The sequence below is a fragment of the Pseudorca crassidens genome, chromosome 2, assembly GCF_039906515.1.
Source record: "Pseudorca crassidens isolate mPseCra1 chromosome 2, mPseCra1.hap1, whole genome shotgun sequence".
NCBI classification, from domain to species: Eukaryota; Metazoa; Chordata; class Mammalia; order Artiodactyla; family Delphinidae; genus Pseudorca; species Pseudorca crassidens.
This window is the reverse complement of record NC_090297.1, coordinates 173335931-173624288: the sequence shown is the minus strand read 5'-3', so window position 1 is coordinate 173624288 and position 288358 is coordinate 173335931. Positions and strand designations below refer to the sequence as shown.

Here is a 288358-nt window from a genome sequence, read left to right as displayed (position 1 = left end):
TGAGCATCTACATTTGGGGTTCTTAATGCTGGTATTCCAGTGTATTATTGAACATGTGCATTTAGTGATACATAAACAGCTATAAAATTCACTAAGCCTGTGAAATGTGACTGCAATCAAATTCCAACTTTGTTTCATCTGGAAAATCAACGTTAACCAATTTCTAAATTGACAGTAATAATGGATTTTGAAGTATGTGTTCTAAGAGTCTAGCAAGGACTATTTCTTTTGCCAAGTACTTAACTCTTTTCTCAGCTTATGGAAGCCAGTAGCAGCATGTTTATCGGTTATATTTGATTTGTTCTATTTTGTTGTTTTTTTAGTAACAGCATATATCCTGGTACATAGTTTTCCTATGATGTTCAAAAACTTTCAGGAGAGTTGAGTTTTGTCTACTGATTACCTTGATTTCTTTGCAATGTACCTGAGTATAATTAGCATTTTCTAAAATTAATGCAAAATTCCCTTTATCGTATTTTCTGGCCAAGATATAGTTTTTACATTATATATTCCTTTTAAGTTGAGAAATCCTTTTTTTTTTTTTTTTTTTTAAATCCTATTGATTTTGATGTTTTCATTGCCCTCCTATTGGAGAACCTCTAGTTTGCATCCAGGAGTCTAAGGTGCTGGCCAGAGCCATTCTGAGACGAGTGTTGTGGGGAGTGACTCTGAGATCCTGTGTATAAACACGAGAATCAAGAGATTACTTGGCTCTGAATGTACCGCAAAATAACATAAAACAAGAACAGATCTGGAGGCAGCTGATCTGCTGCCTGTCAACTGTTACTAACGGCTGAAAGTGAGAACATCACATATTAGTTTTCTGTACCACAGCTGCACTCTGAAGAATCTGAAGGCAGACTTATCTTAGAAAATAATGGACACATAAAAATGCATGCCAAGATCTTTTCTCACCTTAGTCTTTTTAGCATACCAAGTTAAATTGTGTTCTGAAGAGTAAGGTTGCAGTACATCAACTTACATTTTAAAGGCCCCTGGGCCCAAGATTAATTGCTGAGGCCCACATGGCCAGAGTTTTACTGAATTCCATGCATACTTTGTGTATGACTGATGCCCTGTGTGTGCAGCCTTGTTTTTATGAATCAGTTCCTTGTGTACCTATAACCAGCTACTTGTCCTGTAGTTACACCTGGGACTATGTCTCTTGATTTGTTTTCTGCAATATTCTATCTAACTGAGCAAACTTACCTGATTCAAAAGATTCAACATTTATCTAGGCATAAAACACCATCCTGAGTCTTTTACAGGTAACCTAAATTCAACATGACCATTACTAAATTTATCATCTTTATTCCCAAACCATTTATTTTTATCATTCTTATGTTAGTTATTTCAATCTTAGTCTCTTTCTCAAGGTTTCTGGCCATTGAGCCCAGATCCTAATATCCATCTGATTTTAATATATCACTCAAACTCTACAGGATCTCCTTCCAGATAAGTTCGCGTCCCTGTAAATCTTACAGCATAGGAGTAGCAAAGCAGAAATATGTTTTCTCTGTTCAGAAAGGAAGAAGGAAGGGATTTCACTACTGCTGCTGGGATCCTCAATCTAAACTCACTGATCTACCTCCCCTGGAGAGAAAAAAGATGGGCAGAAGATGGGGAGAGGTGAGAAGAGAAAAACAGAAAGAATCCTCTTGCAAGTAGGTAAGATTTTACAATCTCTCCATCTTTTATAGCAATCGAGACAGATTTTTATTAATTGTAATAATGTAATTTTTATATTCTAAATATTTAATAAACTATATTGGATAAAAATTAAAATAACTATACAAGAAGAATTCTGTTATACAGAATGAGAGTTCTATTTTTACATTTTTGTATCTTTTTAAACTTTTTTATTTGTTGCATAGCTTTTTTATAATGTTATATTAGTTTGAGTTATGATTGGATATTTTTATAGATTGTACTCCATTAAAGTTATTATAAAATATTGGTTCTATTCCCTGCGCTATACATTATATCCTTATATCTTATTTATTTTATACCTAGTAGTTCACACTTAATCCCATTCCTCCATCTGGCCCCTCTACCTACCTCTCTCCCCCCAGTAACCACTAGTTTGTTCTCTGTACCTATGAGTCTCTTTCTGCTTTGTTATATTCATTCTTTTTTTTTTTAATTCCACATATAAGTGATAACATACAGTATTTGTCTTTTTCTGTCTGACTTACTTCACTAAGCATGATACCCTCCAGGTCTATCCATGTTGTTGCAAATGGCAAAATTCATTCCTTTATGGCTAACTTCCATTGTGTGTGTTTGTGTGTGTGTGTGTGTGTGTGTGTGTGTGTGTATCTTACATATTCTTTATCTATTCATCTGTTGGTAGACACTTAAGTTACTTCTATATCTTGGCTATTGTAAATAATGCTGCTATGAACATCAGAGTGCATGTATCTTTTCAAAGATGTATTTTCATTTTCTTCACATATATACCCAGGAGTGGAATGACTGGGACATATGGTAGTTCTATTTTTAGTCTTTTGAGAAACCTCCAGACTGTTTACCACAGTGGCTGCACCAATTTACATTCCCACCAACAGTGCACAAGTGTTCCCTTTTCTCCACATCCTCGCCTATTTGTTATTTGTGGTCTTTTTAATGATGGCCATTCTGACAGGTGACAGGTGATATCTCATTGTGACTTTGATTTGCATTTCTCTGATTAGCGATGTTGAACATCCTTTCACAGGCCTATTGACCATCTGTATGTCTTCTTTAGAAATGTGTCTCTTCAGATTCTCTGCCCATTTTTTAATCAGGCTGTTCTGGTTTTTTTGATAGTGAGTTGTATGAGTTGTCTATATATTTTGGACATTAAACCCCTTGTCAGTCGTATCATTTGCAAATAGTTTCTTTCATTCAGTAGGTTGTCTTCATTTTCTCAGTGGTTCCCTTTGATGTGCAAAATCTTTTAAGTTTAATTAGGTCCCTTTGGTTTGTTTTTGCTTTTGTTTCCCTTGCCTGGGGAGACAGGTCCAAAAAAATACTGCTAAGACTTTTGTGAAAGGGTGTAACATTTCACAGAAAATCATCAGGATACAGATGATCAGAACAATACAATCAACCAACAGGATCAAGCTGACGTGTATAGAACAATCCACCCAACAGTGGCAGAATAAGATTGTTTTAAACTCCCATGGTTTATTCACTAAGATAGACTATATCCAGGGCCACAGCACAAACCTTAACACATGTAAAATAATTGAAATAACACAGAGTTCTCTGACCACATTATGACTCTAAGTAGAAATCAATAACAGAAAGGCAACATGAAATCTCCAAATGTGAAGAAATAGATCCAAACTTATTTTGAGAACACTATTACTCTGACAAAGACAACACAGAAAAAGAAAATTACAGGATAATATCTTTCATGAACGTAGACACACAAAAAAATCATAACATAATTTTAGCAAACCAAAGCCCAGCATTGCATAAAATAATTATATGAACAACTAGGATATATTTCAGATCTGCAGGGCTGGTTCAACATTAGAAAAATCAAGTAGTATAACCCAGTGTATTTATTTTCTTTTTATGCTGCGACAAAAATACTAAAATCCTAGTGCCAAGACAAAAAAAATAAATAAACTAAATGAACAAATTCATTATTTTACAGTGCTGTAGGTCAAAAGTTTGACACAGGTCTTAGTAGGTTAAAATTAAGGTGTCAGCAGGGGTGCACTTGTTTCTAGAATTTCCAGGAGAGAATCTGTTTCCTTGCTGTTTCCTGCTTGTAGAGGCGGCCTGCATTCCTCAGCTCATGGCTTCCTTCCTCCATCTTCAAAGGCAGCAAAGACTGAATTTGCATTATATCTCTCTGACTCTCCTTCTGCATCCTTCTTCCACATCTAAAGGACCCTGTGATTATACTGGATTAACAGCCATAATCCAGGATAATCTCACTAAGGTCAACTGACCAGCAACTTTAATTCCATCTGCAATCCTAATTCCCTTTTGTCATGGTAACAATATGTCACAGATTCCAGGGATTAGTAAAGGGAGGGGCATTATTTTGCCTGTCACATCCACCACATCAATAGGCTAAAAAAGAAAAATCATGTGATCATGTCAATTGATGCAAAGTATTTGACAAAATCTAATGTCCATTCATGATAAAAAATCCTCAGCACAATAGAAATAGAGGGAGATAAACCTACAACTAACATCAACCTTGATGGTAAAAGATTGAATGCTTTCCCCTTAAGATTGTGATGATGACAAGATGTCTGTTTCACCACTATTACTCAACAGATTACTCAAGTTCTATTCACTGCAATAAGACAAAAAAAGAAATAAAACTGTCCTTGATGTAGATGACATGGTTGTTTACATGGGAAATCACAAAGATCTATATACAAAAGCTCTTAGAACTAATTATTGAGTTCAGCAATGTTGCAAGTTGTAAGATCAACACAAAACATCAATTGTATATCTATATACTAACAATGAACATACAGAAAATCAAGTTTTAAAAGATACTGTCGATCCAAAGAAAATTCTAAGGTATACACTTAAAATGCGTATAGTATCTGTATACTGATAATTACAAAATGCTGCTGTGTTCATTGATTTACAGATTCAACATAGTAAAGATATCAGTTCCCCACATATTGATCTTTATATTCAATGTAATTCTTAGCAACATTCCAGCAAGTTTTTTTGAACATAGACGTGTATTCTAACATTTATATGGAATATCATAAGCCCTAGCATAGTTAGAACTATCTTGAAAAAGAAGAATAAAATGAGAGGAATCACTTTCCCAGTTATTAAGGCTTATTATACATCTACAGTAATCAAAATAGTAGTGTATTGATGGATCAATAGACATATATACATGTAACAAAATACAGAGTCCAGAAACAGGCTGAATATATGCTCAAGTGAATTTTGACAACGGTACAATCATTGGAGTAGGGATAACCTTTTCAATAAATGGTGCTAGAACAATTGGACATCCACTGAGGGGAGGAAGAATTTTGACCTAAACTTCACACCTTATACAAAAATTAACTCAAAATGAATCATGGAATTAATGTAAAACATAAAACTATAACGTTTTGGAAAACAAATAGGAGAAATTCTTTGCCATCAAGAGTTAGGCAAAAACTGCATGGACTTACACCAAAAGCATAATTGCGAAAAGAAAAATGTGATAAATTGGATCACATCAAAATTCAAAATTTTTGTTTTGTGAAAGACCCTGTGAAGCGTATGAAAAGGAAAAACAACAAAATGGGAAAAATATTTGCAAACCACATATCTGAGAAAGACCTTGTGTTTGGAATTCAAAAAGAGCTCTCAAAATTCAGCACCAAGAGCAAACAATTCAGGTCCAACAAAGAGGATATAAGATGGCAAATAAGCTCACAAAGTGATGTTAAATATCACTAGCCATTAGGAAAATGTAAATTATATCCACTGTAAGAGAACACTACAAACCTATCAGAATGACTAAAAGTAAAAATAGTATTTATACTAATACCAGATGCTGGCAAGGATGCAGAGAAACTGGATCACTCATACACTGCTGGTAAGATTGTAAAATGGTACAGATATGCTGGATAACAGTTGGTCAGTTTGTTATAAAATGACATATATGATTACCATACAACCAAGCAATTGCACTCTGGGACATTTATTTAAATGAAATGAAAACTTACATTTACCAAAAAACTCGTACACTAATGTTCACAGCATTTTTTTTTTTTTAACAATAACTCCAGCATGTAATCAGCAACAGAAAAGAAACAAACTTTTGGTCCACACAACTTGGATGAATCTTCAGGTAAATACGTTTAATGAAAAAAGTTAATCCCCAAATATTACATACTATATGATTCCACCTACATACATTTTAGAAATGACATTTCAGAAATGAAGCACAAATTAGAGAATGCCAGTAGTTAAATTTGGTGCAGATGGTGAAATGAGAGGGAGATGGGTTTGGTTATAAAAGGCTAACGTACAGTATATTTATGGTGATGAAATTGTTGTGCATCTTTTCTCTGGTGGTTACACAAATCTACATATATGATAAAAGTTGTTTAGAACTAAATATACATAACACACAATGATGAATTGTATCAATGCCAATATCATGGTTGCCACATTATTACTATAATTTTGCAGGATGTTATCACTGAAGTATTTGTACACTTGATAAAGAGTCTATGAGCCTCTGAGAATTACTTATTAAACTGAATTTGAATCTATTTTCATTTCAATAAAATTTCAGTTTAAAATTGGTTTATTCTAGAAACTAACAAATCAATCATGTACCTGGATAGCAGTGAAACGTATGGGTGAAGTAAAATGAGACTTTAGAAACAGGCAGAGAGCATATTACGGTGGTCTCTGTTGATTATGGTAATGGATTTGAACAATGGAAGAATACTGAAGAACTTTAAGATGAAAACTTATATAACTAATTCACATCTTAGACTAGTCATGTTTCAGGGGAAGGAGAACAGGTAGATATGAAGATAATGGGAAAAATAGCTAAATTGTAATAAATCAGGTGGATGTAAATAGTGGCCTGGATTAAATGATGGTAGTAGTGTGAAGAGAAGGAGATGGATTTGAGACACATTTTGAATATATAATGTTAGGGCTTAATAAACATGGATGTGTATAGGGAAAAAGTTAATCAAAAATGTTTTTTTTGGATTACTGAATTGAACAATTTGATGGATAATGGTGAAATTTACTGATTGGGAATGGGGTAAGAGGAAGGATAAAGCAATTCATTCTCATATAGGTGATACATCTATCTCTATATACTCCATATTTATACAAGCTTAATACTAACATACCTTATTTTTTATTGAAGTTTTAATTATCATATATAATTTATATTAAATATACCATTGGCTCAAATGTAATATTAATATTAAATGTAGTTAAGTCTGCAAACAAATTTTTAAAAAAATCAAATGTGAAATTCTGGATATTAAAATTGCATATTTAAATTATATGTATACTGGCATATAGGGATTAAATCTTTATCAGAGGTGATTTTGAAAATTACTATTTCATTTACTGCTTTTTAATACATTACATACAGAACATCTGCTGTAAGGCTAGCATTAAAATAAATATTGGAAATTGAAAGAAAATCTCTGTCTTAAAGAGCCTACAGCTTCTTCTGGATCCAATGACTGAAAATGTTTGCTAGAGCCAATTTTTCTAAATGTATATAGATAAAGCAAAATCCTGAAATACATTTTTACTTCCTCTCCAATGCCTTTAGCAAAAATATTGGGAGATCAGAAACTAGAAAACTCATCATAGAGAAAAGGAATACTGAAACATTAATGAAGAGCAATGGCATATTGTAACTACACGACAACAAGAAGTGAACAAGCAAACAAAATGCACCATGGTACTTAAAAAATTAAAACTGTGCTATATTAAAATTTTCTGGGCCACAGAACACATTAAATGTTAATAGTATTGGCACTTTTTAGAGCAAGGATATTTTATTGATAATTATTGGAAATTAGAAAACATATAAATGATTACAATTTTAGAATTTCTCCAAAGTTAAAATGATTTTTTTTCATCCTAAATGTCTTAATTTTAAAACAATGTAGTATCGACTCTAAAATCAACTTTTGAGAACACAGGGTAGATGGTATTTCATGAGGGTCATTGGTAAAATACATGTGAACACACACTGAAAAAAAAATGTGAAAATGTTCATCCTCAAATCATTATGTCTAAGAAAATGTGATCATTTCCAAGATTTCAAGCACGAGGCACAATGGATAATGAACAACATCAAGTTATAAAAGTATATACATCCTTTCAAAGGAAATACATAATTTTGATAGTTAAATTTTAAATGTGTACTCATTATGCAGTTTCTATACATTTATGAAAATTAAGCACAGGAAAATTATATTTATCTTTGGTTCTATGGGCACAGAGTTACTTTTCTATTGTACCAATTTAAAAAGTAGTGATGTTTTGGAAATGTTTTTCTTTTTCTTTTCTTTTTTTTTTTGCGGTACGCGGGCCTCTCACTGCTGTGGCCTCTCCCGTTGCAGAGCACAGGCTCCGGACGCACAGGCTCAGCAGCCATGGCTCACGGGCCCAGCTGCTCCGCAGCATGTGGGATCTTCCCGGACCGGGGCACAAACCCGTATCCCCTGCATCGGCAGGCGGACTCTCAACCACTGCGCCACCAGGGAAGCCCTGTTTTTCTATTTTAATAACTGAAACTGTAAAAAAGTTCTGAGCATATAAAAAAATCAATAATAGATTGTTGTTGGATCATTGGGTCTTAAGGCAAAATATGTAACAGCTTTCTGCCTCAGTTTTCTCATTCCAAATGTCAGAATAAGAACCCATGCTACACAAATACAATATCAGACTTAATTGCAAACATCAAAATAAGAACATACCTTTAGGGAGGAATTTATTTTCTATGGCTAAATTTATAAGATACCACTAAAGCAAAAGTGCTAAATTTTAGCTGTTGAATCAATCACTGGTTGTTTCCACATCTTGAATGAGGAGACAATCTCATTTAAGATGTGGAATGAGGCTAAGAGAAAATATTTGTAAATACAGAATTATGTTATAAGGTCTTTAAAATTATAATGAATCTCTGATTTTTACCCAGTGCTAAATAAAAAACAAAAGAAAATCACAGTAACAACATTTAAATAATTATTTTTGAAATATACATATATATATATATTTTTTAAATAAATGCCTCTGTTTCTCACATCCAAAATTACCTTCTATCTCTATCTCTAAGATAAAGCCTAATTTACTTCTGAGCATACTGGTGTTTCATGTGCAGCATTAATCAAGAAAAATTTCTAGCATTAAAAATAAAAATAGGGACTTCCCTGGTGGCTCAGTGGTTAAGAATCCGCTTGCCAATGCAGAGGACACAGGTTCGAGCCCTAGTCCGGGAAGATCCCACATACCAAGAAGCAACTAAGCCGGTGCACCACAACTACTGAGCCTGTGCTCTAGAGCCCGTAAGCCACAATACTGAAGCCCGGGCACTTAGAGCCCATGCTCTGCAACAAGAGAAGCCACCGCAATGAGAAGCCCATGCTCTGCAACGAAGAGTAGCCCCCACTCGCCGCAACTAGAGAAAGCCCGTGCACAGCAACGAAGACCCAACGCAGCCAAAAATAAATAAATAAATATTTTAAAAATAAATAAATAAATAAAAATAATTTTACTCTTTTAAACTGTATTATTGAGAAACAGAAAAGCAGTCCCTAACATCCAGGAGCTGGCTGGTACTTCAGCTAGGCTTTGTTGTTCTCCTAAAATAATTTCACCGAACATCAACATTAGAAAAGAACATTCTGTGACCATGATGGATCAAGACAAAAACTACAGCACTCTGTAATCCTGTCTGAATGCAAATAAAAAATATTTTCCAAGAAACAAAATACCAAATAGTCCCTCCCAGTGCTAATACGAAGGATTAACTGATGAATCTTTACCAATTATAGTTTAACTTCACTCTAGTCTGTTCTCTCCAAAGGTAAGATTTATTGGGATACTCTACTGGAATTGTCCCTGCATCCTGACAGCACTACACCCAATGCAAACCCTTGCTTCCTTAGGCCATTCCCAAAATCACCCAACCAAAACCCAAATCCTATCATAAGCCCTTTCTAACACCCTCTTACTGAGATGCCCAGAGATGACATTATAAACCAAGTCAAATTTCCATCCAAGGGTTTCAGAAAAATATATATATATAAAATATAAAAAATATATAATATAGGGCTTCCCTGGTGGCGCGGTGGTTGAGAGTCCGCCTGCCGATGCAGGGGACACGGGTTTGTGCCCCGGTCTGGGAAGATCCCACATGCCGCGGAGCGGCTGGGCCCGTGAGCCATGGCCGCTGAGCCTGCGCGTCCGGAGCCTGTGCTCCGCAACGGGAGAGGCCACAGCAGTGAGAGGCTCGCGTACCCAAAGGAAAAAAAAAATATATATATATATATATATAATATAAAGAACATATAGAACATACATATGTTATTTTTATGACTAAATCCATCTCTAATGCAAGAACCAAAATATTTTGCTCATGTTGGTATGTTTTTATATTCTCCTACATTCAACTGTAAACCTTGATACTTATTTTGCTTTAATTATGAAAGCGTCATTACTAATTTATTGTATTCCTTCCATGTGCTCATTCTTCTGCTTTCTGGCAATGTGAAGAACTATATTTAATGGTCCTTTATTAAATTATAAGCTTCTTGAGCTCAGAAACTATATCTAATCTATAGGTTTAGATAACTAAAGGGTTCTTTTATTGAAAAGTGCTAACTAAACTCCTGAAGTTATTCCATAACAACTATGAGCTGGTTGATGCATTAAATCAGTAACAATAAATGCATAGGAAACAAAGAACTGTATAAAAGTATATGAGCAAATGCCAAATTGTAAAATATATATTAGTGATGCTAAGAGGAGGAAAAGAGTTTAGGTTCAAGTTAGTGAAAGCCTCATAGTGACAGCAAGATTTCAGGTTTGCTCAGATGTAAATAAAGGAGGAAAGAAACTGTCATGGTTTTTGTTAGTAAAAATAAAAGAAGAAATAAAGAATATAATGTAATCACTTGGGAAAAATGAGAACACTGACCTAACTGAACCAGATCACTGGTTCATTCTACCTCTTAATAAAGTGTTATGTTCATTGAAATTGCTCAACATTTAGGTTGATAATGTCAAATGACTAGCTAGAAATGATGCAAATATAATATTGAGTCATAAATATCAGGAGGAAAGTCTTAACATATCACAATACACAGTCATAATGCTTAAAGCAAAGTTTTTGAGCATAAGAATTACATGAGAAAAGAGGAAACACATTAGGTAGATGATTGGAAGCAAGTGCAATAAATATTTGTTGACCATTTTAGTTCAATTTTCTTCTCTAATGCAGAAGAATGTAAATGAACGAAGAAGACATGGAAATAAAAAGAAACTGGAACACATAACATGAATAAAAGAATAATTTATTTAAACAGCTATCATGAAAACTCATTGTAATAATGGTTTGTTCGTTTCATTTGCTTCTCATTTCCTAAAGAGCCTATAGTTCCAGAAACAGTATCATATATTTTTAAACAACAAAATTATTTACTGTTGGAAATCAAATTGGAATATTTATACTCTGCCTTAGCCAACAATTTCTGCTCTTCATTTATACTGAAATAATAATAGAAGTAAACACATATACACAGACACATATATAAATAAGTATATATATATATATATATACACATATATATTCATTTATATACCTTTCATGGCTCAAATGATCATGCTACTTACAACCCAGGCTTCAATTATAAAGCAAAATGTGAGTTTTGGGGCTTCCCTGGTGGCGCAGTGGTTGAGAGTGCGCCTGCCGATGCAGGGGACACGGGTTCGTGCCCCGGTCCGGGAAGATCCCACATGCGGCGGAGCAGCTGGGCCCGTGAGCCGTGGCCGCTGGGCCTGCGCGTCCGGAGCCTGTGCTCCGCAACGGAACAGGCCACAACAATGTGAGGCCCACGTATGGCGCAAAAAAAAATGTGAGTTTTGCAAAAACCTTTCTCTTTCTTGAAAACGATACCAAATTATAAATACGGAATATATAAAATATATAATTCATTTTCATTGCTTTTTTAAAATTTTAGTAAAAAATGGTGGTTTTCTTTCTTTTCAAACATAATTAATGTTTTTGAAACTACATTGTTTCAAAAACTACATTTCAATCATCACAATTCTGGCTTCTATATTTCCTTTTTTCCAGAAAAATTAAGGCTAATCAAGTTCATGTTATTCCTGCTGTAAAAGTGACTCACATTTGAAATTACCACATGTAATACAATGACATAACATTTCATAAAGACTAATCAAGGAATCAGACAATAAAAAGCAATCGGTAATATTTTTCAGGGTTTTTTTTTTCATTTTTCTTTTAATTTGAAAAAATTGTATTTTCCTAGTTTTAAAATGATTACAATGGAAATTGTATTTTACCCTATGTTATGGGAAAGCCTAAACTTGTAAGTAGCACTACAATCACACAAGTAGTACCCCAAAATGTTGCCAGGTTTTTTTCCCTAACACTCAAAATTGACAATAAATGTGTTACTTATGTTATTAAGTGCCGAATGTCAGGGCTACTTTCAAACTCATAATGCTTGAACTAAGGAGAAATTGAAAACATGTAAATCCTATGTCATTGTTTAGATAATTTTCAGTCTTTCCCTATTGCGTGTCTGCTCCTATAATACTGTAAGGAATGTCTGTACCTTCTTAGATCCAATATTTGCCCTGGCAAGGTCTCATCTGATGGGATTAAGTTCTGGCAAGTCTGGGAAAAGCTTTTGTTGGCAACCACTAGCTCTGCCCTCTGCCCTCAGGAAAGTAATTAACAGCTCAGGTCACTCCATCATCTTTTTTTACCTGGGGAGTTTCACCTATTGGCTGCAGGCACCCCTGCTCTGTCAATTGTCTCTACAATGAACATGCAATTCACAGCCTACAACTTAAAACAGATCATGCAATTGAAACTTCCCAATGCAGACAGAGAGCAGAAAGGAAGATGGTTAATTCTTAATTATTGTTTGAAATTTGCCTTTAATATGGAATAAAAGTCTGTGTTAAGCTATTAGATTGATTTTGGTCTTTTTTTGTCCTAATTTTTCTTTCTAATCTTATGAGGTGTGATGAATAATAATGCAGTGTGGGCCACAGAAGGGCATTCTATAATATTGAGCAGAGATTAAAGCAAACTGTTATATTTATACTTATTTAGGTAAATTTATCAGCCAGGACTAAAACTTTACTGGTAGATACTCTTTATAAGTCATTTTTACAAAAACAGCACTAGATATTGCAAACAATCTTAGAGTTACCAACTTGCCAGTTTAAACTGCTGGATATATAATTTTCCTTGTGGTCGAGAAATGTTAATACTATTTTAATTTCAAAACTTATCTCATCCAACTTCAACCTTTCTGCTAATCCACAGTTCATTTTCTGTGTTTCCAAAAAAGCAACATCAGAATAATCAGTAGAGCAACAAATTTGTCCCTATCCATCTGGCATTCAAGTACCTAACACAGGAAATAAAATATTTTGATAATATTGAAACATTATGTTTTATATAGCATAGATGTGACTGTAAACTAGAAGGTATCAAAATGTGCATTTTTATACTCCTCCAAATAAGTTACATCACTTTTACATACAAATATACATATACCCACATATATGCATCCATGTGTGTATATATATATATACACACACACACACATATATATATATACACATATATGTATCTCCATATGCATGTCAAGGATTATGAATTTACTAATTATTTTATAGGGCCTTGATAAAATAAATAAAGCCCAGTTTAGATGATAAGGTTTAGAGTCATATAGTTCAGATTCTGATCCTAAATCTATCACTAGTTAATTAAGAGTAATTAGGGTTTCTCTACATGCCTGGTATCTCCTGTTTGCCTTATAGATCATTATTAATCCTTCTGGATACTCTTCACTGCTAACAAGGAAAGTGATCCTCAAAATGGATTCTGTGATTAGTTGCTTATGTATTTGAGGATTACAGGCATGGGCTCAACTATATATATATATATATCTTCCTCACTATGGTTGACATGGTTACAGTCACAACTTGGGCACACAAACTTTGAAGAGCAGTGTTGTTCTGGAGCTCCTACCAGGTCTCATAAGTCATTTGTACACGTCTCCTCGGCTTTATTTTTCATGATATCATATTGGTAGCATGGGGACACCATGGAAATCAGCAAAGACTATAAATCTGGGATCTTTTCCCATCTCGGGGAGTTGGTTTACCAATGCACACAAGGGGCCTCAGCTAGTTACCAGCTGGCAGATTATACTGGATTCCTTCTGTCATGGAAAGAGCAGTGCTTTGTGCTCACAGGCAGAGTCACACTTTTAGTCATGGGTTTGCCCTCTCTACCCATTGACCTGCCAGCATCATCATTTTGAACTTAGACAATGCCTTATCTATGGTTGTGATAACCCACACATATTTTATTATGAAGAAATGTGACAGTGGAGACAATGGACTCGTGTAAACAGAAGCTACTGATTTAATAAGGAGCCCCATCACCCAGAAGCAGGTAGACTGATAGAAAGATGTGGCCTGATGAAGACTCAATTTCTTCCCTACCTGGAGACAACATTCCTAGGGTTGGGGTATCTACTGGACGCAGTATCAGCATGGCTTACAACAACAGGTAATATCTGATGATCTCCTGTACTCCTAACCACACAGATATAAGAATCAAGGAACACAGTTATATGTGGGCCAGTCTCACCAATACACCCAGCCTAGTTGAAGAATTTTATTTATTGTCCTCATGCTTTTGGGCTCAATGGATTTGGAACACCTAGGAAACAGAGGTAAAATTTCTCAATTCGGGGCCCAATGAATTGAAAGTGAGGACTGCCTTTTGGCGCATCTTATGTGCCAAATCAATGTTATGACAAAAAAGAAAAAAGAAAGAAAATGGTTGACATAAGAGTGGGAAGACAGAAGAAAAAATAGTGTGTGCTAACATAGCACTCTGTTTCTCTTATCATATTACTTAAAATGTATATAGTAATTGAATATTTAACCTGCAGAGAAATTACAACTTTCTTTGGTCAAATAACTTGCCCTATCTCACACAGCTAACATTTAATTTTATGGCAGATTGGTGTGGAGAACATGCCGTCTGTTTATTTATGTCTGTCCATTTAGTTCCCCGATACAACTGAAACAAAGTAATTTCTCAATAAGTTCCTGTTGAATTAAAAATAGATTCTTGCTCTTTTTCCAAATCCCCATTTTAGTAATTTTATTAATTCACTGCAATTGAGTGACAACACATTTTAATAAAAGGAAAGACGTGATTTTTTTTGCATGCTATTAATAAATTCTACCCATGGCCCTTCTCTTTTCAAGACAGTGGCACGAGTTTTGGGATAATGCTGAATTATATGAAATGGCATTTGCCATCATCACGATGTTAGAAGCAATAATCTAGGACAATTATAATAAAAATGAATGCTGCCACACTCTCACTCACCTGTTCGTGTCATGGTATTAGGATTGATGGTGAGATGCATAACTGTGCCAACAGCACATGTTTTGATAATATACAGTGCATTGCAAGCTAAAAAACCCAACAAAAAACCCCTTCAACCTTGCATCAGTGTCAAGTGTATAATGAAGTTAAACATAAAATGAAGCCTTATTCAGGACCTCATCACCTATTACTTTCTAGCCCAGCGTCGGTTTTCCTCTTAACATGCAGGCTTTAATAACCTGACCCTGTAATGATTGCTTATCATAATTATGGGAGTAGCATGCTATTCTGTGAGCTATTTCACTGAGACATAAAAATGAGGTCCCTGCCACCTCATTATCAGAGCTCTCATGTCACAACATGTCAATGTAAGAGTGTTGCTCTTTTGGTCCAGCCCTGAAGTTGATTTGATAATTGAAAATCCATTCCCTGAACCATCCATTCCCCCGCCCCACTGGTACAAATTGGATATGATGTCCATTTCATCTAAAGATCTCTGGCTTTTTTAGGTACAGAAAGGTTTGCAGGAAGGGTTTGTGCTAGTATGAAAATAAGCTAGATTTGATTTAGTCTACGTATTTTATTGTTTTTAATAACTTATTTGGTTCCCAGTAATAGTATAAAATTCAGCCAAATTAAGGTTTCTCACCTAGGTTGATAGATTAGAGTTACATTAATTATATGTGGTATTTTGATGCAAAGAATTTTCAGTGTGGCTAAGACAGAGCTTTTGTCTGACAAACCACAAAAGGGGGAAACACTCTGTAGGAATTAGATTCTCTTTGCCTAGATCTTCCCCAAACACTATTTGTTTAATCTTAAAATTAGGCTGGCAGAGGATGATAAATACCACATTAAGTGTCCTGTTTCTGAGTGAGGCTGATAAAGTTCAGATAGATCTAGTCAAAACAGAAAGATTGAACAGAAAAGTAAGTGAAGAGAAAGGAACCATTTGGAAGGAATGCTGATAAACGTATAACTGGCTGAAAACTTACACTGGGTCAGGCACCCTAATAAATTATTTGGATAAGTAATCTCATATAATACAATGCCAACACTATCGTATTAGCGTTTTTATCCCCCTTTCACAATAAGAAATATCTTTAGAAAGATTAAGTTAGTTACATGAAATTAAAAAAAATACTGTCAAAGACAGCACTTGAACTCAAATCTTTCTTACTCACCAGGAGATACTGAGCTGAAAACAAGAAAAAAAGGTACCAGGCACTGCTGCTCTGACTTACTTCATTGTTCTTAGTTTTAGTAAACATTTACATGAGGAGACATATTAAAGCCTAACAGGGCTTTGGCCTTTTCTAGCTCATACATTTGAGAGTAATAGCTTGAGGAATAAAACTCTCAGGAATTCAATAGAAGTGGCAACAAATCTCCCTGAAGAGGCTGACTCAGGAGATGTTTTACTTCCTGATAAACATTTCTCTTTCCTGAAGCCTTAGAAGTTGTTCCTTGAGGCAGAAGAGCTTCATAAGAACTGAGGATATGAAATTTCCACAGATTTCTCCCCAAGGTAGGAGCTCAGAAGTGGTAAGCTTTTATAACTGTTGCATTATAAATTAGGAAAAGGAAATAGAAAACTGTCCAAGGTGTATTCTAGAACACATTCACAGCATTTCTTAAAAATCACATTCCATTTGTATTTACAAAAATTAAAATCTTCAAAAAATATGAGGTCCCCATTTGCAAAAACTGAATTAAAAATAAATTAAAAAGTTTTATATAATTTACTGTTTTAAAAATAAATATAGAATTATAATATTGATATGCTCTTACCCAAATTTATAACATTGAGGTTAAACTGGGTGAGGAAGTACTCTTTAAAAATATGTATGTGTGTGTTTGTATATATGCAGGACCTAAACATGACAGGCAGTCATTCTAGGACTTGGTCTAGGGATATTGTTCCCAGGGAAATTGGAAAGAGAAAATTGATAAATCAAGAAAAATCCATATTATTAAGGTATAGTACATATGATATCATATAAATAATAATCAGTTTTATTTTATGATTGTTATATAAATTTCAAAACATAATTTTTATAAAATTGAGACAATTTATTTTACATAATCTGAAATGTTATGTAGTTCTACTTCTTAAGGCTGAGCAGGAAGCTCCATTTAAAGTTAAAGCGGGGACTTCCCTGGTCGCGCAGTGGTTAAGAATCCGCCTGCTAATGCAGGGCACACGGGTTTGAGCCCTAGTCCAGGAAGATCACACACACTGCGGAACAACTAAGCCCGTGCGCCACAACTACTGAGCCTGCGCTCTAGAGCCCGCGAGCCACAACTACGGAAGCCCGCATGCCTACATCCCATGCTCCGCAACAAAGAGTAGCCCCCATTCGCTGCAACTAGATAAAGCCTGAGCACAGCAACAAAGACCCAACACAGCCAAAAATAAATAAATAAATAGATAAATTTATTAAATAAAGTTAAAGGGAATTTTGTAATTTGAGATTCCCATAACAAGTTAAAGGTGATAACTAATAATTACAGAGCACTTATTTCTAAATACCACATATCGTGCTATATCTTCAAGCCAAACTTCTGATGTAAGTGACTTCAAAGATCACTTAGTGTTGTAGGCAGAATAATGCCACCTCCCCAAAAATGTTCATGTCTTAATCCCGAATATTTTGCCTTACATGGCAATAAGAAATTGTTTAAAGGTGGAAATAAACTTGCTAATTAGCTGACGTTATGATAAGGACATTTACCTGGATTATCCGCCTGGGTTCAGTGTAATTACAAAGGTCCTTAAGGAAGATAAAGGCAAAACATAGTGTCAGAATGACTCAGTGAGAGAAAGGTTTGATTGGCCATTTCTGGCTTTGAAGGAGAAAGGAGACAGAATCCAAAGAATGCAGGCAGCCTCCAGAAACCAGAAAAGGCAAAGGGATTCTCCCCTACAGGCTCCAGAAAGGAACACAGTCCCCGCCCCCTGTAGACAGCTTGATTTCTAGCCCAGTGAGACACATGTGAGACTACAGGGCTGTAAGATATCGAATGTGTATCCATAAACCACTAAGTGCTGTAATTTGTTACAGCAGCAATAGAAAATGAATACACGTGATTAGGAAGCCCTAATTGATACATTTTAATGCTCACATATCCTAGTGCTTCAGAACATCAAATGAACGGCAATGTAGACCATATTAGCACTAAAGATAAAAATAATGCGCCTACTTTGGGGATTAACATATATGCACAACTATGTATAAAATAATCAGCAGGGCTTCCCTGGTGGCGCAGTGGTTGAGAGTCCGCCTGCCGATACAGGGGACACGGGTTCGTGCCCCGGTCCGGGAAGATCCCACATGTCGTGGAGCGGCTGGGCCCGTGAGCCATGGCCGCTGAGCCTGTGCGTCCAGAGCCTGTGCTCCGCAACGGGAGAGGCCACAACAGTGAGAGGCCCGCGTACCGCAAAAATAAATAAATAAAATAAAATAAAATAAAATAAAATAAAATAAAATAAAATAACCAGCAAGGCCCCACTGTAGAGCATAGGGAACCATACTCAATATCTTGTAATAACTTATCAGGGAAAAGAACCTGAAAAAGAATATATATATATATATATATATATATATATATATATATGAAACTGAATCACTTTGCTGAACACCTGAAACTAACACATTATAAATCAACTATACTTCAATAAAAAATAATAATAATGTACCTAAAATTTCAAAATTATAGGCTATTTTAGTCACTCTAAAGAGATTGTTTTTCTCCCCAAACTTTTAACATGGTATCTAATAGATCATCAAAACATTAAAATAACTTAAGATAGCTGTGTCTTCCTTTTTAAGGCAAATTCACATTAAATATGATCTGAAGATGACATAAACAGTGCTTTCTATTAAAAGGAGAGATCATTTAAGTGCTTTCCCATTAGATTTAAGCACTGAAGTGTGAGTCTCAGATTTCTGGGATTGGGTTGTGGCTCATTGGAGGTCATTATTGACAACTTCCCAAAGTTAGATCCTTTGTTACTTGTATTCCCACTGAATAGTAAACAATATGAGGAGTTACTCCTACATCCTTGCAGTGCCTAGAATATATTGTATACTTATTTGTTTATTAAAGAATGGAAAACACTGGAGTGATCGAATTAGAATGGCTAATAGTTGAGTGGTGGAATCTAATGAAATGAGAGAGGTGAGTCATCTTTTGATTTTCAAATATTTTTCTCAAGTCTACAAAGTATATGTATCTAAATAGAATTGTAACTAGCAATATTAACTGTCTAACTTGTCATCTGCATTGGTGATTGTTAAAGTTAAATATTTTTAGTAGAAAAGGAATGAGATGACCTCGTTTAAAAATATGATTCAAATATTTAATCGGTTTATGAATTAGAGAAAATATTTAATTTTTCACTCAGTTTTTCTCAGCCTCATTTTATTTGTAAAGCAGAAATAGTATGTATACTTCTCAAAGATTAATAAGATAAAGTATGTAAAAGTGCTTTGTAAATTGTATAGTGAATGGAATGAGACATGACCACGTTTCTCTTGAACTTATTTGTGTGTGTGTTTTTGCGTGTGTGTGTGGTATTTTAGATGCATGCATAATGTCTGTATGGGATGTTTTTCATTGGGATGAATTCTAGCTTTGTTACAGAAAATGTGTCATCTTCTGAAAAAAAAATATACTTGCTGAACACAGTCATTTTAGTACATCTGGATATACTTTATGTAAAGTGGCTGTATATCATCATGCCACAGTTATGTTTGTTAACGGGTAGCAACAAACTAGCCCTGAATATCTAAGTACAGAAAAAATTCTATTCCTGACTACGAGACTTAGTTACTGGTTTATCCATTGAGTTATCCTAGATATATTCTAGATCTGAATCATCTACCAAGACTCTATAGGGGCTTATTATGAGACTAAAGTATAGTGCTCACTGGATTTTTCACGATTCTAATAAGTTCATTGTTCTACACTAATGAGAAAATCGGATTACAGATGATAGAAGTATAAGTTGGGAAGCAGCTTTCTTTAGAAAGCCTTAGTCAAAAGAGCACATGCGCTTTCTAATACTCCTCTTAAAGAGCACTTCTAATGGATGATTCAGCCACCTGAAAGAAGCTTATTGTAATTTATTTATTTGCATGAACACTATCAACTTAAACTGCACAACGTGAGAGTTGAGAGTTAAGTTTTATTTGGGGCAAAATGAGGACTGCAGCCCGGGAGACAGCATCCCAGATAGCTCTGAGAAACTGCTCCAAAGAGGTAGGCAGGTAGGTCAGTATATATGTGATTTTGGTGAAGGGGGAATACATGCAATCGAGCACATATCGTTTTGCAGAAGGTCTCTGCTAGTCACGAGGAGCAGACGTCACCATGAAGGATTTTAGTGCTTTTCTAGATATGAGGAGATGCAAGAATTGGGCTCATAAAATCTTCTCCTGAAAATATCTATCTGAAGACCTGTTCTGCCAGTTTTTCCCAAAGCACAGAGTGCCTCATTGCTGCTCTCCACCTGAGCTCCTTTCAGGGGGTGTTGAAAGTCAGCAGCTGCAGCAGCACGTGATTTAATCCTTGTAGAGATAGATGGCAAGTGCCAATGGGAAATGCCAATTTGTAGTTGACAACATATATCTCCTTGTCTTTCAATTGGCTGTAATTCTACACTAAAACTATAGAGTTGCACACCAGATGACCATGTGTATTAACCAGTGATATTTATACTTTGTGTGTTTGTGTGCCTGTATTTATAAATTACACATTTAATTTTCTTTCATGTTTAATTTTTCTCAAAACTATATTATGATGATGTCCAACTTTCCAGAATCTTAAATGCCAATTATTTTGCTGATTTTATATTTGTGTCAATACTTTTAAAGTGTTTGGAGTTAAATTTTGAATTACTGATCAAACTTTTATATTTTTAAAGTATATGACTCTGGTTCATTATAAATTTATGTTTACACATTTAAGGCAATCAGATCATGTGGACAATTATTAAAATATATATGCAGATGACACTCGAATATACTGTCAGCAAGTTCTTTCAAATGAATAAAACCAAACCATATATATATATATATATATATTTTTTTTTTTTTTTTCCGGTACGCGGGCCTCTCACTGTTGTGGCCTCTCCCGTTGTGGAGCACAGGCTCTGGACGCACAGGCTCAGTGGCCATGGCTCACAGGCCCAGCCGCTCTGCGGCATGTGGGATCTTCCCGGACCGGGGCACGAACCTGTGTCCCCTGCATCGGCAGGCGGACTCTCAACCACTGCGCCACCAGGGAAGCCCCAAACCATATATTTGACATACTAGCATTTTGGCCAAGGTTAATCAAGTTAGGTATGAAGAACATGAAGCTGGTAGATGTAGATCAGGTACCTTAATGTCTCTAATGAAGGAGGAAATGTAAAATATAACCATTATAGCAAACTGCAAGAAATACTGTAAGTAGTGAAAAAGTTTTCAGGTTAAAAAAAAGTTTGGGGAGATTCCCTGGTGGCGCAGTGGTTAAGAATCCACCTGCCAGTGCAGGGGACATGGGTTCGAGCCCTGGTCCATGAAGATCCCACATGCCATGGAGCAAATAAGCCCATGCTCCACAACTACTGAGCCTGCGCTCTAGAGCCCGTGAGCCACAACTACTGAGCCCACGTGCCACAACTACTGAAGCCCGCACGCCTAGAGCCTGTGCTCTGCAACAAGAGAAGCCACCGCAAGGAGAAGCCCACACACCACAACAAAGAGTAGCCCCCCTCTCGCCACAACTAGAGAAAGCCTGCACACAGCAACAAAGACCCAATGCAGCCAAAAATGAAAGAAAGAAGGAAATAAAGAAAGAAAGAGAGAGAGAGAAAGGAAGGAAGGAAGGAAGGAAAAGAAAAAGAGAAAGAAAGAAAAAGAAAGAAAGAAAGAAAGAAAGAAAAAGAAAGAAAGAAAGAAAGAAAGAAAGAAAGAAAGAAAGAAAGAAAGAAAGAAAGAAAGAAAGAAAGAAAGAAAGGGAAAGAAAGAAAGTTTGGACAATCTGGTAATTTATGTCGACCTATGTGATGGTGGGAAAAAGTATTTAGAACTCATTGTATAAGGTAATTGACTGATGGTTTACATTCTAATAATAGTTTAGCCAACACAACAAAAATATCTGGGCAGGGAAGAGAGTTTGACTCTATTCACTTTATTTCTAACTATGTTGAAACACTACAATCATATACTGTTGAAATAATTTTTTAACACTGAAAATTATCATTTCTGAAATATCTCCATCTAACCAATATTCACTCTAAAGTGTTTAAGCTAATTAATACAATAATGAGTCTGACTTAAAAGGCAGAATCCAATAAAGCAGTTATTTTAATCTTGAAAATAATTTATTTGACATATTACCCAGTAGTTATATTTTATAGCATGTATGTAGCTTTGAATTATTATAACATACTAAATTTCAAAGAGAGAATATCACTCCCAGCATGAAAATTGCCATGAATGATGAAATTAACTGATAATATAGTCATCACACAGATTTCAATTGACATATAAGTTAATTTTATTCTTACCATATTGTAATCTATATACATTCAAGAACTTCTTGTGTATTTGACTAGCTTTAGATGACTTAGAGAAATCAAACGTGCTTATGTTTTACAAGTCTACAAAGCATATATCCAAAAACGTCTATCATTGTGCTGTAAAATATTGAAGTCTTTTCTCAACTTCCTATATTAAATGGAAAAAAAGGCACAAGTTTCTAAAATTTCACAAACAGAATTTTAGAACAGAAACAGTAAAATATAAGATACTTCAAAGCCAAAAGTCAAACTGATCTCATTATTTCTCTTTAGATACTTCTGTAGTACAAGGAAATTAATATCCACATTAGGTATCAAATAACTCAACTCACAGTCTCAGGTTTTTGTTTTGTTTTCTTCTTGATGTAAGTTAATTTGTATCGTTTCAATGAATTCACATTCAAAGTAGAAAAGTTAACCCTGGACTGTTTGGTAACATATCTAAATGGAACCTCAGATTGTTACTTTGCACATAGTACATTATTAATAACTTTATAAAATACAAATGATTCTAGACATTGACCTTTGGGGAAAAAAATCTGGTGATTGAACTAAATTAAAACATTTTCAAAGGGATTCTTATTATATACTTTATGTCAAAGACATTTTTCTTCCTGTAAATTATTGTCTAAATTTGATACACTGAAATGAAACTATGTTCTTATACAAACTACAGAAAAACTTAAAATTTAGAATGGCTTTGCAAGTAGCCTTGCACATTAATAAAATTTTATCTATTCTTAACCTTTTATTACAGTTTAAAATGGACTCACATTGCAATTTTATAATTAATGAATATTTTTTTCTAAAGAATTAAAATGCTCTCATTTACCCTTTAAATGTTTGGAATATGTGTAAGGAGTTGGAAGAAGACACAGTGAGGGATAAAGCACCAAGGGATCATCAGCTGGTCTCTCCTGCAGGACAAAAATGTCCCTTACTCCCCTTCCACCCTACCCACCAAAAAGTCTGACAGTTATTTTCACTCCATAGCTTTCAGAATGAGGTCCTGAAAACTTCTGATGATATAGTTATGCACAGCCCTTGGATAATCTATGTATTTCAACAATATTATTCATTTCTTCCTAGATGAAATGAATGGTGCTGAATAAATAATGATCATTAGCAATAGGCTACCCTTTAATCTACATATTTTCAAGTCTTTCCCTGAAACAGTGACCATTAATTCATACCCAGTTGCAATTATGTAACTACAGGTCCTCCTCTAAATTAGATCTCCACTAATTTAGATTGAATTTGCATGCACAAAGCAGAATGTGTCTGGGAAGAGTTCCAACCATAACAATTGGTTGAAAGTATCAAAGCTGTCCACATGACAATGTGTCTGATACTTCTGATATTTATAGATTTCCGCAAAGATGCTATGATTCCTAAATTAATTCTTCCTGAATATGATTCTTTTAGAAGTTCCTAAACATTCTGAGTTTATTCTTATTTTATGTTAACTTGTTATTGGTACATAATGAATCATCCTAAATAAATGCTATTTAAGTTAAATGTAAATTATTATAGTATTTCATATATGGCCATATTATTCATTCAGAAAATTTTACTAAAAATCTATTGTTTACTTAGCAATTAAGTCAGTAAATGACAAAATTTGAAATAAAACAGAAATGGTATGCAGAAACTGATTGATCCTTCTAATTTTTCACTATTCCTCACTATTTTCTTGAGCAGTCTCTTCCTTTCCCTGATTAAATTCCATGCTCAGCCAGTATAATTATTCCCTTGCATATTCCCTTGCACATCTGCTTGCCTTTCCTTCCACTCTATTATTCCATTAGCTAAATGGCAACCTAAGTAAAGTCCAGGGCTCTAACTGAACTCTATCTGCTTCCTGCAGTTAAAAATAATGGGAAAACCACGTAAATATTATCATCAGCCTCTGAAAAACACTGAATGTAGTTGGAAGTCTTAAAATATTTCTCTAATCCATTCACTGCCTTTGAGATAACTATTGCATACTGTTTCTTCTCAACTCCTCAGCAACTCACATGCACTCCCCCAACCTACCCTAAACTGATGACCTTGTTTCTTATTTTACTGAGGAAATCTACCCATATCATGGATCTATGATGCTACATGGATCTGTATCCACATATTTTGCTATGAAAAACTGTCAGAGAAAATAGAAATGGCTCCCTTTTAATTCTGCATAACATAACATTCCCTTTTTCCCACTAGAATGTTTTTGGCAATTTTCCCCTCCTCTGCATCATTATTTGTTCATTCTCTTGGATTTTATCAGAGCTTAAAAACATTTTATCAGCTAAAATCTAACAAGATTGCTCTGATGTATCATGGTCATACTAAATACAATGGTGATTTCTTATTTCTCATTTTACTTAATTCATCAGCTGAATTTGGCACAGAGGATCAATCTCCTTTTCTCAAAACATTGGTTCAGTTGCTTCCAGTAACACCACAATGTCCTAGTTTTTCATTCACCATACACTCTCATCCTAATCAGTCTTCTTAGCTGATTTTTCTTTCTGATCTCTACTTCTGGGATTGTTCTAGGACTTAATCTTTTTATCTGTTCTGCTTTTTCCTCTACTCTCACCGCTTCAGTGATTACACCTGGTCTCAGTCTCATGGCTTAATAAGCTTAATAAGCATTTCAAAATTTAAATAGCTCAAATTAACTACCTGATCTGCCTGCCCCAAAACAAAACAACAATAACATAACACTTCTTTTTTTTCTCCTTGACCTACACAAGTAATTGACGTCTTCTAGCTGCTCAGGCTAAAAATACTGAAGTCACCAGTGACAACCTGGTAACAACCCACATGCAAATCAATTAGCCCTTTCCACTGGTCAAACCATTCATCCAGAATCCAGGTAATTCTAATTCTTTACTCTTGGTACCTACTTCCATGCCAATTTCTTTTACATAGATTATTATAATCATCTTCCAAAGTTCTCCCTGATTCCACCTTTGACCTGCTGTTACTTAATAGTAATTAGTCTATTACTTTTAATTATTAAAAGTTTTTAATTTGAAATAAAACTACAGACAGAAAATCACATTTAACTTAGGAAGTTATAAATTAAACACCCTTATAATCCACAGTTTTTACTAAGACTTATAATTTTGCCAGCCACCCCAAGATAAAAATTAATTATCTCTCTAACTTAGTGAGATGGCTGTTTAACAACAGAGCTATATTGTTCTTAAGGATGAGATAACAATTCAGGGGTATTGATACAATGATGGCCAATTGATCCAAGGAATAACCCACAGAAAAATCACAGTTTAAATTAAAATTGATTATAGCTAGCCACAGAAAAAACAGTCAACCAGTTCAGTCATTTGGTAAATCAATCCATTTTGGTTGTCAGAACAGGAAGAGAAGAATAGTAGCCAAAGCATGACCATAACCTTCACACACAAGTAAGAGAACAGATGAAGAGAAATGTCTAAGCCTGAAGGAGAGAAAGAATCACAGGGACACAAGATGGGAGTCAGCAATCTGGCTTCTCAACAGAACTCTAAAAGCAGTGAAAAGTTCTGAAAATAAACAAACGATAGCAAAAACAATATCATTGAGTCAGAGGAAAGAAACGAATATATTAAGAAACGCCTACATGGACTCGTGTAGAAGAGTGTCAGAGAGGACAAGTGAAATTCAGAACTGTGGAACTTTATGAAAATACAGGTGCCTAGGATTCACTCCTTAAGTGTTTCAACTCCTTAAGTTTCAATGAATTGCGGTAATGATCCAACTCAGAATTTTTTTTTTATAAATTTATTTATTTATTTATGGCTGTGTTGGGTCTTCATTGCTACACGCGGGCTTTCTCTAGTTGCGGCGAGCAGGGACTACTCTTTGTTGTGGTGCGATGGCTTTTCTTGTTGCAGAGCATGGGCTGTACATGCAGGCTTCAGTAGTTGTGGCTTGCAGGCTCTACAGCACAGGCTCAGTAGTTGCGGCACATGGGCTTAGCTGCTCCGCGGCATGTGGGATTTCCCCGGACCAGGGCTCGAACTCATGTCCCCTGCATTGGCAGGTGGATTCTTAACCACTGCACTACCAGGGAAGTCCCCCAACTCTGTGCATTTTAAAATTTCATATGAAATTCAGATGCACAATTAGTACTGAGACTCATTCAGTTGAGAGCACAGATGTTAGGGTCAGAACTAATTTTGAGTCACTGAGTGTTATTCTCAATTTCCTTTTCTACAAAATGGAGTCATGAGAGGACTCTCAATGATGTTGTCAGACTTACAGGGAATGTGTGAAAAGAGCACAACAGACTGTGGGGCATAGTAGAAGAGCAATACGTATTGTCTTTATGTAACATAACTTTCTGTGAGGAAGTTCATTTTCTAAAGTATTTCTCAGTAGTAATTATATTTGCCGTTTTCATTTCAAGAAAATTTCAAGCTACAGCCTAACTGTTGTGATATTTTTATTAAATAAATTCACGACAAATTGCACAATTAAGGGGTTTTTTTACATTTAGTTTGGTATATTAGTTTTTTACAACTTTCATTTATTTTCAATAATATGTCCTAATGAGTATATTTTGAGTGAATGAAAATATGGTTAGATTTAACTCTGGCACTCTGGTTATCTGATATACCATCAAATCATTCTGCACTCGCATTTTATCATGAGAATGTTACCAATCTCATTGCAACCAGCACAATGCATGCAAATCTTTGAAAACATTTATCCTTTGATATAATCATCATTAAATGTATTATTCATTTATCATTAAGTGAATAGAATCATTTAGCAATTTTCTATGAACAGTTTAATGGTTAGTTTCTAATATAACACATTCTCATTATGCTTCATTTATTTTTCCAAGTTATTTCTACTAATGCTGAGTCTTTTAATTACTATGCTAAATAATGGAACTTTTTTTTTTTTTTTTTTTTTTTTTTGCGGTACGGGCCTCTCACTGTTGTGGCCTCTCCCGTTGCGGAGCACAGGCTCCAGACGCGCAGGCTCAGCGGCCATGGCTCACGGGCCCAGCCTCTCCACGGCATAAACCCGTGTCCCCTGAATCCGCAGGCAGTCTCTCAACCACTGCACCACCAGGGAAGCCCTGGAACTTTTAAAATTAGTTGTAGGGTAAGTTTTAAAAGTTATCTAAGCTCATATCACCCCCTCACATATAAGTAAACAGCATATTCTCTATGTCTCTTTCTCATTAACTTCTCAATAAAGTAAAATGTACAGAAAAATGGTTCATGTAATAGTTGAACAGCTTACTGAATTTTCACAAATTACATATATCTATACAACAAACATTCAAATCAAGAAATACAACATTATTAGAATGACAGAAATCACTGTTTTGCTCCATTTCAAACACTGGCCTCCAAAATCTTCCATTATTTCAACTTTTTATAGCACAAATTTAGCTGCTTCATGTACTTTATATAAAAGGTACATATAGGGTCTGCTTCTTTTCCTTACTATTATATTTGTGTGTTGCATTTATATAGTTGCATGTATTTCTGTATTTTTCATTCTCATTGCTAAAAAGCATTCCATTGTGTGACTGATTATTGATTCACATCAATAATCAACATTGTGGGCTTCCCTGGTGGCGCAGTGGTTGAGAGTCCGCCTGCCGATGCAGGGGACACGGGTTCGTGCGCCGGTCTGGGAAGATCCCACATGCCACGGAGCGGCTGGGCCCGTGAACCATGGCCGCTGAGCTTGCGCGTCCGGAGCTCCGCAACGGGAGAGGCCACAACAGTGAGAGGCCCGCATACCGCAAAATAATAATAATAATCATCAATATTGTTTTGAATAATTTAGTGCATATCTATTTTAATTCTATATATAACTTAATCTTCCAAATATAACAGCTTTTGAAAAATTGCTATCTATTTAAAGTCATCTACTTATCTGATGTTCATTACTACTTCAAGTATTCCCATGTTCCTTCCCGGTATCATTTCATTGTTTCTAAAGTGCTACTTCAATGTTTCTTTTTACTGTAATCCTACGGACAACAAATCCACTCACTCTTGGTCTAAAATATGTTTCAATTATATCTCGGTTATAAATAAATAAATAAATAAATAAAATGTCTTTGTTCCATGTTTAAATCTAGAATATATTTTGCTGAGCATATAATTTAAACTTATATTTTATTTCATCGTTTTAAACATATAATTCCATTGATTTCTACTTTCCACCATTTCTGTTACTTAATTAGTCATTAATCATAAATTTGTTTCGTTGGAAGCATTACTTCTTTTGCCAGACCAAGCAAGTTCTGATTCTCAGTCTCTTAGCCATGACTGTAATTTATGAATACTTGAAGGGAAGAAATTCAGCTACAAATACTCTTTCACTTCTTAATGGTTCAGAAGTGTTTTTTCCTCTATTTTCTAGTCCCTCTAGTGTTTCTTGATTTTACAGCTCTCATACTTTTAAAATTGGAATTTAGTAATTTATCCAGCTTTCCTAGTTGTTCTCATTGTGTATGTTTTCCTGTTGCGAACTCTTTCATTCTATGAGGATGAAGATTTTACATGTACTTATGTAGGAGAAATCTGTACGTGTATGAGCATATATGTGTTATCTTCCAACAAAGACAAAGTAAAATGAGCATCTATGATTTCTGCTACTTCACCTCTATTCATGCTCATTATGTTAATCTTATGAAACTTTTCTTCTGAGGAAACACTCATTCCCATAGGATCTCAGTAAAGTTTAACACAACAATTAGTTTCACTCTAGCAGAAGAACATATAACTTAGACCTAAATGAAATAGTGTACCTGATTTTTAAGGAGTGTTTGGGAAAATATTCAAATTCTTAATTACTGGATTTAAAGTCTGAATGGATAAGATCCCTGAAGCAGCAATATCATCTTTTTACCACATGATGCTGGAAAATGAACTCAGGACAGCATTAAGACAAGAAAGTGAGGGGAAGTAACAAAATCTTCAAAATACCATTTGAGCCCTAGATCTAAGTTACCCTATTCTTAAAATTTTCTTCTTATTAGACTCTATACTCCATTTTATTTCAGATAATTTCAGTCAGATGTTCTATCACTTTCAACAGAAAATGACTTTACTTATTAATCAACGTAGTTATTAAGATTTTTTTTAATTTAAGGAAAGATTATTTGCTTCTATTTTTATTTCTTATTTTTTTGACCATGCCATGTGGCTTGTGAGATCATAGTTCCCCGACCAGGGATTGAACCCAGGCTCTAGGCAGTGAAAGTGTGGAGTCCTAACAACTGGACCTCCAGAAAATTCCCATATTTGCTTCTATTTTTTTTTTTTTTTTTTTTTTTTTTAGTGGTATGCGGGCCACTCACTGTTGTGGCCTCTCCCGTTGCGGAGCACAGGCTCCAGACACGCAGGCTCAGTGGCCATGGTTCACGGGCCCAGCGGCTCCGCGGCATGTGGGATCTTCCTGGACCGGGGCACAAACCCATGTCCCCTGCATCGGCAGGCAGACTCTCAACCACTGCGCCACCAAGTAAGCCCTGCTTCTATTTTTAAAGCTTTCTCCTTTGAACGTAAATACTATCTTTAGATTGGATTTTCTAGATTTGCTATTTTTGCTAATATTGATTAATTAGAATTCTATAGAGGTTTTAAAAAATTTTCACCAGAGTTAAAAATAATACACAATTAAGTAAGAAAACATGATTCAGTTCATAACTATTTCTACTGTGATACAGGTAAGTATAAAAGTCAGCAAGTATTTCCTTGTAAAATTATATTACTTAATATAACTTATCATTTCATCATATATTCTTCAGGAAACATTGTGCTTATTCTGAAATTAATATGTATTCATGTTTGACTGTCAAAAACTACGTGCTATGGATGTACTAACATTGTAACTAGCTTGGCATATCTTTCTGAAGACAAGTAATTCCCTTTAAAGATATTTTATTTATAACTACTTACACATTTATATTAATTATCTGCACATGCAAAAAATCTCAATAATTAGGTTCTTTGTATTAATCAGAAAATAATTTGAAGATGCTGTAAAGAGTGAAAGTATAATCCCCAAATATTTTAAATGACATAATTATTTGACTACTAAAAGCATTGAAAATTTAAGGATATTGTCAATGCAAAGACTGAGGAACAATGTACATCTCTTTAAACTGTGACTATCCAAAAATCTCAACAATTTTAAGTTGATAAACAACATAAAGTAAGGTCCATGAAGAATTACATTAAATATGTTGGAAAACCAAGATATTTTAGGGTATCTGAAAGTCATATTAAATTCGATTGGTCTAAATGCTTTATTTAGTAGAAAACTGCTTCAGAACAACTTTAATCTTGCTTTTTACAAAAAAGAAAGTGCTATCTGATGACTGCAACTTTGTTCCACCTCTGCTCCGTATTGGAAGACTACGATAAGCGTCTTTAAATGAGTCAATCTAATCCAAGGCTATTCATCAGATTCACTGGGGTTCTTTTTAAATGTGTAAACATGGGTAATTTTTATGTATTTTTAAATTCAAAATAAGATTCTGAAGTGCATGATGGGTTGATACCAATGATTAAATTATTGATCACTGAGGTTAAGGTTCCAAACAGTAGGTTGTACCCTTCAGCTATTTAAAAAATAATAATAATAATAAATCGGGCTTTCAAAAACTAACCCTGGCAAAATGCATCTCCACTTTTACTCACATTTCTCCCCCACCCTCTGCCCTGCCCTCCATGAGAGGAAGTGTCTGTTGTCTTGTGGTTAAGAGGCAGACAACAGTGCCAGAGGACCTAGATTGTACTGCTCAGTAACTATGAAGTCACCTATGAGTTACCAAAACCTTTCTGTGCCTCAGTTTCTGCCTCTGTAACCCAGGCTAATAGACAATACCTACATAATAGGGATGTTGTAATGAATCAGTAAATTAAAAAGTGATTAGAATAGCGCCTGCCACACAAGGACACAAGAAATCTTCACTACTGAGATGTCTTTGCTTCAGAATACATATTTAATCCTCCGCCATCCACATTTTAATTTACTGAGACCATGACATTAAAATTTCTCAAAACATTTATTTGATGAACTTGCATGAGTTAATAGCTTCAGCCCTCCATTATACAATTTTCATTAGACCTTCATAATATAAATTCTTCTCTAATTAGTACAGAAAATAGGTTTAAGCAAGTCTTCTCTAACACTGTACCTATCCCAGACAGTAGTCCTCTTTCCCCAAAATTACTATTCAGGGAAGTAATTTAGGCAGAAATACATAACATAATAGCTTGTAGACACTGTTAATCCTCTCAATAATTGGTATTGACTCTGCACCTATTAGGATCTCAAAAGGAAACAAAGGGCTACAGTTGGAGGTGGGGAGGGAGGAAGACAAGGGGCAAATAAAACACATGTAAAATGCCAACAACTGTGGGTTTCCTTGGTGGTGCAGTGGTTGAGAGTCCGCCTGCCGATTCAGGGGACGCGGGTTCGTGCCCCAGTCCGGGAGGATCCCACATGCCGCGGAGGCCCGCGAGCCATGGCCGCTAAGCCTGCATGTCCGGAGCCTGTGCTCCGCAATGGGAGAGGCCACAACAGTGAGAGGCCCGCGTAACGCAAAAAAAAAAAAAAAACAAAATGCCAACAACTAGGCCAAGCACTGAAATAAGTCACTGGTGAAAATCAAAACCAAAACCAGATCCCCAGAGAAACAAAGCACATTAATCTAGGAAATTGCTGGAGATCGCACTGTGCCAAATGTGTGTAAAGAATGTATGAAAGGACAGCATCAACTCGTGGCTAGACGGTGATAGCTCTATGCTTATCTCTAGAGATGCCTGGAACTCTGGTGTTAACCCCTGGCCAGGAGGATGAAATGTACCAGCTAGCGACTTATAAAATGCTGCTTAGATCCAAATCATTGCCCAAAGTACTCTGAATAAGCTCATCTACATTACTTATTGAAAATGTATAGATCAATGACTTAATACCTGGTTTAGCCAGTTACACAGTCTGGTTTTGACGATGTGGCCAGTCGGGCATAAAAGCTACTAGGTGAACTCAGACTTTGGTTCCCTGAGTAAAGTATCTCATATAGCTTGGTGGTTTCTCCAAAGATAAAGTGCATATTATCCTACTAAAGGAAATCCTTGTAAGTGCACCTAGAATTCTCTGGCCTGTATTTGTGCTTGCTTTCTTCTTCTGTACGCTATTCTTAACCTTCGTAAGTACATCCTTTGGAAAGTCACGAATTCTTTCAATATTCCAACCTATGTTCTTGCTGCAGTTAATTGAATGGGAAAATTGAAATGGACTTTGTCTCCATAATCTAAATGCTGGCTAAGGCATTTTTTAGAGAAAGTGAGTAAACAGGAGATGAAGAACCTCAGACGGTAGGCAATAATCCAGGCCATCGTGGTTTCAAGGTTTTCAAGCATTGTGACCAATGATGGAAGGAAAAGCATATCATGGAAATTTGATGACGATCCAGAGCCAGGAAAATAGCTGGATGAATTGCTAAAGAAGCAAAAGCCAGTCAAGTATTTGATAACTTGGCTGCTTTTGGTGCCTTAAAGAAAAAAAAAAGTAACTTAGAGCCTAAGGCTTCCAGGTCCACCAACTTATACCAACAATCCTATCAGTAAAGATTATAGGGATGGAAGTGAAATATCATCAAGCCACAATCAGAAAAACGATATATTCAATCAAAACTACTTAAAGTTAAGACAATTTGTGAATAATATGAGCTACTTCCTGAAGAGACACTATTGATATAGATTTTTGTGTTGGCGAGAAGAGTTTTTTCTCTCATTCAATACTGCTAAATGGAAAGGGATGTTTGCTCACTCAGCATCCTTAATCAACTGCAGAAATTTGAATAAATGCACAGACTGCCAACCTCTTGAGCTGGATAAATGTTACTTTTCTTAAATTTACCTTTCTATGCTTTTTTAAAATAATACTCTATCCCTAAAACAAAGTGATCTTTTCCCTTCACAACTGTTCCCCTCCAAAATTTTATAAATTCATGTATTTTCTCCCTGGATAAACTATTTTTAACATGTAAACAGAAGGGCATATTCATACTGTCAGTTTAATGAGACAATCATTTATTAAGTTTAGCAAGTGGATTGAAATTTCTCAGTTAATTGGATGTCGTCTACACTTTTGATTTGGACTTGGAAGGTGAGAGAATTAGCGCCTGCTAAGACAAGTGTAATTACTTGTAGGAGCTGGATCCTCAACTGAAAATTAACTCATGGGTTCTATGGTCAATCTGTAACACTTCCCAGGCAAAATATTCAATTTTCTTGGAATCATCTATAAATTAAAAGCAGCATCTTCTGGTTGTTCACACACAATGAAAATCTGTGAAATTCTTTTAATAATTATAATTGAGGTAGCTGTAAAGTCACCAGATTTGAGAGAAACACTTTTAGAAAATATTAAATCAATTAACTGGAAGACTGCCTTTTGTATTTTACGATTCTAGGATTAACTGAATTAAAAGTAAATAGTGTGTTTTAAATTTGTAGCACATTTATGTTCTCTAGGTCTGACCTAAATTTCATATAGGTTAGTAATATTTGTAAATACACTTCAGACCGTCTAGGAAGAGAGAAGAAGACGTATCAAGTTATAAATGCACAGCTAAGAATCACTGTTACAGTGAACCTGTTACGGATGAACCATATTGAATCAGATGTGTAAAAATTATTTTGCATTGTTTAGCAGTAATAACAATATTACTTCATTTCTTATTTTCACTATACAGGTACTATTATCATTTCCAATTTGTAAAAAATTTACACCTCTTGTTTGATCATCCTAACCATATCAGATATCTCTAGTCTTACTTACAGTTAATTGAATTTAATTTCTAAAAGAGTTATCAAAGAGCTTTAACAAATAGCACATAAGTAGAAAAATTAATTAGATGAGGGGTATGTCTAAGATATCCGATTTTTCTTTCAACAATAAAAATTAAGTCAACATGCACTGATGCATTTACATTTTAAATAAGTAATAATAAACCTGAGATGCTTTTTGGATAAAACATTTGTATTTATATAACACCTGTCTCACAATTTTAAATTTGTCTTCTTTTGACATCACAATATCATCATTCTCAGAATTCCTTCTATGAACATTACAGGTTCAAATACACAGGTGCAGAAACAGGTATCAGTAACTCACTAAAATTCCCACATTTGATCGATAGTTTTATATTTTGGACTTTTAGTATATTAAAGCTTTATATTTTGGACTTTTAGTATATTAAAGCTTGACTAAAACAAAATATTAAACTTGGGTTATTCCACAAACTATACACAGAGAAAATTACTTTTTTTCTTAGCATATTTTATATGCTAAAATATTTCATGTTCATCGAAAGGCTTGCATTTTCTGATCGATAGTAATGGCCTTATTTTAACTGAAATGCACACAACAAATGCAAATTAGAAAATTGTACAAGTTAACTGTGAAATATCTAATATCATAAATACAGCGTTTCCTTCAAGGAAATATATAATTCCAGGGAATAAAGGAGAAAAAAAAAAAACGTACGCACGTTAAAAGGTAGTTCACTGGGGCCTAAGTGCATTTCCAACAACTGCAGTCTCTTTTGCTTTACTTTCCTAACAATTTTTTTGAAGGAGTTCGTGTAAATCCTTATAGTAAACACAAAAGATAAAACGCGAAGTTACACAATCTGCCTCTCACAGTGAGTGCCCCACTGTAATTACAAAGGAATATTTAATGAACACATCCAGACAGACAATGGAAACGGAAGAGCGAATGGCAGCAGCAAAATTTGAAAGACAGAAAGAAAATGGACTAGGTGTTGTTGATGAAAAGGCTCTTTACTCCTCTCGTGGGTTAGGCTGAAGCAGCTCAGCCCCTGAAGGGACCAACTGCCTCTGAAAGTAGAAGCTGAATATAGGTCTACAAACCAAAATAATATTTGAAAGTAATTTTAAATGTTCTTAGATTTTTAGGTTTCTTCCCCCTCAGCACAAACGAAAGCAAGTGCCTTTATTCTGCCGTGGCATTAGCCTTGATTTATCCTCTGGAGGGACTGCACCAACCAGGGAGCCTGGGAGCCCTGATATCAGCAAAATGAGCGGGTTCATACTGAAAAAGGAATGTTAGTTAAGTGGAATGCTCTATCCTGAACCAAGAGCAACCCTTTCCATCTCTAATTGGCTCTGACAAACAGGACAACTAGACTTCAACCTCCCAAAGTAGGGCACTGGAGAATTCCTCCATGGGAAGAGTGAGCACCAGAAATGAATAGATCTTCTTAGGTAATGTTGCCCAAGTACATAGACCAGACACATCAGTGTAGATGGAAGCTCATTAGTTGGTATGTTTTAAACAGAACCAGAGAACAGTCATTCAGCTTTTTATTCCCCACAACTACATATGATTGGATAGCTAAGACATATCAGATATTTGAGGATAGTTAATCACCAGAAAACAACCACCAAATGCACATTAGGAGGAAAAAAGCAATTCATAGAAACCAGAAGAAACAAGAGGGAAAGGAGGGAGAAAATATAACACACCCACACATCTGTGAGTAATAGCCTCAGAGAGGGTTTTTATACATGGGCAAAAATAATCTTTAATAAGAAACAACAAATAAAGATACTTCGGAAATATAGACATACATACAGAAAAAGATAGATAAAGATCTCAGAAATGAAAGTTCCAAAGGCAAAAATGAAGTTAAGGATTATTCCCAGATGCTATTACAGGCAAAAAGACTGAACAAAGGAGAATCTAGATATGAAATAAGGAAATAATTTCAGGAAATTTCAATATCTGAACTTTTATTGTGCCAGATAGTGATAAAAGACAAAACGGAGAAGCAGGTTATTAAATATTTCCTCCAGAACAGTTCATAGAACTGATAAACTTGAAACACCAAATTGAGAGCCCTACACAGTGCCTAGAACAACAGATGAAAAGAAATTCTCACCAAGGCACATTATTGTCAAAATTCAGAACACTGGGAAAGAGAGCCACAACCATAGCATGTGGAAAGGAAGAAAAAAGTCTCATAAGCAAATGTTCAGAAACCCAAATGGCATGTGACTTTACCTGTAAGTCAGTGAAGTAATGCCATCCATGTTTGAAGAAAAGAAAAATATATAATTTTAATTTCTATACTCAAATTGAAAATCAAGTATGAATATAAATGACATTGAAGCTGCTCAAGATCTTATTTTACGTCTTATAATCCATTTTAAGGAGGCTATCGGAGTATGTGCTCTATCAAAAGAAAATTAATCTAGAAAGAGGAAGAAATACAGTTCAGGTAAAACGGCATCCTTCATAGGACAGCTGGCGTTTAACTTTGTACCAGGTATAATTTATGGACTGGGATATGGCACCAGGGAGCCTCTTGAAGGGCAGGCAATCTGCACCTTCATCTAGGTACAGGAATCATGGGGAATAATTTGACTATACATTAAGATTTAAGCATGTTTTACTGTATTTTTAGTTATATTTCAGTAAAAAGTAAATAAATACAAAATCAGAAAATGAAGAAAGTATAAAAATGACTCTAATTAAGATTTAGTATCCAAAAGCGTCTCACTAACATGTCGGTGTCTCAGCAGGGTGGATGGGATCTCTGGGCTCGGATGACCTTCCCTTTCTCCCTTTGTGGTCTCCTAACCTCTAATTCTTCTCTTTCTCCGTGTGATCTCTCCCTCCATCTGTGTATTCAGACAACTGGCTACCAAAAATGTGAAATGGAAGCAGCGAGGTCTGGACTTAAGGTCACACGATGACAGTTGTGCTGCATATTTTTGATAAATCACATCACAGGACCAGCCCAGATTCAAGCGGAGGGGAAGCAGACTCCAACTCTTAATGGGAGAAATGATATGGAAATAAACTTAAAATCAACCAGCTAATTGATTGTATTTTCATATGTTTAATGACTATTTGGTATTCTTTCTGTGAAGAGATCCTACATACCCAACTTTACTTTTCCACATGGATAACCATTTTGTAGATTCCATTTGTTGAATCATGTAGCCTTTCCTACTGACCTAATACGACAGTTCAGTCATATTTTAAATGTTCACCTACACACATTTAAATAGTACATTTTTTTTTCATTTAAAGGTACAAAGAGAAATTCAAATTTAAAATAAAAGACTTAATTCTTCCTCTTGAAAATAAGGGAAGAGATTTTCCTACCCTTTTTGTCTCAGAGCATTTACCATTCCTGAGGTAAATTCTTTTCCAAAGTAGCTTTAGTATTTTAAAAAATTCTTTTTTTAAAAAAATCTCTTCAAGGGGCTTCCCTGGTGGCGCAGTGGTTGAGAGTCCACCTGCCGATACAGGGGACACGGGTTCGTGCCCCGGTCTGGGAAGATCCCACTTGCCGCAGAGCAGCTGGGCCCGTGAGCCATGGCCGCCGGGCCTGAGTGTCCGGAGCCTGTGCTCCACAGCGGGAGAGGCCACAACAGTGAGAAGCCCCTGTACCGCAAAAAAAAAAAAAAAAAAAAAAAATCTCTTCGAGATGTATAGAAATCCTAAGACTAGATAGGGCTTTCGTTTGCTTTTTGGCCCGGACTCTCTTTCTCAAGGACCTGAGAGCCATCTCTTTGAAATGTAAACACCAAGGGAGCTAGCACCTCCTCTCCCAGTTTTTGTGGGAGGCTAACAACCTAAATCTGTGGGTGTTTTTCTCCAAGTTGCAAAATGACCTCCTGTCATAAAGATGGAAGTTTGTTTCTACTTGGATAAAGCCAGTCAGCTAACACAGACGTTCACCCCAATTACCAGGTAAATTTAGGATGAACTGTGTGTGACAAATGATGTTGTCAGGTCCTCTTACTGGAGGACGAGTTATTGTTTATCTTGAGAACACTAACATAATAGGTTATATGTGCTTACCTATATAAAATAAATAAAAAATTTTAAGACACACAAAACGGAACATTAAGTGGCAAAATAAAATGAGAGAAAAATAGATAGGGAGAAATAGCCAGTAGAAACAGGCCCAAGGATGACAGAGATGTTGGAATTCCTAGGCAAGGACATTAAATCATCTACTATACATATGTTTAAGGATTTAAAGTAAAATACATACATAACAAGTGAACTTACAGAGAATTTTACAAGGGAAATGGAAGCAACAATAAAGAAAAGAAAATTTTAGAACAGGAATTTTAATATCCAAAGTAAATCATTTAATGGATGGGTTTAACGATATTGCAGGAAGAAGAAAAGATCAGTAATAGAATGCAGAGCAACAGATTCTGAAGTACGAAAAGAAAAATCACTAAAAAAATTAGAAAAAAAGTTGATCTGAGCATTGTAGACCTATGGTGTATTATTTAATGGTCTAATATACATGGAATCCCAGAACTAAATAAGAGAATGACTGGATTGCACATATAGAAAGTTATAATGGCTGATAATTTTTCAACTTAATACAAAAACTAAAAATTCATAGATCTACGAAAATGTCTATAAACCCTCAGCTGGCATTTCACAATCAAATGTAAAAAATTAAGAACATTTTAGATAAAATATAAAATTCCTGATGCAATTTTGTGTTTTAACGAGAGCAAAGATAATTACCAAGCAACTTCACTTCCTCTAGAGAAATACTCAAACAAAAACCAAATGTTGGAAAAACAGATTGCCCGTATTTTGACATTTTATATTTTAAATATTTTACATGATCATTATCATTCCATAAAACTGTTAAAGCAGGCAGGTAGCTAGATATGAGCAGAGAAAGGGGGTCACGGGCCAGATGGCAGGAAACCATACAACTTGTAAACTGCACGGAGGGTGGAGTTCGTTGGGCAGACAAAGAAAAGCAGGAACCTCCAGAGTCAAAGGAAACCACACATTCGAGGACCTTAAGTGTCCTGGAGGCAGACAAAGAAAGGTGGGAAAAGGCGGAATCTCCGGTGTCCAAACGTAACCTGTTGCTCATTATGCCCTCATTACAATAAAATTAGCCTCGCAGATGAGTTCCCATCATGCACCAACGCTATGACACTTCCGAACAAGACTAAAGAAGGGCAAAAATCCTCCTCCCCTCGGCAAGGTGGAGCTGAGATGAAAATCAGGAAATATGATCCCCAAACCCCCTCCGCTCCTTCACTTCTATACTCCACATAACCCGCTTGCCAGAGAAACTCAGGGCAGTTACTCACCTGAGACTATCACTTAAATAAATTTTCACTCTGCCTTTTTGACCTCCCTGTCTCCTCTCTGAATTCTTTCTGCCACAAGACAGAAGCCTACCCTCCGGGAACACCTTTGGCGACGCAACAGCCAGGAGAATTCGGTAAGCCTCAGCCTCTGGCCTCCCGGGCGCTCGAGAGGCCCCGCCTGACTTTCGGCTACCCTCCTTCTCTTATGCCTCCGTGGTCCTATCTCACTCTTACGTTCGTGCCTTACTCAGCTGGAAATGGGAAAAAAGAGACCTGCCAGGCATTTTCCGACCTGGCAGCCAGGTCTTCCACTTCTCACTGATACAGACATGCTGGGCACATCAGGGGAAGTTTCCAGCCATTCTCACGGGCACCTGGGGACCCAAACCATAGGAGCCTTGCCCTCTGGGTTTGCCCTAGCCACCATTTAATGAACCGTCACCAGGTCCAACTGTGTGGAAATAGAAAATGCAGACTTACATAGAGAGAGGTCAGCCATGGTTGCGGCCACTGCGGTCCCATCAGGAGCTGCCTCGTGGCGCCGTAGGTGGTATGTGCACTGCACCCCCCGCGTCTTGGGGAGGGAGAGGGTCCCGCATAGGGCGGTTGGGACCCATGGTGGTGGGACCACATGTGGGCCGCCATTCTTCACCACACAGCGTTCAGCCCGTCACTTCCGCAGTCTACCAGGAGTCCCCACCCCCAACCGGCCTCGCCCTGTTAGGGTGGGGCGTGCACATGGCCATGCCCCAGGGACACATGCTGGGGCGCCAAACTGCATTGGCAGTGTTTGCCTCCCCACCAGGTGTCACGCGATTGGGAGTGTCCTTGCAAGGCCACTGGGCCCTCCGTCCCCCTAAGTGCGGACCCCGCGCATCGACCTCGGCCCCCACCACCCGCTGCATGGAGCCTATGTGGGAAGGGGCTGAGCGGGGGTGCACCACGTACAAAAGGGAAGGAGAAAGAGGCTTTTTCATAAACCACCTCCCTTAATGGCCAGTGTCCATATTCAGAAACTTACCACTCTTTCAGACAAAGAAGCTGGGACCTAAATAGGTCCTGGAATATGGGGATGTCTGTTCCACGGGAACATACCCAGGAACACAGGGATTAATCATTGGCCATAGAATCTACAGAGAAGCCTTCAGGAAAGTGACTCCTCCTGGGGACTTTGGATGTCAGGATAGGCCACAGGCCCCTAGCTGAGGCCAGCAGGACCGTCACATGGAGGAGTAGCTAACCTCCATAGTAGCTAGGGTGGAGGGGACTAGGTGGTTGGGGATGCCTGGAACCAGTCCTGTCTTAGGGACCCCCATGGGACCTCCACTAGCGCTCCTCTCTGCTACAGGAGCTTCCTCTCTCTGAAGGAACAATGGGAAACACCTCCTCCATCCCCAAGGACTTGGGTGCATTCTGAGTCATTGAGACAAGTTTTCTCTAGATTCTTTAAAACAAACAAAGTTCCTTTTCTTTTGTGACACAGCCTGGCCCCAGTAAAAACTTGAGTACGAAGAGGCCCTGGTCAGAAAATGGAAGCCTCAACTATAATAGCTGTAAGGCCAACTGGCCCGAGGCCGGGGAACACAATCAGATTCACAGGTTGCATCACACCGAAATTCTCCGGACCACCCAGTTCCAGAAACTGCCCTGGAGACATTCCGGACCACCCAGTTCCAGGAACTGACCTGGGGACTTTGAACCCAGCCCAGCCTTCCTGCCTTTCGAGGGGCGGGACTAACGGTTCCCCAGGATACCCGAAAAGACCACCAAATAAGGAATACCCTGCCCCCTCCCAGATTCACCACACCCCTTTCCCTTCTTCCCCTATAAAATCTTGCCCACCCCCTCGCCCGGGTGAGACTTCTCTGGCCCCTTTCTCTCGGACCAGTGAACCTTGCCCGGGAGCGCTCCTTAATAAACCTCACTTGAAGCTTTCCTCTGTTTCGTGGTGCCGTTTGTTAAGATCCGACATTACAATAGCATCCTACAGTTAGACATCTTTTGCAAAAGGCAGGGAAAATGAACCAAAGTTCCTTATGTCCAGGCTTTTGTGGCCCTAAGAGAGAACCAGGAACTATGCAAGTCCTATGTTAGGGAACCTTGCCAGCTGGGGCCCATTCAGGCTACGCAAAAGCCCTCTCTAGAGGCATCACTGGAGGAGCATACGCCTCAGACAGAAGACCCAATTCCCAGCAGTCTTTCACCATATTCAGCCCCTCCCCTACCCTATAAGCCTCTTTTTTTTTTTTTTTTTTTTTTTTTGCGGTACGCGGGCCTCTCACTGTTGCAGCCTCTCCCATTGAGGAGCACAGGCTCCAGGCTCCGGACGCGCAGGCTCAGCGGCCATGGCTCACGGGCCCAGCCGCTCCGCGGCATGTGAGATCCTCCCGGACCGGGGCACGAACCCGTGTCCCCTGCATCAACCACCGCACCACCAGGGAAGCCCCCTCTTTACCCTTTTGTACCAGAAGTTCAGCCAGAGCTTCTTTTCCTCCTTCAGGAAGTAGTAGGAGGGCCTCAGGGAATAACCAGAGTCCACACCCCTTTTCTTTGTCCAGCCTCAACTTGTGCCGCTTAGGTAGATTCTCAGAGTTCCCTAGCTGGTTCACTAGAGAATTCCAAGGATGGATTCTCTCCTTTGACCTTACCTGGAAGAAGCTAAATGTCCTTTCCCATTGTTACACCACTGAGGAAAAGACCCGTATTTTGGCACAGGCTCAAACATATGCTGATCGATTTACATGTCACCCAACCTCACCAAAACCCTGTGGGCGTGACTGCAATGCCTCTAATGGATCCCAACTGGAACTATCATCCAGGTCAGCCTGGTATCACTAGAAGGGATCACATGATCCTCTGCCTCATTGAAGGGGTGAAATGATGCATAATTAACCTATTAACTATGACAAGGTTAAAAAGATCACCAGGGCTTCCCTGGTGGCGCAGTGGTTGAGAGTCTGCCTGCCGATGCAGGGGACACGGGTTTGTGCCCCGGTCCGGGAAGATCCCACATGCCGCGGAGCGGCTGGGCCCGTGAGCCATGGCCGCTGAGCCTGCGCGTCCGGGACCTGTGCTCCGCAACGGGAGAGGCCGCAGCGGTGAGGGGCCTGCGTACCGCAAAAAAAAAAAAAAAAAAAAAGATCACCAAAGGCCAAGATAAAAATTCAGGCCTGATGGACAGATGCCCTCAGAAAATATACGGAATGTAGACCCAAACACTTTCCAGGGAAACATTGTATTTGCAACCCACTTCATTAGCCAGTCGGCCCTGACATTCTCTGAAGCTTCAAAAGCTTGCCATGGAGACCAAAACCCCTCTCAACCTTCTTAATGACAAGGCCTTCAGTGTCTTTAACAATAGACACCAGGCTGAGGAGGAAAAGAAGGAACAGCGTGACTTGAAGCTTTTGGCAGCCGTCCTGACAAGACCTAACCCACCTCCTGGTCAACCCAAAAGTACTCCCAGAAGACCTCTGCCAAGAAAGGGAGCCTGTTTTAGCTGTGGGACCCCTAAACACTGGAACAAGGAAAGCCCAGGAAAGAGGTCCCAGTCCACACCCAAAACGCCATGCTCACTCTGCAAGAAGATGGGCCACTGGAGGAGGGAATGTCTCCAGCTGTGAACGGAACCAGGAAGTTCCCCCACGCCAGTTATGGCAGTGGTTGATTGATGGGACCCAAGACCTCCCAAGGTTCCCCAAAAGACAGTCGTCATCACACAGGAGGAACGACAGGTGATCATTGGCAGGTAAGCTTGTCCAGTTTTTAGCCACTTACTCTGTCCTAACTTCTCATCTTGGGCCCCTTGCCCCCAAAACCTGCTCTATTGTTGGGGCAGAAGGAAGACCAAAGCTAAAACATTTCACCACTCCTCTAATTTGTACTGGGGAAAGACCCTTATAACTCACAAGTTTCTTGTCATGCCTGAATTCCCCAGGCCATTACTGGGAAGGGATTTTACTCTCAGCCTTGGAGGCGACCCTTACTCTCCCTGAAAACCAAAACCAAGGAATATTTTTGGCTGGACTACGTATTATATAGGACAGCTTACTATCGCCTAAATAAATCTTCACTTTACTTTCCTGACTGTCTTGGAATTCTTTCTGCGAGGAGACAAGAACCTACCCTCTGGGAACCAAACTATTAACGAAATTATGTCTTGAGCTTCTTCCCATAAATTACTCTGAAGAAAACTGAGCATAAATGAAATATTTCTGAATATTTAACATTCAAAAATAAATTTGAAACTTTTGATGAGTAACTCTATTAACAAAATAAATGTACCTTAATTTATGCTGCCCAAAATTGAGGCTATAGAATTTTTGGCTAAATATGGCAAGACATCATCTTTATGAAGATTTTCATTAAAAACTACTGGTGAAAGTTATCACCAGGGCAGTTATCTAAAAAAAATATTTCTAGGTCAGTTCAGAGCTAAACTTAGAGGAGCAGAACACATAATTGATAAGAGGAAATACTGATGCAAAAACACATTCCTAAAGTGCACTTTATGCATCACTTATCCTAAGAGAAATCTTCTGATAACACAGTTCAAGGTAGACCTCTATTAGAGATGGAAAATGTTATTTTAAAAATATTAGAGTTTGTACATGAAAGATGTTTTTAAACCTTAGGTAAGTCAGTGTTTCCAAATGATGAAGTTGCAAACATTTTTGTACATAAAATATTTTAAAAGTGTGTCAAATGAGTTTAAAATATAGTACATGGAATCTAAAAAATACAGCAGACTAGTGAATATAACAAAAAAGAAGCAGACTCACAGATACAGAGAACAAACTAGTGGTTACCAGTGGGGGGGGGGGCAATGGAGGGGTGGGAGTGTGGGAGGTACAAACTATTGGGTATAAGGTAGGCTCAGGGATGTACTGTAACACGGGGAATATAGCCAATATTTTGTAATAACTGTAAATAAAAAAAAACCTTTAAAAATTGCATAAAAATTTAAAAAATAAACTTCACATAAATAAATAATAAAAATAAAGAAAAGGGGGCAAAAATAGTAAAGTAGATAATTTGGACTTTTCTGAACACAGGGGGCTTTGTATGTGAATCAGCAGTGTGAGATTGTCGGCAGCTCTAAGCATAGCAAAGAAAGATATGCTCCAAAATATATTTTTTGCTAAAATTAGAGTTTACTTTTGTTTACAAAAATGTGATGAGGGGAAGGCTACCTTCGTCCATTTTGTACCCATGGCATCTTGAACCAATGGCATTCATGATCACATGGCAGACGAACAGAAGGCATGGATGGCTTCTATATTCTCTTCATACCACACCTAGAAATGAGGTACCTCATCTCAGCCCATACTTGGATTGTTTTGACCCAGACAGAGAGCTCTAAGCTGCAAGGGAAACTGGAAAAATAGATTCCTGTGTGCTCAGGGGGAAGAGAGTAAAATTTTCTTTACAAGAATCATTTTTCTCTTTACCAGTAATAAGATTATGGTTCTACATTTAATAACTAAAAAGAGAACATACTCTAGTTATCAGTGGAGAACATGTAACTAAAATTATTAAGCCTAAGTTATAAAAATAATGAGGGTGGAAACATTTCACATTCTTAAATATTTTAGGCCAATATTTGATACATAAAATTTGAGAATATATATAGAGTGAGTTGAAAGGAATGCAACTTTTAATATTGGAAAGGAAAGAAAAGTCAGGGAAGATACTTTTGGATAGAGTACTGTGAGTTAGTATAATTAAAATCAAGGATTCTAATACTTTATACCCACACCATTCATTATGATAAAAGTCACTGAATAATATTACCAGCAATATGGAAATATATGGTGTATTGGTTCTCTGCCCATGTGGAAGACATTGAGATCGATTACCCACACTGATCCAGGAATTACTTCGTTTTCTTCCACAATGCACAGAAGTGTGCACTTGTGATGACACCACGTCTCCAGCAGACACATGACACCTTGATGTTCTTTGTTCAGTTGTATTAATTGCAAAAAAGACTAATGAAAAACAAGTTTATTCTTACTCTGCCATTAATATCACTCTCTGTGTTCTTTCTAAACCTAAGGGTTTTCATCTGCAATTGTTTTGCAGAGATTTTACAAATGAGTGTGTGCCACTAAGGAAATTAAAAGGAGACCCAAATAAATGGGAAACATAATATGTTCCTGGAAAGAAATGCAATATTTGAAAGAAAAAAAATTTCCACCCAATTAAGTTATAAATTAAACACAATTTCAACTGACATACTATTTTTTTTAACATCTTTATTGGAGTATAATTGCTTTACAATGTTGTGTTAGTTTCTGCTGTATAACAAAGTGAATCAGCTATATGTATACATATATCCTCATATCCCCTCCCTCTTGCGTCTCCCTCCCACCCTCCCTATCCCACCCCTCTAGGTGGACACAAAGCACCCAGCTGATCTCCCTGTGCTATGCAGCTGCTTCCCACTAGCTATCTATTTCACATTTGGTAGTGTATATATGTCCATGCCACTCTCTCACTTCATCCCAGCTTACCCTTCCCCCTCCCCATGTCCTTTTTAATTGCTAAAACTTCTTAAATCATTTGGAAAGATAGAGGAATAAGAATAGCCTAGAAAAAATTGTTAAAGTAGACTTTTCCTAACAAATATTAAAAGCTATTAAGTAAGCATGGTGCTATATATAGTGTGTATCTGACAGAGAAACTGATGGACAAATAAAACATAAAAATTTAATGAAATAAACTCTATTATGAAAGAAAATGTATTATGTAGAAAGGTGATATTTCAAAAGAAGGAATAGATGAATCATTCAATTATTGTAATGTAACAAGTGGCTAATTGATTGAAAAAATGATAACCTCGTTACTACTTAAGTGGATGTATGAATCATTCAATAAACGATATTGAAACAAGTGATTCATTGTTTGGAAAAAATATAAAGATAACCTTATTTTTAATTAATCTCATTATCAGCTTTGCTAACTGCTATAATAAACATACAATAAAAGTATAATGACCTATGTAATAGCCCATACGATATTTCATCATCAGAGAGCAGCTTTCTTCCTGGCTCTACTCTAACCTCTACTACACACAAGGACTTTGAAGTGTTCTATACCAGCAAATAAACAGAGAAGAGAGAGAGAAAGCAAAACCCCCAATACTGTGGCTTGCAAAAATGATGCAGTATTTTGACTTGTATTCCACTGAAAAGGAGTAGTCACATAATTCAACATAGATGCAAAACGTGGCTATAGGTCAAAATTCCTGGTGGGAAATAGAGGGTAAGAGACATGGACTGTGGAGGGATAGTTTGCTTTATGGATCTCATCCATTGTGCACCAAAAGAAATCGCACAAAGTACATATTTAAATACGAAGTTAAATTACTAGAATAAAATTTTAATTATATTTATATATTTTAAGATTTAAAATAGCCTTTTAAAAAAATTTCAAAAGTAAGCCCCAAAGGAAAAACTTATGAATTTGAGTAAGTAAACACTTTTAAAGGTATGCATATGAAACAAACCAACACTCCATGAATGGAATCGAAAGCAGATTAAAACGGAATAAAAAATTTTCCATATCTGAGAAAAGGATATATACAAAAATTCATATAAATCAATAAGAGAAGTCAATGTAAATACTATTGACAGACAATATGCAAAAGAAGAGATTTCAATGATAAATATGTACACAGAGTAGAATATTGCCTTTTCAGGATTGTTCCAATTTTCTTTTTCTTTTTTGTCTTTTCTTTTTTTTTAATTCCTTATTGAGTAGCACAGCAGAACAAGTCGGTGACACACAGAAAGCTGGATCACAACACAAAGGGTTTTGTAATATGAATTATTTTTATCATGTGTTATAATTAAAAAGTTCATTTGTTACATTGTTTGGAAAAAAAGTGCATTGATAGTGCCTTACATTGTTAAATTCATTCATCCCTATCTCAAAATCTTTAAAAATTAACACATAAATTGATCTATTTTTCTCATTTAAATCCAAATACTATATGGTATAATATTATATTTTTTCAGATTTCATATATATCCAGATTACAAATCAAGTTAATTTTTTGATTGACTAGCCTAATTGATTTTATTAGAAAATTTCAGATTAGCTTGACTATGTATACATAATTTTGATTTGATATGTCTGTGTACATTGCACATTTTACTGACTGGACTTATGGAAAAAACATATACCTATATATGTATATAAATATACACACATACATATATATATACACATGTATATGCAAATTTGAGTTTAGTTGACTATTCAAAGCATTTTAAATTTATTTATTTTTGGCTGCATTAGGTCTTCATTGCTGCACGCGGGCTTTCTCTAGTTGCGGCGAGTGGGGGCTACTCTTCAATGCGGTGCGTGGGCTTCTCATTGCGGTGGCTTCTCGTTGCAGAGCACAGGCTCTAGGCTCGTGGGCTTCAGTAGTTGTGGTACGTGGGCTCAGTAGTTGTGGTGCACGGACTTAGTTGCTCCGGGGCATGTGGGATCTTCCAAGATCAGAGCTCAAACCCGGTCCCCTGCATTGGCAGGCAGATTCTTAACCACTGCGCCACCAGGGAAGTCCCTCAAGAAGCATTTTAAATAACAGATACCTCAAATTCAAGCCCATCACACTTCAATAATTATCTTGATATCTGGTTGGTATTTTGTTTCGAAATTTAGTTAAATTTATTTCCATATCTGCTCATTGCCGTAACGGTGAAATACTCTTTATCATTTCCAGATAAAATTAACACTCAGTGAGAAATGTAAAGCCCAACAGTTTAAATGTCAGTTAGAATTATGCTAATGCAAATTGAATTTTAAAAATATTTAAAAATAACCATACTGTGATGAGAAAGGCCATTTGAAATTATGTGGCATGTAGTTATTTTTAAGTGAAGCTTAAAAGTGTAAATGGGGGGGCTTCCCTGGTGGGGCAGTAGTTGAGAGTCCGCCTGCCGATGCAGGGGACACGGGTTCGTGCCCTGGTCCGGGAGGATCCCACATGCCGCGGAGCGGCTGGGCCCGTGAGCCATGGCCGCTGGGCCTGTGCGTCTGGAGCCTGTGCTCCACAACGGGAGAGGCCACAACAGTGAGAGGCCCACGTACCGCAAAAAAAAAAAAAAAAAAAGTGTAAATGGGATCCAGCTATGAATGGCATAAGGTATAGAACTGGTCTAAAAAGTTTCTTAAATATTTTCCTAATCTTTTGGAATTAATTTTTCTAAATATCATTTATATTGTTAATATCTACACCGTAAAAACAAAGCATCTTATTTCTTAAATTTCCAATTATTATCTTTTTTAAAAATTGAGCATATAAGGAAATCTAGCAGGAAATTAGGGAGTGGCAAGTGCCTGCCATCTACACATAAACAAGTCTAAATTCCATTTCTAAACCCAGCTATCTTATCTGGTTTCCTCATTCTTATCTCAGCGTATACCAATGGCCACATTATTACTTTTTTTTTTTTTTCAAAACAGTTCCCTTAACAATTCTGCATTTCTGCCATTTGCCACTTCAAGTTGAAAATCCTATTAGATTTTGCATTGCTGCTTCTCTCTACTTCACTCCAATATCTTAGTTTCATTATCCTATGATCAGTTTCATTCCCCATCTCAGTCCAGAGTCTCCTCATCCTCTGAAGGATTATTGCTACAATTGTCCGCTTGTGTGTATACCATCTAGTCTTTATACTCTTTAAATCATTTAATCAACATACTCCCTCTAAACCGAAATTCTCAACACCTAGATTCCGATGTTGCTTTTCTTAGACCTTAAATTCACACTAGTCCAATAGTGCAACTATCACCAACATAGTGTCAGAAAACAGACAAATATGCTAATATCTTCAATGTGTATGCCTGTTGAAAAACTGCTCTGCTCAAATTGTTTACTCCCCTGAAATAAAAAGGTAAAGATTAAAGAGGTAAAAAGGAAAAAAAAAAGGGGAAAAGCAGGAACCCTGACCATTCAAAGTTTATTTCAGTTAAATACAATTAATTTTTTCAAAGAGCTACTTTCAAGTCGATGTTCGAATTCCAAGAAAATAGAGAAAAATCAATCCAAATGCCTTTAATGAAAAGATGAAGAGCCAGAGACCAGGAGCAGTTATTCAGTTTTTCCTAATCGAGCTTGTAGTTAATAGAATAGCTAGAATCCTAGACCCTTGGTTCCAGTTAGAGCCCTTAATTTGAAGAAAACTAACAAAGCAGAAAGAAACCATCCAAGGCATATTCCCTCTTTCTGTCTCTATCACGTAACTAATAAGGAATTTCAGCTGGGTCACTAGAAAAAGCAGGGCAGATGACAGTCTCCAGAGCCCCTATGTGAAAGATTGATCATTTTATTCAGAGAGAGACAAAAATAAAGAGCCAGTTAGGTTAATGAACAAGTAAGATTGTCAGTTTTAGACTATTGTTCCATGCCCAGTTTGCAGTAGAAACTGTTAGTAGGGCTGTCAGTGGGGTCTACTAGAAGGGACTGGTTCATAGCATCCTTCAACTGTGAATTTAAGCCAAATGGAGCAAAGTCAAAGGAAGGCATTTACTTCTTGGGGCTCCATCTCTCCCACAAAAGGATAAAGGGGACTTGGATTAAACAGTGATCTAAGTTAGTATGTCTAGGCAGCATATTAAAACTTTATACCTTATATCCAATTATGGTATGTACCTTTTATGCAAACTTATAGTCAAAAATCAAAGACTGAGAGGAATTTGTGAACTAAGAACATGTTTGAAGTTTCAGGGAGAAATAGTTAAGGTTTTTTCTGAAAACCAATGAGAAAATTTGAAATTAAAATAAAATAGAAAAATTGTTAACTTTATATTTTCAAACATTTATATTTTAAAATATTATTACTACATAAGTTATAATTATTTATATTTAACCTTTATGAAAATTTATGGGTTTTCTCAATCAGAGAAAGTGATTGATAAAACCATGTACCTTTTTCTTGCTTTTTATGCTTTAGGCTGGATTAGCTAGTTGATGTATACATTTTTAGACTATCTTTTTTCATCTGAAGTAGATAGGGAATGTTTTTCATGAATTTCCCCTAAATCACAGTTGCTCACTCTTAGTCATGAACTTCATGATTCTCATCTAAACATCAAGTTCAGAGAAGATTACAAATTTAATTATCCTTTTGTCAACAGTGAATACTACTTTAAAGACTATGCAAAATTAAATTCTGAAACAAAATGCAAATAAATAATCCAACAGTAAACTCTTTTGATATTAAATTTTCATCTGAAGTAGGAAGACCATTTGTTTTCATGTGAAAATATGATGGAAAATATAGAGAAGAGAGTAACTTAATTGGTTGATTGATTGGTTAATTTTGGCAACAACTTATTAACTCATGTTTGTGTTATTTTTTAACCTTTAATGACTTCAAATAGAAATAAATGTATAGTTGTTGTGATAAATAATCATAGTTAGGTCTGAATTACAGAAAGGTCACTTAGACTCTAAACTACTGCTCAGATACCTAATTTGCTTTCCAATTTGTATAAGACTGATCAAATGGAATTTTTGTCCACAAAGCATAGGAGTATAATCATCAAAAATAAGAAATATGGCAAATTCTTTACCCTCTCCCATCCTTTTCTATTAAAGATATGGTATTTATCTGAAGCCACATTGATGGAAGAAATATCTGCTGGAATTTATTTTCATTATAACAAGACTTGTCTGAACAATTATTTCCCTGAAAATTACTAGTTCAGCAAAGCATGAAAGAGCAGTACCAATCTTTAGCCACTGTCTTTGGGAGATCAAAAACCTCTACCCACATGACTTGCTATATAAAGACCTTACAGTCCTGGCACTAGTCCCCTTGACAAGTAATTTAGAGAAAAATACCTCAAAATTTTGTTATTTTCCTAAACCAAGTGGAGAGATGGACAAATATTTGTTTTATATATACTGTGACTTATTGAATTTTTTCTTTGTAATTTTTTGTTTCTTACATGTCTTTATCATATACATGTCACCCCTAAATAGAACATCTTAACTCTCATTGTATTTTGGGCTTGGATTCATTTTCTTTTTTTTTCTGTCTTCCTATACATAAAGGTAAGGTATTCCATGCACCGTTGCATAATGGTTGTTTAGTATTTAACTAATGCTAGTCAGTATCTTCATAAATAATTTGTCTTATAAGGCAGAATATTAATATATAACAATTTAACACAAACATACATTCGGGACTGAGAAACAGGCGAGTGAAAAGTGCATCCTTGGGTCACTCTTTTCTTTTTTTAATATTTATTTATCATTTTACATCTGTTACAGTATATAGGGGAATAGGGGCTAAGAAAAATAAGGTATTCTTTCTTCTGTTTTAATTCTTTTTTAGGATTAAAAAGATTCCTTTGACTTTAATAAGAAAAGTCAAGTTTTTAATTAAAGATGGTTTAAGTCATGATTCAGTAAGGAAAGCAAAAGCTCCATCATTTATTTTTACAAACAGAAATTAATACAAAGAACTCATTACCAGTTGCGAGTCAACAACTGCAAAGCCAAGTCAGGATTCTGGGGTAACACATGGATAGTTATTCTAGAAATTATTCAGCAAACACAGGGAAGAATTTGGATCTTTAGGACCTAGAAATTTGGAGGAGAGTTTTTTGTGGAGGTGAAACTAAAATCTCTGAAGTGGGAAGGCTGTCAGTGGGTGCCAGGACCGCAGCAGGGAGGAGGGAGCTGCAGTTACTGGGACCCTTGAGAAGAAAGCATTACGGGCTGGTGCTTCCAGCCCTGAGGGAACACAGAGAAAACACAGCTGGTTATGGGAACACAGAGAAAAACAAAAAAACTGGGTCCTGGACCTAAACACCTCTGCCAGGACTACAGGCCTTTGCTGAATTCATGCAGGTGGGACAAGAGGACACCAAGGAAAGGTCAAGACATTTTCCTCCTTCTCCCAGATTTCCAGAACACTTCTCTAGATGGGCCCTTACACATGCACCTCACGGACACATGGGAAACACCGTGAGGCAGAGCCTGAACCCCAACATCACAAAGCAAAGTTCAGAAGGGTGGGTTTTGGACCTGACAGCAACACTAACTGGCACAGACAGCTAAGTTATTCATAGCTTTTCCAAACCTTATTTTAACTTTTGTCTGATTTTTCACCACAACAGTGAGCAAAGAAAGTATTTCATTTACTTGTGAAATAGGTCAAAAAGGCCTGAGTCTCTCTGAGGACACTCATGATGAATTTTCTGCACTACCAGATTGCAAATGCCATGGTTCTGCAGACCACTGACTATTTAAGCGCACTGTATTGAGTAGTACTTCAATAATAATATATTCCTCCTGTTTGATATAAGAATACAGGCAATCATATAAAACTTCCTATGGATTTATGACGTTATGAAATATATTTGACTCCAGGGAAAATGTCAATGGAGAAGTATATTTACAATAAGTTGACCTTAGAAGTATCTATCTATACTAAAATATGTTTGAAATTAAACTTTCTTAAATCCGAAATATTTATGTTTTATCAACATTTTACAATTCTTTGGAGAAAAAACTATTTCTAGCAGACATTACTGTAATACCTGGCACAAGTACTTATATTTGTAAAACTTCTTTCAGAGTTGCCATTGGCATAAGGGCCTCAGAACAAATTTGAACGACATAGTTTGGGAAAGAGATGCCAACAAGTTAAAAGTAATTCACTCTTCGAAAGCTCATTTGTCACAATACTTTTAAGAGAAAGGGGTCCAAAAGAAAATCTCCATTTAATATTACCCATGGAAAATAAAATACCTTTAAGGCTAACTGCTCTCCACAATAAGCACTGGCTAACATTAGAACGCTAACAAATAGCCTTTTGGATGTATTGCTTGTATTGTTAAAATTATCTTCCCATCTAACATTTTCTGCAACCATGGTCTGTCCCTTGTAATAGTTAAAACTATTTTCTGTTTGACCAATTATAATCTATATAAAGCTCTTGGATAATCTATGTATAATTTTTACAAGTGGCCTAGCACATAAGGAACATTCAGTAGATATTGTGTATGTTGTTATTGTTGCATTGGAACGTCCATAGGAATAGACGGTATTCTCAGTGTTTCATAGCACCAGATTCTTCCTAAGAGAAACTGCATCCCAAGAGGGTCTGAGTGCAAACTCTCAGGTTACTGGTTTCTATTTTGCAAATAATTCATGCAAAATAATTCACTTCACAGAATTCATTTCTCCAATAATTTAGATACCAACAATAAATTTATGATAATTCAGGTAACAATTGTAAATATATGAGTTAATATCAATGCAACATCATTATATTTTTTCTTATTATAGAAAGTTATATACCTCATTGGTTTCAATCGAACCTAAACATAAACTATAGGCTTCAATGTTTTCTAAACTGCAATATATGAAATGATGATATCTGTTTAAGAACTATTTATGAGCATTTACTATGGTTGTTTGATTCTGATTGTGTCTGTATATGCGTGTGCAACTTTGGTAACTAACTTGTTGCCCCAGACATCTAGTAAGTGATGAAACCTTGGCTTCTTTCTGCCTCTTTCACCCAATTTTGACTTTCACTATTCATAGTCTTTAGGTGACCTCATCTTGATTCTTGCCTTTAAACTACCTCTTCTGTCCCAAGCTTAATCTGATAATTATCTCGTATTTTGACTAAATTATAAAAATATGATGACATTTAAATATGGTAAAGCAGGTATTATTCCCCGTTTTCACACTTAATCAAAAGGAAAATGAGTTATAAGATCTTATTTATAAAATCACTTCAGAAATTTAAAAAACAAATTAATATAATTACTCTTAAAATATATGTCCTATATCAGAGATCTGCAAACTTCTTTTGTAAAGAATTGGTTGTGGATATTTTAGGCTTTAGAGACTGTATATGGTCTCTCTTGCTGCTGCTCCTGTTTCTGCTTTGCTTATTCTTATTACTTTTTTTTTTCAACCATTTAAAAATATCCTGGGGGCTTCCCTGGTGGCGCAGTGGTTGAGAGTCCGCCTGCCAATGCAGCGGACACTGGTTCGTGCCCCGGTCCGGGAAGATCCCACATGCCGCGGAGCGGCTGGGCCCGTGAGCCATGGCCGCTGAGCCTGCGCGTCCGGAGCCTGTGCTCCGCAACGGGAGAGGCCACAGCGGTGAGAGGCCCGCGTACCGCAAAAGAAAAAAGTAATAATAAATAAAAATAAAAATATCCTGTAATTCAGCCCTTGATCTGTGTAGTTTACGAATCCTTGCCCATATATTATTGCTTCTTTTGCTGATTATTACATTTTGGACGTTAATTTTGAAAAAAAAAAGAAACTTTATACTTAATAATCTGTTCTTTATTTAATAATAATAATTCTAAACCTCTATTAACATATATTCTGATAAATTATGAGATAACTTCTTTCTTGCGCTATTTCTGGCCTCCAATCCATCCATTTTTCAACATTAGGGAATGTGTCCTGGGGCACATGGGATCTCTCCACACTGACTGTGAAGTTGATTTTCTGTCTTTTATACTCTATTTAATATAAATGACAGCAATACAATATTTTTTAATTTATATAATTCAAGGTATTTTTATAAGCATAATATTACAAGGGCTTTATTTTTGAAAACATGGTAAATTTCTTATCTCTCAAATTCCTTTTCTTTGTCCTTAGGCAATTTAGTCATTAACTCCTCATTTTTAATCATGAATTGTTCATACTTAAACTTTCCCATCAGGCTAAGGTGAAAGGCAACATTAACATGTTCTCTTCCAGGAGTTCACATCTCATATTGTACACTTTGACTTCTAAGAAAATATCCTCTATGGATCACAAATGTAGAGGAGCAGCTATAAATCTAAAATTTTAAGAGACGTAAAAGGGAAACAATTTAAAACGAGGAAGTAAGGTGGACATAAGTTTTACAAAAATCAAGGCATAGTAAGTAAAAAATCAGAAGAGACTGGGACTAGAAACAACCATAATAAGCACAAAATGAAGAAAAAGAACTGTCAGGCATGAACTGTCAGATATGAGCGACATCGTCATTATGCTAGATCTTTTAAATGTATTATTCCATAAAATCATACATACAATATAAAGAAGGAATTTTTATTCCAGTTTTATAGGTAAAGACAAACTCACAGATCTTATTAAGGACAACAGGAATTAAACCCAAACTCTACTTGAGTCCAAAGTTCACAGAGTGTCCATATTTCTATATTATCTCTCAATTATACAAAACCCAGGAAAATTAATTTACATATTTTAGTTAATATGAATTAATTCATTATGAGTTTATTTTGTCAACTGTCTGAAAATAATTCCAAATTAGTTCTACATTATCAGAAGTATAATGAAGAGAATGAAAATTGGAAATGGTGCAGCCAATCCTCTAATTTTACGGTCAGGAACAAGCGACCAGCATGTTCAGTACAACTGATATTACTCGATGCCATCTCAAACACCCATTCACACAGCGTGGTCTTGATAAGTCCTTCTGACAACAATCCTTGTGCTAGGTACATAGTAGGTATCCTGATTGACTCATTTAAATCTTTGGTGCGGACAGAGCAACAGCAACTCTAGTCCCATTTGGTTACTCCCCTCACTCTTTCTTCCTTCTTCATCTTCAAAGATCCCCTGATATTCACTGAAAGATCATTTTAGGGGAACGTAAACTGTAATAGATCAATTATAACACTGATAGATTATCATAACTCCAGTAGAGCACGCTGATGGGCAATGATGTGATTAAACTTCAGTACCTTCAGATATTCCTCTTTTTTTATTTTATAGTTTGGGAAATACCTCTGTAATATGTATTTGCACAATTGCATTCAGTATTGTAAAATGATTAATGCCTACTTAAATATGTAATTGACCTAGAATAGACATTGGCAAATATTTTATGGCTAAGATATAGAAATGGGATAATACATAGGTACAGACATACCTCGGACATGTTGGGACTTCGGCTCCAGACCACAATGAAGAGAATATCTCAATAAAACAGATCACACAAGTTTTTTGGTTTCCCAGTGCATATAAAAGTTATGTTTACACTATACTGTAGTCTATGAAGTCTGCAAGAGCATTGTCTAAAAAAACAATGTACATACTTTAATTAAAAATACTATATTGCTGAAGAATGCTAACCATCATCTGAGATTTCAGCGAGTCATAATTTTTTGCTGGTGGAGAATCTTGTCTTGATGTTGATGGCTGCTGACTGATCAGGTGGTTGCTAACGGTTGAGGTGTCTGTGGCAATTTCTTAAAATAAGACAACAGTGACCTTTGCCACAACCTTTCATGGACGAGATATCTCTGTAGCCTGCAACGCCATTTGATAGCATTTATCCACAGTAAAACTTCTTTCAAAATTGAAGTCAATCCTCTCAAACCCTGCCTCTGCTTTGAGCAACTAAGTTTATGGAATAATCTAAATCCTTTGTTGCCATTTCAACAATCTTCACAGCATCTTCATCAGGAGTAGTTTCCATCTCAGGAAATCACTTTCTTTGCTCATCCATAAGAAGCAACTCGTCATCCATTCAAGTGTTATGAGATTGCAGCAATTCAGTCACATCTTCAGGGTCCACTTCTAATTCTAATTCTCTTGCTATTTCTACCACATCTGCAGTTACTTCTTCCACTGAAGTGTTGAACCCTCAAAGTCACCCATGAGGGTTGGGATCAACTTTTTCCAAACTGTATTAATGTTGATATTTTGACCTCTTCCTGTGAATCATGAATGTTCTTGATGGCAGCTACAATGGTGAATCCTCTCCAGAAGGTTTTCAATTTACTTTGCTCAGATCCATCATAGGAATCACTGTCTGTGGCAGCTATGGCCTTACAAAATATATTTCTTAAATAATAAGACTTGAAAGTCAAAATTTCTCTTTGATCCATGGGCTGAAGAACGGATGTTGTGTTAGCAGGCATGAAAACAACATTAATCTCATTGTACATCTCCATCAGAGCTCTTGGGTGACCAGATGCATTGTCACTGAGCAGTAATATTTTGAAAGGAATCTTTTCTTCTGAGCAGTAGGTCTCAACAAGGGACTTAAAATATTCAGTAAACCATGTTGTATAAACAGATGTGCTGTCATTCAGGTTTTGCTGTTCCATTTATACTCTGTCTGTACACAGAGTAGCTTTAGCATAATTCTTAAGGGCCCTAGGATTTTCAGAACGGTAAATGGGCATTGGCTTCAACTTAAAGTCACCAGCTGCATTAGCCCCTAACAAGAGAGTCAGCCTGTCCTTTGAAGCTTTGAAGCCAGGCACTGACTTCTCTCTAGCTATGAAAGTTCTTGATGGCATCTTCTTCCAATATAAGGGTATTTTGTCTACATTGAAAATCTGCTGTTTAGTGTAGCCACCTTCATGGATTATCTTAACCTGATGTTCTGGATAACTTGCAGCAGTTTCTACATCAGCATTTGCTGTCTCGCCTTAGTACTTTATGGTATGGAGAGGCCTTGTTTCATTAAACCTCATGAACCAACCTCTGCTAGCCTCAAACTTCTCTTCTGAAACTTCCTCGCCTCTCTCAGTCTTCATAGAATTAAAGAGAGGTAGGGCCTTCTTCTGGATTAGGCTTTGCTTAACGGAAAGTTGTGGCTGGTCTGATCTTCTATCCAGACCACTGAACCTTTCTTCATATCAGCAATAAGCCTGTTTCACTTCCCTATCACTCCTGTGTTCACTGGAGGAGCACTTTTAATTTCCTTCAAGGACTTTTCCTTTGCCTTCACAAATTGGCTAACTGTTTGACACAAGAGGCCTAGCTTTCAGCCCTTCTCTGTTTTAACATGCTTTCCTCACTAAGCTTAATCATTTCTAGCTTTTGATTTAACGTGAGAGTGGTACGACTCTTCATTTCACTTGAACGCTTAGAGGCCATTGTAGGGTTATTGATTGGCCTACTTCCAATGTTTTTGTGTCTCAGGAAAGAGGGAGGCCTGAAAAGAGGGAGAGAGACCGGCAAAGGACTGGTCAGTGGCGCAGTCAGAACACACACATTTATTAAGTTCACTGTCTTATATGGGTGTGGTTCATGGTGCCCCAAAACAATTACAATAGTAACATCAGAGATCACTGATCACAGATGACCATAACAAATATAATAATAATAAAAAATTTAAAATATTGTGAGAATTACCAAACCGTGATGCAGAGACACAAAGTGAGCAAATACTGTTGGATAAATGGTGCCTGTAGACTTATTTGATGCAATGTTGCTGCACACGAAAAATTTGAAATTGAACTGAGAAACTGAAGAATTTCTAAAAAATGCAATGTCTGCGAAACGCAATATGACAAAACACACTAAAATGAGGTCTGTCTGTGCTTATATGAACCGGTTTCCACAATTTCTTATTAATGAAATTAAAAAATAATAATAATTATTTTTTGAAACACAGATCCACTGAAAATAAAGAGATTCTTTTTAAGGAATATTTTACTTGGTTCAAAGTTAGTATTCCTTACCTTCAAGATTGATTGTGAGTGCTGTTAATGCTGATCTGTAGTGACAGTTTACACATTTCATCTTTGAAAATGCCTATTGCCCCAGATTGATACGGCCAAGTATTGATATCCATCTATAAGCATATGCTATCAATAAACCACATTCATTGCATGGTGGGCACTGATAGAACTCTATGAGAGTCTTCTCCTGAGAGTCTTGACAAGTGAGTTAAAATTTCTTACTATTATCAATTATTCGATTCTCCAGTTGTCTCAGAGTTGCCCAGTGGGAACACCCTTCTCTTGACCCATCACTTTTTGAGCACTTCCTTGTTTCTGGTAAGAAATATATACATACCATGAATTGTTTGTTCTTTCCATGCCTCATGCCCTGGAATCAAATCAGCCCTGTCTATAAGAAACCCTAATTTCTTTTGTTGGAGAATGTTATTTAGAAGATAAAAGTGGATATTAGCCAAGCTCATTGCTATTGGTGTGCATCTGCTACCAGGCCCTCTCTGCAAACAGAGCTAGAGAATGTGGATACACACACACATTTCATATATATATATATATATATATATATATATACACATATATATGTATATATATACACATAAATATGTGTACATATAGGTATATGTATATATTTATATATAGATATATATAGGCATATGTGTATATCTATATATAGATATATATATATAACTATACAAAAAATATACACATTTACAGCTGAGGTATTTTCAACCATTTCTTTATACTGAAGACAAGCATTAAGAATACTTCCAATTCCTATCCAAATCCACAGTGCTCATTCATACTCAACACTTGTATGCATTGTGCAAAGATCACCACAATAAGTTACCATCTGTCACCATACGAAGCTATAATTTTTTTTCTCGTGATAATTTTTAAATTTTACTTGCTTAGCAACTTTCTTAGCAAATTTTCAGTACAATGATATTCATTACTCTTGCATTTATTTATTTTATAAATTGAATTATTAGTATATTTAATTATTAATATTTTTTCAAATCACCATCCACGTATTATTAATCTTCCATCAGCACGGCCAGTTCCTCCTCCCCAGGGACGTCTCGCCTTGCTCCAGCTGCAGGACGCCAGGTTCTGCTGCCCCCTCATTTAGCTGCCTCCCCAGCCCTCGGGTTCTGACCCAGCTCGCTAGGCAGTCTCTGCTCCCCGACCCCCTTTCCTACAGGCAGGGCGTGAGAAGCAGGGTCAGGCTGCCCTCGTGTGGTCGACCTCCGCCACACACCCTTGCCTTCTGACATCCTCTAGTGGGTGTGTGTCTCACCTCACATCTTCTCTGAAATGTCACTCCAATACCCTCCCCTCCAGGAATGTTCTCTTCAACCCACCTAAACTCTGACATCGGTGCTGGGCTGCTTCACGCCATCCCCCAGATCCTAACGAACAAGGGCACCCATCGTGGAGATGCCCTTCTTCATCCTGCTTGGATCTAAACTCCCTAACAGGACATCCCCACCACAGCCCGGACAGCCGCCCTTCTAAGGACAGCCGCCCTTCTACACACACTCATCACCGCTTCGGCTCTGGGACCCCAGGCCAGGCTAGGTCTCACTCACTCTGCTCAGGCCGCCAGCTCCCCTCCCCTCCCCACTCCTTCCCCCCTCCCCAAGATGCCTACATGCTTTTCCCTATTTAAAAGATTGAATGTTTCAGGCACAGGAGAGAAGGGAAAGAGAAAAAGGAGAAAAAGTTTAGCACAGTTTCAAAAGTATGAGTTCCCTAAAAGTTTTTTCAATCTATTGAATTTTCCCCTTTGCCTTTACATGTTTTCTTGGGAGAAGGAGGTGGAACGATTCTTATCTATTTTCAGGATTTCAACGATCTCTTAATTTACTAAATTTTCTCCTAACTAGCTTGTTCTGTAAGGCTTCATCCCTTAACCCTCAGATGTTAAATCTGAATGTCAGTTTCATATATATTCTGTGGATATCCCAGGCAAATCTCAACACTTTAAAACCTGTGATTCTGTGAGTCACCACTGACATGTGTGACATCATCTATTCCCACCCCTAGAGCATAAAGTGCTTCTTGTTTTACATGCATTCTAACCACATTTTTTCTCTTTTCCTACATGGAGTCTTCAATGGCTGGAAAATTGCCCAAAATGGCAAAATTGTTATTTATATCCAGATCTTAATGAGTTCTTAAAAAATACATATGTTGGTAATTTGCTTTGAACATAGTAGATTCTCTCCTTATCTCCTGATGCTTCCTCCATCACATTTTAGCATTAGAGGTATTTAATTGCTTATAGCAACATGGACCCACGCAATTGACCCTTCACTCATGGTGTCTATGTTTTCTTTATCTTCCTCTCTCCCATTTATTTCTGCTAATTTTAAAGTCTAAAGTCAGCGATCACTTTCTTCAGAAGTTACCCTTGTAATTTGAGAATAATGCCGTTTCTATCTTTATATTTACTGCATTGTTTTAAAATGATTGTTCAGGTTTCTTTTCCCTAAGACTGTATTGTGAATTCCTTGAAACCGGGACCTTACCTAGACTGACCAGAGTAAAATCTTGGTTTGCAGTAGGTTCTGGATGAATACTTCGTAAGTAAACTGTTTTCTACTGTCCTTGACAAGCAGTATTTCTGTATTTTGTCATACTTGCCAGTTGGCCTGACTGACAGTTCAATACTTAACGATGAATTTAATCTTGGCTCAGGTTGGTCTGTTTTGCTACAGTGTATTTTCAAACTATCTCTTAGTGCTCCAAGTTCTGACTTGCAATTTTGTAAGCTCTGTACATGACCTCCTCACTTCCTCTATAAGTGACAGACGTACCTCGTATATAAACAAATGAATGAATGGTCTTATGTTATATCCCGTGAATCTGAAATAAATGGGTGTATTTTTAAGAGAGAGAGAAGGTATGTATTCTAGCATCTTGGTGGAATTTTAAACACTTAATTTCATTTTTGAAATAAGCATCTTACAAACAAGAACTACCTTTGCCACTTACTTTACATATAATACCATTTAATTTTCGTAACAAGTTTCTGAAGCTTTTACTATTATTACTGTTGTTTTTTAAATGAGAAAAACAAGCCTGGAGAGGTGAAGTGATTCGATCAGAATCGCACAATTATGATTCAAACTCAGAACTATCTGGATTTAAAGCTCGTGTTCTTAATTTACACTACTCCAGAAAACTCAGATGTATGAGGACAAAAAGCATGTGACTGGATTTGTGGATTTTTACTATTATTATTATTTCACATGACAGTTAATTTATTTATTAAGTAAATTAGTGTTGCCAGATTAGCAAATAAAAATAAAGAATGTCAAATTATATTACATGAAATATATTTCTACTAAAAATCGATTTGTTTTGTATATAAAATTCAAAATTAACTGTCATGCTGTATTTTATCTAGCAACCCTAAGATGGATACCAATAAATAAGCATGCTGAGAATTTGAGGAATATCCATTGTTGAATGGTGTCTGTGTATGAGACCTGGGCATTAGTTGGGCAGACACTTTTACATTGGTAAAAATGACTGAATCGTCTCAAATAGGGGTGTATGAAAGAAAGAAGGATAAGAAGAAGAAAAAAGAAATGATGGCAATTATACATGGAAGGAAGGAAGGAAAGAAGGAGGGAAGGGAGGGAGATAGAGAGGGAAGAAGAATGAAAATCAAAGAGAATAAAAAGAGACAAAAGAGAGATAAATGAAAGAGTATCATTGAAAATAAACATTAAAAATGCAGCTAGTGTTGACACTTAGAAATAATACTGTTTCTGAGTCCTCTGATCCCTCAAATGTTTAATAAATCATAAACTTGAAAAGATTTGGCCCATCTACAAACTGAAAATGAATCAAAACTCACATTTACGTTCTTTCCATCTCTCTCACCATTGTTGCTTATTTCAGTTAATGTCTTTCCTTGTTACACCATGTTACTTCTGCATCATTATTTGGATCACATCAATTCCCATCTTTGGCAGGAACTGAGGGTATGTTTATATGTCTTTTGTGTCCTTGGATCTCATCTTGAGGTCTTAAATGATTACTTGCACGGTGCTTTTCTGCTTAAAGCACAAGACATGTTGAGCAATTTTCTATATAATCATATCAAGATCATCTCCTTTACATCTTGTGGAAATTGCTAATAGTACTTTTCTTGCCATGTTAAAATCACAAATAACTTACTCTAAAATGCACTAACTGCTTCATACCCTGCTAACACAGGCCACAGAACAAATTTTTTAAGTTAATAACTTAGATCATTGAAAATATTTTTAAAGTTAATATTTACTTTATTAGAATTCATTGGTACCTTTCCCAATTTTTTTGTTTGAAAAAGAGCCTTATAAAGAAAGTTTAACATTTCTTATTATAATCAAAATATAGGTTATCTTCTTTTTTCTTTCTGAAAAAATAGATTTGTAATGGAATAATAGGTTAGTTATTTTTGCTTTATACTTAGATATATAATTATGACAGAGAGGCTACTAGAAAAATTTAGAAATTCAAGAAATTGAATTAAAAAGTCCTGTTATGCCTTCTTACGTGAATGTATTAAGATGATAATTCCAGAATTTCCACCAGCTGTGTGATGCCAGTTCACTCACTCAATACCTCTGGGGCTCTGTTTTTAGATCTAAGAATTAAGATTTTTAGGTAATTTTTTTCTACATTGTCTTCCCATGTCAATTAATTTTGGGATTTTTAAAGATACAATTTTTTACATGTTTACACATTTTTTGTTTAATATAGTCGATGTAGATAATTTGGGGGTCTTACCTATATTAATTTTAGCTGAGAATTTACCCAGTGTATCTTAAGAGTAAAGCAAGCCACATTTAACAGAGAGCAGAGAGATCTTGGAGAAACTCTTTAAATTCCCCGGCTTTCAGTTCCTTCTCTTTAAGTAACTTTGGTTGTGGTGGAGTTAGACATTCAGGATGCCTTCTTGGGCCATAAATGAAATAGACAAAATATGTAGTTGCCAACTCACCGCTGTATTTGGTGATACATGGACTCAGTCATTAAATAGAAGCACAGCATGAAAGAAATGATGCACCCTGAGGAATGATCCATCACTGAGGTGACGCAGGCCACCTTAAATCTGAGGAAACTGCATTTTCAACAGTGAAATCGAATAAGCCTGAGGTTCATAAAATAACTGGAGGAAAGCCACGTAAACAAGGAGACGAGCAATTTAGACGTGGAAAACCTACGGATGCCGAAGCGTTCGTACACTGGCCAAGCAAAGAAAATCATTAGGTAGTATCATAAAACTTCCCCAACCCATAAAATGCTACTATTTTATTCCTACAAACAGCAATTTCACCCTTTTTTTTCTTGTGTATTTTACAGCATGGGATTCCTATATGGTGCCATCTACATTTAAATCTCGTTTCTTTAAAGATTTTTTTCTCATCTTTTATCTTTTGAAAATACTACAGCTCACAATGGAATAATCAGTGTTTCTGAAGCAAAAAATTCTCCGTTATATAAAGTGAAGCGTTTCAGAGCAAAAGAAAATGCCTGTTCAATATAAGATATCATTGTGATGTTTGGAATATAATAATGAACTCAATGTTTTAATGTCTACTGATTTATTCAATAATTGCCATATTTGTCTGGTGTTTTTTCAGGTATATTTTCCTCATTTGCTTTTGAGAGGGTTTGCCAAAGGTCCTCTCCCCTGATGTTTATATATCAGGTGGAAAATTACATACAAGATAGAAACAAGCAGGCTCTTTTTTCTTAAACAAATATTGAAAATATGTAGTATTTGATCAATTAATTTGTGAATCAAAAATAATAGTCCATGCTTTTGGATTACAATTCTGTACATTTTGAACAAGTATATCAAGTAAATGATAGATTAACAATAAAATAAAAGGAAGAGTTGAACTAAGTTTCTAATTACCAGCATATTCATTACCATTGTTAAATAACACATCACCACAACATTTAGCAGCTTAAAAACTGGACATTTTTGTCTCACAGATTTTGGTGGGTCAGGAATCCAGGAGCAATTTATCTGGGTGGTTCAGGCCCAGGGGCTCTCAGCAGGTTGCTGTTAAGCTTTCAGCTGGGGCTGGCTTTATATGAACCTTCACTGGGACTCAATAATCCACTTCCAAGCTCATGTGTGTGGCTATTGGCAGGCCTTAGTTCTTCATCTCTTAGGTGATTCCATAGACTGAGTAAACTGAGTAAACCTACAATGTGGCTCTTGGCTTCTCCCAGTGTCCTCCTGGGACGCCAATGTTAGTTTATTATATTTTTTGGATTAAGGTAGAAGTCTTAGAAACGATGGTGGCAGAAAAAACATCTGAGTGACTTGTGTACCTTATTTTCAGTGTCTTGGTAGCTATTGTACACATAACTTCATTGAAACTTTAACTCTTTGAGTCAAGATCTCCTATCATGTCAGTTTAAAAAAAAACAAACAAGAAAAACTTTACAAATACTCAACATCTACCTTGACACACTTGCTCAAAAGATTATTTCTTTCAGAAATATCCTCTTAGGTGAATATGTTTATTGCTATTAATTTCTTGCATAATTTCTTTGATATTTATTTATTTTATCCTATTCAATTTTTCATCTCTACTAGGTTCAAAAGAAGTAGGATTCATATTTTAAAATCTCACTAATTAAAAAATAATTTTCTCCAGATATTTACTCTGAAGATTTTTTTATTGTCAACATATAAACAATAGTCTCTTCAACAAATGGTGCTGGAATCACTGGATATCTGCATATAGAACAATTAACCCAGACACAGGCCTTACATTTTTTATAAAAATTAACTCAAAATTTCTCTTTTGTCATTTTACATCTATCAAAACCCATAGAATATACAAAACCAAGAGTAAACCCTGATGAAAACTATGGACTTTGGGTAATAATGAAGTGTCCATGTAGGTTCATCAATAACAACACATACACCACTTGGTGCTGCAGGATGTTGACAGTGGAGAGGCTGCATATGTGGGAGCTGGGGACACATGGGAACTCTCTGTGCTTTCTGCTCAATTTTGCTAAGACCCTAAAACAGCTCTAAAAATTAAGTTCTGTTTTAGAAAAGAAGCCCTCAATACTCAGTAGTGTACAACAATAAGCATTTATTTTCATGTATTTGAGGATTTTGTGCGGGGGGGCCCTGCTGATCACAGACATGCTTGCTTGAGCTGAGGCTGGGATGAGGGAGCTTACCTGAGGCCGTGCTGCTTCTCTCACCTTCCTCCTAAGACCATCTGGCTAGTCTGGGCATGCGCTTCTCTTGGAGGTGACCAAACAATGAGAAGGGAAACAGAAACAATGCCATTTTGGCCCTGGGCACAGGACAGACAAGCTGTTATTTCCATCTTATTCTGTAGGCCAAATCAAATCAAATCACATTACTCAAACATCAGAATGGGGAGACACTGAAAAAGCATAGCAAAGTGTTGAAGAAATGGGGCCATGAATGCCATCTACCACTCAGCATGAGAGACAGATTAAAGAAATTCACTGCACAAAATAAAACGGATTTGATCTAAATCTTCCTAGAATGGGTTATCTTAGTTCTGTTAAGTGAAAAATAGTTATCTTTAATAAAATTGCATATGAATAGCAAAAGATTACAATTTTAAATAACAAAGCCATAATATAAAATATTAGAAGCAAACCTCACTGACTTGAGGATATTAAATTATAATTTAAATATAAATCCTTAGAGACATCCCATGGTTATGTTTTTCTACATTTTTAAGAGAAAAATCTGTTAATATGTAGCCAAGAAAGGTAGAAATCTCTCAGTTCTGTCCAAAGAATGAATTATATTTTCTAATGACATTATGTTATGAGACCGTGAAATGTAATGCTCAAGAATTCTTTGTAAAGAAATATTTCTGTTAAAGGTCAGAGGATATATTAAAAGAGCTATAAGCAAAATATATAATATTTACATGAATGTTAATAAAAAAGAAGCAAATCTTCACTTATGTAGATTTGCATATTAGACAAGGAAAATTTTCAAATGGTTACTTTTTATGAATACGTGCAAAAATGAAAATATTTTTATTAGTCACCAAGTAGTTTAATAAAAATATTTTCAGTGTAATCATGAATTGGTGTGTTATTATAGCAAATGCATGAAGAAAAAAATTGTCTCTTAAATTTATAAAATAATTGATCAATTTCTTTAACAGGTGTTATCATAATTGTCAACGTTTAATAAAAATTGTAAATTTTGCCAAGAAATATAGTTAACATAATTTTTCTACAATAATCATGTAGTCATCTATTAATTTATTTATATTTATTTTATTACTGTTTTACTTTGATTTTTTTAATACAAGAAAGTGATAAAAATAAAAAATATGCAAGAATATTCAGTGAAAAATAAACCTCTCCTTGAAACTTGATGCCCTTGTATACAAGGCAACAATTGGGTTGGCCAATAAGTTCATTTGGGTTTTTTTTGTAACATCTTATGGAAAAACCTGTCTGAACTTTTTGACCAACCCAATACTTCCATATTATTTTTAGATTTATACATATACAAATATTTACATATATAAGTATTTGTAAACATGAAATTATAAAATACTTAAAAAGCTCTGCACTTTAGTTATCTTCTGTGAAAATATATATCTGGGAAACCATTTCAAGTCAGTACACAGACATTCACCTACATTCCTACAAACCATGCATTGATGTGTCCATTCTCCTACCTATAACTTTTTAAACTATATTCTATAAATCTTCAAAGATGAAATACATAGAGAAAATAATATCATGACACATTAAATTCAATAATAAAGACATTTAAATGTCAGAGCATTTAGACTGCTTGTCTTAGAGAAAGTGCAAGAGACTAATTTTAAAATATTCATGTCTCAGAATTTGGCAAATCTGTGATCTGAGTGGTTAGGAAAGTTCATGAATTAGGATTATGAAGCAGAATTCTGTCACCAGTCTGGTAAATTAACCCATTGTTCTTGATGTTATTACACTTTGTCCAACCAACATTTTTAGATTTAGAACATTTCTCACCATTTCTCTTAATCATCAAGATTCTAGATAATAAACAACCTCTTTCTTGAGATGGAGGTAAAATTTTGGCAAAAAAAAAAAAAAAAAATCAGCTAACGGCTGAAGACCTAAAACCCAACCTATTTCTCATCAATAATAACAGACACTCTTCACAGGGAAAAGCAGGGCACCTGAAGATTTCTTAACTTTACTTATTTTCTTTATTGTGTGTTAAGCTATTCCTGTTGTTGGCCAGTAGATTTAGGTATAAAATGTTGATGCTTAAAATTCATCTATGTGTACAATGTTGGTTCACATAATTCTTTAAAAAGTACACATTTGTTGTTGTTATCATGTTGTGATGGACAACCTGTAAAATCGCTCACAATGACCCAGCCTCCTCTTATTCATGAACTTGTGTGATTGTCTCTTCTTGATTGTGGACTGGACCTGGTTACTTGCTTCTAATCAAGAGAATATGGCAAAAGTAATGAAATGTCATTTTAAATTAAATTTTAAAGGACTACTGCTTTCCTTTTGCTTCACCCACCTTCCACCCTTCCTCTTTCCCTTTCTCTTTATCCCTCTCCCTCACCTCACTCTGGAGGAAGCAAACTGCCATGTTGCAGGTAGTATTATACAATTATAGAAAAACAAGGACAGCAAAGAGCTGAATCTCATCAAAAAGCAAGGATTGACCTGAGTTCTGTCAACTGCCACTTCAGTGAAACTGGATCCTTCCTTGTTCGAGTCTGCAGCCTGGTGTGAGCCCCAAACCAGAGACACTCTGCTGTCACGTGACCCACAGAAACTATGAGATAATAAAGGCATCTTGTTTTAAGCCACTAACTTTTGAGGTAATCTGTGAGGTAATCACAGCAATAGACAACTAGTATACATGATAACAGGTGTTCTGACATTCTTTGGAAACAGTATATGAAAACCTGCAAAGTGACCATTTGATCGTGAGAAAAAAGTAAAATATAAAACAAATAAAATCATGTGTGACAAATCCAAATTAAAAATGCATGCTAATTTGAAAAAAAAAAGCAGACATACATTACAACACTTTTCAGTTAATTTAACTATTAGGGGGTAAAGTGAAGCAATTATTGAAGTCAACAGAGCTAGTAGGTCTTGCTGAAGCTTGTTTAATATCTTCTTAGTTTAATATCTATGAAAATCCAGAGAAATCCAAAACCAACAGCTAAAAATGCAGAAATAGTTGGATCAAAAATATGCCAGTTAGGATTCAATTTATAATACAGAAAAGTTCTTAAAAAAAAAAAAACAAAAAACTGGGAGTACTTCTCATTTACCAACTAAACTTAAAAATGTCCAAAAGATAGACTCCAATAACATCAGAATGTTTTGCTCTAAAAAAGTACAGTTTTTCATTAGTGACACTAAGTAATTTTTTTTTTGCTTATTAAAAACTCATTTACAATAGGTTCTTAGAAGGCAATGAAAAATAAACATAACTATTACACAATGTACAACATCCTTAAATTTTTTTTGTAAGTTATACACAGAGAGAGATAAACCTGAGTATTTTCTTCTATGTGGAGCATTTGAAGCCATTTTTATTCATCTTGCATTATCCATCACACTAGCAACAGTTTGGAAGAAAGTTATAAATGACATTTGTTGAATATTTGTTGACTGAATTAATAAGCATACATACTCCCATTAAAGTTTATCTTTTCTTTTTCTTTTTTTTTAAGTGGGACTGGAAAGCTCATATTTCCTAAAAATATTTTTTTAAATACTGATTATACATATTAGTTCATCATTAATTGTTTTCCAGAATTGTTTTTGTCTTTTTATTGTGCTGATTTTTAAATGAGCCTACAGTAGGTAATATATGTAAAAGTTTTCACTTGATTTCCAAATCGGCACAATTTATCTATAATACATTTCGATTCTGGAAGGCAGCACCCTAACTTTTACATTTCCCTTACCTCACACTTCTTAACACAGATCATTTAGCAGTATGTTTTAACATAGTAAATGTTCCATAAAAGAGAATATATACACTGTTATCAGTAGACAATATAATCCAAAAAATTTCTTTTTGTGGTGTCATTCATAAATATTCTATCAAATAAACTTTTAGGTGACAATGAAATAAAAGTGGATGTGAGCAAACTAATACTTCTGGCTGGAAACAATCTAATATCTAATCTTTAATTATAATGAAATTGTTACTACATCTATTTTTATGTTTTTGCATCTTCCCTTGCTGGAACACCCTCTCCAAGGACCTAATGCATTGCTCTTCACACAATGAACAGTAAGTGTTTGTAAACCAGTCCACCCTAAGATGCTTCATCAAAAACCTAATTGCATTTTTGCCACCATACTGTCGCCATTAAATTGAGTCCCAAGAAAAAAATGAGTGTAGCCTTAAGTGAAAGAAACGTTCTATAATTATCTGATAAACATGAACAAAACAGATTTCCAATTCTGTTTTTTCAGTCCTAAATTAGGTTTTGGTTCCTAATCTAATTTAGTATTCTATTTCAGTAGAAATTTTCAGGATAACATTTCAACTCTCTACTTTGCTGAGTCTATCAAGTCCCAATCTTATCTGTATAACAAAGACCAGACCTATTCGAGCACATCACAATTGGATAGGGCAGAATAATCTTTTCTTTTTGCTACTTGTCTACATGATAGCACCACTCAGTAGGGACCTAGTAATTCTAGTCATGCAGTGCATCCTCTTGTAATATGAAATTCAAATTCAAATTCAGGCAATGCTTTGATACAGCTAATCTGGCTGCGGTTGTAGAGACAGCTCCAGAATTAACCTACCAAGAATATTGTAACTTCACTTCTCTTCCAAATATTCAGTTATTCGTTTCTTCCATTTTATTGATAAAAACTATCCACTTGAGTGATACCTGAACTCAAATTTAATGTTTACACATGCACTGCCTTGAATAATATCTATTGACACCTCTTAAAGATATTTATTCAGTTTTCTAAAAACTCTGAATATTTGCAAATGTGACTGAATTTTATTCAACTATTTGAATTTCTAACTGTGGCATATTTAGGTTGTGTATTATGCATTTGCCAGTTTCCTTTTGGGGGATGTTCTCTGTTCTATTGTGTACAGTATTGGTAGGAAAATAGCTCTGGCTTACAGGATCCATTTTTCCTCTCTCCAGCATCCCCAGTACAGGTGAGCTGTATTGACCCATACTTGCTTGACCAAGCAGACTCTCTTTCTCCCAGGACTTCATAACTTGTGAAAGTAGCAAAAGGACCTGAATGAGATATGCAGGCCATTCATCACAGTAGAAGTGAAATGACCAGATTGTATGATTACAAACTTACCTGTACTATTTCCTGTTTTTTACACATTAGGAAAGTCCTGCCTAATCCTAAAACTAAAACTCCAAATCCTCATCTAGTTTTACTTCCTTGGTATATTGCTAATAATATCCACTTTCAGAGACACTAACTATTGAATTTAACCAAGAAACATAATTGATCTAGAATGTGGTTGTGAATCGTATATTTTAATGCAACAAATTTTCTATTTTTCTTCACTGTGAAGCAAATTTGAAATTGTGTGTCACATCTTGGTAAGACAATGACACCTGCAAAAGGACACCTAAAATTTTGAGAATTTTACTGACATAATTTGAAATATATGATTAGGAGAAGAGTTAACATGATGGTAAATTAAGGGGAATAATTGTATATGAAAAAGGCCTAAAATGATATAAAATAGAATAAATTTTAAAAACTCACCTTGACATATATATTATAAAATAGGCTTGACATTATAATGTACACTAAAAATAAAGAGAGGTATGCTTGCAACTGGGATAATAGAAACAGGAAGATAGGGAGTTCAAAAATTATATAAGTGTATTAATATTTAAAAAACAAACTCAGCTTAATGAAGAACTTCCATTACCTTTTTTTTCATTTTTTAAATTTGAGTATAGTTTATTTACCATGTTGTGATAGTTTCAAGTGTATAGCAAAGTGAATCAGTTATACATATACATATATCCACTCTTTCTTAGATTCTTTTCCCATATAGGCCATTATGGAGTACTGAGTAGAGTTCCCTGTGCTATACAGTAGGTTCTTATTAGTCATCTGTTTTATATATAGTAGTGTATATATGTCAATTCCAGTTTGCCAATTTACCACCCCCCCTTAGCCCCTGGTAACAATACAGTTGTTTTCTACATCTGTAACTCTATTTCTGTTTTGTAGATAAGTTTTAGATTCCACAAATAAGCAATATTTTTTTAGATTCCACAAATAAGCAATATCATATGATATTTTTCTTTCTCTGTCCGGCTTACTTCACTTAGTATGATCATCTCTCTAGTTCCATCCATGTTTCTGCAAATGGAATTATTTTGTTCTTTTTTATGGCTGAGTAATATTCCATTGTATATAGGTACCACTCCTTCTTTATCCATTCCTCTGTTAATGGACATTTAGGTTGCTTCCATGTCCTGGCTATTGTATATAGTGTTGCAATGAACACTGGCGTGCATGTATCTTTTCGAATTATGGTTTTCTCCAGATATAAGCCCAGGAGTGGGATTGCTGGATCATATGGTAGCTCTATTTTTAGTTTTTAAGGAACCTCCATACTATTTTCCACAGTGACTATACCAATTTACATTCCCACCAACAGTGGAGGAGGGTTCCCTTTTCTCCACACCCTCTCCAGCAATTACTGTTTGTAGATTTTTTGATGATAGACATTCTGACCTGTGTGAGGTGGTACCTCACTGTAGTTTTGATTTGCATTTCTCTAATAATTAGTGATGTTGAGCATCGTTTCATGTGCTTTTTGGCCATCTGTATGTCTTCTTTGGAGAAATGTCTTTTGACATCTTCTGTCCATTTTTTGATTGGGTTGTTCGTTTATTAATATACCTTTCTTCTTTTTACTCAGTTTTTGCTCCCTGACCTTAACAGAAATGTGTGTGTGTGTGTATAAATATATAGAGGGAGTGTATATATCCACAATTCATATAAAATTAATTATTTAAATTAAGGTTTATGTTTTATTTACAATAAATGAATAGAACTATTTACAATATATTTGCATTTGCCCATGTTCGTGACATATGCTTTTTAAAAATCTTAACTTTGCAAAGTCTAGTTTCGCTTACATCTACTGTTGTTGTTCATGATTGTCTTCCTATTTCACTGTATAGAGAAAATACTTAAATATGCCCTATTAACAATTCAACATACAAATACTGTTACACACATTATGGATCAATTTTCTATGATACTGATATTTTAAAATTTGCTTAAACCTCAAATATTATTTCCTCATATGATGTTCTATGCAATTGCTCTAAACAATAAGGCTAATTTAAAAGATTAATTACCTAAGAATACAATTATGTCATATCATTTTTTTGAATTCATTGTGCCAAATGCAAAGGATGTTAGACTGAGTTGTGTTTTTTTTTAACAAGCTTTTCTGGAATCAGGGAGAAATTTGTTAAGAAACAAGCTTCTAATAGAGCGATTTACAAATTATTTGTATATCACATCATTCCATATGATTAGTCAATGCTGCAGAAAATGTGGTTTCACTTCAAGTTATTATTCAACTTAAAGTAATTATTTAGATCTACATCTAGAATGTTTTAAATGTCACAACCCTTTTCTTGCTTAAAAAAATGAATGTAAAAACTAGAATTTCCCTAGCAGTGGGAAATATATGTATTGCAAAGTGGAATTGAAATGGAGAACAGTGTTCAAACTGTTCCACTATACCAAAGTTGGCTTACTCAGCAGTAAACTTCTTCCACAAAAATCAATTGTGTGATAGAAGCTGGTTATGAATTAGAAAAAAGGAAAACATGTGTTTCTTCATACCAATAACTAATGGTTTATTTTTAAAACATTTCTAAGCAGTTTGAAGAATCATAGTGGTGTAAAAACACACAAACGAGACCATAGAATTTCTGTCTTTGAAATGCAACCGACTCTGTAGCACCCACCAAAAAATGATTTTCTGTTGTTTACTGTGTCAAATAAATAAAAAGAAAATGTCTTTTCCTACTGAAATAACTTTTTAGAGAATTAAGTATATCAAACACCTTATATTCATACTAAAAAAGCATCATTTTTCATTCTGTGCTCCTCAATATATAGGCATCTATTTAGGTTTATACAAATTTAGCTATATTTGAAAGTCTTTATCCTTGTGGCATATATGTAGTTAACTATTTTCAGTTATAATATGATTACTTATAAAAGCTCTTTATATTTTTGAATACAAACTCCTTATCAGAAATATAGTTTGCAAATATTTTCTTCCATTCTGTATGTTGTGTTTTCATTCTGTTGATGGTTTTCTTTGTGGTACAGAAGCTTTTTAATTTAATGTAGTTTCATTTGTATATTTTTGCTTTTTGTGTCATATCCAAAATATCATTGCCAAGATCAGTTTCAAGGAGCTTTTTCCCTATGTTTTCCTCTAGGTGTTTTATGGTTTCAGGTCTTACGTTTAAGTCTTTAATACATTTTGAGTTGATTTGTGTGCATAAAATAAAGATGTAAGGGTCCAATTTCATTCTTTTATTGTGGATCCAGTTTTCCCAACACCATCTATTGAAGAGATTATCCTTTCCCTATTGTGTATTCTTGGTGCCTTCATCAAAACCTTCTGCTATGAAGGTTAACCTTCTGCTATGAAGGTTAACCTTCTGCTATGAAGGTTATTTTTAAAAATTGGGCATGGCTGGGTTATATTAATCTTCTCCTAGTATCCCCCTCCTTATTTTATTTATATAGTTTTCCTACCTGAGGTAATAATAATAAATTCAACTATCTGGTACAGATCTTGTAATCAAACACAAAAAGACCCTACCAAAATTTTCACGTCTTTTTTTTTTTTTTTGCTTTAGGAAAACTTTAAGTATAAGATTCAATTTTGGGGCTTCCCTGGTGGCGCAGTGGTTGAGAGTCCGCCTGCCAATGCAGGGGACACGGGTTTGTGTCCCGGTCCAGGAAGATCCCACATGCCGCAGAGCGGCTGGGCCCGTGAGCCAAGGCCGCTGAGCCTGCACGTCCGGAGCCTGTGCTCCACAACGGGAGAGGCCACAACAGTGAGAGGCCCGTGTACCGCAAAAAAAAAAAAAAAAAAAAAAAGATTCAACTTTGTTCCAGATTGGAGTTTAAATACAACTTCTGTAGATCTGTAGATCTTCTTTCTGGACTAGTATTTCTAAGAGATTATTGTGCCATGATGTGCTTTTTCTTTTTTCTAAGAAAAACCTCAAGGTGTATTTACCTCATTTGGTTTTCATTTTTTTAGGGGAAAAGATCAAAAGAAATAGAATCTTTGTAAGTAGATGGGGAACTTAAGATGGAGAAAAATATATATAGCCGGAGAATTATATACAGTGGGCCTTAGGTTGCACACTCACAGATTCAACCAATAGCAGATCAAAACAATGAGATTTTAAATTAAAGACCTTGCTCAATATGTTAAAAAAAAGATATAGCGGGCTTCCCTGGTGGCGCAGTGGTTGAGAGTACGCCTGCCGATGCAGGGGACGCGGGTTCGTGCCCCGGTCCGGGAGGATCCTGCATGCTGCAGGGCGGCTGGGCCCGCGGGCCGTGGCCGCTGGGCCTGCGCGTCCGGAGCCTGTGCTCCGCAGTGGGAGAGGCCGCAGCAGTGAGAGGCCCGCGTACCGCAAAAAAAAAAAAAAAAAAAAAAAAAAAAAAAAAAAGATATAGCAATAACTTCAGTGGGTGCATTAGAAAGAGTAAAAGATGCTGTTGTTCATGTACATTGTTTTTTTTTCTGACTGTAAGCATAGAAATACTAAGTATGAATGAAGCAGGATGTGTTTCCCTGGCTTTAATGTCAATTTCACTTTGCTTAATATGTGAGAAGAATTGAGGCTGGAACCTTAGGGGGAAGATGAAGTAGAATTGAGGTGTTCAAAAGCATAGGAAGTGAAGATCAGAAAGTATTTTAGTGCAGGCTCATATTTAATAAAATGCGAAAGAAAAAATGCATTAGAAAGGAACTGTAATAAAAGGGAAGATATTCTTCCAAGCTTATCCTCAATGATATCTACTTTTTAAGGATTCAAGTTAATGTAATTCAACCTGAAAAGAAATCTTTGCAGTATCTCAGGTGCCATTTTAAAGCATTACGGAGAAAAATATATTTTCTAAGGGATCTGATATACTCTACCTCTAAAAGCTCTTCTGCGCTGCCACTTGAGACTTTATTAGGTAACCTTGGGTCAGTCCAACCTCTAGGCTCTGGAAGGCTGTCTTGACTCAAGGCTGACTTCAGTCAGAAGGAATTAAGAAGCCTTAGGTTGCTACCTCAGGTGAAATACTAAGTCATCCTTGCAGACGTTCAGGATGTCTTTGTTCCCTGATTCTGGTAATTGTTCTTAGGCTTTGTTTTGTTGTTAGCCATTTAATTGTGTGAGAGAAAACCTCATTTAAGTTATTACTCTTAAAATTTGCTCAGGCAGGGCTTCCCTGGCGGCGCAGTGGTTGAGCGTCCGCCTGCCGATGCAGGGGACACGCGTTCGTGCCCCGGTCCGGGAGGATGCCACATGCCGCAGAGCGGCTGGGCCCGTGAGCCATGGCTGCTGAGCCTGCGCATCTGGAGCCTGTGCTCCGCAACGGGAGAGGCCACGGTAGTGAGAGGCCCGCATACCGCAAAAAAAAAAAAAAAAAAATTTGCTCAGGCACCCATTCTAACTTGAATTGTGTTCCTGACTATCTCTTGGAAAACTCTGAACTCTGAACTAATGACATGTGACTTAAGCCCTCCCACCTAGTGGACAAATGCCCGTGATGTTAAGTCTGAACCTATCTGTCTGGCTGTCCCTGCACTGTCTATTGTGTTATATCAAATAACATCCTACCTGTCTCCACTGACACCCTTGTATTTAACTCTTCTAGAACCGTCCTGATGCTATCTATGTAGAGTAAAACCTTTCTTCCCTCATCACGTACTCTTGAAACCATGATTTACTCTCAGGCAAGAGGATATCTGTGCCTGCTTCAATTTTCTATTTGCCATGTCTGCTCCTTTCTTGGTCTGAAATTTATAATTATGACCTAACTCCCAAGGGCACTCTTCAGAGTTACTGACCCAAGGGAACTAATTATGTTTCAAGTATGTATGTTAAAGAGGTGGAAATATTATGATGGTGCCAAGAATGTGAATGATGAAAGAAATTTAAAAAGTAAAATATCAAGTGTTACAAGAGAGAGAAAATTCTTATGTGTGTTCAAAGGAAGAAGAAGCTACATGTAATTAGGGGACGACAGGATGACAAAAGTTCTGAGGTAGAAATTTTATAACCAGGTCATATAAAACTATTCCAATAATGTTGATTTTTGAGTTTTATTTGGTAACACTAAAGTATGTGAAGCCAGAGTAGCTGATCCTAAATCTGCTCTCCTGTGTGATCTTTGCCAAGTAACTTAATACCACTTAGCATAATTTACTTTATCTACAAAATGGGTACTTACCCTAGAGTGTTGATAAATCAAATTAGTTACTATATTCATAAAAATTTAAAACTACCTAGGTATTAGTAATTATTGTCATCATCATCATCTCATTTTTATCACCATCATTTTATTAAACAAAGTGGTAAAATAAGACTCTTAGAGACAAGAGGGGTTTTGTTTGTTTATAAAACAAGAGTTAAGGTGTGTTTGGAAAGAGACACAGAAGATAAAATAAATGGTAGAATATAGTGTGTTAAAAATAATTTTCAGTAGAAATGATAAAGTTGATACCAAATTACTTGAGCCTGGTTAATATATTAGTTTTTCTTACCTATTTGTTAGGAATGAAGAGGCACATACATGTTTGAGGAGAATGGAGACAGTTCAGTGTCCTGCTGAATTTTGCTGTGGTTAGCTTGGAAATTTCTTCAGAGGAATCGTACTTTAAATATTAAGTTTTGTGGATGGAGTCAAATGTCCTCAAGACATTAAGCTTTTACTCTAAGTGAAATTGTGATAAACATATTAATAAATTTATCTAAGGGTTTTCCTATGAATGAACAAAGAGGTAAGAAGCAAACAATTTTTAAAAATTAAAAATGTACAGAATCTTGAACATGATGGAGAAAAAAAGGAATTTATATAAAAAATATCATTTATATCTTTGATCAAGGATCAAAAATAATAAGAATTGTCATTTATGAAGTTTACATCAACTTAAGCCATTCTGGCTTTCAACAATTGTCAGCTTCCTTTTGATGTCTCAGATAATTATAGGTAAGTGAAATTTTAGACCTTCTTAGTGATATATTATAATAAAAGTGTTAAGTATCCAATTTTGCCACAAAAAGTCATACAGCCTGTTTCCCATCTCCTGCAAAGATTTTTGTCTCTCTTCTTTTCTCTTCTTTTGTTGCTTCAAAATTTTACTTGAAGGCTTTATTGTGAGACAAATGCAACATATTCTGACAGCAGAATTAACTACCTTTCTAGTCAGATCAGTGATAAATCCTCCAGAGGCTGCAAGGAAGATCAAACCTAATGTACAGTCTGAAGATTCTACCCTCCACTCACCCAAATGCAGAGGTGTGAAAATAATCTTTATCAATTGCAAAACATGAACACTGCTATTCAATCCAATGACAAAGCATTTTTAACGTGCCTTATGAGAAGTAAAAGTCTCTTTAGTCAAGATTTAGGTAGCAGTATTTATTGCCTTATCAAACTCTAGAACAAGGGCTTCAGAATATGTAGTTCATAGTTAATTTGCAAACACAAAAATATGCACACATATCACTGTGAATACTGTGGTATTTTAACGTAATTTCCAGAAATTGCAACATTGTCTCATGTGGAAAAGGGCAGACAGGAAGAAACTAGACATAGAATGATAAGGAGAATATTATAATTATTTAGGTTAGAGTTAATAAGAGCTCCAAATTTGGGAGTGTTGGGGAGAGTACCGGTACAGAGCTCACTTGTAGGTGAGGGCTTACCTGGTGAGGGAAGTCTTCGTGTCCAAGAGTATCCTGCTATGTGGAGCTGGGCAACTAGAAATAGAAGGAAAAACAAATGAATAAGCAAAGACAGTTTGGAAAGTTAATGAGCTCAGCAAGCATCTGGAAAATGAGTCTATTTAGCCCACGAGGAATTCAGTGGTGTCACTTTTTTGTATCATAACACACCCCACAATAATATTTTTATCAAAATGTATCGCCAGTTTTTCTCACAGTATGGCAATAGTCCTAAATTATTTGACCCATATTGTTTGTTGATTTTGATCCAATTTCATTATTATTTCATTTATTTCTGGCAGCTATGCATCACACAGGAGTGGTGAAAAGAAATGCTTTCTTCCTCGATCTGGGCATACCTTTCCCTCAAGTGATTCCATTCTCTACACTGTAGACTGATCCACTGTGGTCCTTGGGTAAACTCTTTAACTTCATTACAAGGGTAGAGCAATACTTCTTTTTTTTAAACATCTTTATTGGAGTATAATTGCTTTACAATGTTGTGTTAGTTTCTGCTGTATAACAAAGTGAATCAGCTCTACATATACATATATCCCCATATCTCCTCCCTCTTGTGTCTCCCTCCCACCCTCCCTATCCCACCCCTCTAGGTGGTCGCAAAGCACCGAGCTGATCTCCCTGTGCTATGTGGCTGCTTCCCACTAGCTATCTATTTTACATTTGGTAGTGTATATATGTCCATGTCACTCTCTCACTTCGTCCCAGCTTACCCTTCCCCCTCCCTGTGTCCTCAAGTCCATTCTCCATAAAGTCATCTTCTTTATTCCTGTTCTTCAGAACCTTTTTTTTTTAAGATCCCATATATATGTGTTAGCATACAGTATTTTTTTTCTCTTTCTGAATAACTTCACTCGGTATGACAGACTCTAGGTACATCCACCTCACTACAAATAACTCAATTTTGTTTCTTTTAATGGCTGAGTAATATTCCATTGCATATATGTGCCACATCTTCTTTATCCATTCATCTGTCGATGGACACTTAGGTTGCTTCCATGTCCTGGCTATTGTAAATAGAGCTGCAATGCACATTGTGGTACATGACTCTTTTTGAATTATGGTTTTCTCTGGGTATATGCCCAGTAGTGGGATTGCTGGGTCGTATGGTAGTTCTATTTTTAGTTTTTTAAGGAACTTCCACACTGTTCTCCATAGTGGCTGTATAAATTTACATTCCCACCAACAGTGCAAGAGGGTTCCCTTTTCTCCACATATGGTCTTTTAATAATATGTCTGAGGTTGGGTATTTTAAAGTAGGTGCACTTTGAATTTGAGGTTGAGTTGAATGCTGTAGAGCAATACTTTTGATAGATTTAACTCAACCTCAAATTCAAAGTGCACCTACTTTAAAATACCCAACCTCAGACATATTATTAAAAGACCATATTCTATAAGAAAGGGTTATTTTTCTAGATATAACTAGAACCTTCAGACAAAAAAGAAAACCAAGCAAAGCTAAGTATTTATTGAACAGTTACAATTTTTCCAGGTATTGGGCTAGATATATTAATATAATATTTAATCATCACAACAGGAATTAATATCCATCTTAAAGATGTGGAAGTAAAGTGTTAGATAAGATATACTGTCCAAGCTTACATTTTCTAAAAGTCACACTTATTTTTTGAAAAAAGTTTAGTTAATTGTGAGAAAATAAGTAAACTGGCTGAACAATGTTTATTTTAGAAAGAAAAATATTCAGGTTAGTAACATCATACATAAGTATTGAGAATCAACAAGAGTATTCTTCTTATTGGCAACAAGTTGGCTCAGAATCTAGTATAAATAGAATTCCCAGATAAGTGACCTTTTCTAATTTAATAAGAAAACATATATTATTTTTCTATTCTAATAGAATGGATACAAGGTCTCACACACACACACACACAAACAGATGAGATAAATATCAGATAGTAGATTTTATTATACATGAATGAATCCACTTTTTAGAGAATGTCTACTAAATTTTAAACTACACTGCAACATGTCTTTAAAATATTCTTTTGCTGACAGATGCATTTACTTTTATTATCGGTGAATGCCATTTGGGGAATTTTGAAAATAGTGAATGAAGTTAAGGGAAAGTGAAATTTTAAGGACAGGGATTTGAGTTTGCTGTTTTCTTTGAAAATTTTAGTTTATTAAATCTGACACATGGGGATGAAAAAGCAGTGAGAGAGACCATGGAGTGGAATATATCTGTAATGTTCATATTTTCTTTTGGGGATTCAAGCTTTTTTGTATTAAAAGTCTGTAAAGTCCCTTTTGAGGAAATTTTAAAAAGCACAATACCAAACTCCTTTCTTAAAAACTACTTAGAAGATTGTCAGTGGTTATTTTACTGTTTTGGATGGTTTGCTTCATAAAATCTAGAGCTATTGAGTACTGAAACGTTGCAAAATTAGCTTTTTAACAACATTATTGAGATTTAATTGACATAACATAAAATTCACCCATTGTAAATATATAATTCACCAAAATCCAGTATTAGAGTATTCTCATTACTCCTAAATGGTTCCCTCTATTCTGCTGTATTTGAATCAGGACCTGTGCCCATCAATGCTCCTCTCATCTCAGTGAGATGGAAACTCCACTTGAGGCCTTATGCTATCAGAGAGGCATTCCTTTTTTATTAGTAGTAGTAATATTATAATAGTTTAAAGAGGCTTCTGCAATAAATCATGTTATACTGTTACTCAAGTAGCAACAGACAGGGTTATAAAATCTGAACCAGAAACTAACAGAAGTGGAATATAATTGTCCTTCAGTATCCCCAGGGGTACTTGTCCCAAGCCCCACTCCACCCCCCAGATACCAAAATCCAGGCATGCTCAAGTTCTTACATAAAATGGCATAATATTTGCATATAATCTACACACATTCTCCCATATGCTTAACTTTAAATGATCTCTAGATTACTTATAATTCCTAATACAATGTAAATGACGTCAATGCTATGTAAATAGTTGTAAACATAATGTAAATGCTATGTAAATAACTATTTCCTGCTCACAGCAAATTTAAGTTTTATTTTTTGGAACTCTCTGGAATTTTTTTTAATATTTCCAATCCTCTGTTGGTTGAATTAGCAGATGCAGAACCAATGAATATGGAGAGTCAACTGTAATATGAAATAGAAAATAGAAAAATTTTAAACTTGTTGCCACTCTTTATATCAATTGATAGTTTAAATATAAAATTTTTACCTTCTCCTATTTAAAAATGAGTCCCCTGAAGTCACAGATAATTCCTTAAAAGAAAATAACTCCTTCTGTGTCCTTTAGAAAACTTATAATTTCAAAATGTACATAATATCTCTCTTCTTTCTATTGCTAAATTTTTTAGACATAAGCACTTCATTCATTTTGCATGGATAAAGTTTGGGCTACTTATTTAGCACCTATAACCAGTATTTACTCTGTATATTTACAAGTTCTTATTTTTATTTTCTCAGTTGGCCCTTAATCCTCACATCTCAATGATAAATGGAACATAATTTTTCACTTGGTTCAAAGTCTCTCTTGTCTTTTGTGAGTAAAATAGTCAACATTTCTGACCATTTATCACTGGGCCCCCTAAAACAATAAGGAGTTACCGTGTTTCCTTTAAATGCATAGGCTTACTACAAATTGCTTTTGGAGTCAAGAGACAGAGGGAAAAAGATCTTCTTTCCTATAACGTAAGACTTCCACCAAGAAGCCAAAGTACATAAAATTTCCAGTGATTTCTTCAAAGCTTATTGTAACTCTTATGACATAATTGTCTGTATGAAGGTCAGATATGCTGTACCGTTCTTGTACAGCATGTTCTGTGTCTACATATTTCATTTGATGTAGACAATGCACAGTGAAATCTCATATTGCATGTATTTAAAATTGTATCTCCCTTGCTCATTATAGAAATAGCTCTACTATTGATATGGAAAGAAATTCCCTTGCAGTACTACAGATTTCCAGAAAGTTACCAGGGTGAAAATTAGTCAAATTTTGTATTTGATACAATTCCACATTTGCAAAGTTTCCAACTCCTGCTCTTCTCTCTTTAATTCTCAAAATCCAGAAGCATTCAAAAGATTTCCTTGCCAAGGTGCTGCTTCTCAACTCTGTGCGTTCAGTTTCCCACTGCAAAGAAATGTGTCTTATGCTTTCTGTTCCTGCATCAATGTTTTTATATCCTCAGCTTTTGAATTTCCCTGGTCATATTAACCTCATGGTTATCACATACACATGGTACTTAAAAAAAATTCTACAGCAGATTGGACTTCCTCAAGGGGTAAAATGACAGTCCCTCAGCTCTGAGGTATGGAATGGAGGATGGGGATGGTTAATAAACTGCATGCCACACCCCTCATGATCATTACAGACAACGTATAGATATATACAAACCAAAGTTCCATCCACTTAGCTGATTAACTTTGTTATACAGCAGAAACTAACACAACATTGTAAAGCAATTATACTACAATAAAGATGTAAAAAAAATTTTTTTTAATTAAAAAAATAAAAATAAGAAATGTGAACTTTGTGATTAAACATTCACAGAGATTTTTCTACTAACGGGGGTGAAGCACTTTCCTTCATTACGTGCTTTCCTTTAAAAAGCTCAGCTAGTTTACCTGCAATTTTAAGTTTAGAAAACATCCTTCTCTGAATAAACAAGCTATGATATCTCCTTTATTATTATATCCAAATATCCTTGGTATATAGTCACGTTTTGCTGAAAGTATACTAGGTATAAGTTGGTTGAGAATTAACAAATTTCATTTAAAATATGAATCTAAATTTTAAAATCCGTTCTGCCATAGCCACAGTATTTCAACTCCCAGTGTATACATGACTGTTTGTATTTCTTATACAAAGAAGAATGCTTCCCTAAACCTAATGGAGCCCCTCTATTGAGTTAGTTTGTACACTAGGTGAACATCTTTCTTTGTCTTCAGGCTGTATCATTTACAGAGGAAAAATTGCTTAAAGCCTAAGTTGTTGTTTAAACTAAAGATAAGACAAACTTAAGTACATTGAAAAGGGAAAAGATTTGTTAAATTATATGTTACTAAACCAAAGCAAGGGAAACAGAATAAAATACCTATAATAAATTATTAGAAATTATACCTTTGTGCTTTTATATTAATTTAATGAACATTGTAAAAAGAAAGCTATTTTTGAAGTCTCTTCAAGTTTTGTAGATAATATTTCATTAGCCTATTTCTTGTAAAAATGTCTCTAAGAATTTTGAGATTATATATATCATAGGAGAGTTGCATAATATCATTACTTTAGTTCCATGATTATGTGTAGAATTTTTTTCTTTATTTTTTCCAGTTTCTCATTATACATGGTATAAATAAATCTATAACGTATAAAGCTCTTTTCAAGATTTCTCTGAGCAAAAATAACATATTGTTCACACAAAATTTTACACATAAATCCAATATATAAAAACTTAAATTGTATTTTTGCCGTTCACTTATTTCGTAACATTTACTTCTTTATAACATTATCAGAGAGAATGGTGAAGATCTTCTGTATGATAAATGTAACATTTAAAACTCTACCAAATACTTAAAATCTGAAACTATTAATTTATGGTGTTTAAACACTCACAGATACTTAAAATATAACTACGCTTTTCAAATGTTCAAATAATACAAATTAAGTGAATCAATTAAATACATCTCCACATTTAGTACATCACAATGTTTTAAAAATTATATACAAAAATAAAAAGCAAAACTTAAAAAAAAAAAAAAGCAAAACTTAAAACTTATCTTTGACAATTCTCATGTATAATCTAAGTTATATACTCCATTTAGCTCTTTCTCATCAAGGCCAAAGAAATACATTGAAAATATCTAGACCACCTAGTAGTCAATTTGCACTGCAGATTGATCCATTGACATGTGGGAAAGAAATATTATGGTTTCTCTTTAATATTTCATTAATAATTTTTATTTGTTTTAAATTGTTTTATGATGTACATGATACCTAAATATTATCTTAAAATAGAGAAATATACAAATGATTTGTAAATAAGACTTTTCTATCTAAAATACTGTGATTCTCAAAAATATATCAATATGAATATATAAAAACTGAGCCACAAAGCATAGTTTTCTCTTGGCAGTTATATTATAAAAAAGAGTGAAATCATATGGGTATTTGGGCAAAGATGACACATAGTGTCCTTTGCAATTCTGAGATTCCATGATTCTTTACCCACAAATATTCTTATTTAAAGAGTATCATTGAATCTCTTTTAACCTGCAAACTTTAAGGCTACTGACAAACCAAATTAACTTTCTTTCCATAAAAACAAAATCCAGGGCTATACATAGTGTTTAAATATATATTTTCTTTATATTCCATACTTTCCTAGACGTTATTTTAAATGGGGTTACATTTTATGATTCTCACAAATATCTTATGAAACAAAAATACTGTCTATGATTTAGAGACCTGGAAATAGCCTTGAAAGAGACTGCTGTAGCAGAAACTAGTTGAGGCACCCCCATTATGTTAACCCTTAATCAGCTCTTATTCTTTTCAGCCATTCAACCAGTCTCCTATAGATGTTTTTTTTTTCCTTCTCTTTTTTGCTTAATTGAACTCTGATACTGATTGCCCTCTAGCTAAAATTGTACTATGCACCTGATGTTTACTTCTCCAAGACAGCACTCCCTAACACTCCTTTCCTTTGTGAGCATTATTCATTACAGAAAGAAGATCACGGAATTATAACCTTGAAGACCACCAGAACCTATTTGGGAACCACCTGACGCCAGCCCTAATGATCGCAATCAATGTCTCCAGGAGGAAACAAGAATGCAAGACTACTTCAGCCCCAATCCTAAGAGACCTAATTTCCACCCTGAAACTATAAGACCCCTTATTTCCAAGGAAGGGGGGCACAGTCTTGAAGGCATTAGCCTGCTGTGGCCCCCTTTGCCTGGCAAAGTTATAAAGCTACTCTTTTCTACTCTTCCAAAGCTCTGTCTCCAGGTTTCTATTTGGCACCGGTGAACAGAGGCTGGGTTTTCGGCAACAAGATTGAAGAGTTTTCCAAGGTTACCTTGATAGCAAGTACGGGTATCAGGATTTAAAACCATTTAGTGTTAGATAGCCTTAACCAGAGGGCAGACAGCAGAAGCAAGAAGAACTACAATCCAGCAGCCTGTGGAACAAAAACCACACTCACAGAGAGACAGACTAAATGAAAAGGCAGAGGGCTATGTACCAGTTGAAGGAACAAGATAAAACCCCAGAAAAACAACTAAATGAAGTGGAGATAGCATCCACAAAAAGAATTCAGAATAATGATAGTGAAGATGATCCAGGATCTTGGAAAAAGAATAGAGGCAAAGATCGAGAAGATGAAAGAAATGTTTAACAAAGACCTAGAAGAATTAAAGAACAAAGAAACAGAGATGAACAATACAATAACTGAAATGAAAATTACACTAGAAGGAATCAATAGCAGAATAACTGAGGCAGAAGAACGGATACGTGACCTGGAATAAAGAATGGTGGAATTCACTGCTGCAGAACACAATAAAGAAAAAAGAATGAAAAGAAATGAAGACAGCCTAAGAGACCTCTGGGACAACATTAAACACAACAACATTTGCATTATAAGGGTCCCAGAAGGAGAAGAGAGAGAGAAAGGGCCCAAGAAAACATTTGAAGAGATTATAGTTGAAAACTTCCCTAACATGCGGAAGGGAATAGCCACCCAAGTCAAGGAAGCACACAGAGTCCCATATAGGATAAAGCCAAGGAGAAATACACTGAGACACATAGTAATCAAATTGGCAAAAATTAAACACAAAGAAAAATTATTGAAAGCAGCAAGGGAAAAATGGCAAATAACATACAAGGGAACTCCCATAAGGTTAACAGCTGATTTCTCAGCAGAAACTCTACAAGCTAGAAGGGAGTGGCATGATATACTTAAAGTGATGAAAGGGAAGAACCTACAACCAAGATTACTCTACCAGGCAAGGATCTCATTCAGATTTGATGGAGAAATCAAAAGCTTTACAGACAAGCAAAAGCTAAGAGAATTCAGCACCACCAAACCAGCTCTAAAACAAATGCTAAATGAACTTCCCTAAGTGGTAAAGACAAGAGAAGAAAAAGACCTACAAAAACAAACCCAAAACAATTAAGAAAATGGTCATAGGAACATACATATCAATAATTACCTTAAACGTGAATGGATTAAAGGCTCCAACCAAAAGACACAGGCTTGCTAAATGGATGCAAAAACAAGACCCATATAAATGCTGTCTACAAGAAACCCACTTCAGACCTAGGGACACATACAAAAAGTGAAAGTGAGGTGATGGAAAAAGATATTCCATGCAAATGGAAATCGAAAGAAAGCTGGAGTAGCAATACTCATATCAGATAAAATAGAATTTGAAATAAAGGATGCTACAAGAGACAAGGAAGGACACTACATAATGATCAAGAGATCAATCCAAGAAGAAGATATAACAATTAAAAGTATATATGCACCCAACACAGGAGCACCTCAATACATAAGGCAACTGCTTACAGCTATAAAAGAGGAAATCGACAGTAACACAATAATAGTGGGGGACTTTAACACCTCACTTACACCAATGGACAGATCATCCAAAATGAAAATAAATAAGGAAACAGAATCTTTAAATGACACAATAGACCAGATAGATTTAATTGATATTTATAGGACATTCCATCCAAAAACAGCAGATTACACTTTCTTTCAAGTGCGCATGGAACATTCTCCAGGATAGATCACATCTTGGGTCACAAATCAAGCCTCATTAAATTTAAGAAGATTGATATCATATCAGGCATCTTTTCTGACCACAAGGCTATGAGATTAGAAATGAGTTACAGGGAAAAAAACGTAAAACACACAAACACATGGAGGCTAAACAATATGTTACTAAATAACCAAGAGACCACTGAAGAAGTCAAAGAGAAAATCAAAAAATACCTACAGACAAATGACAATGACAAATGACAATGAAAACATGATGATCCAAAACCTATGGGATGCAGCAAAAGCAGTTCTAAGAGGGAAGTTTATAGCTATACAAGCCTACCTCAAGAAACAAGAAAAATCTCAAATAAACAATCTAATCTTACATCTAAAGGAACTACAGAAAGAAGAACAAACAAAACACACAGTTAGCTGAAGGAAAGAAATCATCAAGATCAGAGCAGAAATAAATGAAATAGAAACAAAGAAAACAATAGCAAAGATCAATAAAAGTAAAAGCTGGTCCTTTGAGAAGATAAAAATAAATGATAAACCATTAGACAGACTCAACAAGAAAACGAGGGAGAGGACTCAAATCAATAAAATTAGAAATGAAAAAGTAGAAGTTACAACAGACACCGAAAAAATACAAAGCATCCTAAGAGACTACTACAAGGAACTCTATGCCAATAAAATGGACAACCTGGAAGAAATGGACAAATTTTTAGTAAAGTATAACCTTCTAAGACTGAACCAGGAAGAAATAGAAAATATGAACAGACCAATCACAAGTAATGAAATTGAAACTGTGATTAAAAATCTTCCATCAACAGAAGTCCAGGACCAGATGGCTTCACAGGTGAATTCTATCAAACATTTAGAGAAGAGCTAACACCCATCCTTCTCAAACTCTTCCAAAAAATTGCAGAGGAAGGAACACTCCCAAACGAATTCTATGAGGCCACCATCACCCTGATACCAAAACCAAAGATACCACAAAAAAAGAAAATTACAGACCAATATCATTGATGAATATAGATGCAAAAATCCTCAACAAAATACTAGCAAACAGAATCCAACAGCACATTAAAAGGATCATACACCATGACAAAGTGGGATTTATTCCACTAATGCAAGGATTCTTCAATATACACAAATCAGTCAATATGATACACTATATTAACAAATTGAAGAATAAAAACCATATGATCATCTCAATAGATGCAGAAAAAGCTTTTGACAAATTTCTACACCTATTTATGATAAAAACTCTCCAGAAAGTGGGCATAGAGGGAACCCACCTCAACATAATAAAGGCCATATATGACAAACCCACAGGAAACATCATTCTTGACGGTGAAAAACTGCAAGCATTTCCCCTAAGATCAGGAACAAGACAAGGATGTCCACTCTCACCACTGTCATTCAACACAGTTTTGGAAGTCCTAGCCGTGGCAATCAGAGAGGAAAAAGAAATTAAAGGAAAACAAATTGGAAAAGAAGAAGTAAAATTGTCACTGTTTGCAGATGACATGATACTATACATAGAGAATATTAAAGGTGCCACCAGAAAACTACTAGAGCTAATCAATGACCTTGTAATGTTGCAGGATACAAAATTAATGCACAGAAGTCTCTTGTATTCCTATACACCAATGATGAAAAATCTGAAAGAGAAATTAAGGAAACACTCCCATTTACCATTGCAACAAAAAGAATAAAATACCTGGGAATAAACCTACCTAGGGAAACAAAAGACCTGTATGCAGAAAACTATAAGACACTGATGAAAGTAATTAAAGATGATACCAACAGATGGAGAGATATACCATGTTCTTGGACTGGAAGAATCAATATTGTGAAAATGACTATCCTACCGAAAGCAATCTATGGATGCAATGCAATCCCTATCCAATTACCAATGGCATTTTTTACAGAACTAGAACAAAAAATCTTAAAATTTGTATGGAGACACAAAAGACCCCAAATAGCCAAAGCAGTCTTGAGGGAAAAAAATGGAGCAGGAGGAATCAGACTCCCTGACTGCAGAGTACACTACAAAGCTATAGTAATCAAGACAATGTGGTACTGGCACAAAAACAGAAACATAGGTCAACGGAACAAGATAGAAAGCCCAGAGATAAACCCACATACCTATGGTCAACTAATCTATGACAACGGAGGCAAGTATATACAATGGAGAAAAGACAGTCTCTTCAATAAGTGGTGCTGGGAAAACTGGACAGCTACATGTAAAAGAATGAAATTAGAACACTCCCTAACACCATACACAAAAATAAACTCAAAATGGATTCGAGACCTAAATGTAAGACCAGACACTATAAAACTCTTAGAAGAAAACATAGGAAGAACACTCTTTGATATAAATCACAGCAAGATCTTTTTTGATTCACCTCCTAGAGTAATGGAAATAAAAACACAAATAAACAAATGGGACCTAATGAAACGTAAAAGCTTTTGCACAGCAAAGGAAACCACAAATAAGATGAAAAGACACCCCTCAGAATGGGCGAAAATATTTGCAAATGAATCAACGGACAAAGGATTAATCTCCAAAATACATAAACAGCTCATGCAGCTCAATATTAAAAAAACAAACAACCCAATCCAAAAATGGGCAGAAGACCTAAATAGACATTTCTCCAAAGAAGACATACAGATGGCCAAGAAGCACATGAAAAACTGCTCAACATCACTAATTATTAGAGAAATGCAAAATAAAACTACAATGAGGTATTACCTCACGCCAGTTAGGATGGGCATCATCAGAAAATCTACAAACAACAAACGCTGGAGAGGGTGTGGAGAAAAGGGACCCTCTTGCACTGTTGGTGGGAATGTAAAGTGATACAGCCACTATGGAGAACAGTATGGAGGTTCCTTAAAGAACTAAAAATAGAATTATCATATGATCCAGCATTCCCACTACTGGGCATATACTCAGAGAAAACCATAATTCAAAAAGACACATGCACCCCAATGTTCATTGCAGCACTATTTACAATAGGCAGGACATGGAAGCAACCTAAATGCTCATTGACAGACGAATGTATAAAGAAGATGTGGTACATATATACAATGGAATATTACTCAGCCATAAAAAGGAACGAACTTGGGTCATTTGTAGACATGTGGATGGATCTAGAGACTATCATACAGAGTCAACTAAGTCAGAAAGAGAAAAACAAATATCATATATTAACGCATATATGTGGAACCTAGAAAAATGGTACAGATCAACCGGTTTGCAGGGCAGAAGTTGAGACACAGATGTAGAGAACAAACGTAAGGACACCAAGGTGGGAAAGCCACGGGGGGGTGGGGGTGGGGGGGGGATGAATTGGGCAATTGGGATTGACATGTATACACTGATGTGTATAAAATTTATGACTAATAAGAACCTGCTGTATAAAAAAATAAATAAAATTAAAAAATTAAAAAAAAAACCATTTAGGATTTCTTACACGGCCTTGCATTGTGCTACATTACATATAATTTAAAAATAATTCTAGTCACGTTTATTTTTCACTGATGTAGAGGGTTTGTAGATAGAGTACCCTTAATAATGTTTGTGACAGAAAATATCACTTTATCAGCCACATCAATCATTGAAAAAAAAGTGTAAAAGAAAAAAAAAAACACAACACTTCCCATCACAGCAAAGCTTACTGTTACCTAATGTTAAACTGTTCCTCCTGCATTTTCATATAGAAAATTACGGTATTTATAAGACTCTTTGTCTTCGGCTCTTTTACTTCAGGAGATTTGGGGAGATACAAACTATTTTCATCCATTTACAGTAGACAATTTATTTTAAGGATCATTTCTGGGAAGATGATTGTAACTCTAATTAAGTAGCTTGTCAGGAAAGCATTTGCCTTAACAGATCTGTTGCCATCATAATATCAGCCAGATGTAAAACTGACATGCTGAAATGTTTGTCCTGCGTTTTTATCACTGCCACATTTTTTCCTCTCTCGCTTTAATCTCCACCAGGTTTGTAATTTCAAGAAAGCAACAGTATATCACAGAAATAACTTTATCTAGAAAAATAATTACAATATATTTGCATTATCAAAAACCTAGAAAAAGAATTAATGATATTTAAAGATGTTTACAAGTTAAACTAAGATCTGATTAAAAGGCCAGGCTTTTTATAGTTGATAATCAACAGTTTTGTGGTTAATATTTTTAATTAAAGGAATCTAATTTATTCTACATAGCCTCATCATTATCCATATAGGTAGCTTACAGAATGTTTGATTTTTCTAAAGAAGTCGGATTATTCTCTCAATATTTTCTCCCTTTTACTGTAAAATTTGAAGGAACCAATGAATATTATGGAGGTCCAATATAAAACATTCTTGTTTTGCACCTCAATCCTGAATCATTTATAAGTAATAAAAAACAAACTCATAGGTACAACAGAAATATCAATTTTAATATTGTTAAATATGAACTGGAAATCATGGCTAGTAGTTTTCCTATAGCTAAACTCTCAGAATGCATATCAATGCCAAAGTGTCTTAAAATACCAAATTACTTCACAAAATGGAGCCAGCCCCTCACATGAAGAAGCAAAGTAGAATGTGTATTTACTTCAAGCAGCTTGATTCCCAAGGAGAAAAATGAAAGAGCCAAACTGAAAATATCCCAAATTTATGTCCCCCTCCCAATGTACCTAGCAGAATATTTACTCCTTTATTATGAAATTTCTTTTAAGCCAAAGGAAACATCAAGAATGGGGTTGCAGCACTATTCCCAACAGATATCTAAGTGCACTTTTTGTAAGGCCAAACTCTAAACGGCATCGACCTATTGACTTTCTCTTCCCTGTTCTATCCATCACCAGTGACAACTGCTTTCGAGTTCTGTGTCCTTTACTGTGTTAATAAAACTTGTTTGGAAATCATCAATTCAATCATTTATGTATGTATTTGCTTTAATCAGTTACCTCTGAAGATGAGATCGTTTTAAAATCATGTGATTAAAAAAAAAACAACAAGAAGAAAAAGCTATTAACTTTAGGCAAGGATGACTAAACTAAGAAGCCACTTTTAGAACAGTCTAAACTTGCCTTAAAAAACGATACACACACATTTATTTTTTTCTTTCTTTTAATCTCTATTTATCAACACCTACTAACTATCATACCAAATGATATATGCTGTGAATTTTTGAGAATGCAAAAGGACAGCTTAACTATCTGACAGTTTCTTAAAACCTTCAACATACATCTGACATAAGATCTAGTCATTCATCTCTTAGAGAAATGTAAACATATGTTACTATAAAGACATTTAAACTTCTGTTCCTAGTTGTAGCTTTATTTACAATAAAGCGAAAACTAGAAACAACACATATGTCCGTCAGCCGGTGCGTGGATAAACAAATGGTGGTGTATCCATACAATATAATTCTACCCAGGACTGAAAAAGAATGAACTATTGATCCCAACATCAGAGATGTATGTCAAAGTTATTTTGTTGAGTGATAGAAGCCAGACATCAAATAATACATGCTATATGGTTTCATTTACAAAAAATTCTGTAAAATGCAAAGTAGTTTATACTTACTGAGCACAGATCAGTGGTTTCTTGGGGTGAGGTGGGATGAGGTTACAAAGGGCCATGAGTAAACAAGGGTGATGAATGTGTTCACCATCTTATTGTGAGAGTGGTTCAAGGATGTACACACGTCAAGCCTACCAAGTGGTGTACTTGAAAAAGATGCAGCTTATTGTATATCAATTCTACAACAACAAGGCAGTTTTCTAAAAAAGAAAAGCATTTCTGATAAAATTTCACACACTTTCAAAGTAAAAAAAGAAAGCTAAGATGTACATTCTCACTACTTTATTTCTATATTATATTGGAGAACATGGCCAGTGCAATAAGAAAAAAAAAAAAGGAAAAAATTATAAAATGAAATAGTAGACAGAGTATGGAAAGACAGAAGTAAATCTGTCTTTATTTATAATTATATAATGTACAAAGAAGGTACATATAATTTTTAAAAAGCTGAAAATTAGTTAAAAATATATCTCAGGAATTAAGAAAATAACAGCAAAAACAAAGCCAAAGAATGTATAAGGATGACTTAATATGAAATAATAAAATTTAAAATAAATAAATATGAAATCAAATATTAAAACCAAAAATATGTAATAGTGTGGGTCCACAAAACCAAAAGTTTGTTTTTTAAAAACAACTCTAAATTTTACCAATAATCTATGGTAGTAATCATGAATATTAAGGGATAACAAAATCACGATTTTAGTCATGACAAATAGTTGAAACTACAGTTACTTAAATGCTTAAGAAATATTAAGGGGAGTTATGTACATTTTGACAATAAACTTGATCTTTTAAACAAAAGCAGACATTTTTGGAAAGAAAATCTCAATAAACATGAAGCCAGAGAACATAAAATTAAACTTTATGTTCTATAACTACTAAAGAAGCAATACTTTTCAAATACATTTCCTCAAGCAAAACATTCTTAGCACAAATGATTTTACCAAGAAGTTCTACCAAATGTGTGAAGAAACAATATTGCAATCTTACATAAACTTTACAGAGATGCAAGATGGCTTGGAAAGGTAGGTGACAAATGGAATATTTGATGAGCATTGCTGTGAATGCTATACAATTGAAAAGATTATTCCAGGTTGATTAAAAACATAAATGTGGAAACATAAAAATTATAAAACTTTTCAGAAGATAATATCTTACATGAAATTTAAAAAATGTTAATAGGTGGCACTTTGTCCCTAACAATCAATGCAGAATTAACAGGCTGAGGTAGCAGCTGAAGGCATTCTTGCCCACTACTTATCGGGAACTCTGAACAAAAGCCTGCTGGAAGCATGGTTAGGCCCAGGATGGCTATACTGTTTCTTCACTGCTCTCTTGGTTTTCAGCAGATTCAGAATTCCCCATATGCCATAGTCAGGCACAGGGGACCCATCAAAAAACTACAGACTCTTACATATAGAATGGATGGACAAGATCCTACTGTGTAGCACAGGGAACTATAGACAACATCCTGGGATAAACCATAATGGAAAAGAATATAAAAAAAAGAATGTCTATATGTGTATAACTGAGTCACTTTGCTCTTCAGCAGAAATTAACAAAACATTGTAAATTAACAATACCTCAATTAAAAAAAAAAAACTACAGACTCAAAGAGACATTATACAGGTGACTGGTTTTCAGAGCAAGATAACCTCATAGGTGTGGACAATAGTTAGGGCCAGAGTCATCAGCACCAGTGGCTTTGTCCCACACCTCACAGCAAGGACTGCTCTTTCCTAGTAAACTGTGTGCCATCCTGGGTTGGAGAAGGAGGTGTGGGGAAAACAGTACTAGAGGCAGTTCACGTCTAAACTGAGTAAATATTTATTTAAAAGTAACTGCCTTAAAGCAGAGTAGATGGTTATCATCATTTGTAAATGTAAAGTTATTCCAAACCCCATCATGAGACAGAATTAAATGACATGTTACAGGAAAAACTGTATGCACAGAAGTATTTCTATATACATATTTGTATTTCTATATACATGTACATCTATATGTAAATACAGTTACATACATATGTGTGTATCATATATATGGATATCAGATGTCTTTCTAGTGTACACATTTGTGTATGTATATATTAATTATGTTTCCCCAAATCTCTAAAATCTTAACACTTATTACCTATGAATAGTACCTTATCAAACAGTTATCTTTATCTATACTGTTTATATTTTTAATATTTCCATAGATAGGTCATTTAATATTCCCACAGTTTATGATGAATAAAAAGTAAGTTCATTCAAATGCATTTAAACAACATAAAATACCTTACTATTTTTTTTTTGCTTCATTGTACATTTAAGTGTGATTTAATCATGTTGAGTATCAGTTATCTCTTAGAACTACTGAGGAATGAACAAAGTATGTTAATAGTTGGTAGAAGTGTTTGTGTGTTTCTGAGTATATATGCATTCAATTTTATGGAGATTATTTACAACAGGGATCTACTTACCTTGATTCCTTCTTTTGACAGTCATTGTTAATACAGCTTGATAATAAATGTGTTTAATCCCAAGTTGCACAGAGGATTTTGAGTAATAGTATATATATGACTTCCAGCTCCCAAACACAAACATAAATTCACAATATACGTTCATACACACACACACACACAAGTACAGTCATATTTCACATGGTAAGAAAGAAAGCAACAAATACATATTTGGAATTCTCAAAATATTTCAGAACATATACCTAAATAATGAATATAATAAACATATTAGAATATTCCGGGCTAGAAGGAAGAGACATACAGATCTTATTTATTTAATGAACATAAGTACACATGTTTAAATAATGAAGCACCTTAATCACTCTAGTCTCAGAAACTCAATACTAGAATATATAATGTGTCTCCTAGGGAAAAACACTGGAAAAAGTGGGTCACAAACTTTTGAAATATAATAAAGTGATCTTGAAATCTAAGACCTCTAGTAATCTGAGACGTTCATTGCTTTTATGCACTTGAATATTCTGTAATCTCGTTTAATCATTTTTCCTCTCTTCCTTTCTATAGTTTTTTTAAAATTTTATTTCTTCCCTGATATTTCTATTTCTGCTTCTATGTTCCTCTCTTGGTATCTCTTATTCATAATCCGCCAAGAGGAGGGAAATTAATGGTTCAGTTAGTGTTAGCCAAAATGTAGTTTGCCAAAGGGGGGCAACTTCCAAATTTTAGCTCTGTGTTTAGATCATCTGCATCACTACCCACAGTATCAAATTTTATTTTTTACCAGTAAGTGCCTCTTGGCCAGCACCTGAAGTGGGCTGAATACTAAAAGGTAACATATATTGGAATATGACCTTTGCATTCACTAAATCAACAATTATTTGTGAGAGTTTACAATATGCCTGACACTCTTTTAGGCAACTGGCATACATCAGTAAACGAACAAAATCTTCTAATTGTTTAGTTTAAATCTTTGCTGTCCGATGTGGTAGGCACTAGCCACATGTGATTTTATAAATTTAAATTGAATTAAATTAAATTAGAAATTCATTCCTCAGTCAAACTAGCATCATTCCAAGTGCTCAACAGCCACATGTGGCCAGCAGCTACCATATTGGACAGTACAGATTACAGCGTATTTTCATCATCATAGAAACTTCTGTTGTATAGGATGGCAGTTGTCTAAGGGATAGGTTGCCAGCCTTCTGCATACTTGCCTATATGCAGTTGCCTTTAACTAGGATCAATGTCTACTCTACTGCTTAGTAAAAGTATCAGGGTTTTCACAAGCATAGAAATTTAGATCAAAAACCACACTGAAGAAATTTCCTCTGAAGGAAGATGACTGTGAGTCTTATAAATTAAAAAGATTATATATTGCAAGTGTTTTTCAACATGTTATTATTAAACTCTTTTTTAAAACTCAATCTCTTGAAAACTGTCATTTCCTCTCATTAACTCTGGAATGTGGATGACTAAAATTCAGGATAAAATCACCTACTATCTGGGGACTAACGTACGTAATGATTTGAGCGTCAGAGAGGCTGTTTTCAGAATCTATTTCAATTAAGAAGGAAAATGTTGGACTAAATAACATACTCTACAGCATGGAAACCAAGGCCATCTAATTAAGGCCACCACAACAGACCACTCCAGAGAGCTTCATTCCAATCTTTCTTTTTATTAGTACTTGAAAACTTCCAATAAATGTTCTATTTTGTAATTGTATAATAGGATGGTGATAATATTTTCAATAATCTTTCAAAATAAAAATTTAAATACCTCTTCAAATTCATGAAGTATTCTACCAGGCACTTTTATTAAAATAAAATATCTGTTTTTTTCTCAAGAAAAATTGTTTAAATCATTATAAGGATGATTAAATAACAAGTATTTGTAGAAACTGCATGTTAGAACGACTATTCTGTTTTCTTTGTTTTTCTTCTATAAAGATATATTTAGTTTGGATTATAATTCTTAGCAATATAGTGAATTTCCATGACCCCAAAAGAGGGTGAGCTAATATTGACAGCTGGCTTCCTTCATGAACACTTTGAGAAATCCACGGGAAGAATGAAAATGGGTCGTTCTTGTAGGTGAGGGAGAATTTTTCAGAACAAGATGTGGAAACTCACTGGTTAACTAGTGCTCATTCTAATCTACTGAGCTACAGAGCACAAGGATGAAGTGATTGCAATGGAAACACCATGCTTTTTAAAAACTTATCGTTACTTTGTGGAGGTATAAATCTTCGCTCTTTGCCTTGAGGAGATCCCTCACCTCCCACACCACTGCCCCTTCAGCTCTTCTAGAAGGCACAAACTGGGTCTGAGGACCAATTTCTCCTCTTTGTACATTTTGAGAAACAATTTATGATTGTAACTGCAACAGACGGAGAAAAAAATCTGAAAAACCAGACGAAGCAGATGGAATAAACAAAAATAATTATTTTCAATGTATCATGTAATATCAGAAAACGTGACCATGAATTACTTATGAACTAAAATTCAAAAAAGGTTAACAAAGCTCAGACCATGATTTCTGATCACATGACAATTTGAAAATAAAAATCAGAGGATAATTATAAATATTCATGTCTGAAAATGAGAAAATTCAAAATTAGTACAAAGTGAATTTAAAAAAATAAAACTTGGATAGAAAGAAATATAAATATGTATCAAAACCTTTGTACATCCTCAAACCCCAGGCACTGATGGCTTTACAGTGAACTTTAATGTATTCTCCTGGGAAAACAGCCCTGACCATATACAAGTTTTCTAAAAATAGAAAGATATAAAAGGCTAATACACTCACTTTATTAGGATACTGTAACTAACTAAAATATAATTAGAGCAGGAATGCCAGGATAATTTAGCCAAGAAAGAAAAGAAACAAAAAGAGAAAAAATACACTCACTTTCCATGTGATTTAACACATCAATGACCTTAAAGAGAAAACTGATATGGTAAGCTTAAAAAAAGAGAATGAGAAAATCATCTGGAAAAGTTCAACATCTATGTTTTATAAAAATTCTTGGAAGCCAACACTAAAAATAAACTTTCTTAACTTCATAAAATTGCACAGCAAAAAATCTACAATTATTTTCTACTTACTGAGAAAATTTGGGGTATGCTTGCCTCATTACATGACCATATTAAGATTCCCCTGTCACCACCATCACCATACTTGTCATTATGTTCCAGCACAGTTCTAATACCATGATCAATACAATATGACAGGAAATAAATTAAATGGATAATTTTAATAGTAAGGAAATAAAAGACATAACATATTTATTATTTGCAGATATATATTCTACTAGAACAACCAGTAGATTTTTCCCTTAAAGTTTTAATTGCATTTTTCTATCATTGAATAGAATGAAAAATTCTAAGTCACCCATATTAGCACCCTTACTACATGTAATTGTTTTATGTATATATATAAAACACTGTGTATATATATATATACATGCACATATATGTGTATATTTATGTACATATAATTTTGCACCGATATGTATTTAATATTACCAGCAGCATTTTCCTTATATTGTATTCACAATAGTTATTTTAGTTTTTTATTTAAAAAAAATGTTTTCCTCCAGTTTTTTTTTTGAGATGTAATTGCTATACAGCACTGTATATATGTAAGGTGTACAGCATAATGATTTGACTTACATACATCATGAAATGATGACCACAGTAAGTTTAGTGAAACTTTACCACCTCATATATATACAAGATAAAAGAAAAAGAAACAATTTTTTTTTCTTGTGATAATTTTTAGGATTTACTCTCTTAACTTTTGGAGATAAGATACAGCAGAGTTAGTTATGTTAATCATGTTGCCCTTTACATCCCTAGTACCATACAAAGATAGTATATTATTCTTGACTATATTCCCCCTGCTGTACATTTCTTCCCCATGTCTCATATTTTGCAACTGGACTTTGTACCTCTTAATTTCCTTTGACTATTTCACTCATCCTTTTATCCCCTTCCACCTGTTTGTTTTCTGTATCTATGACACTGTTTCTGTTTTATGTTTGTTCATTTGTTTTGTTTTTTAGATTCCAGGTGAAATCACACAGTATTTGTCTTTCTCTGTCTGACTTATTACACATAGCATAATACCATCTAGGTCTCATTTCCTACAGCCCTTTGGCTCTCCCATTAGCAAGCCCCACCAGCCTTCAAATTCAGAAGTTCTGGGGGCTTGTTTTCCCAGTGTAAGTCCCCTGGGTTGGAGAGCCTGATGTGAGGCTTGGACAGCTTTGCTCCTTAAGAAGAACTTCAGCAGTTAGGATTATCCCCTTGTTTGTGGGTCGGAGGTGTGGGTCTTGACTATAAAGCATCTCTGCCTCTTCTACCTGGCTTGTTGTAGTTCCTTTTTTATATGTTTAGCTGTGGAAAATCTTCTCCGCTGGTCTTCAAGTTGTTCCCATCAATAGTTGCTCTGTAAATAGTTGTAATGATGTACTCGCGGGAGGGAGGGAGCTCAGGGTCTTCCTACTCTGCCATCTTGGCCACATTCCATAAAAAAACAAGTGGATTTAACAGAAAAGTTCTATAGCTTCAATCCTCAAAGAAAGAATCAGAAGAGAGCCTGGAATGTATAAATGAGAGAATAAGCAAAAGTCTATTTTTTCTCTTGAAAACTGAAGAAGCTTGAAGAAGATGGGAGTGGAAATAGTTTTTGTAGAGACTGAGCCTGAGTTGATGATAAAAACATAGAAACATAATAAAACTGTAATATTGAAGCTTAGGTTGATGGTATTGTCTGGGGATTTTTGGTGAAACAAATATTTTAGTTGTGTGATTTTTTTTCTAACTGCTAATGGTAACCAGCGGGTCTAACGGTGATCAGGCTAATGGTGGGCATACATATTGGAAGATGTGCTAAGGGAATACAAGGAAAGGCTAAAGGACATGGTAGTTTGGTAGTTTGACAAAGGGTTATTTTAAAAAGTGAATCAAGAAATTTATGCTGGATAAAGAGAAAAAATACAGCAGAAATAAATTCCCAAAATAGTATATCTAAGCACATTATTTTCAAATTATAGAAAATCAAAGATAAAGAAAAATCCCTAAAAAAAGCCAGGAGTCAGGGGGAGAAACACCTTACTTACAGAGGAACAAAGGTAAAAATTACTTACAGCTTATCTTCAGAAAAACGTGCAAGCAAGAACAGAATAGAGTGAAATATTTAAAGTGTTGAGGAAAAAACCCCACCATATATGAGACCCAATTCATAGGGGAAAAGGAAATAAATTAATGGCCTAGAGGTTCTGATAATTTTGGCTAAAAGGTTTAGTGGAAATAATAATTTCTTTCACTGGAAGAAATGAGAAGTTGTGTTTGGAAGGTGAGTGGTGAAAACTTAATAATCTAAACTCAATAATATTCTGAAGAAATAGAAATCTAAGTCAAGAATTTTAAATCCATGCCAACTATGAGAACAGTTGCTGACCTGCAGAAGTTGTTATGGGCTATTGTATACAACATTCATCAACTGAGAACATGCAGTAGCTGAGCTTAAGGACTATGATAAAATAATATGTCTTTATCCTTTAGAAGTCCTTGAATGGAAAACCATAATGACAAGATGAAATAATTTCACACAGGTTGTAAGGAATGGGAAAAATCAAATATATTGTTGATGAATGTGAATTGCCTCAGATAGGACTTTTTATATATGTCTTGGTACTTACTAACATGGAGCTCCTTTGGCTGTATTAAATGTTATCTCCAAGCAAAAGATGTACTACATTTAAGATATGCATATGTTCTTTATATAACTTTACAGAAATAATCATTGTAATATGGTCATTTCATATTCCTACAGGATATAGTTCCCAAAAGAGCTCCATTTTGCATGTCATACTCATAACCTTTTACATTAAAACCTGCTTTTGCTAGGTGATTAGATGTGATCTGAGATGCTATATCAGAGCCAATGCAAGCTATCATAATTTTAAGGGAGAAGCTCACATTATGATATTATAGCCCCTATAAAACACATTTCTGTTTCTATTCTTTTCATTAAACATAATTCCTGAAAAATTGTAGAATTACCAAAAGAATTACAACTTACTTTTCAAAGAATATACCTTGTATGATACAATAACATGCTATGAACCTTTTGTGTTAATTACCTTAAAAATCTGAATTGAGGCATTCACCCTCTCTTCAAAGGATGCACAATTTCTTTATAGGTTTTCTTTTTTTAACTTTCTATAATCAAATTTACTTTCTCTGGCTTTTTCTCCTTCCCTTTACATGGATAACTTTTTTTTCAAGTTAGCCTCTGAATTAATTATTGAATGAAAGGAAGTGTTTTTTAAAAGAGATTTTCTAAATTCTTTCTCTTACAAATACCTTACCACTGTTCCAACATGGCTTGAATGCAGATAGAAAATGGAAAATGCTGTTTACCCTCACAGGGGGCAGTCGTTGATTTAGTGTAATTGTTACCACATGCTCTCAACTAGAAGGACAAATACATAAGCAGGACATAGTTCTTTTTTAATGATTTGTCTGTGCTCCGTTATTTGAAAAGTGGATTGCTTCATATTGAATTCAATGGCATACACTGTTAATGGCCTGCATTGTTTTCTTTTATTTAGAAACACAACCTACATCTTTGTGGGCAGCAATAAACTAAGTTAAAATGAAATAAAACAAAATAACGGGGAGAGTGAGTAACATATTTTATTCTTCCTTTCAAGTGTTTTATGGGTTGGTAATGACATTTGAGCTGCCTTTCAGTGGAACTTCTAAGAAAGCCCCTTAAGTGGGGTTTCCTGGGCAAGTCCCCTTTAATCCCTCCCTTTACTCTTTGATAACAGAGCTAATGGAAGGGATGCTGGAGAAGAGTTAAAGAAGAGCTGGATCAATGAAACTTCTGACACCTTGGACTGCCTAATTTCGTACCTTTTTTTCTTCCTTGAAAAAGCATATTTGTAAACTTCTATTTGTCACTATATTTTGGATGTTCTTACATGAAGCGGAATGGAATCCTACATGAAACAGTCTAAATAAGATAATTTCAGAAATAAGCAAGAAAATTTTTAAGGCCTATTTGTGAGAAAAAATTCCAAATTTTGAATATAACATGGACAATCAGAAAACCATAAAATGTAAAGCAAGTAAGGTTATCAAACTAAAAAATCTCAGGTCTTATAAAGTATCATATTTAATAACATAGATCACACCATGACTGTTTAAAAACACTTTTTGAAGATATATATATATATATATATATATATATATTTTTTTTTTTTTTTTTTTTTTTTTTTTTGCGGTACGCAGGGCTCTCACTGTTGTGGCCTCTCCCGTTGCGGAGCACAGGCTCCGGACGCACAGGCTCAGCGGCCATGGCTCACGGGCCCAGCCGCTTCGCGGCATGTGGGATCTTCCCGGACCGGGGCACGAACCCGTGTCCCCTGCATTGGCAGGCGGACTCTCAACCACTGCGCCACCAGGGAAGCCCCAATTTATATATTTTTAAATGCCAATTATTACATGAAGCTAGAGATGGTTAATAACAGAATATTGGAGGCAGTAAAAAAAAAAAAAAGAATCTAAACAAATTTTTGAGCAAAAATACCAACAATATCTGCTTTTTTGGGTCATGATAATAATAGCTTCAGTATCAAGACATGTCCAGCCTCTGTAGCTGCCAGGATTCGAGGTAGAGGGCATGATGCACTTTGGCTTCCAGAGACAAATTTGGTCCCAATGGTGACCAGTAAAAACCATCATAACTACTCTATTGTCATGCCTACTCTATTGGACATAAAAATTTATGACATATTAAGGAGCAGAGGGAAAGAAGAATAGAACCCCTTCTAATTTGGACAAGGAGGGCTTGGAATTGTTATACTTTAGAATATTCATGCAAAATAAAACTGAACAAAAATGAAACTAAATATATAGATTAACTTTTTACCCACACCTGCTGTTGAGTGACCTGCCAAGAAATAGGAGAAGAAAAAAAAAGAAATAGTTAAGAAAAAAAACTCTCCTGTGCTTCCCTGGTGGCGCAGTGGTTGGCAGTCCGCCTGCCGATGCGGGGGACACGGGTTCGTGCCCTGGTCCGGGAAGATCCCACATGCTGCGGAGCGGCTGGGCCCGTGGGCCATGGCCGCTGAGCCTGCGCGTCCGGAGCCTGTGCTCCGCAGCGAGGTGGGGGGGCCGCAGCAGTGAGAGGCCCGCGTACCACAAAAAAAAAAACCTCTCCTATTCTCAAGCACTCAAATGCTAAAGTACTTAAAATAGATTTATTGTATTATTTTTATACTTGCAGCATGCAGTGTCTCATTAACTCATCTAATTAGCATCTTCTACTAATGAGGTCTAGATTAGGGACTTTCTTTTTATATGAACCAATTAGTTTTCATTTCTAACATGGACTGTTTCACTGAAACTGTATCTGGGCATTTTGAAAATTCTTATAATCACCAATGGGTATGTACTGATGTATCAAAGTATCATGCTGTACACTCTAAATATATACAATTTTTACTGTCAATTACATCTCAATAAACTTGGAAAAATGTGTAACTCTATTGGTAGCTACTATTTATCACAACGAACTATTATATTTTATCACGATAAAAAGATATACAAATATTTTAATTATATTCAAATCATGATTACAGATACGAAGCACATGATACTTTAATGGAATATTTAGCTCAATAATGCAAAAAGAATATGTTTCTACATATTCTTCATCCATTACAAAACATTCATATAGTTCTTAATTCTTCCTTTATAAATAAATCACGTTTGTTGTTACATTTGTATAAATAGATACATACAATTGAAATCATTTTGTATGAGTATTTATAGATTATTATTATTATTATTATAGCTTGAGTACTCCTCTATCTTTACCCCAGGAACCACATTCTATCTATAGCTTTACTGACCCATGAGAGAGGAAAAAAAACACAGCGGCTTTTTAAAGTTTCTATTATCGTATGGTTTGCTAAAAAAGGTTATATGGCCAAGCCTGTCGCCAATATTTCAGCTAAATATTCTGCATAGAAGAGCACAAAAATTTGGGGAACAATAATGCAATCTAGCTCATTTAGTGGATACATTTTAAAATCCTCAGCTAAATGTTAAACATCTTATTCAAATTGCCTGGGTTATTTATTACTTTCCCCAAACATATATCTATGTAAAGCTATAATAAAACTTAAGTTTCCATTCCATTGATAACTAAAGCAATGGCATCAGACTTTTAACGTACAATTGTTAATACGTTTGGGGTTATGCTTATTCGATTATGTGAGATCATGGTGCGCCTCTGTATTAATCTGCTCAGGCTGCCATAACAAAATACCATATACCAAGTGACTTAAACAACAGACGTTTTATTTTTCACAGTTCAGGAAGTAGGAAGTCAGAGATCACGGTGCCAGTATTGTCAGTTTCTGATGAGGTCTCTCTTTCTGGCTGGTTAGCAGCAACTATCTCCTAGTATACATGGAGGGAGAACAAGCCCTCTAATATTTCTTCCTATAAAGGCACTAATCCCATTAGACCAGAGCCCCACCTGCAAGACCAAATTATCTCCCAAAGGCCTCCAAGTACCATCACATTGAAGGTTAGGCTTAAACATATGAATCTGAGGGGGGACACAAATACTCAGCCCATAAGAGCCTGCAACTTCTAATTCCATGCCTCCTTTTCCTTTTTGCTGCTTACTGTTTAAATCTTATTGTTGTAAGAAAATTCTATCTGAGTAGATGTCTCCGTTTGATGCTTTTGAAGTACTGATTTATTTTGAAGTCTTTATAATCGTAGTCTTCATTTTGATGTATTTGTGTCTGTGCATTGTTGCCCAGGAGCCATACCTGCTCTCAGTTCTCATTATGAGGACTCAACACTATTGTCAATGCTCTGGATTTCACCTCATTTGTGAAAGAAGTTGTGCTCTCTCCCTTAAAATATGGAGATGAGCCTAGATTATACAGGTGTGCCCAATGTAATCAGAAGGGTGCTTAAAAGTTCAGGAAGAAGACAGGAGAGAAAGTCAGAGGAAGATGTAACTATGGCAGAAAATCACAGAAAGAGGCAAAGTTGCTGCCTTTGAGATAAAGGAAGGGGCCCGCGATGCCTGGAATGTTGGGAGGCTTTAAAGGCTGGAAAGAACAAGAAAATGGATTCTTCCCTCCAGTGTCCAGAAAGGAACTCAGCCCTGCTGACACCTCAATTTTAGCTCAATGAAGCCTGTGTTGGACTTCTACTCTATGCAAGTATAAGATAATAAATATGTGTTATTTAAGCCACTGTGGTAATTGGTTACAGTAGTTATAAAAAACAAATACAAGTTTTCAGAAGGAAAAAATATAGCATTTCATATCTAGTTTTGGACACTTAGAGTATTTCTAAACCTGTGAATAACAGGTTACACTAATAAATTGTAATGTGTCCTATCACACCTACAGTGACAATAAACAGGAATTAATTCCATGTATAGGTGAAAATTGCATTTGGGAAATTATAACCAAAACAGTATGTACTAAATAAAAGTGTTCAAGCTAATTTTTTTGTCAATATCTTAGAAATTACTACTTTCTTGGATAATATTGAATATTATTTGCTGAGAGTGGGGAATGGAATGTCAAGTTAGTGCAGACAAGACAGTGATCAAATTATATCTATTAGAGGTGGATGGACCTAGAGTCTGTCATACAGAGTGGAGTAAGTCAGAAAGAGAAAAACAAATACCATATGCTAATACATATATATGGAATCTAAGAAAAAAAAAATGGTCATGAAGAACCTAGGGGCAGGATGGGAATAAAGGCGCAGACCTACTAGAGAATGGACTTGAGGGGAGAGGGAAGGGTAAGCTGGGACGAAGTGAGAGAGTGGCATGGACATATATACACTACCAAATGTAAAACCGATAGCTAGTGGGAAGCAGCCGCATAGCACAGGGAGATCAGCTAGGTGCTTTGTGACCACCTAGAGGGGTGGGATAGGGAGGGTGGAAGGGAGGGAGACACAAGAGGGTAGAGATATGGGGATATACGTATATGTATACCTGATTCACTTTGTTATTAAAAAATTATATCTATTAATACTTTTATGGAATTAATGAATTTTGGTCATTATTTTCATGAAATACTTAGTAAGTAAAAACATTTTCACACTGTTATGAAACTACGGGAAACTACAGTTTAAAAGTGCAAAAGATTAATTTCATCCTTGAAAAGATAAAGTAGAAAATAACAGAGACATTCTATAAAATTATAGGTAACATTTAACTTGCTACAAAGAAGAAACAAAAAGAATGTAAGCCAAGATTAGCATGAAGCATAATTGGTATGGATAAAAAAGAGTCATAAAAATAAATTCAATAATCCTTAAAACAGAGATCATGGGACAATTTCACTATTGCACTCCTTTATTTTAAAATAATAAATTATAATAACTGTAAACATTTTAAAAGAGAAACTATGTAACAAACCACCAACAATTACCCAGAGTTAAGGAGAAAGATTTAATCATATTTATTCATCTACCTTTTAAAAATTTTTCTAATGTACATTAAAATAAGTCTCAGATATCAAAGTCATTTCACCCTTACAAACTTAATAAGCATATCTGATAAATATAGATACTGTTTTATAAAATCACAATCCACATTCACAAATACAAAAATAATGACTCTGATATCAACTAATGACTCCAAAATAAAATTTCCCTATTCATCTACCAAATTCATATTTTTAGTTTTTTAATTTAAATTAGAATTCAAATGAGTGCCACACATAAATTTTGCTATTATGTCTCTTAAGTCCCCTTTAATTTAGAGCTAATGCATCCCAATTTTAATACGTTATTAATTAATAAAATGGATGCACGTTATCTTGCAGAATGTCTTAAATTCTTTGTTTCTTTTGCTTCCTTGTGCTGTCATTAATTAGTTCTCCCCCCCCACCACTTTGTTTGGTAAATGAAAGCTAGCTCTAGAAGCTTGATTAAGCTCAAATGGTATTAGATGCTCCACATTACATCATATCAATGACACAAGGTCTAGTTATTGGACATTTAATGAAGTTAAGATTGATCTGTGGCTCATATGGTGATATTATAGTTCCTCCATTAGAAAGATCTCCTAAAGTATTTCTATACTAGTTTTATAAATTGATGACTCTTCCCTGAATCACAGATTCCACTAAAGAATTATTCCTTTCACAATTGTTAGCTAAAACTCCGTTTATAAAGAGAATTTCTCATCAACTAGGGCAACTGCCCTGAAATAGATTTCATACAAAGATTGAATAAATTGTTAATTCTTTTATTTTGCTTGACAATATTCAGGGCAAGGAATTTTTGCCTCAGATATTATCAGTAGTGTCCAATCTTACCCTTTTTGTTTTGGTGGGGGGGTGGTGGTGAAGGTATGGTAGATTGCTTTATTGATCTCATTAATTCCTCTTTCTCCTACAAGAAAAATGTAAACATACACCATTTGCTAATTGATTTACAGTGTCTCCCAGTATACAACATATATTTTCCCCTCAATAACAAACTTGGCTCTGTAACTTATTTTGGTCACTGAATGTATGAAAACTTTACTGTCCAAATAGAACTTTATTATCATATGAATTAGCTGAATCTCTTGTGTTACTATCTTCTATAATGAGATAAGCATGTCATATAGGGGCTACACCTTCTTCCTCAGCTCTAAAACGTGAAGACATTTGAAGCAGAGCCCAGCAAAGCCCACCTGAGCTGAAATGAGCTGCACAGATTTCCTCTCTACCAGCTGCAGCCAATCCACAGGCACACAGCCAGACACATCAACCACTAGTTCGGGAGAGTGACCCACCCATATAGGGTTAGTTTATAGACCACCATATTAGGAAACCTATTTATGCCTATCCCTTTGAGAGCAAATGTCTGGGGCATGACTTCAAGAAGCTAACTTCAGTGAATCAAGATGGTAGCGTGGGAAGCCACAGAGTTCACGTCTCCCCACAACTAGGGCTCCTGCTGGATGATGGTGGGGGACCCTGATGCCAAAGGACACAGGAAGAACCCCCAAGTGAACCGGTAGGATGTGGGGGAACTGAGAGGGGAGGAGAAGTGGAGGCCAGACAGGACCAGTGCCCCTGAGGGGTGGCTGGGCAGGGAGGGTTTCCATGCCTGGAGGGACCCTCAGGGGCTCAGATCAGGGGGAGCGGGTCCAGCGTTTCCCCTGCCCAATGGACCAGGGAAGTCTGCCCAGCTCTCAGGCCAGGTCCTACACCCTCAGAGGTCCCCTCCAGGCTGCGTTGGTACTAGGCAGTAGGAGGGAGGCCAGGGTAGAACAGGAGAGGCAGGCGGGAGGGGCCCTCCAGGAGCAGGAGAGGTGCGGAGGGTGTTTGCTCCACCCACTTGGGCACAGGGAGCCTGCTGGACTCCCAGGTGGGGTCCACCACCCTCTGGGCCCCTTCTGTCCTGTTGAGCCTAAGCCCCACCCCACACAAACCCCCGGTCTTTGCCAGCCTTGTGGGTCATAAGCATAGGCCCTGCCCCACCCAAACCTCACCCTGCTTAGGCCCTGCCCTCCGCAGGCAAGGGCTTTTCCTCCGTTTTTTTTTCTCCTCCTCTTTTTTACTATTGCGGTTCTGTTTTACCTTCCAGTTGTTGTTTCATCTATATTTATATTTTTTCTAACATAGCTGTTAATTTCCTAGTCTAATCTTATTTTTTACTTTGTTATTGTTCTGTTTTTATTTTACTTATTTATTTTTTGATGCTCTGTGCAGCTTGCAGGATCTTGGTTCATGAGCTGGGGGGTCCGGCCGAAGCTGCTGCAGTGGGAGCTCCAAGTTCGAACCACTGGACTTACTTCTAGAGAAGCTCAGACTCCAGGGAATAGTCATCGGAGTGAGGTCTCACGGAAGTCCTCACCTCAGCACCAAGACCCAGCTCTAACCAACAGCCTACAAACTGCAGTGTTGGAAGCCTCAAGCCAAACAACCAGTAAGACAAGAACACAACCCATTCATTAGAAAAAGGAAAAAGAAAAAATGAGATGGCAAAAAAATATGTTGCAGATGAAGGAGCAAGGTAAAACCCTACAAGACCAAATAAATGAAGAGGAAGTAGGCAATCTACCTGAAAAAGAATTCAGAGTAATGATAGTAAAGCTGATCCAGAATCTCGGAAATGGAATGGAGGCACAGATTGAGAAAATACAAGAAATGTTTAACAAAGATCTAGAAGAACTAAAGAACAAACAAACAGAGATGAACAACACAATAACTGAAATGAAAAATACATTAGAAGGAATCAATAACAGAATAACTGAGGCAGAACAAATAAGTGAGCTGGAAGACAAAAAGGTGGAAATAACTGCTGAGGAGCAGAATAAAGAAAAAAGAATAAAAAGAATTGAAGGCAATCTCAGAGACCACTGGGACAACACTAAACGCACCAACATTTGAATTATAGGGGTCCCAGAAGAAAAAGGGAAAAAGAAAGGGTCTGAGAAAATACAGAGATTAGAGTGGAAAACTTCCCTAACATGGGAAAGGAAATAGTCACCCAAGTCCAGGAAGCACAGAGAGTCCCGACAGGATAAATCCTTGAAGAAACACACTAAGACACATATTAATCAAACTAACAAAAATTAAATTCAAAGAAAAAATATTAAAAGCAGCAAGGGAAAACCAAAAATTAACATACAACGGAATCCCCATAAAGTTATCAGCTGATTTTTCAGCAGAAACTCTGCAGGCCAGATGGGAGTGGCAGGATATACTTAAAGTGATGAAAGAGAAAAACCTAAAACCAAGATTACCCAGCAAGGATCTTATTCAGATTCGATGGAGAAATCAAAAGCTTTTCAGACAAGCAAAAGCTAAGAGAATTCAGCACCACCAAACCAGCTCTACAACAAATGCTAAAAAAAACTTCTCTAGGCGGAAAACACAAGAGAAGAAAAAGACCCACAAAAATAAACCCAAAACAATTAAGAAAATGGTAATAGGAATATACACATCAATATTACTTTGAATGTCAATGAGTTAAATGCCCCAACCAAAAGACACAGACTGGTTGAATGGATACAAAAACAAGACCCATATATATGGTGTCTACAAGAGACCCACTTCAGACCTAGGGACACATACAGATGGAAAGTGAAGGGATGGGAAAAGATATTCCATGCAAATCAAAATCAAAAGAAAGCAGGAGTAGCAATACTCATATCAGATAAAATAGACTTTAAAACAAAGACTGTTACAAGATATAAGGAAGGACACTACATAATGAACAAGGGATCAATCCAAGAAGAAGATATAACAATTATAAATGTTTATGCATCCAACACAGGAGCACCTCAATACATAAGGAAAATGCTAACAACAGTGAAAGGGGAAATTGACATAACACAATAATAGTAGTGGACTTAGTGGACTTTAACACCCCACTTACACCAATGGAGAGATCATCCAAACAGAAAATAAATAAGGAAACACAAGATTGAAATGACACAATAGAACGAATAGATTTTATTGATATTTATAGAACATTCTACCTGAGAGTGGCAGAATACACTTTTTTCTCAAGTGCACATGGAACAGTCTACAGGATAGATCACACCTTGGGTCAAAAATCAAGCCTCAGAATATTTAAGAAAATGGAAATCGTATCAAACATCTTTTCCTACCACAATGGTATGAGATTAGAAATAAATTACAGGAAAAAAACTGTAAAAAACACAAATGCATGGAGCTAAACAGTGCGCTACTAAATAACCAAGAGATCACTGCAAGAAATCAAAGAAGAAATAAAAAAATACATAGACACAAATGACAAGGAAAACACAATGACCCAAAACCTGTGGGACAGAGCAAAAGCAGTTCTAAGAGGGAAGTTTATAAGCAATTCAATCTCACCTCAAGTAACAAGAAAAATCTCAAATAAACAATCTAACCCTACACCTAAAGCAACCAGAGAAAGAAGAAAAAAGAAAACCCAAAGTCAGTAGAAGGAAAGAAATCATAAAGATCAGAGCAGAAATAAATGAAATAGAAACAAAGAAACCAATATCAAAGATCAATAAAACTAAAAGTTGCTTCTTGAAAAGATAAACAAAATTGATAAACCCTTAGCCAGACTCATCAAGAAAAAAAGGGAGAGGACCCAAATCAGTAAAATTAGAAATGAAAAGGAGGAAATCACAACTGACACCACAGAAAGGATTATAAGAGACTACTACAAACAACTATATGTCAATAAAGTGGACAACCATGAAGTAATGGACAAATTCTTGGAAAGTTACAAGAAGAACCAAGAAGAATTAGAAAATATAAACAGATGAATCCAAGTAATCTAATTGAAACTGTGATTAAAAATCTTCCAACAAACAAAAGTCCAGGACCAGATGGCTTCACAGGTGAATTCTATCAAACATTTAGAGAAGAGCTAATACCCATCCTTCTCAAACTCTTCCAAAAAATTGCAGAGGGAGGAACACTCCCAAATTCACAGAGCCACCCTCACCCTGATACCAAAACCAGAAAAAGATATCACAAAAAAAGAAAATTATAGCGCAATACCACTGATGAACACAGATGCAAAGTCCTAAACAAAATACTAGCAAACAGAATCCAACAATACATTAAAAGGATCATACACCATGATCAATTGAGATTTAGCCCAGGGATGCAAGGATTCTTCAATATACACAAATGAATGTGATACAAAATATTAACAAATTAAGGAATAAAAACCATATGATCATCTCAATAGATGCATAAAAAGCTTTTGACAAAATTTAACACCCATTTATGATAAAAACTCTCCCAGAAAATGGGCATAGAGGGAAACTACCTCAACATAATTACCTACCATAAATGACAAACCCACAGCGAACATCATACTCAATGGTGAAAAACTGAAAGCATTTCCACTAAGATCAGGAACAAGACAAGGATGTCCACTCTCACCACTATTATTCAATATAGTTTTGGAAGTCCTAGTCACGGCAATCAGAGAATAAAAAGAAATAAAAGGAATACAAAGTGGAAAAAAGAAGTAAAACTGTCACTGTTTGCAGATGACATGATACTATATATAGAGAATGCTAAAGATGAGACCAGAAAACTACTAGAACTAATCAGTGAATTTGGTAAGGTTGCAGGATACAAAATTAATGCACAGAAATTTCTTGCATTCCTATGCACTAAGAATGAAAAATCAGAAAGAGAAATTAAAGAGACACTCCCATTTACCATTGCAACAAAAAGTAAAAAATACCTAGGAATAAACCTACCTAAGGAGGTGAAAGACCTGTATGCAGAAAACTATAAGACACGGATGAAAGTTATTAAAGATGATACAAACAGATGGAGAGACATACCATGTTCTTCATTGGAAGAATCAATATTGTAAAAATGACTATACTACCCAAAGCAATCTACAGATTCAATGCAATCCCTATCAAACTACCAATGGCATTCTTCACAGATTAGAACAAAAAATTTTACAATTCATATGGAAACACAAAAAACCCGAATAGCCAAAGCAATCTTGAGAAAGAAAAATGGAGCTGGAGGAATCAGGCTCCCCGAGTTCAAACTATGCTACAAATCTATAGTAATCAAGACAGTATGGTACTGGCACAAAACAGAAATATAGAACAGTGGTACAGGATAGAAAGTCCAGAGATAAACTCATGCACATATGATCACCTAATTTACAACAAAGGAGGCAAGAACATACATGGAGAAAAGACAGCCTCTTCAATAAGTGGTGCTGGGAAAACTGGACAGCCACATGTAAAAGAGTGAAATTAGAACACTCTCAAATACCATACACAAAAATAAACTCAAAATGCATTAGAGACCTAAATGTAAGGTCAGACACTATAAAACTCTTAGAGGAAAACATAGGCAGAACACTCTATGGCATAAATCACAGCAAGATCCTTTTTGACCCATCTCCTAGAGAAAGGGAAATAAAAACAAAAATAAACAAATGGGACCTAATGAGACTTAAAAGCTTTTGCACAGCAAAGGTAACTGTAAACAAGATGAAAAGACAACCCTCAGAATGGGAGAAAATATTTGCAAATGAAACAATGGACAAAGGATTAATCTCCAAAATATACAAGCAGCTCATGCAGCTCAATATCAAAAAAACAAACAATTCAATTAAAAAATGGGCAGAAGACCTAAATAGACATTTCACCAAAGAAGAGATACAGATGGCCAAGAGGCACATAAAAAGATGCTCAACATCACTAATTATTAGAGCAATGCAAATCCAAACTACAATGAGGTATCACCTCACACCAGTCAGAATGGCCATTATCAAAAGAATCTAGAAGCAATAAATGCTGGAAAGGGTGTGGTAAAAAAGGAAACCTCCTGCACTGTTGGTGGAAATGTAAATTGATACAATCACTATGGAGGACAGTATGGAGGTTCCTTAAAAAACTAAAAATAGAACTACCATATGACCCAGCAATCCCACTCCTGGGCACATACCCAGAGAAAACCATAATTCAGAAAGAGTCATGTACCACAATGTTCATCGCAGCACTATTTACAATAGCCAGGACATGGAACCAACCTAAATGTCTATCAACAGATGAATGGATAAAGAAGATGTGGCACATATATACAATTGAATATTACTCAGCCATAAAAAGAAACAAAACTGAGTTTTTTGTAGTGAGGTGGATGGACCTAGAGTCTATCAAACAGAGTGAAGTAAGTCAGAAAGAGAAAAACAAATACCATATGCTAACACATATATATGGAATCAAAAAAAAAATGGTACTGATGAACCTAGTGGCAAGGCAGGAATAAAGATGTAGACATAGAGAATGGACTTGAAGACACAGGTGGTGGGAGGAGGAAGCTGGGGCAAAGTGAGAGTGGCATGGACTCTACACTACCAAATGTAAAATAGTTAGCTAGTGGGAAGCAGCCGCAGAGCACAGGGAGATCAGCTCGGTGCTTTGCGATGACCTAGAGGGGTGGTATAGGGAGGGTGGGATGGAGGCTCAAGAGGGAGGGGATATGGGGATACAGGTATGCATATGGCTGATTCACTTTGTTGTACAAGAGAAACTAACACGGTATTGTGAAGCAGTTATACTCCAATAATGATCTATTAAAAAAAAAAAGCAGCTAACTTCATAGGCTACACTTTGGTTTTCCAAGTTTGCACTCTTTTCTTAGGTCTGGGTCACATGACTGGGTCTTGCTTTTTGTTTGCCAATAGATTTGCTCTGATTTATTATTAGCTATTATGACGTTTCCAAAACATAAGAATTTAAATTGATCCTCATTATAACAATGGAATCCAACAGTGTTTATTAATTACTGAGTGATGTGCCAGTATATTATTTGGAAATTTGTATGTGTTTGATCAATAACCAAAAAAGTTCGTATTACAACATTTCAGACTAGGGTCTTCAGAAAAATTTATTGGCATTTTGCCAATTATAAAATTTAACAAATTAAACTTTGACTTTGAAGTATGCTACAATGCTCATAGTTATTCTCTCTTTGTCCTTGGCCTCTCAAAGATGAACGCACAGCTATGATGCCAGTGCTCAGAAGTTCATAGGATGAGAGAGTGACAGCATAGGAGTGAAATAGTGCAACAGAGCATCCATTATTTTGACTGCCTTTTATAATTACTAAGAAGTTAATTCTGGGATGGACTCTGCCAGAATGACAAATAATAAAATAATCCTAGAAAATTTTAATATTATGTTAACGTACTTGTTGCTGATGTTGGCAATTGAACATCTTTAATTACGTAAAACACTGCCATTAACACGTTTAAGATTTTTCATCTCTAAAAATATTACTTAATATATTAATTGTTTTAATTTCCTTAACTACTGTCTTGAAGGGAACTTTTTCTTTTCTTAATTAAAATTTAAATTGATTTCAAGAGAGAATGGTTATATTGAGTATAGAACTGATTTAATTACTTAGCAGTTTTACGTGTGGATTATAGTCCTGCTTTAGACCATATATCAAAATAGTATCACATCCTTCTGTCTTAAAAGAGTAAATCACCAACAAAATTGTACACAATCTAAATTCAGTGTAGTATTTGTAATAATTTACAGTTTTTGAATCATGTTATATACATTTTAAATAAGAAAGGAAGAATTAATAGAAATGCAAAAAATAATTTTTGACATGAGAGAATAATTTTTCCAACCATCCATGCAGCTACTGGAAATAACTTTAAAAAAATTTTTGCTTCAAAGATAAATATGTTGAATGAGTGAAGTATGTAAATAAATCTGGTGAAACAATTTGGAAGTGATTGCTTTTGTCTGGATGGATATGAAAATATACTATGAAGAGGCAAGATGGGAGGAGAAAAACAAAACAGTACAGAAAATAGGATTGTGAGAAGAATTTTTGTTTGTTTGTTTTTTGTTTGTTGGTTTTTTTGTTTGTTTTTCTGAGGGGAGGAAAGGATAGAGCGGGACTGGCTCAAAATCTGAGGGACTTTTATCACTAGTAAAATTTAGCAGAACATATTTCAGCAAAAGGTATGAATACCAATAATGAGAAATTAATTTCATGTAAGTGGAATGGCAGATCATATAGAGGTAGTACAAGAATAAATTTTATAATATTTCTAATGAATTTGCCTTCATATTGACAGAAGGAATCTCTAAAGTAGAAGATATTAAACAATGAAAAGTTTAATTGTCTGCAAGGGTTATACAATATGAGAATATATACAGTTGGAATTTGTGAAATCTTCCATGTGAAGTAAAGCTGATCTAAGCTGGAAAGTAAAACTTTTTATACTTTTTCACTATCATTATCAATATTTTTAAGTTTTTGGAATGACATTATATAAGGGTAAATCTATTTTGTACAATTAGAATTAATAATAGGAAAACTACTTTTTTGCATTGGCTGTGAGGATTTAACAAAAAAAATATATTTATTTACTCTGAGCTTATGAAATTATGACAACTGTGCTGTGTGTGATTATTTTATGAAAATAAGATGATGTCCCATACTATATGTTTAACTTGCTAGGATATATATTACTCAATCACATTTAAGGATGAAACAGTCTAGAAACAGAGTTTAAATTATGGATTTTTAAGGTTATGCTAAGCATTGCAATGTGGTACTAACCTTTTACACAGATGGAATTAAGTCTGTCTGCCATTTCAGCACCTGCCCTTCAGGGTGTTTATATCTGATATTTAAAGCAGAAGTAAATGCAGAAAGGAAATTTCATATAGAATAACCAATAAATATGTGTAAAAATTCAACTCTATAACTAAAATCCCATTACATATCTATTTAATCTTATTTTGAAGGAAATGCTTTTTTTCCTAGAGCAATAAAATGCTACATTTAAAATCAATCTGTGCGTAACCCACCAACATGGATTAAAACTCTAGCTTGTGTGACATTTTTAGCAGACTGTACAAAGTGGAAATGTCACCTTTTCTTTTGGGTGAAAGTCTTTTGGCTTTGCCTAGAATAAAATATACAGAGTTTAACATTAGCTTTAAAAACGAAAAATTCTCTGTTAACCTAAAAGTTCACCAAAATGTTAAGTCTGCAAAACTATTACTAAATAACAGAATGTCTAAGGGTGTATCCTTGGCCAAAGACGATAATTCTATTTCTTTGTTTCTTATTTTTTATTTGAGGAGTAATCCGAATAAACCAAAAATAATTTTCCTAAGACTATGTATGAAAATCTTCATAAACTACATTGTGTATCCACTCACCAATTTCCTTTGAAGTGTCATTTTGAAAGTTAAAGATCTATGATTCTTGAGTATACCAAGTCTACTGACGGGACCAAAGTAAATTAGAAGATGAATGTTACAGAGATCCTGATGTCTTGGCACTTCCTTTATGAACTTTTATATGCTGATGAGATGATTTCCCGCGGCCTTGAAGCCTTCAACTGGTTTTACTGATACATAGGTTAAAAGAGTATTTTATTACAGGATATTTGACATCTGTGTATCATGAGATAGAAGGATATTTTCAGTGAACTCAATAATTAATCTATTATGGTAAGAGTTTATTTTAAAAAAATGTATACATTGTCATAGGTATGACAATTTTGTAGTTTTTAAAATAAACATCAAGAATATGATTTTGAGATTATTCAATAAAGTATTATTTTTAGGACAAGGGAAAATATTGTCCAGGATCTAGGACTTAAACCAAATAGCTGACATAAAAAAAATCATAAAAACAGAGGAATGATACATATTCTTACAACAATGTATTCTGTAAATTTAAAGGAAAAAAAGAGTCCAATTTTGATAGTTTAAAAACATGCCTTCTTTCTGTGGGTAATTAGAAATGAATATTCAGATGATCTATATCAGTGTGAAGAGAGAGGAATCACTATTTAAAATTGCCTTTATACTTGTATCTTCATTCAAATATAAAAAAAAATTAGAAATGCCATATAGTCTTAACTTAAGGATATGGTATGTGTGACAAGGATATAGCCTTAAATTAATCCCTTTTGTCTAAAATAATCATCTTAAATTTTAGCTTTCACATTTATGCTTAGTTAAAAAAATAATTCTCCTTTCCAGGCTTTTACATAGTTTGAGTAATTCTGACCCTAATAGTTATAAAACTTCGATAGGATAGTTTTGAGGGACATAAGCAAAGTATACCTGAAAGACTTCAGTAAAGCAAAATCCATAACTGAATATTCATCTACTCAGTGTTAATAATTCCACTTGTAATTTTAATTACAAAGGAAAATAAATTTCCTGAATTAGAATATACAACATGGCACACACAGAAAGAAAAAGCTTATACTAAACTGAGTCAAGTTAATAGGAAAAGCTTTATTTTGTGACAGTGATTATTAAAGCTTATTCCATTTTTTGATATATTTGAGGACATGTATAAAATGTAAATTTTATATTCATACCAAAATATCTTAGCAAAAACACGTAACAAATTAAATTTTAAAATCTCACGAAAAACCAGAAGTCAAAAAAGAATGTCATACACATACATACAAAATAATTGTTATAAGATTTGTGAAAGGTCTATGTGGCAGCTTCTAAAATAACTCCCAATGATCTTTGCCACCTGGGGTGGGTGTGTGAAACGCTTTCCTCTTGAATGTGTGCTATACTTTGCATTGCTTCTAAGCAGAATAATAAAAAGTGATGAGATATCAAGTTACCAAAATACTGTGACTTAAATCCCTTGCCATCTCTTGCTCACTCTTGTCCTCTTATATGCTTCCTCTAATGGACATCAGCTGACATGTGGTGAGTGATCCTATGAGAAGGCTCCAGCCAGTGAGAAACTGAGGTCCTCAGTCAAACAACGTATGAGTAACTGTCAACAGTCACTTGGATGATCTTGGAAGTTCTCCCAGTTGACCCTCAAGATGATTGCAATCTTGACTGATACCTTAACTGCAGCTTTGTGAGACTCAGGGCCATAGGACCTAGCTAAGCCACATCCAGGTTCTTGAGCATAGAAAGTATGAGCTAATAAATATTTGTTTTAATAATACATGAAATTTTGGGAATATTTGTTCTGCAGGCATAGAAAATCAATCTAATCTTCCTAAACACAAAAGCAAAATAAAGAAGATAAAGCTCAGACATAAAACATTAAATCATGTATATATTAAGAATGACAAAATAAAACACTTGGAAAAACATACTCTTCATAAACATGTAAAATGTTAATATTCTTATATAACAATCTCTTAAAATCTTAAAAACACAGAATATCTTATGATATGATAATGGTAAAAATGTATACATTACTTATGTATATGCAAAATATAACTGTCCAATGAAAACACAAAGGAAGTTATATCTTATTAATAATAAAATCAATTAACAAATTTGATAACTTTTTAAAGATTTAATTTTTTTAGAACAGTTTTAGTTTCACAGCAAAATTGAAAGGTAGAAATATTTCCCATTAGCCCCTGTGCCCACACATGCACAGCCTCCCCCATTATCAACATCCTCCACCAAAGTGGTACATTTGTTATAATTGATGAATGTACATTGACACATCATAATCACTCAAACTCTATTGTTTACATTAGGGTTCATTCTTGGTATATTTTATAGGTTTGGACAATGAATGAGAGTTCCTATTGCTCCACATCCTTGCTAGCATTTCATGTGTTCTGGATTTTGGCCATTCTAATAGGTGTAGAGTGATATTTCACTGTTGTTTTTATTTGTGTTTCCCTGATGACATATGATGTGAAGCATCTTTTCATATACTTATTTGCCATCTGTATATCTTCTTTGGTGAGGCATCTGTTAAGGTCTTTGTTGAGCTTTAAGGGTTCTTTGCATATTTTGGATAATAGTCCTTTATCAGATGTGCCTTTTCAAATGAGGCCTTCCTTTTGCATTCCAGTAGGTGTCGCTATAGCAGAAGATTTTGGTTTCTCTTATCTCTTTCTTTTCTCTTATCAAAAACTGCCTCTAATTTTGAGAGTCTGCACTTACCACCCTCCACCGTCTCTGTCAGAGGTGTTGCCCCAACCCCTCTTCATAGCTTCTTTTGCCTCCAGGGGTTTTGGTGTCTTACTGCTACCAAGGTCGCTGACCTTGTTGCCTGGGGCACTGGGATGGTGGGTTCTCCAGCTGCCTCTGGGATTTCCTATGTCACAATCTCTGCTGTCACAGGGGAGGGAAACAGTGGGGCGAAGACAGGGTCATGTGGGCGCCTCTCCAGTGCTCGGTGTTGCAAGTCTCTGCCACTGCACAGGGGGCAGGTAGAAGGCCAGAGTGGCAAGCAGAGCACCTTAGCAGCTGGAGGACAGGGTCCCAGGCCCCAGTGCAACTACTGCCTGTTGTCCCAGACGTTCCTATGGCTGGGAGGCCTGGATTGTATGTATGTACCACCTCCCCTGCTGTTACCAGTTCTCTGGGGCTTTGAGCCTGGGGGAATATGATATTTTTTCTTTCATAAGAAACTCACAGAAAGATTTTTCAATTCATCAGAAAAGTCCATGAATACCAAGTATTAAAACCAAGGCAGAGACAAGTGATCGACAACAGTTCAGCAAGTTCAGCAACATTCTTTTGCTTTATATTCGAGATGTGCTGCCTGTAGCATAAATTAGTTTCAAACCTTTGAGTTTTTGTCCTTGTACTTTAAATAAGTGGTAATTGTAATATTTATGCCTTGCCTTATCTGCCTAAGTGTAAGCTATGACAATTAAGGAACACTCTGCAAATAACTACCTCAGTGAAGGCTTCTGTTTACTAATTTGGGGGTCTTTAAAAGAGGATGGAAGAAATTAGGTTTTAAAATAAGATGTGTAAAATATGCCATTGTACATTTATTGAAATTTCCAATTGCTTATTTAAGTTTAAGAATACACTAATAACTGACACTATACTAAGAACATGTGATTTTATCTTAATCATCCTGAAGAAGCCATTAAGACATCTGTCATTGCACTGTGTTGAATTTTTTTATTTATCTTATTGTCTCTCTCACTATAATATGAGCTCAGTGAATCCAGGTAGTAGGCTACATTAGTATTTTTATTGTCAGTAGATCCATGCCATATATAATACTTATAATTAACTTTTTTTGCTCAAATAACTTAAAATAAAGAGGGTGAGAAGATTATAAAGATGATACATAACTAGGAAAGTAAAAAATATTATTTTTATACTTTAAAGTACAGTAAAAGTTTTTAGGGCACATACATGCTTTAGTCTAGATTGATCAATCATTTCAGACTTGAGTGCTAGAAAGTTAATTTTGATTCTCTCCCATTAGTATTTACATTTGCCTAAAGCAAAAGATAAAGTTATTTTTAGTAAGAAAAAATATACTATATCCAAAGGCTAAATCATTAATATTGCATTTGACAGTTTCACATTCAGAAATGAACTTAATGTGTTTACATTCATGTATCTTCTTTTCAGTCCACCCTATACTGAGAAGTCTGAGCCCAACCCCAGAAAGTCTATTGTAATCGACTATACAGATTTGTTCTCTCTGGGTTAACACCAAAGTAGATTCCCAAAGTGAAATTTTCTTCTCTTTTGTAATACCTTTTTTTATATTGAGATGAATCATTGTGTAACTATGACAGACAATAATCAAAGTTGGAGGAAATGGCTGGCTAAGGACAGGTGCCATGATGTTTTCTGGCAGTACAGGAAAATGTACATTTGACATACTCAAGAAAATGACACTGATTGAAGTGTTCTCTTCATTTAGCCATATTTGTCTGTTGTATAATTTCATGTGTTGATAAATGATCAGTCAGTGTCAACAGTAAAGAAAGATTATTAGCATATATATGAATTGAGCCAAAGCTAATTATGTTGAAATGAAAAACTCAGATATTTTGATATTAGTATTTTCAGAGTGTAGTTAAAAATGAGAAAAAAATCTTCAGATAAAGATAAGTCATTAAAGGCATATCTATTCCTGCTCTTTTCCCTAAAGTCAATTAAAAAACAAAAAAAGGAAAATCAGAGAAGAAAATTCAGCCTCAGTGAAAAGACAGTTACAACTATACAAATTATTAAAAAAAATCTGTCATAGATAGTGAAATTTGGGCAAAGTTTTTTAGATAGGTAAAAAAAGACACACATTTCTACAGAGATTGACTGCAAGTATGTGTGCAATGAATGCATCCTGAGAGCCCAATCATCAAGGTCTTAACATGAATCAACAAAATCCTGAACCCAGGGCAATGTAGGAGTATCACTATCACCTTCTCACACAGCAGAATAACAAATGAGGACCAATTTGCAGCAGACTGTGTGCTGCCTCCTCAGCAATGATTTTCAACTTCCCTCTCCTTTTGAAAAACTTTTAAGGGTTCTGAGATATAGACAGATATATATCACAATTCCTAACTGGCCATTGTAAAATCCAGTCAGCTAAAGATCAGTGAGTCTTAAATCTCCCTAAGCTTTTTAACATTTTGGAATTCATTTTGAGCTAAACATACCTGAGTTGAGTCCATGGTAAACGTGATATGAATGTATTCTCAGGCAACAGGCTTAACTGTCCAAGCTTCAGTAAAGAAAACAAACACAGATCAACAAAAGGGAAACACAAATCACTGAGTGAATAAAGGAAACAAATGAATTTTTAGAGCCAAAACAAAATAGAATGCAAGCTAAGATTGATTTAAATTCCCAAAGAAACAACTTTGTCAATGCCTAAAACTACTTGTGTTTTGCCAAAGCAGGAGGACTTTCAGCCAGAATTTAAGAGCTTTCTAGCATTGATATCCTCCTCCTTACTTACACACTTTTTTTCTAGCACTCAATTGCACACTCAGAGATGTGGGTCTGATGGAAGTTCTTCTAATGCATATTGAGCTTTTACTTTGGGCTCTAATCTGCTTCTGTCACTTTAAAAGCAATCTCTAACTCTTTCTCTTCTGCTTCCTTATGGCTCTCACTCTCATTTCATTCAGGTTACACTCATTCTTCACATCATCAGAAAGTACTTACTTCATCATGCTACTTAAATGAATAACCATCACACTTTCCTTTTGGCCTATTTTATGTTCTCTTCATGGAATATTCATGACAATAATTCTATACATAAATGTAAGTTTTATGAGATCAGGGTCTTTCTCTTATTCATTGGTGTATCACAGGCACTATTTATTTCCCTCCCTGGGAAAAATTATTTTAAGCAGAAATGGTAATACATGTGATCCAGTTATAATAAAAATATATGTGACTATTAAAGAATCTGATGTAATAAGATACTGATAAAAAAGACCAAGTTGAGTGATTTGCTTAAACATATCATATTTTGGAGGGCAATAATTGAAGAGTGATTTTCTTTATTACTTTTGTTTATAATATAGAAGAACAGAAAATGATAAAATTACTGTGACAGAGTGACTGATTTTACAAAAAAGAGACAGTTCTACTATTAGAGGGAAGAAAATTACCAAAAGAAGCCATCTTTGATGTAATTTATCATGAAGACATAGATGAATACTGGAAAGAGTGTGAGAGAAAGTACTTCAAAAGAATGAGGTAAGATTTTTTTCCTAATGGATTAAACACATTTACTTGATATTCTTGAATAAATTGTCAAGTTAACTTTATGCTGCCAGTCAACTCTTGATTATTCATGTTATTTTAAGAACACATCAGCACATAAAGGCAAAGTTTAACGTGGGAGTAGTTGTCGGTTATAATTGATGCACAGAGAGAGTGGAGGGAAGTCTGGCCATGATGAGTAATGGGGCAGAGACAATTGATCACTGTTGATCATACTGAAGACTGGTTGTTTGGAGAAAATCTTCAATCCTCAGTCTTCATTACTTAGGCATGGCTAATCAGAAGTTGATTAATTTAGATAATCTAATGTCTACATTTTAATTCATACCAAAATATGAAAACTTTTCTGTGCCAGGCACAATCATTGGTAAGGAAATGATCTACAGCTTGCATGGGCATTAGAGTCTAGTGAGTGAAAGAGAACAATTAGGTAATTACTCAAAGAATTGTTAGGGTCATTCTGAGATGCTAACCACTAGTGCCTATAATAATATATTTATGACTGAAATTGACTAAAAGATGCATTCATTTCAACAAATATTTTAAAATCTGCTTCTTACGTGCGTAATTTAAATTTTGAACACACCCAAACCAACTAATATTCAATGAGTTCATTCTAGGTGAAATTATTATATTAATTAGAGAATAAGATAAAAGAAACAAGAAAATCAAAGTTATCTCAAGAAGAGTTAATAAATTAATTTTATAGGGGTTTCCCTGGTGGCGCAGTGGTTAAGAATCCACCTGCCAATCCAGTAGACCAGGTTCGAGCCCTGGTCCAGGAAGATCTCACATGCCATGGAGCAACTAAGCCTGTGTGCCATAACTACTGAGCCTGCGCTCTAGAGCCCGTGAGCCACAACTACTGAGCCCACGTGCCACAACTACTGAAGCCCGTGTGCCCTAGAGCCCGTGCTCTGCAACAAGAGAAGCCACTGCAATGAGAGGCCTATACACTGCAACGAAGAGTAGCCCCTGCTCGCCGCATCTAGAGAAAGCCTGTGCACAGCAACAAAGACCCAACAGAGCCAAAAATAAATAAATAAATAAAAATGAATTAATTTTATAAAGAGAGAAAAAACTGCATTACATTATATGCGCTTCCTCCATCTTATTTATGGAAGTGGTGATAGGCACATTATTTTTATTCTCTCTTCTGTTAGGTATTAATGTGGGCGTTTTATGAAAAGTTTTTTACATTTTTTTCATTTTTATTTTTAAACACGACCAGTTTCTAAAGAGAGGTTTGAGGTCACCAATTCATTGTATATATTTTGAAGTTATTCTAGATTATTTAATACTTATTAAACTATTAGAGTATATAATTTTAATTCAAAATATATTTTTACCATGCAGAATGGAATTTAGTAAAACAATTACTGATTATAATATCAAACAGAGTGGCACTGAGAGGGCATAATTTTCTTTTAATCATACTGTGAACATAGGTTCTTGGCCACCTTTCCAAAGTTATCAGTTTTATCTGTTTTATTTGATTGTCCTAATTAGCACAGGAGAATATTCTAGGGTATTTTATTTGAAAAACAAATAATTATCATTGATCTCATGCTCCCTCAAGCATTCATAGGCATAGTCAAGTTCTAGTATCTGGGGAGGCAAGCCTCGGAGCAGAGTCTAGGAAGCCTGCATAGCTGGTTGATAGAAAACTTAATGCAAAAAAATGTTTTCCATCTTGACTTCAGTTGTATATTTCACAATGCTCCTTTTAACATCACTTTACAAACTCTTAATAATGATCATTTCAAAATATTACATTAAAACCATAGTTAGAGATGTAGTGATTCCAAGTGGTATTTACACTAATGTGTACACTTGGTGCATATTTATGCTTTGTGTATTGTTCAGCATGTATGTTGTACCTCAATAAATGGTTCATTTAAAAATGAGGAATCAAAAAGAGTTTTAATTATACCTAAGAACACGAAGGTAAAACTAAGAATAGTTGTACAATTAAATAAAATCAGGGGGCATAAGTCAAGAGAGAAGAAATATATAAATTTATGTTCACAATAAAGAATTACTGGATAATCTCTAAACTTACAGAGACTATTTCTAATAAAATATAGCTCATTTATAATACAAGCCTTTCTAATTTTAAATTTATAATAAAATCACATAATTAAGAAAAGGAAGTACAATGTAAAACATTTAAAGAACAAAGAACTAGAAATTATAAGATAAAATAATAATAATATGAGATACAGAAATAGTATTACACATATCTATCATAGTTACATATGGGTGTGAGAATGGACTAAACTCACATACTTAAAGAAAAATAGCTATCTGATTTAATAACAAAATAAAATATGACTTTAAATTATATAAAAGCAACAGATCTAAAATAAAGGCATTTAGAAGACTGAAAAAAAGAGGAAATAAAAACTACATATGCAGAGTTAACACAAATCAGTTTATCAGGGATCCCAATTTTCTATCAGAGACATTTAAGTGCATCTGGAAATTATTAACGTATATTAATATAAATCTTTAAAATGCTAAAGGATCAAATTCACAATGAAGATATACTAAATAACATCAATATTTACAATGAAAATGAGTGCTAGGTAAACTGTGCATTAAAATTAGACTTTGATATGTCACTAGTAATGAACGTTTTACCAAACTATACAACGTTAATATAAGGTTATATTTGAGGCCTTTAAAAATCTTCCAAAAGATATGCACCAAAAGACATTGCAATTCAAGAGACAACAAGCAGCTTGGTCCATTATTGTTTAGCTCTTCCTCATTTATAATTGAAATATTCTTAGCTTTGCAATTTGAAACAACATAGGGTTAATCTACTCTCCTTCTCACAGGTCATGCCTATTTCCATGGCTGTTATTGACACAATAACCAATGAATATGTGTGGAGGGAAGGAAGGAAGGACGGAAGGAAGGAAGGAAGGAGGGAAGGAAGAGATGGCAGCTAAGTATTTAAACATTTTTCACACCTTGCCTTGAACTGTGTCTTGTAAGTGTGTAGTTATTTTGAGTGTCTGTGTGATGTGTATTTCTCATCTCTTTAATTTGCACTGTTACCCTAAATGCTCTTTAGGATTGAAGTTCAAAATTTTTGTGGAGTGTTTACTATGAACTCTGGACCATGTGAAGTTCAAAGATTTAAAGATAAATAGCATGTTTTCTATTAACATGCAAAATCCTCTTGGGGTTGTTTTATACCACATGGATTGCTGTTAGGTGATTATTTTCTGTGATGTTGTTTATACTACATTAATGCAAACAAGATTATGTCTGCTATTTTAGCATCTGCTTTAAATGATTGACTCATTAAACTTTCCAACAACTGATACCACTAGATCCTGACATCATTTTCCACTGTTTTGTTGTTAATCATATCTCTCATCTACTGCCATGTAATCTTGTTTTAAAACATATATTAAAGGTTTTTAATAATCATTACTAAACTTTAAAGCTTTTATTTTATCCAGCATTATATTTTTGAAACATTTTAAATCCAATTCTGTAAATCTAATAACATAATAATAATAATGATATTTACTCTTTTAGTTTTCTGTTACAAAAAGGATTAAGCATTCATTAAATGCTTTCATCCAAAGTATTATTAAGGGTTTTAAAATTGGCAAAATATAAAATATGCTATTCCATTAAATATCCCATCTTTTTGAGCCATGTGCCCACAGAGCTACCATAGAGCCCAGCTGAATGGTAGGGAAGGCTTGTCAATATCCTGGTTGAGAGCTGCCCCTCTCCCACAAACATCATAGAATCTAACAGAACTTTTTATGAAAAAAAATGTTCTATATCTATTCTCTCCAATATAGTATAATACAGTTGCATGTGTCTGTTGAACACTTAAAATATAGCCAGTGAGAAAATTAATTTAATTTTATTTGATTATAGCTAATTTAAATATACACTTCAATAGCCATATTGTATAGCAGGGGTCCCCAACGCCCCGGGGCCATGGAATGCTATCGGTCCGCGGCCTGTTAGGAACCGGGCCGCACAGCAGGAGGTGAGTGGCGGGCAAGAGAGTGAAGCTTCATCTGCCGCTCCCCATTGCTCCCCATCTATCGCATTACTGCCTGAACCATCCCCCACCCCATCCGTGGAAAAACTGTCTTCCATGAAACCGGTCCTTCGTGCCGAAAATGTTGGGGACCAATGGTATAGAGCAGTTCCACAATATTGGCATGTAAAAAGTGACACAATATAGTGAGTTTTATGAGCAGTTTACAAATACTTTTGGAAACAAAGTGAAAAAGTATGTTTTTATGAATCCAAATTAATACAGCTCTACCTGTACATATTATGAGCGGATAACTTTGGATGATGGGAATTATGGTGATTTTCTTTTTTCGTGTAAAATTGGAATATGTTACATACATATGTTATAGACATATTTACTCAGAGAATGATCACTAGTTTCTTTTAATGGAATGACAGATATAAGAATAGAAGATGACTGTCAAGATTTTCTGACTGAATGGGTACATGGTTCAAATGAGTATGATTATTCAAATTATAATTACAAAACTCTAATCATATGTATGTGTCAAAGATAGAAATTTCAAGTCTACAGGAGGAGCTGGAAGAATAATAATTTTATATGGATGTTTTGAATTTGAAATTCTTCATGGTTATGAAGAAACGCAAAGTGTTGATCATCATTCCAGATTGATATACCACAGCCATGTGTACACCAGTTAATTCTGAAGAATAATAGTTACTGATACAGTTGACCCTTGAACAACAAATGGTACCAAAACCAGCAGATGCTTAAGTCCCATTGTTAGTCCTCCATATCTGTGGTTCTGTATCCATGGATTCAGCCAACCACAGATCGTGTAGTACTGTATATTGAAAAAAATCTGCACATGAGTGGACCCACACAGTTCAAACCCACGTTGTTCAAGGGTCCACTGTATATTGATCACCCATTATTTGTTAGACACTGATCCAAATTTTTTACCTATTTTGTCTCCAAGGCAGGCATATTACTGCCCCTTTCTTTTAAATAGATGAGGAAACCGAGGGGGTTAATAAACTTTCCAAAGTTCATAGAGATAAAACTGGGATTTAAATGCAGGGAGTCTAGCCAACTTTAAGAGCCCATACTTCTAACCACTATACTATATAACCTCGCATAGGTAGTAACCTACATATGTATATAACCTATATTATTATGTAACCTTATATATGAAGGCTCAATGCAAATGAACAAAAAAAAAAGAGCACTGTGACAAAGGGAGAGATTTATGCAGGGAAAAAGTAGGAAACAAAAAAGGATAGTTGGAGTTCAGATGAGAATTTAGAGATGCATGTGTTAAATGAGACTAAGAAAGTATGACAACAGTAGGTGTTAAAAATACAAGGCTACGTATTGAACTGATACATCTTGGCATGTTAATAAACCCATGGAAAAAGACCTGTGTTATATTTTAGGATTAACTAGGATTAGTGTAGCAGTTAAGAAAAATGAGATAGCATACCCAAATGTTTGCATAAGTCGATGAAATTAAATGCAAAAATAATCAGTAAAAATAGCATTGAAAACACATTCAAGGACATGTGTTATGCTTCACCAAACAAAAACAAGGCATTTCCATAATGTGAGCATAATGAGAGCATCACAGAAGCATTTATTTAGTCTGTTAGCAAATACTTACTAACTAGGGATATCAATATGTATAGAATTTTATTTTGTTTTATTTAAGTTAATTTTCTTATATATGAAAACAAAAATTAAATTGTAACATTCAAAATTTTTGTGCAGTGCATTTGCACTGCTAAATTTTATGGAGCAAAATATTCCAGAAATCATACAAATTTAACTTTCTATTTTTAGTTTTATAACAAAGAAAATGGTAATTTATAATATTCATTGTTTGGAGCAGATAGATAAGGATTTCAATATATATTTTTAGTTTTTAAGTGATGAAATAAAGTAAATATATGGGAGAAATTTGAGAATTTCTCATTGATATTTTATATAGAGTGTCAGTTTTCTAAAGTCTGCTCAGACCCTGCTTTAAAAATCCTTGTCAAAAAATGGCAACATCTGATTCATCATGATGTTGGTATCAGTTGATTGTCTTTTCTTACTCAAGTGGTGATTTTCTTGTTTCTTTTTATGACATGATTTTTAAAAATCGTATCTTAGATGTCTGATCTATTATGTTAAGACTCCCTTAGTTCTATGTAAATCTTTTACGTTAGCAGATAGTCGCCCTGTTTTGGTTCAGTTTGTTAGTCTTGCCCTAGTTTGGGGACTGTGGGTGCAATGGCAGTTTAATTTTCAGAATCTTTATAGTGCTATTTTGGTCTACTTGGCTTATCTGGTGCCATGTGGCTCCCACCAGGTTGTAGAGAAGGAAAGCACAGAGTTTATTGCAGGCCCAAGCAAGGAGAATAAGCAGCTCATGCTCAAAAGATTCTGAATACCCTGATGGCTTTTAAGAAAGGGTTTTTAAAGACAAAGTGAGGGAGAGGGTCATGGGGTATGTGTTTAGCTTGTGCATAATTCTGATTGGTGGGTGGTGAGGTAACCATGTGAGGTCAGAGGAGTCAGCATTATTAATCTTCAGGCTCCAGCCAGTCTGGGGGTCATGTGTTAATGGTCAGCATGAGTTAAGGTCCTCCACCTGGTGGAAGTTTTAGTATCTGCAAAATAACTAGTGGATGTGGCTCAGTATATTATATATAGCCTTTGAGGAGGAACTACAAATCCTTGACTTTGTTTTATGGCTAAACTATTATTATTTGTCTTCTTTTCCACTGTGTCTATATTTTCTCATTTCTCTAATTAAGTTTGCTTTTTGGAATTCAGGGAAGGCCTAGGAGGCTAAAGCTTTTCTACAAACAAGAGATGGGGGACATGGCTGGGGAGAGAGGGGTTTGTCCGCAGGAAGGCCTGCAGGGTCCTGCTTGGTTTCAATATCAACAATCTTACTGGAATTGTTTTCTGTATGTGGTTTGAATTAGAGGACAAGAATTCAACTTTTAAAGATGGCTACCCATTTGATTTAGTCACACTTATTGAGAACAAAATCAATATCTTACTGTTGCACAATACTGCAGTGTTATATTTTATCATAAAACACACAATGGGCTTTCCAGATAACCCCTTCCCAGTTTAAGAGAAGTAATATTATCACTAATTTGAAATCTCTTTGGATCTATCCCTGACTGCAACCTTTTTTTTCCTTTGCTGTTTTATAAATAATGTCTATGCTGAATTTTGCATTTATCATTTCCTTTATTTTCATTAAAGTCTATGATATATATTTATTTTCTTAAGCAGTATTATACTTTCCAGGGTTTCTAATCTAACAAATTATGAGAACAGAATCTTATGAATATTTGAAAATATATTTTTCAGTTAAAAGTTATGTAAATACAAACATATTTAAGCATTCCCTTAATTATACTAGTAATACAATGATAATGTTATTCACCTATCCTTATAAAGCTTTAGATTCAGATGCATATATTAATATTTCAATATCATTAAGTGACTAATAATGACTATTTTAAAAATTAAAAAGGATGGCATAAATGTCACATAAAAAGGAAAATGACACAAATCAATAATAAGGAAATTCTTTTTGTAGTATATTGCAAATATAGCCATTAATTTCCCCTCCTCTTACTTTGTTGGTACTTTTTCAATATGACACTGTAGCTCCTCATAAAAAGGGTGGAGTCTTCTTAATTAACTGTTGAATCTGCACTTGACCATGTGACTTGCTTTGACTAATGGGATAATAGTTAATATGATGGAAGGAATGGCTTAAAAATTCTTGTTCATTTGGGTTTGCTCTCTCTTGCTGATCTTGGGATCATTGATATATCAGAAGAACCCCTTACAGCTTCCCAGGGGAGCCCAGGGCAAACTACTGACCCATGGAATCCTCAGATATATAAATGGCCTATTTTTTAAGTTACCAAATTAAAAATGTTTTTTTACTCTGCAAAATATAGCTGACAAAATTTCCCACAAACGGTATAGACTATTTATCCCGCAAACCTATCTCCTACAAAATACTTAAATACTTGATAAATATAGCAATGTATATACTTTGAAATATATAAATGGACTTGCAAGAAAGGAGGGGAAATTATGAGACCAAAAGAGTAGGATGAAGACAAACAGAGAATGCAAGTCAGCCAAAGCCAACACCTACTATGAGGGAATTTGAAGATCTCAAGGAATTCAGTGGTTTACTTCTTGTTTGTTTGTTTATGTTTGTTTTTTACAGTCTTACCTTTTGATTTTATTTATTTTTATTGAGGTATAGTTGATTTAAAATGTTGTGTTAGTTTCAGGTATACAGCAAAGTGATTGAGTTATATATGTATATACATATATATAATATATATAATGTGTATATATATATTCTTTTTCAGATTCTTTTCCCTTATAGGTTATTACAAAATATTGACTATAGTTCCCTGTGCTGTACAGTAGGTCCTTGTTGGTTACCTATTTTATATATATTAGTATGTATGTTAATCTCAAACTCCTAATTTATCCCTACCCCCCGCCTTTCCCCTTTGGTACCATAACAAACCATCAGTTTGTTTTCTATGTCTGTGGGTCTATTTCTGTTTTGTATATAAGTTCATTTGTATCAATTTTTTAGATTCTACATATAAGTGATAAGATATGATGTTTGTCTTTGTCTGGCTTACTTCACTTAATATGATATTCTCTAGGTCTATCCATGTTGCTGCAAATGGCATTATTTCATTCTTTTTTATGGCTGAGTAATATTCCATTGTATATATATATACCACATCTTTATCCATTCATTTGTCGATGGACATTTAGGTTGTTTCCATGTCTTGGCTATTGTGAATAATGCTGCAATAAACACTGCTGTGCTTGTATCTTTTTGCATTATGGTTTTCTCTGGATATATGCCCAGAAGTGGGATTGCAGAAGCACACAGTAGCTCTATTTTTAGTTTTTTAAGGAACCTCCATACTGTTCTCCATAGTGGCTCTACTAATTTACATTCCCACCAACAGTGTAGGAGGGTTCCCTTTTCTCCACACCCTCTCCAGCATTTATTGTTTTTAGACTTTTTGATGATGGCCATCCACAGGAGACAATCTACAAGCACTTGAGCATGCAATATGGAGGACGGTTTTAGTGCAGAGTGACCAAGCATAAAACTGAATTCCCAAAGATCTGTACCTTCAATGAAAGATAAACTAAATTATAGTCCTCCTTTGGGAGATGTGACACCTCTGAGAATTCATAACTCCGGCTGGTTTTCACATAGTATTTGATTTGTATTACATATTATGGTGTAAGTAATTACAAACTTAGATATGACTTTAGTACCAAGTGGCTTAGTGCCCTCATGTGTCTCACAGAACCAAAAAAAGCTCTCTATCAATAAATTTAGCCTAAAACCAAATCTTATGGTAACATGTAAAATAACAGTGAATATGACTTCAGCAACTTAGTCTATGAAAAATCAAGAAGAAGGAAATATGACTGAGAGTCGGAAGACAATCAAACAACAGAATCAGACTCATGAAGAATCCCTATATTGGAACCATCAGTTATAGGATATATTTATGCTTATCATAATTAAAAAATTTAAAAAAAAATGGAGGTAATAAAAAACAGAAGCAAGGCATTAAAAGACTATTAAATATAGGCATGGATATTTGAAAAAATAAAATTTCAGAAATAAAATACTAAAGTTAAAATGAATAAAAATAAAAGTAATAAAAATTAAAATCTTGTGACCTTGTGCAGAAGGCTTTGGTTCCTCAGCAAGGAATTAAGCTGAGGACCCCTGGCCCATTTGCAAATCTTTATCTTGATTAATTTGTATAAACTCCCCAAGAGATTTCAGGTCAAGGGTGTCATTGAAATCTCTGCCTCTTGGCTTTTTAAATTTCTCCAAACTTGGATACAGTGAACAAAACTGGGAATCTTTAATGTTGGGGAATGAGTAAGAGTCCTTTTGGTAGTGCTGTAGGAATACCTCGTGTTAATCTTACCAATGTCAGTATCATATATGAACCAGTGAATGGAGTCATGAACCAAACCAGCAATGGCTGGTTGAGGCTTCCTCACATCTCATCACTCTGACACTGATTTTTCCATCTTTCTCTAGCCTTTATAAGAACCCTTGTGATAATGTTGCACTAACCAGGAAAATCCAGGATAATCCCTCCAGTTCAAAGTCATTTTATTAGCAAACTTAATTCTATCTGAAGCCTTAATTCTCCCTCACCATGTAACATAACATATTCACAAATTCTAGGGATTAAGACGGGAACATCTGAGGAGTTGGGGAGGCCATTATTCTGCCTACAGCATACAGGAAGGGACTAACAGTGAGTTCTAGGTAAAGAAAGGCCAGGCATTATGAGTCATTTAAACTGAAGCACCTGACATCTACTTTAGTTAACACAATAATAATACAATTTCAAAATAATAAACGAATTCACTCTTTTTGAGGTACAGAATCATGGCTCCTATTTATTATGAGAACTCTACTGTTAAAAATAAGAAAAATGGCACAGTAAAATTTGATTTGGTTCAATAATTTATTAATGTGTTCTATGAATTTCATTCAAGATAGGCCATTTGGAAATGAATTTAGTTGTTTAAACACTGGATAATTATCATTCGCAGGACCTTCAATTCCAGGGGCCCTAAAGGTCTCTGTGGCTTTTCTTCTTGCTAAAGAGGCTATGCTAATCACCTCTGGTGATTCAGAGCAGAACAAGAATGAATTAAAGCCCAGCTATTTTTGATATTAGTGGAAATAGTGTGATGATTCAGAAATAAATAATCCATAGTACTTTTGGATGGAGTGATAAATATGTTCGGTTGAAATAAGAGTTCTGAATAGGAAAAAAGAAAAACTTTATAGTGAAGGGTAAAACTTATAGGAGAAAACATCCTTTTAAATTGAACTTGTGACCAAGACAGAGTAATAAATAGAAGACTGAAAAAATAAAAATATTCAAATACAAAAAGCAATTAAACCTATATCCTGAAAAAAAGAGGAAAGAATACAAACATAATGTTTAAGCATAAGATCAGACATCCTGTAAGAATCACAGATATGTGTGGAACTAACAATCCAATTTAAATTCTTTCCTGGAAGAAAAAAATCTTTTTACTAGAAATTTTTAGTAAATGTAAAATAATGTACATATAGATTAGAACAGGTAGCTTTAATACAACATAACTTAAAGTAGATTTTTAAAAAGGTAATATTAAAATCCCTCATAAATTTAAGTTACAAAGAGATGGTGAAACGTGCAGAGTATATCCTGCAAATTTGAGAATTTATACTCAGTGGATATTGTTTGACCACAAAACTTTTCAATATTACCATGGCTTGGACTCTAAGGTGGGAAGACAGTTTACTATCAGTTTCAAGGATAGTATATGATTTTCTTTTATTCTATTGTGTATCTAAATAAGTGTACTCATGTATATTATTGCCTTTAATATTTCTTGGATTTTAAATTGATTAATTTACCTTTTCAAATATTCAACATATACACCATTAATTCTCTTTGTAACTCAACTTTGATAGAACATTATAAATTATGTCAGGCATAGTTTAGTACTGTAATAATTAAATAATTCTGAACCATATACACATTAACTACTTTTGATGAATGATATTCAGCTCTTGGTGACATTTATAGCTGGTGTACTGCATTTTTATATTAAAATTACATTATCCAGTCACTAATTTAAAATATTTTATCTTGGTAATTTTTTGAATATCAGTATGATTTTTCTAATACTTTTCTCATGAAAAAATAATTCATAGCTTAAAATTATTATCTCATTGAAAAGTTTCTGATGTATTTATAAATGGCAGATAATATTATGAACTATACTCACTGAAATCCATTAGAGGTTTCTACTTCCATATAAACCAGCTATAACCCTGATCGGTTTTGTTGATTCAGCATATGTTTCCAAGTAATATTTAATAATAAAATGTGGAGAATTTTCCCATTTTTACAAATTAAAAGTAATATGAAAATACTTACAATAAACACAAATCAATATAAACATAATTATTAGTTTAATTCACCTAAGAACTCACATTTCCTAGTTAGTGAGAAAAGACACATTTTTTCCTAGATAAAGATGTAGTGTAAAGAATTGTTTTCTTTAATAGACACCGTAATTAACTAAATGATTTTGGCTTTCTGAGGTTTTGGCAAACTTTTAAAAAATAATTGCCTGAGTATCAGATTCAAATATCCAAGCAGTCATATATATAGAAATAAGAAGAAAAGTTCTAATGACTACATGGATATTGATCTGGGGATCAATTTCCAAAATATCCTGTTAGAATGCATAAAAGATGCATAATTTGAAACTCCTTTGAATCAAGGAAATGAGGGACTGTATAAAACTAAAGTCCTTTTTCAGAAAAGAACATTGCTTTTCAAAATGTCACCAGCCCCAAATAAAACGTACTATTAGTTTGTTAATTAGATATCTTTAGAAGAATAAAATTAAGGAAATAGAAAGGCTAAATGTGATGGCAATCGAGATACATACACACACATGAATGCACACACATACAAACACACACACACACACACACACAGGATGACGCATTAAGCAAATAAGCAATTCTGGATGAGACTACAGTGAGTACTTCTTGGTGGCTAGAAAACATTTTAAAAGGATCTGGTGTGAGTACTCAGAGAAAAAAGGGAGACAAAATAGAATGAAGATAGAAGTACCTTTATTCAAAAAAATTTTTTAATTTTGCTCAAATCTCACTCTATACTTTAGTATTCATTCATTAGTTTGTGTTTAGTACATTGTTATAAAAAATGACTAAGAAATAATTAAACACATCTGGAAGGATAACTCTTCTCTATTTGAAGTTGTATTTGAGGTTGAAATAAAGCATTATTTTGCATAGGTGAAACAAATATTTCTTTAAAAATTACTAAAATCGGTTCATAAATAGTTAGTTTGGGAATAGGATAATTTTTTCCAATAGTTGATATGGAAAACATCAAGAGGGTAACCCCATATCTTTCTCTTTTCTCTCTGTTCGATCTCTCTGACCTTGAGTGACTAAAAATAGCTGCAGGATCAGAGCCAAACATCTTCTATAAAGAGGGACCAGAATACTAGAATCCTAATGTAAGAAATTAATCATTAGAGTGAACCTATTAGCTATTAATTAGAAATTATGCATTAGGGTGGGAAAATTCCTTATCACTCAAGTTCCTAAAGAGATGAATCTGATATTTCGATACATTATAACTGTGTTTGATTTTGTAATTGATAAAAGTATTTGTATTTTCCATTGGAATGATGAAAGAATGAACTTAGTTTTTGTTTTGTTTTTGTCAATGGAATCAATCTCTTTTTTATTATTTTAACATCTTGATACTATAAAATCTACTTATATCCCTGAATCACCCACAGTTAAACAAAACATTTGTTAGACATATAATATTTCTATTAGTCTAGCAAGATATCATGCAAATATCAGATGTCAATAAATGTTTTTTAATGAATGAACAGATTAATGAACAAATGAACCAAATTTCATAATAGACTTTAAGTGTTACTACACTGTTGTCTAAATATTATTTCTTCGAATACATAAAAGGAACAACCAGAAAAAATAAACCTATGATATCTACTTCATAAATCACTAGAAAACATAAATATCTAAAAGAGAAACATCATAAAATAGAAAAAACAAAGTAATCCCAACAAAATAATAATAATGAGGCAGCAGGCAAAACAAATATTTTGACTGGGGCAACCTTGATTTTCATAAGTTGTTAAAACGTAAGTCAATTATTTAAACTGTACTAAAAATTGGTCACAAAGTATGCACAAAGATTATTTGAGAAACAATAGTCATGCCAACAAACCAAAACATACCCCCAAATTTTGGGTGGAAATATTAATGACAGAAAAAGTAAAGACCAGAGCAAGTCAATGTTGGATCAAGATCTCTTTTGAGAAACAAGGGGTGAAATGATTGATGCAGTGCAATTAAAGCTGACTGTACTAAATTATTTCATATCCAGGTTTGACATGGATTTCCACAAGCAAAATAACAGAGACATTGGAATCATATTTGTCACTTTATTAGTACACTGTAGAAAATGGGGAATTCACTTAAATCATATCACAGCTTTTTAGCAGTTCTTCATTTTCCTATTTAGCAACACTGGTATAGATTTAAGCTTAATAATTGTAAGGTTAACAAAAGCCTTGTAATTTGCATTATGGACAAAACGATAATAGAGGTTTACAATATAAGAATGTTATTTTTTTCCACATCTTTAGTGGAGTGTAAATGTTTTACAATGTTGTGTTAGTTCCTGCTGTACAACAAAGTGAATCAGCTATATGTATACATATATCCCCGTATCTCCTCCCTCTTGTGTCTCCCTCCCACCCTCCCTATCCCATCCCTCTAGGTGGTCACAAAGCATGGATTGATCTCCTTGTGCTATGCAGCAGCTTCCCACTAGCCATCCATTTTACATTTGGTATGTCAATGCTACTCTCTCACTTCATCATGTTATTTTCTTGAATGACAAATTGTTACAAAATTTCTTTCATAAGACTTGTACATTTTTACTTTATGTTTGTATACAATGTATTTTCCATTTTTTACAATTATCATCAAAGAAACAAAACTGTAACAATTTATATATATGTATACATACATATATATATTTACACACACACCTATATACATATAATTATATGCTTGATTTTGTGGAAATAAGATAGATTTTTAAAGGTATTTTTTTATTTTATTTTTTTTTGCGGTACGCAGGCCTCTCACTTCTGTGGCCTCTCCCGTTGCGGAGCACAGGCTCTGGATGCGCAGGCTCAGCGGCCATGGCTCACGGGCCCAGCCGCTCCTCAGCATGTGGGATCTTCCCGGACTGGGGCACAAACCCGTGTCCCCTGCATCAGCAGGCGGACTCTCAACCACTGCACCACCAGGGAAGCCCTAAAGGTATTTTTGATAAATATTTGAATAGTGTATACCAAACTGACACAAGTTGCTGAAAAAATAGGATCAATACTTATTTCTACCTCTCAGCTCATTGAGTCAACTCTTTTTTGTTGCTGTTCAATGTTTTTCATTTTTGTACCTACTAAACATTAAGCAAACTCTTAAAAATTGAGACAAAAGCCTAAGCGCCTTCATATTTCAGTATTTTTCTTGACAAAAGATAATTTAGCGGTACAGCAGTGTCTCCTCTGGCACATAGGCTAGTGGGATTTACAACAGAAGATTCCTAACTTTCATAGGCTGCTTACTTCAGATCAGTCAGTGATTTGTTTTCCTGTTACAAGTTTTCCTCAGTGATATTGTACAGGAGCATCTCACTTCTTCAAAATTACTGAGGAAAGAAACTTAACCCTATTTTAAGACTCTGAAAGAAGGCTGAAGTTTTTCTTCACTTTAAGTGCAAGTCAAGAAGAGTTTTTGTGTGTGAATCATTATTAAATCTGTACTTTTTCAAAGAGAAGAAGAGGATCTATTTTCTTTTCACTCTTAAGTGAAGATTTGAAAAATTCTGTTATCAAACACTAGAGAGCAAACTTTCCAAAGTGTAAAAAATTTGATGCTAATCTCTTTTACTGCCTTCCAAATTTTACATACTAAACAGCGAAATCAATTCCTTACCGCTCAAGGGTTACTTCTAAATTGAATAGCAATAAACCCCTGTGGAACTAACAAAATAATTTTATGTCACTGTTCTTTTAGACATATAGACTATCTATCTTCTTCTTTAAATAATGGAAATGCTAATAAATTTTCCCTGGATTTACTTTAGCTTTGCAAGTGATCAGTTTGAGGGCCTCCCACAACTAAAATAGCTATGTGGTTCCTTAAAAATTTTAGCATTTTCCTTAGTTTCTGACATAATGTAGTATTTGTAATAGTTCTTCCTGAATGAGAAATGATCTAATCTCAAAATCCTTTACTAATAACGTAGTCTATGTGCTCAATCCTTTACTAGTAATGCAGTCTCTATGAACTCAAAGAGAAAATGCTATTTTATATCATACTGCATAGTACTTATTAAGTATAATGAATAAATTATATAGTTATGATTTATACATATTTAGTTTATTTATAAATATATTCATATCCTCTTTTTAAGGTAATTACTATATTGTATTATTTTCCTGTAACAAGCTGAAGGTTGATAAGCAATCAGACCCTGCTGCACTGCCAGTTACTGCAATAACATTTAAACAACAAACTTTCTCTCAGAAACATAATTTAATAGTAACAATCAACATAAATTGAAATGACAACATATTAAGATCCAAATATTATTTTTTTAAAAAACTGAAGAGTTAATTCTTTAGACAAAATTTGCCCTCTAAATTTGGCTTTTGCGGTAATAATGGCTCCAATAAAAATAACAAAAGAAGTTATAAGTAAAATATGACATAGATTGAATAAAGAATCAATCAACCAGATTTAATTTCATTTTTAAATGAAAAAATTCATGCCAAAAATGTGTCAATGAAATAGGAATCAATAAATCACATAAATGGAATTTTGCTAGAAAGGAGTTTTTCAACAAATGTATATCAATATCAAAAACCATAATTCACAAAGAGTCATGTACCACAATGTTCACCGCAGCACTATTTACAATAGCCAGGACATGGAAGCAACCTAAGTGTTCATCGACAGATGAATGGATAAAGAAGATGTGGCACATATACACAATGGAATGTTACTCAGCCATAAAAAGAAACGAAATTGAGTTATTTGTAGTGAGGTGGATGAACCTAGAGTCTGTCATACAGAGTGACTCACTGGTCTTTGGCACAGGTGACCAAACTGGCTGTTCCAGAAACAGAGACTGCGCAGATCAACATTTGAGAGACCGCAAAGATGCACAACATAAAAACCCTAACTATCAACCAACCAATCAAACACAAAACACATACAATTGAAAGAACCAGGCATAGATGTGTAACATCTCTTGGACTTTGTTTTATTCAAAACAACACCACAAAACATAGACCTACTCACAAAAACTCTCCTCATTAAAGTTACCACCCCCTATCGTTTTGGGTGTAAACTACTAGTGCCCTTTGAAAATATTAGCATATGTGTTATTTTTTTAAATGAAAAGTATAATATACAGAGAGAGTCATGAGTTTCTACTTCTTATTCTGCACAAATGATTTGTTAATATGTTTTACAACATGGTTTCTATATCAATACGTATAGATCTGTCTCACAAATTGCTTTTGCAATTAATTTTATTTCCTGTTAAGGCAGACCTTCATTAGTCTTCCTAATTGATTTTTAATTAAACATTTTATTTTGGAATAATTATAGATTCACATGCAGTTGTAAGAAATAAGACACAGATATCCCTACCATTGACACAGTTTTCCCCAAAGGTAACATCTTTCAGTAACCCTGTGGCTACTGTTTTATAGCCATACACACCTCACTTCCTTCCTGCCCCTACTCCCGCCTTAGGCCCTGGCAACCTGTAATCTCCTCTCCATTCTATAATTTCATCATTTCAAGAAATGTTATGGATAAATGGAATAATACAGTATGTAACGATGTAGAATTATTAGTTTTAATGCAGCATAATTCTATGGAGTTTATTAGGAGTTTTGTAGGTATCAGATTGTTGAAGGTCTGCATTTACCAGTTTGTTTACCCATTCATTTGTTGAAGTGATTCCAGATTTTGGCTATTACAAATAAATGTGCTATGAATATGTATGAAATATTTTTGTGTGAATATAAGTTTTCATTTACCTGTGATAAGTGTGCAATGGCCAGATCATATGACAGTTACATGTTCAGTTTTTTTTAAGAAACTGTCCAGTTGTCTTCCACAGCGGCTATTCCCATGTACAATATGAAAATGATCCAATTTCTCTGCATCCTGACCTGCATTTTGTATCACTTTAAAAAAACATTAGCCATTCTGATAAGAAAGTTGTGTAGTTATATTTAATTGTGCTTTTAATTTGTATTTCTTTGAACGGCTGATGGTGAATTTCTTCCAAGTGTTTACTTGCCATGTGCACAGACTTGTGATTGTTAATTTTACGTATCAACTTGACTAAGCCATGGTACCAAGATATTTGATCAAAGACCAGTTTAGGTAACACTGAAGGTATTTTTACATGAGATTAAAATTTAAATCAGTAGACTTTGAAAGAAGCAAATTACCCTTCACAATGTGGATGGATCTCTTCCACTTCGCTGAAGTTTAAAAAAAAGTGAGGTCTCTTGAGGAAGACAGGATTCTGCCTCCAGAACAACTTTGGACCCCAGTTGTAATAATATCAACCTCTTCCCTGGATCTCCAGTCTGACAGTCTGCCCTGCAGATTGTGTCTGCACTTGTCAGGCCCCAGAATCACACGAGACAATTCCTTACAATAGTTCTCATTCTCTCTCTCTGTCTCTGTCTCTCTCTCTCTCTTCCTCTCATATACACATACTACTGTTTCTATTTCTCTGGAGAACCCTGAGTAATACAGTTCTCCTCAGTGACATATCTGTACTCTGCCCATTTCCTAATCATTCAACTGTTGAGTTTTTAATATATCCTATAAACAATTTGCTGTAGAATTGTAGTTTGCAACATTTTCCCCAGGATGTAACTCATCTTATCATCTATCTATCAGGATATTGTGCTATTTTATTGATGAAATCCAACTTATCAAAACAACGACAAAAACAAAACCCAAACTCTTAACCCAGAATTCCATATCTAGTAAAACTACCCTTCATATGAAGACAAAATAAAACCTTCTGTAGATAAATAAAACATGAGTAAGTTTCCAGCCATCAGAGCTGAACTGCAAATAACAGTAAATAGGTAATTTGAGATAAATTAGACCAAATAGAACGTTAGGTGTAGGAAGAAATGAAGGGCATGCAAAACTGTAAATATAATCCTGTGTTGTGTTGTCTTTAATGTACATAGATGTAATATACATGAAAACTATTGCACAAAGGATGAGGGCACTTAATTGTACATATCTGTAGCAAGACTTTTACATTTTATGTACTAGATCAAGGGGGACTGTAATAGGTTAAGGGCACATTTAAAAAAATTTACTTCTTATATTAAAGTATTGTTGATTTAGAATATCATATTCATTTCAGGTATAATATAGTGATCCAATATTTTTTTTATAGATTTTACTCCATTTAAAGTTATTATAAAATATTGGCTATATTCAAAGGATTAATTCTTTAATCCCTAGAGAAATAACTAAAAAGTGTAAAGAGGTATAGGTAAAAAGTCAATAGAATAAATAAACTAGAATAGTTTTTCAAAAACCAGTAGATAACTCAAGAAAGAACCCAACAGTAGGACAAGAAGGATCAGTAGAGAGGATTGGGGAAGTAGCAAGTAGTAAGATAGAACTCAGTCAAACAATTTATATTAATTTTGTTTACAATTAATGATCTAAATATTCCAAGTGAGAGGAAGTTAGGTTGAATTCAAAACAAGACCAAAGCATATGCTCTCTACAGGGTCATAATTTGAATTTAAAACACTGATAGAATAAAAGAAAATGATGGAAAGAGATTTATCAAACAACAGTAAATGTAAGAAAATGGTAGGGTTATAAAAATAGTGGAAATATTAAGTATCAAGACAAAGACTATCACAGAAGATGATAAAAGTTTCAAATGTCAGGAAGATATAAATTCCTGGTGATTTACATGGTAACAGAATTTTTAAAATAAATAAATCAAAAGCTCACAGAAATTAAAGCAATAGGGTTAAATCCAAAAGCATAGTTGGAGATTTTGACAAACATCTCTCTGGAATTGATAACTAGACAAAAAGCAGTAATGATTTGGAAGGTATAAAAACAGTCAGTAAATTACCCTGACTGGTTTTACAAAATGCTATACCTAATAATTACAGAATATTTATTCTTCACTCAGACTTTTCATCAAAATAAGCCATATGCACCAGTCTCAATAGTTTCAAAGACAGAAATATTAAAAAGTATATTCTGACCATACTGGTCTTAAAATAATAATTAATTATAAAAGGCATTTAGAAATGTCCCATATATTTGGAAATTTTAAAAATCATCTGTAAAGAACTCATGGATTAAAAAAAAGTAATCACAGGGGTAATTATAAAATATTTTGAAATTAATTATGTTAAAATCTCAATGTATCTAAATTTGTGGAATAGAATTAAAGCAGTGATTAGAGAGAAACTTATAAATGCTCATATTTTAAAAGAGTAGAAATAAATCATCTGTCATAAAAAGAGTAGAAATAAATCATCTGTCATAAAAAGTAAAAGTTGAGTAATTTAACTAATCTGATGCAATTAGTAAGAAGGATAATAATAGTGATAAGAGCACAAATAAAAGAGAAAGTGGAACAGTAATAGTAGAATTAACAAAGAACAGGTACATTAACAAGATGATGTGAAAGAAAGAGAAGGAGCAAGTGAGAGGATAAAAATTACCTACATCAGAAATGAAAGAAAGAATATCAATACTGATCATCCCACAGACAATAAAAGGTAAAAAAGATTTTCATGTACAACCCTATGCCAAGAAATTGGACCATCTCCCTGAAAAATCACAACTTACCACACTTGTCACAGAATTGCCCTCTCCCAATTAAAGAAGTTAAATTTGTTAGAAACATTACTACAAGGAAAACTCGAGACCCATATGCTTTCACAGCTGAGTTCTCTCAAACACGTTTGGAAGAACTGATAGCAACCATATACTATATCTTTCATAAAATAGAGAAGAAGAAAAATTCCAAACTTAGGGAGGCAGAATAACACTGATATGAAAACAAGAATATTAAGGGTTGAATTGCATCCCACAAAAGGTATGCTGAAGTCCTAACTCCTAGTACCTTTGAATGTGACCTAATTTGGAAACAGGGTCTTTGCAGGTGTAATCAAGTTAGTCTGAGGTTATACTGATTAGAATGGTCCTTAATCCACAGAACTTGTCTCCCTATAAGAAGAGGAGAAGACACAGACTCATGAAGAGAGAAGACCACGTGACCAGGGAGGCAGCAATGGAAGACCAATGGAGAGTCACGAGCACTTGAGTCAGAAACGTCAATCATTTCACTGTGAAATTTAATCTTTATTAAATACAAATGGTGATGAAATGGCAACAGTAGAGGAGGAGAGGGTGAAAACATATAGACACAGAGTATCAATAGTGAAAGTTCTCTGAAAATGGAGGAGTCCAAGAGATGCAGATTAGTATAATTATGATGACAATAACTAGCATTTATTGAAAACTTTATATATGCTTAACACTGTATAAACAAGCAGCAAAATCATTAAAACGTTCAATGAGGCCACTTTATTTTGCACAAATTAACAAATAATTAGGTAATGAACTAATAAAACCAACAAATAGCTGTTGGTTTTTGGTCATGGTGAATTCATTCAAATTCATGTACTTTCATTCCTTGAAATGTCTGGAATCAAAACATTTCTAAAGCTGTATTTGACAAAAAAAATACATTAATTGAGATTTATTTGAGTTTGTTCAAATATTAAAAATTGATTTAAATTTTTTGGGGGGGAATCATAAATGAAATCTATTTTCATACTATCATAAGATCCTTTAAAAGTTTTTCCCAGTGGTATCATATATGTAAAGTATAAACAGCTACAACAGGGTAAAAAGCATCCTGTATTTTAGTTTTTACAAATTCTACAGCAAGAGGCAGGAGAGTGGAAGAATGTATAAGTTCAAGTTACTTATATTTTTGAGTCCTTGTTTCTTCTTGAAAGTGATGCCAAAATATTATAAATTTCTCAAAAGACCATTTTATAATAAGGAATTCTTGTATTTACCTATAAAAATCCAGTGTCAGATACGTAATCTCTTGTACTGAACATCAGAAAGACGAGACGTGCTGTCAGACAGTACCTGTGATGGTGAGGATGAATGGAAAAAAGTCTCTTGGGCTTTTTTTCGTCAGTTATTTCCAAGTTTTTCTTAGTTGTATCTGACAGTGTTATAAATCCATTCATCTTGTTAAAGCTTTTGTGGAAACTAACTTGTTAAAACTACTACTTGACTTTGATAAGTAAAAGGGTAGTAATGCTTTATAACAGCCTTTTATTTCAAAACATGATGCACTTTGTCAATTTTTGAATAATGACTTTGTGGTCTTGGATTTATGATTAACTCATCATATTCATTGACAGGTTATTGTATTTTGGAGGTGCAGAGATGTCCATGATATTCTGAGCTGCTGTAATTGATCAAAACTTCTTAAAGGGAAAGAAAAAATATTCTTTTGATAAAATGCAATGTTAAAAAATATAGTCACTCTATGGTGACTGGCCCCCCCCTTTTTTTTTTTTTACTTCTCTGCTTTTATTCTGCAAAGAAAGGGATAGTAGCAGCTTTTACTCTAAATGATTTAGAATTAGCCACATAATTCTTATGCAGAAACATTATTTAAAGAATAATTCTTTCCCCTCCCTAAATATACCAAAATTTCTATTACAAGGTATGTAAAATTTTACAGTATTTTAAATCTTATGTTTTACAAATTATACGAATCAAGTATTTTACTAGCATCAGATAAATATCAAGTACGTCCCAAACCTGCTGATAAACCATGTTGAGAAACAAGTATCTCTCTGGACTTCTCACTGGTAAACAGAGGCTGTAGGCAACATGGACTGAAGCGAAGAAAAAGCGTAGTATCCAAGCAGTTTTCTACCTGTAACCAGGCCTCCAACCAAGGTGGAAATCTCCTGTACTTGGTGCCTTAATAAAGCTGATAAGCAGCTGCCAGGAGACCTGTCAGGTAGACCAGGGACAGCAAAGTAATGGCAACTATAGGCAAGGTTTTATTCACAATCTCAATAGGAATCTTGTAAAAGTCACTCTGCTGGTTTCTAGCATATGGATGAATCACACCTCGGACAAAAGAATAACGAAAGAAAAACGTGGCCAGGCTACCACCACTGGCCCTCTCCAGAGAGTAAACAGTCGCAGGGGTAAATTTTCCATCTCCCTAGCTGATGAGAATGATCCCAAGTCAATGGGAATTAAATTCAACTGACCGGCAAGTTCAATAACCTGCTGTCAAGCTTGAATGTTGTTGCTGCACAGATAAACCTGCCGGCTGGCAGCCTTAGGTCCTAACTGAAGTGCCCAAGCTGAGATAACATTAAATCCTTTCACAATCAAGGAGTCCAGGAATAATGAAGCCAAATATTCCACATTGGATTCTGGGTATTGGTTTATCCTCATGTTATTGCTCACATCAATCAAGGATTTTACCCATAAGCAGATGTCTCAGGTCCCACAGGGAGATGTAATGTTCTCTATGTATGGCAACATATATTATATTTACTTTTATTAGAGCATCTTCATGGTGAGTGACATCTACTACATGAGGAAAAAATTCAGAAGCAAACTTAGGATTTCTGCTTCCTATGACCACATGATAGCCACATCTAATAAGTCAAATGGTCAGGGATTTAGCAAAATCCCCACTTCCAATTACACCTACAGAGACTTTCTTTGCACCTTTGATACCACTTATGCCATTAGGCAAAAAAGTTTCGCTAAGGTTCTTGGGGTTTTCCATCATAGAGATCGATTCCATGATACGGACTCTTCCAAGATCACCACGGATATCCTGAGAATCTTGTTCAAACGCAGATTCTGACTCAGTAGGTCTGGAGAGAGGCCCGAGATTCTGCACTTCTGATAAGGTGGTGCCGATGCTACCATGGGCCCCTCTTTGAACAGCAAAGCTCTCCGCGCCCTCTGCGGGGGGCAGAGGCGGGTCTAGCAGCTCCCCTGGAGCAGTGCCGACTCCCCCGGGGCCTCCCCAGGGGCCTCCCAGGGCTCTTCGGCCTAGAGACCCTCCCCCGGCCCACGGCTGGCGGCTTCCCCACCTCCGACTGGCCCCTTTCTATAATGCCCCCTGTCAGTCTCTCCCTTCTTCCTGGGTCACATCAGAAAACTAGATGACAGCACTTCAGAAGCGGTCCCACTGCTGCTGCTGCTGCCACTCAGAGGATGTGAAAAATGTACAGCCAGTAGTTTGGCTCAAGCAGCGGGAGGTAAAGGGTGCATTTTCAATGCAGTGATGAGGCAACAACAAACTTTATAGCAGATGAAATGACTATTTTATGGACATGCAATGGAAAAAAGTAATATTTAAGGGGGAAAGATAAAACAAGACAGAGAAAGCGACAGTATTAAAAGAATGGAATCAAGCACAAAGACAATTTCTGTGGCTGAAAAACTTGACAAGCAATTCAGGAAATATCTGGAAAGTCACATCCCTGGAAGCATTGCTCTATAGCTGTGTTCTCCTCTCTTGCTGCTGTGGTCATCAGTTTTAGAAAACAGTTCTTTGTGAATATTTTTATGTTCCCTACCAACTAGTTCCTGCCCCACTGGGTGACATTCTAAACTGGCCTCTGTACAAGGAGGGCAAGGAGATACCAAAGAAAGAAGCAGACCACTCCAAATTGGTAGGTGGCAATTTAATAAGCAAGGGGAACTTACATACTTGTCTTGAGCAGCTTCAGGATGAGTAGATCTCCACACCCATCTGTCAGAATCTTAAATGTTCATACAGAGGCCTTAACAGGGTTTGGTCATTTACTATACTGTCCTAATTAGGGACCTAATTAAACTTAAAAGTTTTTGCACAGCAAAGGAAACAATAAACAAAATGAAAAGACAACCTAAGAAGGGGAGAAAATATTTGCAAATGATGCTACCAACAAGGGATTAATTTCCAAAAATATTAACAGCTCATATAGCTCAATACCAAAAAAACAAACAACCCAATCAAAAAATGGACAGAAGACCTAAATAGACATTTCTCCAAGAATACATACAGATGGACAAAAGGCACATGAAAAGATGCTCAAAATCGATAATTATTACATAAATACAAATCAAAACTACGATGAGCTATCACCTCACACCAGTCAAATGGCCATCATCAAAAAGTCTACAAATAATAAATGCTGGAGAGGCTGTGGAGAAAAGGGAACCCTCCTACACTGTTGGTGGGAATGTAAATTGGTACAGCCACTATGGAGAACAGTATGGAGGTTCCTTAAAAAACTAGAAATAGAATTATCATATGAACCAGCAATCCCACTCCTGGTCTTATATCCTGAAAAGATGAAAACTCTAATTTGAAAAGATACATCACCCCAATGTTCATAGCAGCACTATTTACAATAGCCAAGATGTGAAAGCCACCTAAATATCCATCGACAAAGGAATGGATAAAGAAGATGTGGTACATATACAGAATGTAATAGAATATTACTCAGCCATAAAAAAGAATGAAATAATACCATTTGCAGCAATATGGATGAACCTAGAGATTATCATACTAAGTGAAGTAAGTCATACAGAGAAAGACAAATATATGATAGCAATCATATGTGGAGTCTAAAAAAAATGATACAAATGAACTTACTGACAAAACAGAAACAGACTCACAGACATAGAAAACAAACTAATGGTTACCAAAGGGGAAAGGGGGGGAAATAAATTAGGAGTTTGGGATTAACATATACATACTTTATACATAAAATATATAAATGACAAGGACCTACTCTATAGCACAGGGAACTACATTCAATATCTTTTAATAACCTATAATGGAAAAGAATCTGAAAAATTATATATATATATATGAATCATCTTGCTGTACACCTGAAACTTACCGAACATACTAAATCAACTATACTTCAATTTGTAGAAAAAGTTCATATAGAGGCCCTAACGGGGTTTGGTCATGTATTACATGGTCTAGATGATCCCAATGCCTTACTCTCTCAAGGCTGTGTCCTTGAAACAGTCCCTAGTGTGGGAATGGTGGGAAGAAGGTACATTCCAAGATAGTGGATAGGGTGAGGAGCCTCCTATTGCCTGGGTCCAACTAGTGGGTCAACTGCCAGTCACAGCATTTCGGTGACCTCCTCCAACAGTTGTTCACTCTTAGACCTGAAATTTATGTTACAGTATGATCTAGTAGCTTAAGGTAACCTCCGAAACCACCTTATGTCTCATTTCTATGGCTGAGGTAACACCAATCACTTTGCCTTGTGTGTGCTTCACCCATTTTCATCCAATCAACTCCCACTCAGCCTCTAGGATTCAGCCCGCCTGTCCCTCCAGAGGTCTTCTGAGGCCAGATTTCAGTGTTCTTATTTCTGACTCCAGAACATAATATTATTTTACTAATTACACAAATTTTACTGTATACATACAAATAATTTTACTATATGCATTTTTTAAAGTTGCTCTTGCTTATTGAACTCCACTTCCCTACAAAACCTCCTTGTTGAATTTACAGTACTTAGCACATTTCCTAGAACAAGGTAGCATTCCATAAGTATTTGTGAATTCACCATTTAAACTAAATAGCCTATTACGAGCAATTTTATGAATGAATACACTTACTAAAATTCAAACTCAAATGATTGAATGTAGTTACATTACATTTTTTCTCTTTTCATTTTATAACAGGCAAGCAAATACACCTAATCACCGTGGAGATCTCTAGTTAGATTGTGACTTCATTTCAGAGAACTGCAGTCATCACTTGAATGTGTTCAGTACACCTCTAAAAGACATCTACTTGCTATTAAGTTAGAAGCATTTGATCTCAGAAAATGCAAAGGCTACTGTGAAAGTCATTTGTAAGAACGGTTCAAACTGCCCAAAACATATTTCAAGTATATTTGCTTTCATAAGACCTGTCAAACTCTACATGGATTATATTTTACTTATTACAAGTATTTTTCATAGTAGAAATATGATTGTAAAGGAGATTTCATTGTAATTATTTTAATTTTATCTTATACACATAATGTGTCTAAGTACTTATATGTTATAGTAATAAAGCACACAATGTGATATGTACTACATATACATCTCAGGAAAAGCTATGCTTCTGAAGTAGGCCGATTATTCTATTCCCTGTGACTGCATATGACTCTGAATATATTCTATGATTAGTTATCCATTTCTTATTAAGTGAAAATAGAAGACTAAACTTGGATCTAAGATGGAAAATACAACCCATAGGCTGAAATTTTATTATAACAAATATAAGATGCCTTAGTTTAATCGGTAATATGACAACAAGTGTTTTCAGATAAATAGCTAGGTACAAGTACTGGGGTATAAAAGTGAGTTAGATACAAAGGTGAAAATGAGAAGAAGTTCACGATTTGTGGAAAAGGTAAAGCTGAAAATGACTACAATACTATATGATTTATGCTACCATTAAATTAAATGAGGGGTGATACTTGCTGTAGAATGGATGAGCTAGAAAATTCTATTTTGCCTGAAATTCACTATGGGCAAGACCTGATAAAGTCATATTCATCTCCAGATAAGTCATATTTATTCAAGTTGTACCTTCTCTCCAAAATCAAATCCTTTTTGGCTGTATTAAGTGTTCCTATTTTTTCTAGGTTGAATTAAGTCTTCTTAATTTTTCCTAAGCTTTTCAAGTATCAGTTAGACCAAGGTATAGTAATTTTGTAATAGATTTTAGTTACAAGCCTGTCTCTTTCACCAGATAAAAGATTGGCTGGGTAATATCAGAGTATTATATATTGTGCATGCTCTATTTCCATTACTCAGCACAGTATTAGGGTTTTTTCACAATGTTCTCAGAATAATTTCAAATCTTTAGGATTGAGAAATTAATAAAGATTCCTAGTCTCCTAAAATTTTCTTACAATTATTGTCACAAATTATAAATTACCGCAAAATCCGCAACACAGTATTGACCCTTGATTGTCTGAAGAACAAATTATACTCAGCGTTGAAACATAAGTTTTAAAAAAAATCCTACAACTAACCAGAAATCATCTATGACGAGCACTTTATAAAGATTTCCATTGAGTTTTTCACAGAAAAACTACCAAATCTCCTAGGATGTGACTAGACAAAAGTAGAAATACCACTTCCAAAGCTAAACTAGTTTATACAATTAAGTTCTAAGAAAAAGTAGAAGAAATTGTTATCCTGAAAAATATTTTTCTTATTATTATGTTTCATCACATATAAATTTTTTCTTTTTTGGAAATTATTTTTTAAGGAATAAATGTAGGTGTCTTTTTTCTAAAATATCACATATAATTTATTTCAATTTTTTTCTTTTTATATCTATCCAAATTTTATCCTAAATTACTAAGACATTGTGAGAGTCAGATTTGTTTATCTAAATATTAATGTTTTTGTTGTTAATGAATTCTCATTTCCATTCTTATAATTTTAATAATCTTCTCAAGATCATAATGCAAAACTATTCATTTTAACTTACTCAGCCTATGTATTTATTGACATTTTACTTTCATACTGAATCCTTTCTTTCTATTTATCCTATATTTGCATATATAATGCTTAAATTATATATCAAAACTTTTATTTATACCTATACCTTTGAAGCATAATGCATGTGGATGAACAAGTCAGATTAAAGAAAGCACTGTAAATGTACTGTCTTGATCATGTAAGAGTTAACAATTTCACATTGTTATATGTTATTTATGATATGTACTTATTTACAGGGCATCAAAAATAAGCTTGACTATTCTCTAAAAACACAGTGGAAGGTAATAAAGCATTTTCCACTAGATTTTGATTTTATCAGAATGTAAGCTATTTTAGAAAAAGGTCCTGATTAAAGCTCTTATATTAGATTGTTCAAGTATTCTTGCAAAAACTGTAATGCTGGTTTGTCAAGGAGATTCTTATCTTTCAAGAGCCAAGAATGTTGATAATTGAATTCTTACTTAGGACCAAAAGCAAAAACTGGAAAACAAACTATGCGAGAAAAATTCTCTAACTATACATGGTATAAACAACCCTGAGGGATGGAAATTATCCTCTCTATATTCTAGTTGAATTATAAATAAAATTGTGTATCACAATATTTACAGTATCTTCAGACAGATTCACTGCTTTTTTGTTTACACTACCTGAGCATTCTGTGTACGCTCTGTATATTTATGACAGAACCCAATTTATGTGTTTAGTTCCTCAGCTGTGTTTTTGCATCATAATTACAAATAAGGTTTAATATTTAGCAAATTTGCTTAATAAATGTAAAAACAAACCAAAAAAACCCCTAAAGCTATACAACTGTATAGAAATTAAATTTCTGAATGTTAGCATTTGGTTTGAAAATTTCTTAAAGGAAGCATTAAAGAAATTTATAATTTACCAAATTATTTGATACATATATTCTTATTTAGCGAAAGTTTCATATTGGTAACAGAAACATGTAGAAATGATCAATAATCATTTATGCTACAGCTCCATTTTGTCGGTTCATATTATTTCATATACTGTTGTGTTGCTAATGAGTGTGAAGGCAAGAGTTAAATGATTTAATTAAACCGAATTTTAAACTCCTACTTCTGTTTAATGCAACATCCGCCTATTCCAACCTAGAAAAAAATTTGTTCTATGATAGAGTTGTCCTTTATGTATGGAATAACATCACCATTGTAATTCTTGGTCAATACGTCTTGACGCTGATCTAAGACTTAGACTTCATTCCCTACACCGTTCAAATACTCCTCAGGTTTCTATTTAGAGTTCAATAAAGTGACTGAGGTAACAGAAATCACTTGCTCAGGTTGAAGTTTTCAAATTTTCCACTTGGAAAATCTTTGCGCACATCTTAATGTACTGTTGGAGGAAATTAATGTTCTCCATGCCTGCTAATTTATATATAAATTATCTAGTTTGGAAACTATCCTTTATGTAATGGTCTATCTCCACACCCCCTGTCAATATTCTCCAGTTTCAGTGCACTTGGTTTACTCATCATGTCACCTCTCGTCAACTCCTTGTTACATTGTCGTTCTCGTATACTCTTATCCAAAGCCCAATTTGCCAATAAGATCTTTTTTTTTTAAAAGGGAGAAAAAACTATTTTTATATCCTTATATATTCAAAATGGGTTTCAAATATAACATTGTTATGAAAGAATGCATACAATTTGAATTTTCATTTTATTTGTCTGCAAGGTCAGCTTCTATTGACGACTCCTGCCTTTCCCTAGAGCTCTGGCTCTCTTCCCTCGTCCCATGGCACCAGATGCCTCTGGTGTTCTTGTTAACTCTGAGATAGTCTTTCTTGGTATCCCCTATTCTTCAATCCAAGCCAAGAACTGTTTCTATTCTAATTGTTACGATTTCAAGTCATTATTATGCCACTCTTGAATTACTACAATTCTTTCATGACTATTCTCCTTGTCTCTGGCATTTTCCCTCTCTGAAATCATATCCTCTTAGCAACTTTTCTTGTAACTGTGTGTATACCTTAGCTTAGCACTTATGACACAGTATTATAATTGCCAACTCACTTGTCTTTTATACATCTAGACAGTAAATTCATCAAAAGCGGGAATATCTTCTTCAGCGCTATATTACTAGTTCATTGTAAAATGTGTGAAACATATTATATTATAAGCAAAAGATATGTTTTTCAATAAATAGCTTCCTTGATCTGCTGTTTAAGTTGCCACCTTGTGTTTGTCAATGCTTTCACCATCACATTTCTCAGAATACCATAATTACCAATTGCTTCCACTGATTAATCAACCACAAACTTTTACCATGCACCACAGATTTTTGTACCTATCATCATAATGAACTTATTCTCCCAGAAACTGTTAATGTTGTAATGTTACTATTAACTAACCATTCTCTCTATAGTTCATTGTTAATACGCAGAGAGCAGAATAAATGTACATCTTCCCCAAACCAATTTCAACACGCGTTGAGGTAGCACACATATTGGGTTATATTTCCTTCTAGGCTCTTAAACATAAAGAGATTAAGTCACTAATTAATGAATGAATTAATTCAATATATAGTTATTGAAATCCTGCTATGGGATAAGAACTTACATAAGAGCTGAGGCTAGAGAAGTGGGTAAATGTAATCCCCATTAAAACTGGATTACAGTTAGAATATATGGATATAGGTCAAATAATTAAAGAAAAATACATCTGATAAAGAGGGAAGAGCAGGATGCATTGGGGGCATAAAAAAAAGAGACAAACTAGTTTAGAAGATGGGAGGAAAGTAGAAAATCATGAAGCTGAGGAAATTAGTGAAGAGTGAAGACAACTATTTAAAGGAGTAAGATCTGAAGCTTAGAAACCTGAATGAAAGACTGGATAAGATGCAACTACTGGTGGATGGAATAAGAGAAAAGCGTAATTGTGAGGGGGAGCATTAAAGCAAAGTCTTTCATTTGGGATGGGTTGCGTTTTGAGATGCTGGTGAAATACCCAATTGGTTAGTTCTAAGAAAGAGTCAACTATAAGGACATGAGGCTCAAAAATTAGATGTGGACTACAGAAATAGATGTGTGAGACTTCAATATAAGAAGACAATAGGCTACACGGGAGTAAATGCCATTGTCTGTGGAAGGTTTAAAGAGTGAAAGTTCTAAGGCCTTGATTGTAGCATTGATGTTCCCTCAACATTAACCAAAAAGCAAAGGAGAAGAAGACTATAAAAGAATGTGATACGCAGCCAGAGACAGATGGAAAGCCAGGTGAATAAAACTTTCCAGGACCAAAGGAAAGACATGTTTAGAGAAGGAGGTCAACGGGTCTAATACTTTCGGGGTCAAATGTGTATGAAATAAAAATTGTCCACTGGATCCCTCGGCATAGATTTAATGAAACCTGTTTTGTTTAAATAAAGAGAATAAAAGCCAGGAAGTTATAAGTTGATTACAGATGGTTGAGGAAGGGGGGAAAAAAGTAAATGTGAACATTTTTTGAAGACATGTGGCTGTTAAAAGGAGAATGGGAGAGACTGGAGCCTGTGGGGATGCTGAGGAAAGTGCCAATAAAGGGAAACATGTGGAAAACATAATTGGGAAAGGAGGTAACTGAAATGCTTAGGTCACTCAAAGGACAGACTGGAATGAGTGTTACACTAGAATCGGGAGAAGAGAATCTTATTCCACTACAACCGATAAGAACTAGGAAAGAATAATTACTGTAGGTTTGCATATTTAATGGCAGAAAATGGAAAACAAACCAACAAAAGAAACTTTTCATATTTTTAGAATTTTCTATGGAAATATGGCGGCTTAATTATTGGCCATATTTTTGGAAAAGAATGCAATTAAGGTGGAAGGATTTGAGAATTTGAGAGGAGAAAGCAGGAGATAGTTGATAAGTTTAATAAGACTGTTGTAATGTGTGGAGATTATAGGTAATACTGCAGCGTAAATTCATAGAAGTTGCGAAAATTTCTTCATTAGCACTGAATAGGTCAATGATGAACGTAGTTTTAGTCATGGTTTTGTTTTGCTAGTTCTTTACAATAGTAAGCAGTGGGTAAATTGAGATTACTGTTTAGGTGAACTAATGATTGCTGTGTTGTACTGTAAATTCTAAACTGGTTATGTTCTTTTATTCCTCTAAATTCTAAAGTAATTCTTTTTCATCAGGGCTAATTACTCATGACCTTGCATTTTTAATTTTTTGGTTGAAAGCTATTTTACACAGGGTAAACATGTACATATATTGATTTCCACTGTGATGAGTTTCAACATATTCATTCAACTGTGTAAACCATACTGCTATCAAAATATAGAAAATTCTTATTGGCCTCGAAAGGCCCTTCATGGAACTTCTCTTTTCATCTCCTCCACAGGAGACTTCTACTGTGTGCATTTCTATCAAAATAGATTGGTTTGGTGGTGCTCCAATGTTTCATAAAAATGGAATCTTACAGAATGTACTCATTTGTATTTGCTTCTTTCACTCCTTATGATGACTAGGATATTCATCCACATCACTTCATTGATCAGTAGTTTGTTTATATTCCTAAGTGGTACTACACTGTAGGATTATACCACAATTTGTTTATCCATTCTTTGTTAGTTGACATTAGGGTAATTTCCAATTACTGGCTATTACATGTAAAAATGCTGCATATATACTTGTGCCTGCCTTTGGATTTCTCTTTTCACTTTTCTTGTGTAAATACTTAGGAGTGGAACTGCTAGGTCATAAAATTATTATAGTTTAATTAAAGAAGGTGCCGCCAAAGTTTTTTTTCCAAAGTGATTGTACTATTTTAAGCCTCTGTTAGCAATGTATGGAGAGTTCCTGTTGTTCCACATTCTTATCAAATACATTTGTTGTCACTGTTTTTACCATTTTATTGGGGTTTTTGTCTTTCTTCTATTTTTGATTTACCGGATGTCTGAATATCTTCATTTATTTTGCAAAGAAGTTCTTGTGTGTATATACATGTATATGTATAATATATACTAATATACATGTAATAATTTATTTTGGAAAGAAATACTTGTGTATATATATACACACATATAATAATAGTAGTAGTAGTAATAGTAACGATTATTATTATTATACTTCTAAGGCTTCCATAACAAAATACCACAGACAGTGTGGCTTAAACAACAGAAATTTGTCTCTCAAAATTCTGGAGGCTAGAAGTCCAAGTTCAAGGGGTCAGCAGTTTTGGCTTCTCCTTAGACCACTCTCCTTGCCCCCACCTTATTGCTATGTTCTCATGTCGACTTTTCTCTAAGTACACACATCCCTCTCTCTCTCTCTTCTTATAAACATCCCAGTCATATTGAATTAGAGCCTCACCCTTATATCCTTCTTTAACCTTTATTAACTCTTTAAAACCCCATCTCCAAATATAGTCAAATTGGGGGGTTACAGCTTCAACATATAAATTTTGGAAAGACAATCCAATATATGCATAATGGCCTGATTGTGTGTGTGTGTACACACACACACACACATAAATAAATATATGTGCATGTGTGTATATATATATTTTATATATATATATATTTTATATATATATATATATGATATTTCCCCATCTTGGTCTGTCAGTTCATTTTGTTAAAAGTATCTTTCGACAGACAGAAGATTTTAATTTTGAAGGAATCCAATCTGTGCTTTTTAAAAAATTGTATATTTTCTGGGTCCAATTAAAGAAATATTTGTCCACTTGGGACTTCCCTGGTGGTGCAGTGGTTAAGAATCCACCTGCCAATGCAGGGGAAATGGGTTCGATCCCTGGTCTGGGAAGATCCCACATGCCACAGAGCAACTAAGCCCGTGCACCACAACTACTGAGCCTGCGCTCTAGAGCCTGTGAGCCACAAGTACTGAGCCTGTGTGCTGCAACTACTGAAGCCTGCGTGCCTAGAGCCCATGCTCCACAACAAGAGAAGCCACTGCAATGAGAAGTCTGCACAGCGCAATGAAGAGTAGACCCCGCTCACCGCAACTAGAGAGAAAAGCCCGCGTGCAGGAAGACCCAACACAGCCCCCAAAAAACATACAATTGCTCAAAAAAAGAAAAATACTTTGTCCACTCAAAATCTGAGAAAATATTCTCCCATGTTTTCCTCTAGGAACTTTATATTTGTGTTTATATTTATCTCACTGATTCGTCTCAAGTTAATTTTTGATGTATGGAGTGAGATAAGTGACAAATTTCAACTTTTTAATATGTTTATAAGTTGTTCCAGCCATTTGTTTCAAAGACTTTCCATTTTCCTTTAGTTTACTTTGAGGAGATTTTTAAAAATATTATTGACAATTTACGTGTCTGTTCATATAAATATCTTCTGTACTTTTCTATCCTCATGTTCATACCACACTCTTTTGGTTAATGCGAAAATAGAGTAACTCACAATCAATTAGTGTATGTCTTTTAAATTGACTTTTTAATGATCATTTGGCTATCCAATACTTTTTAAATGTAAGACATATTTTATTATTTATTTTAAAATGAATTTTATTTTAGTATAATTTAAACACATACCATTTAGAAAACACCAAGGAAAATTTATGTACAAAAGTTGATGCTATTGCATTTGGATAAAGTTGACGAGTTCCTCCTACTCACTTAGCCCAGGAAATACCACCAAGGAAACCTAATATATTGGAATAGATGTTGTGGAGTTTGGCCCCCAGTTTGATAGCTCTCAGAGTTAACCTGAAGTTGTCAATGATTAGAACTAGATGGGAAATTTCATTGGTTCCCCTGAAACTGTTTAGACTCCTTACACATATTCTATCTATTTTTTAAGCAGACTGTCATTTCCTAGGTCCAAATATTCTGGAATAGTCTGCAGTGCTAATCTTGCAAACAAAATATCAATCCCTAAGCTATCAAAACACAGTTTGATAACTGGCACAAATGCCTCAACAGCTCCTAAATCTTTCACTTCTTCCTGTAATTTCAATTTATAGAATGAGGTGAAAAAGTCACTTCAATCAATCTCTCTTGGTGCAACACACAACACATCAATATTGGTAACTTTTGTATATATTCCTAATCTGTAAGATCCAAGTGTAAAAATATTTTCCTCCAACATTTTCAATCACAGATTGTGGAAGATTCTTGCTTTCATGGATTTCTTGTATTCACTCTTTTACCAGGTTACATTTTCCAAAGTTAAAGTCTTGCATTATTGTTCCTGTTACTCTTCAAAAACCCCAAAGGGCTTTGGAATCTCAATTAGTTTCTGTGTAAGTCTGAAGTCAGTCTCCTTTTGGGTCCACTAAACTGATAGCACAGAACGCTGTAGTGCTTCTGTAGTGGCTGTGTTTGTTCTGATTCCTGTGTTGTTACTGGAAATGATATCATCTCCAGCGCAGGCACCACGCAGTCACTTCCCCAGTACAACAGTTGTCACCGAGGACCTGGACACGATGCACTGAGCTAAAAAGGAGGGAGGGGGTTCTGCCTCTGCCCTGAGTCCAACTGCTAAATATAAGATATATTTTAAATGCATCTTGTCAATTTCTGCAAAATGACTACCAGACTTTGGAGGTGAATATTTTGGGAAAAAGGACATCTTACAAATTTGAGTCTTCCTATTTATGAAGATTGATCCATCTTTTCATTTGTCTTTTTTTTTTTTCCTTTCAATGGTTTTGGGAGGTTTTAAACATAGAGTTCCTACAACTTTTGATACATTTAAACCCAAGTATTCTATTTCCTGATCTTGTTTTAATGGGAAATGTTTTTTTATTATTATTCTAGAACAAGAAATTTTGTAGTTATATAAAAATGAAATAGATTGTATATTTACCTCATATGCAAAAATTTTAATACAATAATTTCTTAGTTTTTGTAGGGTTTTTTTTGTTTATAACTTAGAATTTTCTATAATCTTATCACTGCAAATAGAAATAGTTTTACTTTTACTTTCTAATTCTTGTAAAATTCTTTATTTTTTCATTACATAAGGTCTTCAGTCTTAAGAGGTAGGAACAGACATTCTACCTTGTTCTCAGTTTTAAGTTGAAAATATAGAGTCCCTGAAAATGAAAAGTTATCTTATGTGAGGCTTTTTTTTCTTAGTTGCTGATTATCTGATTGAGGGGTTCACGTCTATTCTAATTTTTACTTTTTAGCTTAAATGTGTGTTTAATTCTGTTAAAGATTTTTTATTCAAATATCTGAATAATATTCAAACATTTATTCAAATGTTTGAATATTACTCAAATATTCAAACATCTATTCCAATATATTAGGTTTCCTTGGTGGTATTTCCTGGGCTAAGTGAGTAGCAGGAACTCGTCAACTTTATCCAAATGCAATAGCATCAACTTTTGTACATAAATTTTCCTTGGTGTTTTCTAATAATCTAATTTACTTTTCTGTTTCTATATATTTTCATTTCCTAAACATTTCATATAAAAAAGTAATACAGAGCCTGCTGAGCTCCCAGGCTGATCTGCTGCCCTCCAAAGCCCCCTCCAGGTAGCGTGGGTCCTTGGGGGCAGAACAGGAGAGGCAGGCAGGAGGGGCCCTCCAGGAGGAGTGGGTGAGGAGTGGAGGGCGATTGCCCCGCCCACTCCAGCACGGGCAGCCTGCTGAGCTCCCAGGCTGGTGCCTTGCCCTCCAAGGGCCCTCCCTCCCATCCCAGCCACATTGGTCCTGGGGGCATAGGAGTGAGGCTGGGGAGATCAGGAGAAGCAGGCAGGAGGGGCCTGCCTGGACATCAGGAGGAGCAGGAGAGAAGAAGAGGGCCTTTGCTCCACCAACCCAAGCACAGGAGACCTGCTGGGCAGAGGTCTTCTGTCCTCTTCTGTCCTCTGAGACAAGGGATGGGGGGCACGCCTGGGACACTTCTGTCCCTTAAGCCTAAGCCCCACCTCCCACAGCCCCCAGGGCTTTTCCAGACGTGTGGGTCCTGAGCATAGGCCCCAACCACGACCCAAATCTCACACTTGTTTAGGCCCCACCCTCCACAGCCAAGGACTTCCCCCCCTTTTTATTCTTCTTTTCCCTCTTCCTCTTTTTTACTATTGTGGTACTGATGTACCTTCTAGTTGTTGACTCATCTACATTTTTATATTTATATTCTTTCTAACATATCTGTTAGTTTCCTAGTCTAATTTTGTTTTTTACTTTGTTATTTTTTTTTGCCACCCCACGTAGCTTGTGGCATTGTGGTTCATGAGACCGGGTTCAGGCAGAAGCTCCTGCAGTGGGAGCTCCAAGTCTGAACCACTGGACTAACAGAGAACCTCAAAACCCAGGGAATATTCATCAGAATGAGGTCTCACAGAGGTCCTCATCTCAGCACCAAGACCCAGCTCTACCTAATAGCCTACAAACTCCAGTGTTGGGAGCCTCAGGCCAAACAACTAGTAAAACAGGAACACAATGCCACTCCTAAAAAAGAAAAACAATGAGATGGCAAAAAAAAAAGTCACAGATGAAGCAGCAAGGTAAGCACCTAAAAGACCAAATAAATGAAGAGGAAATAGGCAATCTACCTGAAAAAGAATTCAGAGTAATGATAGTAAACATGATCCTGAATCTCAGAAATAGAATGGAAGCATGGACTGACAAATAACAAGAAATGTTTAACAAAGATCTAGAAGTACTAAAGAACATACAAATCAGATGAAAAACACAATAACTGAAATGAAAAATACACTAGAAAGAATCAATAACAAAATAAATGAGGCAGAAGAACGAATAAGTGAGTTGGAAGATGAAATGGTGGAAATAACTGCCAAGGAGCACAATAAACATAAAAGAATGAAAATTGAAGACAATCTCAGAGACCTCTGGGACAACACTAAACACAACAACATTCAAATTATAGGGTTCCCAGAAGAAGAACAGAAAAAGGGATGGTCTGAGAAAACATTTGAAGAGATTATAGTTGAAAACTTCCCCATGATGGGAAACAAAATAGTCACCCAGGTCCAGGAAGCACAGAGAGTCCCATACAGGATAAACCCAAGGAGAAACACACCGAGACACATAGTAATCAAATTGGCAAAAATTAAAGACAAAGAAAAATTATTGAAAGCAGCAAGGGAAAAACGACAAATAACATACAAGGGAACTCCCATAAGGTTAACAGCTGATTTCTCAGCAGAAACTCTACAAGCCAGAAGGGAGTGGCATGATATACTTAAAGTAATGAAAGGGAAAAACCTACAACCAAGATCACTCTACCAGGCAAGGATCTCATTCAGATTCGATGGAGAAATCAAAAGCTTTACAGACAAGCAAAAGCTAAGAGAATTCAGCACCACCAAAACCAGCTCTACAACAGATGCTAAAGGAACTTCTCTAAGTGGGAAACACAGGAGAAGAAAAGCATCTACAAAAACAAACCCGAAACAATTAAGAAAATGGTCATAGGAACATACATATCGATAATTACCTTGAACGTGAATGGATTAAATGCTCCAAACAAAAGACACAGGCTTGCTGAATGGATACAAAAACAAGACCCACATATATGCTCTCTACAAGGGACCCACTTCAGACCTAGGGACACATACAGACTGAAACTGAAGATATTCCACACAAAACGAAATCAAAAGAAAGCTGGAGTAGCAATACTCATATAAGATAAAATAGACTTTAAAATAAAGATTGTTACAAGAGATAAGGAGGGACACTACATAATGATCAAAGAATCAATCCAAGGAGATATAACAATTATAAATGTTTATGCACCCAACATAGGAGCACCTCAATACATAAGGCAACTGCTAACAACTGTGAAAGGAGAAATCAACAGGTACACAATAATAGTAGAGGACTTTAACACCCCACTTACATTAATGGACAGATGATCCAAATAGAAAATAAATAAGGAAATACAAGCTTAAAATGACACAATAAACTAGATTGATCTAATTGATATTTATAGATCATTCCACCCCAAAGTGGCAGAATACACTTTCTTCTCAAGTGCACATGGGACATTCTCCAGGACAGATCATATCTTGGGTCACAAATAAAGCAACAGATGATTTAAGAAAATGGAAATCATATCAAGCATCTTTTCTGACCACAACGCTATGAGATTGGAAATCAATTATAGCAAAAAACTGTAAAAAACAAAAATATATGGAGGCTAAACAGTATGCTATTAAATAACCAAGAAATCACTGAAGAAATCACTGAAGAAATTAAAAAATACATAGAAACAAATGTCAAAGAAAACAAGATGACCCAAAACCTATGGGATGCAGTAAAAGCAGTTCTAAGAGGGAAGTTCATAGCAATTCAATCTCACCTCAAGAAACAAGAAGTCTCAAATAAACAACCTAACCCTACACCTAAAACAGCTAGAGAAAGAACAAAGAAAACCCAAAGTCAGTAGAAGCAAAGAAATCTTAAAATCAGAGCAGAAATAAATGGAATAGAAACAAAGAAAACAATAGCAAAGATCAATAAAACTAAAAGCTGGTTCTTTGAGAAGATAAACAAAATTGATAAACCCTTAGCCAGACTTATCAAGAAAAAAAGGTAGAGAATGCAAATCAATAAAATTAGAAATGAAAAAGGAGAAATCACAACTGGCATTGTAGAAATACAAAGGATTATAAGAGACTACTACAAACCACTCTATGCCAATAAAATGGCCAACCATGAAGAAACAGACAAGTTCTCAGAAGGTACAATTTTCCAAAACAGAAGCAGGAAGAATTAGAAAATATAAACAAACCAATCACAAGTAATGAAATTGAAACTGTGATGAAAAATCTTCCAACAAACAAAAGCCCAGGATCAGATGGCTTCACAGGTGAATTCTATCAAACGTTTAGAGAAGAGCTAACACCCATCCTTCTCAAACTCTTCCAAAAAATTGCAGAGGGTGGAACACGCCCAAATTCATTCTACGAAGCCACCATCACCCTGACAGCAAAACCAGAAATAGGTATCATAATAAAAAGAAAGTTATAGGCCAATATCACTGATGAACATAGATGCAAAAATCCTGAACAAAATATGAGCAAAAAGAATCCAACAGCACATTAAAAGGATCATATACCATGATCAGTGGGATTCATCCCAGGGATGAAAGGATTCTTCAATATATGCAAATCAACCAATGTGACACACCACATTAACCAATTAAGGAATAAAAACCATATGATCATCTTAATAAATGCAGAAAAAGCTTTTGACAAAATTCAACACAAATTTATGATAAAATACTCTCCAGAAAATAGGCATAGATGAAAATTACCTCAACATACAAAAGGCCATATAAGACAAACTCACTGCAAGCATCATACTCAAGGGTGAAAAAATAAATACATTTCCAATGAGATCAGGAACAAGACAAGGATGTTAACTCTCACCACTATTTTTTTAAATTTTTTAAATTTTATTTTATTTATTTTTTTATACAACAGGTTCTTATTAGTCATCAAGTTTATACACATCAATGTATACAAGTCAATCCCAATCGCCCAATTCATCACACCACCATCCCCACCCCCCCACGGCTTCCCCCCTTGGTGTCCATACGTTTGTTCTCTACATCTGTGTCTCAACTTCTGCTCTGCAACCCGGTTCACCTGTACCATTTTTCTAGGTTCCACATATATGCATTAATATACGATATTTCTTTTTCTCTTTCTGACTTAGTTCACTCTGCATGACAGTCTCTAGATCCATCCACATCTCTACAAATGACCCAATATCATTCCTTTTTATGGATGAGTACTATTGCACTGTATATATGTACCACATCTTCTTTATCCATTTGTCTGTCAATGGGCATTTAGGTTGCTTCCATGACCTGGCTATTGTAAATAGTGCTGCAATGAACATTGGGGTGCATGTGTCTTTTTGAATTATGGTTTTCTCTGGGTATATGCCCAGTAGTGGGATTGTTGGATCATATGGTAATTCTATTTTTAGTTTTTTAAGGAACCTCCATATTGTTCTCCATAGTGGATGTATCAATTTACATTCCCACCAACAGTGCAAGAGGGGTCGTTTTCTCCACACCCTCTCCAGCATTTGTTGTTTGTAGATTTTCTGATGATGCCCATTCTACTTGGTGTGAGGTGATACCTCATTGTAGTTTTGATTTCCATTTCTCTAATAGTTAGTGATGTTGAGCAGTTTTTCATGTGCTTCTTGGCCATCTGTACGTCTTCTTTGGGGAAATGTCTATTTAGGTCTTCCACCCATTTTTGGATTGGGTTGTTTGTTTCTTTAATATAGAGCTGTATGAGCTGTTTATATATTCTGGAGATTAATCATTTGTCAGTTGACTCATTAGCAAATATTTTCTCCCATTCTGAGAGTTGTCTTTTCATCCTGTTTATGGATTCCTTTGTTGTGCAAAAGTTTTTAAGTTTCATTAGGTCCCATTTGTTTATTTTTGTTTTCATTTCCATTACTCTAGGAGGTGGATCAAAAAAGATCTTGCTGTGGTTTATGTCAAAGAGTGTTCTTCCTATGTTTTTCTTAAGAGTTTTATACTGTCTGATCTTAAATTTAGGTCTCAAATCCATTTTGAGTTTATTTTTGTGGATGGTGTTAGGGAGTGTTCTAATTTCAGTCTTTTACATGTAGCTGTCCAGTTTTCCCAGCACCACTTACTGAAGAGACTGTCTTTTCTCCACTGTATATCTTTGCCTCCTTTGTCATAGATTAGTTGACCACAGGTGTTTAAGTTTATCTCTGGGCTTTCAATCTTGTTCCATTAATCTATGTTTCTGTTTTTGTGCCAGTACCATATTGTCTTGATTACTGTAGCTTAATAGTATAGTCTGCAGTCAGGGAGTCTAATTCCTCCTCCTCCATTTTTTTCCCTCAAGACTGCTTTGGCTATTTGGGGTCTTTTGTGTCTCCATACAAATTTTAACAAGATTTGTTCTACTTCCATAAAAAATGCCATTGGTAACTTGATAGGGATTGCATTGAATCTGTAGATTGCTTTGGGAAGTAGAGTCATTTTCACAGTACTGATTCTTCCAATCCTAGAACATGGTATATCTCTCTATCTGTTGGTATCATCTGTAATTTCTTTCATCAGTGTCTTATAGTTTTCTGCATACAGGTCTTTTGTCTCCCTAGGTAGGTTTATTCCTAGGTATTTTATTCTTTTTGCTGCAATGGTAAATGGGAGTGTTTCGTTAATTTCTCTTCCAGATTTTTCATCATTAGTGTATAGCAATGCAAGAGATTTCTGTGCATTAACTTTGTATCCTGCAACTTTATCAAATTCACTGCTTAGCTCTAGTAGTTTCCTGGTGGCATTTTTAGGATTCTCTATGTATAGTATCATGTCATCTGCAAACAGTGACAGTTTTACTTCTTTTCTGATTTGGATTCCTTTTATTTCTTTTTTTTTTCTCTGATTGCCATGGCTAAACTATGTTGAGTAATAGTGCTAAGAGTGGACATCCTTGTCTTGTTCCTAATCTTAGAGGAAATGCTTTCAGTTTTTCACCATTGAGGTTGATGTTTGCTATGGGTTTGTTGTATATGGCCTTTATTATGTTGAGGTAGGTTCCCACTATGCCCACTTTCTGGAGAGTTTTTATCATAAATGGGAGTTGAATTTTGTCAAAAGCTTTATCTGCATCTATTGAGATGATCATATGGTTTTTATTCTTCAATTTGTTAATATGTGTATCCCATTGATTGATTTGCATATATTGAAGAATCCTTGCATCCCTGGGATAAATCTGACTTGATCATGGTGTATGATCCTTTTAATGTGTTGTTGGATTCTGTTTGCTAGTATTCTGTTGAGGATATTTGCATCTATATTCATCAGTGATATTGGTCTGTAATTTTCTTTTTGTAGTATCTTTGTCTGGTTTTGGTATCAGGGTGATGGTGGCCTCATAGAATGTGTTTGGGAGTGTTCCTTCTTCTGCAATTTTTTGGAAGAGTTTGAGAAGGATGGGTGTTAGCGCTTCTCTAAATGTTTGATAGAATTCACCTGTGAAGTCATCTGGTCTTGGACTTTTGTTTGTTGGAAGATTTTTAATCACAGTTTCAATTTCATTACTTGTGGTTGGTCTGTTCATATTTTCTATTTCTTCCTGGTTCAGTCTTGGAAGGTTACACCTTTCTAAGAATTTGTCCATTTCTTGCAGGTTGTCCATTTTATTGGCATAGGGTTGCTTGTAGTAGTCTCTTAGGATGCTTTGTATTTCTACGGTGTTTGTTGTAACTTTTTCTTTTTCATTTATAGTTTTATTGATTTGAGTCCTCTGCTTTTTTTTTCCTTGGTGAGTCTGGCTAATGGTTTACCAATTTGGTTTATCTTCTCAAAGAACCAGCTTTTAGTTTTATTGATCTTTGCTATTGTTTCTATTTCATTTATTTCTGCTCTGATCTTGATGATTTCTTTCCTTCTGCTAACTTTGGGTTTTGTTTGTTCTTCTTTCTCTAGTTCCTTTAGGTGTAACTTTAGATTGTTTATTTGAGATTTTTCTTGTTTCTTGAGTTGGGCTTGTATAGCCATAAACTTCCCTCTTAGAACTGCTTTTGCTGCATCCTGTAGGTTTTGGATCATCGTGTTTTCATTGTCATTTGTCTCCAGGTATTTTTTGATTTCCTCTTTGATGTCTTCAGTGATCTCTTGGTTATATACTAACGTATTGTTTAGCCTCCATGTGTTTGTGTTTTTTACGTTTTTTTTCCTGTAATGCACTTCTAATCTCATAGCGTTGTGGTCAGAATAGATGCTTGATATGACTTCAATTTTCTTAAATTTACTGAGGCTTGATTTGTTACCCAAGATGTGATCTATCCTGGAGAATGTTCCAGGCGCACTTGAGAAGAAAGTGTAATCTGCTGTTTTTGGATGGAATGTCCTATAAATATCATTAAATCTATCTGGTCTATTGTGTCATTTAAAGCTTCTGTTTCCTTATTTATTTTCATTTTGGATGATCTGTCCATTGGTGTAAGTGAGGTGTTAAAGTCCCCCACTATTATTGTGTTACTGTCGATTTCCTCTTTTATAGCTGTTAGTAGTTGCCTTATGTATTGTGGTGCTCCTATGTTGGGTGCATATATATTTATAATGTTATATCTTCTTTCTGGATTGATCCCTTGATCGTTATGTAGTATCCTTCCTTGTCTCTTCTGACATTCTTTATTTTAAAGTGTATTTTATCTGATATGAGTATTGCTACTCCAACTTTCTTTTGATTTCCATTTTCATGGAATATCTTTTTCCATCACTTCACTTTCAGTCTGTATGTGTCCCTAGGTCTGAAGTGGGTCTCTAGTAGACAGCATATATATGTGTCTTGGTTTTGTATCCATTCAGCAAGCCTGTATCTTTTGGTTACAGCATTTAATCCATTCACGTTTAAGGTAATTATCGATATGTATGTTCCTATGAACATTTTCTTAATTGTTTTGCGTTTGTTTTTCTAGGTGCTTTTCGCTTTTGCTTGTCTGTAAAGCTTTTGATTTCTCCATCGAATCTGAATGAGATCCTTGCCAGGTAGAGTAATCTTGGTTGTAGGTTCTTCCCTTTCATCACTTTAAGTATATCATGCCACTCTCTTCTGGCTTGTAGAGTTTCTGCTGAGAAATCAGCTGTTAACCTTATGGGAGTTCCCTTGTATGTTATTTGTTGTTTTTCCCTTGCTGATTTCAATAATTTTTCTTTGTCTTTAGTTTTTACCAATTTGATTACTATGTGTCTTGGCATGTTTCTCCTTGGGTTTATCCTGTATGGGACTCACTGCACTTCCTGGACTTGTGTGGCTATTTCCTTTCCCATGTTACGGAAGTTTTCAACTATAATCTCTTCAAATACTTTCTCTGGTCCTTTCTCTCTCTTCTCCTTCTGTGATCCCTATAATGCGAATGTTGTTGTGTTTAATGTTGTCCCAGAGGTCTTAGGCTGTCTTCAATTCTTTTCATTCTTTTTTCTTTATTCCGTTCTGCAGCAGTGAATTCCACCATTCTGTCTTGCAGGTCGCTTATCTGTTCTTCTGCCTCAGTTATTCTGCTATTGATTCCTTCTAGTGCAGTTTTCATTTCAGTTATTATATTGTTCATCTCTGTTTGTTTGTTCTTTAATTCTTCTAGGTGTTTGTTCTTTAATTCTTCTAGGTCTTTGTTAAACATTTCTTGCGTCTTCTTGATCTTTGCCTCCATTCTTTTTCCGAGGTCCTGGGTCATCTTCACTATCATTATTCTGAATTCTTTTTCTGGAAGGTTGCCTATCTCCACTTCATTTAGTTGTTTTTCTGGGGTTTTATCTTGTTCCTTCATCGGGTACATAGCCCTCTGCCTTTTCATCTTGTTTATCTTTTTGTGAATGTGGTTTTTGTTCCACAGGCTGCAGGCTTGTAGTTCTTCTTGCTTTTGTTGTCTGCCCTCTGGTGGATGAGGCTATCTAAGAGGCTTGTGTAATTTTCCTGATGGGAGGGACTGGTGGTGGGTAGAGCTGACTGTTGCTCTGGTGGGCAGAGCTCAGTAAAGCTTTAATCCACTTGACTGCTGATGAGTGGGGCTGGGTTCCCTCCCTGTTGGTTGTTTGGCCTGAAGCAACACAACACTGGAGCCTGCCTGGGCTTTTTGGTGGGGCTAGTGACAGACTCTGGGAGGGCTCATGCCAAGGAGTACTTCCCAGAACTTCTGCTGCCATTGTCCTTGTCCCCACGGTGAGCCACAGCCACCCCCTGCCTCTGCAGGAGACCCTCCAACACTTGCAGGTAGGTCTGGTTCAGTCTCCCCTGGGGTCACTGCTCCTTCCCCTGGGTTCCGATGTGCACACTACTTTGTGTGTGCCCTCCAACTGTGAAGTCTCTGTTTCCCCCAGTCCTGTCAAAGTCCTGCAATCAAAACCCACTAGCCTTCAAAGTCTGATTCCCTGGGAATTCCTCCTCCTGTTGCCAGACCCCCAGTTTTGGAAGCCTGATGTGGGGCTGAGAACCTTCACTCTAGTGGGTAGACTTCTGTGGTATAAGTGTTCTCCAGTCTGTGAGTCACCCACCCAGCAATTATGGGATTTGATCTCACTGTGACTGTGCCTCTCCTACCATCTCATTGTGGTTTCTCCTTTGTCTTTGGATGTGGGGTATCTTTTTTGATGAGTTCCAGTGTCTTCCTGTAGATGATTCTCCAGCAGGCAGTTGTGATTCTGGTGTTCTCACAAGAGGGAGTGAGAGCACGTCCTTCTACTCCACCATTAACCTCCATGTCTTTGCATGGGACACTCCCACTGTCCCCAAAGCCTTGTCTCCTCTTTTGCAATTAACTGATTCCTATTAATGCTTTAAGAGTCTGGCTTCATTTCCTTAACTCTCACCACTATTATTCAACATAGTTTTGGAAGTTATAGCCACACAAATCAGAGAAGAAAAAGAAATAAAATAATACAAATTGTAAAAGAGGAAGTAAAACTGTCAGTGTTTGCCGAAGACGTGACACTATACATAAAAATCCTAAAGATGTCACCAGAAAACTACTAGAACTAATCAATAAATTTGGCAAAGTTGCAGGATACAAAATTGATGCACAGAAATCTCTGGCATTCCTACACACCAACAACGAAAAATCAGAAAGAGAAATTAAGGAAACACTCCCATTTACCATTGCAAAAAAAAAAAGAATAAAATACGTAGGAATAAACTTGCCTAAGGAGGTGAAAGCCTTGTACTCACAAAACTATAGAACACTGATGAAAGAAATCAAAGGTGACATAAACAGATGGAGAAATATACCATGTTCTTGGATTGGGAGAATCAATACTGTGAAAATGACTACATTACCCAAAGCAATCTACAGATTCAATGCAATCCCTGTCAAACTACCAATGGCAGTCTTCACAGAATTAGAACAAAAAGTCTTGAAATTCCTGTGGAAACAAAAAAGACCCCGAATAGCCAAAGCAATCTTGAGAAAGAAAACCAGAGTTGCAGGAATCACGTTCCCCAACTTCAAACTATACCACAGAGCTACAGTAATCAAGACAGTATGGTATTGGCACAAAAACAGAAATATACATCAGTGGAACAGGATAGAAAGCCCAGAGATAAATCCATACAAATATGGGGACCTAATTTATGACAAAAGAGGCAAGAACATACAATGGAGAAAAGACAGCTTCTTCAATAAGTGGTGCTGGGAAAACTGGACAGCTACATGTAAAAGAATGAAATTAGAACACTAACACCATACACACAAAAAAACTCAAAATGGATTAAAGACTCAGATGTAAGACCAGACACTGTAAAGCTTTTAGAGGAAAACAGGAAAAACACACTTTGACATAAACCACAGCAAGATCTTTCTTGACCAACCTCCTAGAGTAACAGAAATAAAGACAAAAATAAACAAATGGGGCTTAATTAAACTTAAAAGCTTTTGCACAGCAAAGGGAATCATAAACAAGACAAAAAGACAACCCTCAGAATGGGAGAAGATATTTGCAAATGAAACAACAAAGGATTAATCTCCAAAATATACAAACAGCTCATGGATCTCAATATCAAAAAAACACACAATCCAGTTAAAAAATGGGTAGAAGACCTAAATAGACATTTCACCAAGAAAGACATACAGATGGCCAACAGGCATATGAAAAGATGCTCAGCATCACTAATTATTAGAGAATTGTAAATCAAAACTACAGTGAGGTATCACCTCACGCTGGTAAGAATGACCATTATCAAAAAAGCTAGAAACAATAAATGCTGGAAAGGGTGGGATGAAAGGGAACCCTCCTACACTGTTGGTGGGAATGTAAATTGATACAACCACTATGGAAAACAGTATGGCGATTCCTTAAAAAACTAAAAATAGAACTACCATACGATCCAGCAATCCCACTACTGGGCCTATACCCTGAGAAAACCATAATCCAAAAAGAGATATGCACCACAATGTTCATTGCAACACCATTTACAATAGCCAGGATATGGAACCAACCTAAATGTCCATCGACAGTTGAATATGGCACATATATACAATGGAATATTACTCAGCCATAAAAAGAAATGAAATTGAATTATTCGTAGTGATGTGGAGGGACCTAGAGTCTGTCATACAGGGTGAAGTAAGTCAGAAAGACAAAATCAAATACCGTATGCTAATGCATATATACAGAATCTAAAAAAAAAAAAAAGTGGTGCTGATGAACCTAGTTGCAGGGCAGGAATAAAGAGGTATACCTAGAGAATGGACTTGATGACATGGGTTGGGAGGGCAAAGCTGTGGTGAAGTGAGATTAGTATCGACATATATACACTACTGAATGTAAAATAGTTGGCTGGTGTGAAGCAGCATCATAGCACATGGAGATCAACTCGATGCTTTGCGAAGACCTAAAGGGGTGGGATAGGGAGGATGGGATGGAGGCTCAAGAGGGAGAGGATACGGGGACATGTGTATGCGTATAGCTGATTCGCTTTGTTGTGCAAAAGAAACTAACAATGTATTGTGAAGCAATTATACTCCAATAAAGATCTAGCAAAAAAAAATAAAGTAATACAATATACAGTCACTTATGCCTGGTTTGTTTTAGCTGAGCATAATAAGGTTCAGCCACATCATAGCATGTATCTGTAGTTAATTCCTTTTTATTGCTCAATACCACCCCATTCTATGTATACCATATTTTGTCTATCTAGTCACAAAGTGTATGTCACTTAGGTTGTTTCCAAGTTTTGTTATTATGAATAATGCTGCAAAGACCATCCATATGTAAGTCTCTGTGTGGAAACATATACCATTTCTCTTGAGCTTACAACCCCTGGTGTGGCTGAATTGCTAGGTCATGTTAAAAATTATGCTTACTATTCTAAGAAACTGCAAAAATGTTTTCTAAAGTGCATCATTTTACATTACCACCAGCAATGCATGAGCATTCTCTTTTCTTCACATACTCTTCAACATATGTAGTTATCTGTCTTTTCATTCTTTTTTACATATTGCTGGAAAGAATTTGATAGCAGTTTTGTCCAGAATTTTAATTATATTTTCATAAGAGATACTGTAATTTTCTCTTTTTGTAATATCCTTTAATATTTTCACTTCCATGATTTTCTCACTTTGTAAAATTAACACAAAAGTGTTCTTTTTCCCCTCTATTTTCTAAAAAAGATTCTGTGAGAGAAGTACTTGTGATGCCACTTGGGGGCAGGAGTTTTCTATAAGTAGAGTTTTTCTCTCTTTTTTTTTTTTTCCATAGCTATAGGACTATTCAGATTTTATATTATTCCTGAGGAATATTTGGTCGTCTTTATCTTTAAAGGAATTTTTCCTTTTTATTTAAGATGCCCAGTTTATTGTCATGCAACTGTTTGTGAGAGTCTCTGATACTTATTTTATTGTGTGATATGTAGGCTATCTTCTCTTTCATTCTTGATACTGATAATTTATATTTCCCCACTCTTTTCTTTGAGCACTCTAGCTAGGATTTTATTTTTGCATACTTTTTTTTCAAATAATAAAATTTGTTTCATTGATTTTTCCTGTTTCTCTTCTCTTTTCTATTCATTTGATTTCCTCTTTTACCTTTAGTATGTATTATCTTCTAAATAATTTGGCTTTAATTTGCTGTTTGTTTTCTAGCTTAAGGGGAAAACAGATAACTTATTCAAGAATTTTCTTCATTTTAATGTCATTATTTAAAGTTATAAATTTGTCTCTAACTCACTTTTAACACTATCCAACAACTTGTGACACTGTTTTTGTATTACCATTTGCTAAAAATAATACATTACTATATTATAATTTTTATTACCCATGGATATGAGCTGTTTAATTTTCATATATTTGGGGTTTTCATTCAGATATTTTTATTTATTTCTAATTTACAGAAATATTTATAGTATTTCAATAATTTAAAGTTTATTCAGGCTTTTTTGTGGTGGAGCATATGGTCTAAATTGGTAAATATGCCTCATGCACTTGAAAACACTATATATTTTTCAGTTGTTGAAGTATAGTATTGCACAGATATCAATTAAAATGGTTGTTTTTGTGGCTTTCTAAATAATACCATTTTTGTTTAATTTTTCAATCAATTTTTGAGAGAGGACTTTAAAATCTCCATCTGAGATTTTGTCTTTACCTTTATTTGTCACAGTTTTTTTCCTTCCTCTATTTTTGTGCTATTATTATTATTATTATTTGCAGTATGCGGGCCTCTCACTGTTGTGCCCTCTCCCGTTGTGGAGCACAGGCTCCGGACGCACAGGCTCAGCGGCCATGGCTCATGGGCCCAGCCGCTCCGCGGCATGTGGGATCTTCCCGGACCGGGGCACGAACCCGTGTCCCCTGCATTGGCAGGCAGACTCCCAACCACTGCATCACCAAGGAAGCCCTGTGCTATTATTAAATTAATACACATCTGGATATATTAGCACTTTTCTATGTTATTAAGGTGATAGAGTAACTTTTTTTTGAAGTGCATGCAGTGAAGTAGTTTAAGTAGAGTGCACAGTGCTTGTCATGTAAAAGGTGCTGAATAAATCATTTTTTATTGAAGTATAGTTGCTGTACAATATTATACAAGTTACAGGTGTACGACAGTGATTTACAATTTTTAAAGGTTATACTCCATTCATAGTTATTGTAAAATATTGACTCTATTCCCAACAACGCACAACATATTCTTGTAGCTCATCCCGCACCTAACAGTTTGTATCTCCTACTCCTTTCCCTTAACTTTTTTATCATTAAGAAAAATACATTTTTATCTCCATTAGCATTTCTTGTCTTGAGATCTGTTTTAACTAGTATCATCATAGCTTCATAACAATTTCTGCATCCATTTATTTGTGCTACTGTTGGCAGAAATTTTACTTCAACTTAGGTTATAAAATTCTACAATATATATACAATGGAATATTACTCAGCCATTTAAAAGAATGAAATAACACCATTTGCAGCAACATGGGTGGACCTAGAGATTGTCATACTGAGTGAAGTAAGTCAGATAGAGAAAGAAAAATATATTGCTTATAAGCAGAATCTAAAAATAAATGATACAAAGAACTTACAAAACAGAAACAGACTCACAGACTTAGAGAACAAACTTATGGTTACCAGTGGGGAAGGGATAGTTAGGAAGTTTGGGATTGACATGTACATACTGCTATATTTAAAATGGATAACCAACAAGGACCTACTGTATAGCACAGGGAATTCTGCTCAATATTATGTAACAACCTAAATGGGAAAAGAATTTGAAAAAGAATAGATACATGTATATATATAATTGAATCACTTTGCTGTACCCCTGAAACTATCACAACATTGTTAATCAACTATACTCCAATGTAAAATAAAAAGTTAAAAAAAATTCTACAACACATTGCTATTGTTTTTTGTTTCTTTAAAGAGTCAACTATCTATTAAACTTAAAACTGGATAAAAGTATTTTACACTTTCCCATTTAGTTATAATTTATATTGTTCTACATTCCTCTGTATAGATCTATGTTTCTATGTGATACAATTTGCCTTTGGTCTATAGTACTTTGTTTTCCTTCCTTCCTTCCTTCCTTCTTTCCTTCCTCCCTTCCTCTCTCTCTCTCTCTCTAGATTTTTCTTCTTTCTTTCTTTCTTTCTGCAGGTTTGCTAGTAAAAATGTTTTATAATCGTTTGTTTATCTCCAAGTCTTTGTTTCACTTTCATTTATCAAGCATGTTTTCTCCTGATAAAGCTATACAGTCTGCCATTTTTTTTAAAGCTTTAAAGACGTCATCCTATTGTCTGTTAACCTTGTGTACTGTTTCTATTTAGAAATCAGTGGAATTTTTTGGTTTTTCTTTATATGTAAATTGATTTTGGGGTGTTTTTGCTTTGTGTTCTGATTGCCTTTTAAATTTCCTATTTACACTGGTTTTCACTGACTTAGGTATGATCTACCTAAGGTTATTTTTCTTTTTGTCTTGCTTTGGGTTTGTTGTTTTGTTGATATATGAGTTAATATTATTTCATAAAATTTGAAAAATGTGTGCATTAGTTCTTCTAACATTTATTTCTGCTTTGATTTTTATCTTCTTTTTTTTTTCTTTTTTCCCCTATTCCTCTGCGCTTCAGCTTAGACAGCTTCTCTTGACCTATCTTCAAATTTTAACTAATCTTTTCTTTTGCAGTATTCAATCTGTCTTTAAATTCCTCTATTATGTTATATATGTTTCAGTTCTAGACTTTTTATCTATCTCCTTATATTCTTTATAGTTATCAGTAGAAAATTTTCATTGGTTCCATTACATCCATTATTTACATTAAATCTTTAGACATGTTTATAATAGCATTTTCTAAACCCTTAACTTAAAACTCCAACATAAAGTTGTTTCTGAGTCTATATTTATTATTTATTTATTTATTTAATTCCTAGTTGGTAAAATTTTATTGCTTCTTCACAACTCTTGGAACTATTTTAATTGTATTCCAGATGTTATGAATGCTGTCTTGTAAAGAATCTGAGTTTTCTTTTCTTCTCTTAAAAGTAAATTATGGTGTAAATATAATATAAATATAAGTAGCTAAGAGGAAAAATATACTAACAAATGACTAAAGCAAAAAAATTTTGAATGGTTAAAAATGTCATATATACAACATTTATTAATACGTAGATACTAGCAATTAAATTATTATAGAAAGAAAAATTTAAAAAGAAAAATTGTTTTAAATGTTGAATCTGAAAGAGTATAGATTTTTAACCAACTATCTCAGCAATGTATATGAGTAGATATTTCTCATCTTTTTAAGTGTTTTGTTGTTCTAACTTGATTTCAAGCTCTTTGAGGACTATAATATTTGCTTAGCTGTGCTTAAAAACCCAAGAATATATTCCTTAATAGTAAGTTAGTAAGACTTGGTACAGATCACTAAACTATAATTATTAGAGAAATATGATAGCTATGTAAGTGAATTCTTGGAGTGAAATAAACAATGATGGGATTTATTTGAGCTAGAAAAGCTCACTACGCATGAAAGTTATAATTCAGCTATCCAAGAATAAGAGTCTCAGACCCTCACTAAGTTACTTAGGTTCCTTGTGTCTTGTAAAATGTCTCTTTCCTCAATATTTCATAATCATTTGATGATAACTATGTATATATTGTTGACTAGGGATATTAAGAATGTTTATGAGATATTATTTAAAGGCAAAGCATAATGAGATAACTAGATAACTAATGGAGATATTATGAAGTTATATTTTTGACTGTATTTTGAATAAGCACTTTGAACTAAGAATCATGACAGCTGTAGTTGGCAGTAAACTGTAGGATCCAAAAGAGGGTATCTATCCTAGGGGTGTATGTGTACATTTGTGTGTGTATCCTAATTGTATTATGTCATTTATAAAGTAAAATTCAATTGTAATGATCAAAGAATATTCAATTTAAGGATTAATATTTAATTTATTTGAAAAATATGTGAAAAAATGATAAAAATTATAGTTGATAGTATCTTTTATATAGATTCAGTAAAAATAAATTCAATTATGAATATTTTAAAGTCTGGATATATCTACCTACATTTTCTAGTTATTGTTTAATGGCCAGGAATTGTACTTATCATGTTCTATTTAGCATTTCAATTTTGGTTATCTAGCTTTCATTAGTAAAGTAAGTCCGACTTTTATTGCTCTGAAATTTCTTGTTGGAAAAAGTTACGTGTGGGTATTGATTTTTCTTCATGCAAGTTCTAATTGCTTATTTCCTGCACCAGTTGATATAAATTGTTCATTAATGATTTTTTGTTCCTTCTTTGCATCACTGATTAGTGATTTGTGTCTCAGATAAGTTCAAAATAACATGGCTTAAAATAAAGACCTGATTACTCAGCCATAAAAAGGAACAAAATTGGGTCATTTGTTGAGATGTGGATGGATCTAGAGACTGTCATACAGAGTGAAGTAAGTCAGAAAGAGAAAAACAAATATCGTATATTAACGCATATATGTGGAACCTAGAAAAACGGTACAGATGAACCGGTTTGCAGGGCAGAAATTGAGACACAGATGCAGAGAAGAAACGTATGGACACCAAGTGGGGAAAGCGGCAGGGGGTTGGAGGTGGGATGAATTGGGCGATTGGGATTGACATGTATACACTCATGTGTATAAAATTGATGACTAATAAGAACCTGCTGTATAAAGAAATAAAATAAAATTCAAGAATTAAAAAAATAAATAAAAATAAATAAAAAATAAAGACTTGAAAGTAATGCTCAGTTTTACTAAGTCTGTGTTTTTTGAAAACAAGATTTAGATGTAAATAAATGGGGAAAAAAAACTGGTAAATTATTACTACCTCTTTACATGAAAAAAAAAAAACCTCTCTCTCTCTTTCTCCAACCCCCCTTTCTCCTTCTTCTCCTTTCTTCTACTTTAGGCCTGACAAATATCACCATGCCCTCCTATTGGGGAAGCTAGTAAAGTACTCTTGTTCAGGCTTCAGAGGCGGCACTAGGCCTCTCTCTGATCGGACAATGACGTTGAAGCTGGCTGCGTGTCTAACTGCTGAGCTACACCCAGGCCAGCAGGGGTGGCGAAAGTTTGCACTGTAAACCACTAGATAAGACAGAGAGTAAGTCATGGGACTTCTCGCACCTTGAGGGTCTGGCCAGCCCCCGGGGATCAAGAACATTCCAAGACTTACGGGTTAAGACCTAGGCATTTATGACAGCAACCAGAGCTGCAAATTTGCACATAGGCTGATTGTTATCAGCCTGCGGCCTGGTGCTAAAAGCTGGGCTCCTTCGAGTGGCAAACGTTAAGTCTCACCTGTGGGATGGACGTACCATCCGGGACCTTCCCAACTGGGACTCCAGATTGATGTTCAAGGGACTTCCCAGCACTGCTTGGATCTGGATGTAGGTGCTTCCTCAATTCGGTGATGTATAAACCTCTGTCTTTACTATTCTTTCTTAGTTAGTTATACTATTCTTCTCTTTATTAGTATACTGTAATATTTGTTAATTCAATAAACTCTCTCTAAATTCTTGTTTAACTGAGTGTAGAGTGGTTACTTTGCCAGCGAATGCTATGAACCTTGAAACTGAAAGTAAGGCTTTCGGCAAAACACCTCCACAAGGTGGAAGGCTACTGTACCCATACAGTGGAAATATTCTTACAACACATCCTTGCTTCTCTTCCTCTGTGAATCAGAAAAGCTCTATGATCTGAGTTTACTAGATACATAGAGAAATTCTAGATATGTAGAATTACTTTCTACATTCATTTCAAAACCTAACTTTCAAAATTATTATCTCACACCAACAAATAATAATTTGACTTTCAAAACACAACAGTAAGCTAGTAAGTCTAGTCACTAGTATACCCTTTCTTGAAGCACCAACTATTTGACACAGTGAAGGAAAGTCCCAGAACTAAATGACTTAGAGTGGATAAACACAAAAATCTGAGGAAACATTTTCAAAATAATTATAACTATCGTACATAAAGAAACATATAATCAAATGAATATATCACCATAAATACCATATAAGTGTACATTTCAGTGTGGTGCTTATGTATTCAAGCTATCTTCCTTTGATAATTATTGAACTGATAGGTATGGGCTAGAGTCTGCTGAAGCTCCTTTTAAATTCATTTCAGTTTAGGTATTTTTCTTTTGATTATTAAGTCCTTTAGTTGTGTTTCCTAAATGTTGGCAGGTTTTTGTCTCATATTTCTAAAATAGTCCTAAAATCTACAATCAACACATATCTGGATAACATAACTTAACAAAATTGGCCAAAGAGAGAAAACACTTTCTGTGTGGTCCTAAAACCATTATTACTAACAATTTTTAAAGAATCGTATCCATATATATTTTACAGTCAATGAACATTAGTTAAATTATTATTGTGCTGAATAAAAATATTACATACTGCATGATTCCTTTGATATAGTATTACATTCTCAAAGTGACAAAACCATACTGACGGACATTGATCAGTGGTTGCCAGTGGTTAGTTTGGAGAGAAGGTGTGACTGTAAAGGGAAAGCACAAGCGAGCTTTGTAGTGATGGGAACTGTTCTGTGTCCTGATTATGGTGTTAGTTACACAAATCTATACATGTGTTAAGTTCTATGGAACTGTACACCATAAATATACATCTATGATGTAGAATAATTTAAATAATTAGTATAGTAAAATTTCTTTGTTATATTTACTTTCATTTAGGTCATTCATTTTTATGTCAATAAACAGAAACATAAAAATAATCTAAACATCAGTGAAAGAAGAAAAATATAAAACAGGTGGAATCATAACAGAAAGATTATTGAGGCAAATATAATTATTGAAAATTTATGATGTGTCAGACAATTTGCTAGATGTTCAATATTAAAGTGCTTGTGTGTGTGTGTGTGTGTGTGTGTTGGTGTACAGAGAGATAATTAAACCTAATTAATCTGTAGCTTTGGCATTTTTCAATTTAAATATAACAAGCTTGAGATGAAGAGCAGTTTTAAGTTTAGCAAATTCTGATTTGCTTAAAATATCCATGCAAGGTTTGACTATTGGCATACATCATACTTGATTTGAGCCTGCTTTTATTTCTAGATACTGCAACTATTCCCTCTATACGTAACAAATCTGTAGCTATTGCTAGCTTATTTTGAAACCTCAAAGGAACAATCACATCTTATCCGTGGCAACAGTAACTTGGAAACATACCATTTAACAGGTAAACCACAGACGAGCAACATTTGTTAAAAATTCAGAATCTCAGGCCTCAGCTCAGACATGTTAAATCAGAATCTATATTTACACAGATAGCCAGTGGTTTGTCTGCGTAATAAAGTTAGAGAATATGGACCTAGGTTAACCTGTAGTTCTATAAATTTGGCAACCAAATAATAACTGATGGTCATGGCTCTACCTGCAAAATGGACTTGTTTCTCTCCATTACATGCCAAAATTTTCTTTGAGAAACTGTCATCATGTCCTACTTGATCTAATTCAATTAAAACTATTTAGTGATACCATTTCCACTTACCTTCTCTTCAAACATTGCTCTGTCAAGCAGCAGCCAGAGTGATCTTTTCTAAAAAGAAAAGGTCATGCAATTCTGATTAAAATATTTCAAAAATCCCCACACATTTCTGTTCTAGTCATCTACTTCTGCATAACAAATCATCCAACAACATAGTGGTATAAAACCACCACCATTTTATTACAAAGATTCTTGGTTCAGAATTTCAAAAAGCACATAGCATAAACACTTCTTCAATTCTTTATGATATCTGGGCTTTCATTCTGGGTGACTGAAAGAGCTACAGGTGTTCTGCATGGCTGGAGACTAGGACAACCGGGTCTGTAGCATCCATTTTTGTGGTATTTTCCTCACACACATATCTAGTGCCTGAGCAAGGATGGTGGAAGGACTGGACAGCAGGATGGTACCAGCGTACACAAACTTCTGACACAGTAACTAAGAGCTGCAAGAGCAAATGTTCCCAGTGGTCAAGGCAGATACTGCACAACCATTTATGACCTAGTTATGGTCATGGAAGTCTCATAGAGTCACTTCCACTATATTGGTAAAAGGAGTCACAAGTCTGGCCATATTTAACAGGAGTGGCCGTAAATCCTACTTCAATATTAGAGGAGTGTCAAAGAACACCTATCAAGTTTTAAAACGATCACAGTACACCTTCTGGACAAAAATTTTTTATAGTCTTCCCAAATGAAAAATGCACTTGCCTTTCCCCAGACCTCAAATAGTTGTACTCCTTTTTTAAGTAATATTATCATTAAGTGAAATCCAGAATAAAAGGGATTGAAATGTGTAAGCTTGCTTTCTGCAGAAAGAAGCATGGAGACTTTTAATCTTACAAAATGTCTTCTTTTAGTCCAAGCTGATAAAATTCTTATAAGAATGTTTTGGGTCTCTTAAGTATCGGTTAGACTCCATCAGACACACGTCACTCATACAAATCTTTTAAGATACTCCCTTCTCCATCTTGATCTCCTTTGAAGCTTCTCTGCAACACAACCCTTAAGATTTGCAGAAGCTCTCTTGTTTAGTGAAGTGGATTTAAAAATCATGACAACATTCATAGAAGACCTTTTGTCTATTTAAAAATATTTTTGGGACAACACCTTAAATCTTTACAAGGTCTTAAAAAGAGTTTTATTTATTGTGCATTCAATTTTCACCCTGAGAACACATTTTCCTGACAATAACCTCGATTTTCCATTTACCCTGTGACCAATAAAACACTAAGATCTACCAGTAATATTTCTAAGATAAGCTAAAGTGGAATTTCTGATAGAAATATCATGGATAAAATTGTCTACACAGAAAACCTAAAATATAAACCTAAAACCTAAAATATAAATTTTTGCATGATATCAAAAGCTATTTGAATATAAACTAGGCCTTATATACAAGAGGCATACATAAACAACATATAATACATATACATATAGAATTTAAAAGGCAGTAAATTTAAGAAACTACATGAGGGCTTATACTAACTGAGAAAGGGAGTCACTGCATGTGATTTGGAGATAAAGGCTGACATAACTTGGAGATAAAGGCTGACTGAACAACGTGAAATATCTGAGGAAAATTTACAATATCAACACTATGCCAAAAATTCCCTAGTGATTCCATTTCTTGTTTCAGACACAAATTGGACCCAAAATTAGCATATTCTGATTTCCCCATTTCTGTGTTTTTTTTATTTATTTACTTTTTTAACACCTTTATTGGAGTATAATTGCTTTACAATGGTGTGTTAGTTTCTGCTTTATAACAAAGTGAATCAGTTATACATATACATAGATTCCCATATCTCTTCCTTCTTGCATCTCCCTCCCTCCCACCCTCCCTGTCCCACCCATCTAGGTGGTCACAAAGCATTGAGCTGATCTCCCAGTACCATGTGGTTGCTTCCCACTAACTATCTATTTTACATTTGGTAGTGTATATATGTCCATGCCACTCTCTCACTTCATCCCAGTTTACACTTCCCTCCCTGTGTCCTCAAGTCCATTCTCTACGTCTGCGTCCTTATACCTGTCCTGCCCATAGGTTTGTCAGAACCTTTTTTTTTTCTTAGATTCCAAATATATGTGTCAGCATACAGTATTGTTTTTCTCTTTCTGACTTACTTCACTCTGTATGACAGACTCTAGGTCCGTCCACCTCACTACAAATAACTCAATTTCGTTTCTTTTTATGGCTGAGTAATATTGCCTTGCATATATGTGCCACATCTTCTTTATCCATTCACCTGTCCATGGACACTTAGGTTGCTTCCATGCCCTGGCTATTATAAATAGTGCTGCAATGAACATTGTGGTATATGACTCGTTTTGAATTATGGTTTTCTCAGGGTATAGGCCCAGTACTGGGATTCCTGGGTCATATGGTGGTTCTATTTTTAGTTTTTTAAGAAAGCTCCATACTGTTCTCCATAGGGACTGTATCAATTTACATTCCCACCAAAGTTCAAGATGGTTCCCCTTTCTCCACACCCTCTCCAGCATTTATTGTTTGTAGATTTCCTGATGATGGCCATTTCTTCCCGGTTTGAGGTGATACCTCATGGTAGTTTTGATGTGCATTACTCTAATAACTAGTGATGTTGAGCATCTTTTCATGTGTTTGTTGGCCATCTGTATATCTTCTTTGGAAAAATGTCTATTTAGGTCTTCGGCCGATTTTTGGATTGGGTTGTTTGTTTTTTTGATATTGACCTGCATGAGCTGCATGTGTATTTTGGAGATAAATCCTTTGTCATTTGCTTCATTTGCAAATATTTTCTCCCATTCTGAGGGTTGTCTTTCCATCTTGTTTATGGTTTCCTTTGCTGTGCAAAAGCTTTTAAGTTTCATTACATCCCATTTTAAAATTTTTGTTTTTACTTCCATTTCTCTAGGAGGTGGCTCAAAAAGGATCTTGCTGTGATTTATGCCATAGGGTGTTCTGCCAATGTTTTCCTTTAAGAGTTTTATAGTGTCTGGCCTTACACTTAGGTCTTTAATCCATTTTGAGTTTATTTTTGTGAATGGTGTTAGGGAGTGTTCTAATTTCATTCCTTTACATGTAGCGAACTAGTTTTCCCAGCGCCACTTATTGAAGACACTATCTTTTCTCCATTGTATATTCTTGCCTCTGTTATCAAAGATAAGGTGATCATCTGTGCGTGAGTTTATCTCTGGCCTTTCTATCTTGTTCAATTGATCTATATTTCTGTTTTTGTGCCAGTACCATACTGTTTTGATTACTGTAGCTTTGTAGTATAGTCTACTGAAGTATACACTGTAGTATAGTCTCCCTGAAGTCAGGGAGCCTGATTCCTCCAGCTCTGTTTTTCATTCTCAAGATAGCGTTGGCTATTCAGGGTCTTTTGTGTTTCCACACAAATTGTGAAAATTTTTTTTCTATTCTGTGAAAAATGCCATTGGAGTTTCATAGGGATTGCATTGAATCTGTAGATTGCTTTAGATAATATAGTCATTTTCACAATATTGATTTTTCCAATCCAAGAACATGGTATATCTCTCCATCTGTTGGTATCATCTTTAATTTCTTCCATCAGTGTCTTATAGTTTTCTGCAAACAGGTTTTGTCTCCTTAGGTAGGTTTGTTCCTAGGTATATTGTTCTTTTTGTTGCAGTGGTAACAGGTTGTCCATTTTATTGGCATAGAGTTGCTTGTAGTAATCTCTCATGATCTTTTGTATTTCTGCAGTGTCAGTTGTTACTTTTCCTTTTTCATTTCTAATTCTATTGATTTGAGTCTTCCTCCTTGTTTTCTTGATGAGTCTGGCTAAGGGTTTATCAATTTTGTTTATCTTCTCAAAGAACCTGCTTTTAGTTTTATTGATCTTTGCTATTGTTTCCTTCATTTCTTTTTCATTTATTTCTGATCTGATATTTATAATTTCTTTCCTTCTGCTAACTTAGGGTTTTGGTTGTTCTTTCTCTAATTGCTTTAGGTGTAAAGTTAGGCTGTTTATTTGAGAGTTTTCTTGTTTCTTGAGGTAGGACTGTATTGCTATAAACTTCCCTCTTAGAACTGCTTTTGCTGCATCCCATAAGTTTTTGGCCATCGTGTTTTCATTGTCATTTGTTTCTAGGTATTTTTTGATTTTCTCTTTGATTTCTTCAGTGATGTCTTGGTAATTTAGTATCGTATTGTTTAGCTGCCATGTGTTTGTATTTTTCACAGTTTTTTTCCTGTAATTGATATCTAGTCTCAGAGCATTGTGGTCGGAAGAGATACTTGATATGATTTCAATTTTCTTAAATTTACCAAGGCTTGATTTGTGACCCAAGATATGATCTATCCTGGAGAATGTTCCATGAACTCTTGAGAAGAACGTATATTCTGCTGTTTTTGGATAGAATGTGCTATAAATATCAATTAAGTCCATCTTGTTTACTGTGTCATTTAAAGCTTGTGTTTCCTTATTTATTTTCACTTTGGATGACCTGTCCATTGGTGGGAGTGGGGTGTTAAAGTCCCCTTCTATTATTGTGTTACTGTCAATTTCCCCTTTTATGTCTGTTAGCATTTGCCTTATGTATTGAGGTGCTCCTATGTCAGGTGCATAAATATTTAAAATTGTTATATCTTCTTCTTGGATTGATCCCTTGATCATCATGTAGTGTCCTTCTTTGTCTCTTGTAATAGTCTTTATTTTAAAGTCTATTTTGTCTGATATGAGAATTGCTACTCCAGCTTTCTTTTGATTTCCATTTGCATGGAATATCTTTTTCCATCCCCTCACTTTCAGTCTGTATGTGTCCCTAGGTCTGAAGTGTGTCTCTTGTAGACAACATATATATGGATCTTGTTTTTTGATCCATTCAGCTGGTCTATGTCTTTTGGTTGGATCATTTAATCCAATTACATTTAAGGTAGTTATCAATATGTATGTTCCTTATACCATTCTCTTAATTGTTTTGGGTTTGTTATTGTAGGTCTTTTCCTTCTCTTGTGTTTCCCGCCTAGAGAAGTTCCATTAGCATTTGTTGTAAAGCTGGTTTGGTGGTGCTGAATTCTCTTAACTTTTGTCTGTAAAGGCTTTAATTTCTCTAATCTGAATGAGATCCTTGCTGGGTAATGTTGGTTGTATGTTTTTCCCTTTCATCACTTTAAATATGTCCTGCCACTCCCTTCTGGCTTGCAGAGTTTCTGCTGAAAGATCAGCTGTTAATCTTATGGGGATTCCCTTGTATGTTATTTGTTGTTTTTCCCTTGTTACTTTTAATATTTTTTCTTTGGATTTAATTTTTGATAGTTTGATTAATATTTGTCTTGGCATGTTTTTCCTTGGATTTATCGTCTATGGGACTCTCTGTACTTCCTGGATACGATTATTTTGTTTCCCATATTAGGGAAGTTTTCAACTATAAACTCTTCTAATATTTTTGCAGACCCTTTCTTTTTGTCTTATTCTTTTGGGACCCCTATTATTCGAATGTTGGTGCATTTAATGTTTTCCCAGAGGTCTCTGAGACTGTCCTCAATCCCTTTCATTGTTTTTTCTCTATTCTGCTCTGTGGTAATAATTTCCACTATTTTATCTTCCAGGTCACTTATCCGTTCTTCTGTGTCAGGTATTCTGCTATTGATTCCTTCTAGAGAATTTTTAATTTCATTTATTGTGTTGTTCATCATAGATTTTTTTGCTCTTTAGTTCTTCTAGGTACTTGTTAAATGTTTCTTGTATTTTCTCCATTCTATTTCCAAGATTTTGGATCATCTTTACTATCATTACTCTGAATTCCTTTTCAGGTAGACTGCCTATTTCCTCTTCATTTGTTTTGTCTGGTGGGTTTTTACCTTGCTCCTTCATCTGCTGTGTGTTTCTCTGTCTTCTCATTTTGCTTAACTTACTGTGTTTGGGGTCTCCTTTTTGCAGGCTACAGGTTCATAGTTCCCATTGTTTTTGGTGTCTGCCCCCAGTGGCTAAGGCTGGTTCAGTGGGTTGTGTAGGCTTCTTGGTGGAGGGGACTGGTGCCTGTGTTCTGGTGGACGAGGCTGGGTCTTGTCTTTCTGGTGGGCAGGACTAGGTCCATGGTGTGTTTTGGGGTGTCTGTGAACGTACTGTGATTTTAGGCAACCTTTCTGCTAATGGGTGGCATTGTGTTCCTGTCTTGCTAGTTGATTGGGGGGTTCTGGCTGACTCAGGCTGGGGGGACCGAGGGGTATGGAATGCAGGATGAGCCTGTGGCGGCAGAGGCCATTGTGACATTGCAACAGGCTGAGGTGTGCCATGTGTTCTCCCGGAGGAAGTTGTCCCCTGATCACGGGACCCTGGCAGTGGCGGGCTGCACAAACTCCCGAGAGGGGAGGTGTGGATAGTGACCCATGCTTGCACACAGGCTTCTTGGTGGCTGCAGCAGCAGCCTTAGTGTTTCATGCTGTCTCTGGTGTCCCTTCTGATAGCCACGGCTCGCGCCCATCTCTGGAGCTCTTTTAGGTGGGCTCTGAATCTCTTCTCCTCATGCACCCCGAAACAATGTTCTCTTGAATCTTAGGCAGTTCCACACTTTTTCCCAGACTCCCTCCTGGCTAGCTCTGGCACACTAGTCCCCTTCAGGCTGTGTTCATGCAGCCAACCCCAGTCCTCTCCCTGGGATCTGACCTCCGAAGCCTGAGCCTCAGCTCCCAGCCCCCACCCGCCCCGGTGGGTAAGCAGACAAGCCTCTCGGGCTGGTGAGTGCTGGTCAGCACCAATCTTCTGTGCGGGAATCTCTCTGCTTTGCCTTCCACACCCCTGTTGCTGCGCTCTCCTCCGTGGCTCCGAAGCTTCCCCCACCCACCCACACCCCAGTCTCTGCCAGTGGAGGGACTTCCTAGTGTGTGGAAACTTTTCCTCCTTCACAGCTCCCTCCCAGAGGTGCAGGTCCCATCCCTATTCTTTTGCCTCTGTTTTTTCATTTTTATTTTGCCCTACCCAGGTACATGGGGCGTTTTTTGCCTTCTGTGAAGTTTGAGTTCTTCTGACAACGTTCAGTAAGTGTTCTGTAGGAGCTGTTCCTCATGTAGATGTATTTTTGATGTATTTTTGGGGAGGAAGGTGATCTCCACGTCTTACTCCTCCACCATCTTGAAGGTCCTCTCCCATTTCTGTGTTTATAAATGAATAACTTTACCCCTCTTGGCTTCTGTTTCCCAAATCAACCTCAAACCTCATCCTACTGTTCTTGAAACAATGTGGCTCTGTATTCCTTTTATTTTAAGCTATATTATACTTAAAGTTTTGATACAAAATTTGACAATTATTTCTTTGCTATATTTTTATGTGATATGCTTTCATGTTTATTCCAACTTTATATAATTATACACCATGAAAACAGTTGGCAAAAGAACCATAATGATGAATATTTCAATGCTGATCTTGATCTTAAGATGTGCAACAAATTTATCTTATAAATTTGCACTTAATTTATCTTACTATATAAGATTGAGTAATAAATTAGTAAGCAAGTAAAATATATTATTCGCATAAAACACCAATACTAATGCTATTCATGATAGACATCTTTCTCAGCCCCACCAAGTTATAAACACTGAAACACCTCCACTCAGCAGGTTAAGTGTGATATACACAGTGAGTAAATTTTGACCAATTTGACATTGTTAGGATTCTTCAATCTGCAAAAATCTAGAGTTGATTTTGTTGCTCTTATACTGGAAAAACTAGAGGTGTATATTTTGAGAAGGCAAATAAGTGATGAATTCAAGAAATGCTCTAGCTAAAGCACTGGTATCAAGAGGGCCTGGTAATGCTCCATCATAAGATGCACCATTTTCCTTCCCTAGATTTTGTTGTATCCTTCATTTAGTCCAAATATACCTTAATTTCCATCAGTAGACGGACCCATGTTTTAATCCTGACCTCTAAGTTGGCTATTGGCTATGTCCCAACCAGGAAGTTTTCTCCTTTTATTGTAAAACATATTGATTACAGGATTACAAACATGAATTGGATTTTACACTCTTTCTTAAATATAATTCTAAAATATTAAAAAAAATTATAATGAAATATATTGTAAAACATATTGATTACAGGATTACAAACATGAATTGCATTTTACATTCTTTCTTAAATATAATTCTAAAATATTAAAAAAAATATAATGAACTAAAGAGAACACAAAACTTGTTTACTTGGATAAAAAACAGGGAAGTAGGAAAAGAGAATTTCTGTAGACCACTACCCTTCTAATGCATTATTTTGCTTAGGCTGTATCTTCTTGTTGTATGTAAATACAAGACTTACATATTTGATTAATTATTTCATTACCAAAATTATCCTTATTATGAAAACGCTTAAGTATTTAAATTCAGGATGATGAAATAATAAAAGAGATGATGACAAAAGTATAAAGTGTCTTCAATGAACTTCATACAAAAATAGAACACTAAGATCTCAAGAGCTATAGTCAGAGACAGCCAGTGTTATCTCCATGAAGTATTAACAAAATAATGTCCTTCTTGACTTTCAGTCCATGGGTTTTTTTTTACAGGTTTTTTCAAAGACAAACTATTCTTCTTTAATTAAAAAAATAAATTAACTGTATTTAGTTGCAATTACACAGTTAAATGAATGGAATGGAGATATAGGTGGAAGATGAGCAAAAAGGAAAGAGAGAAATGCCATTGTGATCTGTTTTATAAATGTGCATTTACAGCTCCAAAGGAACAAAGAACAGGTAACTAGCAATTGTGGGAAGGTTTTGGCATTTGTCTTTTCCTGAAATATATTTCTGTAATGAACAAAAAAATTGAAATAATCTAATACTTTTCAAGCTGTGTTAAAATTAAGAAACGCTCACATTATGATTTGGTATAACAGAATAATAATTAAAGATTTATCTTCAAGCAAATGCAGCAACCATGAAGTCTTAGAATTGCTGAGTTTGGGGTGTCTCAAGCAACGTAATTGCCAACTAACACTAGTCAGGATATCATTCAAGAACTACAGTATTCTGCTTTTACATATCCCATATGCTTTCCAAAATGTCCAATGTTGTATAAATATAACTAAAAACATGTTTAATGTTATGTTTTTAACACATTCTTTTCTGTAAATATGCAGTATTAAATTTATAATTGTAAGAAATGCCAAATGAACAGACTGAATATTGCAAAACTCAATCATTGCAATGACTGAATTTTACAACTGAAATCAACAAGAGAGAATATTGTCAAAAAAGAATTAACTAAAGATACTGTATTTGTATAAAGCTGATATTATGAAATGCCAGGTCTCTTGAAGTCTGAGTTTCATTTGGTTTGTGAACATTAACATATTTGTTTAAACACACTACCAATTTAAGTATAACCAGTGTAGTTGTTAATGCTGTTATTATTACCCTGTAAATTTATAACTGTGTACTTATAAATTTTCATATTCAAAGAGTAAACATTTAAGAAATAAAAGAAAATCCACATAAATATATGTGCTTTTTGAAAATTGAAAAAATAAACAAAATTAAACATACAGTTACCTGTGAGGAACAGGAGGAAACAAGATGGGGAGGACATGAATAGAAATTAGACTGCTCTGAATGTACCACATTTTGTAGAATTAATTTTATAAGTAGGTAAATGTTTTACATAATAATCACTCAATGTTAAAATTTATAAAGTAATTCCTAAAAATCAAAAGGTAAATAAGAGGAATAAACCCAACTTTTTGAGCTGTTTCTGCAGCCATTCCTCACAATGAAGAATTACGTAAATTGCCTTTAAATTCAATAATTTGATAGTACTTTCCTAGTGAGATATTTCTCTATGGACCAAAAGACCCTGAAAAAAAACTTGCAACTATCAAGTCTGATTATAGAGTAATTCGTATTATTAATAATATTTTCTTCTGAAGCTATTAACATCATATATGTATATACCAACAGGATGAAACAAGTAATTCATCATGACGATGTTATTAGGAACCCAGATTTTTACCTTAAGGTAAAATAGATGCAACTATAAAATAAATAATTTAAGAAAAAACAAAAATCCTGAATTCTTATTTGAATTTCAAACATCATTTAAACTCATAGTATAATAATAGACACACATAATTTCTTGTTTTATCCATTAAAAATATGTAGAGGACCTCCCTGGTGGCGCAGTGGTTAAGAATCCACCTGCATTAACAGGTTTGATCCCTGTTCCGGGAAGATCCCACTTGCCGCGGAGCAACTAAGCCCGTGTGCCACAACTACTGAGCCTGTGCTCTAGAGCCTGTATGCCACAATTACTGAGCCCACACGCCACAACTACTGAAGCCTGCATCACTAGAGCCCATGTTCCGCAACAAGAGAAGCCACCACTGTGAGAAGCCTGTGCACCACAATGAAGAGTAGCCCCTGCTCACCACAACTAGAGAAAGCCTGCATGCAGCAACAAAGACCCTACACAGCCAAAAAATTAAAAAAAAAATATGTAGAAACAATAATCAATAATTTAGAACAGTAGAATAAGCAGCTCATATTGTGATCTCTAAATATAATTTTCCACTAAAAGCATTTTTTGGTATAATGACTAATTTCAGAACTGAGGCAGAAAAAGTACAAAATGAGACTGGAACATATTGTCTTAGTAAAGTAAAAGGAAGCTATCAAAGACTGATATTATTACGGGGAAAATAAGTTCAGAGTTAAAGATACATATTAAAGTTAAGTAAGGACTAATGTGAGCTAATTTTAAGAAGTTTCTACAGGCTGAAATTGGATAATTTGAGGACCAGTAAGCAATATACCTGACATGGATTGAAAAACATCAGATATGTTCTTAATGACATAAAAAATAAAATGAACAAAATAAAAATTAAAAAGTACAAATTCTATTGCTCTCCACTGGAGAAAGCTAGAGAATAAATCTATTATTTTGAAAACTGTTCAGTAAATTAAAACAATAAGTATTTAACATGCTTTTCATGTGTAAACTGTGTTCTGATAAGTTAAACATTTGATGATATGAAATTTCTCATTCTGAAAGTATTCCAGATGAAAAGTGAGGAAGGAATCATGGAGTAAGAAAAGCACCATTTGCAACATCAAGTGAAATAATGGATCTAGACAATGATCAGCACTGACTGCTAACTTCACAGAAAAATTACTTTCCCATAAACAATGAAACAATGACAGGAAACATACACCAGCTCCTAGGAAGTGGTCTTGCTTAAAAACTGAACCAAAACCTAGTCAAATCTCTAAATCTAAAAACTATTGTTTATAGGAAAACAAAAGGAGAGAGGAGTGTGCTAAATAACATCTTGGGAATACATCCACTAAAATCAAGAATATGGATGACTCAAATTTGCATTCATTATGCTCAATCACATTTCTTTGGAAAAAGCAAGTCATATGGCAAAGCACAATGACATCACACAGTGAACTACTTTTGGCCCATGAAAAGGACGTGCACGTTCTAGGAGTAATAGATAATTATAGTGAATGACATTTTCTACCATTTCCATTTCTGGTCACTGCATAATTGTGAGCAGAATTCATGTAGATTTATTTGGAAAAACAGCATGTCAAATCTACACTGCTACAAAATATCAAATATCCTGGTAGCTACTGAACCAGGGAAGGTTATCATCTAAAATATTCCAATGGTTCTCAAAAATGGGTGATCATAAAAATCACCTTGGAAGCTGAGATATGATTCTGAATATGATAGAGAATATTTCAAAAGTTAATAATATTATGCAGACAGCATTGAGAATCTTAACTTTTTTTGAGAAGAGGAAATGAAGATATACAAAGGTTATAAAGGAGCATATTTCTCTGAGTTAGGGCTAGCTTAAATGTACACATAAAAGAGCATAAAGGACTTACCAAATTTAACGAAAATGGCAGACCTTTAGCCTGAAGTTTTATAAAGTTTCTCAAGTCTGAGTATAAAATTATCTTATAAGTATTCAGACCATATAAAGGTGTTAAAAAGAATGTAAATCAAAGGAGTGTGGACTTAACTGCAACAGAAAGGATAGAAGACAATGATATATTATGTACCATTTATCAAAAGGAAAGAGCTATGATCCAATGATCATATAGTCAAGGAAAAGTGTTTAAATGCCAGCACAATATGAAGATATTTTGGAAATGCAAGAAATTTGAAATGACATAATCTAATGCAAATGCTTATGAAATCACAGTAAATGAATGAAAATGAAAACTGAAAAAGGCTTCACAGAGCTGTGTTATAAGAAATTGGTCTGGATCTAAGTGAAGAGGTAGATACAAGCAGAAATTGGATTAATTTCTTGAGTTGTAAAGATTCTTTTGTGTTTTACCAAATTTTCTGTAGTTCAGTAATGGAATACAAAGCCATGTATAGATACAAGAATGAACAGTAGTTTGTTTTCATAGGAAATGTTTTAATATTGAAAACCTTACCCAAAATATTTTGAGATACCAGCTAATGTGAAATTTTTGTAGTATATTGTATGTGTGCTCAAACTAAACTCCTTTTTCTACCCTTGTCATTGGCAAATTAATTATTTTTCTCCTAATGTATGTAAGTTTTTTTTATGCTAACGGAGAAAGCTGCTATAGGCAAGTCCATCTTTCACTGTGTAACATAATTCAAGTAACTGTAACTAGTTCGGAGAGTAATATAATATGTAATTACTTATGGAACAGATCCAAATTATGTACCTAGCTATAAGCAATCAGATAAGAGCAGAAAGTACTAAGTGGTAAAAGGATGGCTACACACAAAATGAAGTTCATCAGTATATCTGTTAAGAAATGAAAAAAAGAAAAGAAAATTAACCACCTAAAATTCCCTTGCAAAATAAAGCATAATGAAGGAGTGTGTTTGAACTTTGAACTAGATATCCTTTAACACGGTGCATTGAAAGTGTCATGTTGAACCAGCCAAGGATAATCTGCTCCCTGACACCTGGTGACAAATTAACCTCTCAAAGTGAGGGGCAGGTTCTTACTACCTTGATCACATGAAAGGTAAGGACGAACAAAATATATTTTAGGAATGAACCAGTTTATTGAAACTTTCACATAAGTGAGAAGAAGCGAGCAGAGAAACAGAAAGCAAAGATATAAGTAAAAATGTAGAATGAAAGTCAACCACTGGAGCACAAAGTGCTAGTAACCTACCAAGTCTGTGTGTCCAGGGATGGAAAAGTCCAGTTGTTGCGGGAGACGACCAGTCTTCTCAAGTAGGCACTCAAGCGGGTCCAGATTACTGCTGGGTCCCCAACGATGAAGTGAAGACCATCCACTTGGGTAGAACCTCTGGTGTCCAATGTCTTGGTGAGTGGATCCTCAGAAGGAGACGGAGTCACAGCCAGATGTGTCTCAAATTGACAGTCCCAGCTCACCCATATGTATAGTCCCAGGAGGCCGTTATTCCCAAGACTCGATGTTCAGTTTGGGAGGGGAGAGTTTCTAATGCCGACCATGTCTGCTCAGGTCAACTTGGCAGGAGATCCCCAAAATGTCCATTTTTGGAGGGAAAGATTTTTAGTGCCAACTTTCTCTTCACAGATGTTATCTCAGACAACTTGTGAGGAGACTGCCCCCAAATATCTGTCTCTTCTTATCAGCATGTGCAAATCAATCTTGGCTTGGTTACAGCAAGAACTAAAAGTGAGACCTCCCGAGGCATGGAGTCAGTCTCCCGTCAAGGCTTTATTTCATGCCTGATGGGACTGACAGCATGCCTCAAAGGGCTCCTTCATGTTTTATGATTTATGAGTTTATATTATTTATGAGTTTTATTGTACGTGTATTTATTATCTATATGTAAGAATCACACCAAGAAATCACACAGTAACAGAAGGAAAACCAAAAAACAAGTATAGACTTTTCTGTAATTATGAGCCTTTATTTCATGAAATGCAAATACTAATTTTCAATGATAGTAACTAAAAAAGATTAAGAATCTGTATGACATTAGGCAATATTTTATATTTTTAGTTTGCTTTTTATTCAATTTGGCACATGGTAAATATTATCTTGGTTTAATATAAATGAGAAATAAGAGGCAGGAGGCAAAAAATAAATAAATCAACGATCATATCCAAATCCTAAAAGTATTAATCTCACATTAAATCATAAGTTAAGATAAACTATGATTAAAATAGAATTGCCTATGTGTTATATAATGCAGGCATACTTGACGAATTTCTACCATTCCTATCTTTAAGAACTACCAGCAGATTCCTGTGAGGAATTATTACCCCAAAGTGACAGGTGCAAGAGACCAAAGAGTGTCAGAAAGAGAATTCAAACCAGCAAAGATGAAACTCTGCAACGTACCACAGATTCAAGGGAGATATTTCTTCCTATTTCTGACTTTCTCAATCAAACCTTTCCATTCTGCCACTCTCATAAGCCCCATTTCTAAGATTTACTTCAGTTATATGTTTCAAGCTAAGATGACAAAAGTATTTACAGAGTGATTTTTCATAACACTACCACTAGAAAAAGAACATTAGATACTACTCTCAAATGTGTGTACAATTTCATGAGAGATATCTAAGCTCTTTAGAAACACACGTCTGTTACTTTTATAACATGGAAGACATATATTTTCCTGAAGTGTCATATTATAGCTGACACTATTTTACAATATAGTTATATCATAGTGTGAACATAACTTATGAGGCACCTGGGCAAGAGTTCTCACTAAACTTTTCTATAAGCCCTAGAAGTTATCACTTAAAAATATCAGAGAATAAAAGTATTTCTGTTGAAAAGAAAATGAATGAAAACAATAATTGTTCAGTATTCTATGAACTATTTATTTGAACACATTCTCATCATTGATAACTTATATTTCAGTTGTTACATCTCCTGACCTATGCGCAATCATTAACTTAGATCCACTCAAATAACTAAAATTAAAGACATGAGAAATACAAAAGTATAAGATTATAAAAAATAGCTCAAATGTGTATTAAATGTATATTTTTAAGGAGAACTTAAATAAATTCTAATATGGTATTTTCTTTGTACTGTGACAACTAATTTTTAAAGATTTTTTTAAAGGGCTTTATTTCTTTACAGTAGTTTTAGGTTCAACAAAACTGAGAAGGTATAGCTATGTCCCATTAGTCCCTGACTCCACACGTGCATAGCCTCCCCCATTAACAGCATCCACCGCCAAAGTTGCAACATTGATACAACTGATGAACCTACATTGACACATCATAATTACCTGAAATCTATAATTTATGTTAGGGTACACTCTTAGTGTCGTGCATTCTATTCATTTGGCCAAAGGTATAGTGACATGTATCCACCATCATGATTTCATGCAGAGTATTTTCACTGCCCTAAAAATTCTCTGTGACCCACCTATTCTTACCCTCAACCCCTGTCAAATGCTGATCTTTTTACTATCCATAATTTTGCATTTTTCAGAATGTTATACAGTTGGAATCATAGAGTATGTAGTCTTTTCAGGTTGGCTTCTTTCACCTAGTGCATTTAAGCTTCCTCCCTGTGTATTCATGGCTTGATAGCTCATTTCTTTTTAGTGTTGAATAATATATCATTGTCTGGATGTACCACAGTTTGTTTATCCATTCACCTACTGAAGGACATCTTAGTTGCTTCCAAGTTTGGGCTATTACGAATAAAGCTGCTATAAATATCCACGTGCAGGGTTTTGTGTGGAATTAAGCTTTTAGTTTCTTTGGGTAAGTACCAAAAACTGTGATTGCTGGATCTTATGGTAAGAGTATATGTAGTTTTGTAAGAAACCACCAAAAATTTTAAATTAATTTTTTCAATGTATTTTTACTACAATTTTTAGGCAATTGTGATGAGCTGAGTAAAATTGAGGCAACATGTAAATAGTTAATATACCAACAAACAAATGAAGTGCAATGTCAGGGACTTTGGACATCCTGCCTGAGGTGGACTAGGTAATATGTTGCATTTATATGTTCTTTATTTTGTGTGTAAATGGCTTATGAAAGCAATGTGTTTAATAACTGGTCATTACCTAGTGTTTCTTGAAAAGAAAATAAAGTGATTTTGTGGAAAAGCCTTTCCGATAGATGCCTGACTCTGGGAGTTTTGATTTTGTTTTCCTTATTATTTTATAAATGAAGTTTTAATTAATTTGAGGATGGAGAAGAAAATGGAATCTTCTTTATAAATGATGAATAATCTCTTAACGTAAGACTTTAATCCATAATAATCATCTCAATTGAGAACGTGTTGTTTTCCTGAAATGTCCTTTTAAAGACAGATTGGAATGTGTAGATTTAATTTACTTAGTGAATTAGAGTAGGAAGGATTCATGAAACAAAAGGCAAAAAGGACATTCTCACTTTTATTGTGAATATTAATACTTTATAGGAAATATAGCAGACTTTTCCAGAAGCAAACTTCTGACCAGGTAGTCTCTCAGAATTTTAGAAAAGAAATCTCTATTTCTTATTTTTTAAAAACAAATATGGAATGATAAGTTTGGTGAGAATGAATATGACTTTGTGGTAATTATTGCTGTAGTTTAATCACTAGTATTATTTTGCAACTATAGAAATTCTGTGAAAAATTAGTAATCCTGTTGACCATTAAAAATCATGTTATTAGCAATCCATATTTTATCTAGATACAGTTTAATCACTGTAATACAGAAATTATTTCTACTCCATATTAATATCCTTTTTTTAAAAAAAGAGAACATATGGTCCAGATTCCACTTTTTTAGCCAGCACATTAACTCAAATTGAATTTCCTGTTCTTTTTGCTCCTTATTTCTTATTCCTAGATCCTCAATTTCCTAGAGTAGAAGTTTTGTTTTCTTCTTTCTTGAAATCCTAAAGATATTAAATTTACCTCTTAATGGAGTTCATCATGGTGTGCCATTTGTTGTATTTTGTTTAGGTTCTCATGAGAAGCATTTGACCATGTAACAATGTCACTGAAATCTACTATGGTTGAAATGGTTTGTGTAAGATAGATTAAGAACAGAACATATTAACAGTTGAATTCTCTAAACTTTTATTAAGACGTTAAACTGTTAATAAAACAATATAGAAAGGTTTACCATTTCCACTTCAGGTGGTATTTATGATATACCTTGCAGGCTTGGGGGGAAAAAATGACAGTTTTAATAGAAGGTAAATTGGAAACATAAACTAGTCATGTACTAAAAGACTGTTTTACTTGCTGACTTTCTAGATCAATCAGAGGCCTATGGAAACAAACCCCAAGAGCAAGATGAGTGCAATATAGTGCTATTCCTTTTGTGAAAGCAGTCCTGGCTTGTTAATAATGGAGAGAATGGTATCTTGCAAGCTGACCAGTCAAGCATTGAAGAAGAATGACTCAATACATTTAAAAAATCTGTGCAGTTTCTCTCCAATTATTTTTAATGTGCCTTTTGACAAATCGTCAGGAGTGAAAGTTAGCAGACTTTACTTTTATGACCATTCCATTTTGCATCCTGTGAAGTGATGAGTAGCATGGCTCAGAATAGGATAAGTGCAGTGAAGAAAAAGGTTTGCCAGGGAGAATTTATGATGACAGGGCATATATTTTTCTGACAGAAAGCAAATGTGAAAGGTGGTTTGAATCACAATTAAAATGTCTTCTTAGTGCATATGGGCAACATGAACTACTGTTGGAAACAGAATTTGAATAAAAGGAAAACATAACATTTATAATACTTAGAAGTGTGAATGTCTAAAAGCCCATTGATTATCAGAGCAATTTTAATTTACCTTGTGTACACAGATTTTTGTACTTAATCATGGAAGATTTTACATATATGCACACACATTTAGACACTAATATTGGAATATAATTCACTGTCATAGTAATTTTGGCATATTTATTTGTTAGAAAGTGAGACATTTTAGAAAAGATATTTACAAAAACTTACATGATTTTCGCTCGTATGTATCACATTACATTGACAACTATTTGAAAAGACGAATAAAATGGTCATTTAAAAGTGACAGGGAATATGATCATAAATACAAGGAAGAGTCAAGATGCTGCCACTTTTCACGTCAGATCTATTAAGTACGGAGAGCATGTTTTTGTTTTCTCCTTTGCAGCTAAACCTTTAATTTCCTTCTTGTTCCTTACTCATAAACAATTCCAAGCTCTACTGTAACAATAACTTCTTATTCATTGTTTTATAACACCAGCCTATCATACAAAAATATCAATTACTGTTTCATCAAAATATTTCCTTTCTGAAGATTTCATAGTGATCCTTAACTGCTTATATTATTACCTAAATCCTTCCAGGACTTCATGATTATCTACAAAACATTTCAATTCCAGCCATGCTTTACCCACTTCATTTAGTGTCTTCATCCTAAATAATAATATGATTATATTGCTATATAAAACATAACAATACGTAATCTGTTATAGATATGTGTATGTAAATTACAGAAAATATAGAAAAAGTTCTCAATAATGTTTGTATTACATTATTATTTACCTATGAAAAATTAGATAAAATCTAAAATTTTGGATAAAAAAATGAGAGAAAGATAAATTAAAGTGCACAAATTAAATAACTGTTGCATAGTTATTGCATATGATTGTAGAAAAGAACAACAACAAAAAACTCTGCAAAACCTAAGTAGGGAGGGTCATCACCAAAATGACAATGTAAGTCATTCCTGATTTGCTCCCCTTCACAAGAAGAACAACTAACAACTATTCAAGAACAAGACAAAACTGAGAGACTCCTAGAACATGGGGGTGACTGAAGCACCAAGGCAGACTGCATGAAAAAACTAAGAGAAGCAGCTATACACTAACTGTCCCTCCCCCAGGCCAGCATGGCACCATGCAGAGAGGTCTTCCCTGAGCCTCTAGTTCCTCCAGTGGCAAAAGAAAACCCACGGGGACAACTAGCACCCCCAGCACTGTGGGTTGCTTTGCAGGATCCCCTACTCTGATCTTGCTCCATGGAGATTTCAGGGAAATATGCTGGGTTCAACTACTGGGAATCTGAATGTGACAGAGAGGGGGGGATGGGCCTGCAACAAGCACATGAATCGTAGCAGACAGAGTTCATAACTGCAGTGGCCAAGTAATAAGCCCAATCAGAGTTTGCTCACCTGCAGAACTCCCTCCTATGCTCAGAGATAGAACTGTTGCCTCATCCCCAAATAGACCATATTAGCAGACCTTAACTACACAAGGACATTACCAGCAGACAAAACCAAAAAACACAAACTGAGCTGACTGGTGAAGAACTGTCTGTAAAAGTAAACTTGTAAAGTCTGGAACAGAAGTCCGATTACTCAATTGTGCAGATACCAGCATAAGAAATGAGAGATCACAAAAAAATCAGGTGAATATGACACAACCAAAGGAAACCAATAAAGCTCCAATAACTGACCTAAGCGGAAGAATTCATTAGAGAGTTTCAAAAGTAGACTTGACTATGCATAAGAAAGTCTCAGCAACTGGAGGAAAGGACATTGGAAATTACTCAGAGGACCAAAAAGATAAAACAATGAAAAAGAGTGAAGAAAGCCTACAGGAATTATGGGACACAGTCAACAATATTCACATAATGAGAATTCTAGAAGGAGAAGGAAAAGAGGAAGGGACAGAAAGTATATTTAAAGCAATAATGATTGAAAATTTCCAGAGCCTAGGGAGACAAATGGACATCCAGATCCATGTGGCCCAAATGGCCTCAAATAGGTTAAACCCAAATAGTGCTTATAGGGAGACATATTATAATTAAATTGTCAAAAGTCAAAGACAAAGAAAGGATTTTAAGAGAAGCAGGAGAAAAGAGAGAATTTACACACAAGGAAACCCCCATTAGACTACTGGTGGATTTCTCAACAGAAACTTCAGGATAGGAGAGAACTGGTTGAGATACTCAAAATACTGAAAGAAAATAACTATCACCCAAAATTCTATACTCAATGAAACTGTCTTTCAGAAATGAAGGAGGGATAAAGACTTTTCCAAGCAAACAAAATCTGAGGCAGTTCATTACCACCAGACCTGTCTTATAAGAAATGCTAAAGGAAGCTCTTTGAGTAAAAGAAAAAGAATGGTCATTACATCATTAAAAAAACTGGTAATTATGAATATATACTCATAATTAGATTCTGCAATATGGTAATAGTTGTACATAATTTACTTACAACTCTGGTTTGAAAGTTTAAAAAAAGTAGTAAAAATAATCATAACTACAATAATCTATTATTAGTTATTCAATATAAAACATGTAAATTATAATGGCAATAACCTAAAATTTAAGGGAGAAGACAAATAAAAGTGTAAAGTTTACAAATTCTATTGAAGTTAAGTTGTTATCAGTTTAAAAATAGGGTGTTATAAGATTAAGATAGTTTATGTAGGCATCATGGTAACCATAAGGGATAATGTAGTAATTATACAAAAGAACACAATAAAGAATTCAAAGCATACTACAAAAACAGAAATATAGATCAGTGGAACAGGATAGAAAGCCCAGAGATAAGCCCACGCACCTATGGGCAACTAATCTATGACAAAGGAGGCAAGGATATATAAAGGAGAAAAGACAGCCTCTTCAATAAGTGGTTCTGGGAATACTGGAGAGTCACATGTAAAAGAGTGAAATTAGAACACTCCCTAACACCATACACAAAAATAAACTCAAAATGGATTAAAGACCTAAATGTAAGGGCAGACACTATCAAACTCATAGCGGAAAACATAGGCAGAATACTCTATGACATAAATCACAGCAAGATCCTTTTTGACCCACCTCCTAGAGAAATGGAAATAAAAACAAAAATAAACAAATGGGACCTAATGAAACTTCAAAGCTTTTGAACAGCAAAGGAAACCATAAACAATGAAAAGACAACCCTCAGAATGGGAGAAAATATTTGCAAATGAAGCAACTGACAAAGGATTAATCTCCAAAATTTACAAGCAGCTGATGCAGCTCAATATCAAAAAAACAAACAACCCAATCCAAAAATGGGCAGAAGACCTAAACAGACATTTCTCCAAAGAAGATATACAGATTGCCAACAAACACATGAAAGGATGCTCAACATCACTAATCATTAGAGAAATGCAAATCAAAACTACAATGAGGTGTCACTTCATACAAGTCAGAATGGCCATCATCAAAAAATCTACAAACAATAAATGCTGGAGAGGGTGTGGAGAAAAGGGAACCCTCTTGCACTGTTGGTAGGAATGAAAATTGATACAGCCACTATGGAGAACAGTATGGAGCTTCCATAAAAAACTGAAAATAGAACTACCATACGACCCAGCAATCCCACTACTGGACATATACTCTGAGAAAACCATAATTCAAAAAGAGTCAAGTACCACAATATTCATTGTAGCTTTATTTACAATAGCCAGGAAATGGAAGAAAATTAATGTCCATTGACAGATGAATGGATAAAGAAGATGTGGCACATATATACAAGGCAATATTACTCAGCCATAAAAAGGAATGAAACTGAGTCATTTGCTGAGATGTGGATGGATCTAGAGACTGTCATACAGAGTGAAGTAAGTCAGAAAAACAAATATCGTATATTAACGCATATACGTGGAATCTGGAAAAATGGTACAGATGAACCAGTTTGCATGGCAGAAATAGAGAAAAAGATGTAGAGAACAAACATATGGACACCAAGGGGGGGGATGCTGGGGGTGGGTGGGATGAATTGGGAGATTGGGATTGACATATATACACTAATATGTGTAAAATAGATAACTAATAAGAACGTCTGTATAAAAAAATAAAATTCAAAAAAAAAAGAATTCATAGAATACTGGTAACAAAAGACATTAAAACACACAACAAAAGACAGCAGGATAAGAAACAAGGAACGAAGGATCAACAAAACAACCAGAAAACAATTAACAAAACAGCAATAATAAGTCTTAACCTATCAATAATTATGTTAAACATAAATGGATTATATTCTCCAATTAGAAGTCACAGAATGACTGAATGGATAACAAAACAAAGATTCAACAATGTGCTGCTTATTGGAGACTAACTTTAGTGTTAAAAGACACACATAGACTGAGCATAAAGGGTTGGAAAAAGAAAACCAAAAATCAAGAGATAACTAACGCTAGCATGGATGGAGAAAAGGGAGCCCTCCTGCACTGTTGGTGGGACTGTAAATTGATACAGCCACTATGGACGATAGTATGGAGGATCCTCAAAAAGCTAATGATAGAACTACCATTTGATCTCACCATTCCAATTCTGGAAAGATATCCAAAGGAAATGAAAACACTAACTTGAAAAAATATCTACACCCCCATGTTCATAGCAGCATTGTTTATAATGGCCAAGACAGGGGAACAATCTAAGTGTCCATCAGTAGTTGAATGGAAAAAAATCTTGTGGTATATATGTGTAAAAATGAGGAAATCCTACCATTTGTGACAACATGGGTGAAACTTGAAGGCATTATGCTAAGTGAAACAAGTCAGACAGAAAAAGACAAATACTGTATGACCTCCCTTATATGTGGAATCTAAAAAAACAGGAAAAAAAACAAAACCCAAAAAATCCCAAACTCATAGAAAAAAGAAATCAGACTTGTGGTTATCAGAGGTAGAGGGTGGGGGGATGGTGAATTATTAATAGATAAAGGTGGTCCAAAGTACAAACTTCCAGTTATAAGATAAATAAGTACTAGGGATATAATGTACACCACAATAATGATAATGAACACTGATATAGAGGGAAGTCAAGAGTGTAAATCCTAAGAGTTCTCATCACAAGGAGAATTTTTTTCTTTTTTTTCTTGTATCTATATGAAAAGATGCATGTTAGCTGAAAGTATTGTGGTAATCATTTCACAATATTTATAACTCAAACCATCATTCTGTATGCTTTAAAATTATAGTAACGTATATTAATTATTTCTCAATAAAATTGGGAAAAAAGAAAAAAAAAGTAAAAAATAAACTTATTTTAAAATATTGATAATATCATGGAATAAAAGACATATATATATTTATGTATATGGAGGCGGAGAGAGAGCAAGAGATTAGAAGCATCAAGAACAAGTGAAAATAAGTTATCAGGGTTTCAATGGAAATCTGCTCCTTGTACTACCCTTGGAAAGAAAGTGGCCCATTCAACTTCAGCCATTTTGGTTTTTTTACTCAAATGATAGTCATTTTCTAGGGACAGAGCATTTGAATGTTTCAGTTGGTTCACATACCTGAGGACAGTATGAAGGGGGAGGAAATCAGACTGTCATTTTAATGGAGAGTTCCATCAAGATGGTAAGAAATAGGAGGTTATTATGCAAAAGCAAATTAGAGATACTCCTAAAAAGAAGGATCAGAAAAGGTTTCTGGGCAGGCAAAAATAAGAATATGAGGTACATATTAAATTATAAATAACACAATAATGAGTTATACTATAGTAATTTAAGACAACCTGCTATGTGGAATGGGCTAAAGCTACAAGCTGATAAAACTAAGATTTCTGGAAAACTATTGTAAGAACACAGATTTCCACATATAATAACAAAGTGTTCCCTAGCAGTTTAAGTATAAGGTGGTACATTATCATTTTTCACAATTTGGAGAATTCTCTTTAACTGGGAAAATTCAAACAGGTGGGTGGCCATAGAGAACCATTTATAATAGCTAATATTTTAAAAATTCTAAATGTATATTAAGCACAACACAAATCTTTTTATATGCATTTTCTCATGCAGTCTTCACAGAAATCCTATGACATAGGGTTATTACTCTGCTCATTTTGCAAATGATGATCTTAAATTCAAAGTAGTTAATTTTCTTTTGATTACTTAGCAAGGAAGAAATCCTGTTCAATCTGAATCAAATGACTTGACCTAAATCCTATTTGCACAAATGAGTAAAGGAAGTCCCTTCTTCAAGGGCTTTCCACAAAGTTCAACATAAAGATGCAACTCTCTGACTCTCTATCCAGAAACGCAATTTCACTAACCATTTTCTATTATGGTAATAATCCACAATGACCTCCAGTATCCCTTAAAAGAAAAATTCACATATTTAAAAAATACAAATACGGCTTCTAAAAATAAATATTATCCTTGAATTCAATTAAAAATAGTAACAGTAGATAAGAAGAAGAGGATCATGGTCAGGCAACTTAGTTTTATTTATGAGTTTGAATCCATAATCTTATGAACTAGTACATGGTACAGAGCATATACTCCTGTAGCCAAGATCATTAACTTATTAAACACTAAATATTTGAACTTTACTTAGAAAACTAAACCTAGCTGCTTAAAACAGTAGACAAATATAGATTCAAATTGTTTTCTAATGTTTTGTCTACTGCAACTAGCAAATCTAAATCATTTTTTCCAGTTCCAGTATTATTATATCACATAACAGCTTGTGAAATGGTTAAGGTCTTAAGAACAAAGCCCTCTTGTATATTTGACACTGATGAAGAGAACGGAAATAGATCATAAGTCAATGAAACAGATCGTTGTCTATGGTACATTGGACAATGCAAGGGCTTTGAAATTGCATAAACCACATAAATTGCATAAATTGCATAAATCAGGTTTGTGTCCTGAGAGTAACTCTTATTAATTTGGGAAATTTAATTTGACTTTCTGGGTCTGGATGTCCTCATCTCTAATACTGAAATGAAGATGAACATCTCAGTGTGCTAGAGCAAACTAAAGGTATAATAATTATAAAGCATAGAAGATAGTACATAAAGATACCCAATATACATTAGTCATTATTTTTATCATTATAATTATTATCATATAAACAGAAAAGATTAGAATTGTTAGAATAAATTCTGGGCATTTCTCACACAATTGGTCATATCAGATATTCTACAAGATGAGAGGCCTACCCATTTTTTTAAGGAAGTGGGATTCTATCATATTTTTTCTAATTTACCATTTAATTGATTCAGTGTCTATTATAGAATAGTCATGTACATTAATCTGAGATCACCTCAAAACCTTCATGCTAAAGTTACTTTTATTCTTTTTCATGAATCAGCTTTATTTTTAAATAATGTTGAGAAAACAAGCAAATTATAGATTTAAAAGTCTGAGGGCTTTCCTTAGGTCCTTGTGTATTACAAATAAGAAAAACTTTAAAGACAACTATGTTTTTTTAATGTGGTTGTTATATTTTATTTTCCAAGTAACACTGATTAAAAATATTTACACACCTACTTTTAAGTCCACAGTTTAGCACTCTTATTTGTATGGCTGTAAAAGTTACAGCACAAGATCTTTGCATTAAGGATTGGGGAAAAAGATTCATTCAAAACAAAGCCTGATATATTATATACATGTTTTCCTCTGCACTTTATTTTAAATGCATTAATTTTTAAATGATGCTCATCTTGTTTTCATCTGGTGGTAAAATGCTAGTGCAACTTTTCATCAAAACAAAGTTTACCACAGATATAAATGAATTTTCCCAATTGAAAATGGCCCATCAGCTGCCATTAAATGAAATTTCTCAATCTAACTTAAGTGAAAAAGAATTGGTAGCTGTCATTGTAAGAAAAATATAAAGTACTATAGCATCACCTACATTTCCCCTTACAACACAAACTTTGAAAGAACCAGAGACGCTTTATAGAAGTTTAGTTGATTTTGAAAAGGCACATGGGTGTGGATGGTTTTTTTAAAACATTCTAGAAATTTGCCACGACTACTCTGTTTCTGTTGCAGAGATGACATCTGTGACTATCAGGGTAGACAAGAGTGTTGTTCAAACTAAAGAAAGCCAGAAGCCAAAATTTAACTGCACAGTAACAATGCACTTTTCTTCAAGCAGCCTTGTGTTTCCTATATATTCAAATGTTCTAACATGCATTAGAATACATAAACGTGTATTCTAATGATTTTATGTTTGATTTTACAATATGGAAAAAAATAAACTTGAGGGAGGACATGATTGGGGAAAGAGAGAAGGGAGAACCCTTACCACAGTGAAAATAGATACATTCATACCCAGCTATATAATAAGAATATAATCCATTTCAGTTTTCCAGAAATATACTTCTCAAAGCTTCCCATTCACTTATGGGAAAGATCCCTCCTCTGTGGCATCAAGTGGGAAAAACCAGCTGGTTTCAATAGAAACAGTTTAGTACAACAGGAAAGAGCTTAACTTTGGTCCACATGTTTGTTAGCTTAAGGACAGTCCCACTGCCCATCATCAGTTCAAAAACTCAACACGTAAATTTAAAAATATATTCATTTGTTATTTCATTCTAAAACTGGCATAGGTGTTGTTCTCATTTCCTGCCTTAAAGACAACTTTTGAAAACTTTTATATATATATAAAATATATATATAGCACATATACGGTGCTACCAGGCTTTGAAACTATGTATTTACATTCTTAAAGCCTCAGAAAATATTTTTCAAAACTTCCTACATTTTTTAAGAAAAAAAATTTCTTAAAATTTATATATGTAATTTTAAAATTCAGTCATATTTAATGTAAAAGTGCATAGCTCGTTACAAAAAAAACTAGAGATTTTCAAGAGTATCTGTACATTAAATATACTACTATATTACAAAAATATTTTAATTAAGGATTAATACTTGCTAGATATAAAAGAACATTGGATAAATTTTAAAATATCTAAATATAATAAATTTGAAAGAAAGTTAAGCATATAAAGACACATTTGTTCAGTTACTGAATTCATTTTAGGAAACTGAAGACAATCAGACTTTTCTCAGTATAATCTTTGGCTTTTGAAGGAAAATGATTTTTTTTTTTGTCGTGGCATCATATTTGTATTGGTAAGAATACATCCTACGGCAGATCACCTCAAGATGGAAACCCCTGACTTCGCCACCAAAGAGAAGAAAATTATTTTCCAAAGTTCATGTTGTCTTGAAAGCAGAACCCACTTCATGGCTGTGTGACCTGGGCAGTTGCATGGGACCTTGTTGTCAGAAAGGCCCCATGCTTAGTTTAAAGCTTGGTTGTCACTGTCTTGAAATTATTTATAATTTTTGAACAAGTGCCCCCATAATTTATTTTGCTGGTCCTGATTGATAGTATTGGATGTGCTACACGTAGATGTATTTTAAAATCCAAATGACGTGTATCATTTCAATTTTGTAAAAAGCAGAAAAAAACTGATTTTAAAACAAAGCAAATTATTAGACATATCCTTTGGAAAACAGCCATTGGTAAAATTATATATTTATATACTTTAAACACTGCCCAAAGCCATATGATTATGAAGTTCATAGAAGAGATTTTATAGTATTCTGTCTAACATCAAATATGTATCTGATTTTGCCTGCTTAGAAGGAAAAACAGAAGTGCTTTCACGACCTAAGGGAACACATGTGTTGCAGGAAACATTAGCTATTGATATTTCAGACTAAGAACTAAATTACTTATTTATGATACCAAGTTGGCTCTCATGAGAATCAGAATATGCAAATACATTTTTCTTAGTAAAAAAATAAGGTCAGGTTTGTTTGTTTACACATGCTTTGGAAAGAGTGATATTGATGATTGTTTTAGAGCTGATAAAGACATAGGCACAGACCTTATAAGATATCTGAGGACATGTAAAAAGGGAAAAGCATTAGAGCAAGCAATAGATAAATCTACATTTCTATGTTTCTGAAGTATAGTAATTACATTTTAAAGATTTCTCATTTATCCCATTTATTGTATATGGACATAAATACAAGTTTTCTGTGATAGTCACAAGCTGTCATTTACACATTGGTCTGTCTCTATTTTCTATTTTCAGACAGACTGAAATCTCTTGAAAGTAGTATCCAGGCAAAGGGGTTTCTTACTTGTTTTTGCCTTCTCTGAAAATGGCTGTCTTGATATACCCAGTCAGGCGTAATTCAGCCAATGTGGGTACTTACATAAAAATAACTAGAATAGTTCTTAAACTGCTGGTGTTGCCATGATGAAAAAATGTATTGAGAAACAGTGAACCCACATTATGGCATAAGAACTAAATATATTTTACCATAAAACTCTCTTAAGCGTGCATATCCTGATAATAAATGTATTTTAAATATTTACTACATGCCAGATAAATTTTTGAGTGTTTTATACGGATTATCTCTCTTAATCATTTGGTATGTGCAATAAAATCTCGAGAGAATATAGCGATGCTCCACTTCTGTAACCAATTTTCAATGTCTGTTCTGCAAGGACTTAGAAAATTTAGCCAGCATATTAAAAAAAAAGATAACTAGCTTTTTTTCCTTTGGTTTCAATTCTATACACTTGAGGATTTCTCATTATGTCACAATATGACTTCTCTTCCAGAATCACTAATTTTTTTTTCATGACCATTTATTATATCAAATACTTTAGATACATTATCTTGCAACAATATTGTGAGTTAGACACTGTTACCTAATTTTATGTGTAAGAAAACCGAGGGTCTGAGTGTTTAAATATGCGGTGGAGCTGGCTTTAGATGTGAGTTCTGTCTGATTCAATGGCCTTTGTTCTTAGGCCTGCTACAAAGGCCTGCTGTAGGATCTAATGTCGTAATGTTAAGTAATTAGCTCAGACCAGAAAATCTGACTGCTTTTTCAAATAATGAGAATTAATGTTAAAAGATCACAACATTATGGCATAAAACCTACTGTTACTTATATGTGTGTGTGAGAATAATCAATGTTAGACTAATAGATTTTATTACTTATTAATATGTTAGATTATTGAATTTCTTTACAAGGCATCCATCATGGTCACTATCACTAGTGGCTGACTTTAAAAGATACACAGTCCAGGTATTTAAGAAACACAGAATACTATTTTATTCTGGTCAGTTGTACAGAAATGGCTGTGAATCTTGGTGATCCTTATATCCTTCAGACATAGGTGTAAGCAAAAGCCTGTAATATGTCTTCTTTTTTTTTTCCTATTTCTTGGCCATGCTGTGAGGCATGTGGGATCTTAGGTCCCCCACCAGGGATCAAACCCGTGCCCCTTGCAGTGGAAGCGTGGTGTCTTAACCACTGGACCGCCAGGGAAATCCTCTGTCTTTTCCTTTAGATTGTATTCTGTCCTTCACTTGGTTTGTCTAGGGCAGAGACACCACCCAACCGGGTGATGCCTAGAGACTCAGCTTACTTCATTTAACATATAAGAGAGAAAAAAAGAAGCAAAAAAACGTACACGGTGACCCAGTTATTGCTTTAATTTTTTTCTTTCATTAATAAAACGACGCCTCGCTCTCTTTAATGACATCATTTTTTTCTTGACTCACGCTATGTTTTCCCCTAAGTGAGGCAGGAGAGGCTTAAGGTTTCCAAAGAGGCCAAAGTTTGGATATATGCTTCTTCCCCTCAAATAGAGTGGAGACAGGAAGCAGATACACACATGCCCACAAATTTTCCTCTAGGATAACACAGACCTATCTTCATTTGGAAGACAACTTTTTTCGTTTAACATTTTTAAATTTCATGATATGAAAAACTACAAGTTTTATTTCTAACTTGAATTTATTAATGTGAGATGAATTATGAGAATATGTTTTTCAAACACTCTCTTAAGCATGCATATCCTGACAATAAATATATTTTAAATATTTACTATAATACTAAGAATAATACTTATTATTATTGATTTAATATAATATGTATATGTACACATTTACATATTCACTGAAGAAAACCCAGTTAGAAAATAAAGTTGTCTATGTAAATTGTATACCTGTAGTTCTTTAAAATATATATATAAACCATTACTTCAAAGTACTCAATTTTAATACCATATTCTGTGCTTTTTATGGTGAAATATTAACCACTGCTGGAGTTTATATTTTTCTTTGATAATGTTACCTTTCCTCCAAACCCACTGAAATATCACATTTACTTATATGGTTGATATTGAGTAATAAACCTAAAAGTAATATACTTTTCCTTTTAGAAGAGTATATAAACTATGTTTACTTGTGTGAAAAGGAAAGGCAGAGCTTGTATTATTACATTATATTACTATGCTCTCCATGTTACTTTAGACCTAGGTGGAGTGGGAATTAGCATTTCTGGGGTCAGAAAATGAGATCCAACGTGCGGTAAGGGTGCACTGCTAAATATATGAATGAAATATTGCTTTCTCTTCAGAATGATCTGAAGAAAATGAGCTGGTACCATGTATCTGGGACAAATATGGACATCTGCCCCAAAGATGAACTCTGTTACCTTTCTGAGCTTGCATTCAGACCCACCGTATACATCATTCACTAAGTACACATGTTATAAGTATAGCTTGTACTGGGCAGCTTAACGGTGGACATCCCAATTGTTAAAAAACCGCTGCTATTTGAAGTTAATGAATCAAGATTTATTTTAAATAATTTCAATTTTGCTTCAAGTCTTTAAAGGTACACTATATATTCTATGTACATATTTTTAAAGAAAAGCTATACTTTCACTTAAATACATATTTTAATAGAAATCTAATGGGTACAGATTTCTGTGGAATTCATTTTTCCTAGCAGACCAGAAGAAGAAAAGGTGATTTTATTTCAAAAATGTTTCAATGAAATGAAAAATGGAACTAGAAACTGTTATGCTACCACAACTGTACAGAAGCAGGGTGAATAATTTCCTGTGCATTATTCTGCCTCGATTCCACGGGGCACAGCAGTCATCAATTCAAAACAGGAAATAACCGAAGATTGCAAAAAGGGCTGAAAACTACAAGAAGTCAGATAGGCAGGCAGAATTTAATTATCCAAATTAGAACTTAACCAGAACACCAAGGTAAGGCTCTGCAGGTTGGGGAAAGCATTGCTATGAGAATGAGTTCCTCTGATGTTAATAAGAAATCCTTCAACCATTGTTCATTTCATAAAGCCTGGTTAAGACTGAAACCCACCAACAGAAATCAAACATTATACCAATCTCGTGATCGCCTTCTTAACTAAAATAGCCCTTGAACGCTGAATGTCACTTTTTTCATGAATAAATTCTTTTGACAAAATAAGATGTAGAAATTACATAAATATATACCCTTAATAAACACGGAGACAGCATGTTTGTACACTTAATATATTTCACTCTTCAATAATATGTACATAGTTTTTATTCCTTCACATAGACAATGAAAGGAAAAATTGCAATGCCCTCCCTGCCATGCAATCTTCATGGCAATAATCCTCTAATATCATGCTATATTAGTGTTGGGGTGAGGCAAAAATGTGCTCTTCAGTTTTTGTACCCCTTAGCAATAAGTATATAAAATTATTCCATTTTCAATATGAACTCACTGAATGCAAATCAATGTTGCTGCTAGGAAAACATAAAGAGAATAGTAATGTATGCCTGGATCATAGAGATTATAAACTGAATCTCAATAAAGTTAAACCTGAAAGTTAAGTGAGTCTACAGAGGAATAGGGCATTGAAATGATAACAGTTTCTACCTCCTCAATAATCTAAGTACTAAATGAAAATTGCAAGATTCCCTATATTTGCCTTCATATATTCTACACATGAATAACAACACATATAGGGACAAAACACACACATACACACACTCAGGCTCACACATACACATGTAGGTTCACCCACTCATTATAAACTATGAGCTGAAATTCACCCCACTGTAAGTTACAATATAGTTTGTAATTTCCAGAGAAGAAAAGTAAGCTGAGTGAGTTTTTCTGCCTGGATATTTGACTGAGGTCTGTATTCTTTAAGGTGACTTGATTGCGACCCATTTAGTTGCTATATCTATTCCATCCATTGTCACTTCACTTTTCAGCACACACACACACACACACACACACACACAGACACGTCAATGTACATGCACTGTACATAAATAACTCCTTTTTACAATAGAGTTATAAGTCATATTTGACCTGCCACACATGACTTAATATCCCATTATTCTAAAGTTTATAGGACAAATTACTGTTCATGAAAACAGCCATTATTACATGCTTCAACAATATAAAACAAGTGAGAATGAAAACAATTAAATTATATTCACAAAATCAACTCAAGGCAGTAGCATGGGCTATGTACTAAAACATAGTGTCATTCCTGAAAATTTTAGAGATTTCAGGTAAATGCATGGACATACCAAGGGTAGGAGAAGTGCAGTATGCCAAGCAATACATGCCAACACATTTTTTGGTGGCATCTAAATAAGAAGTCTAGTAGACTCCAATAATAAGTAACCTGGTAATGTACTACTACTCTCTGTGCATGAATATAACGTTTAAGGAATCCTTTGATAACTTATTAGATTACTAGCATTTGAATGGAAGCTGATAATTGCTGACAATGCTACTACAAAAAAAAAAAAAAAAGTATGGTTCAACAAGAGGGCCAAATTGTCTTGGGAACGTTTCCTACCCCTTTACTGCTTAGCTCATTTCTAAAGCCCTCTAGATCTTGGTTCACCTATCCTATGTGGAAATTTGTGTCAGGAGAGCCAAAGCATATATTCAGGAAAATTATTTCATACTTGAACAAGTCAAAGAGAGAAGAAACAAATGTGTTCAAGACTTCACTTTATCCAGTATCTCTGAGCATGAGACTACTACAGGAATAACTGGGATTGAGGATTTATTCCATTCTATCCAATCAACTGGAAGCCTTTAGATTCCCATTTGGCTATTTTGAAGCACTGCTAGATGGAGAGATGGGATGTATTGATCATTTTCAACCCAGTTTGTGTTTATAAACTATTAATATCAATATGTTAGGTCTACCCAGTTGAGTCACACATCAACTAGAGAATTCATTCCTCTTGTTTGTAGAAGATGACGATGAGAACAAAAATGGAACCAGAAATTTGTCTTTAGTAGAGATTCTTTCATATCAAAAAGGAAAAGTGGGGAAAACATTACCCATTATATTCTCCTTTGTTTTCTTCTCTGTTGCTATGAGAGCTAACTTTTAAAGCCAAATTGTGATCAGGATTGTGTCTACTGATGTCTAACTTCTTAAAGCCATTTGCCTAACACCACCCACTTCTCCTTTATCTATTTTCCTGCTATTGCTGGTTAGCAAAGTATTATTTGACACAAAAACGCTTCAGAAAGGGCCCAACTGGTATACTAGTAAAAATAATTTCAAAGTTACACAGTGCCCAAGGCTGAAATTTTACCCATTTTTTTCCCTTTACAAATTATCACCAGTGATGTTGTTCACTATATCTCATATGATTCTCAGTTCAATTAAATGACAATATTAAGAGATTCCATTGATATAAGAGAAGCAATATGGAGATGCTCTGTAAAATCTCTCATCAACACTCTAACATCTGAGGTAAATTTGGAAGAGTATATCATAAAGAAGAAGGTATGTGTCTGAAATTTTAGAGAAAACAGATGCCTAAATATGTGGAAAATAAACAAGTGCATATATTTGAGGGCCATAAAGAGACCTTCCAGAAGCTAGAAGGAAGGATGTTGATAACAGTTTAGAAGCAAGGGACATTGAAGCCAATTAGGCATGGCTAAATGAGGTCAGATACGACTGTTACAGAATAAAAGGCCGTGAATTTTACCACAAAGAAAAGCCATTGAATTTTGCTAAAAGGAGTGACCATACTTTTGCCAGCAGAATTAAATGTTATCAAGGTGAGTTACTCCATCCTCAGGATAAAGCAGATGCTCTAGAACTAGTTAAGACATATACTATAATAGCAGACAAGCTTGATTATAATAGCAGACAAGCTTGATTAGCAGGACAAATCAAGGGTCCTGACTCATACTTCATGAATGAAACAAGGAAGCAAAATTAGGGATACCTGCCCTCTTAGCCATTGCTAGGACAGCCAGTGTACAGTCCAAGGAATGATTGGTCATTAGAATCCTTGGGATTTCATTATTAATACCAGAAAATCAATTAGCATGAATAAAGTAATAAAAATTGAATAGATCACATCAAATAGACAAACGTATCCAGTTTCCAGAGGCTAATTTTAATATGAGTCAGAGGAAGAAGACAGTTTGTGGGATCCTTTTATCATAATAGCCATTGAAATCCTAACAGACATAAACATGGATACAATTGGCCAACATAACCAACAACTGATAGAGCTCACTATTCAAAACATGTATGGCAGGTTTATTAAATGTTTGAGAATCCAAGAGAGATTTAGATGTCTGAGCCCAAGAGAACTTACACTGTGGTTTGGCTCCCATATAGATGGACCTGCTAGGAGGACCCCTACCAAACTGCAAATTGTGCAATACACCCAATACAGCATTGACAGATGTAAAAAGGGAGCTCAGTTTTGTCAGAACAAGAATTTATACGCCCTATATATGAGACTGTGATATTCCAGTCTGGACTGTTTGAAACATAAATGTGATTTGGAGTCTTAAAATGATTTTTGAGAGTTAAATGTCCCAATGCCAATTGCTCCTGTGGTGACCCTGAGACCTTACCAAAGGTGGGGTCTTGGGCACAATTTTTTGTACTCCTGATATGACTACTGCATGCATGATCATTTCAACTCAGAGATGTCAGTACAGAACTATATTCAAGTAAGCAGGGAGCCAAAGGCACATATATACAATTGAAAATTAGCCATAAAAAGAAATGAAATTGTTATTTGTAGTGAGGTGGATGGACCTAGAGTCTGTCATACAGAGTGAAGTAAGTCAGAAAGAGAAAAACAAATACCATGTGCTAACACATATATATGGAATCTAAAAAAAAAAAAAAAAATTGGTTCTGAAGAACCTAGGGGCAGGAGAAGAATAAAGACGCAGACGTAGAGAATGGACTTGAGGACACAGGGATGGGGAAGGGTAAGCTGGGACAAATTGAGAGAGTGGCATGGACATATATACACGATCAAATGTAAAACAGACAGCTAGTGGGAAGGAGCCACATAGCAGAGGGAGATCAGCTCAGGGCTTTGTGTCCACCTAGAGGGGTGGGATAGGGAGGGTGGGAGGCAGACGCAACAGGGAGGAGATATGGGGATATATGTATATGTATAGCTGATTCACTTTGTTATAAAGCAGAAACTAACCCACTATTGTAAAGCAATTATACTCCAATAAAGAGGTTAAAAAAACCCAAAAAGACTGCATGAAGTGAAAGTACTCCAGCTTGTTGATAACCTCCTGTTAAGGTCCATATCAGAGAATGAAAATCAGAAATTAAACCAGATATTTTCAGGACTTTAAACAAGAGGAAGAGAGCTTGATTTATTCAGATTATAACATCATATTGAAAGTCTAACTTTCTCCAACAGGTCACATTTGTGTGGTCATAGCTTAGGCCAGGAAACTTCAGGATTCTAATATCATTCCTTGTGTCTTAACTGGCTAGAATTATCACTCTTGGTGTTTAAACCAGCTCAATACTTATCTCATCTTGTTCACAGCAATTACTAAGGCTAGTTTGAGAATAATTAGCTGAAAGGGAACACATTATGTAGTTCAAACAAAGTTTCAGTTTTTCATAATGAAGGAGAACCTTCTCATCTCTATTTGGTGAAAACTCTTTTAAAAACTTAGTTGATTTACAATAGTATATTAGTTTCAGGTTACAACATAGTGATTCAGTATTTTTATAAACTCTCCTCCATTTAAAGTTATTATAAAATATTGTCTGTATTCCCTGTGTTGTACAATACATCCTTGTATCTTATTTGTTTTATACACAATAATTTGTATCTCTTAATCCCATACCCTACCTTGCCCCTCCCCCACTAATTTGTTCTCTATATCTGTGAGCCTGTTTCTGTTTTGTTATACATATTTGTTTTAGTTTTTAGAATCCTCTTATAGGTGATGACATACAGTATTTGCCTTTCTCTGACTTATTTCACTAAGCATAATAGCCCACAACTGGCCTGAGGCAGATGCCTTGTAAGAATTCAGCAACGTGGACATGAAGGGTGGGTGGTGTGGAAAACTGTGAGCTCCTTATTACTGGAGATAACTAGAATTCTTGGGAAGGAGACAGAATATTTAAAAGCAGCTACACCATTTATTGCTCTGATTATTTTTGGAAGAGCAGATCTCATAAGCACAAGTCATTTTCAATGGTTTTGCACATGGTTTCTATATTTGGCACTCCAGAGCTTTCTCTGAGACTGTGAGTTAGAAACCTGAGCAGGAAGGCTAATTATTCAAGGCATGCTGCATGAATGAGTTCTTATCCCAGCAAAGACATCTCATTCCTTTATCAAGCGGAAAACCAAACTAGTTTTAGAAGCAGATGTCATATGGTATACTGAGAGTACCTATTTAATAGAAGTATAAGATTTTCCAAAATCCAGTTAAAAATAAATATGAAAGAAATCCAATTTCTGTCAGTTCAGATTTATGAGACTGCAGGGAACTCTAGGTTGCTGCTTTCCTCTTGCAACCCAGAGCTGCCAATTTACAAATGCCTCAGAGAGGAGAATCCGGCTGGGAAGGGCTGGCTCTTCCCACTAGGCTTTCCTTTTTCCAGGATCTTGCCCCACTGAATCCATGATGCCTTGACTGCTTTTCCCTAACTGCCAGTAGCCAGCTTTGTTTGCTTATTGTCTTATTTTAATCCAGACTTCAAAGATTTTCTCTGTGGGAGAGTTAATCTAATACAAACTACTCCATTATGAAACAATACAGAATTGGAATTCTTAGTGCAATCTCACTTGAAATTCTTTTTTATAAGGAAAATTGAGGATTTTTTCATATATTTATGTAGCCTTTACATTTACTTTTCTTTCAACTGTGTGCTCATATCAATTGAGTATTTTCTGCTTGGTTGTTTATTTTTTCTTTATTGACTTTCAGAAACTTTATGTATTGAGAAATCAAGGCTTTTTCCTGAAGCATGAGCTGCAAGTTTGCTTTTTGCTTTTGCCCATTTTTCATTTATTATTTTGTCTTTTGAGTTGCACTTTTTTCTCCATCTCTCTGATACCCCTGTGCAAAAGTGTTGGAAGTGCTTGTTTTCTGTGCTGAACCTATTTTTTTTTCCCTTCATGGCTCCTGGATTTTGACTGATAGCTAGAAATGTCTTCTCCAATCCAAATTAGAAAACGTCATTCTTATATTCTATAGTTTTTATGGTTTATTTTTGTTTTATGTTTTGATAGTGATCAATTGGAACTTTTCTTGATTATGGTAAGAGGTATGGATCCAAATAATTTTTTTTCTTAATGTTTATCCTGTTGTCCCAACACCATGTTTAAATACAAAAATTTCCAACTCGTTTGGATTAATACATTTTGCTATACTAACTTCTCTAATTATTTGGGTTTGCTTGGACAATTTTTCATTCTATTCCATTTTTAAAAAATCTATGCCTGTTGGCAAAAGAGCTTTTCATAATGAAAGCTTATTTACTTATCTTTAAAAATCTGGTAGTGCTAGACTCTATCATTTCACTTATTTTATACATTTTTATGGCTATTTCAATTAAAAAAATATTGAAGTATAGTTGACTTACAATATTGTACAGCAAAGTGATTCAGTTATATATATTCTTTTTCATATTCTTTTCCATTATGGTTTATTAAAGGGTATTGAATATAGTTCCCTGTGCTCTTACAAGGTCCTACAACAAGTAGGACCCATGTTGTTTATGACTATTTTTTTTTTTTAAATCTAAACTCTAGTGCCTATTAGCTTTCTTGAAAAGAAAATGAAAAATCAGTATTAGGATTGTATTAAATATATATATAGTAGACTGCCATGTTAACAATACTGAGTTTCCCTCCATAAATACTGGTGTGTTTTTGTATTACTTATTTCATTTTTGTGCAGAACTTTTAAAAAATCTTACAAAATAAAATCAATAGTCATTTATAGCTTCTGAATCAGGAATCATACTTTGTAAAATTTTACTGATTGTGCTATCTCATAGATATAAAATTTTGTAGTAACATGATAGAATTTAAATTTTATTCTCTGATACGTGTAATTTTTTAATATAAATGAGGAGGTAGGTATTCACCTGCTTTTCAAATTACTTTTAGGTGTCCTCACATCATTTACTGAATATTTATTGACCTCCTCCATCACTCCCCACATCTCATCCTCTACTATTGAAAAGTATCAAGAAATACTCTTTACCTCTTAAATGGCAAACATAATTCAATCAAAATAATGACTTCTCATCATTGTATCATGCCTCTCATTATGAAATATTTGTACCTTTACACCTTTTAATCTCTTCTGATTCAGTATTAAAAATACACAGAGGGCTTCCCTGGTAGCGCAGTGGTTGAGAGTCCACCTGACGATGCAGGGGACACGGGTACGTGCCCCGGTCTGGGAAGATCCCACATGCCGCGGAGTGGCTGGGCCCGTGAGCCATGGCTGCTGAGCCTGCGCGTCCGGAGCCTGTGCTCCGCAACGGGAGAGGCCACAACAGTGAGAGGTCCGCGTACCGCAAAAAAAAAAAAAAAAAAAAGAAAAAGAAAAAAAATACACAGAGACATTTAGAAGACAAGCTAAAGACTGCGAGAAAATATTTGCAAAAGATATATTTGATAAAGGACTGTTATCCCAGATATACTGAAAGACAGTTTGGTGGTTTCTTATAAAACTAAAAATAGTCTTACCATATGGTTGAGCAAACATTCTACTTAGTATAGACTGAGAAGTATGCCCACACAAAGACCTGCTCACTGATGTTTATAGCAGCTTTATTCATAATTGCCAAAAGTTAAGAGCAACCAAGATGTCCATCAGTTGGTGAATAAATAAACTGTAGTAATCAAGAAAATACAAAAATCAGAGGTTGCCAAAGGTTATGGTAGAGGGAAGGATGGTTAGAGTGCAGATTTTTAGGTTAGTGACTCTATTCTATTCTATCTGATACTAAAATGGTGGACACATGTCATTATACATTTGTTCAAACACACAGAATGTACACCAAGAGTAAACCCTAATGTAGAGTATGGCCTCTGAGTAAGAGTAATGATGCATCAATACAGGTTCATCCATTGTAACAAATGTACCACTCCAGTGTGGGATGTTGATATGAGGGACCCTGTGTGTGTGTGGTGGCAGGAGGTACATGGGAACTCTCTGTACTTTCTGCTCAATTTTTCTGTGAATGTAAAACAGCTCTAAAAAATAAATTCTATTTAAAAACACATACACAGACACACATATTGACGGTAATACAAAGTCAATATACAAAATCTAATCTATCATGTTTCTGCATACTAGCAATGAACAGTTAGACATTTTTAGAAAGTGGTACCATTTATATTATAGCCAAATACATGGAATGCCAAGAATGAAATAGTTATTGATAAAATAAATAAATGTTATGATGGTAGGAGACAGGTTTCTCATAATTAAAAAATAAAATTACTGTACAAATATGGACAGCTAAACTTACTACAGTGAACAATGTGGTATCGGATTGATATTGGGTGTAATGATATGTCTACGCTTATAAGTGTATTTGTGAGTTGTGTGCGCACACATACATCTATATCTAAATACATAAAACATATCCATGTACATAGGTATGTTCCCAACCTCTGTCCTCTGAGATGATCTGATACACCTAATGAGCAAGGTGGGGGAAGAGGTGCAGAGGTGAGAAGTAGTCATATACAGGCAGATTGATAGAATAAGTTAATATGTGACTATAATGGAAGCTAAAGTTAGAAAAGAGGTTTTGTCTTTCTGGCTTTAGTTTGTTCTCTCAGCAGTTTTGTGAAGAATCACTGTCATACCAGTATTTGACTTCATTGTCTTCCTGTCACATAGATTTGATGTTGACAAGCCTCTGTACTTGGAATTGGTCAGTTCCAAGGATGCATTATTAGGTCATAGGCCTAAGGGCTGGTATTTCCTCTGTGTAAATACATATTGCTAATAGTCAAAGTTCACATTTAATAATGACTTTTTCTTTTGATCCTAAAGTTCTAATGCATGGCTTTATGGGACTCCTAGCCTCTTTTCTGCCACTGAGTATATAACTGATATGGAGCCTAAGGACTCTTACATCTGGAAAATTTGCTTCACACCAAAGACTGGTCCGATAATTGAGGCTCTGCTGGTCTGATAATTAGAGTCCTGTGTTTGCCTCCCTGTGAGATCTCCTTTTTCAAACTACATACTCCAGTATTCCTCGACAGAGGCAACCCATAGAAGAGATACTACTATTTCTAACAAGAAAATGTGGAATTAAATGGCAACTCTAGAGTTTATCTGTTGAAGGAGGATGATAACAAAACTGTGCTTGCCCTATTTAAGTCACTGTATTTTTACTTGCTGCAAGGGAACATTACAAATATATGTAAAAGTACACTGTGAAATCCAAAACTTTAAGTTAATATTATTTAGGACATTAAAACATCGTAATTTATAAATGTGTGCCCTAGTTAATTCATCATAACGTGCTTTGCTAAATATTAGAATCAGTTTTTCTATCAGTTAAGGTATCCAAAAGTTTAAAGGTCAATCAGGCTTTTGATATGTAAAGTATTTATTGTGTACATATAAGATATTCTGTGAAAGATAATACTTCTCCTGTCAAGTTACAGAAAGATTCATTATTTTTCTGATCTCTTTACTCAGTATTCTGGGCAAAAATGCATGGGCACCTAATGAGCTGAGTTGATTTTTCCCTGAATGCAAATTTAGGTATTTTATAATAACTCTCTGGTTCAAATATTTTTTTAAAAAGGCAAAGCTATTGAACTATTACCATATTATATATAAAGAATAAATATTAGAGACAAAAACACGTTGAACATCTAAATGTGCTATTTCCTGCATGGTGTAGACACAGTCTTTTAAGCTCTCTGAGTTTTATTTTCTCAATTGTCTTCTTTAGAGGTAAGGTATCAGATTCAAATGACATTTTAAAATTTGAAATGGCTGTGTTGTGACAAGACCAAATTGTTATATAAACATGTAATAAAGTATAAAATAAAATATGTTGGTAGAAGTTAGGGCAGCCATCTTGAAGCAAAATAGGAAGCATATGTTAAGAATGGCAGAACAAAAGTAGAAGCAGCTCTATTCCCTGATGACGGAGAGCTGTCAGATCTAGCTTGGTTTGCCCATGAAGACATTTTCAAAACAGAAAAATAAGTTTCTTATTGTTAAGTCATTGTCATTAGGTGGACAAAGCATATGAACAACTGTTTTATGAAGGACTCAGTATAATGAAATTTGCAAAACCTGCTGGCCAGACATTTTGATATAGACCCAAACATGTATATATGTGCCTAAAGATGCCCTGAAAAAATGTGGAATATTCACCAAATTATTTGATGTTACATAAACATCATGTAAGATGTTTATAAGAGTACATTATATTATACTCTTATTTTGTGTCACCAGCTATGACAAAAGCTTAGAGGAACTAACTTGCCACTAGGAAAAAAGTATTAACAACTGTGCTTGACTGTTTATCTATTCATTTGTTCACTTAGAAATACTTATTAAGTGTCTACTTTATGCTGGGCACTATTCAAGCTGGTATGGATGTATAGGTAAAGAAGACAGATTCTGTATACTCATGACATTTAAATACTATTAGGAAAAAAGAGTGAAATATAGGCAAGCATATGATGATCTTAAATTATCAACCTAAATATATAATGTAATGTGCCTGAGAGCGCTGTAGGAAGTTACCTTAGAATAGGTTGTTAGGAAAGAGTTCTCTATGATGATAATGGCTCACCTAGGAACTTAATGAGGAGGGATGTTTCAAATGAAAATTGGTGGGGCCAAAGATGGAGTTTTCTGGGTAAAAGAAAGAGCATGGAAACAGTATGTTCAAAGTTTGGTATCAGAAAGTCATCAAGTTAAAGATAACCCAAAAGAGTAAAAAGGTTGAACTAGTTGTATACCCAAAGAGAAAACGGAAAAGTTTCTTTTTTTTAATAAACAAGTATTTCTATATCTATAGCAAAGCTGATAGTTAAAATCGACAAAAAATGTTGTTAGCAATATTTTCAAACAATTGCATTAACAAACAAACCTGCCTAAAATTCACTCTTAATTTTTGTTTTTGCTGAAATTGAGGAAGTAAAGCCCTCCGTTTACAAAAAATTGTGGAATGGCACATGTATTCGGTAGACTTTAGAATTTAAACAACCACTTCCTTCTTATTGAAACAAAGTGTTTATCTGTTACTCTAGGCACTTACTTTAAGTATGAAGTAAAATATAATATGATAAAAGTAATAAGTTTGGAGTATTATGAAGGAAGAACAAACAACAGAAAGAGCCAAAATACAGGTACATAAAATAATACTTTCTCCTCATTACTTTTGTAAATAATATATATAAACAGATATTCTTAATAGTCCTGGAGGCATTAAAAAATTGAATTTCAAGTTAAAAAGGTCCCCAGAAAGATATCTCCAGATACAAATGGCTTTACTTGAAAATTCTAATAAACATTTAAGAAAATTTAACATTAGTTTTATATAACTCTTCCAGAAACAGGAGTAAACAGCACTTAATTCATTTTCTGAGGCCTTGTATTACTCTCATACCAAAACCAGACAAAAGCAGAAAAGAAAAGAAAGAAAAAAAGGAAACTACACACTAATATCTCTCATATGAAGATTTGCAAAATCTTCAACATAATATTAGCAAACTGAATATAACACTGCATAAAAAAGAACTGCAGGGGGACGAGGGGAAGATGGCAGAAGAGTAAGACGCGGAGATCACCTTCCTCCCCACAGATATAAATACATCTACACGTGGAACAACTCCTACAGAATACCTACTGAACGCTGGCAGAAGACCTCAGACCTCCCAAAAGGCAAGAAAGTCCCCACTACCTGGGTAGGGCAAAGAAAAAAGAATAAACAGAGACAAAAGGATAGGGACGGGACCTGCACCAGTGGGAGGGAGCTGTGAAGGAGGAAAGGTTTCCACACAGTAGAAGCCCCTTCGCGGGCGGAGACTGCGGGTGGCGGAGGGGGGAAGCTTCGAGGCCGCGAAGAGGAGTAAAGCAACAGGGGTGCGGGTGGCAAAGCAGAGAGATTCCCGCACAGAGGATCGGTGCCGACCGGCACTCACCAGCCCGAGAGGCTTGTCTGCTCACCCACCAGGGCGGGCGGGGCTGGGAGCTGAGGCTCGGGCTTCGGTCAGAGAGCAGGGAGAGGGCTGGGGTTGGCGGCATGAACACAGCCTGCAGGCGGTTAGTGCACCACGGCTAGATGGGAGGGAGTCCGGGGAAAAGTCTGGACCTGACGAAGAGGTAAGAGACTTTTTCTTCCCTCTTTGTTTCCTGGTGCGTGAGGAGAGGGGATTCAGAGCGCTGCTTAAAGGAGCTCCAGAGACGGGCGCGAGCCGTGGCTAAAAGCACGGAGGCCAGAGACGGGCATAAGACGCTAAGGCTGCTGCTGCCGCCACCAAGAAGCCTGTGTGCGAGCACAGGTCACTATCCACACCTCGCTTCCGCGAACCTGGGCAGCCCGCCACTGCCAGGGTCCCGGGATCTAGGGACAACTACCCCAGGAGAACGCACGGCGCGCCTCAGGCTGGTGCAATGTCACAGCAGCCTCTGCTGCCGCAGGCTCATCCCGCACTCCGTACCCCTCCCTCTCCCTGGCCTGAGTGAGCCAGAGTCCCCGAAGCAGCTGCTAGTTTAACCCTGTCCTGTCTGAGCGAAGAAGAGACGCCCTCCAGTGACCTACACGCAGAGGCGGGGCCAAATCCAAAGCTGAGCCCCGGGGAGCTGTGAGAACAAAGAAGAGAAAGGGAAATCTCTCCCAGCAGCCTCAGAAGCAGTGGATTAAAGCTCCACAATCAACTTGATGTACCTGCATCTGTGGAATACATGAATAGACAAGGAATCATCCCAAATTGAGGAGGTGGACTTTGAGAGCAAGATTTATGATTTTTTCCCCTTTTCATCTTCTTGTGAGTGTGTATGTGTATGCTTCTGTGTGAGATTTTGTCTGTATAACTTTGCTTCCACCATTTGTCCTACGGTTCTATCCGTCCATTTTTTGTTGTTGTTGTTTGTTTTTTAAAAAACTTTTTTTCTTAATAATTATTTTTTATTTTAATAACTTTATTTTATTTAATCTTACTTTTTTTAATTTTATCTTCTTTCTTTCATGCCTCTGAGGTGGGAGAGCCAACTTCAGGACTGGTCCACAAGAGATCTCCAAGCTCCACATAATATCAAATGGTGAAAATCTGCCAGTGATCTCTATCTCAACACCAGCACCCAGCTTCACTCAACGACCAGCAAGCTACAGTGCTGGACACCCTATGCCAAACAACTAGCAAGACAGGAACACAACATTACCCATTATGTCTGCCTAAAATCATACTAAGTCCACAGACACCTAAAAACACACCACCAGACGTGGACCTGCCCACCAGAAAGACAAGATCCAGCATCATCCACCAGAACACAGGCACTTGTCCTCTCCACCAGGAAGCCTACACAACGCACTGAAACAACTTCAGCCACTGGGGACAGACACTAAAAACAAAGGAAACTACGAACCTGCAGCTTGCAAAAAGAGACCCCAAACACAGTAAGATAAGCAAAATGAGAAGACAGAAAAACACACAGCAGATGAAGGAGCAAGATAAAAACCCATCAGACCTAACAAATGAAGAGGAAATAGGCAGTCTACCTGAAAAAGAATTCAGAATAATGATAGTAAAGATGATCCAAAATCTTGGAAATAGAAGAGACAAAATGCAAGAAACATTTAACAAGGACCTAGAAGAACTAAAGATGAAACAAGCAACGATGAACAACACAATAAGTGAAATTTAAAACACTCTGGATGGGATCAATAGCAGAATAACTGAGGCAGAAGAACAGATGAGTGACCTGGAAGATAAAATAGTGGAAATAACTACTGCAGAACAGAATAAAGAAAAAAGAATGAAAAGAACTGAGGACAGTTTCAGAGACCTCTGGGACAACATTAAACACATCAACATTCGAATTATAGGGGTTCCAGAGGAAGAAGAGAAAAAGAAAGGGACTGAGAAAATATTTGAAGAGATTATAGTTGAAAACTTCCCTCATATGGGAAAGGAAATAGTTAATCAAGTCCAGGAAGCACAGAGAGTCCCATAGAGGATAAATCCAAGGAGAAATACGCCAAGACACATATTAATCAAACTGTCAAAAATTAAATACAAAGAAAACATATTAAAAGCAGCAAGGGAAAAACAACAAATAACACACAAGAGAATCCCCATAAGGTTAACAGCTGATCTTTCAGCAGAATCTCTGCAAGCCAGAAGGGACTGGCAGGACATATTTAAAGTGATGAAGGAGAAAAACCTGCAACCAAGATCACTCTACCCAGCAAGGATCTCATTCAGATTTGATGGAGAAATTAAAACCTTTACAGACAAGCAAAAGCTGAGAGAGTTCAGCACCACCAAACCAGCTTTACAACAAATGCTAAAGGAACTTCTCTAGGCAAGAAACACAAGAGAAGGAAAAGACATACAATAACAAACCCAAAACAATTAAGAAAATGGGAATAGGAACATACATATCAATAATTACCTTAAATGTAAATGGACTAAATGCTCCCACCAAAAGACACAGACTGGCTGAATGGATACAAAAACAAGACCCATATATATGCTGTCTACAAGAGACCCACTTCAGATCTAGAGACACATACAGACTGAAAGTAAGGGGATGGAAAAAGATATTCCATGCAAATGGAAACCAAAAGAAAGCTGGAGTAGCAATTCTCATATCAGACAAATAGACTTTAAAATAAAGACTATTACAAGAGACAAGAAGGACACTACATAATGATCAAGGGATTGATCCAAGAAGAAGATATAACAACTGTAAATATTTATGCACCCAACATAGGAGCACCTCAATACATAAGGCAAATACTAACAGCCATAAAACGGGAAATCGACACTAACACATTCATAGTAGGGGACTTTAACAGCCCACTTTCACCAATGGACAGATCATCCAAAATGAAAATAAATAAGGAAACATAAGCTTTAAATGATACATTAAACAAGATGGACTTAATTGATATTTATAGGACCTTCCATCCAAAAACAACAGAATACACATTTTTCTCAAGTGCACATGGAACATTCTCCAGGATACATCATACCTTGGGTCACAAATCAAGCCTTGGTAAATTTAAGATAACTGAAATAGTATCCAGTATCTTTTCCGGCCACAACGCTATGAGACTAGATATCAGTTACAGGAAAAGATCTGTAAAAACTACAAACACATGGAGTCTAAACAATACACTACTTAATAACGAAGTGATCACTGAAGAAATCAAGGAGGAAATAAAAAAATACCTAGAAACAAATGACAATGGAGACATGATGACCCAAAGCCTATGGGATGCAGCAAAAGCAGTTCTAAGAGGGAATTTTATAGGAATATAATCCTACCTTAAGAAACAGGAAACATCTCGAATAAACAACCTAACCTTGCACCTAAAGCATTTGGAGAAAGAAGAACAAAAAACCCCCAAAGTTAGCAGAAGGAAAGAAATCATAAAAATCAGATCAGAAATAAATGAAAAAGAAACGAAGGAAACGATAGCAAAGATCAATAAAACAAAAAGCTGGTTCTTTGAGAAAATAAACAAAATTGATAAACCATTAGGCAGACTCATCAAGAAAAAAATGGGAGAAGACTCAAATCAATAGAATTAGAAATGAAAAAGAAGCAGTAACAACGGACACTGCAGAAATACAAAAGATCATGAGAGATTACTACAAGCAACTCTATGCCAATAAAATGGACCACCTGGAAGAAATGGACAAATTCTTAGAAATGCACAACCTGCCAAGACTGAATCAGGACGAAATAGAAAATATGAACAGACCAATCACAAGCACTGAAATTGAAATTGTGATTAAAAATCTTCCAACAAACAAAAGCCCAGGACCAGATGGCTTCACAGGCGAATTCTATCAAACATTTAGAGAAGAGCTAACACCTATCCTTCTCAAACTCTTCCAAAATATAGCAGAGGAAGGAACACTCCCAAACTCATTCTACAAGGCCACCATCACCTTGATACCCAAACCAGACAAGGATGTCACAAAGAAAGAAAACTACAGGTCAATATCGCTGATGAACATAGATGCAAAAATCCTCAACAAAATACTAGCAAACAGAATCGAACAGCACATTAAAAGGATAATACTCATGATCAAGTGGGATTTATTCCAGGAATGCAAGGATTCTTCAATATACACAAATCAATCAACGTGATACACCATATTAACAAATTGAAGGAGAAAAAACATATGATCATCTCAATACATACAGAGAAAGCTTTTAACAAAATTCAACACCCATTTATGATAAAAACCCTGCAGAAAGTAGGCATAGAGGGAACTTTCCTCAACATAATAAAGGCCATATATGACAAACGAACAGCAAACATCATTCTCAATGGTGAAAACCTGAAAGCATTTCCACTAAGATCAGGAACAAGACAAGGTTGCCCACTCTCACCACTCTTACTCAACATAGTTTTGGAAGTTTTAGCCACAGCAATCAGAGAAGAAAAGGAAATAAAAGGAATCCAAATAGGGAAAGAAGAAGTAAAGCTGTCACTGTTTGCAGGTGACATGATACTATACATAGAGAATCCTAAAGATGCTACCAGAAGCTAGAGCTAATCAATGAATTTGGTAAAGTGGCAGGATACAAAATTAATGCACAGAAATCTCTGGCATTCCTATACACTAATGATGAAAAATCTGAAAGTGAAATCAAGAAAACACTCCCATTTACCATTGCAACAAAAAGAATAAAATATCTAGGAATAAACCTACCTAAGGAGACAAAAGACCTGTATGCAGAAAATTATAAGACACTGATGAAAGAAATTAAAGATGATACAAATAGATGTAGAGATATACCATGTTCTTGGATTGGAAGAATCAACATTGTGAAAATGACTCTATTACCCAAAGCAATCTACAGATTCAATGCAATCCCTATCAAACTACCACTGGCATTTTTCATAGAACTAGAACAAAAATTTTTACAATTTGTATGGAAACACAAAAGACCCCGAATAGCCAAAGCAATCTTGAGAACGAAAAACAGAGTGGAGGAATCAGGCTCTCGGACTTCAGACTATACTACAAAGCTACAGTAATTAAGACAGTATGGTACTGGCACAAAAACAGAAAGATAGATCAATGGAACAGGATAGAAAGCCCAGAGGTAAGCCCACGGACATATGGTCACCTTACCTTTGATAAAGGAGGCAGGAATGTACAGTGGAGAAAGGACAGCCTCTTCAATAAGTGGTGCTGGGAAAACTGGATAGGTACATGTAAAATTAGGAGATTACATCACTCCCTAACACCATACAGAAAAATAAGCTCAAAATGGATTAAAGACCTAAATGTAAGGCCAGAAACTATCTAACTCTTAGAGGAAAACTAGGCAGAACACTGTATGACATAAATCACAGCAAGATCCTTTTGGACCCACCTCCTAGAGAAATGGAAATAAAAACAAAAATAAACAAATGGGACCTAATGAAACTTCAAAGCTTTTGCACAGCAAAGAAAACCATAAACAAGACCAAAAGACAACCCTCAGAATGGGAGAAAATATTTGCAAATGAAGCAACTGACAAAGGATTAATCTCCAAAATTTATAAGCAGCTCATGCAGCTCAATAACAAAAAAAACAAACAACCCAATCCAAAAATGGGCAGAAGACCTAAATAGACATTTCTCCAAAGAAGATATACAGACTGCCAACAAACACATGAAAGAATGCTCAACATCGTTAATCATTAGAGAAATGCAAATCAAAACTACAATGAGATATCATCTCACACCGGTCAGAATGGCCATCATCAAAATATCTAGAAACAATAAATGCTGGAGAGGGTGTGGAGAAAAGGGAACACTCTTGCACTGCTGGTGGGAATGTGAATTGGTACAGCCACTATGGAGAACAGTATGGAGGTTCCTTAAAAATCTACAAATAGAACTACCATATGACCCAGCAATCCCACTACTGGGTATATACCCTGAGAAAACTGTAATTCAAAAAGAGTCATGTACCAAAATGTTCATTGCAACTCTATTTACAATAGCTCGGAGACGGAAACAACCTAAGTGTCCATCATTAGATTAATGGATGAAGAAGATGTGGCACATATATACAATGGAATATTACTCAGCCATAAAAAGAAACGAAATTGAGCTATTTGTAATGAGGTGGATGGACCTAGAGTCTGTCATACAGAGTGAAGTAAGTCAGAAAGAGAAAGACAAATACCATATGCTAACACATATACATGGAATTTAAGAAAAAAAAAATGTCATGAAGAACCTAGGGGTAAGACAGGAATAAAGACACAGACCTACTAGAGAATGGACTTGAGGATATGGGGAGGGGGAAGGGTAATCTGTGACAAAGCGAGAGAGAGGCATGGACATATATACACCACCAAACGTAAGGCAGATAGCTAGTGGGAAGCAGCCACATAGCACAGAGAGATCAGCTTGGTGCTTTGTGACCGCCTGGAGGGGTGGGATAGGGGTGGGTGGGAGGCTGACACAAGAGTGAAGAGATATGTGATCATATGTATATGTATAACTGATTTACTTTGTTATAAAGCAGAAACTAACACACCATTGTAAAGCAATTATACTCCAATAAAGATGTTAAAAAAAAACAAAGGGAGAAAAAAAATAAAAAGAAATAGTTATTAAAATAAAATATTTTAATAAATTATTAAAGATAAAAAATTGAAAATTAAAAAAGAAAAAAAAGAAGAGAGCCACCAAACCAAAAAACAAATCCACCAATGATAAGAAGTGCTAAAAACTATACAAAAAAAAAAAGGAAAGACAGAATCCTAGGAGAAATGGTAAAAGCAAAGCTATACAGACAAAATCACACAAAGAAGCATACACATACACACTCACAAAAAAAAGGAAAAAAATATATATCTATATATTAAAAGAAAAAGGAAGCGAGCAACCAAATCAATAAACAAATCTACCAATGATAATAAACTCTAAATACTAAAGTAAGAAAAATATAAAACCAGAAACCAGTCAGTCACATACAGCAAACCCCAAGTGTGCAATTGCGCCCAAAGTCCACCGCCTCAGTTGGGGGATGATTCGTTGTCTATTCAGGTATTCCACAGATGCAGGCACATCAAGTTGATTGTGGAGATTTAATCTGCTGCTCCTGAGAGAGATTTCCCTTTCTCTTCTTCATTCGCACAGCTCCTGGGGTTTAGCTTTGGATTTGGCCCGCCTCTGCGTGTAGGTTGCCTGAGGGTGTGTGCTCCAGCCCAGACAGGACAGGGTTAAAGACGCAGCTGATTAAGGGACTGTGGCTCACTCAGACCGGGGGGAGGGCGGGGTACAGAATGCGGGGCGAGCCTGCGGCGGCAGAGGCCAACATGACGTTCCAACAGCCTGAGGCGCGCCGTGCGTTCTCCTGGGGAAGTTTTCCCTGGATCACGAGACCCTGGCAGTGGCGGGCTGCACAGCCTCCAAGGAGGGGAGGTTTGGATAGTGACCTGTGCTCACACACAGGCTTCCTGGTGGCTGCAGTAGCAGCCTTAGCGTTTCATGCCCGTCTCTGGTGTCCGTGCTGATAGCCATGGCTCGCACCCATGTCGGGAGCTTGTTTAGGCGGTAATCTGAATTCCCTCTCCTCGCGCACCCCAAAACAATGGTCTCTTACCTCTTAGGCAAGTCCAGACATTTTCCTGGACTCCCTTCCAGCTAGCTGAGGCGCACTAGCCCCCTTCAGGCTGTGTTCACGCAGCCAACCCCAGTCCTCTCCCTGGGATCTGACCTCCGAAGCTGAAGCCTCACCTCCAGGCCCCCACCTGTCCCAGCGGGTGAGCAGACAAGCCTCTCAGGCTGGTGAGTGGTGGTCAGCACTGATCCTCTGTGCGGGAATCTCTCCGCTTTGCCCTCTGCAACCCCGTTGCTGCATTCTCCTTCATGGCTCTGAAGCTTCCCCCCATCCACCCACTCCCCGTCTCCACCAGTGAAGGGGCTGCCTAGTGTGTTGAAACTTTTCCTGCTTCACAGTTCCCTCCCCGAGGTGCAGGTCCTGTCCCTATTGTTTTGTCTCTGTTTTTTCTTTTGCCCTACCCAGGTACGTGGGGAGTTTTTTGCCTTTTGGGAAGTCTGAGGTCTTCTGCCAGCATTCAGTAGGTGTTCTGTAGGAGTTGTTCCACGTGTAGATGTATTTCTGTTGTATTTGTGGGGAGGAAGGTGATCTCCACGTCTTACTCCTCTGCCATCTTGAATGTCTCTAGCTTAGTGAAATTTTCAATCATGTTTTTTATAACTTTTACAGAGTATTTTATTTGCATCAACATTGTTTTAATTATTATATAAAATATTAAAGAAAATAAATAACTTAAAATGGCTGTTTTGAAATATCTCTAAATGTTATGTGAATCTTTCTTTAATAAATCTTAAATGCATCCAACATTTACAGGTACTAGATTTAAAAGACTATAGAGAGCATGGAAAGGCAAGCAACAGATTGAGAGAAGATATTTGCAAAATACATATTTGACAAGGATTCATACATAGCACTTACATAAAAAGTATCTTCAACTCTGTAAGAAAAAGACAAAAATTCAATGGAAAAATGAGCAAAAGACTTGAATAGCCACTAAGCGAAAGAAGATATCCTATTGGCCATAAACATAGGAAAAGTGTTCAACCCCATGAGTTATCAGGGAAATACAAAATGAAGCCATAATGAAAACACTGTAAACACCCACCAGAACATGGGAAGAAAATAGCTGAACAAAACCAAATATTGGTAATGATGGAACCACTGGATCATTCACACATTTCTGGTGAGAAATTAAATTGGTACAACCACTGTAGGGAAACTTTTGGCAGTATCTATTAAACATTTTCATACATGCTGTATATGCTATGATGCAGCAATCTCCCTCCTGGGAGTGTACCTGAGCAACATGCACATATACCTGTGCCAAAAAGCATACACAAGCATGTTCATGGCAATATTACTCACAACAGTAATATCACCTGATAGCAACCCAAATGCAAGCAACTATTAAATGGGATGAATAAATTAAAAGATAGTCAATGAAATTCCATACGGCAAAGAAAAAGCACACAGTAGTGATATAAGGAACAACATGAATGAATCTCACAAACAGGATGATAAATGCAAGGAAGGAGATGCTGAAGAGTGCATGATGTCTAATTCTATTTATATAAAATGGATAAGCTCCTTCACAGTGATAATAGAAATTAGGGTGGTTCCCACAGATGGTAGTAACTGCAAAGGAGTATGAAGGGGACTTCCAAAATGCTATTAATACTTCTTTATTGATCTGAGTGGTGGTTTCATGAGTGTTTTCAGTTTACAAAAATTTGTTGGTCAAGTTATCTTATTTTGCTAAATCCCCATTTAAATCTTCCTCATATTTTTCTGCTGAAATGTCTTTTTCTTACAGATTTGAGGAAGTTATTTATGTAAATACCATGTATGAGTTCTTTGTCAAATATATATTTTGCAAATAAAATATATATTTGTAAAATATATTTATGATTAATATTTTCTCAATTTGTTGCTTATCTTTCCACATCCTTAATAATGCTTTAAGTCTAGCACTTAGAATTTTTGTATGTATTTTCATAAAAACCAAAAACTTAGAGACACTTCACAATATCCTAACATTTCTAAACTCTTGTGTAGGTGTGTTAAATTAAATTTAAAGATTTATTCATTAAAAAAGAAACCAATATTTATATAAAAATGTACACAGCTAAGCTCAGTTAACTTTCAGAATAAGTCCTCATTATATGGTACATTAGTGGACAGCTTTAGAATTGTTTTAATAAAAGTTGATGTTCTAGTTTTAGAACAACTAATTGAAGTTAATTAGCAAACTATATGTAACTGACATGGCAGTCATAACTATTGATTAAAGTTGATAGTACATAACTTGAATTGATTTAGAAAAATATTGTTTATTTAATGGATATGAGTGATAGTGACTTAATTTAGAAAGAGTTATCCAGCCTAACTATGGAAAAGACTTGGTTTTATAAGTGGATTTTAGTGATAACTTAAATCTGATGTAGCCTCTATTTCTCTTTTCTGCTCCTGTCTGATTGTTAGTTACTTCTCTGCATTTCAGAATATAGGGGGTGTCTGCCAACAGCCTCCAAAACACATGTTCAACATCTTCTCTAATCAGTAAAAATATCTTTTTCCCTGCTCCTCTGGAAAAAAAAATTAAGAAGAATTAATTTGTCTTTGTTTAGGTGGTTATTGCTGGATAAAACAACTGTGACTACAACATCAGTGTTATGTTAATAATAGCTAAAAGGACAGTTTTGAATAGAGGAAGGAACTGTCCTCAGTGTAGTGTGTGGTGTACTGTTCCAACAGCATAGTTTCAAGAATAAATGGGACATTGTGTATACAGAAAAACAGTAGATGCTCACTAAAGATGCCAGACAAAATGTGTGTGTACACATATTTAAACCACATAGATGTATATATATTTATTATTTTGGAAATTCTGCATGTTTTCCTCCTATAAAATGACTTTTGTATCATTTAATTTCCTTGTAAGAATCTACACTTAACTAAAATGCATAAATATATGTAGAAACTTACATAATTATGCATTAAGCCGGCATCAAAATCACATCATGTAAGAATTATCTTCCTCATTAGAACCATGGTAATGAGGATCTTGCCACTAACTGCTGTTCAAAGTGTATGAGTGAGATCAATATATTGAACGCAAATGGCAGTCAATGGGTAAGAGACCATTTTTTTTTTTGGATGACAATATAGTTATTATACACTATAATTGGAATTGAGTTTTCATAGATTAACTTATTGACATTAAATCCAAACTTCAAGAACAATTATCTAACATTATAGAAACTTTCAAAAACATCATTTCAGCAATGTAATTACCATTTAATTTCAGAAATTTCAAGAAAATTCATGCTAGTCATTAATGATCACAGCTGTATAACAAAATATTTTAGATTATATTAATCAATGTACTATAAGTATCAGTTTTCTTAATCAAATGGAATCAACAACGCTTTAGATAATTTAAAATGATACATATGTGTTTTGTTAGTATAGATTTTGTTATTCTAATATTTGAATATATATGCTAAATGCAAATTGCAAATTTCCTTCTTTAGGAGGAAATTATATATATATATATTTTCTATATATATATCTATAAACACATATATATCTACATAAACATATATTATTTTTCTCAAAATTAGCCCACTAAAATATCCAAATCAGGTTTGTTGAGGTATAATTTATGTACAATAAACATTAACCTTTTTACCATAAGATTTTTGATCTATTCTGTATCTATTCTGTATTGTTACTACCACCACAATCATGATATTGAATAGTTCCCTCAATCCACAAATTTAATTAGTGCCTTGATCATGTTCCAATAAAAGAGAGATATAATAATGGCAGACACTGACACATGAACTGAGATAAAAATACGCTGAGTCAAATCCTACAGAGAGAACCATGCACATGCTGTTTCTTTTTTATTTTGTTGAGGTTAATATGCATACACAAAAAGTCACCCTCATAGTGTAAATTCTAGGAGGTTTGAAAAACATACAGCCATGTAATCACCACTATAAAGATATAGGACAGTTCCATCGTCTCTCCCAAATCACTGATTTCCTTTTGCTGTCAACACATCTGGCCAGCCCAGCCCTTTGCAACCCTGATTTCTGTTCTGCCTTTATAAATGTGCCTTTGTCAAAAGATCATATAACTAGAATCAGAGGCATTTAAGATTTTTCCATGTTGTTTCATGTGTCAGCAGTTAGTTTCTTTTTATTAATGACTACTACCCCATTGTATAATATATAACTCCATGTGTCCACCATTATAGTACCATACACTCTCCCTAGCATTTGATATTGACAATGTTATGGATTTTGGCTATTCTAGCATATGTGCAGGGGTATCTCTTGCTTTAATTTGCATTTCCATGATGACATATGATGTAGAGTATCTTTTCATATGCTATTTGCCATCTATATATCTTTTTTAGTGAGGTTTCTGTTAAGGTTTTTGACCTAATTTTAATCAGGTTGTTTGTTTTCTTATAGTCAAGTTTTAAGATTTCTTTGTATATTTTGCATAACAGTCCTTTATAAAATATGTCTTTCACAAAGATTTTCTTCTATTCTGTGGCTTGTCTTTTCATTCTGTTGATGGTGACTTTTCCATGGGAAAAGTTTTTAATTTTAATGAAGTCCAGCTTATTAATTCTTTCTTTCATGGATTGGTGCCTTTGGTGTTGTATCTAGAAAGTCATCAGCAAACTCAGCATCATCCAGATTGTCTACATTATCTTCTAGAACTTTTTGCATTTTACATTTATGTCTATATCATTATGAAATTCTCTACCTTTGCCCATAAGTCTAATTTATGATATTAATATGTCTCATCCAGCCTACTTATTCTTTCTTTTTGCATAGTGTATCTTTTTTCTATCCATTACATTAAAATAAGTTCATATTTAATGTGTATCTATTTCAGATCTTTTCAAATAGTTGTGTTGCTCTTTTTCATCTACTCTGATAATCTCTTAACTGGAGTTTAAGCTCATTAATAGCTAATGTAATTATTGTACAGCTATAGTTAAGTCTAAAATGTTGCTATTCAGTTTTTTTGCCCAGTCTTTTTCTGCTTTGTTCCTCTCACTGCCTTCTTTCTCACTGCCTTTTTTAAAGAATACACAACATTACACAAACACTTACATACATATATAGAAATTTATTTAGGATTCCATTTTAATCTAATGGTCTCTTTAAACTTTTTTATTGGGGTATAATTTATTTACAATGTTGTGTTAGTTTCAGGTGTACGGCAAAGTGAATCTGTTATAGAAATACATATATCCACTCTTTTTTAGATTCTTTTCCCATATAGGCCATTAAAGAGCATTGAGTAGAGTTCCCTGTACTAAACAATAGGTGCTTATTAGTTATGTATTTTATAAATGGTAGTGTGTATATGTCAATCCCAATCTTCCAATTTATCCCTACCTCCCTTACCCCAGTGTAACTGTAAGTTTATTTTCTACATCTGTAACTCTACTTCCGTTTTGTGGATAAGTTCATTTGTAGCCTTTTTTAGATTCCACATATAAGCAATATCATATGATATTTGTCTTTCTCTGTCTGACTTACTTCACTTACTGTGAGAATCTCTAGGTCCATCCACGTTGCTTCAAAAAGCACATGAAAAGATGCTCAACATCACTAATTATTAGAGAAAGGCAAATCAAAACTACAATGAGGTATCACCTCACACTGGTCAGAATGGCCATCATCAAAAAGTCTACAAATAATAAATGCTGGAGAAGGTGTGGAGAAGAGGGAACCCCCCTACACTGTGGTGGGAATGCAAACTGGTACAGCCGCTATGGAGGACGGTAAGGAAGTTTCTTAAAAAACTAAAACTACAGCTACCATATGATCCAGCAATCCCACTCCTGGGCATATATCCAGAGAAAACCATAATTCGAAAAGATACAGGCACCCCAATGTTCGTTGCAGCACTATTCACAATAGCCAGGACATGGAAGCAACCTAAATGTCCATCAACAGAGGAGTGGATAAAGAAGATGTGGTACATATATACAGTGGAATACTTTCAGCCATAATCTAATGGTCTTTTACATTTTTTCTATTTATTTTATGAATTATAATACAAAACCCTATATTTTCATATTTTTAAGTAAAATTTAAATAAAATGTAAGAGCTTTGCAACTATATAATTTTACTACTCTTCTCCCCATCCTTATGCTAGTTGCCATATGTATTGCACCTACATAAGTTATAAACCCCACAATGCAATGTAATAGATTTTCCTTTAAATGGTCATATGTATATTAAGGAAATTAAAATGAAATACAGTTTTATACTCAACCACATATTTATGATATCTCTTCCTTTTAATTTACCCTTAAATCTTTGAGTTTCCATATCGTATCACTCAGTTACATTCAGAAGAACTTATTTGAACAGTCCTGAGAAATTCACTAGATTATTATTTACTGAAGATCTCATAGCTTGGTAAAGACTGCAGCTGCATCTAACTGCCTTGATCACAAGTTTCTGAATTCCAAACTATCCTTCATTTATACATAATTTCTCACTGATCTGGATCAGTAGGGTTAATATACTTTAAATACAGTATTTAAATCTCTTAAGGACCAATGCATGTGAGGAATATACAGACACAAAATTCGATGTGCATGGGCAAGGATTGACTTTTAAGATATTTCATTAAATACCTATGTCTACTAAATATGTTAACCATTTTTTCATAACTTATTTTTTCCCAGTAATGGTAATAAGATAGCACAATACCTATTGGTTTATTCCTTTCTTCATAATTTAGACATCATGTAACTCAAATGAACTGGCAGGAAAAGTTGATGACTTCCTTTTTGCCCCTCCACTCTTTTTTCCTAACCTTCACTTCTACTTATGACATTACACTTTAAATCAATTTGTGTAATGGGAGAGTTAGGGCTAAAAGCCAGAGATAAGATGTATCTTATTTAACATTTCAAAAGCAAGACAATAAATTCCTATACCTGAGAACTACAAAAAGAACTTCAACTCAAGAAGGATAATGAAAAGATTCTTCAAAGTAGTCACATAAAGAGCCATAGAAATATAGAAAATATATTAAAGCAAACCCAATCTCGAAGTTGGAGAAATGCAATTCGGAGACTAAAACAACACACCACTAGATCTGCCTTAGATAAAACAAATTTACATTACAAAAGTATATTACTTAAATGCATAGACAGTTATTTAAACAATTTTGTGTACATTTTAAATTTCTGAATATTAATGACCTTTATGGGCTCAAAATGGCCTAATATTGGAAGTCATATAAGGGTGTAAAACTTGTTTACAAAAAATAATCTGTAAGATGAATACTGTGAGTCCCAGGGTTGATTTACTAACTTAATATTTAAAATATTATGACTGACCAAACAGATTTAACATATAACACACAGAAAAGAAAGAGAATTATTCATGACAAATCTATATGTAAATAGAGATATTTTTCCTCTAAGCAAGAATGAAATTCACTGATGTTAAAACTGTCTACTATTGTAATAAATAAGTGAAATTCATTTCTTTGATAACCCAGGAGAGAAAAAAAGAACTGTAAACAATATCTATGCTACTAAATTAAAACTCCTTTGAAAAGATCTCAAACCACACTCAATGTTGTCATCTTCAATCTTGTGTAGTGTTCAGAAGCTAAAACAATTCTTATAACATGACATATATTTTTATTTTGTGACTATGCACATGTACTTCAGTTTTATTGTGTTGTCAAATTGTATCTAATACAGGAAGACAATTTTTAAAAATCTTTATATTAGTGTTGAAAACTTTAATTTCCACTGTGTAAGTTAAGATGTGGCACATATATACAATGGAATATTACTCAGCCATAAAAAGAAATGAAATTGAGTTATTTGTAGTGAGGTGGATGGACCTAGAGTCTGTCATACAGAGTGAAGTAAGTCAGAAAGAGAAAAACAAATAACGTATGCTAACACATATATATGGAATCTAAAAAAAAAAAGAAAATGGTTCTGATGAACCTAGGGGCAGGATAGGAATAAAAACGCAGACGTAGAGAATGGACTTGAGGACATGGGGAGGGGGAAGGGGTAAGCTGGGATGAAGTGAGAGAGTGGCATGGACATATATACACTACCAAATATAAAACAGATAGCTAGTGGGAAGCAGCTGCATAGCACAGGGAGATCAGCTCGGTGCTCTGTGACCACCTAGAGGGGTGGGATAGGGAGGGTGGGAGGGAAACACAAGAGGGAGGAGATATGGGGATATATGTATACGTATAGCTGATTCACTTTGCTATAAAGCAGAAACTAACAAACCATTGTAAAGCAACTATACTCTAATAAAGATGTTAAAAAAAATTGAAAACTTACCTACTTCTTCAACATCCCCTATTTCGAGCCTCTGATGCATTTTTTCCATTGCACTAAAATCACCTAGTATACGATTATTTCCTCTATTATCTCAGAAAAACTTGGGTTACATTAGCAGATGAAGTTTATCTATCTATTCTTTTAGCTTCTGTATTCCCCAACATTGGTACAGAGCAAGTACTCAATTAATATGTGACAAAGTATTCCATGTTTCAACATTTGTACACCAGTCCTAGTCTAAATTCCATTTTTCTCTCCTTAACTGTGGGAGTAGCCTCTTAACTGAGATTCCTGTATCTAACCTTACCTGCCTTGCATCAGTTTCAAGTACATACCTTTCCTGTGTCTTTATCCTTTATCCCACTTGAATGATTTTAAAAGCTAAAACTAAACATTATACTTTTCAAACACTATAACAGTTTTTAAAAATTCAAGTTCCATCGCTTTTAGCTTGAAATCCTTCCATGATTTCCCATTGCCCTTTAATATACTTTTCAAGAATCCTTAATATGTTTTACAAAGTCCTGTATTATTTGAACTCTGCCTTTTCTCATTCCACTTCCATCTTCTCTCTCTGCGCTCCAGCTACATCAGCATCTTTTATTTCTTCTTACCTCAGCACCCTTGAATTCCCTTCCTATTCCTATTCTCTCTGCATGCTTTCTCTATTTAACTCTTGAGCAACCTTCAGTTGTCTGCTTAATTGTCACTTCCTAGGCAAAGGTTATCCTAACACTCCTTAACCTCATCTTCCACACGCTCTCTCTTGTCTGACTGTATCATGTGTGAAAGGAACAGAGTGAATACTCCTGACATCTTTGTGCTTTTGGATACCCTACCAAATTATTTTTCAGGAGAAGATTCAAAACTTCCTTGAAATGGCTTTTTCTGGTAAATATTATTTTAGTTTTAGAAAAAATATATAAATGAATTTTTTAAGGAGGTTATTTCAGGTTAGTTGAAAGAGAGGTAAAGTAACATCTTCTGAGATTGGAGTACTAATCATTTTCCTATTTGGTGGAGACAGAAGTCCTCGGAATAGGAGTTATTACTATCAGAGTATGGGAGCCAATTTTCCTGGAGTGGAGAGTGTCATGGCTACAGGAAGCTTCTTTGAGAAAGTGGCCCTTTTTTTTTTTTTTTTTTTTTTTTTGCTGCTTAATGTTTGAAAATTAGGTAAATTGAGAATAGGAAGGGCTTTTATAGTTGAAAGACAATAATAAGTAACACACAGAGGAAGGTGTCAGGAATATGTTCAGGGGGCTTTGAGGAAACCACTGACTTGATCCAAGTTCATTGTTTAATATAAAATTTAGATAGAGAGTTGAACAAGTGGTAAGGGCTCCTATTGTGATTGTTTAGGCAACAAAAACATTTTATAGGATCCTGGTCAATGTACTGACAGGGTGACAATGGTCTTCCAATATCTGTCCACTATTCCAGAGGAGTTCAAAGGAGACTAGAGAAAACGTGAGCAGAAGTGAAACAACCTCAATAACTCGATAACTAGCTGATGGACTGTCTAGACCAGGATAGTGACAGTAAGAATGGAAAATAATGCAAAATCTATGAAGCAATTTGAAATAAAATTTGATACAATTTAGATGTAGAATATATAAATGTGTATGAAGACAATAACTGTTGTAGCTCTACATAAGGATTCAGAATAATAGCTAAGAGAGACAAAGGAGTATATGATAATAATTATAGTAAGGGTCTTCCAGAATACCAGTTAAATCAAATTGTGATAAGAATGAGAATTGTCATTTTGCTATTTGACAGAATGTTTTAATAGAGGAAAAAATACAAGCTGGTTCCAGATATTTGCTTCTCCCTGTCTCTATGACCTTGAATAAAATATAATTTCTCAAAACTTCAAGCTAAAATAATAGTTTCTATAAGTATTATTTTAGTTTTTGGTCTTATTTTGTTTTCTATTATGCAGAACAAATAATTTAGAGTCTTAAGAAATCTATTCCAAACTTTTTACTTGTTCAGTTTTAAGTTGCCATTATTATGATTGCTACGGTTTGATATTCCTTAAAAAAGTTAGTTTGAAGTAAAGTAAAATACAAAGAGAGGATAAAATTATCATTTATTTATGAACTCCCTCCAAAGTTATAAAGAACTGATTAATGTTTAAGGGGCTGCAAAAGGAGACTTAACAAAAGAACTCTTATTTGTAAAGGAATGAGACATTTTGGGTTGTCGGTGCATATCTCTTACACAGGAAATACATCAACTCTAAAATATAAGTTAAATTTGAAATAAGTTAACAGCTGTTAACCACATTTGTTAAAGTGTTTAAGATGTTATTTGTTGAAATAATTTAAATCCTTGTAATTAGCTGGTAATAAAGCTAGAAAATTTAAGGGTAGCCACTGTAGAATGAAATGCAAAGAACACTGAAAAGATTGTACCTTTCACTGCTGCATCTCCTCCTAATGTCCTTGTTGAATGTAAAAAAATAATTTAACATAACATTAGGTTTTATGGTATTATAAAAAATATATGAGAGGCTTGTTCCAGTTTTATAAAAATTAGCTCACGTTGTACATTTCTACAAGGGGCACTGATTATGCACACTTCAGACTCCAGAAGACAAAATGTGGGTCCCTTCAGCCTGCTTGCTGCTTTCAGCATTTGAACTGGCTGAGTTTCAAATTAGAAAAATAAATAAAACATGAAGCATAAATAAGGAGTGTTAATGAAAACTACATAACTAATGGGACTAATCTAAAAGACTCTTTTCAGGAAGAGTTTTCACAGGTTAAAAAGCAAAATATGAAAAAAAGGAAGAGTCAGTCTTTGAGGGTAAGAGTAACGTTTCTTTTATTTAGCTAAACTGTAATACGGGAAAAACCCTGGAATATATTATATTTCATATTGTATTCTATATAAAACTATTATTTTAAGAACATAGGCAAGAAAAATCAGCAGCAAATGCTTAGATGTCTATTTAAGAGCTAAACTATGTGCCGTGAGATATAATGTTACATAGCAATTTTAAGTAGTAACCTATGAATCATGAGGTCCTTGTTTTTCAAATACAAAACTAGATTGAAATTGAGGATTTGAAAGCATGAAAAGTAGACAGTATTTAGAATATGTGATTATGAGCAACAAAATGTCCAAGAGTACTTTTTGTAAATTCAGAAATCTGCAAGTTAATGGGTAAATTATATTTTGAAAATCAGTTATCTGAGATACAATACTAGCATACTCTGAAAACTGTCTAGTTTCTCATAGAAATATCTCTATTTCATCCTTGAACTCTTGTTTCTTTTCAGTAAATACATGTAACAACAATTTAAAGTGGATTTCATCCTCAGGATTTTGATAATTTGAATACCACCTTCACTTTGGAATATGTGTCAAGATATTTACATCAACAAAGTTATTTTAAAATATATAAAAATAATTATGCAGTGCAGGATATTTCCATTAATGTAAAGGAGACATATATATATATATATACATATATATATATATAGAACTGACATAATCATATTCCCAAGTATTCAAGACTAACTTATATATTCTCTTCCTAGTCATGACAATTTAAGAAATTTAAAATTATATGTTTAACATTATGCCAATTTAGCATGGTTCTTTTTTTTATGTTTATCTGCAATATTTTTCAGACCTTATTCCTAAATTAATCACAGGGTAGGGTTTCAGTCATTTGACCCTTTTCAGAGCATTTTCACTTTGAAATTCTGTAACAAAATTATTGGGTTTTAGCACATTTTCAGCATGAAAATCAACACCTCTTCTTCCTGCCTCAGAACATAAAAAGTGAATTACTGATTATACCAACAGTGAATATTAAAATTCAAGCACACTTGTCACCAACATTTCTCAGAGAAGTTCTGATACACAAAAAACATAGTGAGGTTTAAAAATAATGGCAGCTACTTCTCTTTATTCACCACCATATGACAATTGTGTAAACATGATTTGCATTTCATTCGGCTTCCCATCCTTGAAAATGTGCAATAATTTATAATTCTCAATATCTTTACATTATTTCTATATTTACAAATAGAGTGTATTTCTTAGTGATTGTTATTAAAATATGTAAATTTTGTAGAATTCCAATTTGCATAAAATGTAACTCATTTTACATAAATTTCATACCACTGGTGTTGAAGCCTTCAGAAGTCCTTCTGTAAGACATCACATGAGCACATGAAAGGGAAGAACTTTAAAAACACAACCTTACTGTAAAATATTTTAACTAAAGAATGTAAACAGAAATCAAAAGAGCCCCAGGGCTTCCCTGGTGGTGCAGTGGTTGAGAGTCTGCCTGCTGATGCAGAGAACACCGGTTCATGCACCGGTCCAGGAAGATCCCATGTGCCGCGGAGCGGCTAGGCCCGTGAGCCATGGCCGCTGAGCCTGCGCGTCCGGAACCTGTGCTCCGCAACGGGAGAGGCCACAACAGTGAGAGGCCCGTGTACCGGAAAAAAAAAAAAAAAAAAGCCCCAAACACTAACTTTGATCCATAGCTAACTCCCTTACCTAACATAATTCTTTAAAAAACAGTATTTTCTATAAATCAGGACTAAGATTAAGACAAGGAATAGAAAAAATAACACACATGGGAAAGATGCAAAGGTTACAGTAGTTGCAAAGTTCTCCCAGCTTTTATCCCTAAACTATAATTTCTAATTTTTCTTTAGGTCTGTGCTGGGAAATCCTATGATCCTTTTACCTTTTGCATTTATTGTTCACAGCAGGGCTTATCAAAATTCCCCCTCTAATGCCTTCACTTAAGACAGAAGTCTTGCTCTTGGCTGGTGTCTCATTCTATCATGTAGACCTAAAAATACAATCTTCTCAAATCTGTGCTTTTTTCGGAAGTGAATAATTTGCTGAGTTTTGCAGCTTCATAGCTTGTGCCATCCATTTCTTCATTCCAATTCTTTCAGACTATAACCATAATTTCATTACAGATGTGCACAGTCTGGAAAAGCATTCTGGCCAGGTTCCTTGAAAACCTCACTTGAGGGATACCATATCTAAGTGCAGCATCCTTTCATCCTCACTATGTACCCAAGGATGGAAAGACCCACAACTGACAACTTCTGGAACTGTTTATTAAGTCTCTGGACCAGAAATTCCAGTGATTTGGAAGGTGCTTTTTTCCAAAGTGTAATTCAAAATGCAGCGTTTAGTTACCTACTTTTTGGTAAACGCTTATTCAGAAAAAAAATGCCAGAGGCAGAAGCTTCATAGGATTTTCCAGTGGCTTCTTCAAAGTAAGTATGAAATTCTTGTCTTGGATAAAGGTTGTAAGAACTTTGCAAACTACTGTAATCATTGGACACAGCAGTTTGAGCATTAGAGTTTGTACCTCTTTTCTCCCCCAAACCCATTGAGAAATGTTAAATATTTCCTAAGAAGAATAAATCCTTCAAGAAGCTGATAATTGGAATATTTGTATATATGGATGTGGGTAAATCAGTGGGCTATTATGAAAGACCAAAGTCAGATGAGGGATAAAAAAGTTGAGCTATTGTACTGTAGAATATTTATAGTTTTGAAAATAATTGCCTGAAGAACTAAGAACAGAAATGTTAAAAGTCAGTAAACTGAGAAATTGGACTTGACTCTGGATCACAGGTGGGAAAGAGAGTGGGGAACGTTTATTTTCCACTTTTTATCCTTCCAGTCTATTAAAAAATTCAGTTCTAAACATGAACATATGCATAAGTTTAGAATACTTATAATATATATATTTGCCTTTTAAGTCTTGTTTTTTTGAGAAAGGAAAAAGTTATTTCAAGTGCAAATAGGTATAAAATAAAAGCCTGTTATCTACCAGATACACAATTATCAATTACGCTTCCAATATTTTAAATATACTTACAGGATTAACATCACAGCCTATTTGACCACTATATGCCATCCTGCCTTTTCTTCCCTGGAGACACCCATAATTCTGCAGTAGGTGTGCACCGTTCATGTCCACTTTTCTGCACTGCCAACATCCATATGTGCTTTTATAAAGAGTACGTATCATTGCTTCACAAATTTAAAGCCTTTACTCCAACTTTCCTTTCACTGACATTTTCCCATTTAAAAAATTTAAAAATATTTACTTATGTTTATGAACAGTTCACATTTTCCGTCTGTGAATAGTTGTTCATATCCTTTGCCAATTTTCTATTTTTTTTTAACTTATGGATCTGCAAGAAGTCCTAATACATTCTGGATAATTGCTAAATGTTTGCTAAAAGCTCTGAAAAAAATCCTATCCCAGTCTGGAGCTTGCCTTTTATCTCTGTTTACTAGTCCTTTGCCCTAGAAGGGCAAGAAGTCAAATTTATTGATCTTTTCCTTGTTTGTGTTTTCATGTCTTTATTCTTTCATCTTCCTTACCTCATATCATACTAGTGTTATCTAACATTTTAGAAAATATTTTAAAGCTTTGCTTCTCACAGAAAGATCTCTAGTCCATTCAGAGTTTCTTTTTCTTGCATAGCATAAGTAATGATCTATTACTTATGCAAATGAAGAACCATTTGTCTGACCACTATTTTATGAGTCTGTGCTTTCCTCACTGATGTGCACTGTTTTCTCAGTCATTTATCAGTTTCCCATACCTGTTTGTTCTATGTGCCCATAGACATGATGACTTAATATCTGGCAGGAAAACTACCTCTTCTTATGTTCAAAATCAATTCAGCTCTTTATGACTCCATATATTTATATATCAATATTTTTTAATTCTATGAAAATAAAATTAGGATTTTGTTTGAAAATGCATTGAGTGTTAGATATTAATACTACAAATAATTACATTTTATAATTCTGAGTCTTCAAAATCCAACATATATTGTTATTGCCATCTACTTTGTATTGTTTTTACGGTCTTCAAAAGAGTTCTCTAAACTATTCCAGTGAGTATGCACATATTTTGTTAGTCATGGATTTTTTTTACATAAATGTGCTATTTTTATATTAATTTTTATTAATATAGTACCACTGCGGCACTATATAAGTAAATGATCATTTAATATCTTTATTTTGATCACAACAGTATTTCTTTTATTTTCGTTTTTTTTCATTTTATTTTTGCTGTGTTGGGTCTTCGTTTCTGTGCGAGGGCTTTCTCTAGTTGTGGTAAGCAGAGGCCACTCTTCATTGCGGTGTGCGGGCCTCTCACTATCGCGGCCTCTCTTGTTGCGGAGCACAGGCTCCAGATGCGCAGGCTCAGTAGTTGTGGCTCACGGGCCTAGGTGCTCCGCGGCATGTGGGATCCTCCCAGACCAGGGCTCGAACCCGTGTCCCCTGCATTAGCAGGCAGGCTCTCAACCACTGCGCCACCAGGGAAGCCCACAACAGAATTTCTACAAGATCTTCCAACCGTTTATAATTGTAAGGTTCAAATGACCTTGTCCAGACATGATTTTTATTTTTATTTATTATTTTTTAAAAATAAAATAATTTATTTATTTATTTTTGGCTGCATTAGATCTTCGTTCTACAAGTGGGCTTTCTCTAGTTGCGGTGAGTAGGGGCTACTCTTCATTGCAGGACGCAGGCTTCTCATTGTGGTGGCTTCTCTTGTTGCAGAGCATGGGCTCTAGGTACGTGAGATTCAATAGTTGTGGCGTCCAGGCTCAGTAGTTGTGGCTCATGAACGCTACAGCGAAGTCTCAGTGGTTGTGGCACATGGGCCTAGCTGTTCCGTGGCATGTGGGATCTTCATGGACCAGAGATCAAACCCGTGTCCCCTGCATTGGCAGGTGGATTCTTAACTACTATGCCAACAGGGAAGTCCCTGGCCATGTTTTTTAAAATGGCAATGCCATGCCAACATTCCGTAGTTCTCTCCTTTACTTTCTTTTTCTCCATAGCACTAAACATGATATAAAACCTATAAATTTTGCTTATGTTTTTTTACACAAAAATACAATCTCCACGAGAGAAGAGCACTTTGGCTATTTTATTATTATACTGAGTCTTAGAATAGCATCTAGCCCACAAATGGGGCTCAGAAAATATTTGTAAAGGATGAATGAATGAATAATTGAAAATTATTGAATCTAGGTATTCTCAGAAAAATGTTGAGGAGGACCTTCAAGATGATGGAGGAGTAAGACGTGGCGACCACCTTCCTCTCCACAAATACATCAAAAATACATCTACATGTGGAACAACTCCTACAGAACACCTACTGAATGCTGGCAGAAGACCTCAGACCTCCAAAAAGGCAAGAAACTGCCCACGTACCCAGGTAGGGTGAAAGAAAAAAGAAAAAACAGAGACAAAAGAATAGGGATGGGACCTGCCCCTCTGGGAGGGATCTGTGAAGGAGGAAAGGTTTCCACACACCAGGAAGCCCCTTCGTGGGTGGAGACTGTGGGTGGTGGGTGGGAGAAGCTTCGGAGCCACAGAGAAGAGTGCAGCAACAGGGGTGCAGAGGGCAAAGCGGGGAGATTCCAACATAGAGGATCAGTGCCGACCAGCACTCACCAGCCCGAGAAGCTTGTCTGCTCACCCGCCGGGACGGGGGAGGGTCTGGGAGCTGAGGCTACAGGTTTAGAGGTCGGATCGCAGGGAGAGGACTGGGGTTGGCTGCGTGAACACAGCCTTCAGGGGGCTACTGCACCACAGCTGGCCGGGAGGGAGTCTGGGAAAAGGTCTGGAACTGCGGAAGAGGCAAGAGACCATTGTTTCAGGGCACAATAGGAGAGGGAATGCAGAGCACCGCCTAAATGAGCTCCAGAAATGGGCACAAGCCATGGCTACCAGCACGGACACCAGAGACAGTCATGAGACGCTAAGGCTGCTGCTGCAGCCACCAAGAAGCCTGTGTGCGAGCACAGGTCACTATCCACACCTCCCCTCCTGGGAGCCTGTGCAACCCACCACTGCCAGGGTCCTGTGATCCAGGGACAACTTCCCCGGGAGAACACATGGCGCGTCTCAGGCTGTTGCAATGTCACGCCGGCCTCTGCCGCTGCAGGCTCACCCGCATTCTGCACCCCAACTTTCCCCAGGCCTGAGAGAGCCAGAGGCCCATAATCAGCCACTCCTTTAACACTGTCCTGTCTGGGTGGAGAACAGACACCAGAGAGCGACCTACATGCAGAGAGACAGGGCGAAATCCAAAACTGAACCACAGGAGCTGTGCAAACAAAGAAGAGAAGAGGAAATGTCTCCATGCAACCTCAGGAGCAGTGGATTAAATCTCCAGAATCAACTTGATGTACCCTGCATCTGCGGAATACCTGAATAGACAACGAATCATCCCAAAATTGAGGCAGTGGACAATGGGAGCAACTTAGACTTGGGGTTTCCTGTATGTGACTGACAAGTTTCTGATATTCATGTTTATCTTAGTGTAGTTTTTAGCTCTTGTTATCATTGGTGGTGAAAATGGTATAATTTTTATCTTTTGTCAACGTTATTTTATTGACCACATACTACTGTAAAAATAATTTAACACCCCAAAATATGTGAAGCAGGGTTTTATGAAATACTAGGAGTTTTCAGGGGAACCCACAATTTTGGATTAAAGAGTCTAAACTCAGAAGGAAACTTGCAGAATGGGGGTGAAATTCTCCAGTAGAAAAAGTGGACCTGTTCTTAACACTTTCTTCTGTCTGATTTGTAGATGCTGAAAATGGGGACATGTCAGTTTGGACATTAAGTAGGATTCTTTTCTTCCAATCAAGTCTCATCTACCTTTAAATTTTGGAACCGAAATTGTTGGTGAAGTGATTAAACAAATGCAAAATAAATAGTCACTCACATTTTAAAGTATTGATAAAGTAATTAAACAAATGTGATATAGTCACATCACATTTTAAAGTTTCATATCTTAACATTAAAAGGAATGGTTCTGTTATTATGTGAATTGCAGAAATTTCTGAATCTAGAAAGAACACACCTAGTTCCATTTGTACTCTACCCGTTTTTCACAAAATATCCTCAGAAAACATTTGACTTCTTCCTAAAATCACACATCTCTAACAATGTAGGTGAGTTGCATATCTTCAATTTATTGATATAAAGTAGTAGTTTTCAGAGAGGATTTCCTGCCATTTCGCTGCCTTGGCATGTGGTAAATTCTTTAGAACATCTCCATTTCCTCTCCTTCCGCCCCCTCCTTGCCCCCCACCACAGACACTACAGTTTCAGAATAACCTCTGGAAATAGTAACTTGGTGAGGATCACAATCTTTAAGTGCATGGTTCTCTCGGTAACACTAGTAGAACTCAATGTGAAAATAGGTCGTTAACATGGACTCAGTGAATTAGAGTCGACCCTTGAACGAAGCGGGTTTGAAATGTGCAGGTCAACTTACACGCAGATATTTTTCAATAGTAAATGCAACAGTACTACACAGTCTGTGGTTGGTTTAGTCCTTGGATGTGGAGGGCCAACTACACATCATATGTGGATTAACCCCTGTGTTCAAAGGTCAGCTGTAATTCTTTTCTTTTCTTTCATTATCACAAGCTTACGTTGTTCACTCACTGTGTGCCAGGCTATATAAAAAGCTATGGGTAGAGAGAAATATCTTTCTTCAAGGGATTAAGTGGCTGGTATGGAAGAAATGGTTAGTAAGCAAGTGTAAAAATGGTTTGATAAGCGCTATGATACGACTGAGTATGGCAGGAAGAAAAAAGAAAACAGTAATCAAGTCTAACATAGAGAAAAGAAACATACATAGAAAAATGTAATTATTGAAATAAATCTGCTTTCATCACAATAGAGGCCTAAATTTCAGGAAATCATTTCAAACAAAAGAAAAGGAAATTGAGAAAAAAAATCAACAAAATATAAAGGTGTGAAACAACTTGGTCTGCTCATGAAAATACAAGTAGTTCAATATTCTGGACTATATGTGTACTAGTTCTCTATGGCTGCCGCAACAAATTATCACAAATGTAATGACTTAACACAGATTCCTAATCTTACAGTTCTGTAGATGAGAAATCCAACATGGGTTTCACTGAGCTGAAATTATGGTGTCTGCAGGACTGCATTCCTTTATAAAGGCTCTATGGCATAATTTTTTTCTTTACCTTTTCCTGCTTCCAACGACCCGCACATTTCTTGGCTCTTGGTTAACAACATTGAGCCTCTTTGACCACTCTACGGTAGGCACCTTTCCTCTCATTCTTCTCTTCTGGCTCTCTTCCATATCTAAGGACACTTGTGATTACATTGGGCCCACTGGATGATCCAGCCTCACCTCCCTATCTCACAATCATATCTCAAAATCATATTAGCAAAGTCCCTTTTGCCATCTTAAGTAACATATTTGCAGATCCCAAAGATTCGACATGGACATTCTTGGAGGGACATTATCCTGCCACCACAGTAGGTTATGAAGGTTATGAGGGGAACCACAGGGAGAGATGAAACTGATGACTAGAATCTGACCATGTAATGCAGATTTAAATGTACTATGTCAGTGAGAAGCCACTGATATGACATTGACATGATTATTTCATATTGGAAAAGTTCAATCTACAAGGTATATGGTAGAGAAATGAGAGGACAAGAGAAGGAAGGCAACAACAAAAAGGATTTAGACAAAACAGCTGAGAAATGATAAAAACTTTAATTAAAGCAGGAACAATGGACAGGAGAGGAGAGAAGGTAATAGAGTCAACAGATGTTAGGAATGTAAAATTTACAAAACTTGGTCCCTGATTGGAAATGTTCGATGGTAAAATAATGTGTACAGATACTTGGTTTGGGTGATAAGGTGGAGATAGGTTTAGTGTAGGAGGGGGAAAACTGGGTGACCAATGATGAATCCACATTAATGTCAGGTTATAGGCACTAAGATACCTCCATGGGTGGATATCCATTTTTTGAAATTTGTTTCATGAATGAGGCCTTAGAAACTAAGTGTGAGCTGGGGATTCAAATGCGTAAGATAGTACCTTGGCCTAATATGACCACTCAGGGTGGTCATGGAGAAGAAGAAAAAGACAGCACCAAGAGAGAAGTTAGCTGAATAGGTAAATGGGCTGCATATATTAAGCAAAAGTATAAAAGATGGGTCTGGAGATTCCTTCACTCACTGTAAAAGAAATTCGGCAGTTTGAGGCACCTTGACCTAACACAGTATTGGTTTTCACTAGCATGTGAATAATTAAATAGATTTATGCCACGTGATGGAAGGTACTATGACAAACTCTTTCTCTCTGATACTGGTTAATGTCACACATTCATAACATGATTCCCTTATTTGTGAACATCAGAGACAAATGTCCTGAGGCTCTGATTCCAAATACAGAATTTACTGGCTTTGCAGTCCTTGAGAAAAATCACTTAATCTTTCAAAGGCTCTGTTTTTCTTCTATAAACTAGGGATAATAACCCCTACACTAAAGGATTAAAGATAATGTATGTAAAGAGCACTTGGCATGCTGCCTGATCCATAGGAGATAGCCAGTGATTAAATGTGGTTTTATTGTTCCCCTTATTATTGTTTGACTTCCAAAGCAACATGTTGGTGTGAGTTTCCACTGTTTCATCGATGAGTGGCATATCCGAACTGACAGGTGAATGCTCCTGAGTGTGTAATTCCTGTTTTCCTTATTCTAGAGAACAAGTGATCTCTAGTGCCTGCCCTGATTTGAAGCTAGCCATCTCAGGAACACATAATGATACTTCCTAAATGAAAAGACCTCCACGAATATTGATTTACATAATCAAAAGAAACTATTTCGAGTCTTAAAAATGACCACTCTGTGTCAAACAATCATTGATACTCTTTTAAATTACAGCATTTGAGGTCAAAGACAGTTTTGCAAGGTAAGCAGCACAGCTTTTGTTCAGTCAATGATTCTTTCTGTAAAGCTGCAATTTTAATGCATGCCTAAAGGTAAGCATATGTTTTCAGTAATCCTGCATGTTTATTAAATTTTTCACTGCTAGGTAAATGAAGGCAGTAAAGGATGTTGGAACATCACAAACAAGAGCTCACCTAAGAGACCACCACTAGCCTTAAAGCTAGAATACAAGACACATCAAAGCCATTCAGGATAGAATTACAGGGAACATAATTGCTAATATCAAATGGTTAGCTTCCCCCAAGGTAGTGGCCACTTTTGAAAAGTCCATTTAGTCAAGTGATTACGAATCATCTATGAAGTCCATCAAATCTGATTTTGAATGTCAAATATGTTACTTATAAGGCATGTAATTTACATAAAAATGTCCAAGTCTCAATTTCCTTATCAGTTAAATAGAAACAATAACACTTAGCTTCAGAAACACCTAAAACTAGCCCAGCCCTTAACATATAGAAGATACTCCATAAGGATTTCCTGTTTTTATATAAACTTTTAAAGGTATTTCTTTGCTGAGGGAAGCTGACATTCCTTTGTGGATTGCTTATCAGGAATTCTGTCTGAAAATGAAGAAAGTTGGAGGATTGGAGGACTTAATGGGAAAATAAAACTAAAATGGGAAAATAAAAGACAGTATTTCTGATACCAACGCCATAAAGAAGAGTTAATGTGCTAATAACTGTAATATTTTTCTACTAATTGAAGGAAAAAATGCTAGGTCTACTGTTAGCAGTAATTTGTTATTCTAAATAGATGGCTCCTTTAAATACACTGCATATGGTCATTTAAAGATATCACTATTTTTTTTGTTTGTTTGTTTTTCTTGCGGTATGCGGGCCTCTCACTGTTGTGGCCTCTCCCGTTGCGGAGCACAGGCTCTGGACGCGTAGGCTCAGCGGCCATGGCTCACGGGCCCAGCCGCTCCGCGGCATGTGGGATCTTCCCGGACCGGGGCACGAACCCGTGTCCCCTGCATCGGCAGGCGGACTCTCAACCACTGCGCCACCAGGGAAGCCCCCTAAAGATATCACTATTAAAATATCTTAAGTCTTCCAATTGGCAAATTGTTTTAAGATTAGTTCTGTAGAAAAATATGTATATGTACAGCATCAATCTTTCATAATATATGAAACAGAATGTTTTACATATGTTTAGGTTAAAATGAAAAATATGTAAGAGTATTTGTCATTTTTAATAAAAAAGGTTGTTGATTTCATAATTATAATATTGAGCAGTTTCTCATGTGGTCAAACTATTGTTAAAATTATATTTGTTTTCCAATGACAATTAAGAAGTACTACCAAATTGAACATTGACTTGTAAAAGAAGAAAAGAAAATTCTTAAACTGCTTTAATTATACCTTTGAAAAGATAATTATGATTTAGTTATTCCATATTCATTTCAAGGTTTAGCCCTGCTACCATAGTGAGATACATAATTATTTTTATGCTGGAATTTATAGTAATAATGAGAAGGACTCAAGAGAGAGAAGGTATAAGAATTATAATTCTATTTTTGAATCTTCCTGTGGGTATTTTTCAAAGCTTTTACTAAAATGGTACTTTTCAGGGGTTAACAATCATTTTCAAACATTTAAATTAATTTCCACATGCAATTAAAAGAAAGACTATGCACTGGGCATAGCTACTTATCCTCTGCAGCCCAGCTCTGATCTGTTCAACATAGAAATGAAGTATTGGAGAAACTCTAGGAAAAAAGGAAGATTTTGCATCTGATAGAATATATTGATACTTAAGTAATTACCATTCTTCTTAGCATATATTTATGTAAGTAAAAATTTTACATAGTTTTACATAAGTAAAATGTTCCTAAACAATTATAATAAACATTTATTTTAATTGGCCCCATTATGGTATTTCTGCCACCACTGCCATACAGGTTATCTATTGTGCTGGTAATAGTGTTTTTCCACTATTTAACAAAAACATTGCTGAATCAGGTCCACCCAATTAATTTACATGTTAATAGCTGCCTTATTAGAATATATAACATGCAGTAGTTTAAAACATAACACATTTGGAATAATGTTCTCTACTACATGGAAAATGTATTCAAAACCTCATTTAAGAAAAAACACCATTATAAAGAAAATAAATCCTAAAAGGGCAAACTATACTTTTTTAGAAACATCATTTAAAAATATTTGTGTAAAGTAGGTAGCCACCAGGAGATTGCTGATCAGTAGTGTTCATACTACTGGATAACAGTGGAATTGTAGTAAATTTCTTTAGTGCGTTCTGCTATATTTAAGATAGAGCTAGTTATTTACTTCACAATAAATATTTATGATAATAATAGTATATTTTTGTAAGTTGAAAATAAAGTGTCTGTTGATAAACTTGAATGATTCAGATCCCCTAAAACAAGTGAAATTACGTCAAGAAGTTAAGTAGTTGCGGATACTCTCTGTGCATGCCATGCCATCACAACCCTGGAGCTCCATGGGATGGGCTTAAGACCTGTGGACTGCATGCGTCACAGTTCAATTTCTCCTTATATCCAAAACTGTTCCCTTGAGTTTCCCATGAGTTTTAATTCTGAAAGCCCTCCTAATAAACTTCTTGTGGGAAAATTTTCATTTCAGAGTCTGTTTCTTAGGGAACACAACCTGAAGAAGATACAGTTCTTTTCAGAAATAGACCTTATTTTTAATTGTCATTTAAAGTAATTTTAACATGCCATCAGGAAATAATCGTAATTTTGAACTTTAATTTTAAATAATTGCTAGCTTTTACTTAATGCCTTGGGTTATTTGCCAGACATAAAGCAAATATAAAAACTAGTAAAGCATAAAAACTGTACATCACCTGAATGCTGAAAGCAATTATTTCTTAAGAATATATTAGTTGTTTGACTTTAAAATAAAGAATGCTACAAGAGACAAGGAAGAACACTACGTAATGATCAAGGGATCAATCCAAGAAGAAGATATAACAATTAAAAATATACATGCACCCAACATAGGAGCACCTCAATACATAAGGCAACTGCTAACAGCTATAAAAGAGGAAATCGACAGTAACACAATAATAGTGGAGGACTTTAACACCTCAATTACACCAATGGACAGATCATCCAAAATGAAAATAAATAAGAAAACAGAAGCTTTAAATGACACAACAGTCCAGAGAGATTTAATTGATATTTATAGGACATTCCACCCAAAAACAGCAGATTACACTTTCTTCACAAGTGTGCACGTAACATTCTCCAGGATAGATCATATCTTGGGTCACAAATCAAGCCTCAGTAAATTTAAGAAAACTGAAATCATATCAAGCATCTTTTCTGACCCCAACACTATGAGATTAGAAATGAATTACAGGGAAAAAAACGTAAAAAACACAAACACATGGAGGCTAAACAATACGTTACTAAATAACCAAGAGATCACTGAAGAAATCAAAGAAGAAATCAAAAAATATCTAGAGACAAATGACAATGAAAACACGATGATCCATAACCTATGGGATGCAGCAAAAGCAGTTCTAAGAGGGAAGTTTATGGCTATACAAGCCTACCTCAAGAAACAAGAAAAATCTCAAATAAACAATGTAACCTTACACCTAAAGGAACTAGAGAAAGAAAAACAAAACCCAAAGTTAGGAGAAGGAAAGAAATGATCAAGATCAGAGCAGAAATAAATGAAATAAAAACAAAGAAAACAATAGCAAAGATCAATAAAACAAAAACTGGTTCTTTGAGAAGATAAACAAAATTTATAACCATTAGCCAGACTGATCAAGAAAAAGAGGGAGAGGACTCAAATCAATAAAATTAGAAATGAAAAAGGAGAAGTTACAACAGACACTGCAGAAATACAAAGCATCCTAAGAGATTACTACAAGCAACTCTATGCCAATAAAATGGACAACCTGGAAGAAACGGACAAATTCTTAGAAAGGTACAACCTTCCAAGACTGAACCAGGAAGAAACAGAAAATATAAACAGACCAATCACAAGTACTGAAATTGAAACTGTGATTAAATATCTTCCAACAAACAAAAGTCCAGGACCAGATGGCTTCACAGGTGAATTCTATCAAATATTTAGAGAAGAGCTGACACCCATCTGTCTCAAACTCTTCCAAAAAACTGCAGGGGAAGGAAAACTCCCAAACTCATTCTAGGAGGCCACCATCACCCTGATACCAAAACCAGACAAAGATACTACAAAAAAAGAAAATTACAGACCAATATCACTGATGAATATAGATGCAAAAATCCTCAACAAAATACTAGGAAACAGAATGCAACAAAACATTAAAAGGATCATACACCATGATCAAGTGGGATTTATCCCAGGGATGCAAGGATTCTTCAATATACGCATTCAATCAATGTGATACAGCATATTAACAAATTGAAGAATAAAAACCGTATGATCATCTCAATAGATGCAGAAAAAGCTTTGGACAAAATTCAGCACCCACTTATGATAAAAACGCTCCAGAAATTGGGCATAGAGGGAACCTACCGCAACATAATAAAGGCCATATATGACAAACGAACAGCAAACATCATTCTCAATGGTGAAAAACTGAAAGCGTTTCCTCTAAGATCAGGAAAAAGACAAGGATGTCCACTCCCACCACTATTATTCAACATAGTTTTGGAAGTCCTAGCCATGGCAATCAGAGACGACAAAGAAATAAAAGGAATACAAATTGGAAAAGAAGAAGTAAAACTGTCACTGTTTGCAGATGACATGATACTATACATAGAAAATCCTAAAGATGCCACCAGAAAACTACTTGAACTAAGAAATGAATTTGGTAATGTTGCAGGATACAAGATTAATGCACAGAAATCTCTTGCATTCCTACACACTTTTCAGAAATATCTGAAAGAGAAATTAAGGAAACACTCCCATTTACCATTGCAACAAAAAGAATAAAATACCTAGGAATAAACCTACCTAGGAAGACAAATGACCTGTATGCAGAAAACGATAAGACACTGATGAAAGAAATTAAAGATGATACCAACAGATGGAGAGATATACCATGTTCTTGGATTGGAAGAATCAACATTGTGAAAATGACTATACTACCCAAACAATCTACAGATTCAATGCAATCCCTATCAAATTACCAATGGCATTTTTTACAGAACTAGAACAAAAAATCTTAAAATTTGTATGGAGACACAAAAGACCCCGAATAGCCAAAGCAGTCTTGAGGGAAGAAAACGGAGCTGGAGGAATCTGACTCTCCGATTTCAGACCATACTACAAAGGTACAATAAGCAAGACAATATGGTACTGGCACAAAAACAGAAATATAGATCAATGGAACAGGATAGAAAGCCCAGAGATAAACCCACACACATATGATCAACGAATCTATGACAAAAGAGGCAATGATACACAATGGGGAAAAGACAGTCTCTTCAATAAGTGGTGCTGGGAAAACTGGACAGCTACATGTAAAAGAATGAAATTAGAACACTCCCTAACAGCATACACAAAAATAAACTCAAAATGAATTAGAGTCCTAAATGTAAGACCAGAAACTGTAAACTCGTAGAGGAAAACATAGGAAGAACACTCCTTGACATAAACCATAGCAAGGTCCTTTCTGATCCTCCTCCTAGAGAAATGGAAATAAAAAACAAAATAAACAAATGGGACCTAATGAACTTGAAAGCTTTTGCACCGCAAAGGAAACCATAAACAAGACGAAAAGACAACCCTCAGAATAGGAGAAAATATTTGCAAACGTATCAACGGACAAAGGATTAATCTCCAAAATATATAAACAGCTCATGCAGCTCAATATTTAAAAAACAAACAACCCAATCCAAAAATGGGCAGAAGACCTAAATAGACATTTCTCCAAATAAGACATACAGATGGCCAAGAGGCACATGAAAATCTGCTCTAATTGTTAGAGAAATGCAAATCAAAACTACAATGAGCTATCACCTCACACTGGTTAGAATGGGTATCATCAGAAAATCTACAAACAACAAATGCTGGAGAGGGTGTGGAGAAAATGGAACCCTCTTGCACTGTTGGTGGGAATGTAAATTGGTACAGCCACTATGGAGAACAGTATGGAGGTTCCTTAAAAAAACTAACAATAGAATTACCATATGATCCAGCAATCCCACTACTGGGCATATACCCAGAGAAAAGAATTCAAAAGGACACATGCACCCAATGTTCATTGCAGCACTATTTACAATAAGCAGGTCATGGAAGCAACCTATATTCCCATCAACAGACGAATGGATAAAGACATGTGGTACATATATACAATGGAATATTACTCAGCCATAAAAATGAACAAAATGGGGTCATTTGTAAGAGATGTGGATGCATCTAGAGACTATCATACAGAGTGAAGTAAGTCAGAAAGAGAAAAACAAATATTGTATATTAATGCATATATGTGGAACCTTGAAAATGGTACAGATGAACAGGTTTGCAGAGCAGAAATTGAGATACGGAAGTAGAGAAAAAACGTATGGACACCAAGGGGGGAAAGTGGTGGCGGTGGGGGGTGGGATGAATTGGGAGATTGGGATTGACATATATACATTGATGTGCATAAAATCGATGTCTAATAAGAACCTGCTGTATAAAAAAATAAATAAAGTTAAAATAAAATAAAATAAGAGGTAGACAGGATTTGACTGATGCGCTATAGTTTGCCAAGTCCTGATCCAGATAATCCATATAAAAAATATCTATCTATCTGTATATATATATGTATACATAAAAACTTTAGTTTGTATCCTGTTTTCCAAAATAGTGGCTGAATTGTCTTTAATTTGCTTAATCTTTCACTGAATAACAACAGTAAAGGCAAAAACACCAACAACAGCAGTAGCATAATAAAAACAAATAGTACCAATCAGTGAACACTTTTTGTGTAAAGGGCCAAACCTTAAGCACCATATACATTTTTTAAGAAAACTGAAACCTCCTCCAGATTCTATAAGTTTAATTATATGTTCACCTCCAGCTACAGATGAGAAAAGAAACTACAGATTTTACCCTTACCAAGTGTGACAACTAACATATGGTGAAGGCTGATCTTGACCTGGTATTTCAGCCCCAGCACTCATGTCTTTAATCACTCCACTATAATGTTTCCATTTCCTCTTTTCTGAAATGGAGGTATTATAATATGTACATGAAGGGATGACTGTGAGGATTGCCTAAGGTGGTATCTACAAAAACATGTATCAAATATACTGTGGTTTGGAGTTAGTGTCTATTTTCCCTCTCTACTACCTTTAACGTCAAATATTCAGAAACATCATTATAAACTTGGGTTAACTTGGTTGTAGTATAGTTTTATCATCAGACCCTAATCACCTGCAAGTGTATGGTTTCCCTTCGAGTAGATGTCCTGAGGGTTTAGCTATTTTCAAGAGCATTGTTTCTTTGTTTATTAAAAATTATATTAGGGCTATTTGCTCAAGAGATTTATATTTTCATGTATATTGTCTGATAAAATGTGTACAAAAATTATTTTTTATGATGCACTAGGCTGCTGAACTGAGGCTTCTGTGTGTAGTTAGTACGTTTATTCACAAAATCTCTACTGGTTATTGAATTGTAAACTAATTGTGATTTTACTAGAAAAGGCTCTAAGCCAATACAATATGTTCTATAGGTCAACTAGATGAATTTCAGAATGAAAATTTTGATAAATCTATTTTGGCTACAGAGTTGTTTTTTCCTGTATTCCTGGATCTTGAAATGCTGTACTTGTAAATATTTTTAATTAAATGGAATTAGAAAGGAATAAAATCATGTTAAATGTGCAATAAGACAATGATGAATGAATAAAATGGCTCTTAAATATGAATTTCCTCTCTTTACTCAGTTGGATTAATTCCAAATTCTTATCTCGTGGAGATGGCTTACATAAACAACAAGAAAACAGGAAATTATAATAGCATCTGAGAACTATGAAATTCTAATTTCAAGCATTTTAACATGTTACATAGGAAGTTTAAATTTTGCATGTGATATAATAGTTGCTGCTGTATTTTGTCAGAATATTTTATTCATTGTCATAACTCGATTCTTTATGTATAGCAAGAAGCAAGAAGTCTAACTTGCAAAACAAAATATCTTACAGAAATTTTTCTGAACTTTATTTTTTACTGTTATTATTTTTTCTCCCCAAAATGTTGCTTTTCTAATAAAACCCTATGAAACTTCTCAAGAATACAATAAAGATATTATCCTGTCAAGAGAACATTTGGGTGCAATCCAAATCATTATGTTTAGGATTTATAATATGAACTAATTCAGAGTAGTACATTAAACCCTTTAAAACAAGGCAAATAAAAAAGAAAATAAAACAAGGCAAATAAAGGTTATAAAGCAGGATTCAATTTTAAGGCATGACATCAAGAAATGATTGATTTTAATTATTTTGGAAGAACATTATCAGTTGTTTAAATGTACTTCTTCAAATGTATTAAGCTAAGGAGAAATATATTTTTCTAAAGATGTAAAAAAGTTATAAGGCTCAGTCAAATCACCTATCAGCAATAAATCTTGCATCAGTTTTACACTCACCAAAAATTGGTTTTATGAACCTGTTCTTTGCTATGATGCCTTTGGATTTAAGGAGGAAAAACACAGAATACACCTACATGTGTTTCATTTTATTAATGTAAATTAAATACTTGATTAAATCCTTTGCATAATTTTCCATTACACAATGCTCCTCATACCACAACACTTTCATAGCTTAAGGTCAGGAAAGAGTTTATTTCGTTTTACAAATAGCTGGACTTCCTTTCATTAGGTATAGAGAGAGCCAGGTGAGAATTTGATTTATAAATATGTGGAGTTCAGAGGAAAGTCTGTTCTCTACTATGTTGATTTTGTCAGGGGACAATTCTCTGCGGTGTCACTACATGTTGTGTGACAGCTTTTTTCTTGGACTATCTTTTCAAAAATGTCTGTAGAGCAAAGAACCCTGGAAAAAGAGATAGTATCTCCCTCTTGGGCAAAGGGCAGATTTTTTGTTTCCTGACCAGGATAATAAGAATAATATCTTTCTCCCGAGCAAAGGTTGTGCAGGTTTTCCAGCAGCCTCTGTATAAGATGGCGGTTTCCTAAGCCCCGGAATTCCTCTCCTAAGACAATATCTTTTTGGGAAAGCCTCCTCTTGGGCCACTACTCGTCATGCCCATGGATCCTTGGGGACAAGGGGAATTGATGTCAGCATGCAGTTCTGCTTGTCTGGAGTAATAACGTCCTTTGTCTTTTACTCGGGAGTCTCTGGTATTCTACCAGTGTTTATGACACTGTGGCAAGTGAACAAATCTCACAGTTTTCAGTTTTTGATAAACTTCTGTCTTCAACACCTCTTCTTGGTCTTGAAAACACTGTTTTTTAAAAAAATTTTACATCCTCCTAAATCTCTTTTGGAAGTAGGTCACTTATAAATAAATGTAATTTCAGTGCCAACTGTAGTATCATATCTAAAAAGCCTTCTCAGAGTTTATCTGAATCCCATGGCTTATTATCTCATGAACTTTAAATTCCTGCATCTTAGAGGGGAAAAAACAGCACACAAGGTCTGTTCTCTTTGAACTCTGCAAATATAATTTGATATTTTAAGCTAATTAACGATCATCAAGTTGAAAGTCTCAGAAGAAAGAAAATCTGGGTTCAAATTCTAGGTTTGCAACTTGTTTTATTTTGGGAAATTAACTCAGTTTCACTGTACATCAATTTCCTTATCAGTAATTAAGTGATAATAAATCTGTTAATTCTCTGTATATCAATACCCACTTCGTTGTGTTACTAGGATTTTATAAACTGATACATAAACGTTTTCTTGTAAAAGAGTCTCTTTCAAATGGTAAGTATTCAAAATTTTAATTATTAATAATTCAGTAATTTATCATTAGCACAGTAGTTGGGTAGAAGAAAAATAACAATCTAAAATTAAAACTGTAATTTATGCTTTGTTGGAAATATCTTTCCCAACAGATATTTCTTTGATGGTTGTAATGTTCATATTCCGGGTTGTCCTATGCCGTAGCCATTAGCTACTTGCTACTAACTACCAAGAACTGACTTTTTTGTTGTATATACTGTTAATTAATTCAAATTTAAATAGCAACATTTGCCTAGTGGCTACTGAAATGAACAGCTCAACTTTAGACTCTGCATCTACATCATTCACATTCTTTTGTACTGTGATTTATTTTCAATACAGATTTTGAAATTTTGCATAATACATAAAGTAAATTTTGAGCAAAATATGGGAAGATGTTAAAAACTGATATAATGGGTACTGGACTTATAAGTTTGTTGTATTATTTTCTCTACTCTTCTGTAATCTTGTAACTTTTTAAAGAAATAGCTACTGTATGTTCTTCAGTGTTCTAAGGTATTGACATAGTTCATACACCTGCAAAATATAAATCTGTAATTTTGTCCTTCACTTACAGTAACCTATGAGGAACAACGGTTAAAATATGACCAGGAAGAGTATGCACTGTTATTAGGTAGAACACAATTGAATATATAAAAAGAGACATTAAATTGCTTTTGGGGGACCAGAGATTTCTGCTATAGAGCAAGAATCTTTGTTGTTGATAATGAGGTAGTTTTAAGAATTGTTGAGGGAAGCAGAAAGATAAAAAAGGGGGCAAAATAAATTGAGAGGAGGTGACAATCAGACGTAAGAAGACATCTGGAGTCAAATTTTAGAAAGACAAATGTCTCATAGCAGTTTTAAGTTCAATGCTTCACTGAGCAGCCATTTATAATGACTCATCACGCTTCCTCCTGATACTGCAGTGAAAAATCCACTTTGCCTACAATGCATGAATATGGGGAGGAGAGCTTGGGCAGAGACATACTGAGATCATTAAAATACTGTCCTAAAAGCAAAATAAAAAAGGATAAATTAAAATAAAATAATTAAAAGAAATAAATTCATTGGTGAATTAGTTGGTCAGTCAAATGTTTTAAACAGCAATGCTAGTCGGCAAATTGATCCTTAGTAAATTAAGAGTTTTCAATTTTTTATCAGTTGAAAATGGAAATGTGCAGAATTCCAGTGGCTGATTTTCAAGAGAAAGAAAGTACCTGGAAAACAAGATTTTTCCTTAAAACAAATATGATGCCTTTATTTTGAATTCAGCTATCTGTTCTATTCAATATGAATATATTGCTATGTATTCAAAAAGTAGATTAGGATGGTAATTTATATACTAATTTATAACTCGATAGTGAGCTAACAAAAATCAATGGTGGTATAATCCAAAAAGCCCAAGGAAGGGGCACTTACAACCATAGAAAATATGTAATTTACTACAAAACAGAAGAATATTGGACAGAAGTAGTTATATATGTGTGTCAATTTTTTTCCCTCTTTCTTATTCCTGTTTATAAAATACCCTACAATGTGGTATCATTCTGTCTGTGATTTTGAGGGACATATTGTTGTAATGAATGCCATGAAATGAATGCAGTAGACTGTTATGTGTAATCAAAAGTGAAAGAGGTGACTTTCGGCTGAATTATTCAGGGAAGACTAGGTGTAATTGGTAGCTTTTGGGCTGGAAGTTAGAGCTCAGGTAGTGTTTTGGCACATGGAAATCACATAAATGATCTGAGAGTGTAGAAATATAAGGGGAGGACAAAGAATTCCCAAATCTACATTATTATATAATAAATGTATCCATATACAGGTAGAACTAGTCTCTTTTCCTCCTTTACTTCAAGTATCTGAGTTAATAAGTTAATATTTTTCTGAAGAAGCCTACTTTATATCTGTGAATGCACCAATTTTGTAGCTGAGTAAAGCATCCTGTATGGGAAATTCTTCTGTGTAACTGCTGCACAACACAAAGGGCTTTATAGTTGCAATTTTCCTGTAAAATGTTGGATGAGGAAATTCGTCATATTCACAAATCTCACTGAATTTTGTTAAATAAGCTTTAGTTAGTAATACTTTGTGGCAATGTTTATGAACACTTTAAAATTCAATGGTATAATTACATATGTTGCTCTGTGATTGTCTAGGAAACAAACGGTACAATGCCAAAACAGTTTTTGTGATAAATGCTTCTCAAATGGCCAGGCTGTTCAGAAAAACTCACACATATTTTCCCTTAAGAATATAATAAAAATTAGCAGAAATATGGAAAATTCTAAGTACTGATATATGGTAAGTTTACTTACAATACTAAAAGCTCATACATGTAATTTATGAATAGTATTCAAAAGAATTATTCTAAGCTATTTAGAAAAAACATTTGTAAAACTTTCAGATATTGACAATAATACATGTAGACCATATAAATATGTATAAATTTTACTGCAAAAAAAATGTATGAAAAAAGAATAAGAGGTAAGTAAGAAAAAAATGCCCCAAATAATAAACAATAAATATGTCAGTTTGGAAGGTGTTCCTATGTTAATCCACACGCATTTTTTAAAAAAATAGTATAGCACTTCTAATTAACATTCAAGACAGCAGAGTAATTTTCCCTGTTCTTTCCTCAAACACTGGTAAATAAGTGTAAAAGGATTTTTTTTTTTCAGGTGAAATCTCACAGGGAGCAAGAAAAAGGGAAAAAATATGACAGAAATCCAATTTTCAAAGCTGAAAGGCAGAAGGATGTATGCTAACTGCAATTAACAAACGCAAAATACGAAAACAAAACTGTTTTCAGAAGAACTGGAAATATGCAAGGCTAAAGAATGGACAATATCAGACATTTAAAAAAGTGATGTCAGTGTGGATCTAAAACAGAAGTAGCTAAAAGTCTTTTGAAAAAATATTTAGATCTAAAGGCTTTGTAGGCCCTCCTTCACCATGACAGAAACGTGGTATACTTTCTTTGAAAAGAAAAAAAAAGCAAAAAAAAAAGCAATTCTAAGTCTATCTATATAAGACTGTGAGGTACATGGCCCTTCCCCTCACTGGATGCCATGACAGTGAGAGCCAGTGTTATTCTAGACACAGGAAAATGAAATGTTTTTCTCTGGTTAATCTGAGCAGCCTGAGCACAAAGACAAGAACACTTAAAAGTTCAGAGTCAACCAAATAAATATTTCATTCAGTTGTCCTGTGGTAAAGAGGTAAAGCCTGTTAGCCACCAAGCCAAATCAACAGACACAAAGAAATCCTGAATCATTTTGTGGATACCATGATCAATGGATCACCAAGCATTTGAGGAACATCCGTAAGAGGGAAGACTGAGACTAGCAAACAGAACCTGGAGGAAACTTAGGCAATATCCTTAGGAGAAGAAGGACAATTATCCTTAGAGAGAAAATGTATTACACCCGTGAAAGAAGAAATGAATGGCACACAAAATGAAACAAATTCAAAATATGAAGATCAGAAATTAAAACACACACACACACACACACACACATACACATATGAGATAGGAAGACTAAGATTTTTAACCAGTTCATGAAATCCATCATAAACCATAGTTTTAGAAAGGAAGAAGAGTAAAAGTAGAAAGAAAAGTTTACAGTAAATATTTATTAGAAACAAAGGATAAGTGTTTCCAGATGAAAAAGACTTTCTATTTCAAATATTTCATTTAAAAAATATGCACACAAAGGCAAGCCATTGTGAAATTAAAGAATAAAAGGGGCAAAGAAAAGATACTAAAAGCCTTCAGAAAGGAGGAAAAAAGTCCACATGAAAAGAACAGAGGGCTTCCCTGGTGGCGCAGCGGTTGAGAGTCCACCTGCCGATGCAGGGGACACAAGTTTGTGCCCCGGTTCGGGAAGATCCCACATGCCGCGGAGCGGCTGGGCCCATGAGCCATGGCCGCTGAGCCTGCGCGTCCGGAGCCTGTGCTCCGCAACGGGAAAGGCCACAACAGTGAGAGGCCCGCGTACCGCCAAAAAAAAAAAAAGAACAGAAATTAGAACAACATCCAACTTCTTGTGAACCCAGGAGTCTGAACAAATGTTTTCAAAATTTTTAGTGGCAAATAGTTTTCCTTCTAAATTTGACGTGCAAAAATATCACCTATGAACTATAAATTTAGATAATCAACATAGTCCAGAACAATATGCCTGTGTGGGGGAAGCCACTGAAGAAAGCATTTCACTAAAATGTGGAACCAAATAAAAAAGGAAAATGTAAATTCCATATAAGGAATTTACAGAGGATGAATTCCAAGGGTAATAATGAAAAAGAGGTGTGCAACAGGCCTAGAGCACGTCCCATCCAGCCCCAGCAATGCAAAGGGATCCAGGACATTTATATTTTCACAAATTGGGAGCATGTATCCTGCTGGTGGTAGTTTAGGATTCAGTTAGCAAGAAACACAAAGAGAACAAAACAACAAAAATGAAGCAATTTTCAATAACTACTGTAAAAACAAAAAATACAATCAGGTATACTACAGGCTCAGTTGTAAGTAAAATATCATATAGCCATAATAATGTAAACACTAATACACAATCTAATGAAAATAATGCTATAAATTTATTGGTGGATATATTGTGTGTGTATTTACATATAAGGAAGTGTGAATTGGATGTTTCTCCTCTGTAATAGAGAATATTCAATAATACATTAAAATTAACAAATATGATAGGTATGATATGTTTATTATTCTATAATTTACAAGTGACTGTCATTTTTCAATATTCAATAAATTGTTGTTTAGTATTTTTTTTAAATCCTCAGTAATTTTAATAGATTCTTCATTACTCAAAATTATTAAAGATCCATAATGATATTACTATGATGATGAAAATGTTAGTGATAGTGCTGCTGTATTTAAAATGGATAACCAACAAGGACCTACTCTACAGCACTGGGAACTCGGCTCAATACTATGTAACAACCTAAATGGAAAAATGTAGAACTGAATCACTTTGCCATACACCTGAACCTATCACAACATTGTTAATCAGTTATACTCCAATATAAAATAAAAAGTTTTAAAAAAAAGAAAATTTGGTGATAGTTTCTAAGATTTCTTGACCACCCCTTAGTAAATTACTTGAAAACTGTGACATAATGAAACATTGTAGTTTTCTTTGCTTGGTTCAAAAACAAGAGAAAGATTTGGTTGTTATAAAGAATAATGATGTTTGCAAGAGATTCTTAAACAAGAGCAAAAAGAGAGAAGGTGAAGAAAGTAGAAATAATAAGGCCTTGATATCAATGATGCATTAGTGAGTGAGATAACATATTTTAATTTCTTTCCATGGTAGAGTATAGGAAACTTATTCTAGTCTGTACATCATTTGAATTCAGGAAATATTATATATTATTTAGGATGTCTGCTTGGGTTTCAACTTATTACTCTTAAACTTATCCCCATTCTCAGAGTTAGGGTTCATGCCTTTACTATAGTCCATGACTTTCCCCCCCGTCTACAAATTATTCTCCTGTGTCTAGAATAAGATGGGCTGTCACTGCCAAGGCATCTGGTGAGCAGAAGGGCCATGTGCCTCAGACGTCTATACGTAGACTTAGTTGCTTTTTTTATTCCAAAAAGATAGAAAAGGGACACTTGAACCATTTTAGCCTCCCATCACAACAGGGTTTTACTCTTTTCTAGTACTAATTTTAACTTCCCTAGTTTACCTAGTTAGGATTTCCTGAAATTCATAGCACAGTAGAAAATTCCATTTAAATAATTAAGTAATTCTGGTTCCTTAAGGAGGCATCCATTTTGAACATTACATTTAGAATTTTTAAACTAGGCACAGGATTTATTGTTTAGATAAAATATAGCATTTAGGAAATGTTTTCTGCTAAATTTGGTCTATTCTAGACAACGCATTAATCAAAATAATAATGTATTGATAACAATACATTGTTATATGTCACCTGTGCTTGAGTAAAGGTGAGAATTTTGTGGTGATAATCAGGAAGTAGTGCATGACTTATCCACAAGTCCAATTTAAAGTTAGAAAAAAATACCAAAATTGTTCAAATTACCAGCTGCCTATAAAGGAAAAAAAAAAAAGGGGTAAATAAGGTAAATTAATACATAAAAAACAAATCAGAGGAGCAAGACATCTCAGTAGGGAATGCTAGTAGAGCTTGGTTCTGTGGAGAGAAGTTAGCTGGCAGTTATGATAGTGAAAAAATACCATAGCCAATTTAATCAACTTCAATAAGCTGTGGTTAATAAGCAAATATGGATTTGGGATAGAATTGTGTTGCATAACGGGGAAAAATAAGCCCAGTTATATATATACTATAATGCTACAATATTGGCATTAGTCATGCATAATGTTAAAACAATAATAGTGATAAAATACATAAAACTACTGAACTCAGCTGGCAATACAGATCCTAGACTGGCATAATTTAATTGAATTAACAATAGTTATCAGGATAAAACCACTAGATTTTTGTGTTGAGCAACTGATTTAAATCTAAGGGAAGTGAACAGTGAAGCTGAGGCCTGGAGTGTCTCAGTTGGTACAAGGTTCAAACTTCCCCAATAAGAACAAATTGTTAGTAGGTTCTGGTACAAAATCTAAGGAAGGCAGAAGCAGGGGAAATGCAAGTAGAAATGATATATAACTTTTCCTCATTTTTCCTTTTGAATCTTTCTCTTTGTTCTTAATTGCCATATATTCTAAAATACTCCCCAATTAAAATTTCCCCAATATTTTACACTCTTCCTTTTCCTAAATATTCACAGGAAAGAGCAATTCACCTTGCTCTTATGTTCTGCTTCTGCCCTATGAACAACTTTCTTTTCCAGTAAAGCTTCTACCACCATGTTTTTCTAAGTAGTAACTATGATACCTTCCTAATTATTTCTTGCCTTAGATCAAGTGCAACCTCTATGTCTGGGCCACCTTAGAAGAGAGTATGCAATATAGCATGGCACAACAGTGCAGTGTGATGGAAACACTGCCTCAAACCTAAAGTGAACAAAACTACTTTGCATAATGAGATTTACAACATCGTTTGGGAACGAAACTAGCATTTCTATTAAATGAGGAAGTATTTTGATAGAAATTTTTGTGTTTATTTCTTAATTTTAGCCCAGTTTTGGATTTTTGGAAAAATTAAGAATACAGTGGAAGAAGTCCTATATACCCTGAACTCAGTGTCCTCTATTATTAACATCTTACATTTACATCTTACATGGTACATTTTATATAGTTAATAAGCTAATATTGATACATTACTAATTAAAGTCTATATTTGATTCAAATTTCTTTATTTTTTTTAAGTCAATGTGATTTTTCTCTTCCAAGAACCCATCCAGGATAATATCGTTTAGTTGTCATGTCTCCTTAGGGTCCTCTGAACTGTGACAGCTTCTCAGATTTACCTTGTCTTTGATGACCTTGACAGTATTGAGGAGTACTGGTGAGGTATTTTATAGAATGCCCCTTATTCTTCAAAATATTTTCCAATATTTTTCTCATGATTAGACTGGAGTTATGTGTTTCAAGGAGGAAGACCAGAGGTGTAAAGTGCCATTTTCATCACATCCTATCAGAGGTAAATACTATCAGCATGACTTGTTACAGGTGATGTATTGATAAGATTTAGATGGGAGTAAAACCTCTCCCGGAAACCTAGTTATTTGCCTTTCTTGGTTGACTATCAATGAAGTCGGGTAAAATTATTTTTAACCCGATAACAAGATATACTTTTGTTTCCAGAAAAACAAGAATTTTCTAAATATTCTTTGGTCCTATAAACGTTTCTACAAAAATATATATCTTTGAAATGGTCTGTTTCGAATTCTGTGATTAAGATAAGCTTGAAATAATAGTAGGAACACACGTAGTTAGAGCCTCAGGGCTCATCTTCTGTATGAGGGTATATGCCAAGCCCTTAGAAAAACTGGACTTCCCTTTTTAAACCCCTTTGCCTCTCCTGGCGTTGAGGAAAGGAAAAAGAAAATTAGAATGTAACTAAAATGCAGTCAGTAGAATATACAAGCAGGTAAAGCTGGACTCTCAGTGAAATGTGAGCTACAAATAGACTTATTCAACCACTGAAGACAGCGAAAACATTTGCTACCCTGCCATTTGGCAGTGGCTGGAGACAAAAATCTCCTTAAAAAATTTGAAGCCACAATTTCCACTAACATGAATTTGCAACCCAAATTCATAATCACTAGGTAGTCTGTAAAATATCAAAGAAAAAAATATAGTTTAAGGTGATCCTGGAGGAAGGCTTCTGGATATTTGAAGAAAATGGCGGCTGTCTCGTCTCATTCTACCTTTTCTGTAGTTCCACCAAAACATTACAAACTATTAATGGGACAAGCACAGGTACACAAAATGATGCTTTCATTATAATCTGTAGACAATAAATGTCCCAAATTCAAAATAACTCCAAGCAAACCAATGATTCCTAGGAAGTACCACCTTTGTTCCTGCCCTAATGCAGGGGTTTGTGATGAGCAAGTGTGTGGAGGAAAAGGTCATGAGAAACAGAAAAGGGGGAGGTAATACATTTGATCTAAAACCACTACCAGGAAGAGTAAACCTGACCTAAGTCTGGAAGTACTAGAAGTGTATGCCACAAGTCAGGGCTAATCAACCCGAATGGATTGACACTTGGAACCAGATGACTCTTTCTTGGGGGGAAGTGGGGGCTGGCTGTGCATTGTAGAATGTTTGGCAGCATCCCTGGCCTCTACCAAGTAGAACACATTAGTAGCAAAATTCTGCCCCCTCCCCCCCTGCCCCCAGGGGTTTTTACAACCAAAAAATGTTTCTAGACCTTGTACAATGCCCCTTTTGAGACAAAACTGTCCCTCCCTTCCCAATTGAGAAACACTGATATAAATGGAATGAAATTATAATCTATTAATTTGAAGTGTCAATCTTTAAAAAGCATAGTTTCTGTGACATTATAAAGAAGAAAATAGATGAAGTGGTACTTTTTGACATTTAGTTGGTTGAGAAGGAAATAATTAAAAGGGGTAAACATAAGGTCTCTCATGACAATAAAGAGCCATAATTCAGAGAACACAGTCTCTTTTATTATCTTTAAAGAAAATCATATTCACTAAAAAATCTGGATTTTGCTACCCTGTGAGAAGTAAATTTCATTAAACTGGGTATCCTGTATACCACCCAAAATTGACCAAAATGAAATAAATCCATGAACAATCTTTTTAAATGCAACATAATATACCTGAAGGAATGAAACTTTCTCCCTGAATAAAATCACCATAAAACAAAAGACTGCACTCAAATTGAATAATCTTATTCAGTTCCTTTAGATACAATACTATATAATTATATATAAATATATACTCAGGATAGGGAAAATCACCTTGAGTCAGAAAAAAAAGGGAACAAAATCAAATAAGGAAGAAATGAAAAAAAAGTTGATTAAACTCAAGAAAGAAGTGAAAGGAAAAGAGACTGTGATCTTCCTTTTTCAGACTCTGTATTACCTCTCAAGGCACTCAGGAAAAAAAATACGGAACTCTCACTAATAAAGACTAAATTAAATTGCAAGACAGAATAGACTAATGGAAATTTAATAAAGGGCATTGAAGAAAAGCAAGAAGACAACTAAGAGAATAAAATGAGATAAAGAAGGAAGTAAACATTTCTGTATTGAATCCTACTGCACACATGGACCATACAATTCCCTTTTCAGAAAGACATCCCAATGCGTCATCCATTTAGTTCAGGGTTTTACAACCTTGGCCATACTAACATTTTGGACCAGACAATTCTTTGCTGGGGGAAGTGTGGTAACCCTGTGCAGTGCAGGGTGTTTAGCAACACTCCTGGCCTCTAACCATTAGATGCCAGTAGCACACCCTCCCCAGGTGACAACCAAAATATCTCCAGATGTTGGAAAACGTCCTGAGATTGGGGGGAGGGGTAATCATTCTTAGCTGATAACTATGGATTTAGCACATGCAGGATGAAATAACTTGCCTTACTAGATGTCAAAGATTAGAAAATTAAACAATGCTGTATAGTCAACAGAACTATGAATGATATTAGAAGAACAGAAACAGAACTAAACATATGGAACATTGTTTTATGACAAATTGGCATTGCAGAATGGGGGGAAATGTTTCTTAACGAATGGATTAATGTCAACTGCTTATACCTATTTGATAAAACAGGGAATTGTATGCCATCCTTTTCCCTATCCATAAAATTTTAATCCCAAATAACTAAATCATTAATATGAAAGAATAAATTACAATAAAATTGTAAAAGGCAAAATAGAATAATATCATGAATCAAGATAGGGAAATACTTCTAAGATATAAAATATCGACTACAAATGGTAAGATTGACAACATTTGATCACAGCTAAATAACTAACCCTTGTTCATATAAAGATACAATAATGGAAATTAAGGATCAGGCCACTAAAATGTGAGATAACATTATATAGATAGATTAGACAGGTTAGATAAATGGATGATAGATTGATTGATAGACAATAGATAAAGACATAGATATCCTGACAGATAATAAAAAACAACAAATCAGAACATAGAAAGTCCTTCTTTGGAGCAATAAGAAATACTGACTATGCAAAAGCAAAACAAGAGAAACACTAAAATAGCTAAAAAGAACAAAAGAATGGCTGATAAATATTTGAGGAGATAAAAAACCTAATCAATAGTCTGGGAAATGCAAACAAAACCAGAAAATATCAAGTATTGGTAGGGTGTGGAAATAGGATCACATATATTTTTATTGGAATTTAATTGGAATAATCACTTCTGGAAATAATTTGGGATTTTTCAGAAACATTGAGGTAAAGCTCTACCTGAAACCTAAAATGTTTAGCTGAAACCTAAAGTGTTTCAGCTAAACACTGAGGAATGCTGAAGGACCGATTTTTTTTTTTTGACCAATCTCAGTTAAACATTGTTCCACACTGTTGTTCCTAACCCCTCTTGCTAATCCTAGAAACTAATACCTGATAAAACCTTAATTCCTGCCTTGAAAGCCCATCATCCTATCACATGACAAATACAACCTGAATTACCCGTAATTCCCGAGATTTTGAAGAGTGAGCAAGCCATAAAATCAACCTGATTATGACCTTAGCTTGTCTAACCTACAAATTCTTCAGAACACATGCTGTCTGACACAGCAGTATTCTAAAGCTGTTTTTACCTTGCAGTGTTCTTAATAAAGGGGTGAGCTAACCACTTTGGCTTGGGTTTTCTTCTTCAATATTTATGATCCAGAAATATTACTTTTTATGCACTCAAAAAACGCTCTTATGTTCAAAAGAAAAAAAAAATCATTGTAAAATAATATTTATTGTGGTTTTGTTTCTCATGGCCCAACTGAAGGAAATATGTGTTATTCAAGAGTAAAATAGATAAATTGTGTTATGTTCATAAAATGGAATACTACCCAGAAGTTAAAAAAAAAAAAAAAAGGCAAACATGAATAGTTCTTTTTAGGTATGCTAAATTGGGATAAAACACTGAGTGAAAAATCAATCACAGAAAAATACCTATGCTATATATAGTTTAAAAAAATACCAAACTAAACAATATATGACCACGGAAACCAGCATACATGGGGAAAAATAAAGAAAAGCAATGAGATTATAAACATAAAATTTGAATAATGTTTTCTACTGTGGGGCTGGGAAAGGGATGGGGTCAGGAAGGGAGATGTAAGTGATATTTCAAAGATAACAATTACATTCTATTTCTTAAGATAGCGCCTTTGCATTTTGTTCTCTACATCCCATATCATTCATAAATATTTGTAAATCTACTCTATATTTAAGAAACATTTGCAACCAAACTAACAAATTAAGAAGAAGAAAGTTATGTAAAGAGAGTTTAAAAAGAAGGAAAAAAAGAGAGGAAGAAGAACAGTACTTCAAATAATTTTGTGGATTTAAAAAAAAAAAGTGATAACCTCTGGGAAAATCGTTAAAAGCACAGTCATCACTTTATGTCTTTTTGCAACATCAGCATTTGCTTCCTAAGCTTCATCTTATTCTTCAAAGGGCAATTCATGGTCAAGACCTATTAAAAGTGTCCATGAAACTCTATGTCCTAGAACTCCCTTACTGTTAAAAAAAAAAAAAAAAAGTCTTACAAAGCTGTCATATTTGATGCCTTTTTCATGTTTTCTAATATATGATGGACTTCATGTTTAACTAGTTTCCAGACTCGGGAGTGTTAAAGAGATTCCATTATATAAAGAATTCTGTTTATATGCAATACTGATTAGAGATAATTCAACTGACAGAGATTTATTTATAACAATTTAAAATGAAAAATAATTTTGTCTTTAGACATTTAAGGCTTTTCAGTTTTAATACGAGCTACAGTAATCCAGTTGGATAGCTTCTCACTCAGAATGGAGTAAAATCTCCTGAGTAAATGTATTATCCTAAGGCAGTACCACTACTATTAAATGCTGCATTTTGCCATTACCAAAATGGATTAGAAGCATGAAATCTTTCTTTATTATAAGCAATAAAAGCAATTTGCCTGAACCTATTACAATATGTCTAATTTATTAACCATACCTTGAAGTACAATATGCTTAATAATTTACACTTTTGAACTACTTCTATATGTCTTTTACTTTTTAAAGAGAAACATAACTGCGAGCATATGGACAAGTCATTATTCTAATTAGAAAAATACTGAAGGCTTAGAGTTCATTCAACAAATCAATATTTAATTAGCAATGTGCCAAACTGCAGATACCAGTTACTATAGTATATGTTACTAAAATGAGATGTTCGTTTATCATTGATGTAGCCGTGAAGACTAGGTCACAGAGATCCAAATAAAAATGGAATTAAGTACCCACATGGCACTGGCAGACAGCCAAAACACCTCTTCTATGTGACCTCAATAATGGAAACACGTCATCAGATTTGTAAACAAAGCATTTCATCTTTTGTCATTTTTATAGTTGGCTTGTATATGTGACTGAAAGGAGCTTAACAGTGGTAAAATCACAGAGCAGAGTTTCACTGACTTCTATTAATTCAGATATTTATTTTTTTAATAGTCTAAGCTTTTAATAAAAAAAAGGCATTCATAAGAAATTTTAGTTTTTGTGTTCTTTATGTGCTTTAATGCATTTACATGATTACTACAGATAACGAAAGCTATTACTTCTCTTAACCTTGAAAAATGAATTAACATTAATATCAGGTGAATTTCCCAGCATGGTGCAAGTCAGATATAAAAAGTAAACAATAAAAAGAAAAGAAAAATAAAGAAATGCTCATAATTTGTGAAGTACATAGAAGGAATACTGATTACATCAATATTCTGGTAGTCTCATTTTATATTAAACATACTTCTTTAGAAATAGTGTAAGCTAATATGTGCATCCAAAATGTATATATATTTATTGTAGTTAAATATAACAATTAATAATCAATGAATACATTTACTGAATACTAGTACTGTGCTGATTTATATATGAGGTACTGAATTTACATATAAACTATTCTCTAACTTCTGATATAAACTATTCTCTAACTTCTGATATGTTAATATGATAGAATGCTATATAGAAGTTTGTTTTTAAAAAAGTAAAAGTTAATGTACTAAATAGGAATAAAATGTTGAAATATGTAATTGAAATACAGAAATCAGAGTTTGAGCTAAGTATTTTTTTATTTGAAATATAAAAGTATCCAAGTAACTGATAATACAAATATTAATCTGAATGAGGTGACTTAAAGTGCCTTAATGTTTGAGAGACAAGATACAAATAAGATGAACACATGCATAATATTTCATATAGGAGGTCATATTCAATCTAGCAGTAAAGGAAAGTTTGATTTAGATATGCAAAGGGCATTCTGTGACATGGGAGAACACAAATTAAGATATTTAGTGTGAGAAGTGATTATGAACTTAGGGAATATTAATTGTATGATGTGCCAAAATTAAAACACAGAAAATAATTAAATAGAAAACTTGTGCTGTGGAAAGAGAGAATTTGATGTTGATAGAAGAGAAATCAATATTTTTATCAGAAAAGCTCAAACCAGTATGGTCTTTAAAGGTGTTGTTGAAAATTAAAAATAAGCCTTATACTAGCTATATACCAACATTCAATAAGACTGTGCTTATTGATCTCCTTTTTAAATTAATGTAGCCATGTATTCCTCAATGCACTTAAAAGTACCTTAAATGAATATTTTCATAAGCATTGTTTAGTTTAAGAAAAGAGCATCAAAGTCCACAGAGTCAATAAACAAAGACAGGAAAGCCAAAAGATAAGAAAAATCTATTTGTATAGCAGTTAAGAGTGTGATCTTTAGGGCAAGATTTGAATCTTTGTCACCACTTCCTGGTTGTGTGACCTTGACTAACTTATCCATTATGTTTCCAAATTTATCAAATGCATGTAATAATAGCATTTATTTCAAAATGTTTTTGAATTATAGTCATTAACATACTTATGGTATCTATAACAATATCTGTTAAAGAATGAATTCTCAATAAATATTGACATATTGTTTCATGTTCTTCATTTTCACAAGGTTTGGCTAAACTAAGCCAGAAAGGTTGACATATTTCAACATTATACAGAAGGTTTTATCATAAAATAGCTGCCATTATCTTTTGCAATTACTAAGGGTTTTCAAGCAATAGGTTTTTAAGATTTTTAAATGGAAAATTGAGATGCCTATCTATCTATCTCTGTCTCTATCTCTATCTCCGTATTTTATCCTAGGTAACCAGGTTAAAAATTTCAAGGGAATTGAGGAATTTGAAACAGCTACTGTGGAGAATATTGTAAAGAGCTAATTAGGGAACAACTGCAGTGTCAGAAAGCGTTAAGAACCCCTTTCATGATGTACTAAGAATGTATAATGACTACAACCTGTGCTGGTGCATTACTGCATTATTTTCTTCAGCACTCATCAACGTGTGTGTGTGTGTGTGTGTGTGTGTGTGTGTGTGTGTGTATGTGTGTGTGTGTATGTGTGTCTATGTGTGTGTTTTTAAAGGCAGAAAACTGCATTGATCCAAGTTTGGGATATTACCTGCTGCTGGGCTAGAAGAAAATGTGTAAGTGCATATTGAAAGTGAATCTAGATAGGGAAGAACGTGTAAATGGAGTCAGCAGAGAGCCATAAAGTACCTTATAGGTTTAAAAAAAAAAAAAGTGGATTTAATTAAGTGAAGGAAAAGAAATTATCATTGCATAAAAATAAACATTTCTTATGTTAACACACTGAGATTTCCAGGTTAACATCCTATAGGAGCTACCATTACACAAAGTAATTTGTAATGTTCCTCATTTGCATAAAATTGTATATATAGTTGTTAAACTAGAGAAACTTGATCAGCACTGAGAACAAAAAACTCAATAAATGGAACTTATTATTTTGAGTAAAATTTTTTTTTAAAAAATCTATAAGTATCATTGTATTATAGACCACATAATGAGAAATGTGTTGAAATACAACCATACTTAAAGATACCTACTTTTGATAGCTTGTTGGCTGATTTGGAGTCACAACTCTAAATGTCCCCGGTTGGACTGTAAACCTGAATGATATCCATAACTAATTTTTAGACATAAAATTATAGGTTTACATATCACTGGAGTGGACCCATGCAATTATTAACCCAAGTAGAACCTATTATTTTATACAGACTAATGTCACAATTTCACCACTGACTTTGGAAATTTTCCATAATATTTACTTACTCTAGAAGACAAATGATCAAATTGTATATATAAGCATCTAAGTACAAAGAAAAGGGAACTTTGAAAATTTGTATAATATTGAAGAATAAAACTACAATAATTTCTGTAAAAAACATTTGATATAGAGTAAATCACTGTGAACTAGACTTTTATTTTTAACAGTATTCCATATATCTTTTATAGCGTGTCTGTAAGTTTTTAAGGGACTTAACTGTAGGGATTCCAACAGCCAATGTCTTTTGAGGACTAAGCTTATGGAATATAGTCCATTGTTCTGTGGTCCTGATAAGTCACTCAACAGTTATCTGACACAAAGATACCACATCCAAAAAACAAAACAGGGCTATAAATCTCTTCCTCTGCAGGATGTTTGAGAAAAATATATAAGATAATTTATTAAGATTTCTTCCTACAGTTTCTGGTACAGATTAAAAATATGACAGCTATAATTATTTTCTACCACATGTTAATTTTATATACTGCTTTAATTTTTATTAAAAAGTACAATTTAATACGAATTATAAACATATCACATTCTAAGTACAAAAATATGGAAAAAGTTTGACTATAAGAGATGGCAGTTTCCCTCAGTCATTTGCCATTGTCACTGTAGTGAAAAACAGAACGAGTATTTTCTATCAGAAGAGTTGTATTCTTGATTTTTTTCAGGGCTGCAACATCTAGACATTTTGCACAAGAAAGGCTGATACTATTTTTATGGAGGAAAAAACCTTATACTTCATAAACCATGTTCTGAAGTAGAGAGCTATGTTCTTTTTCTCCTCGAAACAATACACTTTGCCTACTGTTAAAAGTGCTTTTGGGGCTTCCCTGCTGGCGCAGTGGTTGAGGGTCTGCCTGCCGATGCAGGGGACACGGGTTCGTGCCCCGGTCCGGGAGGAACCCACATGCCACGGAGCGGCTTGGCCCGTGAGCCATGGCTGCTGAGCCTGCGCGTCCGGAGCCTGTGCTCTGCAACGGGAGAGGCCACAACAGTGAGAGGCCCGCGTAGCAAAAAAAAAAAAAAAAAATGCTTTTGAAAACCAGATTTGCACAACACACCTGAGAATTTTTAAAATATATTCTACAGGGTAATAAAATATGTGACTTCTGTTTATTGTTGAGTTCCTTAAACACAGACATATTTCGGCAAGTAGAGGATTGTAGTTTGAAACTGAGCCATCAATTGATTAATAATTTTGGTACCACAAAAGATTATGTGCAGATAATAATGTAAGACATTGTATTTAAAATATTTTATTTAAACAAATGTAAGGAGCATCTATAGAATATATGCATGTCCCACTAATTCACTTAGTTTTTAAAAGAGATGTTCTTAGAAACTTGCTTTTTTCACTAAGGAATTCTCTTATATGGCTCTTTTTTACAGGAATCCTTGAAATTAACGTACTTCAATCCCTCAATTTACGTAATTGAAGAGGAATTTTGACACATCAAATGCATTTTAAAATGAATCTCTGCCACACAGAACAGCTTCCGTGCTAAGAATTTACTGTCAGCTATAGTAAAAGATATTATTTTTGAAATTTTATGATCAGAGATTTCTGGTTCAAAATGACAGCTGGTTTGCAGGCCCCAAGGGAGCCTTCCACAACTATTCATTAAATACTGATGGAGATACAGTGAAATATTTTTAAAACCCTTAGCAGCCTTCTATAGTAATTCTGACAGATAACCTAATATTGGTGTCTTGTATGAATTGACACTAATATGAGATAGTTAAGAGTTAGATGGAGGAAAAGCAGAAAGACATAGAGCCAGGCTTTAACGCATAGATTAAATCCCTAAACTTCTAAAAGCCTATTTTAGAAGCGTTAAGCTGTTCCATAATTCTACCACCACTGATCAACTAACTGAGACACAGACTCTCTGACAAGAGGAGACCTCTCTGAAACACTGGTTTGGAGCTGTTCCCTGAGACGGAGATTTCAAATCACTGCTAATAACTGGAAGAACACAGGAAAAAACAGGTGACGGCAAAGTGCATTGTGAGGAGAGTGGTACCTCGCACAGGTAAATTGCTGTTAAGTAAGGGCAAAGAAAACATTACCTGGTCGCAGTGCTGGCTGACGAGTGCAGTCCTCAGTGTACAACATTGGCTCAGTTCTTTGGCTTGATACCAGAAAACCTGGAAACAATGTTGGGAAAAACACTTAATCAAAGTAGAGCACGGCCAGAAGATGAAGAATTGCCAGAAATAGGGAATTGGACTAGGAACTGCACACCAACCTTCCCTTCTGTTACAGATTTGAAAATAGAATCTGGAAATGGTGCCAGTTAACAGGAAGTGAAATTCAAGGTCAATTCCTTCATCTTACCTATTAAGACAAGAGCTGTATAGACCTTCCCATATAGCGGATGAATGTGAAGAAAAGCAACAACATGGGTATTATGAAAAAAATACTGTGAAGCAAGGGAAACTGAGAAATGGCATAATAACAAATAAACTTACTGCTGGTTCTAGATAAAAATACTGAAAATGTACACAGATGTGACTAGAATCAAAAAGGTAAATGCATGCCTCATAATTTATTAATCTCTGTGTATAAAAGGATATTCAATAGAATATTTAAAGAGATAACAACAAATTTAAAGAATCAGAAATGCAAATTTCAACAAATATGAGTGATGAACTCACTGATAATCACATTAATAAAAACTATAATAGTAACAAGAAACTATTTTTCCTATTATTTTGAGAAAAAATGTTTTTAAAAGGTAATATCCACTGTTGATGAAACATGGAAAATTAGATAATTTCATGCATTGTAGTGTGACAGCTAAATTCTACAATCATCTTTATTTGGCTGCATGCAAATTTCAAATGTACAAACACTTAAACATGAAACCTTAGTTCTCAAAACCTTTCCAATATTAATACCTGCTAGAAATGTGTAATCAGAACTGGCCAACAGAACTTTCAGTTGGTGGAAATGTTCTATGTCTTGTCTGTCTGATATCATGGCCTCTAGCAAGATGTGGTTACTGAGCACTTGAAACTTAGCTCCTGTGCTGAGAACCTGAACTCTTAGTTTTATTTTATAAGAAACATATTTCAATTTAAAAGGCTACATATGCCAGTGGCTACCATATTTGACAGGGCAGATATAAAATACTGTATGAAGCTTGAGAATATTTATTGAAACATTTTTGCAATGACAAAATAACTGAAACAACCTAAACATTCACAAATATGACATGTTAGTACATATACAAGCAAATTCATGAGGTTGATGTTTATAGATCCACATTAAATAGGAGTCCCAGGGACTTCCCTGGTGGCGCAGTGGTTAAGAATCCACCTGCCAATGCAGGGGACACGGGATAGATCCCTGGTCCGAGAAGATCCCACACGCCACAGAGCAACTTAGCCCATGCGCCACAGCTACTGAAGCCCACGCCTAGAGCCCATGCTCTGCAACAAGAGAAGCCACTACAATGAGAACCCTGCACACTGCAACGAACAGTAGCCCCTGCTCTTTGCAACTGGAGAAAGCCCGTGCACAGCAATGAAGACCCAACACAGCCAAAAATAAAACAAACAAATAAATTTATTAAAAAAAAAAAGGAGTCTCAAATATAATAAAATTAAAAAAAAATAGTAACATAAAAACACAGTAAGTGGGCTGCCCTGCTAGCGCAGAGGTTAAGAAACCACCTGCCAATGCAGAGGACACAGGTTCAAGCCCTGGTCCAGGAAAATCCCACATGCCGTGGAGCAACTAAGCCCGTGCGCCACAGCTGCTGAGCTTGTGCTCTAGAGCCTGCGAGCCACAACTACTGAAGCCTGTGCGTCTAGAGCCTGTGCTGCACAACAAGAGAAGCCATCTCAATGAGAAACCCATGCACTGCAACAAAGAGTCGCCCCTGCTCTCTACAGCTAGAGAAAGCCCGAACGCAGCAAGAAAGACCCAATGGAGCCCAAAATAAATAAATTAATTAATTTTAAAAAAACCAACAGTAAGCACTACAAAATATCAGCTATTATTGTATCAGAAATTGTACAAATTTAGGTATCTAATTTATTTATACATATATGTATATATATGCAAAATAAGCACCAAATAATATTCTTAATTTCTGGATATGTGATTTAAGGAAGAAAAAGTGCTATTCAATTTTTTATTTATTCAATTATGTCTCAACTGATTTTTTACTTTTAATTAATTGAATTTTATATAGTTTCTAACACATAGCAATTATGTTCTTATAAATAAACTATTGGATTTATGAGTAAGGCCCAAAATTAAATAATTTAAATATTTAATTTTATTTAACAAGACAGAAGATGAAGAATACAACAAGATGAAAGAAAGCAGATCAAATTAATACAGATGAAAGTGGAAATTAATGGCAAAAAAATGAAGCTATCAAAAAATACAAAACAATGGGTGGATCTTTTAAATCAACTACAAAACAGGTAAACGACATCAAGGAAAAGAGAGAAATGAAAAGTAAACAATAATATAAATGAATTAGAGAAAAATTACAGTTATGGAGAACTTTGAATGAAACTGAATACAGAAAATATTAATGAAATGATTACAACACTAACTGAAATCTCAAAATTGTCAGGCAGTATACAAAGGTGTAAACACATGCTGAGGAACGGAATTGGAATTATGACTGAAATCTCCCCAAATCAAAAAACTCTGGGGTTTCTGCTTACTCTTTTGAACTAGGACCAGAGTAGTCACAGACTGCATTTCCTGACAAAAGGGAAAAAAATAAATGTATCGAACTGGATGCCTTTATACTGGCCTAGAGAATTTCTTTATAATTTTAACTGGTTTGGTTAGAGGGAATTCAGTTCTCAAATATAAAATTACCCCTGGCTACCTCTAAGGGTACAGAAGCACAGAAAGTGATAGTAATATGTAAAAACCTAATAAATATCTATAGAGATCTAGGACAACCAAGTTCTTTGAAAAGCCAATTATGAAGCAGTTAATGAACCAATCAGCCAGACAAATTTTTCCTCTTTTAGCTAATCGGGGAAAAAAAGTGGTCTATATTGCAAGGATTGTTAAAGCGTTCTCTTAATTTAAATGATAGGTCGTGCTATTAATTTTAAAGATTTTTTTTCTGACAGGATAAATTTATGCATGGCACAGAGTAAAGAGCAGACTGTAGGTTTAACCTGCTGACCCAAGGAAATAGTCACCCAAGTCCAGGAAGCACAGAGAGTCCCAAGCAGGATAAAACCCAAGGAGAAACACACAAGACACAAAGCAATCAAATTGACAAAAATTAAAGACAAAGAAAAATTACTGAAAGCAAAAGGGGAAAAACAACAAGTAACTTACAAGGGAACTGCCACAGCGTTAACAGCTGATTTCTCAGCAGAAACTCTACAAGCCAGAAAAGAGTGGCACGATATTTTAAAGTGATGGAAGAACCTACAACAAAGATACTCTGCCTGGCAAGGATCTCATTCAGATTTGACAGAGAAATCAAAAGCTCTACAGACAAGCAAAAGCTAAGAGAATTCGCCACCACCAAACCAGCTCTACAACAAATGCTAAAGGAACTTCTCTAAGTGGGAAACACAAGAAGGAAAAGACTACAATAACAAACCCAAAATAATCAAGAAAATGGTCATAGGAGCATACGTATCGATAATTACCTTAAATGTGAATGGATTAAATGCTCCAACCAAAAGACACAGGCATGGTGAATGGATACAAAAACAAAACCCATCTATATGCTGTCTACAAGAGACCCACTTCAGACCTAGGGACACATACAGACTGAAAGTGAAGGGATGGAAAAAGATAATCCATGCAAATGGAAATCAAAAGAAAGCTGGAGTAGCAATACTCATATCAGATAAAGTAGACTTTAAAACAAAGAATGTTACAAGAAACAAGGAAGGACACTACACAATGATCAAGGCATCTATCCAAGAAGAAGATATAACAATTATAAATATATATGCAAGTTCGGTCCTGTGCCACCGTCCTGCGCCAGCCTTACAGTCTTCCTCCCTGCACAGCCTGTGAGCAACAGCCCTTCCCTTGCCCTTGACTGGGCCTCTAGAGCAAGGACGTGCTGCACGAAAGGAAAGCTGAGGCACAGAGAAGTTAACTGCCTGCCTGGTCCAATACCACAGACTACCGTGTGGCTGACAGGGTCTTGGTGCTCTGGCCGGGTGTCAGACCTGAGCCTCTGAGGTGGGAGAGCCGAGTTCAGGACATTTGTCCACCAGAGACTTCCCAGCTCCATGTAATATCAAATGGCGAAAGCTCTCCCAGAGATCTCCATCTCAACACTAAGACCCAGCTCCACTCAACGATTAGCAAGCTACAGTGCTGGACACCCTATGCCAAACAACTAGCAAGACAGGAACTACAATTTTACCTTATGATTGGCAATGAGTAAGGACATACAAGCCAAAGTACCCAAAAGAGACTAAACCTTTGTAGCAGGCACACAATTTTGCTGTCCAGCATTCATCCCACATCTGCCAGGCTAACTATACCTTGGGGATATCCCTTGGTATCTCTCCTCTCGTTTGAAACAAAGCTATTTCAGTGACATTCATTCCAATCTCAGAATCAGTGCCAAGGTCTCAATTAAACACTTGGCCTCAGGGACTGTTATATAACCCAATTCAGCCATGGCTAATTTTGAAGATGTTTAGTGGGAATCTGGGAGAGAAAATTCTTCACTCTCCTCACTGTGGTTTCAGGAGTGAAATATTCTCTTCCCACTGGACCTGAGCAAGAAAGTTTTAGCCCACAGAAGCTCTTAGCAGCTAACTGCTGAAGTAATCATGGTGAAAGGCAGAGAGGAAAACTGGAAAGAAACTATGCCTTTTATAAAACCTTCATCAGCCAGGTAACTTCTTACCTGACTTAACTTTTGGTTTTCTATTTGTGTAAGCCAATCAATCACCGTTATGCTTTAAGCTGGTTAAATTAGGTTTTTGTAAGTATATTTGCAAACCTGTAGTAACTTGCAAATAAAATAATTCTGAATGACACACATTTTCTGTTTCTTTGATCTATACATATATATCTTTCTTTAAATAGCAGATACAGGCCTTTAATTTAGTTAGCAAGCAAAAGCAATGATTTAAGAATGAACAGAAGAAGTGTAAACTCCTTAGTAACGGTTTTCATTTGCTGCACATCACTTAAAAGTCTTTTATTGTGTAAGTTTTTCCTACTTTATTAACTTTAACTTAATTTTTTAATGACGTGTTAACAGTGGTTATCACTTCAACAATTTTTTTTAATGGTTAAAATGGTAAATTTTATGTTACGTACGTTTTGTCACACAAAAAAATTTTCAAAATAAAAATTTTCCTAAAGAGTTGATAACAGAAAAGTAGGGAGGGCTGAGCATCGGCCTTGGGGACTTAAGGGTTGAAAAGAAACTTGCAGATGTCCTTTTAGTTGACTTTAAATAGAGAAAGGACACTGGGGTGTGGCGTCCCTGGTGGGTTTCCTTTTCCCTCCCCTAAACTCCGAGCCCAGGCGTCCATCGCTTCCCACCACCCTCACTGTTCTGCACACTGACCTCAGCTGGACCACCAGATGGGACCCCTGCTGGCCTGGGGCCTGCGAGTGATGGGGGCCGGGATGCCTGCAGTCCCCCAGTAGCGGTGGTCCCCAGCCCCAAGAAGAATGTGACCCTTTCACAGGCAACTAGCTGGGTCCGCATGGACTCTCCAGCTGCTCCATCTCCACAGTGGCGGGAACGTGGGAAGCTGAGAGTCCACGTGCATCCTCCAACGTCACAGGTCACGCCCCTCGACGTCACAGGTCACATCCTCTGCTGCCCCAGGCCACGTCATGACCTCTGACTTCGCAGGGCACGCTCACTGGCGGCATTATGTCCTTACGGACCCCTGTAGGCAGGCATCCGCGTTTCCCCGCCGTGTCGTGCTTAAGGCCATGGAGTGTGGTGCTTCCGCGAGGAAGCTGGTCCTGATGCTGGCGGGTTCCCTGTGCAGGTGCCTGGTGGGGGCTGAGAGGGCCTTTTCCACAATCCTGCATTCAACTCGGGCAGCAGCTCCCTGGAGGGAGACACACCCACGGGTGAGTCCCGGTGACCCCTGCGTCACACGTAGATTGTCCTTGGAAATGGACTCTGAGCCCAGCTCAGATCCCAGATGTGCTGGGCCAACGTCTGTTATTTGCTCTGGATCCCGTGATTGGGACGAGGTTCCCTGGCCTCCCATCTCTGGGAGGCTGACCCTGGACCACACTTGGTCCTGCCATCGTTCTGAGCAGGCAGCTGCTGTGGGGGACGATCAGGAGGGGGCAAGCTGGAAAAACAAATGGTCGGATGCCAGAGTGACCGTGTTTCTCCCTTTTTGCTGCTCACCTGGGGAAGGTGTGTCTCCTGGAACCTGAACGCAGGCAGGTGAGTTTCCTGTGCTCTCCTCTGCCTAGTGGCTGGGTTGGGTGACACCGGCCATAAATTCACATTTCTCATTAAGACCCACTGTGTCTGTTTCAAACAGTAGCCTTAGAAAAACACAAAAGGCATACAACAACTAGTGGATACATTTCACATTTCAACAAATATCTCTGAGTGCTGTTTGTGTCAGGCCTTGTTCTTAGCCCCAGGGATACAGTAGTGAACAAGGATGAAACCCCGTCCTATTCAGCATGAGTGTGTGGAGGAGGGGAGACAAACAAAAACGCATCAACAATTACCTAAATAGACATTTCTACAAAGAAGACATACAGATGCTCAACATCACTAATCATTAGAGAAATGCAAATCAAAACTACAGTGAGGTATCACCTCACTCTGGTCAAAATGGGCATCATCAGATAATCTACAAACAACAAATGCTGGAGAGGGTGTGGAGAATAGGGATACAGCCACTATGGAGAACAGTATGGAGGTTCCTTAAAAAACTAACAATAGAATTACCATATGACCCAGCAATCCCACTACTGGGCATATACCCAGAGAAAACCATAATTCAGAAAGACACATGTGCCCCAATGTTCGCTGCAGCACTATTTACAATAGCCAGGACATGAACGCAACCTAAATGTCCATCAACAGAGGAATGGATAAAGAAGATGTGGCACATATATACAATGGAATATTACTCAGCCATAAAAAAGAATGAAACTGGGTCATTTGTAGAGATGTGGATGGACCTAGAGACTGTCATACAGAGTGACGTTAAGTCAGAAAGAGAAAAACAAATATTGTATATTAATGCATATATGTGGAATCTATAAAAATGGTATAGATGGTCTTATTGGCAAAGCAGAAATAAAGACACAGACGTAGAGAACAAACGTATGGACACCAGGGCAAGGGGATGAATTGGGAGATGGGTATTAACATATATACACTATTGATAC

At 35.1% G+C, this 288358-nt stretch overlaps 2 long non-coding RNA genes and 2 pseudogenes across 4 annotated transcripts; all 4 read right to left on the bottom strand.

The window, feature by feature from the left end:
• Positions 1-55950: 55950 nt before the first annotated feature.
• Positions 55951-66045, bottom strand: LOC137220124 (uncharacterized). Of its 2 annotated transcripts, XR_010941485.1 has the most exons (3): positions 64356-66045; positions 63231-63423; positions 55951-58827 (listed from the first exon to the last, which is right to left on the bottom strand). It is a non-coding gene; the product is annotated as an uncharacterized lncRNA (long non-coding RNA). The 2 variants fall into 2 exon arrangements; XR_010941484.1 differs by having other exon boundaries at positions 63231-66045.
• Positions 66046-66378: 333 nt separating this feature from the next.
• LOC137212191 (uncharacterized) lies at positions 66379-281200 on the bottom strand. 2 transcript variants are annotated; one of them, XR_010937390.1, is made up of 4 exons: positions 281071-281200; positions 181618-181665; positions 79372-79425; positions 66379-66690 (listed from the first exon to the last, which is right to left on the bottom strand). It is a non-coding gene; the product is annotated as an uncharacterized lncRNA (long non-coding RNA). The 2 variants fall into 2 exon arrangements; XR_010937393.1 differs by lacking the exon at positions 181618-181665.
• LOC137220111 (metalloreductase STEAP2 pseudogene) lies at positions 146868-148063 on the bottom strand (annotated as a pseudogene).
• LOC137220073 (poly(A) polymerase alpha pseudogene) lies at positions 159175-160024 on the bottom strand (annotated as a pseudogene).
• Positions 281201-288358: the final 7158 nt, after the last annotated feature.